This window comes from Nomascus leucogenys, chromosome 20, assembly GCF_006542625.1.
Source record: "Nomascus leucogenys isolate Asia chromosome 20, Asia_NLE_v1, whole genome shotgun sequence".
Lineage (NCBI taxonomy): Eukaryota > Metazoa > Chordata > Mammalia > Primates > Hylobatidae > Nomascus > Nomascus leucogenys.
Window position 1 is genome coordinate 83,283,908 of NC_044400.1, and position 258,342 is coordinate 83,542,249.

General features: G+C 41.1%; 4 protein-coding genes, 1 long non-coding RNA gene and 4 pseudogenes across 9 annotated transcripts; 5 read left to right on the forward strand and 4 right to left on the reverse strand.

Moving 5' to 3' along the window:
• Nucleotides 1-4,813: 4,813 nt before the first annotated feature.
• Nucleotides 4,814-6,668, reverse strand: LOC100607323 (annotated as a pseudogene). Its single transcript, XR_001114087.2, has one exon. The product of XR_001114087.2 is annotated as an ATP-binding cassette sub-family A member 10 pseudogene (transcript).
• A 13,327-nt stretch (nt 6,669-19,995) lies between these two features.
• Nucleotides 19,996-47,038, reverse strand: ZNF721 (zinc finger protein 721). 2 transcript variants are annotated; one of them, XM_004091697.3, is made up of 4 exons: nt 46,831-47,038; nt 39,728-39,854; nt 39,211-39,306; nt 19,996-23,498 (listed from the first exon to the last, which is right to left on the reverse strand). In XM_004091697.3, exons 1-4 carry the CDS (start codon nt 46,831-46,833, stop codon nt 21,685-21,687), a joined length of 2,040 nt encoding a protein of 679 aa, XP_004091745.2. In that variant the 5' UTR covers nt 46,834-47,038; the 3' UTR covers nt 19,996-21,684. The 2 variants fall into 2 exon arrangements, with proteins under 2 accessions (XP_004091745.2, XP_004091743.2); XM_004091695.3 differs by lacking the exon at nt 39,211-39,306 and having other exon boundaries at nt 46,831-46,975.
• A 27,116-nt stretch (nt 47,039-74,154) lies between these two features.
• Nucleotides 74,155-76,594, forward strand: LOC115831817. Its single transcript, XR_004027307.1, has 2 exons — nt 74,155-74,280; nt 75,716-76,594. It is a non-coding gene; the product is annotated as an uncharacterized LOC115831817 (long non-coding RNA).
• Nucleotides 76,595-79,488: 2,894 nt separating this feature from the next.
• On the reverse strand, nt 79,489-164,114 carry LOC115831807 (annotated as a pseudogene).
• Nucleotides 85,658-89,546, forward strand: LOC100606293 (zinc finger protein 732). Its single transcript, XM_030801488.1, has 4 exons — nt 85,658-85,693; nt 88,112-88,238; nt 88,739-88,834; nt 89,491-89,546. Exons 1-4 carry the CDS (start codon nt 85,658-85,660, stop codon nt 89,544-89,546), a joined length of 315 nt encoding a protein of 104 aa, XP_030657348.1.
• Nucleotides 114,116-116,984, forward strand: LOC115831815 (zinc finger protein 732). The gene has a single exon (XM_030801122.1). It carries the CDS (start codon nt 114,912-114,914, stop codon nt 116,439-116,441), a length of 1,530 nt encoding a protein of 509 aa, XP_030656982.1. The 5' UTR covers nt 114,116-114,911; the 3' UTR covers nt 116,442-116,984.
• An 11,874-nt stretch (nt 164,115-175,988) lies between the features above and the next one.
• Nucleotides 175,989-176,530, forward strand: LOC100606632 (annotated as a pseudogene). Its single transcript, XR_123162.4, has one exon. The product of XR_123162.4 is annotated as a 60S ribosomal protein L23a pseudogene (transcript).
• A 12,689-nt stretch (nt 176,531-189,219) lies between these two features.
• LOC100605636 lies at nt 189,220-193,394 on the forward strand (annotated as a pseudogene).
• A 25,565-nt stretch (nt 193,395-218,959) lies between these two features.
• On the reverse strand, nt 218,960-247,921 carry LOC100601934 (zinc finger protein 718). Of its 2 annotated transcripts, none has more exons than XM_030801123.1 (4): nt 247,734-247,921; nt 240,813-240,939; nt 240,226-240,321; nt 218,960-220,748 (listed from the first exon to the last, which is right to left on the reverse strand). In XM_030801123.1, exons 1-4 carry the CDS (start codon nt 247,734-247,736, stop codon nt 219,538-219,540), a joined length of 1,437 nt encoding a protein of 478 aa, XP_030656983.1. In that variant the 5' UTR covers nt 247,737-247,921; the 3' UTR covers nt 218,960-219,537. The 2 variants fall into 2 exon arrangements, with proteins under 2 accessions (XP_030656983.1, XP_030656984.1); XM_030801124.1 differs by having other exon boundaries at nt 218,963-220,748; nt 247,105-247,921.
• Nucleotides 247,922-258,342: the final 10,421 nt, after the last annotated feature.

Below are 258,342 nucleotides of genomic sequence, written 5' to 3' on the forward strand. Positions count from 1 at the left end.
TTTACTTAGCTCAGAATCCTGGATGCCAAGAAGTCCAAGAGCATGTCATTCCCATCTGATGAGAATCACATTTCCACATCACAACATGACCAAAGGCTTGAGGATGATGGAAGGTGTACACCAGAGCTCACTTTTGTAATAGACCCACTCTCATGATGACTAACCCACTGTGGAAATGATGATACTAATCCTTTCATGAGAGTAGAGCGCTCATGACCTAATAACTTATTAAGGGCCTCATTTCTTAATTTTCTCACAACAGTAGTTAAATTTTAACATAAATTTTGGAGGGGATGCTCACACTATAGCAATGTTTTTATTGAATAACTAAATATATATTTAAAGGAATTACTGATTGATAAGAACTTATTACTGCTATTTGCTTTTCTTTTCTTTTTCTTTTTCTTTTTTTTTTTTTGACAGAATCTCGCTCTGTTGCCCAGGCTGGAGTGCAGTGGCACGATCTTGGCTCACTGCAACCTCTGCCTCCTGAGTTCATGCAATTTGCCTGCCTCAGCCTCCCAAGTAGCTGGGACTATAGGCACCCACCACCACGCCCAGATAATTTTTGGTATTTTTAGTAGATATGGGTTTTCACCGTGTTAGCCACTATGGTTTTGATCTCCTGACCTCGTGATCTGCCCACCTCGGCCTCCCAAGGTGCTGGGATTACATGCGTGAGCCACCACACCCGGCCCTATTACTGCTGTTTTCTTACCATTTCATTTCTGTTAATTCTTTCATGCTGTCTTCCCTGGTGTTTTCTTGAATTTTTGTTTTGTTTTTGTTGTTTTATGCCTTCTTTTTTTGTATTTACCCACTATAATTTTTTTTGTAATTTCCAAGAAACTTATGTAAAACATCTCATACTTATAAAATCTAGCTTCAGATACCAATTTAACTTTTTGTTTTGTACAGATAGGGTCTTGCGTTGTTACCCAGGCCAGACAGGGTCTTGCTTTGTTACCCAGGCCATAGTCCAGTGGTGCATTCATAGCTCAGTACAGACTCAACTTCCCCAGGCTCAAGCAATCCTCCTATCTCAGCCTCCCAAGTAGCTGGGACTACAAGCACATGCTGCCATGTCTGGCTAATTTTTTTCACTATTTTTTGTAGAGACAGGGTTTTGCCATGTTTCTCAGGCTGGTCTTGAACTCCTGGGCCCAAGCACTCCACCTGTCTTGGCCTCTCAAAGTGCTAGGATTACAGGCATGAGCCATCAGGCCCAGCTGCTGCTTTTTTAAAAAATAATAAGTAGCTTTCTGAGATCTTTAATTTTAATTATGTACTTATTGGAGACAGGGTCCTGCTATATCGACCAGACTGGTTTTGAACTCCTGGCCTCAAGCAAAAGTTAGCTTCTATATACAGAAAAATTAAACAATCTTACTCCCTTCAACATAGTATTTATGTCACACTCTACATTTTTTTTTTTTTTTTCTTGAGATGGAGTCTTGCTCTGTCGCCCAGGCTGGAGTGCAGTGGCGCAATCTCGGCTCACCGCTAGCTCTGCTCCCGGGTTCACGGCATTCTCCTGCCTCCGCCTTCCTACTAGCTGTGACTACAGGCGCCCGCCACCACGCCCGGCTAATTTTTTGTATTTTTAGTAGAGACGGGGTTTCACTGTGTTAGCCAGGATGATCTCAATCTCCTGACCTCGTGATCCACCCACCTTGGCCTCCCAAAGTGCTGGGATTACAGGCGTGAGCCACTGTGCCTGGCCTCACATGCTACATCTTTTTATATTGTATACCCATTAACAATTTATTGAAGTTATTTTTAATAATTTTTTCTTGTAGTTTTTATACCAGAGTTAAAAGTGATTTTTGACCATAATTACAGTTTTATAGCCTTCTAAATTTGACTATGTATATATGATTTTCAGTAATATTTACATTTTTGTTGTAAGTTAGGATTCCATTACAACTTGAAAAATTCTCATTAGCATTTTTTGTAAGTCAGGTCTAGTGATGAAAAATTTCCTCAACTTTTTTCAAATCTGAGATTTTGATTGATACATCATTTCTAAAGAACAGCTTTGTCAGGTGTAGTCTTAGTTGTCAAGTTTTTTTTTTTTTTTTTGAGATGGAGTTGCTCTCTGTCACCCAGGCTGGAGTGCAGTGGCGCGATCTCGGCTCACTGCAAGCTCCGCCTCCCAGGTTCACGCCATTCTCCTGCCTCAGCCTCTCTGAGTAGCTGGGACTACAGGCGCCCGCCACCACGCCCGGCTAATTTTTTGTATTTTTTAGTAGAGACGGAGTTTCACCGTGGTCTTGATCTCCTGATCTCGTGATCCGCCCGCCTCGGCCTCCCAAAGTGCTGGGATTACAAGCGTGAGCCACCACGCCCAGCCAGTTGTCAAGGTTTTTTCTTTTTCTCTCTTCATTTGCACTTTAAATATACGGTTTCACTTCCATGTGGCTTGCATGGTTTTTGCTGGGCAGTCTGCTGATAACCTTATAGAAGTTCCCTTGTATGTGAAGAATCTCTTTTCTCTTGCTTCTTTTAAGAATCTCTCCTTGTCTTTGAATTTTGGCATAATTATAACATGTTACGGACAATTTTTGTTAGATTCGTCTTGCTACAGACATTTTGAGCTTTTCAATTTAATGTCTATATTTCTTCCAAGATTGGGAGAAATTTAAGACATTATATCTTTAAACAATTTTTAAAATTTTTTCTCTCTCATGAACCCCCTAAAATACATACATTCTTACTGTTTATTATGCAGTATGGGGCCCAAATGCTTTATTCACTCTTACATTCTTTTTTAAAATCCTAATTAGAAACTTTCAAATGACTTACTTTTACATCTGCTTTTTTTTTTTCCTGTGTAACGAGGTCTCCTGTTAAAGCTTTCTCTTAAATATTTTAGATCTCCTATTGTGTACTTCAGCTCCAGCATATCTATTTGGTTCTCTTTTAATGGGTTCTCTTTATTATATTTGTGATTTTGTTCATACGTTGTTGCAAAAGAATTTAGTAATGTGTGGTCTTTTTGCATCTCGTTGAGATTCTTTAAGATAATTATTTTGAATTCTTGACCATTTTTTAGATCTGTGTCTTACTGTAAGTGGTTACTGGAGCATTTTTAGTTTCCTTTGGTGATGTTATGTTTGCCTGATCCTTCATGATCTGTGATACCTTGTTTTTATGTCCTTGCATCTGAAGGAGTAAATACCTCTTTCAGTCATTATAGATTAGTTTGGGGGGGTAAATATTTTCTCCTATTGGATCTCTGTGCTGACGAGATTGCAGTAAGGTGCACTGGATCCGGATCACAGTGAAGTTCATTCTTGGCAGAGCTGTTATTAGGACATCAGACGATTGTGGATTCTGTTTTCTGGGAAGACTGAACTTTCTTCAGGATCTTGATCAGTAAGACTGGTGCTGAGGAAAAAAAGTCTTCGGTTATATAGGCAGATGACAGAGCTGATACAATCCATGTGAGCAGGTGTGGCTTCTGCTGTGTGGCTCTTGCTGGGTTTTTGGAAATCCTCTAACCCAGTCACTGGACAGGTTCCTAGATGAGAAGTACTGACCCTTGGTCACAGCTGAGAGGGTGTGGAACTGATTCATAGGGCTGCTTCAGGATACACAGCTGAGACCAAAGTCTTCAGGTTTGTTTCTGGGTTCATGGCATTTATCCCTCCAGATTCTTGGGTGAGCAGGACTGCTCCCAGACTTTAGCTGACAGGGACTGGAGGTAGGTTTTGGGACTGGAGCTGGGTTTTAGGATTGCTTCAAGATTCACAGTGGGAATAAAGTCAGCCAGCATGCCTACAGGGGCACATATAGGTGTGCTTTTTGGCAGGTCCCAGGTTAGGAAAAACTGCTTCTGGACTTTGGTTTCATGGACTGGGAGCCAGATTACAGTGCCACATCAAAATCCACCATTAAATAAATATTGGCAAGCCTACATCCAGGAGTACAGATGGATGTTTCTGTCTGTGGGTTCCTGCATGTGCAGGATTTCTTCCACACCATGATAGATGTGTGCAAGGGGCTAATTCGGAGACCACAGAGAGGACCAACATCTAAATTCCTTTCACCTGAGACACAGGACATTATGAATCTTCCTTGGTGTCTTGGCAGATGGTGCTAGTGGCATAAACAAAGCCAAGTGGTCTACAGCTGTATTTACAATGACAATTAGTCATATTTTATTTTGTAGCTGGGACTATGATGGGCAAGCATGCCCCTCAAGCAAGCTCATGCCCTCTCAATACAGCCCTCCTCAGTCTTGGGTTTACACCCTTTGACATGGATTCCAAAGTTCTCATAAAGGTTCTTTTGCCAGGGCACAACTGCTTTTTTTTTTTTTTCTTTTCTTTTTTTTTTTTGAGATGGAGTCTCACTCTGATCACCCAGGCTGGAGTGCAGTGGCGCCATCTCAGCTCACTGCAACCCCTGCCTCCCAGGCTCAAGCAATTCCCCTGCCTGAGCCTCTCGAGTAGCTGGGATTACAGATGCCCGCCACCATGCCCAGCTAATTTTTATATTTTTAGTAGGGATGGAGCTTCACCATGTTGGCGAAGCTAGTCTCGAACTCCTGACCTCAGGTGATCCACCCACCTCGGCCTCTGAAAGTGCTGGGATTACAGGTGTGAGCCACCGTGCCTGGCTTGCCACTTTTTTTTTTAAGTCCATCAAAGTTTTATTTATAAGAAATAAATTTACATGTAACCCAAACACAACAACTCTGGTATTACATTAATACAGCTATAACATTAATGCAGCAATTTTATAACACAAAAGTGTTATAAGGACATGGGAAATGTTCGTGAACTGTGAGGTGAAAAGATACAGAAAAAGACTATGCCTACTGATATTACCTTTGAAAAAGGACCCATAAAAATACATTGAATATTAGTTGGCTAAGGAAAATATTAACTGTGGTACTTTCTTACAGATTATGGTTATCTTCTTCCATATAATTTCAATATGTACTAAAATTCACATCTATTTTATAATCAGAATGTCATTATAATTAAATGTTATGTTGTGCCATTTCATCAGATCTTATTATAGTCAATGTCACATTAAATTAGAATCTGAGTAACTAATGTTTAAAAATAGCTGATACATTTGAAATTTAGGCAAAAAACTCATTTTTATTTGTAAAATGTGCTCAGTGTTAACTTTATTGATAATAACCAAAAACAAACCTAATATTTTATGATTTTTAAATTATTTTTAAGCACAAAATAGACCCATGTTGGGGATGAATAACATGTCTGATTTTGTTAATTTTGTCTACTACTTTTCCCTATATTTCCTTGTTTCCTTCATCCTAAAATTTTTAAAAATGAAAACTTTAATCATTGTTGCATGTTTAAACTACTGAATATTTTCTTTTGTTAACTGAAGTAAAAGGAAACATTTTTGTAGAATTATGGAAACTAACAATGTAGTAGGACTTAAAATTGAATGTTAGGAGGTTCTTCGTTTTAAGAATCTTCTGTGGGAGAAGTTTCCATCGAACTGTTGTATCAATTTTATCATCAACATTTCCAGCAGTGCCTGCTCTTTACAGAGTTCTAAGAACACCTGCTCCAAGGTAGCCTGAGAGAGGCTGTATTCCTCCAGGTTGAAGGTCTGTTTCACTGCCTCTAATTTGAAAAAGGCCTGAGACAGAGGATGGACATCCTCCATGGGTAACTTATATGCCATTAAAGAGGAATATCTTTCTGGCCAAGCAGCCTGTGGGAAAAGCTTCAAAATCTCTGTGTGGAGAGCTTCCACCTCAGTAGGTTCTTTCATTTTTATTTCTAGTAAATAATATTTACCAAACTTGTTTTTCAGCTGTTGAATGGAACCAATACACCTTAGCGTTCCTGACACCATGATGGCCACACGGTCACAAACAGACTTAGCCTCTGACATGTAATAGGTATTCAAGAGGGCGCCCCTCTCCTTGTTTTTAACGGTAGCCTGAAGTATCTGCCACATTGCTGCTGCCCCTCAGGGTCCATCCCGGTGAACAGCTCGTCTAGAAGCACCACTGATGGGTTCCCCAGTATGCTCAGCACGAAGCATAGCTTTCTCTTTATTTCCTCTGATAGAGTTTTCACGGGAGCCTTAAGTTGCTCCTGGAGCTTGAGAGCTTCCACCAATCATGAAATACTAAGAGCAGCATCTTCTTTACCCAGTCCTTTCACAGCTGCATACAACTCCAGGTGTTCTTTCATTGTAAGTTTGGGCCACAGTGAGTTCTCCTGAGGGCAGTACCCAAGAACTTGAGGCTGTTGTCACGCTGTTGCCTTACTGATGCTCTGTTGCCTTGTAACACCACCACTCCTGCAGTTGGCATTGTGCACCCAGTTATCATTTTAATGGAAGTACTTTTGCCAGCTCCATTGTGTCCTAGTAATCCCAAAACTTCACCTTTTTTTTAACACAAAAGGAAACATTTCTGATGGCTGCTTTCTTCTTTCTTGTTGAAAAGCAACTTTCTTTGTCTCATAATATTCCTTGTGTAAACAGTTTGCAGTTATGACTGGTTCCTCCTCCAAGTTTGGAGTAGTGAGTGCATTTGCTGCTTGGACTCTTTCAGCTTGAACATCTTCATCTTCTTCAGACTCTTCTGGATTGGAATGAGTTTCTCTACTTCGTGGAGAGATTCTGGAAACTGGGTCTTTATTCATTATTTCATTTCCTTACTTCATTTCCAGACACCTTATGACAAAAAGGAAAATAACACTCTGAAGGTATGGTATTAAGTTCGTTAAAAGAATGGTTTTATTGACTTCATTTATTCTATGTCCAGACTGTCCAAGTTTCTCATATACATAAAGTCGAGCTGGATCAATGACATGACATATCCTAGGAAAGTAAAGGAAGGTATGAATATCATGCACAAAATTAAGTTGGGTTTTTCGTACTGAGTTGATACCAGAATTGCGGATACACATATTAAGATAATAAAAAAGCCAAAAGACCAAAAGCCATTATTTTTTCTCCACTTGCAAAAGATGAATGAAAGCACATACATGAGGAATATAAGAGAAACTGCACAACCAATTATGCATACCACCAAAACAAACATGAGTTCCCATGGAAGCTGGAATCCCAGAAATATGAAGTAGTAAATTAAATGTATTGAAAGGAGAATCAAGAAGTGTAATGCAATGTCCACCAGAGCCTGTCCACACCATTACGCTGAAGGCCAGAGGCCTGAAATCCATAACTGGGATTGAACTTTTTTTTATAATCACTGCTGCTTATGCCAATATAAGGAGAAATGCAGTTTGTGATCAACAACAAAACTATGGACCCATCTATAAAACCAAGATCCAGCACTATGTCATCATGAGAAAATGAGGTGCTCTCCGTTTGACTAAGCTCTGTGAAGTTAAAAATTCCAATAAGGGCATTGCTAACAATTCCCATAAGAACAGGAAAACAATTCGATTTCTTGGTATTACCTGCAACTGAAAATCTAATCCTTCTGGTCACCAGACACTATGATGGCTCCATTGTAGGAGGGATCATCTGAGCCATTTCTGTTTCTGAAGTCATCTATTTCCAAAACTAAATCCTGACGCTTCAGTGAATGCACGAAGTCTTCAATATTTGATCCTGCAGCAAAGATGAATTTAGAAAGCCAAGAGGGGTAGAGGAAACGGTAGGAAGAACCCTGTGGACACTCTCAGCCCCCAGTGAAGCCATCTTTTTGCCACATTTTTTTTTAACCGTAGAAGATGTGGGTAGAGAACCTCTTATTCTGCCATCCTGCTGTCATTCCCCTTGTATATTTTACTTTCTGATATGTTCTATGTCAAATATTTTTTATTTTGAATTCAAAATGTCTGAAATAAAATGCTCAGATTTTCAAATTGTGGAATAAGTAAATGTATTAAATGCCTCATTCTCATCAGAGCATTTTATTAATTATTGACTTAATTTTCTTTTGCTGCTGTACCTTGAATGCTAAAGATTCAAAATGCCAGCTCTTCATAAGTACATAGTCACAGTTGAAAACTGTAGTTATTTAAAAGATTGTCTTATGATACATCTATATTAGATTCAATATTTTATAGGTCAGAATTTTTTATTCTAGTTTTCAACTCCATTTTAGTGGTTTGTTTTTAATCTTTATATATATATATATATAAATTTTGAGACAGGGTTTTGCTCTTGTTGCCCAGGCTGGAGAGCAATGGCATGATTTTGACTCACCGCAACCTCTGCCTCCCGGGGAGGCGATTCTCCTGCCTCAGCCTCCCGAGTAGCTGGGATTACAGGCATGCACCACCACACCCGGCTAATTTTTTGTGTTTTTAGTAGAGATGGGGTTTCTCCGTATTGGTTAGTCTGGTCTCGAACTCCTGACCTCAGGTGATCCACCTGCCTTGGCCCCCCAAAGTGCTGGGATTACAGGTATCAGCCACTGTGCCTGGCCTAATCTTCATTTTTGTATGGTAATTTTAAACTGTACCTTTTATGACCACGTGGTGTTTAATTCAAATAAATGTCATTGGGTTTCACTTGGAGCAAATTAAAAAATATATATATAAATCAGACATTTCTCTTGGCAAGAAAGTTATCTATGTAGTATTTGCCTGTATAAATATTGCCCTAGGTGTTTATAAATGTTTTATTTACTTGGGTGTTCATCATTGTTTTCTTGTGTGGGTGAGTAGTCCAAGAAACAATGTAAAATTACCATCTATTTATGTTTGATTATATTATTCTGTGAGAGAAACACTCGTTATTTGAAGGCGATTTTTACAGACTGTAACCTTTTTAGGTAGATGTAAATATTTAGTTGTGATGAAAAATGTGTAATTGCCATCTTAAATATTTTCAAGTGTACAGTCTAGTGGTATTAAGTACATTTACTTTATTTTGCAGTGGATCTCTAATTTTACCTTACAAAAGTAAAATTTAATACCTTATAAACAATAAACTGCCCTTTTTCCCTTTTTCTTCAGCTCCTGAAGAATACCATTTTACTTATTGTTTCTATTATTTTGACTGGTTTCCATATTCTTATCAATGTAATTATATAATGTGTTTCTTTTTGACTATTATATGTAACATATTCTCAGGCTTTGTTTTTGTAAGATTATGTCAGAATATCTTTGTTTTAAAATGAAATAATATTCTATTATATGTATATGTCACATTTTAAAAATTCGATACTGATCTCTAAAGGGGTATTTGTATTCTTTCCAGGAATCATCTTTTGTAAATAATAATGAAGAACATGCATGTGTAAATACCTATTTAAAGTCTTGTTTTGTTTTTTTTTGCCAGAGTCTCGCTGTCACCCAGGCTGGAGTGCAGTGGCATGACTTCGGCTCACTGCAACCTCTGCCTCCCAGGTTCATGCCATTCTCCTGCCTCAGCCTCCTGAGTAGCTGGGACTACAGGCGCCTGCCACCATGCCCGGCTAATTTTTTGTTTGTTTGTTTGTTTGTTTTTTGTATTTTTAGTAGAGATGGGGTTTCACAGTGTTAGCCAGGATGGTCTTGATCTCCTGATCTCGTGATCCACCCGCCTTGGCCTCCCAAAGTGCTGGGATTACAGGCATGAGCCACTGTGCCTGGCCTAAAGTCCTGCTTTAAATGTTCTTGGAATAGTTTAGATATAGTGTCGTAGTACTATGTGTATGTTCATATTTTTATTTCCCAAGCCTTTGATGTTATATCCAAAAGGTGATTGCTAAGACCAGTTGCATGAAGGCTTCACTGTCTGTTTTTATTAGATTCCACATATGCGTAAGGTCATGTGGTATTTGTCTCAGTGTATCTGGTTTCCTTCCGTAACATGATCCAGCAATTTGAATTCTTTTTTTCTTGCATATATAGTCTTAGAATCAAAAGAACCATCTTAAATTACAATGTTTATTGTTTAAATATATGTCACCTTGTGATACATTTTTTTCTATAATGGCTGTACTAACTTACAGTCTTACCAGCTGAATATGTTAACTTTTCTATACCTTCTCATAATTTTTTTCTTTCTAATTACAGTCATTCTAACTGCAGTGAAGTTGCATCTTGTTGTGGCTTTGATTTGCATATCTCTGATAATTAGTGATGCTGAGCATCTTCGCATGTTTTTGGCCATTTGTAGTTCTTCTTTTGAAAATTGTATCTTAGCCGAGTGCAGTGGCTCACGCCTGTAATCCCAGCAGTTTGGGAGGCTGACGCGGGTGAATCACCTGAGGTCAAGAGTTTGAGACCAGCCTAGCCAACATGGTGAAACCCCATCTCTACTAAAAATACAAAAATTAGCCAGGCGTGATGGCCCACACCTGTAATCCCAGCTACTCGGGAGGATGAGGCGGAAGAATCACTTGAGCCCGGAGGCGGAGGTTGCAGTGAGCTGAGATCAGGCCACTGAACTCCAGCCTGGGTGACAGAGTGAGAACCTGTCTCAAAAAAAAAGAAAAAAAAAAGAAAAAGAAAAATGTGTCTGTAAGTCTCTTGCCTATTTTCAAATTATGTGTTATATATGTTGTTATATATTCTGCAAGTTTATCTTGTCATATGTATATTTTGCAAATATTTTCTTTCATTCTATAGATTATCTCTTCATTGTTTACTGTGCAAAACATTCTTAGTTTGTTGTAATCCCATTTGCATATTTTTGTGTGTCTTTTGAGGTCTTAAAAATTCTTTGTTCTTCAATATGTGGTAAAGCATTCCTCTGTTTTACTTCAAATAGCTTTACAGGTTTAGGTTTCCTTTTTTTTTTTTTTTTTTTTTTTTGAGACGGAGTCTTGCCCTGACACCAAGGCTGGAGTGCAGTGGCACTATCTCGGCTCACTGCAACCTCCGCCTCCCGGGTTCAAGCAATTCTCCTGCCCCAACCTCCCAAGTAGCTGGGATTACAGGCACACACCTCCATGCCCAGCTAATTTTTGCATTTTTAGTAGAGATGGGGTTTCACCATGTTGGTCAGGCTGGTCTCGAACTTCTGACCTCGTGATCCGCCCGCCTCGGCCTCCCAAAGTGCTGGGATTAAAGGCGTGAGCCACCACGCCCGGGTTCTATTTAAATCTTTATTTGTGATTGAGTTTTTATCATAAGAGGTAGGGGCCTAGGTTCATTTTTTAATTATGTAGATAATCAATTTTTCAAGCACCATTTATTGAAAAGACTGTCTTTTTCCAGCTGTGTGTTCTGGACATCTTTGTTGAAAATCACTTGGTTCTAGGTTCATGAATTTATTACTAGGCTCACTGGATACTTTGATCTATTTTTATGTCAGTATCATCCTGTTTTGCTCACTATAGCTTCATAGTATGTTTTGGAGCCAGGAAGTATGATGCTCCTAGCTTTGTTCTTTTGGCTCAGGATTACTTTTGCTGTTCGTGGGTCTTTGGTGGTTCCCTATACATTTTAATCTTTTTTTTTTCGATTTCTGTGAAAAAAGTCATTGGCATTTTGATAGAGATTGCATTGAATCTGTAGATCATCTTGTGTAGTATAGCCACTTTTATATTTTTTCAATTCATGAGCAAAAAATATCTTTCAATTTTTCATGTCTTTTTCAGTTTTTTTTTTTTTTTTTTTGAGACGGAGTCTCGCTCTGTCGCCCAGGCTGGAGTGCAGTGGCGCAATCTCGGCTCACTGCAAGCTCCGCCTCCCGGGTTCATGCCATTCTCCTGCCTCAGCCTCTCCGAGTAGCTGGGACTACAGGCGCCCACCACCACGCCCGGCTAATTTTTTTTTGTATTTTTAGTAGAGACGGGGTTTCACCGTGGTCTTGATCTCCTGACCTCGTGATCCGCCCGCCTCGGCCTCCCAAAGTGCTGGGATTACAAGCATGAGCCACCGCGCCCGGCCCTTTTTCAGTTTTTTATCAATGTTATATAATTCTCAGTGTAGAGAGTGTTTACCTTTTTAATTAAGTTTGCCACTAGACATCTAGACATCTTTATTTTTATTGTGTATGTAGAAGGAGTATTTGGCAAAATTCAACATGCCTTTGTGCTTTAAGAAACTCAACAAATTAGGTATAGATGGTATGTACCCCAACACAATAAAGCCATGTATGACAAATCAATGACTGATATCATACTAAACAGGAAAGAGCAGAGCACTTTTTATCTGAGATCTCGGACAAGACAAGGATGTGTTCATTTTATATTATACTTGTGTATGACAATATTCAACTGTCTACACTGTAAGACTGTGAAGCATGGCCGGGCATGGTGGCTCATTATCCCAGCCTGTAATCCCAGCACTTTGGGAGGCTGAGGCAGGTGGATCATTGCTGGGGCTACCAGAAGTGCCAAGATGAGATTACCTAGAGAAACAGGCAGGTTGGCCAAGCAGCTAGGGGCACCACCCTTTATGGGGAACTCCTTATGGCCCTTATTCCAACTTAGCCTAACAACCTGCCCCCCTGCAATATGCTCAAGAGAAAAAGAAATGGGGTATCAAATGTGAATGTACCCTAGGACCTGTAAGATTGTGTAAATTGAGAGTTTTTTTTTTTTTTTTTTTTTTTTGAGACAGAGTCTCAGTTGCCCAGGCTGGAGTGCAGTGGCTTGATCTCGGCTCACTGCAAGCTACACCTCCCAGTGGCTAATTTTTTGTATTATTAGTAGAGACGGGGTTTCACCGTGTCAGCCAGGATGGTCTTGATCTCCTGACCTCGTGATCCGCCCACCTCGGCCTCCCAAAGTGCTGGGATTACAGGCGTGAGCCACTGTACCTGGCCCTGTGAGAGTTTTTGTTTTGTTTTGTTTTCCCCAGGTCCTCCAGCAGGAAGCAAAAAGGGCACTCCATAATTCTTGTCTTTTTGGGAGACAGAATCTCTATCAGCTGTAAACAACAGACAAACAAAACTAAAACTCTCTTTTTGACAAGTTTGTAAAGCCTGGACGTCTATAATAATCCTCCAGGCCCTAAGCCACTCTCCTTAATTCAGCCAGTTCAGCAACAAGAAGCCTACCCAGTGGGAAGAATGGTAGGTAGACTTCACTTAATTGCCAACCTATCTAGGCTAGAAATACCTTCTGATTTTTGGGGACCCTCTTACTGCCTGGGTTGAAGCCTCTCATACTAGAAAAGATTCAGGTACTTGCCAGGATCATTCTGAAAGAAATTATCTCTTTGGGTTTCCACGGTCTTCACAAAGTAACAATGGTCCATATTTTATTTTACAAACTACCCAAGCAGTGGCAAAAGCCCTACGGGTAAAATACTTTTCACACTCCTCCTGAAAGCCACAGTCTCCCAGGAGAGTAGAAAGGACTAACCAAGCTATTAAAAGGACCCGGGGCAAATGATGCCAGGAAGCCTCTTTCCCATGGCTAGAACTTCTGCCCATGGCACTTCTTCAGATCAGAACAGCCCCTAAATTATATCTATGCCTTAGTTTCTTCGAAGTCCTATATTAGAGACCCTTTCTACATGCAAACCTATTATTATACCCAGAGGTTACCAAATTAACCCAGTACATAAAATCGCTGACTCAATTTCAAGAGGCCATCCAGGAGTTTGGACAAACAATTATGAGTTTGACCCCCACTCCAACAACCCTTATAACCAGGCAGGGTAACAAGTCCTCATTAAAATCTGGAGACATGGGTCTCCTGGATCTCAACTAACCCCATTACAAAAGAACAATTTTACTATCATACTTCTCACCCCAATAGCTATCAAGTTTCCTGGCATCTCTAGCTGGACATACTACTTTTGAATACAACTGGAAACACGTTAAGCAACCAAAGATGGAACCAATACTCAGCTACTCCTGTGAGCCACCGGAGGACTTACAAATTTCTCTCTAAATGAGAAGCTAAGTAATGCTCTTCCTCATTTTATCTCAAAGTAGGGTAGTCCCAATATTGGCAATATTATTTGCAGTGGTACTCTTGATTCTTACCTTAACCCTACCTTGCGCACCACCGGGTGTTCCATTAAGAGCTTGCTTTATCTAATATTAATTTTTTAACCTAGTTATTTTACTTTTGACTGCTTTAGTCCATCAGCAATGTAGTATTTTCATGTTTACATTAGAAGTCATAATACTCTTTGCAGATTTACTAATATGCCTTTGTTACTGTAAACCAACACCCTCTCCAGGGAAGTTTGCTATGTCCCTCCTACATTTAAACATCAAAGCCATAATCTGAGTAGTGATCTCTCTCTCTCTCTAATACTCATTGGGTTAACAGTCTCTTCTTAATCAAGCATCTCAATTTGGCCCTATTCTACTTCCCTTGGAACCATGCAGCCTAATGTTCTATGATCATTACTCATACTTCTGACTAAAGTCACCCTCATATGCCCTAACTGCCCACAACTTTTTTTTAAGCACTTTGCAGGCAACTCCACAACTACTAAACTCTACCAGTTCTTCCTATGCCTCAACCTGTTAGCTAGTCATGGATTCCTCTTCATCCAGGGTGGGAATGGCCTACTTGGCCACAATACAAGAATGGACATCTACTCAAGCCCAACTTAGCTTCACCTACCATCGGGACCTCTCTACACAAAACCTTCCCTCTGCTAGTATAATCTTTTTGACAAAACCTAAAGCAGCCTTTTAAGATTTTCTTAAACCCACCCCCATTTTTTCAAGTCCCTTGTTCTCCCCTGCTACCCTCATTGGCCAGGCACTCCTATGCATCTGTGCTACTGTAAATTGCAGAACCATTGTGGATGCTTTAGACCCAGCACAATGCAACACAATGATCACCATTATTGAAATTTCTCAAAATTTTGTTTCACTAAATATTCTCAACATCAAATGAGATTTTCTATTCTCCCCCAAATGTTTTAACACCTGGACCATTCATCCAAAATGACGCCACTGAATTCTGTGTCGGTCACCCTTCTTGGAGTCAACTCAACCGATGGTGTCAACAAAGCCAGTATAAATTATGCAAAAGGTTTCAAGTCTTTGTTTCAGAAAACCCTCCTCGATACTACTAGAGACATCCCCATGATAAAACAAAACAAACACATAGGACCGATGTCTGGCTCCCCTGGCAGCAGCAACTTTAGTGGCAGGATCTCACATATTGGGTAGCCAACAAGGACCCTGGTCAATGTTTGGAACTGACCTCACCTTCTGCATCCATTTTTATCGACTACAGAACTTTACTTCCTGTGTGAAATGCAGGCTTATCTCTGCCTCTCAGGAAGCTTGACGAGCACATGCACTCTGGCTTCCTTCACCCCTAAAATTTCCATTGTCCTGGGTGAGGCTTCCTTGCTGTTACCCTTTACTACCTCAAACCAGATCAACTGTGCAGTTTATCTTTTTTTTTTCTCAATGAGCTTGGCATCACAAGTGCCACTACAGGAATAGCTGGCATAATTATTACCTCCTCAACTTACCACAACCTGTCTCTAGAACTGACTCAAAAGACAGAAACCACTGCTCAGACTCTTACAGAGTTACAGCAACAAGTTGATTATCTCGTGGCTGTAGTTCAATATTGTAGAGGTCTTGCCACATGCAGCTCAGGAAAGAATTTGCCTTATGCTAGGAGAAAAATGCTATTTCTGGGTTAACAGATTAGGGAAAGTCCAGGACCATGTTAGAGATTTTATAAACCAAGCCTGTCACCATCAGAAACATGCCACTGAGAGCTAGTGCTCCTGGGGTGCCAACTGGTTCAAATTCTCATCACATCCCTTTTTTGGGGATCCCTAGCTTTTGTCTTGCTTTTTCTCTTTTGTGAGCTTTACTCACTATATCTAGTAACCACGTTTGTTTCCTCTCACCTGGAAACTCTCAGACTTCAAATGGTCCTGCAACAGGAATATCGACCTATTTTCTTCCTTTCTGTACAGCCATGTTTCTCCACATTTCCTCTGGACACTGCAAGTCAAACCTGGGAAAACATGGAGGGAATCTTTTTTCTGACAAAGAGCAAGATAATGAGACACTGATGAGTTATCTTATGTCACCAGGAAGTAGTTACAGAAGACCCAGAGTGCACCTAGTCTCAAAGATTTTTAGAGTCGCCATCTATTGAGGGAATGTTAGAGTAGGCAGTTAGACATGAGCAGAAAAAAAGAGCCCCAGAGGGAAAAACCCTCAATGTCCAAAGACAACCCAAAACATGTATGCTAAATTTGAGCAGAGAGGAGCAGAAATACCTATGAAGAACACCCTGAAACACCCCTTAAGACACCCAGTAATTGCTCATACTGTGATTAAACTGTCAGAATGTAGCTAGCTACATGCTGATAAAAAGGGAGAAAGGGCTAAAGGAAAATTCCTAAGAGATATGCAGACATAGTAAGTACACATTTGACTGCTATATTATTTTCCTAAGGTGGTGGTAATAAGCAGTGCTGCCATTAAGATTCATTGATCACTGGAACTCACACATGTACATCAGCTGACAGTAAGGAAGCATCTCACAGACCTGGGCAGAAACTCGATGAGGATAAAAGAAGAGATTTACCAGGAAGCAGGATACTAAACAAAGGCAGACACTTCAGACAGGGGTGGGAATTTTTTTTTAAGTCTATGATAATAAAAACTGCAACATGTAACTCTCAAGACTGTTTCCAGCTGGGCCAACCTACTCCTCTTTTGGTGTGTTCCTTGTGTCTGGGCTGAATTGTTTCTCTCAAGAAAACAAGAACTGAGGACTTCGCACTTCTTGGTAACACTTTCACCCTCCCCCACCTCTTGACAAACACCATTGTACTTTGTTTTTATGAGATGACTACTAAAAATATCTCACATAAATGAAATTATAATTTTTTTTTTTGAGACGTAATCTCGCTGTGTTGCCCAGGCTGGAGTGCAGTGGCACGATCTTGGCTCACTGCAAGCTCCACCTCCTGGGTTCACGCCATTCTCCTGCCTCAGCCTCCCAAGTAGCTGGGACTACAGGTGCTGCCACCATGCCTGGCTAATTTTTTGTATTTTTAGTAGAGATGGGGTTTCACCGTGATAGCCAGGATGGTCTTGAGTTCGAGACCTTTGCCTCCCAAAGTGCTGAAATTACAAGCGTGAGCCACCACGCCCAGCCCAGTGTTTGTTAGTTTTTTATTAAGAATGGGTGTTGAGGCCAGGCACGGTGGCTCACGCCTGTAATCCCAGCACTTTGGGAGGCAGAGGTGGGCGGATCACGAGGTCAGGAGATGGAGACCATCCTGGCTAACATGGTGAAACCCCGTCTCTACTAAAAACACAAAAAAATTAGCTGGGCGCAGTGGCGGGCACCTGTAGTCCCAGCTACTCGGGAGGCTGAGGCAGGAGAATGGCGTGAACCCGGGAGGCGGAGCTTGCAGTGAGCTGAGATCGCACCACTGCACTCCAGCCTGGACGACAGAGCGAGACTGTCATAAAAAAAAAAAAAAAAAAGAATGGGTGTTGAAGATAATCATGTATTTTCTGTTTGAAGAGGTTGTTTACTGTAGTAGTTAAGACTTATCTCTGGAGTCAAAGTTGCCTGTTTTACTACTGGCTCTTCTGTTGTGAGCAAGTCATTTTTTTCTCTGTGGCTCTGTTCCTTCCTCTGTAAAATAAGGGTAATAATAATATCTATGCATTGACTTTCTGTGAAAATTAACACATATACAGGGTTATGGTTAGTATTTGGTATATATTATTATGTATATGCTGAATTACATTAATGTAATTAATGAACGTTTGAATTCAATAGCTGCCATAATCTGATTTTCCAGAGAAGCCGATGAAGGACTTGGATAAAGTGACTAAAAATGAAAACTGTACCTCATGAACTGCATCCACTAAAACAAAAAAAACATAACAGACAAATTTCCTCAAGATTGTAACATGAATCTCAACAGAAAAGATTACTGCAGATTTTGAATCTTGAATCTATACAGATCATTCTACTTTTCCAACACTTAACATTTACACTCAAAAATAAATCAGCTTAATAAAAAAGTTTTGCTATGTCATAGAAAATGGTATGTAAAATTCTTCACCTACCATTAAGTCTCTTAAAAATGTCAAGAGGGCTGGGTGCAGTGGCTCCCGCCTGTAATCCCAGCACTTTGGGAGGCCAAGGCGGGCGGATCACGAGGTCAGGAGATCGAGACCATCCTGGCTAAAATGGTGAAACCCCATCTCTACTAAAAATACAAAAAATTAGCCAGGCGTGGGAGTGGGCGCCTGTAGTCCCAGCTGCTCGGGAGGCTTAGGCAAGAGAATGGCATGAACCCAGCAGGCAGAGTTTGCAGTGAGCTGAGATCGCTGCAGGTTAGCCTTGGCGACAGAGCGAGATTCTGTCTCAAAAAAAAAAAAAAAAAGATGTCTAAGATATATTTTATCTTGAGATTTCAAAATTCTGATGAGTTTCTTCATATGGTGCTTACAATGTGCAACCCACTTAATGTTTTACCTATTCTAACTTATGTTTAACACACTTTTTGTTAGAATCTCATATAATTTTTCCTTTACCAATACAGAGAAGCAATGCTGACTTAATCCTCTTACCTATGGACAGTGAATTACTCTTATCTCAAGTGATCTGAATGTTGCATTGATAAATTATAAATAATCTCAAACAACCCAGTTAAAAACAATAATTTACCACATTAAAAATTCTAAACTTCTCATCTGAACCTTGAAAGTCCATGTGAAATTACATGGCATGAAGAGACCAGCGAGGAAACTGTAGCCAAAACACAAAGGAAAAGAAGACCTCTGAGGCATACTTAGCTCTGGATAAACACATGAAGACATCACAAAACTAAAGATAATTAGAAAATAAAAACAGAAATCCTCTTTAAATTCAGAATGAGTCAGTTTTGCAGCTTGGGAACAGATGTCCTCTCCACATGCACAATTAATGACATTTCTTCACCATAGATATTTTCAGTCTTTTACTTGGAGCTACAAACTAACTCCAGGAAAGTTTATGGCTAGTTATGGAGCATCTATTACACACCCAGCACTATGTGTGTTTGTTCACTACAATTTATCAAAACATCCCCAATACTTATGTTTTCCCAGTACTCGCCTGAACAAATTGGCCCAAAAAACTTATTTATATCAATTATAAAAAGTGAAAGGAACAATAACTAAAGAAAACAGCTTATATAAGGTTGTCCAATAAAATGAAATGTTCTAATTAAATAAAACAAATACACACATTGTGAAATTACATCTAAAAAGTATTTTTGGTGCACTAAATTTTATAAAAACGATTTTTACAATTTCTGACAAGCTCACATACTTTATGAAGTGAAAACAAAAAAAAAATGAGAAAATTATAGCTAGAGCTTGAGGACCACATAGAACCAGAATTGACTGGCATGGGGAGATTCTCAACAATGATCCATTAGATTGTACAGTAATTAAATGAAAAGAATATAGATTTGACTTCAAAATGTTTTAGTTTCTAGATTTCTAGTAAATTACCTATCCACAGTATTAATAGAATCTTCTTTGTTCCAATATTGCTATTTTCTTTGGAAAATAGGTACAAACTCTCACGCAAACACAATTGCTTGCTCCATAATTTCCTTGCGCCCAAGGTTTATCTTTAGAGCACAAAATTTATATGTTTAACTCTATGTAAATTAAAACTAAAAGTCTGTATGTGTTTGCAGGAGGACATGCCACATGTTCAAAGATATATATGAAATATTTCTGAAAAGTATTCAAGACTCAGGAATGTATGTTTATTACAAACATAAAATGACCTGTAGTTAAAAATAATTAAAGTGTGTAACTGGATTGTGTGTAATACAAAGGGTAAATGCTTGAGGTGATGAATAACTCATTTACTGTGGTGTGATTATTACATACTGTATGCCTGTATCAAAATAACCCATATATGCCATAAATATATACACATACTATGTACTCACAAAACCTTTTGAAAAATTTCAGTAAGAATAAAAATGTAACATGCAAACAATATTCTTCAATTTATTTGCTGTTGAAAGCCACTGGAAAAAGACTAGGGATGTCATTCAATTATATTACCAGATAGTACATTGTTACCATCTTTAATGTACACCCTTGAGTAACGTGGGATAGGTGAAAGTTGGTGGCATAATAAAATCATTCACGGCACAAAAATTTTAACACAATAACAATTTTTATTTCAAAAATTAAGTTCACATATGATCTTAAGATAATTTTTAAATTTACTGCATTTTATTACATTTATTACATACATGTACAGTTGGCAAAACAATTTACTACTAAAATTCAGATTCTCTCTCAGTATAACGCAAAGTATTACTCTGAACACCTACTTCAGGCATCACTCAATAAGTCAACCACTAAAAGCCTCTCTGCTCAGATTTTCCTGATGCATCTTTCATTTCTCTTTCATGTAGAAGTGTATGAATAATGCCCACCTAATGCAAAGGAATTTCTCATATCTCTGATGCAGCAACAATTCATCACATGCTTTCACATGAGAATGTTGAAATAGTATAATTTTAGAGTTGAATTATTTGCTTTTCAAAAAAATTTTTACTTTTTTCAAGTGAAAAAAATATACTTTGAATATATCTCTTCAAAAACCTATTTTTCAACTTATATACAAAGAACTTTTCCAACAGGTTCAACTTTTGTTATACTTAATACTCTGATTTTAAAGTCTGAAGTGTTAGTTCCTTAGTTCTTTCTACTGTAAATCCTCTGATGTTTACATAGTCTTAATTTTAGCCTAAATATTTCTTCACATTTACTGCATCTACAAGTTATATTCTAGTAAAAACTCTCTGGTGTTTCTTTTTTTGAGAGAGTTTCATTCTTGTTACCCAGGCTGGAGTGCGATGGCACGATCTTGGCTCACTGCAACCTCCACCTCCTGGGTTCAAGCCATTCTCCTGTCTCAGCCTCCTGAGTAGCTGGGATTACAGCCATGCACCACCATGTCCTGCTAATTTTTGTATTTTTAGTAGAGACGGGGTTTCTCCATATTGGTCAGGCTGTCCTCGAACTCCCGACCTCAGGTGATCCACCCTCCTTGACTTCCCAAAGTGTTGGGATTACAGGTGTGAGCCACTGCGCCTGGCCTCTGGTGTTTCTTAACCTGCAGTTTCTGGACAGAGGTTTTTCCACATTTATTACATTTGTAGGATTTCTCTCCAATATAAATTCTCTGATGTTGAACAAAGTTTAAGCAACTGCTTCAGAGTTTTCCTCTAGTACAAATGTATATAGTAAGTTCTGGGATACAAGTACAGATACTAGAGCCCTCTTTATCTTTGTATTCTGTCTTAAGACTACTCTTCTTCACTTTAATGGCCTATATTTTCTAAAAGGTCTTTCAACAGAAATTACATTTATAATGCTCTTATTAACTATCAATTTCAAATAGACATTAATAGCTTTTGTATATTTTTATATTTGTACAAGTATTCTCACATATAAATACTATCATGTGCAAAAATACTAAGCATTGGTTACAAGTTTTGCCACATTTTTTGTATTTCCAGGTGTTTTCTTCAGTAGGAATTACATACACTAAGAAGTGACTAGAATTGGAAGTCTTTGCCACATTTTCAATTTTAATTTGGCTTCTCATCAATATAATTACTCTTATGTCTACAACAGATTGAGGTGTGGTTAAAAGCTTTCTCACATTTTTCACATTTGTCGAGTTTCTCTCCATTATGAATTATCTTATGATTAGAAAGGATCAAGGAGCATTTAAAGACTGCCACATTCTTCACCTTCGTAAGACATTCCCTGGTATGAGTTCTCTTATGTTTAAGAATGCTGGAGTATGACTTAAAGGCTTTGCCACATTCTTTACACTTGTATGGTTTTATCTCCAGTATGAATTTTCTTATGTGTATAAAGAGTTGCAGACTGTCTAAAGGTTTTGCCACATTCTCCACACGTGTAGGGTTTCTCTCCAGTATGAATTTTCTTATGTGCATAAAGATTTGCAGACTGTCTAAAGGTTTTGCCACATTCTCCACATGTGTAGGGTTTCTCTCCAGTATGAATTCTCCTATGTACATAAAGGTTTCCAGACTGTCTAAAGGCTTTGCCACATTCTTCACATGTGTAGGGTTTCTCTCCAGTATGAATTCTCCTATGTTTAGTAAGGGTTGTGGAACTAGTAAACGCTTTACCACATTCTAAACATTTAAAGGGTTTCTCGCCTGTATGAATCCTCTTATGTTTAGCAAAGCTTGAGGATGAGGTAATGACTTTGCCACATTCCTTACATTTGTAGGGTTTCTTTCCAGTATGAATTTTCTCATGTCTATTCAGGTGTGAGGACTGTTTAAACACTTTCCCACATTCTTTACATGTGTAGAGTTTATCTCCAGTATGAATTTTCTTATATTCATTCAGGTTTGTGGACCATCCAAAGGCTCTGCCATGATCTTCACATTTGTAGGGTTTCTCTCTGGTGTGAACTCTCCTATGTGTAGTAAGGTTTCTTGACCTACTAAAGGCTTTGCCACACTCTTCACATTTGTAAGGTTTCTCTCCAGTATGAATTTTCTTGTGTTGATTCAGGTCTGTGTACCGTCCAAAGGCTTTGCCACAGTCTTCACATTTGTAAAGTTTCTCTCCAGTATGAATTCTCCTATGTACATAAAGGTTTGCGGACTGTCTAAAGGTTTTACCACATTCTTCACATGTGTAGGGTTTCTCTCCAGTATGAATTCTCCTATGTACATAAAGGATTGCGGACTGTCTAAAGGCTTTGCCACATACTTCACATGTGTAGGGTTTCTCTCCAGTATGAATTCTCCTATGTTTAGTAAGGGTTGTGGAAATATTAAAGGCTTTACCACATTCTAAACATTTAAAGGGTTTCTCGCCTGTATGAATCCTCTTATGTTTAGCAAAGCTTGAGGATGAGGTAATGACTTTGCCACATTCCTTACATTTGTACGGCTTCTCTCTAGTATGAATTTTCTCATGTTTATTCAGGTGTGAGGAATGTATAAAGGCTTTCCCACATTCTTCACATTTGTAGGGTTTATCTCCAGTATGAATTTTCTTATATTCATTCAGGTTTGTGGACCATCCAAAGGCTCTGTCACGATCTTCACCTGTGTAGGATTTCTCTCTGGTGTGAATTCTCTTATGTGCAGTAAGGTTTGTTGACCTATTAAAGGCTTTGCCACACTCTTCACATTTGTAACGTTTCTCTCCAGTATGAATTTTTTTGTGTTGATTCAGGTCTGTGTACCATCCAAAGTCTTTGCCACGTTCTTCACAAGTGTAGGGTTTCTCTCCAGCATGAATTCCTTTATGTTGAGTTAGGTCTGAGAACTTCTGAAATGACTTGCCACATTCGTTACATTTAAAGTGTTTCTCTCCAGTATGTCTTGTCTTATCTTTGTTTGAATTTGCAAATTTACTAAAAACTGTGACATGTGCATTACATTGAAATATTTTGCTCTGAGTATTTGACAAGCATTGATTAATTCCACTATAAACTCCTTTCTGCACTTTACACACACTCATACTTTTACAGTCTTTCCTTAATTGTAAATTATCATGCCCATATTTCTCATATCTTCTCAGTATAAGTTTGTGGAATGAATCTTCTATCCCCTGCACTGGCAAAAAGTCTTGGGTGAAATGAGAACACATAGCTGAAAGAAATAAAAATAACAAATTATCCCAGTTACTAGATTCATATGCATATACTTTACAAATCATAAAAGTATACAAAGTACGCTAGTAAGATCGCATAACAAAATACCACAAGTCATAACTTCTTCACATATACATGTAACAAACATATAGTGATCAAAATGCCTTTGTGTGAAATCTATAAATGAGTTAATTGTATGCAATCCCTCAGGTAAGCACAATGCCAAGAGCCACATAGAACAGGAATGAATGTTTGTTAAATTTACCCACCAACAGCTCTTCCTCCTCCCCAATATAGCACTGTGCCATTAGGAGTAAAGTATCAACTCCTGGCTTCTTCCTTTAAAGAAACGAAAAATAGTGATACACATATCCTTACTTCTGGCTTTTGAGTGTCTTTACAAAACCTGGTTTCTGTCTCCAATACCACACAGAGTGCTGATAGAAATGATGATATACTTTGGGAGGACAGATTGGGTCTGCTGAAACCAAATGTAAATGTTTCAGGAGCAGACTGCAGTGCTAAATACAGACAACAGGTAGAACAAGTGATTAGAGACTGTTAAGAAGAAACATGAGAGACCACGGTGAAACCCCGCCTCTACTAAAAAATACAAAAAATTAGCCGGGCGTGGTGGTGGGCGCCTGTAGTCCCAGCTACTCAGAGAGGCTGAGGCAGGAGAATGGCGTGAACCCGGGAGGCAGAGCTTGCAGTGAGCCGAGATTGCGCCACTGCACTCCAGCCTGGGCCTGGGCGACAGAGCGAGACTCCGTCTCAAAAAAAAAAAAAAAAAAAAAGAAACATGAACAAACCCTTTTAACTGAAAAATAAACACAAAATTCCAGAGAGGACACATCCTTAGAACATGTATGAGAGGTTACCATGATCTCTATCAAGGACAACTGGTTTCAGACTATGTCAGGAAAAAGCTACATTGTAAAGATTGTGACAAATAGCTTTTTGTTAACGTTCAAATAACAACCAAACATTACAATGTATACAAAATATTAGAATCACATGGTCCAACAATTTAAAAATTTTCAGAAAAGGGACCAGGCATGGTGGCTCACACCAGTAATGCCAGCACTTTGGGAGGCTGAGGTCAGTTGATCATGAGGTGAGGAGATAGACACCATCTTGGCTAATATGGTGAAACACCGTCCCTACTAAAAATACAAAAAAAACTAGCCAGACGTGGTGATGGTGCCTGTAGTCCTAGCTATGCAGGAGGCTGAGGCAGGAGAATGGCGTAAACACAGGAGGCAAAGCTTGCAGTGAGCTGAGATCACGCCACTGCGCTCCAGCCTGGGAGACAGAGCGAGACTCTGACACACACACACACACACACACACACACACACAAATCACAAAAGGCCAGGCATGGTGGCTCATGCCTGTAATCCCAGCACTTTGGGAGGCCGAGGCGGGCAGATCATGAGGTCAGGAGATCAAAAACATCCTGGCCCAAATGGTGAAAACTCTGTCTCTACTAAAACTACAAAAATTAGCTGGGCAAGGTGGCACATGCCTGTAGTCCCAGCTACTCGGAAGGCTGAGGCAGGAGAATTGCTTGAACCAGGGAAGTGAAGGTTGCAGTGAGCTAAGATCACACCATTGCACTCCAGCCTGGGTGACAGAATGAGACTCCATCTCAAAAAAAAAAAAAATCCAGAACAAAAATTAAAAATGAAGACGTACAAAGTTTTAAAATTTGACCTGAATAAAACTCAATGAGCTAAATGGTAACAAAACTCAATTAAAAAATATATATGTAAATGAAAACAAACATTAAAAATATAAAAAACATGGAGGTGAAAAATACAAAAATAATGCCTGAGAAATTTTCAAAAGTAAAAAAAAATGTGGTCAGGCATGGTGGCTCATGCCTGTAATCCCAGCACTTTTGAGAGGCCAAGGCTGGTGGATCACGAGGTCAGGAGAGTGAGACCATACTGGCTAACACGATGAAACCGTCTCTACTAAAAATACAAAAAAAATTAGCTGAGCTTGGTGGTGGGCACCTGTAGTCCCAGCTATGTGGGAGGCTGAGGCAGGAGAATGGTGTGAACCTGTGAGGCAGAGCTTGCAGTGAGCCAAGATTGTGCCACTGCATTCCAGCCTGGGCAACAGAGCAAGACTTTCATTTAAAAAAAAAAAAAATGAAGGAGCTCAACAAACTTCAACTAGGATACACAAAGAGATTTATAACAAAGCACATAATAAGCAAAGTTTTAAAAGTCAAAGGCAAAAATGGAATCTCAGAAGCAGCAAGCAATATTAAACTCTTATTTTTTAAACTCTTATTTTAAATATATTTAAATATAAATGTGTCATTTATAAGTGTGCTCTTATAAAATAACAAGTGAATCTGTCAACATTTTTTCAGACAAGAGAAAGTTGTGATATAGTTAATGTGCTGAAGGAAAAATAGCTTCTAAGTGGGAATAATATAACCAGTAAAACAGTCCTAAAAATGAAGAAAAAGTAAAGACCTTTCAAGATAACCAAATGCTGAAAAGTATATTAGAACAACACCTGCCTTATAAAAAAAAATGCTGAACTATCTTCCATTGAAAATAACAGGATGCAAGAAAAAAATATGATTATATGAAAACATATAACTTTCTGAAAAACATGCACATACACAAATATAAAGTTCTGTATCATTATAATAGTGCAAAAAAGTTTTTTCTCTAAAATTTAAAAGATAAAAGCATAAAAATGATTATAAACTGTTCATCATAATCTGGTAATAAATATACAACATAAAAAATATGATTAGTGACATCAATAACAACATTGAGGGCAGATGTAATGAGGAAGAATTTTCAAATGCAACTCAAGTTACATTTTTGAGAGTTTAAAATATATTATTTTGGCTGGGCCCGGTGGCTCATGCCTGTGATCCCAGCACTTTGAGCAGCTGAGGCAGGTGGTCACGAGGTCAGGAGATCGAGATCATCCTGGCCAATATGGTGAAACCCCGTCTCTACTAAAAATACAAAAATTAGCTGGGCGTGGTGGCGTGTGCCTGTAGTCCCAGCTACTCAGGAGGCTGAGGCAGGAGAATTGCTTCAACCCAAGAGGCAGACGTTGCAGTAAGCTGAGATCGTGCCATTGCACTCCAGCCTGGGTGACACAGTGAGACTCCCTCTCAAAAAAAAAAAAAAAAATTATCTTTAAGAAATTTTTCAGAATTCCCAAGATACCACAAAGGTATAGATACACAAAAGTATAAGAAGTCCTATCAACACAAAAATCTAAAAGACAAACAGGAAGACAGAAAAAGAAAATAAGGGACAGAAATAAAAAAATCCAGTAAAACAATTTATAAAACAGGTAAGCCTTTCTATTTCAGCAAATTATTCAATAATTTATGAAGTAAACTAACCATTCAAAATACATGTACCAAATAAAGGGACTGATTGCAAAAATTAAAAAACAAGATCCAAGTTGTTTTTCTACAAGTCACTTGAGGTCTAATGATTAAAGGAGACTGAAAAAGGCAAGATGAAAGAAGACATTTCATGGAAATAACCAATTAAAAGGAGAACAGGTCCAAGTTATATAACACAAAGTACATTTTAAGTCAAAAACTCTATTTCATAAAATATACTTTAACTAAAAGCTCATAAGGGGCAAAGGAAGACATTAAACAATAATAAACAGGTTCATTTACTTAGAACCCATGACAAATGTGTATATACATATATTAATGTGTGTGTGTGCGTGTATCTTACACTAGGGTTCAAAATATACAAAGCAAATACTGACAGAATTAAAGCAAGATATAGGGAGCAATGTAATTGTAGTAGGATATTTCAATACCCCAATTTCTACAATGAATAATGAAACAAGACAGAATATTCATAAGGGAATAGAAGACTTGAAAGCAGTATAAAACAATTTTGCCTAAAAAGAAGATGTCTAAATTCCTTAATGCAATCTCCAGATTAAATGCAATCCCTGTCAAATTTCTAATTAAATTCTTCCAGAAAAAGAAACAGCAACCCCCAAATTGTATGGAATTTCAAGAAACAATGAAGCACTCAACAATCTTCAAGAAGAGTAACAATGTCAGAAACACTACAGTTCCTGATTTCAAAAAAACATACAAAGCTAAAGAATTAAAACAATTTGGTATGAGTATGAAGGTGAACAGCTAAATCAATAAAATCTGGCAAAAATATGAACTCTCACACATATGGTCACATGAAGAGTAATTTGGACACTCACAATTATTGTAGCAGTTATTGAAAACAAATAAATGAAAGTAATGAAAATTTCTCTCACCAAATCAATGGATAAATATAATTTGAAATATTAAAATAATGAAACATTGGCCAATTGGCCAGGCATGGTGGCTCACGCCTGTAATCCCAGCAGTTTGGGAGGCCAAGACAGGTGGATCACTTGAGGTCAGGCATTCGAAATCAGCTTGAACAATGTGGTGAAACCCTGTCTCTACTAAAAATAGAAAAATTAGCTGGGCGTGGTGGTACACACCTGTAATTCCAGCTACTTGGGTGGCTGAGGCACAAGAATTGCTTGAACCTGGGAGGTGGAGGTTGCAGTGAGCTGGGATTGTGCCACTGCACTTACATTCTGACTGGGTTACACAGCAAGACTCTGTCTCAAAAAAAAAAATCCTTTAAAAAAAATAATGAAACATCGCTGTTTATAAAAAGCAAAAGTATCCTAATATGTATAATAAAGATAAATGTTGATGGCACTGTGTAACACAAAGTAAGTCAGCCATGAAGAGACAAAAATTGCATGAGTCAACTTACATGAGATACATAAAGCAGTCTGACTCTAAAATAGAAAACAGAATTGTTTTTGTAAAAGGCCAGAAAACACCAGAGATAGAGTGCATAACAATATCGATATAATATGACTAAGGTAAATACTTAGAAGTATTTATGGCACATGTATACCTATGTAACAAAATCTGGATGTTCTGCACATGTACCCCAGAACTTAAATTATGATAACAAACTTTGGAAAAAAAACAGTATTTAAGATTGTAAAGTTTTGGCTGGATGCGGTGTAATCTCAGCATTTTGGGAGGCCGAGGCGGGCAGATCATGAGGTCAGGAGATCAAGACCAGCCTGGCCAATATGGTGAAACCCCGTCTCTACAAAAAATACAAAAATTAGTTGGGCATGGTGGTGTGTGCCTGTAATCCCAGCTACTCAGGAGGCTGAGGCAGAAGAATCGCTTGAACCTGGGAGGCAGAGGTTGCAGTGAACTGACATCGCACCACTGCACTCCAGCCTGGGTGGCAGAGTGAGACTCCATGTCAAAAAAAAAAAAAAAGATTGTAAAGTTTATGTGTTTTTGACAATTAAAAATAGTATCTAAAATTTGAGATACAGACATATGACAGTTTTTGAACTTATCTTCAAGTCGCAAAAGTGTTTCCCCCCCACACAAATATAGATTTACAAATAAATAGAGAGTAATATTAGGAGGATTTCAATGACTATTCAAAACCACCATTGAACACACACAAACAGAACAAGTAAACAACTATAAACAATACAAAACCAATATGCATACAGATAAACATAGACTCATATTGGAAATAGACATATCAGTGATCCATATTTGACTTGTGCTCCAGTCTTCAGTCTTACAGCGTACACAGTTGAATGCTGTCATACACAATTATAATATAAAATAAAAACATCCTTGTCTTGTTCCAGATCTCAAAAAAAAAGATTTCTGCTCTTTCCTATCCAGTATGATATCAGCTATTAATCTGTCATATAGGGTCTTCACTGTATTGAGGTACATATGATCTATACCTAATTCATCGAGTTTCTTAAATCACACAGGCATGTTCGATTTTGCCAATGTTGCTTCTGCATCCACCTGGCCACCAGTTGGCCAGGTTCAGTGGCTCACGCCTGTAATCCTAGCACTTTGGGAGGCTGAGGCAGGAGGATTACCTGAGGTCTGGAGTTCAAGACCAGCCTGGTCAACATGGCGAAACCCTGTCTCTCCTAAAAATACAAAAATTAACCGGGTGCAGTCCAGCTACTCCCAGCTACTCAGGAGGCTGAGGCAGGAGAATTGCTTGAACCTAGGAGGCAGAGATTGTGGTGAGCCAAGATCACACCAGTGCACTCCAATCTGGGCGACAAAGCAGGACTCCATCCCAAATTAAATAAATAAAATAAAATATGTCTAGCAGCAAACCAAATTGAAAAGGTGAACACTCTTTACACTGATAATTATAAAACACTGATAATGCTGGGTGTGGTGGCTCACGCCTGTAATCCTAGCACTTTGGTAGGCCAAGGTGGGCAGATCATGAGGTCAGTAGTTCGAGAGCAGCCTGACCAACATGGTGAAACCCCGTCACTACTAAAAATACAAAAATTAGCGGGGCGTGGTGGCAAACGCCTGTCATCCCAGCTACTCAGGAGGTTGAGACAGAAGAATCATTTGAACCCAGGAGGCAGAGGTTGTGGTGCACTGATATTGTGCCATTGCACTCCAGCCTGGCCAACAGGGTAAGACTTCGTCTCAAAAAACAAACAACAACAAAATTGATAAAAAACTGAAAAAGACATAAAAATTGAAAGATATTTTTCCTCATGAATTGAAAAAACATTATGAAAGTGGCCACACTACCCAAGGTGATCTACAGATTCAATGCCATTTCTATCAAAATACCAAAGACTTTTTTCACAGAAATGGAATAAACAAGCTTAAAATTAACCAGAACCAACCAAAGACCCCCAAATAGCAAAGGTAATCCTGGGTAAAAAGAATCAAGCTGGAGGCATTACACCACCTGACTCCGAAATATGCTATAAAGCTATAATAAGCAAAACAACATGATACTGGCATAAAAACAGACAGATCAAACTATCCAATGAGCCCAGTAATAAATTCATGAACCTAGAGGCAAGTGATTTTCAACAAAGATGTCAAGAACACGCATTTGGAAAAAGACAGTCTTTTCAATAATTGGTGCTAGGAAAATTGATTATCTACATGATAATCAAAAAATGAAACTAGGCCCCTACCTCTTATGGTATAAAAAACTCAATCGCACATAAAGATTTAAATGTGAAACCCAAACCTATAAAGCTATTTGGGTAAATATAGAGGAATGCTTTACCACATATTACAGAGCAAAGAATTTATAAGTAAGACCTCAAAAGCACAGGCAAAAGAAGTAACATTATGCAAATGGGATTACAACAAACTAAAAACGTTTTGCACAGCAAAGAAAACATTAACAAAGTGAAGAGATAATCTACAGAATGAAAGAAAATATTTGTGAATATACACAACAAAAGATAAACTTATAGAATATTTAACAAACTTAACAACAAAAATAACACACAATTTAAAAATAGAGCAGAGACCTCCCATTCCAGGATGGCTGAATAGGAACGGCTCTGGTTTGCAGCTCCCAGCATGATTGACGTAGAAGACGGGTGATTTCTTTTCTTTTTTTTTTTTTTTTTTTTGAGACAGAGTCTCACTGTCGCCCAGGCTGGAGTGCAGTGGCGTGATCTCGGCTCACTGTAACCTCTGCCTCCCGGGTTTACGCCATTCTCCTGCCTCAGCCTCTCCCAGTAGCTGGGACTACAGGAGCATGCCACCACGCCCGGCTAATTTTTTTTGTATTTTTAGTAGAGACGGGGTTTCACCGTGTTAGCCAGGATGATCTCGATCTCCTGACCTCATGATCCGCCCACCTCAGCCTCCCAAAGTGCTGGGATTACAAGCGTGAGCCACCACACCTGCCCGAAGATGGGTGATTTCTGCATTTCCACCTGAGGTACCTGGTTCATCTCATTGGGACTGGTTGGACAGTGGGTGCAGTGCAGCCCACTGAGGGCAAGCCGAAACAGGGTGGGGCATCGCCTCACCTGGGAAGCACAAGGGGTTGGGGGATTTCCCTCTCCTAGCCGAGGGAAGCTGTGACAGACTGTATCTGGAAAATCGGGATCTCCTGCCCAAATACTGTTTTTCCAGTGGTCTTAGCAAAGGGCACACCAGGAGATGATATCCCACGCCCGGCTTGCCAGGTCCCATACCCACAGAGCCTTGCTCACTGCTAGCGCAGCAGTCTGAGATTGACCTGAGAGGCAGCAGCCTGGCAGGGGGAGGAGCATCCACCATTGCTGAGGCTTGAGTAAGTAAACAAAGCAGCCAGGGAAGCTCGAACTGGGCAAAGTGTACTGCAGCTCAACAAGGCCAGTTGCCTCTGTAGATTCCACCTCTAGGGGGAGGGCATAGCTGAACAACAGGCAGCAGAAACTTCTGCAGATTTAATCGTCCCTGTATGACGGCTCTGAAGAGAACCGTGGTTCTCCCAGCATGGTGTTTGAGATCTGAGAATGAGCAAACTGCCTCCTCAAGTGGGTCCCTGACCCCTATGTAGCCTAACTGGGAGACATCTCCCAGTAGGAGTCGACTGACACCTCATACAGGCGAGTGCCCCTCTGGGACAAAGCTTCCAGAGGAAGGATCAGGCAGCAATATTTGCTGTTCTGCAGTCTCTGCTGGTGATACCCAGGCAAAGAGAGTGTGAAGTGGACTCTAGCAAGACTAATAAAGAATAATAAAGAAGAAAAGAGAGAAGAATCAAATAGATGCAACAAGAAATGATAACGGGGATATAACCACCGATCCCACAGAAATACAAACTACCATCAGAGAATATTATAAACACCTCTATGCAAATAAAGTAGAAAATCTAGAAGAAATGGATAAATTCCTGGACACATACACCCTCCCAAGGCTAAACCAGGAAGAAACAGAATCTCTGAATAGACCAATAACAGGCTCTGAAATTGAGGCAATAATTAATAGCCTATCAACCAAAAAAAGTCTAGGATCAGACGAATTCACAGCCGAATTCTACCAGAGGTACAAAGAGGAGCTGGTACCATTCCTTCTGAAACTATTCCAATCAATAGAAATAGAGGGACTCCTCCCTAACTCATTTTATGAGGCCAGCATCATTCTGATACCAAAGCCTTGCAGAGACACAACAAAAAAAGAGAATTTTAGACCAATATCCCTGAGGAACATCCATGTGAAAATCCTCAATAAAATACTGGCAAACCAAATCCAGCAGCACATCAAAAAGCTCATCTACCACAATCAACTCGGCTTCATCCCAGGGATGCAAGGCTGGTTCAACATACACAAATCAATAAATGTAATCCATCACATAAACAGAACCATCAACAAAAACCACGATTGTCTCAATAGATGCAGAAAAGGCCTTCGGCAAAATTCAACAGCCCTTCATGCTAAAAACTCTCAATAAACTAGATACTCATGGAACGTATCTCAAAATAATAAGAGCTATTTATGAAAAACCCACAGCCAATATCATACTAAATGGGCAAAAACTGGAAGCATACCCCCCCCCCTTTTTTTTTTGGAGACAGAGTCTCACTCTGTTGCACAGGCTGGAGTACAGTGGAACGGTCTTGGCTCACTGCAAGCTCCGCCTCCCGGGTTCATGCCATTCTCCTGTCTCAGCCTCCCGAGTAGCTGTGACTCCAGGTGCCCACCACTACACCCAGCTAATTGTTTCCATTTTTTTAGTACAGACGAGGTTTCACGGTGTTAGCCAGGATGGTCTCCATCTCCTGAACTTGTGATCTGCCCGCCTTGGCCTCCCAAAGTGCTAGGATTACAGGCATGAGCCACTGCACCCGGGCAGGAAGCATTCCCTTTGAAAACTGGGACAAGACGGGGATGACTTCTCTCACCACTCCTATTCAACATAGTGTTGGAAGTTCTGGCCAGGGCAATCAGGCAGGAGAAAGAAATAAAGGGTATTCAATTAGGAAAAGAGGAAGTCAAATTGTCCCTGTTTACAGATGACCTGATTGTATATTTAGAAAACCCCATCGTCTCAGCCCAAAATCTCCTTAAGCTGATAAGCAACTTCAGCAAAGTCTCAGGATACAAAATCAATGTGCAAAAATCACAAGCATTCCTATACGCCAATAACAGAGAGCCAAATCATGAGTGAACTCCCATTCACAATTGCTTCAAAGACAATAAAATACATAGGAATCCAACTTACAAGGGATGTGAAGGACCTCTTCAAGGAGAACTACAAACCACTGCTCAATGAAATAAAAGAGGACACAAACAAATGGAACAACATTCCATGCTCATGGATAGGAAGAATCAATATTGTGAAAATGGCCATACTGCCCAAGGTAATTTATAGATTCAATGCCATCCTCATCAAGCTACCAATGACTTTCTTCACAGAATTGGAAAAAACTACTTTAAAGTTCATATGGAACCAAAAAAGAGCCTGCATTGCCAAGACAATCCTAAGCCAAAAGAACAAAGCTGGAGGCATCACGCTACCTGACTTCAAACCATGCTACAAGGCTACAGTAACCAAAACAGCATGGTACTGGTACCAAAACAGAGATATAGACCAATGGAACAGAACAGAGCCCTCAGAAATAATACCACACATCTACAAGCATCTGATCTTTGACAAACGTGACAAAAACAAGAAATGCGGGAAGGATTCCCTATTTAATAAATGGTGCTGGGAAACCTGGCTAGCCCTATGTAGAAAGCTGAAACTGGATCCCTTCCTTATGCCACATACTAAAGTTAATTCAAGATGGATTAAAGACTTAAATGTTAGACCTAGAACCATAAAAACCCTAGAAGAAAACCTAGGCAATACCATTTAGGACATAGGCATGGGCAAGTACTTCATGACTAAAACACCAAAAGCAAAGGCAAGAAAAGCCAAAATTGACAAATGGAATCTAATTAAACTAAAGAGCTTCTGCACAGCAAAAGAAACTACCATCAGAGTGAACAGGCAACCTACAGAATGGGAGAAAATTTTTACAATCTACCCATCTGACAAAGGGCCAATATCCAGAATCTACAATGAACTCAAACAAATTTACAAGAAGAAATCAAACAACCCTATCAAAAAGTGGGCAAAGGATATGAACAGACACTTCTCAAAAGAAGACATTTAGGCAGCCAACAGACACATGAAAAAATGCTCATCATCACTGGCCATCAGAGAAATGCAAATCAAAACTACAATGAGATACCATCTCACACCAGTTAGAATGGCGATCATCAAAAAGTCAGGAAACCACAGGTGCTGGAAAGGATGTGGAGAAATAGGAACACTTTTACACTGTTGGTGGGACTGTAAACTAGTTCAACCATTGTGGAAGTCGGTGTGGCGATTCCTCAAGGATCTAGAACTAGAAATACCATTTGAGCCAGCCATCCTATTAATGGGTATATACCCAAAGGACTATAAATCATGCTGCTATAAAGACACATGCACATGTATGTTTATTGCAGCACTATTCACAATAGCAAAGACTTGGAACCAACGCAAATGTCCATCAATGATAGACTGGATTAAGAAAACGTGGCACATATACACCATGGAATACTATGCAGCCATAAAAAAGGATGAGTTCATGTCCTTTGTAGGGACATGGATGAAGATGGAAACCATCATTCTGAGCAAACTATCACAAAGACAGAAAACCAAACATCGCACGTTCTCACTCATAGGTGGGAATTCACCAATGAGAACACTCAAACACAGGGTGGGGAACATCACACACCGGGGCCTATCGTGGGGTGGGGGAGGGGGGAGGGATAGCATTAGGAAATATACCTAATGTAAATGACAAGTTAATGGGTGCAGCGCACCAACATGGCACATGTATACATATGTAACAAACCTGCACATTGTACACATGTACCCTAGAACTTAAGAAACAAAAACAGAAAGATATTCTGACACATCTTACAAAAACAAAGCCTGAGATCATTATGTTAAAAAAATAAACAGACATTATATCACTATAATCACTATATAATTATAGTGATACGAATATAAAAATCAGCCAAAAGTATAGAAACAGTAAGTAAAATGGTGTTTTCCAAGAGCTGAAGAGAGGAAAAGGGCAGTTTATTTATTATTACATTTTACTTTTGTAAGATAAAATTAATGTAAAGATCCATTGCAAAATAATGTAAATGTACTTAACTCCACTAGACTGTATACTTGAAAATGTTTAAAATGGCAATTTTATGTTTTTCATCACAATTAAATATTTACATCTACCTAAAACGGTTACATTTTTCAAAAATCACCTTGAAATAACAAGTGTTTCTCTCACAGAATAACATATAATCAAACAATAAATAGATGGTAAATGTACAGTTTCTTTGACTGCTCATCTACACAAGGAAATACTGATGACTACCCAAGAAAATGAATAATTTATAAACAAAGTAGGGCAATATTTATACAGGCAAATACCATACAAATAACTTTTATAGGCAATAGAAAATTCGCATTTATATATATTTTTAAATTTGCCCAAAGTGATTTTTGCAGGCAAATACCACATAGATAACTTTTATAGGCAACAGAAATGTCACATATATAATATGTTTTTTTTTAACTTGCTCCAATGATTTTTATTAGAATTAAACAATACATGGTCATAAAAGGTACAAAGTTGAAAATTACCATACAAATATGAAGATTAAAAACACACAAAAAAGTAAATGATCAAGGAGAACCTACATGAAAAGAGACTCCCCAGTAAAATACAGTTGAAAATAAGAGAAAATTCTGACCTATAAAATATTGAATATAATACAGACGTATCATAAAAACAATCCTTTAAATAACTAGTTTTCAACTGTGACTTATGAAGAGCTGGCATTTTGAATCTTTGACATGCCATGTGCCGCAGTAAAAGCAAATGCATTTCAATAATTAATAAAATGCTCTAATGAGAATGAAGCATTGCAATATGTTTACTTATTACACAATGTGTAAATCTGAGTATTTTATTTCAGAAATTCTGAATCTGTAATCAGATAAATTTGACATAGAACATATCGGAACATATGACATAGCAAGATGGCAGAATAGGAGGCTCTCTACCCACACTTTCTACGGTAACAAAAATGCAGCAGTTAAGCCCTGACAAAACAACCTTTATGGCAACTTTGGAATCCATGTGTAAGACTGTGAACCGAAAACTGAGGAGGGCTGTATTGAGAGGGTGTGCCCTTGCTTGAGTGGCATGCTTGCCCACAATACAGAATGAAATGTAATTAATTCTCATTGTAAACACAGCTATAGATCATTTGGTTTTGTTTATGCCACTAGCACCATCTGCCAAGACACTTAGGAGGATTCATAATGTCCTGTGTCTCAGGTGAAAGGGCTTTAGATGTTGGTTCTGTCTGTGATCTCTGAATTACCCCGAAATCCACCCCTTGCACATGTCAGTCATGATGTGGAAGAAATCTACTCACACAGGGACCCACAGACAGAAACATCCATCTGTGCCCCTGGATGTAGGCTTGCCAATATTTATTTGATGGTGGATCTTGACGTGGCACTACAACTTGGCTCAAGTCCATGCAACCAAAATCCAGGAGGAGTTTTTCCTAACCTGTGATCTGCCCCAAAGCACAGCCATATGTGCCCCTGTAGGCATGCTGACTTTATTCCCACTGTGAATTGTGAAGCAGTCCTATAACCAAGCTCCAGTCCCTGGCAGCTAGAGGCTGGGAGAAGTCCTGTCCACCTAGAAATCTGGAGGGAGAAATGTCATGAACCCAGAAACAAACCTGAAGACTTTGGTCTCAGCTGTGTATCCTGAAGCAGCCCTATGAATCAGTTTCACACCCTCTCAGCTGTGATCAAGGCTCAGTAATGCTCATCTAGAAACCTGTCCAATGACTAGGTTAGAGCATTTCCAAACATCTCACAAGAGCCAAACAGCAGGAGCCACACCTACTCATATTTATTGTATCAGCATCTCCATTTGCAGATATTAACTGAGTTTTTTTTTTCAGCACCAGTCTTATTGATCAAGATCTTAAAGTTCAGTCTCCACAGAAAATGGAATCCTCAACTGTCTGATGCTTAAATAACAGATCTGCCAAGCATTAACTTCACTGTAGACCCAGTAATAGTTATGTGACCAGGATCCAATAAAATAAAATACAAAAGTACACAGATTACTAGTTTTTTTTGCAACAATGCATGAACAAAATGAGTTATAAAAAAGAAAGAGAGCCGGGCACAATGGCTCACGCCTGTAATCCCAGTACTTTGGGAGGCTGAGGCGGGCGGATCACTTGAGGTCAGGAGTTCGAGACCAGCCTGGCCAACATGGTGAAACCCCATCTCTACTAAAAATATAAAAATTAGCCAGGTGTGGTGGTGTGTGATATCCTCTGAGAGGGTGTAATTGTTATTGTCATGGGGCTGTTTCTACATATTGTCAAGTAAAATAAATTTCGATGTAGGTAAGAAGTGAGTTTATTCTAAGGAGTATTGCAATGAGGATATCACAAAAATTTTTCAAATACTTTTTTTTTTTTTTTGGAGACAGAGTTTTACTCTTGTTGCCCAGGCTGGAGTGCAATGGCAAAATCTTGGCAAACTGCAACCTCCATCTCCTGAGTTCAAGCAATTCTCCTGCCTCAGCCTCCCAAGTAGCTGGGATTACAGGAATGCACCACCACACCCAGCTAATTTTCTATTTTTAGTAGAGACGGGCTTTCTCCATGTTGGTCAGGCTAGTCTCGTACTCCCGATCTCAGATATCCGAGCTCATCAGCTATCATTAGTGTTAGTGTAATTTATGTGTGGCCCAAGACACTTCTTCTTCCAATGTGGCCCAGGGAAGCCAAAATGTTGGAAACCCATGCGTTAAACTATATTATAATTTCAAAATTTGCACATATACAGTTTAAATTACAAATGAGTTTATACTAAAACAGTAACATTTTGAAGTAAAATAACATCACTTTTTTTTCATATTTAGGAAATGCATATTGTTCTGATAAAACTACTGAGTAAGAATTTTTGTAGAATTACATTTGCAACCTCCATAGGATTAAAAAACACTAAGTAGAAAAGACACAACATCTGTCCCTGGTGTTCCTGGGATTTCTGAACCAAATCCCAGTATGTCCACTACTCACGTTACACATTTTAGACATAATACAAAAAGAATATTTGAAAAAAATACTTTGACATAGAGCTCCTCAATAACACAAATATTCGTGTCTCCAAAAGCAATGGAACAGCAGTCACATCATGCAGCCCCTTATAAGCAATAAGGTGGACATTAGCTCTCCCTGTAAACTTAAAGGGAGATCACTAAAGAAAAAAGAGAATTCTTAGATTTAACAGCATGGGACAGAAGATGCCCCTATTTGTGAACATGAGAAAAAATGCAGCTTTTTCAGAAATTATTTTCATTGGAGCAGAGCTTCTCAAACTACCTGGTTTTTTTATTTTTTTAATTTTTGAGACAGAGTCTAGCTCTGTCACCAGGCTGGAGTGCAGTGGCATGATCTCGGCTCACCACAACCTCTGCCTCCTGGGTTCAAGTGATTCTCCTGCTTCAGCCTCCCGAATAGCTGGGACTCCAGGTGCGCACCACCATGCCCAGCTAATTTTTGTATTTTTAGTAGAGATGGTGTTTCACCATGTTGGCCAGGATGATCTCGATCTCTTGACCTCGTGATCCACCCACCCTCCCAAAGTCCTTGGATTACAGGCGTGAGCCACTGCACCCGGCCCCAAACCACATTTTAAGGCCTGGCTTCCTTCTTGACCTTTGGTCCCCTCGCCTGTGTCCTCTCCTCCATTCACTGTCACCTACCTGGGGGTCTGGCTACGATCTTATGTATCTTCACATTGTAGGGCTCTTTTCTTTGCTCCAGACAGGTGACTAGGTCTGGGTTAGAGATAGCAACACCTGTTTTATTTGAAAAAAATAGTAACATGACTATTGATGGGGATTCTCCAATTACCAACCTAGTACTATGCTAAGCAGAATAGAGAGATATTATGGAAGATTCTAGAAAATTAATCCAAAAATTGTTTCCTGACAGAATCTTTAGAATATTTAAGTATTTTAAATCTGCGGGTTCTAAGTTCCACTACTGAGTACTACTGAATAAAAAATAAGTGGTGCAAATTGGATTTTAAGATGTGGAAACAATATTTTATGTCACTGAATTTCTAGAATTACCACTAACCTAGAGTGAAGGACTCAAATTAGCTCAAGGAAAGAGAAGGTTTATGTAAAAACATAAAAGTTCCCAGGAGAAATTCTTCAAAGGAATAAAATAAAGCTCTGAGAAGAATTAGGAATTATGTATTGAAGTTATCCTCACCCAGGGAGACCAGGTTCCTGTAGTTCTCCAACATCACATCTCTATACAAATTCTGCTGGGCAGGGTCCAGGCATTTCCACTCTTCTGGAGAGAATTCTATGGCCACATCCCTGAATGTTAAGAGTTCCTGAAAATACAAATGTATCAAGGGACAAAGTTCTTAATTTGACTACAGGTGAAATGAGTTAAGAGAGCTAGTTCTGGCATGTGACTGACTGGGATTATCTGATAAAATAACTTTCAACACAGTAATGTTCTCTAAAGTATTCTATAGCTCTGCGGAAAAAGGAAGGCATTCCAACAGTTTCTGTTCCTGCAATAAAAATAATGGGCTACGCTGACCTTCCCCCACCAAAACCAAGCAGAGTATACCCTGTGACCTCCTGGAACAAAGGGTGAACTCACCTTTCAGTAAAGTATCTGGAAGCCCTCATGCTTGACCCTGGCCTCACTGTAGAATCATGCAAGGAACTGATTTTACAAAATAAGGACTTTTTAAATCATGCAAGGAACTTTTTAAATACTTTTTTAATCATGCAAGGAACTGATTTTAAAAAATCTCCTTGGATCAGGAGATAATTGAAGTAGATCCTGACACTAAGGAAATGCTGAAGCTTTTGGACTTCGGCAGTCTGTCCAACCTTCAGGTCACTCAGCCTACAGTTGGGATGAATTTCAAAACGCCTCGGGGACCTGTTTGAATTTTTTCTGTAGTGCTGTATTATTCTCAATAAATCTGGGACAACAACAACAACAAAAAAATAAGGACTTTTCACCCAGAACAACAGACAGGATCTGTGGGGAGGGCACAGCTGATGGTTTCTCTTCAAACTGTCCGTGTGATCCTACTGGAAGACTGGACTGAGAGTCACTTAGCTAAGCACTGCTTCTCAAGCTTCATTGTACATACACATTTGATATTCTAGGCCTCACTGTAAGTAACAAAATTCTGCAGGTTTGAAAAGGGTCCATGAATTAGCTTTTTACAGCAAGTCTCCTGTTAATGCTGATGCTCCTCCCTCTAGACCCATTATAGTACCACCCAGAGAAAGCAGACACAGCACACAGAGTCCCTTACCCCAACACTGTTATCACAACACAAATACTTTTCATCCTAAGACCACCAATCATCATCTTGAAACATGGCATTCTCTGCAGACCCCATAAGGTTACAGAAGTTGGAGATGGTGGCAATGTCTGAGTAAGTCTGTATCTGAAAAACAACATGTGCATCTGCATTAATGCCATCTTTATGGGGCATGTAATATGTGCTCAGATTTATGTCACAGAGCACTGTGATGGGAAGCTCATGTTATGTGTGTTAATTCTCATAACATCCTGGGAGGTAGACATTAGGTGTCCCATACTTCCCAGATTTAAATGCAGGGCCCAGAATTTCCATTTCCTTTCTGTTCTGCCTGACTTTTAAAAAAATATATATAGAATAATAGCTAAATAGATGGGAGAGAGCCAAAGAAAGTGTTAGGTACAATTCAGAGGAATTTTTTTATTTTTGTGTTTGTATTTACTTTGAGACTTGTAAGAAAAAGCCACTGAAACTGCAGGGATAGAGAACAGGTTGCTGGGTGGGATGTCTCTAGAAACATTAGTTTTGATTTTATAGAAAAGATTTAAGGCCCCAAAGTATATAGCTTTTCCCTATTTATTGGCTTTTGGGTTTCAGAAAATTGTGGGCACCAGCTCTGGAGAGGAGATTGGAGTAGCCACCCCAAACTCTGATCTCCTCTACTAATCAGTTCTGTGAGAGATTTCAGTGTTGGCTCAGACCTGGACAAGGATCAGAAGAGGGTGGATCTGGGCAGGAATGGGACAGAAAGTGGGCCCTAGGCTTCTGCTCTCTATGTCACTAAGTACTTTTGGTTTTGTCTTTTCTAAGCCTGCCCAAGAGAAACTTGATTCCCAGAATTTGTGAAATTTTAATCTATTTTAGCCACTTCTCTGTCTTTTGTATAACATACAGTAACAAGGAATTTAACCAAAACCCTTATGTTTCTCTAGAACAATTATATTAGAAGCTAAATATTTATTCTTAGCAAGGTAAACACAATACAAATAGTAACACATAATGGCATCAAAACTCACAAAACAGGCTGGGCACGGTAGCTCATGCCTGTAATCCCAGCACTTTGGGAGGCTGAGGCAGGTGGATCACAAGGTCAGGAGTTTAAGACCAGCCTGGTCAATATGGTGAAACCCCGTCTCTACTGAAGATAAAAAAAAAATTAGCCGACGTGGTGGAGGGCGCCTGTAGTCCCAGCTGCTCAGGAGGCTGAGGCAGGAGAATTGCTTGAACCGAGGAGGTGGAGGTTGCAGTGAGCCGGGATAGCACCACTGCACTCCAGCCTGGGTGACAGAGCGAGACTGTCTAAAAAAAAATAAAAAACTCAGAAAACAATAAAAGAGAAGTAGCCCAAATGAAGCTTAGGTCTCTGTACAGTTTCCCTCTTTGTACTCAACACATGATGCTGAATTCAACCATTTATTCATGCACTCTAGGCTGCAAGTTTGTTGATGGTAGTGACCATGACTGCTTCATATCTTTTTCTAATGAACATATGAAATAGAAGCAATTAATTTATTGATCAGTTTGAGTCTTCAGATCTCCTCATTTTTCACCAATACCAGAAAACTGAAGCAACTCTTATCTGGATACAAACCAAGGAGATTCTTTCTGTGAGGGGAGGAACAAACCCCGGATGAATCATTTCTCCTTCTCTAAAATGGAAGCAGAATTAGACTTCGGGGTCAGACCGACCCCAGTCTGCACAGGACATCCTCAAACGTCTCAGATACTCACAGATGCTGGTGAGAGTGTCCCCAGCGACCCTGGGCTGATGCTGCCCCTATAGTGATCCAGGCAGGAGAGACAGGCTGACTTTGTGGAGTGCAGACAGAAAATGGAACAGCCCTGGTGGAGCTGCATATCCTGGATCCAGATGTGAAAGTCCTGTCCCTGATCAGCTAACTCTGAGGCAAGGGGAAGGACAAAAGTACTCTACTCCAGTAACACAGTTTACAGGGAGGCATAGTTGTGACTATGGCTCTGGAGATTTTGTGGCCCTGAGCTCCTACTGCTAAAGTGATTGTTTACACTTACAGATTCTGCCACAGAATTCTGTTCACACCAGAAGCCTCGCACACAGCTATACCAGGTTAACTGGACAAGATCTGGAAAACTCAAAGGGCTCCACTCTGAAAGTGGGGCTTATGATGTCTATGTTGACCTCTCGTGATGCAGAAAATGCCTTCTGTGGCCGGGCGCAGTGGCTCACGCCTGTAATTCCAGCACTTTGGGAGGCCGAGGTGGGCAGATCACGAGGTCAGGAGATCGAGACCATCCTGGCTAACACGGTGAAACCCCATCGCTACAAAAAAAAATTAGCCAGGCACGGTGGCGGGCGCCTGTAGTCCCAGCTACTTGGGAGGCTGAGGCAGGAGAATGGTGTGAACCCGGGAGGCGGAGCTTGCAGTGAGCCAAGATTGCGCCACTGCACTCCAGCCCGGGCGACAGAGCCAGACTCCGACTCAAAAAAAAAAAAAAAAAAAAAATGCCTTCTGTGAGTTTTCTGTATGTCTTTTGCCCAAAGTCTGGCCCAGTCTTGGGAATCCTAGGCTAGGCCAGCTTTTATGTGCAGATTATAGGTGGGATTAATGTGTCTCAGTATTCTTAGGGGTTACAGCAAGCAGAGTAAAACCAGAGGAGAGATCCCCTCATGGAGGCTCCTTCAACACATTCTAAAGAATATTTTGGCCGGGTGCGGTGGCTCATGTCTATAATCCCAGGACTATAGGGGCCGAGGTGGGCAGATCACAAGGTCAGGAGTTCGAGACCAGCCTGGCCAACATGGTGAAACCCCGTCTCTACTACAAAATATAAAAAATCAGCCAGGCATGGTGGCATGGGCCTGTAATCCCAGCTACTCGGGAGGCAGGAGAATTGCTTGAACCTGGGAGGCAGAGGTTGCAGTGAGCTGAGTGCTGCACCACTCCAGCCTGGTGACAGAGTGAGATTCTGTCTCAAAAAAAAAAAAAAAAAAAATTTTTTTTTTGACCTAAAAGGAAAAAGCTGAGGTAAACATAATATAAGAAGAGAGTTTATTTGGGCCAAAGCTTGAAGATTGCAACCCTGGACTATAAAGCTGCCCTGAATATACACTCCAATTAGAAGCAGTCACAAGTATATTTTTAAAGGCAAAAAGAAAGGCAGAAGGAACTGATAGAAAGCTGTCAGAAATTCTTATTGGTTTATAGAAGTAACATTGGTTAGTGATTGGCTATATACATTGTTAAGCTATAAGGTGTGGGTTATAGTGTCCAGTATGGCATTATTAGGTTAATTTATATCCACTTGTGGCAATAGCAAACAACTTCAAAAGACAAACAGTTCAAAGAGGGGAACAGTAGGACTGTGGTCTCATTTTAACATATCACTTGGTCTCACAATTAAAAGAACTTGTATTTCTCAAACAAAAGTTCTGTTCTTCTCTCAAATCCCAGGACATAAACTCAGAATTTGGAACTGCACATTTAAGACTTGGAGGGCTGGTAAGCACATTTGTGGGCATTTGGGCAAGGGGAGAAGGGAGAGAATTGAAGTTCTCAGGTTTAATCAATGCACATGTGTGAACCTGGCTGGATTTATGGACCCCATGATTTCTGAATCAGTGTCAGATCTGAAGATCACTGGCGCACTGAAAGAGGTGGAAAAACTGATCGCTATCCTAAAAAGTCATTTTTGTAGAAATCTAGTCAAACTGCTATAGAAGGTATTGTAGATCCCAAATAGATCATTTTGTTTGCAGCTTTGGGGAGCACTTTGCTGCACTTTGTGCACTTTGCTGCACAACTGTGGGTTGTGACTGGAATCCTAAGAAGGTTCTTCTCTAAAATGAAGCCTGGTGGGCACTTTGTGTATAACATCTGGTAATTCTTGACAGCGTGTGGAAAATATAACAGCAAAATCATCTACAATCCTAAAATACTGTCCAAAATAATAGAACAGCAAGAAAATGTGTTGTTAGAGAATTAAACAAAATGTGATGTGCATTACAGGCAATCTACTAAGAGATTGCCAAAACAAAGTCACCATAATTAGCTCTCAAGTAGAAGACTTGTCAGTAGCATGTATCATATACAGTTTATTACACTTTCACCTAGTAATTTGGGAGGTCATCTGGGTTTTCTAATTGGTAATATTCAAAGGGAAAATAAACTTCCCACAGCTTCAGGACAGGAGGTAGATTTGATATGTGAAGGCAGGTACCTGCTGAAGGCAGCCTCCTACTCTCCTACAGAAATTGTGGAATAGGTTGTATATTCTTGCCATTCACATTTCAAAGCAATAGTTTCCATGTCCTAAAGACAATTTTGAGTCAAAAAAGACAAATCACCTAGTTAACAGATTAAAATGAGTTATATATATTTCAAAGAAGCAGAGAAAATATTTAAATATAAAAGTTTTCAAACTAAATGCTTTAAGGGAGAAGAGCAAAAATTCTTCCCTCATTCTAAAGAGAAAGCATTACGCCTCTTCTGATTTGTATTTGGTCCTACAGGTCTAAAGGCATGTTCTTGAACTCACTAACGTCTGAATTCTTGTAGCACATGAGGATGCACTTGGGCAAACTGTGTGCACAGGAAAGAAGATTTGTGGGGAAGAAAAGAGCTGAAGAAAGGTGCTATCAAGAGCCTTGGGTGGGGGCAAGGCAGGATTGACGAAAGGACTGGTTTGTGCTACAAGTTCAGGCCCAGGCAGGGCTAAACTCTGGCAGAGGAGATTAGGATCAGGTGGTCCAGAAGCCTGGGTGGGTGAAGAAAACAGATTCCTGCTACAGATCTGGGGTTAAAATGAACCAGGAGTCTTCTGGGCACTGTGTGTATTCTTGGGAGAAAAAGCTAGGAGCAAAGCTGCCATGGCCACAATTCCTGAGGGTAGAACCCTGTCCTGGGACAAGTGTGGCCGTGCGAATGCCCAGTGGGCGAGCTCAGGAGTGGGTTAGCATTGGGTGGGGGCTGGCAGCAGGGTGCGGGGAAGGGATGTTTCTCAGAACTCCTTTCCTCCAAGTTCTCAGTCCCCTCTCCCCGGGAGGAGACCTGGAGGAACAGGACAGTGCGCAGCAGGACAGCGCATGTGCATAACCCGGCTGGTCTCCCGCGGACACCGGCGACTCCCTCCAGCCCAGGCTCAGCCATGTCCTTCCTCTGACAGGAAACGTGAGGCGTTTGCTGAACACCAGTCAATGCTCCAACCCCAACGGGCTGTCCAGCAACTCACTAACGACACCACCCAGAGTCAGCGCAGACCCCACAAGCTCAGCGCTCTACCCGCAGCTGCCCCCCTGCAGACGCCAGTCCCTGCCTCTGGACACCCATCTTCATTTTTGAACACCTGTCTACAAACCAGGGGCCCACACCTTCCTCAAGTTCAACACTATGGCAGAACTACTCACAGAACTCAGCGAAGCGCTGCGCGCACCCACACTAGCGTATTCTAAAAGATGCCACTCAGGAACAGCCACGCGGAGGAGGCGCACAGGGCAAGGGGACTGGTGGGCAAGTTGGAGCGGGCGGGTGATTTGCTTCGCTTCCTCACACACCTCACAAAAGCCTTTCCTTCAAGACCCGCTGGCAGACCCCAAACCACGAGCCACGGCCGGCGCTGTCCCATTAATGAGTCCCCGTCTGCTCACATGAACTCTATGTTTTGATGGGGCCTCGATCTCATTCCGAACAGGGTAAAGTAGGGACGGGATCCTCAGATCACAGCTCCTCCCACAGCTCCTCCCACGCCGGCATCTCGCACGCCACGCGGGCGGCTTCCAGATAAGCTACTCCTCACCCCACAGCCTGGGGAAGGTGCGGGGCTGTGGGCGCAGAGCTGCACAAGGAAGGCTGCAGGCTGGGCCAGAGCCGCTGTGCGGGGACCGACAGGAGCCCAGGTCCCTCACCGTAGGGGGCTGAGGCCCGAAGGCTGAGCAGCGTCAGCGGGGACTCGGTTCCCAGACTCGGTCCCGCCGCCGCCATTTCCCGCCAGCTCCGATGAGACCTCCTCAGCCTTGGGACGCCCTGCCCCGCACACTCACCATTTCCCCACTTCTGGGGTATTCGGGAGTCTTAGCTACGAATCATCCAATACCCGCAGGTCACAGAGCAACGGAGGCTGAGTCTGTGGCCGAATCACCAAGGCCTCCCAGAACTGAGGACGCAGAGAGATGAAGCCCCTAACCCGCTGCCTGGCAGTAACCAGACGCAAAGACCGCGCCACATCCCGGAAGCCACCGCCCCCTCTCTGGCTGCGTGCCTGATTGGGCAGTTTTCACTCCAGCGCCCTAATTGGATATTGCTCCAATCTCCCCGCCCTCACACCTTGAGTGACAGAAGTTACAACCACACACTTCACGGAATGTGGCGAGAGTGACAGCCGGGGGCCTCCAGGCACTTTCAGCCGGGGCTTTCTCTTCATGCTTGGCCTGGCACAGCCCAGGGGTCATTTTTTAACCTTGCGAAGTGTAAGGTGATATCCATTTAGAAATTATACACGCACGCACACGCAGACGTACACACAGACATATACGCGCGCACAGACACAGACGCGCGCACGTACGCAGTCACACACACACACACACACACACACACACACACACACAGTCACAGACGCACGCACGCACGCACGCACGCACGCACGCACGCACGCACGCACAGCCCATCCTTCCTCCAGGCTCGCGAATCACCTCTCTACAAACCCTGCCTTCGGGGTCGCAGCCTGCAGGCCGACCTCAGTCCGTCCTCACAGAGCCTAGTTGGGTGCACAGCCTTTCCTGACGCGCGAGGAGCAGGTTCACGGGAGTCGGTCGCGCATCCCCAGCGCCCTGCGGGCCTCGCACCGGCTGGGGCGGTGACCCCAGGTGAGGAGGGCTTTGGTGCGGGTCACCGTTGCTGAGGACACCCTCCTCCGCCGGAAGCGGGGTCCTGGGGGTCTGGGGGGCGGGTCGCTGACCGCTGTAAACAATAGGTCGGTGGTGTCCACGCAGCAGGCAGCAAATAGGAAGTGAGCGTCCGGTCTTTGGCCTCACCTTCGTGTCTGTAGAATGGGGGTGAGGGGACTCAGGACTTGGAGCGCTGTCGGGCGGGGCGGGGTGGGCTGAGAGTGTGTCTCCCTCCCCAAGCCCACCCGGAGCTGTGCGGGGCGGGACCGCCCCAGGACCCTCGGTTCCCAGCAGCTCCTGGGGGCCCCGCCGCCCCCACCCCAGGCCGCGCTGCGCAGCCCCAGTCCCCGCCGGCCCCACCGCGCGGTCGCTTTGAGGTCGGCCGGGGTCTGCCGGGCGATGGCGACGCTGCAGCCACTGGAGCCGGGGCCACCGGGGGTCTCGGCAGGACCTGGCGGCGGCGAGGACGCGGACCCTGGAGAGATGGGAGGGGCGCGCCCCAAGCCCGAGCCCCACCCGGACCCGGCCGCCGTCGGCCTAGCCAGGGCCGGGGCGGACACCGTGGGCGTCGAGGACGAAGCCAGGCCCGCGCCCCTGGGCGACCCGTTGAGCCGCGGAGCCCCGCGAGGTGGAGCGGGGCCAGGCCCATCCGCTCCGGGCGCGGGCAGCTGGCGTCGAGAGTGGGCCAGAACCCAGGACACGGCCAGGAGTCCGACCTTATGGCGCTGCAGGGGCAGGGGAGCGGGGGCTGGGGACAGCGCCGGGGACAGCGCCAGGGCCAACCCGACGCCAGCACCCCCGGCAGACCCCAGGAGCCGCCTGTGGAGAGACTAGATAGGTGCATTAAGCGATCAGAAAAGTCACTGGCTGGCCCTGTTGATGAGCAGAACGCTTTCAGAGAAGTGTGTGCTCACGCAGTGCTTGGACAGCATTCGCGTGGTTTGACACTTGTCTGCTTGGGCAGATAGATGCTCACACACATAAGCTTGTTCTGCAGTTATGCAGGACTGCACTGTGGCTAAGTACACGGACTCTGGGTTCACATCCCAGCCACTCTGCTATTTCCAGCTGTGTGACCATGGGGAAGTTACTTGCCTGTGCTCAGTGTCCTCTGTAAAGTGAAGACAGCAGTATCTGCCTCATGGAGTCCCCTAAATGAGTTAATAGTGTAACATGTTATGGTGGCATGCACGCAGTCACCATCAGTAAATATAGTCTGTTATGCCTGAACCCCAGATGGGCACATGTCCTTGAAAAGTCTAAAATTCAGGACTCTAAAATCCAGCCCGTGAGATCCTGGAATTCTCCAGCAGCATTCTAACGTCTCTTGGCTGCAGAATTGTATGCTGCTTCCCAGGGCTGGAAGGTGTATTTGTATTAATACAGTGAAATAATACGGCCACCTGTCCACCTAGTTCATCCCTATAGTAGGCAAATAAGGTGATGTCAAAGCCTTGGCTGAGGCCCAGCCCTGGTAACCTTCCCTTCTCTCTTTCCTGCATACTCTCTCATTCAGATTCATACATGCCCTGCAGGACTGCTTAGCCTGCAGGGAAGGCAGGAGGGTGAGGAGAGAAGGTGAGTGGGTGGGTGGGTGCAATTGTTCACTGAAGTGTGCTGCCTCTTGCCATCTGAACTTGTGGGCCCAGGCACTGGGTCTGGACCTGAGGGGGTCTTGTTCTCCCTTTAACTTTAAGCCTCAATTGGCAGCAATCACAGAGCTTCGTCCCTCCCTGTGAGCCTGTCAGGCTGTTTATGCTGGATGACATGCACCCCCTCTGCCAGGAGTGCATAGTCATGGCCTGGCCAGGCAGCCATGGCAGAGGAGAAGAGTTTCAGCATCGACTTTATTGTGCTGCTGGGTTTTTTCTGCTGGCTCTCAGCACGTTTCTCATGAGCCATGATCAGCCTCAGGTCTATGGCACCTTCTGCTGTTGTGTCATGGTGACCGGGGACATCATCTGAAGCACGTGCCACTGCTACCCCAAGGCAGGTGTTGGTGAGGCTGGGTGGGGATAGGAGGGTTGGAGACCATGCCTCTATCTCATGCATCAACTCTTCATCCTTCAATCATCTCCTCATTCTTATTTTGACTCTGTTTACTTCTTTCTGCTCTCCTGAGCATTCATCCATCTATGCATCAGTTCATCCACCCTTTCAATCACCCATCCATTCATCTATTCGTCCATCACTTAGCAGAAGGATTGATCAGAAGCCCCCAGGATCTGGAGCCATGAAACAGATACCATAGAGGAGACACAATGCAACACAACATATTACTCGTGTGCTTAGACTAAAAAGTCAATGAGTGCTTTCTACCTGCCAGGCACTCCTGCATTTAGAGTACAGTTCTGCCCTTATTCTGATCTTTTTGGAGCCTTCTGTAGTTCCGTTTTATAGCAGAAAAAGCTGAGGCTCAGAAAGTGTGGTTCTATGACTGACTGGCCGAGTTTGGATTGGAGCTCAGATGTGTGAATGTAGGCATCATTCTCTTTCTTGAGTTCTCCACCCCAGGGCCCCAGAGCAGCTTAGCTTTCTGGGGTGGGTCAGGTCTAATCTTGATAGAATGCATTGAGCAATTCTCTATCTTTTGGAGTCTTAATGTATTCTTAGCCCTAGGAGTGATTTAGTGATGGGAAAGCACTGGTTTGAGAGTCGTGTGTTCTAATCCCAGTTGTGACCCAAACTTTGTGTGTGATGTTTGTCTTTCTGAGCCTCAGCTTTTTCATCTGCAAAATGGGACTTTAGCCTCTATTTTGCACAGCCAAACAGTACATAAATATCAGAGAAGAGATGGGATATAAAAATATTTTGTAAACTCTAGAATGTTGTATGTAGTTGAAAGGCTGCCAGGTACTGATAACCTTGAGAAAAGAACATGTCAGCTCCCAAGTCAAGTCTCTTACTCTTTCATTTTTATTTTTAACTTTAGACACAAAAATGTTTCTTTTTTCTTGAACTACACACTTAAGAAGCTCCTATTGGTAACCAAATTAATGTTCTTCTTTTGAAAATAATTTACAGTTTTTTGTTGAAGGTATTGTAAGAATCCATTTCCAGCTTTAAGGACAATTTCTCTCAGTTCCATTTATATTTATTTCTCTGGTTTTGGCTCTATACATTTGTGGAAATTTTACTTCCATTTTTGTGAATAATCTTTTTTTTTGTTTGTTTGTTTGAGATGGAGTCTTGCTCTGTTTCCCAGACTGGAGTGCAATGGTGTGATCTTGGCTCACTGCAGCTTCTGCCTCCCAGGTTCAAGTGATTCTCCTGCCTCAGCCTCTCAAGTAGCTGGGATTACAGGCACACACCACCACGCCCACCTAATTTTTGTATGTTTAGTGGAGATGGGGTTTCACCATTTTGGTCAGATTGGTCTTGAACTTGTGACCTCAGGTGATCCGCCTGCCTTGGCCTTCCGAAGTGCTGGAATTACAGGTATGAGCCACCGTGCCTGGCCTAATAATTATATTTCAATTAAAATCTAATTTTTAAAGGTACCAGTTTTTTATTCAATAAATATTTAACATGTTCACTTTAAACTCTTAGGTGTTAAGTCTGAAAATGTTTAATGGCTTAAAATATTGTCTTACATATTGTATGAATGAAATACTAATGACTGTGATGGTCAGATTATCTTTTGTTCATAGCTTTCTTTAAATACTATATAATTATTTTTTATTTGTTCTTATTGAAATTCATTTTGTCTTACTTAAGTGTTGATAAATATAGAAGGGAGGCTTGGTTTGCCAGCTTTATGCATTCGAAATTCAAATTGCAATATTATTAACATCATTTCTACTCAGTAACTAATTTGTCTCCCACAGTAAACATAAGTATTAACTAACACGATTATAGTCATATTCTCCATCTTAATAATGGAGTAAAATTTGTGTTATTTATTGATTAAGTTACAGCCCAGGCTGGAGTGCAGTGGCATGATCTTGGCTCACTACAACCTCCTCCTCCTCCCTGGTTCAAGCAATTCTCCTGCCTCAGCCTCCTGAGTAGCTGGGATTACAGGCACCTGCCACCATGCCCAACTAACTTTTGTATTTTTACTAGAGATGGGGTTTCACCATATTGGCCAGGATGTTATTGATCTCCTGATATTGTGATCCTCCGGCCTCGGCCTCCCAAAGTGCTAGGATTATAGGCGTGAGCCAGCACGCCTAGCCTATTTTATATTTTTATTTCATATTATTTCATGTCAAGTACCTAGGATATAAACTTTTGTAAACCAGTATAAAATTAAAAAATGTCTTTTGCTTGAGCTCAGGAGTTCAAGACCAGCCTGGGATACATGGCAAAACCCCATCTCTACCAAAACTACAAAAGTCAGTCACATGTGGTGGTGTATGCCTGTGGTTCCTGCTACTCAGGAGGCTGAGGCAGGAGGATCCCTTGAACCCAGGAGGCAGAGGTTGGAGTGAGCCAAGATCATCACGCTGCACTGCAGACTGGGTGACAGAGCAAGATGGTGTCTCAGAAAATAAATAAATGTCCAGACCTGCATGATGGCTCACGCCTGTAATCCCAGCACTTTGGGAGGCCAAAGCAGGCAGATCGCCTGAGGTCAGGAGCTCAAGACCAGCCTGGCCAACATGGCGAAACCCCGTCTCTACTAAAAATACAAAAATTAGCTGGGCATGGTGGTGGGCACTTGTAATCCCAGCTACTTGGGAGGCTGAGGCAGGAGAATCACTTGAACCCAGGAGGCAGAGATTGCAGTGAGCCGAAATCGTGCCAATGCACTCCAGTCTGGGTGACAAGAGCAAGACACTGTCTAAAAAACAAAAAAAACCCTTGATAGGCAAAGATTATGATAGTGATGTTATAGTTACAATGTTATAGTAATCAAAGAATACAGTACTACCATAGGAATTGATTTATGTAGATTAAAAGAATAAAAGTTGAAGGTATTGATTTGAGGTAAAAATAATTCTGTCAAAGATGCCAAGAAATTCCAGTGGAGGAAATTTGCTCAACAAATAATGCTGAGAAATCAGTTTTCAACGTGCAAAAATGAAGAATAGACATCCATATATATTAAATGAGAGTAAGTGAATACCCATATAACAAGAGAAAGTATTAATTAAATTATTTTTACATAGCTCAGTTTCAAATTGCATTAATTCTGAACTTCACTGACATTTAATAAAAATAAGTTTCACATAAACTTTCATCAATAGCAGAGGTAACATTTTTCTATTAATTTACTAGCCAGGGGTACTGTGATACCAAAGCCAGACAAAAGAATCACAAGTAAAGAAGACTATGGACTAAAATTCCATATAAATATAGAATTCCTGATGAAGTTATTAGAAATGTTAGCACACAGCCGGGCATGGTGGCTCACGCCTGTAATCCAGCACTTTGGGAGGCTGAGGCAGGCAGATCTTGAGGTCAAGAGATCAAGGTCATTCTGGCCAACATAGTGGAACTTTGTCTCTACTAAAAATACAAAAATTAGCTGGGCATGGTGGCATGCACCTGTAGTCCCAGCTGCTTGGGAGGCTGAGGCAGGAGAATCGCATGAACCCAGGAGGCGGAAGTTGCAGTGAGCCAAGATTGTGCCACTGCACTCCAGTCTGGGTGACAGAGCAAGACTCCATCTCAAAAAAAAAAAAAAAAAAGAAATGTTGGCACACTAAATCCACCAACATGTAAAACTGATTACATACCACAACCAAGCAATAGTTTGTCACGAATGAAGTGTTGGCTTAATATTTTTAAAATCAACCAAAATATTACAAAATGTTACTTGAACAATAGAAAAAAGTGTCAATGTAAATAGACACAAAAAGTATAACAAATCCAGCACCCATTCATGATAAAACATTCAGAAATCTATTAGAAAGGAACTTGTAAGACCTGCTAAAAAGCATCTATAAGAAATCAATAGCTGGCCAGTCACGGTGGCTCACATCTGTAATCCCAGCACTTTGGGAGGCAGAGGCAGGCAGATCACGAGGTCAGGAGTTTGAGACCAGCCTGACCAACATGGTGAAACCCCATCTCTACTAAAAATACAAAAGTTAGCCAGGCGTGGTGGTGTGTGCCTGTAATCCCAGCTACTCAGGAGGCTGAGGCAGGAGAATCGCTTGAACCCGCAAGGCAGAGGTTGCAGTGAGCTGAGATTGAGCCACTGCACTCCAGCCTAGGCAACAGAGTAAGACTCCGTCTCAAAAAAAAAAAAAAAGAAATCAATAGCTAATAGTATACTTAACACTAGATGATTGCAGGCTGTATCTGTAAGTTTAAAAATGGAACAAGAATGTACACTTTTTCCACACTGTTTTTACACTGTTCTGGAAGTATTAGCCAGAAAAGTATACTAGAAAAATAAATAAAATCTTCAGATTAGAAAAGAAGTAGGATACTATTTTCTTGCCATAATATTGGATTAAAAACTATGATAAATTAACCAAAAACGTACTTCAGTTAATAAAAAATTTTATTAATGTCACAAAATACAAGATTAATAGACAAGGTTAAATAAATCTTTTATATAACAGTAATCAACATACTGAAAATTAAGAACAAAATGTAATAATAATATCATAAAAACCATTTAGGTATGTGGGCAGCAAGCCACCCAGGTGCCCAGGCAAGAGATCGAGGGCACGAGCTGTTCCAGTGTAATAACATATATAAAATAACAAGAGTTATACTAGATATAGATCATAGATATGATTATATATGAATATCATCAATCGTTAGTTTGTAGCAATTACTCTTTATTCCAGTATTATAATAATCCTTGCTCTATAATTATAACCTAGGAAAAACCAGGCCATACAGAGGTAGGAGCTGAAGGGGCACGGTGAGAAGTCACCAGAAGACAAGAGTGGGAGCCTTCTGTCACGCCCAGACAGGGCCACTAGAGGGCTCCTTGGTCTAGCGGTAACCCCAGCGTCTGGGAAGATGCCCGTTACCAAGCAAACCGTGGTCTAGCTGTAGCATCAGTGCCAAGGAAAAGCACCCGCTACTTAGCAGACCAGGAAAGGGAGTCTCCCTTTCCCCAGGGGAGTTTAGAGAAGACTCTGTTCCACCACCTCTTGTGGAGGGCCTGACATCAGTTAGGCCCGCCCGCAGTTATCCGGAGGCCTAACCATCTCACTGTGATGCTGTGCTTCAGCGGTCATGCTCCTGTTTCACTTTCTTTTTTTTTTTTTTTTTTTGAGACGGAGTCCTGCTCTGTCACCCAGCCTGGAGTACAGTGGCACAATCTCGGCTCACTGCAAGCTCCGCCTCCCGGGTTCACGCCATTCTCCTGCCTCAGCCTCTCCGAGTAGCTGGGACTACAGGCGCCCGCCACTACGCCCGGCTAATTTTTTTGTATTTTTTAGTAGAGACGGGTTTTCACCATGGTCTCGATCTCCTGACCTCGTGATCCGCCCGCCTTGGCCTCCCAAAGTGCTGGGATTACAAGCGTGAGCCGCCGTGCCCAGCCTCCTGTTTCACTTTCATGTTCCACTCTACACCTGGCTCCACCCTCTAGATAGCAATAGCAAAATTAGTGAAAGTATTAAAGTCTTTGATCTTTCTGAAAAGAGCATAAAAGAAGTAATGACGTCAGCTGTCCTCTGTCTCTCTGCTTCGGCTACCTAACAGGGAAGGGCCCCCGTCCAGTGGACACGTGACCCACGTGACCTTATCAATCACTGGAGATGACTCACACTCTTTACCTTGCCCCTTTTGCTTTGTATCCAATAAATAACAGGGCAGCCAGGCATTCAGGGCCACTACCGGTCTCTGCGTCTTGGTGGTAGTGGTCCCCCGGGCCCAGCTGTCTTTTCTTTTATCTCTTTGTCTGGTGTCTTTATTTCTATCATCTCTCATCTCCGCACACGGAGAGAAAAACCCACAGACTCTGTGGGGCTGGTCCCTACATAGGTATATATATTTGAGACAGAGTTTCACTCTTGTTGTCCAGGCTGGATTGTGATTCATGATCTCGGCTCACTGCAAGCTCCGCCTCCCGGGGTCACGCCATTCTCCTGCCTCAGCCTCCCGAGTAGCTGGGACTACAGGCACCCGCCACCACGCCTGGCTAATTTTTTGTATTTTTAGTAGAGACGGGGTTTCACCATGTTAGCCAGGATGGTCTCGATCTCCTGACCTTGTGATCCGCCCGCCTCGGCCTCCCAAAGTGCTGGGATTACAGGCATGAGCCACCGCGCCCGGCCGAAAGAAAAATATCTTAAGGGCAGCTAGAGAGTAAGGCAAGGCCACCTACAAAGAAAGGCTCATCAGACTAACAGCAGACCTTGTGGGGGTTCAGACAGACTGGTGAAAAAAGTTTTAGTTGTAATAGCCATAAACCCTCTTGGAAGGCCTGAGGGTTTCGCACAACTTCGGTAATAGATCTGGCTGAAGGTGGCCCGGTCACTTTACCTTAAGTTACTAACTTAGGGCGCAAACACAATTGTAGAGTAGTTTATCTAACTACCTTGTTTACTCATGTGGTCCTAAGACTAACCTTTGATCTACCTTGGGTACTTAATTGCTTTCTACTCGAGAAGTTGGCAATGTCAATTACCTTCTAGTGGTGTTTACTCAAAGTTTTGTTATTTAATCTTTACCAAATAAATGCAAGTTTCGCTGGCTGGTTGGGGCAGCAGCTGCTACTCCCTTCAGCACCTCTGTTAGTCTGTGAGGCAGCCTGAAACCGCAGCTGCACTGGCAAAGCAGAATATCTGTATCAGTGTAGGTCTTTCATCCATCATTGAGTCAGGGTCAGCGGGTTGGACCCCCGCAAGACTTCTCACTGGAAACCCTACAAGCCAGAAGAGACAGAAATAACAGGCTGGGCACAGTGGCTCATGCCTGTAATCCCAGCACTTTGGGAGGCTGAGGCAGGTGGATCACCTGAGGTCAGGAGTTTGAGACCAGCCTGGCCAACATGGTGAAACCCCATCTATAATAAAAATACAAAAAATTAGCCAGGCATGGTGGTGCATGTCCGGCCTGGGCTAAAGAGCGAGACTCCGTCTCAAAAAAAAAAAAGATATTTTTCTTTCATTTTGACCTTGGAGAATCTGATTATTACATGTCTTGGGAGTAATCTTCTCATAGAATATCTTAGCGGGGCTCTCTGCATTTCCTGCATTTGAATGTTGGCCTGTCTAGCTAGGTTGAGGAAGTTTTCCTGGATGATATCCTGAAATATGTTCTCCAACTTCATTCAATTCTCCCCATTTCTTTCAGCTACCCCCATCAGTTGTATATTCAATCTCTACACAATCCCATAGTCTCTAAGGTTTCATTCATTCCTTTTTTTTTCTTTCTTTGTGTCTGCCTGTCTGATTTCAGGAAGACAGTCTTCAAGCTCTGAGATATTTTTTCCTCCGCTTGGTCTATTCTGCTATTAATACTTGTGATTACATTGTGAAGGTCCTGTAGTGTGTTTTTCAGCTCTGTCAAGTCGTTTATGTTTCTCTTCATACTGGCTATTTTGGCTGCCAGCTCCTGAATTGTTTTATTGTGATTCTTAGCTTCCTTGCATTGAGTTACAATGTGCCCATTTAGCTCAGCCAAGTTCATTTGTATTCATATTCTGAAGCCTACTTCTCTCATTTCAGCCATCTCAGCCTCAGCCCGGTTCTGAACCTTTGCTGGACAGGTGTTGCCATCAGTTGGAGAAAAGGGCACACTCTGACTTTTGAGTTTTCATCATTTTTGTGCCACTTCTCATCTTTGTGGGCTCATCTATTTCAATGTTTGAGGTTGCTGACCTTCGGATAGGGTTATTATGGTTATTTTTTGTTATTTATTTGTTTTTCCTTTAACAGTCTGACCACTGTGTGTCGGGCTGCTGTGGTTTTCTGGAGGTCTGCTCCAGACCCTAGTCTCCTTGGTTTTTTCAGTATCTGGAAGTATCACCAGTTAAGGCTGTGAAACAGCAAAGATGGCAGCCTGCCTCTTTCTCTGGGATCTCCGTCCCAGAATGCATACTGACCTGTTGCCTGCCTGAACACGCCTGTAGAAGGTGGCTGAAGGCTTTGGATTGGAGGTCTCACCCAATCAGGAGGAATGGGATCAGCAGCCTACTTAAAGAAGCAGTCTGGCTGTGTTTTGGTAGAGCAGCTGTGCTGTGTTGTGGATCCCTTCAGCCCTCAAGTGGTTTGGGCTATCCAAAGCCCACAGTCTGCACTAACTTACCTGCCCAAACAGCAAAAATGGTGGCCCACCCCACCCACTGGGCACTTCATGCCAGGGAGAAATTAGAGCTCTATTGGCCTTAGAACCTGGGCAGAAGTAGATGGAGGCCCTGGCTGGGAGGACCTGCCCAGCAAGGAGGAATGAATTGGGATCCCACTTAAAGAAGCAGTAAGACTATGCTTCAACAAAACAGCCATGGCATGCTGGGGAACCACCTCTGCCCAAAGCTGCTTGGACTCTCCAAACCCTCAGGCTTAAATGGCTTAGTCCCCCAAACGGCCAAGGTGGCAGCGCACCCCTCCTCCCTGGGCATTCCATGCCAGAGAGAAATCAGAACTCTGTTCATAGAATATGGGTGGGGTGGCTGGAGGCCCCTGCTGGGAGAACTCACACAATGGGGGAAATGGATTGGGGTCCCATTTAAAGAAGCAGTCTAGCAACATTTTGGTAAAGCAGCTGTGCTGTGCTGTGGGGTCCCTTCCTCATTCAGATCATTTGGACTCTCCAAAGCCCACAGGCTGCAATGGCTTTGTCATCCAAACAGCAAATATGGCAGCCCACCCCTCACCCAGAAGCTCTGACCCATCTCAGGCAGGTGCTACACTGTTACCAGTAACTGGCTGGAATTCCAAATCAGTGGGTCTTATATTGTCAAGTGCCATGGAAGTGGGATCCAACAAACTGATGCTGCTCAGCCTCCTGGATTCAGCCCCCTTCCTAGGGGTATGCACCAACCTCCCACCTTGCCTGAGTTGCGGTCATCTTTGTTGGATGTCCCAGGGCTGAAGTATGTAAAGCTCCTGGGACTCTGTGTGTCTGAGCAGCTGCTCTACCAAGACTCCACACAGCTCTGTGTGTCAGACCCAAGACCCTGGTGGAGTGGGCTCACAAGGGAATCGCCTGATGCAAGGGTTGCAAAGATGTCTGGGAGAAGTGTGGTTTCCTGGGGTTGCACATTCACTCACCATTTTTCTTGGCTGGGGTGAGGGTTCCTTTGGCTCTGTAGCAATCCTGGGTGGGCTCCCAAAATCAATTCTTATGGTAATACCGTATTGTTTGGTTAGTATAACATTTTAGTAAGAATTAATATCAGAAATAAATTTCATTTTTGTTTTCAAAATTCTCATGTGTGTTTGATTTTTTTGCATGTCTATATAGAATTTAGAAAGAGCAGCTTGTCAATTTCTATGAAAATAGCCGGGTGCGGTGGCTCACACCTCTAATCCCAACACTTTGGGAGGCCGAGGTGGGTGGATCACCTGAGGTCGGGAGTTCGAGACCAGCCTGACCAACATGGAGAAACCCTGTCCCTACTAAAAATACAAAATTAGCCAGGCATGGTAGTGCATGCCTGTAATCCCAGCTACTCGGGAGGCTGAGGCAGGATAATTGCTTGAACCCGGGAGGCAGAGGTTGCGGTGAGCCGAGATTGCGCCATTGCACTCCAGCCTGGGCAACAAGAGTGAAACTCCATCTCAAAAAAAAAAAAAAAAAAAAAGGAAAGAAAATAATTTACTGTGAAATTTGCATTGAATCTGTAGATACATTTGCTGGGTATTTTGATCTTAATATTTCTCATTGATAACCTTGAATATTAGATGTATCTTTACTTACAGAGTTTTAAAAATTTCTTTCAGCATTTTAAATAATTTTCAGTGTAAAGCATGTGTACTTGCTTTTAATATGTTCCTAGTTTTTATGATGTTATTATTTTTTTCATAATTTTTCAGTCTGTTGATTATGTTATATAAAAGTATTATTTAACCTTGTTTATTAATCTTGTATTTTGTGACATTAATAAAATTGTTTATTAACTCAAGTACTTTTTGGTAAATTTATCATAGTTTTTTTATATAACATTATGGCAAGAAAATAGTATTCTAATTCTTTTCTAATCTGAAAGTTTTATTTATTTATCTAGTATAGTTTTCTGGCTAATACTTCCAGTACAATGTTAAACAGAGTGGAAAAAGTGTACATTCTTGTTCCATTTTTAAACTTACAGATACAGCCTGCAATCATCTACCATTAAGTATACTATTAGCTATTGATTTCTTATAGATACTTCTTAGCAGGTCTTACAAGTTCCTTTCTAGTAGATTTCTGAGTGTTGTATCATGAATGGGTGCTGGATCTGTCATACTTTTTGTGTCTGTTTAAATTATCACCTTTTTCTATTGTTCAGGTAACACTTTGTAGTATGTTGGTTGATTTTTAAAATATTAAGCCAACACTGCATTTATGACAAACTATTACTTGGTCATGGTATGCAATCAGTTTTACATGTTGCTGGATTTAGTTTGCTAACATTTCTAATAATTTCATCAGGAATTCTATATTTATATGGAATTTTGGCTCATAGTATTCTTTTCTTGTGATTGTTTTGTCTGGTTTTTGTTTTTGTTTTTGACAGAGCCTCACTCTGTTGCCCAGGCTGGAGTGCAGTGACGCAATCTTGGGTCACTGCAACCTCTGACTTCCTGGTTCAAGCAATTTTCCTCCCAAGTAGCAGGGATGACAGGCGTGTGCCACCATGCCCAGCTAATTTTTTATATTTTTGGTAAAGACGGGGTTTCACCATGTTAGGCAGGATGGTCTTGATCTCCTGACCTCATGATCTGCCCACCTCGTCCTCTCAAAGTGCTGGGATTACAGGCATGAGCCACCATGCCCAGCCATGGTTTTGGTATCACAGTACCCCTGGCTAATAGATTAATAGAAAAATGTTATCTCTGCTATTGCTGAAAGTTTTTGTGAAAAAATTATATTATGTATTTATTAAATATTGGTGAAATTTAGAATTTATGCAATTTGACACTGAGGTTTTCTATGTGAAAGTAATTTAATTAATACTTTCTTTTTACTTGTTATATGGCTATTCATTTACTCTATTTTATTTAATATATGTGTATGTATACCCATTATATTTGCATGTTGAAAACTGATTTCTTAGCATTATGTTTTGAACAATTTCTCCTATTGGAATTTCCTAGCATGATTGACAAAATTATGTTTACCTAAAATTAGTGTGTTTATTAATATACCTTCAATTTTATTCTTTTAATTTACATAATTCTATTCCTATGGTAGTACTATATTATTTGATTACTATGACATTGTAACTATAACATTACTATCATAATTTGTGCTATTAAGACATTTATGTATGTATGTATTTTTTTTTTTTCAGACAAGGCTTCACTCTGTCACCCAGGTTGGAGTGCAGTGGCATGATCTTGGCTCACTGCAACCTCTGCCTCCTTGGTTCAAGGAACCCTCCTGCCTCAGCCTCCTGAGTAGCTGGGATCACAGGCATACACTATCATTCCTGGCTGCGTGTTGTAATTTTAGTAGAGATGGGGTCTTGCCATGTAGCCCAGACTGGTCTTGAACTCCTGAGCTCAAGCAAAAGACATTTATTTTTATTTCATAGTATTTTATAAAAATTTATATCTTAGGTACTTGACATGAAATGACATGAGATAAAAATATAAAATAAGGCTATAACCCAATCAATGAATAACACAAATTTTACTCCATTATTAAGATGGAGAATATGACTATAATTGTGTTAGTTAATACTTATGTTTACTGTAGGAGACAAATGAATTACTGAATAAAAAGGAAGTTAATAAAATTGCAATTTGACTTTGGAATGTATAAAGCAGGAGAACAAAGCCTCCCTTCTATATTTATCAATATTTAAGTAAGACAGAAAGTACAGGCTGGGTGCGGTGGCTCACGCCTGTAGTCCCAGCACTTTGGGAGGCCGAGGCAGGTGGATCACTTGAGGTCAGGAATTCGAGACCAGCCTGGCCAACATGGTGAAACCCCGTCTCTACTTAAAATACAAAAAATTAGCCAGGCGTGGTGGTACGCACCTGTAATCCCAGCTACTTGGGAGGCTGAGGCAGGAGAATCACTTGAACCCTGGTTTCACCGTGGTCTCGATTTCCTGCCCTCGTGATCCGCCCGCTTCGGCCTCCCAAAGTGCTGGGATTTCAAGCGCAAGCCACTGCGCCCGGCCAATAATAATATTTCAATTAAAATATAATTTTTAAAGGTACCAGTTTTTCTTATTCAATAAATGTTTAATATATTCACTTTAAACTCTTAGGTGTTAAGCCTATAAATGTTTAATGGCTTAGAATAATGTCTCACACATTGTATGCACAAAATACTAATGACTATAATGGTCAGATTACCTTATGCTCATAGCTTTCTTTAAAGACAATATTATTTTGTACTTGTTCTTATTAAAATGTATTTTCTGTCCTTTTTTTTTTTTTTTTTTTTAGACGAAGTCTTGCTCTTGGCCCCCAGGCTGGAGTGCAATGGCGCGATCTCGGCTCACTGCAACCTCCGCCTCCCGGGTTCAAGCGATTCTCCTGCGTCAGCCTCCTGTAATCTGGGATTACAGGTGTGTGCCAGCACTCCCAGCTGATTTTTGTATTTTTAATAGAAACAGGGTTTCACCATGTTGATCAGGCTGATCTCGGACTCCTGACCTCGTGATCCGCCGGCCTCGGCCTCCCAAAGTGCCGGGATTACAGGCGTGAGCCACCGCGCCTGGCCTATTAAGTTATATTAAGGCCATTACATCAATTAACTATTTTGGTGTACAACAACTGCATGAACATAAATAATGTCAAATGACTGCATAAGAAAGTTTGACTAATTAGCCATGGAAATAAATGGGAAGAATTTTTTTTAACTTTTAATTTAAAAGTAAACTTTAATTTCGAAAATGCAAATCTGGGGAAGGCAGAAAGATCACACACAAGACTGTCACTTCACACTTGGAGGGTTGCACAGCTGCCGGGCAGAGGCGCTGCTCACTTCCCAGACAGTGGGGGCGCCGGGCAGAGGCACTCCAATGGGAAGAATTTTTAACCAGTAAACAAAAAGTACCCATTAAATGGAAAGGTTTTAGGACTAAAATATGTCGTTGAATTTATGAGAGCAGAAACCCAGCAGGTAGTATTTTCTAGGCATTGTAAATAACAGTCGAAGGCATCTACTAAAGTGAGTTCAACAAGTAATATCTATCTACATAAAACTTCTATAAGATTTAAAAATTAATTTCTGGATTAAATAGAAAAATCAAATAGAATTTGGATTCAGAAAAGTGTTCATGATGAAGCATGGTGATTGACGCCAAAACCCTGAATTTCAGTAAATAATCCTGAGAGTGTTATCTTAGTCATAGAGGAAAGTGGCATTCTGCCCATATTTAGGTATTATTCCTTTCAGTGGGGGTAGTTTTCAAAATTTTGTGAAAACATAAAATCAGTTTTTCTGTAGTAAAAACACACTCTATGAATTACTGTTACTTTATAGTATAATTGAGGGAAAGATATATTCTAAATAACTTGAAATTTTTCATGAGATGCTGTTGTCTGCCAAAAAAATTGTGAAATATTTTTCTCAGGTATGCTTTGTTGATATGTTTGCTGTTTGGGAAAATACATATTCTAGAAACTTTAAATATAGAAAGCTAAAATTCTTAGGAAGTTACAATAACTTTTTTTTTTTTTTTTGAGACGGAGTTTCACTCTTGTTGTCCAGGCTGGAGTGCAATGGTGCTATCTCGGCTCACTGCAACCTCCGCCTCCCAGGTTCAAGTGAATCTCCTGCCTCAACCTCCCAAGTAGTTGGGATTACAGGTGCTCATCACCACGCCCAGCTAATTTTTTGTATTTTTAGTAGAGATGAGGTTTCCCCATATTGGCCAGGCTGGTCCTGAACTCCTGATCTCAGGTAATCTGCCCGCCTCGACCTCCCAAAGTGCCGGGATTACAGCACTGCATGAGCGTGAGCCACCGCGCCTAGCCTACAGAATATATTTTCAAAATCAAAGTCAATATTCAGACTTGGTGACTTATAGTTTCTAAAATTGAAAACCAGATATAAGTCTTTGAATTCAGAAATGCAGTGTGTCAACAAAATAAATAGATTAAATACTGAAAAATAGCCAAGCTGCATGAGACCAGAGTAGAAAAAAACAGTATAAATCAGTGAGAGAAAAAATTTTTTACAAAGATGGAAGGAACATTTCCACAGCTACATAGAACAAAAACCAGAAAAAGAAATATAAATGAATCTGAGGTAAATTATCTTTAAAGCTAGAAATGAATACTTACCTGCAATACCTTCAACAAAAAAAGTAAATTAAAATATTTTCAAAAGAAAAACAGGGCCAGGCACAGTGGCTCAGTCCTGTAATCCCAGCATTTTGGGAGGCCAAGGTGGGTGGATTGCCTGAGCTCAGAGGAGTTTGAGACCAGTCTGGGCAACACGGTGAAACCCTGTCTCTACTAAAATACAAAAAATTAGCTGGTTGTGGCGGCATGTGCCTGTAGTCCCAGCTACTTGGGAGGCTGAGGCAGGAGAATTGCTTGAACCCGGGAGGGGGAGGTTGCAGTGAGCCAAGATTGCGCCATTGCACTCCAGCCTGGGCAACAGAGTGAGACTCCATCTCAAAAAAAAAAAGGGAGAGAAAAACATTAATGTTGTTATCAGAGCTTCTTAAGCATGTACTTCAAGAAAAAAGAAACATTTTTGTGTCTGAAGTTAAAAATAAAAATGAAAAAGTAACAGATTTGATTTTGGAGCTGACATGTCCTTCTCTCAGGGTTATCAGTACCTGGCAGCCTTTCACCTACATACAACACTGTAGAGTTTAACAAAATTGTCTTCTCTTTAATCTCTTCTCTGATCTTTATACCCTGTGAGGCTGTGCAAAATAGAGGCTTGAGTCCCATTTTTCAGATAAAAAGCTGAGGCTCAGAAGGACAAAAATCACACACAAAGTTTGCGACAGAACTGGGACTAGAACACAAGACTCTCATACCAGTGCTTTTCCCATCCTAAATCACTCCCAGGGCTAGGAATACATTAGGACTCCAAAAGATAAAGAATTGCTCAGGCCATGTGCGGTGGCTCATGCCTGTAATCCCACCAATTTGGGAGGCCAAGGCAGGCAGATCACGAGGTCAAGAGATTGAGACCATCCTGGTCAACATGGTGAAACTCCCTCTCTACTAAAGATACAAAATTTAGCCAGGTGTGGTGGTGTGCACCTGTAGTCCCAACTACTTGGGAGGCTGAGGCAGGAGAATTGCTTGTAACCAGGAGGCAGAGGTTGCAGTGAGCCAAGATTTTGCCACTGCAATTTAGCCTGGTGACAGAGTGAGACTCCATCTAAAAAAACCAACCAAACAAACAAAAAAAGGAATTGCTTAATGCATTCCACCAAGATTAGACCTGACCCACCCCAGAAAGCTCTGGGACCCTGAAATGGAGAAATCAAAAACAAGAATGCGCTTACATTTGCACATCTGAGCTCCAATCCAAACTCTGCCACTCAGCTATAGAACCTCACTTTCTCAGCCTCAGCTTTAAAGCACTCATTGGCTTTTAGTTTAAGCACATGAGTAATGTGTTGTGCTTCCTTTCTTCTCCTCCATGGTGTTCGTTTCATGGTTCCAGATCCTGGGGGCTTCTGATCAACCCTTCTACTAAGTGATGGATGAATAGATGAATGGATGGGTGGATGAAAGTATGGATGGAAACATGGATGGATGGATGAATGCTCAGGAGAGCAGAAAGAAGTAAACAGAGAGTCAAAATGAGAATGAGGAGATGATTGAAAGATGAAGAGTTGATGCATGAGATAGAGGCATGGTCTCTAACCTTCCTACCCCACCCAGCCTCACCATCACCTGCCTTGGGGTAGCAGTGGCACGTGCTTCAGGTGACGTCCCCAGTCACCATGACACAGCTGCAGAAGGTGCCGTAGACCTGAGGCTGATCATGGCTCATGAGAAACGTGCTGAGAGCCAGCAGAAAAAACCCAGCAGCACGATAAAGTCGATGTTGAAGCTTTTCTCATCTGCCATGGCTGCCTGGCCAGGCCATAGACTATGCACTCCTGGCAGAGGGGGTGCATGTCATCCAGCATAAACACCCAGACAGGCGCACAGGGAGGGACGAAGCTCTGCGATTGCTGCCAATTGAGGCTTAAAGCTAAAGGGAGAGCGAGACCCCAATCAGGTCCCTAGTCAGTCTTTGTTTGAGCCTTTACTGTGTGGCGGACACTCTGAGGTGTGGGCACTCTGAGAAACACAGGCTTCAGGGATGGATGGAATGCTGTCCTTATTTCTGGGGCACAGTATGGTCAAGGCTGTGCAACGTGCATGAGGTCCAGCATGTGCATGAAGCAAAGAGAGGGATAGAGGGGGTGGGGGCCGACAGGACAGATTCACAGAAGGTGCCCTTGAGAAGGCAGTTAAAATTCTTCTCCCAGGGCAGGTAATGACTTCCAGGCACAGAGGCCAACATGTGCAAAGGCACAGGGGCAAGTACCCACTGACACACAGCTGGAGAGAAAGCTCTAAATGCTGTGTGCAGGCTGCCCACATTGTATCCTCCTACCCAGACCTGCTCCTCTCCAAACCCCATCCTTCCAGTTAGTGATCCAGGCCACTGTCTTCACCTCCTCTCTCACACCCACCTCCTGTGGGCCCCACCTTCAAGACATCAGAATCCAATTGCTTCTCATCCCCCGTGACTACTCATCACCTGGTGTGAGCCCCCTTCATCCCTCTCCTCCTAACTGATCTCCACTTCCACTGTTGACCCCTGAAGTCCCTTTGCAACCCAACACTAGGTGAGATCATATCAATGCTCTGCACAGAACCATGGACTGGCTTCCTGTCTCATCAGAGTAAAAGCCAAAGGCTTTAAGGTGACTCGGAGGACCCTGGAGAATTGGCCCATGTTGCCTGCACATCACTCCCCCTGAGCTCACCTCCCACCACACCTCCTCTCACTTGCTGCCCGGCAGCCACCCTGGCCCTGTGCTGTTCCTGGAACATACAGGCTCCCCAGTCCCCCTGCACCTGCTGTTCCTTTTGCCTGGACTGCTCTTCCTTTAGTTAAGTGCACAGCTCCCTCCCTTACCTCCTTCAAGCCTTTGACTAAATATCACCTTCACAGTGAGCTCTTCCCTGATCCACCTCTAAAGTTGCAGAACTACCTCCCCTGGGGATTTACTGTCTTCCTTTCTCAATCTGTTTTTCTCCACAGTCCTTATCACTATCAATCACACTTATATATTATTTATTCATCTTGTCTCTTATCTGTCTCTCCCAACTAGAACTCAAGCTCCCACAGGATGGGGGCATTGTTTTTGTTCACTGCTATATCCCCAGGGGCTGGAACAGGGTAGGCTCTGGACACATATGTGTGAATGAATTGATGGAGTCTACATACCTGGGAGAGGGAGCTGGGAAAGGAAATACAGGCAGGAAACCTCCTGGGTCTAATGCATCTGACATTTTTCACAGAGGTTATACAGAGGAGAGAGAGGAATCAGACATTAATTTTCATTTAGGGTGAGAAAGACTCAAGTGAGCAATACTTAGCATCTGGGGGAGTAGTAGGGGAGATTACTGACTGGGAGGGGCTGGGTTGAGGTGGAGTCATCTAGGGGAAAGGATCACCCATTCACCCAGAAAACAACAGAAGCCCAGGAGGAGCCTGAATTGGTTTGGCTGCGTCCCACCCAAATCTCATTTTGAGTTCCCATGTGTTCTGGGAGGGACCCAGTGGGAGGTAATTGAATCATGGGGGCAGGTCTTTTCCATGCCGTTCTCATGACGGTGAGTAAGTCTCATGAGATCTGATGGCTTGCTTATAAAGGGGAGTTTCCCTGCACAAGCTCTCATCTCTTGTCCGCTGCCATGTGAGATGTGCCTTTCAGCTTGCACCGTGATTGTGAGGCCTCCCTAGCCATATGGAACTGTAAGTCCATTAGACCTCTTTCTTTTGTAAATTGCCCAGGCTTGGATATGTCTTTATCAGCAGCATGAAAATGAAAATGGTCTAATCCAGTAAATTGGTACCAGTGGAGTGAGATGCTGCTCAAAAGATAACCAAAAATGAAGTTCTGAGTAACAGGCAGAGGTTGGAACAGTTTGGAGGGCTCAGAAGAAGATAGAAAAATGTGGGAAAGTTTGAAACTTCCTAGAGACTAGTTGATGGGTTTGACCAAAATGCTGATAATGATATGGACAATAAAATCCACACTGTGGTGGTCTCAGATAGAGATGAGGAACTTGTTGGCAACTGGAGCAAAGATGACTCTTGTTAAGTTTTAGCAAAGAGACTGGCAGCATTCTGCCCCTGTCCTAGAGATTTGTGAAACTTTGAACTTGAGAGAGATGATTTAGAGTATCTGGTGGGAGAAATTTCTAAGCAGCAAAGCATTTAAGAGGTGACTTGGGTGCTGTTAAAGGCTTTCAGTTTTACAAGGGAAACAGAGCATAAAAGTATGGAAAATATGCAGCCTGACAATGTGATAGAAAAGAAAATCCCATTTTATGAGGAGAAATTGAAGCTAGCTGCAAAAATTTGCATAAGTAATGAGGATCCAAAAGTTAATCACCAAGACAATGGGGAAAATGTCTCCAGGTCATGTCAGAGAACTTTGTGGCAGCCTGTCCCATCACAGGCCCGGAGGTTTAGGAATAAAAAATGGTTTGTGGGCCAGGCCCTGGGCCCCTCTGCTGTGTGCAGTCTAGGGATTTGGTGCCCTGTGTTTTAGCCACTCCAGCTGTGACTTAAAGGAGCCAAGGTACAGCTTGGGCTATTGCTTCAGAGGGTGGAGGCCCCAAGCCTTGTCATCTTCTACCTGGTATTGAGCCTGCAGGTGCACAGAAGTTGAGAATTGTGGTTTGGGAACCTCCGTTTAGATTTCAGATGATGTATGGAAATTCCTGGATGCCCAGGCAGAAGTTTGCTGCAGGGGTGGGGCCCTCATGGAGATCCTCTGCTAGCGCAATGTGGAAGGCAAATGTGGGGTTGAAGCCCCTACAAAGAGTCCCCACTGGGGCACCACCTAGTTGAGCTGTGAGAAGAGAGCCACCATCCTCCAGACCCCAGAATTGTAGATCCACTGACAGCTTTTTGGTAGAATAATTGGGTTTCTTTGGAATAAATACCCAGTAATGGGATTGCCAGATTAAATGGTAGTTCTAAGTTCTTTGAGGAATCTCCATACTGCTTTCTATAGTGGCTGAACTGATTTAAATTTTTACCTGGAGTGTATAAGTGTTCCATTTTATCCACAGCCTCACCAACATCTTCCTTTTTTGACTTTTTAATAATTGCCATTTTGACTGGTGTGAGATGTTATCTCACTGTGGTTTTGATTTGCATTGCTCTGATGGTTAGTGATGTGGAGGATATTTTAATGTTTGTTGGGTGCCTGTAAATTCTCCTTTGATAAGTATCTGTTCGTGTTTTTGCTCATTTTAAAAGAGGCTTATTTTGTTTTGTTTTGTTTTGTTTTGCTTGATTGTTTATACTTCTTACAGATTCTGGAAATTAGGTCTTTGTCAGATGCATAGTTTTCAAATATTTTCTTTCATTCTATAAATTTTTTGTTTACTCTGTGGATAGCTTCTTTTGCTGTGCAGAAGCTTTTTAGTTTAATTAGGTCCCATTTGTCAATGTTTGTTTTTCTTTCAATTGCTTTTGGGAACTTAGCCAAAAATTCCTTCCCAATTCTTTCCTAATGTCAGGAAAGATATTTTCTGGGTGTTCATGACCAAAAAATTCACATATATGTGTGTTTCTTTTCTTCTTCTTCTTCTTCTTCTTCTTCTTCTTCTTCTTCTTCTTCTTCTTCTTCTTCTTCTTCTTCTTCTTCTCCTTCTTCTTTCTTCTTCTTCTTCCTCTTCTTCTTCCTCTTCTTCTTCTTGTTCTTCTTGTTGTTGTTCTTCTTCTCCTTCTCCTCCTCCTTCTCCTTCTTCTTGTTCTTCTTCTTGTTGTTGTTCTTCTTCTCCTTCTCCTCCTCCTCCTTCTCCTTCTTCTTTTTCTTCTTCTTCTTTTTGCTTCTTCTTCTTCCTCTTCTTCTTCTCTTCTTCTTTCTCTTCTTCTTTTTGCTTCTTCTTCTTCCTCCTCTTCTTCTTTCACTTCTTCTTCTTCTTTTCTTCTTCTTCCTCCTCCTCCTCTTCTTCTTTCTCTTCTTCTTCTTCTTTTCTTCTTCTTCCTCCTCCTCCTCTTCTTCTTCTTCTTCTGCTTCTGCTTCTCCTCCTCCTCCTCTTCTTCCTCCTTCTTTTCCTTCTTCTTCTTTTTCTTTTTTTACTTCCACTTCTGTTTCTTCTTATTTATTGATTATGTATATGCCCACCAACAACATGCTAGTGTGAGCATCTCTGTGCAGATGCTCAAGTGTTCTTATGAGATGCCTTTCAACAGGTAGAATCCTTTATGCAAGAGCATGTAACTCTCAACTTCTTTTTTATTTTTAAATGTGGTTTCACTCTGTTGCCCAGGCTGAAGTGCAATGACACAATCTCAGCTCACTATGACCTATACATCCCAAACTCAACTGATCTTCTCACCTCAGCCTCCCAAGTAGCTGGAACTACAGGCTCAGACCACAACACCCCAGTAGTTTTTACATTTTTTTTTTTTTTGGAACAGAATCTCATTCTGTCACCCAGGCTGGAGTGCAGTGGTGCAATCTCTGCTCACTGCAATCTCCACCTCCCGGGTTCAAGCGATTCTCCTGCCTTAGCCTTCTGAGTAGCTGGGACTACAGGCATGTGCCACCATGCCTGACTAATTTTTGTATTTTTAGTACAGATGGGGTTTCACCATGTTGGCCAGACTGGTCTCGAACTCCTGACCTCGTAATCTTCCCATCTCAGCCTCCCAAAGTGGTAGGATTACAGGCATGAGCCACCACACCCGGCCATTTTTGCATTTTTTATACATACGAGGTTTTGGCATGTAGCTCAGCCTGATCTTGAACTCCTGGATTCAGTCAATTCACCCACCTTCCCCTCTCAAAGTGCTAAAATTACAGGTGTGAGCTATCATACTTGGCTTCTTTCAACTCTTGATACATATTTTCAAATTACCTTTCAAAAGGTTATTGACCACTTATACACTTTACAAGTATGAAGAGTGTGTTTCTACTGCTCATAAAAAGGGACCATATTAGAAAACATTTAATTTCCCAAAGTGATGCTAGACAAAACTCATATATTTTGGAGCTTTTTTTTTCTAACCACATTGAAGTTGGATGCCTTGTGAAAAATGGCCTTTTTTTTTTGAAATGGAGTTTCCCTCTTGTCGTCCAGGCTGGAGTGCAATGGCACAATCTCGGCTCACTGCAACCTTCGTCTCGGGGGTTCAAGTGATTCTCCTGCCTCAGCCTCCCGAGTAGCTGGGACTACAGGCATGTGCCACAAAGCCTGGCTAATTTTGTGTTTTTAATAGAGACAGGGTTTCCCCATGTTGACTGGGCTGGTCTCGAACTCCTGACCTCAGGTGATCCACCCGCCTCAGCCTCCCAGAGTGCTGGGATTACAGGCGTGAGCCACCATGCCTGGCAAAATGGCCATTTTTACTTCTTTTTTTTTTTTTTTTTTGAGATGGAGTCTTGCTCTGTCGCTTAGGCTGGAGTGCAGTGGTGCAATCTCGGCTCATTGCAAGCTCCGCCTCCCAGGTTCACACCATTTTCCTGCCTTAGCCTCCAGAGCAGCTGGGACTACAGGCGCCTGCCACCACCCCGGGCTAATTTTGTTTTTGTATTTTTAGTAGAGATAGGGTTTCACTGTGTTAGCCAGGATGCTCTTGATCTCCTGACCTTGTGATCCACCCACCTCAGCCTCCCAAGTGCTGGGATTACAGGCGTGAGCCACTGCGCCCAGCCAACTTATTTTAATGTGTAATTTTTTAAATAAGTTCTGTGTATTTTTAAATTGAGTTTGTGATTTTTCTCCTTATTGTCAGGGGTTTCTAACACCTTCTATTTTAATGCAATCTGTCTCACATTATCCTAGCAGGGTAATGACTGTTCACACATCCAAGAATACATCTGTCCTGAATCTGTTCTTATAAGTAAGTCAGAAGTCAAGAAATCCAGGGTGTCATCTAAACACCTGGTAGAGCCCCCCCAATCAAGACATGAACTTGGCTCCCTTTTACCTCATAGACAGCTGAAGGACTGGAGGTGGATTTATTGATTGGCCCCATGCTGCATCTAAGCACTTGGACTAGGACTCAACCCTGATTGCCAAGCTGCATGTAAACAGTCTTGAAGTTTGCTATCATAATGTACCCTAGCCCGTCACCAAGACACTTGTCCTGGCCACTTCAACCTCTGACTCACAGCTCTGTCGGTGTGAATGCAAACCTGGCTCTCTGGCTGTCAAGAATCTATAAATGCAGAACAGCAGATCAAGCATTCAGGCACCAGGCAAGAGTTCTTTCCAGGTTTCCAAAACAGACTTTCCAGAATTTCCCAAAGATATTGAGACTTAGACCCTTCCTGACCCCACCCCCTGAAATAATCATAAATGGAATCTGGGAGCCATGCAGACTCTCTAGCCTACTCTTTAGTGAAAATGGACTTGGGCCTAAAATGGCAACCCATTTTCCTCAAGAACACAAACTCAGATGCTGAGCATTGGCCTCCTACCTTCCCATGACAGATCTTACCCAAGTCCCATCAAAGCTCATACTGTCTTTTAACCGCCACCATCCAGACATGTTCCAGAACAACCCCTCAGAATTGTCTTAATGAGATGGGATAAGGGGCAATGAGCTCCAGGTTCAGAATGGCTGCCTTATCGTTCTCTTCCGAGAAGTCTGTACCTGCTGGACAGAATCCTCACTCCTTAGGCAGCTTAGCCCTTGTCCCAGGAACTGCTCCCTAAAATAATCTTCTAGTCTCTTTTCCCTCTAAAGAGAGGGTCCATGAGACACTATATGCTAGCGAATACATGACCTCAATTCTCACCTGACTTGGTTCACTGATGAACTGAGAGATAAAGATGCAGGGAACATCCTGTGTCTAGTGAATCTGTCCTGTGCTTCCCAGCTGTGGTGCCTGTGCAAATGCTGGAAGCCAAAAGGCTATGGAGTGGTAGACACACAGACACTGTCTAATAAAATTGTGTAAGTTTAAGTTTAATATAAATGGAACTTATGATGGCATATCAAATATTGTTACTTAATTTTATAAGAAAACTGAATTATATTTTGTAAAGGCATTAAATATAATTTTAATAGGAAACTATGAAATTTAAGTGCACTTGGTATCAATGACTGAATTTTGGGCAATTCAGTAAAGGTCACATATGACTGTGAGTCATTGTTGATGAAATGCTCCTACAGATAGCATGTTGCACATGCGTTTTGATTTGTTCCTTTCTCTGAGGTCAATTTTTCTTAATTTTATTCATCAAGTTTTATACACTTTAGACAAAAGAGACCTTGTAGTTATCATGTGCTCTATGAATCTGTACTTTGTTAGAAATACACATTTTCAGGCAAAACCCAGATATATTGTATCAAAATCTGGATTTCAAATATTTTCAGGTGATTCACATGCATATTAATAATTGTTAAGTGGCAATAATTCTATGATTGAAAGAGAAAAGGTTATATGGATGTATTGATTTGTCAAAAAGGTACAGTCAAGACTGTATGTTTCTATGCATATACATCTTATCTTACAGAAAATAACTAAAAACAATAATAAAGTGGGGATGGGAGGCCGGTGCACAGTGGCTCATGCCTATAATCCCAGCAGTTTGGGAGGCCGAGGTGGGCGGATCACGAGGTCAGGAAATCGAGACCATCCTGGCTAACATGGTGAAACCCCATCTCTACTAAAAATACAAAAAATTAGTCAGGCTTGGTGGTGGGTGCCTGTAGTCCCAGCTACTCGGGAGGCTGAGGCAGGAGAATGGAGTGAGCCTGGGAGGTGGAGCTTGCAGTGAGCCCAGATGCTGCCACAGCACTCCAGCCTGGGCGACAAGAGCAAGACTCCGTCTGAAAAAACAAAAAACAAAAAACCAAAAAAAACAAAAACAAAAAAAAACAGTGAAGGAGAAATTAAACATAAATGAGACATAATTAGTAGATGTTGAGGCTGAGCATCAGCCTATTATACTATATTGGTTACTGTGTATAAGTTTAAAATATTCTCTAATAAAAGACTTGTCTAAAAAGACAAACCATCTATAACATTAGCTCTTCAGATTGTGGTTAGATTTGGGGGGAAGGAAAAGAGGAAGTGGTTTGTGGGCAAAAACAAGGGTAGTTCTATTCTATAGTTACACAAATGTATTAGCTTTGTTATAAATTATTGAGCATTACGTTAATACTTCATTGTGGATGCATTTCTGTATGCATGTTATACATCAATAAAAATGTAAATATTACATATTTAATACTAACTTAATATTTCAGAATAATAGCAATGTTTTGTATTGTTTTGTTTGAAAGTGGGGCATTGGCCAGGTGTGGTCCACTGCACTCCAACCTGGGGCAACAGAGCGAGACTGCATATCAAAAAAAAAAAAGTGGACCATTTACACTCAGTCATCATGAGATGGATACTAATATTCCAAGGTATGTATACATGTCTTGACTCTTGGGAGTACCCCTCAGTCTTTCATTTTTTACATCAATTGAGTAAGTAGCAGGGTTTTAGTTTTGGGGAACGCAATTTCTTACAGCAAAGTCCTTCCTCCACAACAATATTCACCGAGCACAGTGGGCTGCACATAGTGTGCACTCAGTGTGTGTGGAACTGGTTTGAATCACGAACAAAACAAGTAGCAGAGGTCAGTTTTGCAAAGGAAGAATGTGGGTAATACAGGTAAGACTGAAAGGGCACAACTCAATAGCAAACACTTTTTACATTAATTTGAGAAATATTTTCAACTGGTTCTCTGAAAGATGTTGGTTTACAGCAGACATTTGGGAGTATGGTTGCATATTGTAATCACCTGGAGAGCTTTAAATCACACTGACTGTTGCCTGGGTCTTATGCTAGGGATTCTGGCTTAATTTTTCCCTTGAAATTTGGGTTTGGGAACTTTAAATACCACCACCTACACGCACAACAGGCTAATATGCCTCCAACGGTGAGAAGCATTGATTCAGGGTGAGGAATGCATTGGTTGTGTGTGATTTCTATGTGTGCTCTAGGCATTTGCCCTATAGCTGCTCCTAAATGTGGGGTCTTAGAAAACATCTTGGCCCTTCAAAGCCTACTCTGCTGGTTGGCTAAATTGCAGCAGGAAAAAATGTCAGCAGCCCTATTGCTATGTCACTTGCCTGCAGAGCAAAAGTTGTTTCAGGAAGAGTAATTTGACTTAGTCTATATTAAAAATCATAAATAGTCTACAAATACAAAAAATAAAGAGTTTGCTGCTATGTTGAGTGCATTATAGGTGTTTTCAAATTTCTCCTATGATAAACTAAAAATGTAATGTTGGGCATTAATTTCCTAAACCCAATGCTCAGCAATTTCCTCAAATTGTTTCCAGTTTTTCCAAGAGACTTCAGAACCATTCCCTGAAGTGAATTATTTCCAGTGGTGAAGAGTAAGGGGTGGATGGGATGAGATTCTAAAAAAAAAAAAAAAAAAAAAAAAAAATCTTGCTTCTATTTCAGAAGTGTCACTCTTCAGCCCCTTGAAGGACACGAAAAGCTGGCTGAGTAGTGTGGTATATGGCAGTGCATGGGCTTCAGAGTTAGGGAAGCATCGATCCTGAGTCCAAGCCAGCTGCTTGGGAGCTGTGAGATAGTTATATAAGCCACATCTGCAAGAAAAGTCATGATGAAATTGATTGCAAAAACAGCAATTTAAAAAAAATTCTTATTGTATTCATGTTCTTGGAAATGGCTTTTATAGTTGTTCCCATCAAGAAACAGATTCTGTTTCCCAAACTTGAATATCTCTTGACTTATTTGCACAGGCTAAAGCTGTGCATATGACAGGGTGCCAGTTTGGGGCCCAGGTTCCAAAGGTCTTAAATGCTTCTGTTATCTTTTTCAGAATTCTTCCATCTCTATGAGAACAAGCCCATTTTAACTTTCCGGAGGATAAAATAGCATGCTGAGGAAAGCCGAAGTGCGCCAGTTTACAGACAGCTCACTCCTAGAAGCAGAGCCACCTAATTCACCAGCAGCTGACCACTCACACCTGAAGGAGCCAAAGTGAGCCCAGAAGAATGGCCCGGCTGAGCCCAGCCTAAATTTCTAACCAGCTCAATCCTGAGCTAGTATGTTTCGGGATTGCTATGCAGTTATAGCTTAGTAATACATACACCCATTAAAGACAGGATTCCAGGATTCCACGACAGATTGATTACAAATAACCTGCAAATGCTTGGCACCCTATAACTATTGATTTTTTGTTTCCTTTATTTAAAGTTAAATTTGTTGTAAGATGGTATTGACTTATACAGAAGTGAGGCAGGAGAATAGGGTCTGGAGGCAGGGAGCTTAAGGCCAATTCATGCTGACTTCCTAAAGAAGAAACACCAAGGTCTGGGAGCAAGGAACCTAAGGCCAATTGATGTGAACTTCCTACATCTAAACCAAAAGGAAGAACCTCATCTACACCCGAGTAGCAAAGGATCAAAGGCCACTGGTCCCCTTCGCACCAGTTCTGTGATAGAAAAGGAGAGTGACTTGGAGTGGCTGTCGGCCAAGCACAGGCCATGCCTTCATCTGCACAGGGTACCAATTCACCTCAGCCTTTGATTAGCCACGTACCAAATCTTTCACCAGATAAGGGGTAGCTGATAGGGACCTCAAAAGGAGTACTTAAAACCCAGAAAACTTTGTAACCGGGTCCTTGAGCTGCCTGCTGGGGCCCACACCCACCCTGTGGAGTGCTTTCTTGCTTTAATAAACCCCTGCTTTTACTGTTTCCCTCGTGTTTCATTCCATTTTGCATTTTGTTCAATTCTTTGTTCAAAATGTCAAGGACCTGGACAACTCACACTCACGGCCTTCCTTTTGGGAACAGAAGTGCAGGTAGAAGTGGATGCATGTGATTGGTCCTTAAACTCACACAGTGCCCCACGCCACAGGAGAAAAACACACAGTTACAGCCTGACGGTTAGGTCCAAAGATAAATAGCAAAACAAGAAGTTTGCCTTTAATCTATTCCCTCCACATCTAAACTCTGGAGGGCAAGGCCGTGAAGAGATCTGAAGACATGGTGCTCTCTCCTCCTGTGTACCCATCATTCCTTGTTTACTGTCTGATATTTAAAAGGAAGAGGAAGGCCGGGCGCGGTGGCTCACGCTTGTAATCCCAGCACTTTGGGAGGCCGAGGCGGGCAGATCACGAGGTCAGGAGATGGAGACCACGGTGAAACTCCGCCTCTACTAAAAATACAAAAAAAAATTAGCCGGGCATGGTGGCGGGCGCCTGTAGTCCCAGCTACTCGGAGAGGCTGAGGCAGGAGAATGGCGTGAACCCGGGAGGCGGAGCTTGCAGTGAGCTGAGATTGCGCCACTGCACTCCAGCCTGGGCAACAGAGCGAGACTCTGTCTCAAGAAAAAAAAAAAAATAAATAAAAATAAAAGGAAGAGGAACCCCTGAGAGAGGAGGCAGTCAGAAGCTAGTTAGGAAGATAGGGAGGGACGGTCTCTGGAGAGGAAAAACACCCATGGGACCGCACATGCACCACCCCTGTAGCTAGCGGGAAGAAATGTGGTTAAGAATTTCCTCTTATGCCAGGATGTTGACCAGAAGGGACTGTCCCCACTTAGGCCCGAGTGTAATAAATCAACCCAAATGTCATTAACTTGACCCAGCTCCTTATAATGTTACCTAACATGACATAAGTATTTTGGTTTTAGCTTCACCCTTTCCACCTGCTGTGGGTTTCGCTTGTGCACTCATGGGTAATAACCAAGACGGAGTCACTGTGGTTAATCCCAGGCATGCTCAGATGCAACACTGTTATAGGGGAACTTTGCCCCTCCCATTTGGGCAGAACCCACAGGAGACTTCCTTGTTGTTGCCACATAAACTCAGCCCCATTTCTGGCAACTTGCTTTCATGTCCCCTCTTACTGCTGAGAGGTTTCCTTTTGCTTAATAAATCCTTCTCTGCTTTACTCACTCTCTGGTGTCTGTATGTCTTATTCTTCCTGGTCATAGGAAGAGAGTCCAGACTTGGCTGTACTGAGAAGACCACCACACTGGCACCAAACAGCAAGGAGGAGACAGTGATCTTCACGTGGACACTCTCAGCTTGCAGTCCCTGTTCTCTCTAGGGGCACTGTCCCACCCATCCTTCATCCTGAGGAGAAAAGTTGGTAGAGAGGCTGGTCCCTTACTTCCAACAGAAAAGACGTGTTCAGGCCCTCACTTTCTTGAGGTCAGAGCCCTCATGGCTGCACTCAGTGTGGCAGCCACCGGACATATGTAGCTACTGGGTACCTGGAATGTGGCTGGTTTGAGGTAAAATGTGCTGCAACCATAAAATACACAGTGAGTTTAGACAAATTAGATCAGAAATATACTTTATTTCTAATTATATATTGATCACATATTGAAAGAATATTTTGGATACGATAGGTTAAAATTATAAATAATTTCACTTGTTTCTTCGTATTATTTTTGATGTGGCTAATAAAAAATTGAAAATTCACAAATAGCTAACATCTTATTTTTTAAAGGATTGCTTCCCTCTTAAAATCCTACTCAAAAGACCAGAGGACACAGAGGTTATGAATCTAAAATATTAAAATAATTGTCATTATATTGTTTCCATTTGTGAACAAGTGTGTGTCTGTGTGTGTGCGCGCGTGCGTACACAATTTATAAATGGACGTAACCTTACACACCAGAAGGTTAAAAACGAACCCCCAACAGAGCCAAGCCTAGCACAGAAAGCCCTGACTGAAAATACCTGGAGGCACGAGTCTGTCACTCTTGCCTCATTAAGTGCACTGTGTGGTGGCAAGTTCTGTCACTCAAATTCTGAGGGTGGGGAGCTTGGTGTTTTATCCAATCAGAGCGCTGGACTGAGAACTGCCCAATCAGGCGCGCAGCCGGAGAGGAGGGGGCGGCCTCCGGGATCTGGCGCGGTTTTTGCCTTTGGCTCCAGCGTGGGCTCGGTTAGGGCCTCCGCCGCCGTGCTTTGACCCCTCAGGGAGGCGTCGGAGGGTGTAGCCTCAGCCTCCGTCGCTCTGTGACCTGCGGGTATTGGATGATTCGTAGCTGAGACTCCGCTACACCCCTGAAGTGGGGAAATGGTGAGTGTGCGGGGCAGGGCGTCCCAAGGCTGGGGAGGCTTCATCGGAACCGGCGGGAAATGGCGGCGGCGGGACCAAGTCTGCGAACGGAGTCCCCGCTGCCGCCGCTCAGCCCTCAGTCCTCAGTCCCCTCCGGCGAGGGACCCGGGTTCATGTCGGTCCCCGCAAGGCGGCTCTGGCCCAGCCTGCAGCCCTCCTTGTGCAGCTCTGCGCCCGCAGCCCCGCACCTTCCCCAGGCTGTGGGGTGAGGAGAAGCTCATCGGGAAAACGCCTGCGCGGCGTGCGAGGTGCCCGCCTGGGAGGAGCTGTGGTCTGGGGGTCCCTCCCTACTTTACCCTGTTTGGAATGATATCGAGGCCCTATCAAAACGTAGAGTTCATGTGAGCAAACGGGGACTCATTAATGGGACAGCCCCGGCCATGGCTGGTGGTTTGGGGGCTCCCGGCGGGTCTTGAAGGCTTTTGTGAGGTGTGTGAGGAAGCGAAGCAAATCACCCGCCCGCTCCAACTTGCCCGCCAGTCCCCTTGCCCTGTGCACCTCCTCCGCGTGGCTGTTCCTGAGTGGCGTCTTTTAGAATACGCTGGTGTCGGTGCGCACAGCGCTTCGCTGAGTTGTGAGTAGTTTTGCCATATTATTGAACCTCAGGAGAATGTGGGTGCCCCTGGTTTGTAGGCAGGCGTTCAGAAATGAAGACGGGTGTGCAGAGGCAGGGACTGGCGTCTGCAGGGGGGCAGCTGCGGAAAGAGTGCTGAGCTTGTGGGCTCTGCGCTGATTCTGGGTGGTGTCGTCAGTGAGTTGCTGGACACAGCTTTGGGGTTGGAGCATTGACTGGTGTTGAGCAAACTCCGCACGTTTTCTGTCAGAAGAAAGACATGGCTGAGCCTGGGCTGGAGGGAGATGCCAGGTGTCTGCGGGAGTCGCGACTGGGTTCTGCACATGCGCGGTCCTGCTGGGCACTGTTGGGTACCTCCAGGTCTCCTCCTGGGGAGAGAGGGGACTGGGAACTTAGAGGAAAGGAGTTCTGAGAAACATCCCTTCCCTGCACCCTGCTGCTAGCCCCCACTTAATGCTAACCCACTCCCGAGGATGCTCACTGGGCATTCGCATTGCCACACTCATCCCAGGACAGGGTTCTACCCTCAGGAATTGTGCCCATGACAGCTTTGCTCCTAGGGTGTTCTGCCAAGAACGCACAGTGCCAGGAAGACTCCTGGCTCATTTCAACCCCAGACACTGGATCTATAGCAGGAACCTGTTTCCTTCCCCCACCCAGGCTTCTGGACCACCTGATGCTAATCTCTTCTGCCTTTATGGACACATGAATCAGTCAGATGGTAGCCCTGCCTAGACCTGCACTTGTAGCACAAACCAGTCCTTTAGTCAGTCCTGCCCTCTCCCCATCACGACTCTTGATAGCTCCTCTCTTCTGCTTTTTTCTTCCTCACAAATCTTCTTTCCTGTGCACACAGTGTGCCCAACTCCATCCCTCACTTGCCTGCGAGAATTCAGACGTTAGTGAGTTCAAGACCATGCCTTTAAACCTGGCTGTTGTAGTAGCAAACCCAAATTAGACGCGGCTTAATGGTCTCTCTTTAGAATGAGGGAATAATTTTTGCTCTTCTCCCTTTTCTTAAAGCATTTAGTTTGAAAACTTTTTTTGTTTTGTTTTCTTGAACCAGAGTCTCACTCTGTTGCCCAGGCTGGAGTGCAGTGCCCTGATATCGGCTCACTGCAACCTCCACCTCCCAAGTTCAAACAATTCTCCTGCCTCAGCCTTCTGAGTAGCTGGATTACAGGCCTGCGCCACCACGCCCGGCTAATTTTTGTAATTTTAGTAGAGAGGGAGTTTCACCATGTTGGCCAGGCTGGTCTTGAACTCCTTACCTCGGGTGATAATGTTGTACCTGAGCGAGTTAGAGAAAACACCACACTTCGAGATGAATTAGGAGTCCGTTTATTTAGCCAGCGGCCAAGAGACGGCTAACGCTCAAAGTTCTCTCGGCCCGAAGAAGGGACTAGATTTTCTTTTACACTTTGGTTTAGAAAGGGGAGGGGGGTCTAGTTAAAACAATTTTACAGAAATAAAATAGGCAAAAAGTTAAAAGGATAAATGGTTACAGGAAAGTAAAGAGTTCCAGGTGCAGGGGCTTTAAGATTATTACAAGGTGATAGACGCGGGGCTTTTGGGCGTTATCAATCAGACGAATTCCTGGGAACTGCGGATATTGCTCGCCACAGTATTTTATCAGTTAATTGCATTCTTGGATGTGCTGGGAGTCAGCTTGCACAAGTTAAGTCCTTGAGGAAGGGGCTGCCAGTGAAAGAGCCAAGATGGAGTCTGTCTGGCTCTTAGCTAAGGGAGAGTCAACTCAGGTGGAAATAAGGCTAGGTGATTAAAGGAAGAGGGAGAGTCTAAAAACAGGGTTAGTAAAAACAAGGTTGGGCATTACAATTTGTCCGCCTCGGCCTCCCAAAGTGCTGGGATTGCAGGCATGAGCCACTGTGCCTGTCTTGAAAACTTTTTAAGTATTTTCTCTGCCTCTTTAAAATTTATGTAAGTCATTTTTTCAGTTAAATAAGTCATTTGTCTTTTTTGAGTCAAACTTGTCTTTATCTAGGACCTGGAAACTATTGCTTTGAAATGTAAATAGCAAGAACATGCACCCTATCCCACAGTTTCTGTAGGCGACTAGGAGGCTGCCTTCAGCAGGTACCTAGCCTCACATTGCAAATATACCTCCTGTCATGAAAATGTTGGAAGTTTATTTTTTCTATGAATATTACCAATTAGAAAACCCAGATGAGTTCTCAGATTACTGGGTGAAATTACAATAAGCAGTATATGACAAATGGTGCTGTCATGTCTTCTACTTGAGAATTAATTATGGTGAGTTTCTGTGTTTGTAGTCTCTTAGTAGATTGCCTATGATGCACATCACATTTTGGTTTAACTATGTAACAAAACATTTTCTTCTCTATTATTGTGGAGTTTTTTAGGATTGGAGGTGATTTTGCTTTTAGTTATATTTTTCCTCACACTGTCCAGAATCACCAGACATTATACACAAGTGCCCTCTAGGCTTCACTTTAGAGAAAAATCTTTCTCAGGATTCCACTCACAACCCATAATTTGGTGGCAAGGTGCACAAAGTGTAGCAAAGTGCTCCCCAAATCTGGAAACAGAATGGTCTCTCCTTCTATCTACAGTTGCTTCTATAACAGTTATACTGGATTTCTACAAAAATAACTTTTTAGTACTGCAATCAGTTATTCCTCCTTTGTCAGTGTGCCTGGCATCTTCAAATCTGACACTGATTCCGTGATCATGGGGCCCATAATCCCAATCAGGATCACACATGTGCATTGATTAAACCTGAGAACTTTATATATATATATATATATATATATATATATTTTTTTTTTTTTTTTTTTTTTTTTTTAATTATACGTTAAGTTCTAGGGTACATGTGCACAACGTGCAGGTTTGTTACATATGTATACATGTGCTATGTTGGTGTATTGCACCCATTAACTCATTTACATTAGGTATATCTCCTAATGCTGTCCCTCTTCCCTCCCCCCACCCCACAACAGGCCCCTGTGTGTGATATTCCCCTTCCTGTGTCCAAGTGTTCTCATTGTTCAATTCCTACCTATGAGTGAGAACATGTGGTGTTTGGTTTTTTGTCCTTGCGATAGTTTGCTGAGAATGATGGTTTCCAGCTTCATCCATGTCCCTACAAAGAACACGGACTCATTATTTTTTATGGCTGCACAGTATTCCATGGTGTATATGTGCCACATTTTCTTAATCCAGTCTGTCATTGTTGGACATTTGGGTTGGTTCCAAGTCTTTGCTATTGTGAATAGTGCCGTAATAAACATACATGTGCATGTGTCTTTATAGCAGCACGATTTATAATCCTTTGGATATACACCCAGTAATGGGATGGCTGCGTCAAATGGTATTTCTAGTTCTAGATCCCTGAGGAATCGCCACACTGTCTTCCACAATGGTTGAACTAGTTTACAGTCCCACCAACAGTGTAAAAATGTTCCTATTTCTCCACATCCTCTCCAGCACCTGTTGTTTCCTGACTTTTTAATGATCACCATTCTAACTGGTGTGAGATGGTATCTCACTGTGGTTTTGATTTGCATTTCTCTGATGGCCAGTGATGATGAGCATTTTTTCATGTGTCTGTTGGCTGCCTAAATGTCTTTTGAGAAGTGTCTGTTCATATCCTTCACCCACTTGTTGATGGGGTTGTTTTTTTTCTTGTAAATTTGTTTGAATTATTTGTAGATTCTGGATATTAGCCGTTTGTCAGATGAGCAGATGCAAAAATTTTCTCCCATTCTGTAGGTTGGCTGTTCACTCTGATGGTAGTTTCTTTTGCTGTGCAGAAGCTCTTTAGTTTAATTAGATCCCATTTGTTGGCCGGGTGCGGTGGCTCACGCTTGTAATCCCCGCACTTTGGGAGGCCGAGGCAGGCGGATCACGAGGTCAGGAGATCGAGACCACGGTGAAACGCCGTCTCTACTAAAAAATACAAAAAATTAACCGGGCGTGGTGGTGGGCGCCTGTAGTTCCAGCTACTCGGAGAGGCTGAGGCAGGAGAATGGCGTGAACCCGGGAGGCGGAGCTTGCTGTGAGCCAAGATTGCACCACTGCACTCCAGCCTGGGCTACAGAGCGAGACTCCGTCTCAAAAAAAAAAAAAAATAAAAGACCCTATTTGTCAATTTTGGCTTTTGTTGCCATTGCTTTTGGTGTTTTAGACATGAATTCCTTGCCCATGCCTATGTCCTGAATGATATTGCCTAGGTTTTCTTCTAGGGTAAACCTGAGAACTTCAACTCCCTTCTGCCTTTGCCCAAATGCCCACAAATGTGGATAGCTTACCAGCCCTCCAAGTCTTAAATGTGCAGTTCCAAATTCTGAATTTATGTCCTGGGATTTGAGAGAAGGACAGAACTTTTATCTGAGAAATACAAGTTATTTTAATGATCAGACCCAGTGATGTGTTAAAATGAGACCACAGTCATGTACTGTTCCCCTCTTTGAACTATTTGTCTTTTGGAATTGTGTGCTATTGCCACAAATGGCTATAATTTTTTCTTTTCTTTTTTTTTTTTTTTTGAGATGGAGTCTCACTCTATCGCCCAGGCTGGAGTGCAGTGGTGCGATCTCACCTCACTGCAACCTCCGCCCCCTGAGTTCAAGTGATTCTCCTGTCTCAGCCTCCTGAGTAGCTGGGACTAATCCACCACCACGCGTGGCTAATTTTTTGTATTTTTTAGTTGAGATGGGGTTTCACCATGTTAGCCAGGATGGCCTCGATCTCCTGACCTCTTGATCCCTCCGCCTCAGCCTCCCAAAGTGCTGGGATTACCGGTGTGAGCCACCATGCCTGGCCACAAATGGCTATAAATTAACCTAATCCATACTTGACACTATAACCCACACCTTATATTTTAATATATATAGCCAGTCACTAACCACTTACTTCTATAAGCCAATAAGAATTTCTGACAACTTTCTATCAGTTCCCTCTCTACCTTCCTTTTTGCCTTTAAAAATATACTTGTCAGCTGGGCACAGTGGCTCACGCCTGTAATCCTAGCACTTTGGGAGGCCGAGGCGGGCAGATCACCTGAGGTCCGGAGTTTGAGACCAGACTGGCCAACATGGTGAAACCCCATCACTACTTTAAAAAAAAAAAAAATTAGCTGGTGTGGTGGCGCATGCCTGCAATCCCAGCTACTTGGGAGGCTGAGGCTGGAGAATCATTTGAATCCAGGAGCCAGAGGTTGCGGTCAGCTGATATCGTGCCATTGCACTCCAGACTCCAGCCTGGGCAACAAGAGTGAAACTCTGTCTCTTAAAAAAAAAATATATATATATATGTGTGTGTGTGTGTGTGTGTGTGTGTGTGTGTGTGTGTGTGTATAGACTCGTAACTGCTTCTAATTGGAGTGTATATCCAGGGCACCTTTATATTCCAGTGTTGCATCTTCAAGTTTTGGCCCAAATAAACTCTCTACTTGTGTTTACCCCAGGTTTTTCTTTTTAGGTCAAAATATTCTTTAGAATGTGTTGAAGGAGCCTCCATGAGAGAATCTTTCCTCTGGTTTTACTCTGCTTGCTGTAACCCCTAAGAATGCTGAGGCACATTGATCCCACCTAGAATATGCACATAAAAGCTGACCTCTGCCTAGGATTCACAAGACAGGACCAGACTTTGGGCTGAAGACATAACAGAAAACTCATAGAAGACATTTTCTGTATCATGAGAGGTCAACATAGGTGGAGCTTTTTGAGTTTTCCAGATCTTGTCCAGTGACCTGATACAGTTGTGTGGGAGGCTTCTGGTGTGAACAGAAGAATCCTGTGGCAGAATCTGTTAAGTGTAAAAAAGCACCTTAGCAGTGGGAGTTCAGGACCACAAATATTCAGAGCCAAAGTCACAAGTATGCCTCCCCGTAAACTGTTACTGGAGTAGAGTAGTTTTGTCCTTCCCCTTGCCTCAGAGTTAGCTGATCAGGGACAGGGGCTATCACGTCTGGATCCAGGATCTGCAGCTTCACCAGGGCTGTTTCATTTTCTGTTTGCATCCCACTAATTGAGCCTGAATCTCTCCTGCCTGGATCACTATGGGGATATCAGCCCAAGGTCACTGGGGACACTCACCAGCATCTGTATTCGAGACATCTGAGGATGTCCTGTGCAGACTGGGGTCAGTCTGACAGCAAGGTCTAATTCTGCTCCCATTTTAGAGGAAGAGAAATGACTCATTCAGGGTTTGTTTCTCCCCTCACAGAATCTCCTTGGTTTGTACCCAAATAAGAGTTGCTCCAGTTTTCTAGTTTTTTTTTTTTTTTTTTTGGTGAAAAGTGAGACCTGGAGACTCAAACTAATCCATAAGCTAATTGCTTCTATTTCATATGGTCCATTAGAAAAAGGGGTGAAGCAGTCATGGTCCCTACCCTCAAGGAACTTGCAGTCTGGAGCACATGAATAAATGGTTGAATTCAGCATCATGTGTTCAGTGCAAAGACGGAAACTGTACAGGACACTTAAGCTTCATTTGGGTTACTTCCCTTTTATTGTTTTGTGAGTTTTGATGCCACCACCTGAATGACTATTCATTGACAGAAGAGAAGTTGTTATTGTTAGTATTGTTTTTACCTTGCTAAGAATAAATATTTAGCTTCTAATATAATTGCTCTAGAGAAATGTAAGGGATTTGGTTAAATTCCTTGTTGTATGTTATTAAAGACACAGAGAAGTGGCTAAAATAGATTAAAATTTCATAAAATCTGGGAATCAAATTTCTCTTGGGCAGGCTTAGAAAAGACAAAACTGAAAAAACTTAGCGGCGTAGAGAACAGAAGTCTAGGACCCACTCTCTGTCCTAACCCTGCCCAGATCCACCCTCTGCTGAACCTTGTCCAGGTCTGACCCCGCACTGAAATCTCTCAGAACTGCTTAGAGGAGATCAGAGTTTGGGGTGGCTACCCCTACTGCCTCTCCAGAGCTGGTGCTCCCAATTTCCTGAAACACAAAAGCAGATAAATGGGGAAAAGCAGTATGCTTTTGGGCCTTAAATTCTTTTTTATAAAATTAAAACCAGTGTTTCTAGAGACATCTCATCCAGCAACCTGTTCTCCATCCCTGCAGTTTCAGTGGGGTTTTTTTTTTTTTACAAATCTTAAACACAACACAAAAATAAATTCCTCTGAATTGCATTTAATACATCCTTTGTTTCTTTGTGATCTATTTATATTGACTGCTTATTCTATACCTTTAAAAAACAAATCAATTGTAGGAAAATAGAAAGGAAATGGTAATTCTGGGCCCTGTATTTAAATCCTGGGAAGTATCGAACACTTAGTGCCCACCTCCCAGGATGTCCTAAGAATTAACACATAATGTGAGTGTCTCAGCACAGTGCTCTGTGACATACTCCTGAGCACATAGTACATGCTCCATAAATATCACATTAATGCAGGCGCACATGTTGTTTTTCTTTTTTTTTTTCCTTTTTCTTTTCTTTTTTTTTTTTTTTGAGATGGAGTCTCACTGTCGCCCAGGTGGATGGAGTGCAGTGGCGTGATCTCGGCTCACTGCAACCTCCAGATCGCGGATTCAAGTGACTCTTCTGCCTCAGCCTCCTGAGTAGCTGGGATTACAGGCGCATGCCACTATGCCCGGTTAATTTTTGTATTTTTAGTAGAGACGGGGTTTCACCATATTGGCCAGGCTGATCTCAAACTCCTGACCTTGTGATTCCCCCCACCACGGCCTCCCAAAGTGCTGGGATTATAGGCATGAGCCACTGTGCCTGGACCACATGTTGTTTTTCAAATGCAGACTTACTCAGACACTGACACCGTCTCCAGCCTCTGTAAACTTTAAACGGCCTGCAGAGAATGCTGTGCTTCAGAATGATGATTTGTGGTCTTGTCTTGGGATGAAAAGTATTTGCGTTGTGATAAGGGTGTTGGGGTAAGGGGACTCTATGCTGTGCCTGCTTTCTCTAGCCGAGTGGTACTATAATGTATCTAGGTGGAGGAACATCAGCATTAACAGAAGACTTGCTGTAAGAAGCTAATTCATGAACTCTTTTCAAACCTGCAAAATTTTGTTACAGTGAGGCCTAGAATATCAAATAATTGTTATGCACATTGAAGCTTGACAGGCAGTGCTTAGCTAAGTGACTCTCAGCCCGGTCTTCCAGTAGGATCACACGGACAATTTGAAGATAAATCATCACCTGTGCCCTCCCCACAGATCCTGTCTGTTGTTCTGGGTGGAAACATTGCTGATTTTTAAATTAAATTCCTCGCATATTACAGCGAGGCCAAGGTCAAGCGTGAGGCATTCCAGATACTTTCATGAGAGGTGAGTTCCAGGAGGTCACAGGGCCTACTCTGCTTGGTTTTGGTAGGGGCAGGTCAGTGTAGCCCATTATTTTTATTGCAGGAACAGAAACTGTTGGAATGCCTTCCTTTTTCCGCAGAGCTATAGAATACTTTAGAGAACATTACTGCATTGAAAGTTGTTTTATTAGATAATCCCAGTCAGTCACATGTCAGAACTAGTTCTCTTAACACATTTCACCTGTAGTCAAATTAAGACCTTTGTCCCTTGATACATTTGTATTTTCAGGAACTCTTAACATTCAGGGATGTGGCCATAGAATTCTCTCCAGAAGAGTGGAAATGCCTGGACTCTGCCCAGCAGAGTTTGTATAGAGATGTGATGTTGGAGAACTACAGGAACCTGGTCTCCCTGGGTGAGGATAACTTCAATACATAATTCCTAATACTCCCTCAGAGAGTTTTATTTTCTATTTTTGTAGAATGTCTCTTGGGAGCTTCTGCTTTGTGTGAATTAATTTCAGTTTCTTTCTTCAAGAAACTCTTGGGAGTTTGCTGGTGTAAAAAAAGAATATTAAGATGTTTTATCTTTACGTAAACCTTCTCTTTTCTCGAGCTAATTTGTGTCCTCCATTTTAGGTTAGTGGTAATTCTCCAAATTCAATGACATAAAATATTGTTTCCCGCATCTTAAAATACAGTTTGCACCGCTTATTTTGATTCAGTAGTACTTGGTAGTGGAACCTAGAACTCACAGATTTAAAATACTTAAATATTCTAAAAATTCTGTCAGGAAACAATTTTTGGATTAATTATCTAGGATCTTCCATAATTTCTCTTTTCTGCTTAGTATAGTATTAGGTAGGTAATTGGAGAATCCCTAACAGTAGCTTGTTAATTTTTTAAAATAAAACAGGTGTTGCTATCTCTAACCCAGACCTGGTCATCTATCTGGAGCAAAGAAAGGAGCCCTACAAAGTGAAGATACATGAGACAGTAGCCAAACACCCAGGTAGGTGACAGTGAATGAAGGAGAGGACACAGGCCAGGGGACCAAGGTCAAGAAGGAAGCTAGGCCTTAAAATGTAGTTTGGGAAGCTCTGCTCCAGTGAAAATAATTTCTGAAAAGGCTGCATTTTTTTCTCATATTCATGAATAGGGGCATCTTCTGTCCCATGCTGTTAAATCTTCTAAGAATTCTCTTTTTTCTTTAGTGATCTTGCTTCAAGTTTACAGGGAGAGCCAATGTCCACTTTATCATTCATTAGGGGCTGCATAATCTGACTGCTCTTCCATTGCATTTGGAGACATAGGAATATGTGTATATTGAGGAGCTTTATGTCAATGTATTTTTTTCAAATATTCTTTTTGTATCATGTCTAAAATGTGTAAGGTGAATAGTGGACATATTGGAATTTGGTTCAGAAATCCCAGGAACACCAGGGACAGATGTTGCATCTTTTCTGCTTAGTGATTTTTTTTTTTTTTTTTTTTTTTTTTTTGAGACGGAGTCTTGCTCTGTCCCCCAGGCTGGAGTGCAGTGGCGCGATCTCGGCTCACTGCTAGCTCCGCCTCCCGGGGTTCACGCCATTCTCCTGCCTCAGCCTCCCGAGTAGCTGGGACTACAGGCGCCCGCCAACACACCTGGCTAATTTTTTGTATTTTTAGTAGAGACGGGGTTTCACCCTGTTAGCCAGGATGGTCTCGATCTCCTGACCTCGTGATCCGCCCGCCTCGGCCTCCCAAAGTGCTAGGATTACAGGCTTGAGCCACCGCGCCCGGCCTCTGCTTAGTGATTTTTAATCCTATAGAGGTTGCAAATATAATTCTTCAAAAATTGTTACTCAGCAATTTTATCAGAACAATAAGCATTTTCCTAAATATGAAAAAATATAATGTTACTTCAGAATGTTATTGTTTTAGTATAAACTGAGATTTGTGATTTAAACTCTATATGTGCAAATTTTCAAATTATAATATAGTTTAAAGCACAGGTTTCCAACCTTTTGGCTTCCTTGGGCCTCACTGGAAGAATTGTCTTGAGCCACACGTAAAATTCATTAATACTAATGATAGCTGATGAGCTTAAAGAAAAGGTTCGTGAATAAGTTTTGTGATATCCACCATCTTGGATAAGCAAAAAAGCCCTCTCATTCAAAGGTTTGGCCCCCACTGGATTAAAGTGTTTACTCACCTTCTAGATTTCTTAAATGTACTATGTCATTAGCCAGCTTAGAACATTGGTAATATTAAGCACTCAATCATTACCTTATTTCTTAATAACTATTATAATTTTGTCTTATTTAGTAGGAAGACTGAGATTCTGTCATTGAGATGTATCTATAGCTATATAAAAATGTGTGTCTCTCAAACACACCTAAATAAGTTATATATGTGTATAATAAATTCTTAACATTGTTGATAGATTCTTGGAAACTAAGTGAAGCAATGTATCATTTTAGAAAGCGAATTTTAGTGCCGGGTGCAGTGGCTCACACCTGTAATCCCACCACTTTGGGAGGCTGAGGTGGGTGGATCACGAGGTTAGGAATTCGAGACCAGCCTGGCCAACACGGCAAAAACCCATCTCTGCTAAAAATACAAAAAGTTAGCTGGGCATGGTGGGGGGTGCCTGTAATCCAGCTACTCGGGAGGCTGAGGCGGGAGAATCACTTGAATCTGGGAGGCAGGAGTTGCATTGAGCTGAGATTGCGCCATTGCACTCCAGTCTAGACCACGTGAGCAAAACTCTGTCTCCAAAAAAAAAAAAACTAATTTTACCAGAGTTTAATTGATGTGAACAAGAGTTATGTTTGGTATATAGCAACATTGCTTCATTTATAGTTGCAGTTTTTTTTTTTTTGAGACGGAGTCTCGCTCTGTCACCCAGGCTGGAGTGCAGTAGCGCGATCTCGGCTCACTGCAAGCTCCGCCTCCTGGGTTCACGCCATTCTCCTGCCTCAGCCTCCAGAGTAGCTGGGACTACATGCGCCCGCCACCACGCCCGGCTAATTTTTTGTATTTTTAGTAGAGACGGGGTTTCACTGTGTTAGCCAGGATGGTCTCGATCTCCTGACGTCATGATCCCCCTGCCTTGGCCTCCCAAATTGCTGGGATTACAGGCCTGAGCCACCGCGTCCGGCCCCTTTTGCCTATTTTTGAATGGCTTATCATCATTATTGTTTTGCTTTGAACTGTAGAAGTTTCTTATACATTTTGGATATGGATATTAACTTTTTTTTTTTTTTTGAGACAGAGTTTCGCTCTTGTTGCCTAGGCTGGAGTGCAGTGGCGCGATCTCAGCTCACTGCAACCTCAGCCTCCCGGGATCAAGTGATTCTTCTGCCTCAGCCTCCCAAATAGCTGAGATTACAGGCATGCCCCACCATGCCCAGCTAATTTTGTATTTTTATTTTTATTTATTTATTTTTTATTTTATTTATTTATTTATTTATTTTTTGAGATGGAGTCTCACTCTGTCACCCAGGCTGGAGTGCAGTGGCGCTATTTCGGCTCACTGCAAGCTCCGCCTCCCAGATTCATGCCATTCTCCTGCCTCAGCCGCCCGAGTAGCTGGGACTACAGGTGCCCACCACCACGCCCGGCTAATTTTTTGTATTTTTTACTAGAGACGGGGTTTCACCATGTTAGCCAGGATGGCCTCGATCTCCTGACCTCGTCATCCGCCCGCCTCGGCCTCCCAAAGTGCTGGGATTACAAGCGTGAGCCACCGCACCCGGCAATTTTGTATTTTTAATAGAGACGGGGTTTCTTCATGTTGGTCAGGCTGGTCTCGAACTCCTGACCTCAGGTGATCTGCCCACCTTGGCCTCCCAAATTTTTTATCAGATATATCACTTGCAAATATTTATATCCTGTAGGGTTTGTAGAAATTTTGTTTTCTTTTCCTTTGCTGTGCAGAAGCAGTTTACTTTGATACAATCCCACTTGTGTTTTCTTTTGTTGCTGTGCTTTTCATGGCATATCAAAAAAGTTATTGCCAAGGCCAGTATCAACAGGGCTTTTCCATATATGTTCTTCAGGAATTCTAAGGTTTTTTATCTTACATTTAAGTGTTTCATTTTGAGTTAATTTTGGGGTATGGTGTAAGAAAATGATCTACTTTTATTCTTTAGCTTGTAGATATCCAGTTTTTCTGGTACCACGTATTGACAAGAGTGTAATTTCTGCATCGTATGTTCTTGGTTCCCTTGCCAAAATTAGTTGACCTTGTATGCATGGATTTGTTTCTGGGCTATTCTGTTCCATTGTTTTTTTAATATCTGTATTTATGCACATACCATACTCTTTTGCTTACTATAACCTTTAAATAAAGTTTAAAATTAGAGAGTATGATGCCCCTTGCTTTGCTCTTTCTCAAGATGGCTTAGGTTATTTAAAATTGTTTAAGGTTACACTTAAATTTTACAATTGTGTTTAATATTATTGTGAAAAAGGCCACTACAATTATGATAGGGATCACATTTGAATCTACAAATCACTTTCGAAAATATACTTTGACAATATCTGTTATCTTAATGGAATCTGGTTTTATTTATTTGTGTCTGCTTCAGTTTCTGTCATTATTTAGTGTCTAAATTTATTGTCATACACTAGATTTTGTATCTTGTATTTAGTGTGTAAATTTTTTATTTCATTGGTTAAATTTATTTTGAATTTCTTATTTTTATAGTATTGCAAATTGAATTTTTTCTTTTTTTTGGAAATTTTGTTACTTTATGGAAGTGAAACAAATATTTGTATGTTGGGCCAGGTATATTGGTTCCTTTTTGTAATCCCAGCACTTTCAGAAGCCAAGGCATGTGGATCACTTGAGCGCAGGAGTTTGAGATGGGCCTGGCCTTGTAGTGAGACCCTGCCTTATAAACACAAACTAAGAAACTACCCACAAATATTTGTATGTTGATTGTGTATCCTGATACCTTAATGAGTGCCTTTATTAGTTCAGTTTTTGTTTACTCTAGTGTTTCATATATATGCATGATCATATTATCTACAAACTAACATTTTTACTTCTTTTGCAAGCAGGAGAGCTTTGTTCTCCTTTTCCTTGCCTAATTGTTCTGATACATTTGGTAACGTGTTAAGATAGAAGCTGTGGTCCTGGAGGCATGCTTGTAGATCTGAGCCTCAGCTGTGGTCCCTGAAGCAGCCCTATGTCTGTATATTTTAAGGATTTAACAATGATTTACAGTTTCTATAATCTATTTTTTGGCAGGTAAACATCTCCTTTTGTTGGGTCCCCAGGCTGATGAGATTACCTCTGGGTTTGCAGAGAAGGTATCAGTTTGCTGGGTCACAAGGGTCCTGCTGGGTCTGCTGTGCGTTCTGCCTTTGATGGTTGTGTTACCAGAGATTTGGACAGTTATGGATTCTTTTTGGGCCCTGGAAAGATTAGATTTCCTTGAAGACATTAATCTATATGGCAGGCTGTAGGCTAGGGTTTTGAAGTTTGTCCGTATACGATGGCCCAAATATCAGGTGTATGAATGCGTTTGGCTTCCGCTGACTACCTGGGAACAGTTTTTACAGGTCTTTCTGTGAGCCTCTGAATGTGTACGAATGGCCACAGACTGTGACTACATATGGCTAGAACTGAGTCACAGGGCTGCTTCAGGGACCACAGCTGAGGCCAGGATCTGCAGGCCTGCCTCCAGGGCCATGGCTGGCTATGTCTTCCTGCAGGTCTCTTGATGGGAAGGACCACTTCTAGACTATAGCTGAGATTGAATTTGAGAGAGGTTACAGAACTGTTTTGGAATCCTCAGTAAGACCAAGCTGCGTGCATAATTTCCTTGTCTGTAGCCATGTCTATGGGCTCTTGAGTTGGCCACCTGGTGAGGACCTGCTTTTTCCAAATAACCCCCCTTGATCTTTGACTCCACTAAGGTTTCACAACCCTAACTATAGGCAAGCAATTTTCTACTTACGTTTTCTAGGAGTTTACTACGTAAAATACCTTATGTAAGTGGAATTGTGTCCAGAATTTGTGGGTTCTTGGTGTCACTGACTTCAAGAATGAAGCCGCGGACCCTCGCGGTGAGTGTTACAGTTCTTAAAGGCGGCGTGTCCGGAGTTTGTTCCTTCTGATGTTCGGATGTGTTCGGAGTTTCTTCCTTCTGGTGGGTTCGTGGTCTCACTGGCTTCAGGAGTGAAGCTGCAGACCTTCGCAGGGAGTGTTAACAACTCTTAAGGCGGCGCGTCTGGAGTTGTTCGTTCCTCCCGGTGGGCTCATGGTCTCGCTGGCTTCAGGAGTGAAGCTGCAGACCTTCGTGGTGAGTGTTACAGCTCTTAAGGTGGCGCGTCTGGAGTTGTTCGTTCCTCCTGGTGGGCTTGTGGTCTTGCTGGCTTCAGGAGTGAAACTGCAGACCTTCGCAGTGGGTGTTACAGCTCATAAAAGCAGTGTGGACCCAAAGAGTGAGCAGTAGCTAGATTTATTGCAAAGAGTGAAAGAACAAAGCTTCCACAGTGTGGAAGGGGACCCAAGCGGGTTGCCACTGCTGGGTCGGGCAGCCTGCTTTTATTCGCTTATCTGGCCCCACCCATGTCCTGCTGATTGATAGAGCCGAGTGGTCTGTTTTGACAGGGTGCTGATTGGTGCGTTTACCATCCCTGAGCTAGACATAAAGGTTCTCCAGTCCCCATCAGATCAGTTAGATACAGAGTATCGACACAAAGGTTTTCCAAGGCCCCACCAGAGCAGCCAGACACAGAGTGTCGATTGGTGCATCCATAAACCTTGAGCTAGACACAGTGTGCTGATTGGTGTGTTTACAATCCCTGAGCTAGACATAAAGGTTCTCCACATCTCCACCAGACTCAGGGGCCCAGCTGGCTTCACCCAGTGGATCCCGCACCAGGGCTGCAGGTGGAGCTGCCCGCCAGTCCCGCGCCACGTGCTCACACTCCTCAGCCCTTGGGTGGTTGATGGGACTGGGTGCTGTGGAGCAGGGGATGGCGCTCGTCGGGGAGGCTCGGGCAGCACAGGAGCCCATGGAGGGGGTGGGAGGCTCAGGCATGGCGGGCTGCAGGTCCCGAGCCCTGCCCCGCGGGAAGGCAGCTAAGGTCTGGTGAGAAATCGAGCGCAGTGCTGGTGGGTCGGCACTGCTGGGGGACCCAGTACACCCTCCGCAGCTGCTGGCCTTGGTGCTAAGCCCCTAACTGCCCAGGGCCGGCAGGGCTGGCCGGCTGCTCCGAGTGGGGGGGGGCCTGCCAACCCACGCCCACATGGAACTCCAGCTGGTCCGCAAGCACCACACACAGCCCGGTTCCTGCTCACGCCTCTCCCTCCACACCTCCCTGCAAGCTGAGGGAGCCGGCTCCCTCCTTGGCCAGCCCAGAAAGGGGCTCCCATAGTGCAACGGTGGGCTGAAGGGCTCCTCAAGTGCCGCCAAAGTGGGAGCCCAGGCAGAGGAGGCGCCGAGAGCAAGCGAGGGCTGTGAGGACTGCCACCACACTTTCACCTCTCAATCCCCCCTCTAAACAGGATACCCCAACTGCTGTTGGGAATTTGGCCAATGACCACTCTAGCTACTTCCTGCTGGATGGGGTGAAGAAGGCGCCCTGCAGTTATAGTGTCCTTCAGAGGGGAATTCTCTAGGCCAGGGGAAGTGCCAGTGGTTCGGTCCAGGGGTCCTCGATAGAAGTTGTTAGTTGAACTCATTTGGGGTTCCATTTATAAGACCATCTGTAGCTTGATGGCCTCGATTCTAGAGGAAACAAATTTGACAAGAAGGTTAAAAATACAGGACCCTAAGGTGAGTAACAGCAAGATGGCTGCCATGGGACCTAGAAAGGGGAGAAGCCATGTTGCCCAACTCCAGAGGTTGGTATAAGAATTTGAAAGGCGTTGTCTGATTTCAGAAGCCTTTTCCTGTAAACACCAGGCGGCATCTTGTACTAACCCCAACTGGTTAGTGTAAAAACAACATTCTTCCCCTAAGAAGGTGCAGAGTCCTCCTTTCTCAGCAGTGAGGAGGTCTAGGCCTCAGCGGTTTTGGGGAGTCACTGCTGCCAAAGAGTCTATTTGGGATTGTAAAGTAAGGATAGATTTCGTTATTTCTTGCAAACTGTTTGAGAAGCAGATATGGGTTGAAGATCCACGTAAGTAGAATATGCCTTAGCTGGGTAGATAGAAATTTACCCTGCTTTTAAAGGAATGGGATACACTGTTTTTTCTTTACTACTTCCATCTCTCTTTCTTTCTCTTCAACTTCTCCTTTGTCTCATTCTCTCTCTCCTTGACTTTCTGTCTCTCTGTCTCTTCCTCTCTCTGCCTCTTTCTTTGACTTTCTGTGTCTGTCCCACTTTCTCTCTGACTCCTTTGTCTCTTCCTTGCTTTCTTTGACTTCCTGTCTCTTTCTTTCCTTTCTGCTGCCTCTGCCCACTGCTTATGCTGCTGTTCTCCCCTCTCCTTCCCATTTTGATGGCTTTGTCAGTGTAAGATTCCCACCTCTGTGTTTTTGCATTGCATGACTGGGCGGGCATTTTTTCCCCTTCCAAATTGTCTTTCCAATGCCCAGACTTTAGGGTTGATTCCCTCCTCAAGCAGGGGACAACAAATGGGTAACTCGTTCCCCAGATTCATGTAGATAATAGCTCCAGCCTTGGCTAATATATCCCTCCCTAATAAGGGTGTGGGACTTTCAGGCATAACAAGAAAGGCATGTGAAAAGAGCAAAGTCTCCCAATTATAACTGAGAAGGTGGGAGAAATACCTGGTTACAGACTGTCCCAGGATTCCTCGGATGGTAACGGACCTTGAGGACAGTCATCCAGGACAGGAGATTAACACTGAGAAGGCTGCGCTGGTGTCCAGGAGGAAGTCAATTTCCTGGCCCTCAATAGTTAAACATACCCGGGGCTCAGTGAGGGTGATGACATGAGCTGGCGCTTGCCCCGGGCACCCTCAGTCCTGTTGTTGGATCATCTGGTTGGGGGCTTCTGACCCAGGGAACCTTTGTCCTCTGGGGCAGTGCACCTTCCAATGATTGCTTCAGCATAGTGGACATGGACGAGGGGGCAGATTGTTTCTCACTGGACAATCTTTTTTAAAGTATCCTAGTAAACCACACTGATAACAAGCCCTACCAGGTGATTGGCCTGCTTCATTTTCTGTCCTCTCTGAACCACCAAGGTTTGTTTGTCTGAGGGCCATGACTAAGGCTGCAGCCTTTCTCTGATCTCGCTTTTCCTTTTGGGCCTGTTCCTCTTGGTCCCTATTATAGAACACCGAGGTTGCCAGGTTTAATAATGTCTGTAGATTTTGTTCAGGGCCCAGGACTTGCTTTTGGAGCTTCCTCCTGATATCTGCAGCTGATTGGGTAATAAACTTATCTTTTAGAATCAATTGACCCTCGAATGATTCAGGTGACAGGAGAGTATATTTTCTTAAGGCCTCTCGTAGCCGCTCGAGGAAGGCAGAAGGATTTTCTTCCTTTCCCTGAGTTATGGTGGACATCATTGTATAATTCATGGGCTTTTTTCTAATTCTTCTTAGTCCTTCTAGAACACAAGTCAACAGATGTTTACGACTCCAGTCCCCATGATCTGAGTCAAGGTCCCAGTGGGGATCCATACTGGGGATGGCTTGCTGACCAGTAGGGAATTTGTCCCTTTCTTCGGCTGTCATTCTATCATTTACTTGACTAAGATACCAGGTATCTCCAAACTCTCGGGCTGCAGCTAAAGCCGCATTCTTTTCATTAAAGGCCAGGGTTTGATCTAACAGTAGCATGACATCTTTCCAAGTGAGGTCAAAGGTTTGCCCTAAACCCTGTAGGACATCTATATACCTATCAGGATCATCTGAAAACTTCCCCAGGTCTGCCTTGATCTGTTTTAAATCAGAGAGGGAGAAGGGGACAGGTAGCCGGGTTGGGCCAAATTCCCCTCCCCTTAGAGCTTGAAGGGGACATAAGCGATAGCCTGGGGGTTTTTGTGGACCTTTGAAGATTTCTTTGCTTATTTCCTTCTGGGCAGGGGAGATTAGAGGAGGATTATCATTAATAGGAAGTGGAGCTATAGGGAGGCTAGGATATGGGGGTAAGCTGAGAGGTCCTCCTGTGGGATGTAAATTGCAAGCTTTGCATAGTTATGTATTCGCCTTCAATGAAAAGAAAGCTTGGACATAAGGTATTTCACTCCATTTGCCTTCCCTCTTACAGAAAAGATCAAGCTGCAGGATAGTATTGTAATTTGTACTTCCCTCAGGTGGCCATTTTTCCCCATCAGAAAGAGAATATTGGAGCCAAGCCATAGTGCAGAAAAAAATGAGCCGCCTCTTTTTCAGGGTTTGTGGGTCAAATTGTTCCCAATGGCTTAGGAGGCATTTCAAGGGTGAGCCTGTTGATGCCTGAGTGTTTCCCATCTGAAAGACAAAACCACCTGCAGTTTTGGTTTGTTTTGTTTTTCCCCCTGCCCAAGAACCCGCAACGGTCCCTGGACCCTGCTGATCAGAATAGTTGCGCTCACCGATGCAGCAGCAGAAACACTAGTTTTCCTCCCAGACCACATGGAGGACCGAGGAAGGTCGGATTTAGTGGTCCTTACCGATGCATTCTCAAAAACCTGCACCCTTGCCTGTCCTCCTAGACCACAAGGAGGACCGACCAAGAAAAATCGGATTTAGTGGCCCTTACCGATGCATTCTCAAAAACCTGTTAGAGTCCTAAGCATTCTCCTGTTAGTATTGGGACTTTACCCCTTTCCTATAAAGATGTTATGCCCCAAAAATGAAGTGGAGGGCCATACCCTGAGGGAGGGAAGGGATCTCCAGGGTTGGAAGAGTGACACCTTTTGTCCTCACTTATATGAATAGGAAGGATACAGTTTCTGAGGCTCCCCATATCCTAGCTTCAGGAATAGATTTTGTTAGGCCTATTAGTCTGAGGAGGGATCTTAAAATTCCAGGTAGTCCCCACTACGACGGGGCTTTGGGCAAAAATTGTGTCTTTCTGATTGGTGAGCCCGGGTGCCTAAGGAAGGTAACAGAGTCCTGGAGTTTATACTAGAAATCATTCTTATAGGAGAAACTGGAAAAGCACCAGAGACAGGTAGCAATTTTTAGAAGCGGGTCTAACCTCAGAGAAGAGAGGCGAGAGGAAGTTTGTCTGGCAGGCATTAGGACCCAGGAGGCAAGGGTCAGGATAGATAGGATAGATGGGCGAGTCTCGCTTGGGCAACATGCTTTTGAGAGTTCTGCTCTTGGCCGCAGGGTCAACCAACATGTTGTCGGGACCCCGGAGCTGCATGGCTTTCCTGTCGACTCTCGGCTCAGCCCAGAAGTACAGGAAAAGCAGAAGCTGGTTCTAGGCAAACCAACAGTCCCAACCCTGAAGAGTCGGGGGTTGTTAGAGAGCCCTTTCCCAGAAAGCCTGACACCCATGTCTTTAGTCCAGCGGCTGCACTAGTCACTTTTAACTGGCCGACAGGTGCCTGGTATTTAGCCCCCGAATTCTAAGGAAAGATAGGACAGAATAACAAGCGAAAGGAGTCCGATGGTACTCACTGCTTGGTGATGGTCTCACCACTTGGTGATTGTCTCACTGCTTGGCAATAGGCGAAGGTCCCATCTGGGTCGCCAAAATGTGTCCAGAATTTGTGAGTTCTTGGTCTCAGTGACTTCAAGAATGAAGCCGCGGACCCTTGTGGTGAGTGTTACAGTTCTTAAAGGCAGCGTGTCTGGAGTTTGTTCCTTCTGATGTTCGGATGTGTTCGGAGTTTCTTCCTTCTGGTGGGTTCGTGGTCTCACTGGCTCAGGAGTGAAGCTGCAGACCTTCGTGGTGAGTGTTACAGCTCTTAAGGCAGCGCATCTAGAATTGTTCATTCCTCCCGGTGGGCTCATGGTCTCGCTGGCTTCAGGAGTGAAGCTGCAGACCTTTGCCGTGAGTGTTATAGCTCATAAAAGCAGTATGGACCCAAAGAGTGAGCAATAGCAAGATTTATTGCAAAGAGTGAAAGAACAAAGCTTCCACAGTGTGGAAGGGGACCTGAATGGGTTGCTACTGCTGGCTTGGGCAGCCTGCTTTTATTTGCTTATCTGGCCCCACCCACGTCCTGCTGATTGGTAGAGCTGAGTGGTCTGTTTTGACAGGGCGCTGATTGGTGCATTTGCCATCCCTGAGCTAGACATAAAAGTCCTCCACGTCCCCATCAGATCAGTTAGATACAGAGTATCGACACAAAGGTTCTCCAAGGCCCCACCAGAGCAGCCAGACACAGAATGTCGATTGGTGCATCCACAAACCTCGAGCTAGACACAGGGTGCTGATTGGTGTGTTTACAATCCCTGAGCTAGACAAAAAGGTTCTTCACATCTCCACCAGACTCAGGATCCCAGCTGGCTTCACCCAGTGGATCCCGCACCGGGGCTGCAGGTGGAGCTGCCCGCCAGTCCCGCGCCACGTGCTCACACTCCTCAGCCCTTGGGTGGTTGATGGGACTGGGTGCTGTGGAGCAGGGGATGGCGCTCGTCGGGGAGGCTCGGGCCACACAGGAGCTCATGGAGGGGGTGGGAGGCTCAGGCATGGAGGGCTGCAGATCCCGAGCCCTGCCCTGTGGGAAGGCAGCTAAGGTCTGGTGAGAAATCGAGCGCAGTGCTGGTGGGTCGGCACTGCTGGGGGACCCAGTACACTCTCTGCAGTTGCTGGCCTGGGTACTAAGTCCCTAACTGCCCAGGGCCGGCAGTGCCAGCCGGCTGCTCCGAGTGGGGGGGCCCACCAAGCCCACGCCCACATGGAACTCCAGCCGGCCCGCAAGCGCTGCACACGGCCCCGGTTCCTGCTCATGCCTCTCCCTCCACACCTCCCTGCAAGCTGAGGGAGCCAGCTCCCCCCTTGGCCAGCCCAGAAAGGGGCTCCCATAGTGCAGCGGTGGGCTGAAGGGCTCCTCAAGTGCCGCCAAAGTGGGAGCCCAGGCAGAGGAGGCGCCGAGAGCAAGTGAGGGCTGTGAGGACTGCCAGCACACTGTCACCTCTCAGAATCATACACTGTCACTTCGTTAGTGTTTTATTTCACTTAAAATAATGGCTTTAAGATTTATCCATATTGTAGCATCTGAGATTTTTCATGAATCTAAATAATTTTTCATTGTATATGTAAGCCACATCCTTTTAAATTATTCAACTGTTGAAGGATGTTTGAGTTTTTTGATGTTTTGGCTTTTGTAAATATGGTTTGGATCTGTGTCCCCATTCAAATCTCACATCAAATTGTAAGCCCTAATGTAGGTGGGGCCTGATGGGAGGTGATTGGATTATAGGGTTGGCTTCTCATGAATCATTTAGCACTATCCCCCTTGGTACTGTCTTTGCCATAGTGAATGATTACTCCTGAAATATTATTTTGTTTCTTTTTCTTTTTGATAGCTTATCCATTGCAGTTCAATCTAAAAGTGAAATTTCTACAGAAACACGAACTATTTTAACAAAGAAAAAAATCCCTCATTCAAAATTTTTTGTAGTGGTAATGGCTGCAAATCTGCAGCATTTAGAAAACTATGCTATCAACAAGCTTTGCTTTATGAACTGAGATGTACAAAATCTAGAAAGCAGATGAAAGTGAATTCTTCAACATTTTAGTAAACTTCTGGTAATCAGAGTTCAAAGCAAATATGGCACATAACAATTCAAGCATAAATCAAGATGGAGAGCCTGGAGAGTTTGATTTCTTAAATTTTCCAAAATGGTATCATTGCAACATGTAGGATTTCTCCCCTATTTTAACCTTACCAGTTTCAAAGGAAAGTAAAGGAAGTGGATTACATGTAGACAGCATGTGTGTGAGTGCACACACATGCAGGGTGGCAGGTAGAGTGTCTAATTCCTTCTTCCTACTACCCAAGTCCCACTTCACAGAAATCATTAGGTAAAGGAAAACCAATGAGGAGTTCTGCAGTTTTCTTTTAATAACTAAAGAGATCTCATTTTCTAAGAGCAGCTTCTTCCACACTCTTGCTCCTGCCCCTACCATGTGAGATGACTCACTCTTGCTTGGCGTCCTGCCATGATTGGAAGCTTTTTGGGGCCTCCTGAGAAACAGAAGCTGCTATGCCTCCTGTACAGCCTGCAGATCCATGAGCCAATTAAACCTCTTTTTAAAAATAAGTTATCCAGGGTCAGGTATTTATAGCAATACGAGGATAAACTAATACAGTGAATATTGTTGCAATAACATGGATGCTTTTGGGTTTCAAAACCCTGTTACATGGATGTAACAGGGTTTCACCATATTAGCCAGGATGGTCTTGATCTCCTGACCTCGTGATCTGCCCACCTCAGCCTCCCAAAGTGCTGGGATTACAGACATGAGCCAGTGCACCCAGCCTACTTTTTGAAAAAATATTTTTAAAAATTCTTACATTTACATAGAATTTCAAGGACCATCATGGCCCAAACAATCTTAGAAAATAAGAGCTAAGCTAGAGGCACAACACTTCTTGGTTTTAGAACAGAATACAAAGCTACATAAATAAAAACAGTGAGGTACTTGCTGGAAAACAAATAGATGATAGAACAGAACAGAGAACTCAAAAACAAGCCATCATGTATATGCTCAAATGATCTTCAACAGGTTGCTATAACCATACAATAAGAAAAAGACAGTCTCTTTAATAAATGGTGTTGGAATACTCTGTATCCACATGGGAAAAATTGAGGTTGGATCCTTCCCCCGAACCATGTACAAAAACTGTCTTGGGTGAGTTAAATATTGAAATGTAAGAATTATAACTACAATTTTTAGAAAATATAGGAATAAAGATTATGACATTGGTCTCAGCAATGTTTTCTTACATATAACATCAGACACATGAGCAACAAACTTAAAACCACAGAAAAATAAGACTACATTAAATTTATCTCCGCACATTAACATAAACAGTAAGAGTCCCACCTAAGAAGCACAAAAGCAAAAAAAAATTAAAAATTACATATTTGACAAAAGTTAACATTCAGAATAAACAATTCCAAAAAATCAACAAAGAATAACATGATTAACAAAGAGATGAAAATGTTCCTCCAGAGATTAGAAATTTTCTCAATAATTGTTATATGTATTTAATTTTTAAAATAATGTAAGCAAAACCACAATAAGGTTATTATTGTGCATTAATTAGAATGGCCAATATAAAGCAAAAATGTTGTAAAGAATGTAGAGAAATTGAAACTCTTGTGTACTGTTGGTGGGGAAGTGATGTAACCACTTGAAAAAAATGTATGGAGATTCCTCCAAAAACTAAAAATGAAGTTATTATATGAGCCAGTAATTCTACTTCTGAGTACCTATTCAAAATATCCAAAGTATATCCGAAGGCAGGAGGCTGAGGCAGGAGAATGGCATGAAACCGGGAGGCAGAGCTTGCAGTGAGCCAAGATTTTGCCACTGCACTCCAGCCTGGGGTGACAGAGCGAGACTCCATCTCAAAAAAATACATATATATTTTTCAAACAGTATCATTTGTGTTTTCATCAGGATTATATTGAATTTGAATATCACTGGGTAGTATTGTCATTTAACAATATTAAATCTCCTGACATCATGAAGAGTATGTTCAAGAGTGTGTTGGCCAGGTGTGATGGCTAACGCCTGTAATCCTAGCACTTTGGGAGTCCGAGGCGGGTGGATCACCAGAGGTCAGGAGTTTGAGACTACCCTGGTCAACATGGTGAAACCCCGTCTCTACTAAAAATACAAAAATTAGCTGGACGTGATGACACACACCTCTGATCCCAGCCACTCGGGAGGCTGAGGCAGGAGAATCACCTCAACCCAAGGGGCGGAGGCTGCAGTGAGCTGAGATCACGCCATTGCACTACAGCCTGGGCAACAAGAGCAAAACTCCGTCTTAAAAAAAAAAAAGTATGTTAAGTTTCACATATTTTTGGATTTGACAATTTTGCTTCTGCTTTTGATTTCTTGTTTTGTTTTGAGACAGAGTCTTGCTCTGTCACCCAGGCTGGAGTGCAGTGGCACCATCTTGGCTCACTGCAAGCTCCGCTTCCTGGGTTCACACCATTCTCCTGCCTCAGCCTCCTGAGTAGCTGGGACTACAGGCGTGCACCACCACACCCAGCTAATTTTCGTATTTTTAGTAGAGATGGTTTCACTAGGATGTTAGCCAGGATGGTCTCGATCTCCTGACCTCGTGATCTGCCCGCCTTGGCCTCCCAAAGTGCTGGGATTACAGGCGTGAACCATGGAGCCTGGCCGATTTCTAGTTTTATTCCATGTGATCTGAAAGGATGTATTTGTATAATTCAATCTTTAATGCATACCAGGCTGAATACCTTGATGACAAATAATCTGTACAACAAACATTCATGACACAAGTTTACCTGTATAACAAACTTGCACATATACCCGTATCCTAAAATAAAGTTAAAAAAAGAGTTGTTTTGCATTCTAACAGATTGTCCATTAAACAACAACTACTCATTTTCTTCTCCAGTTAACCCCTGTCACAGTTTAGTCTGTTTCTAAGCATTTAACTACTTTAGGTGTCTTACATAAGTGGAATTACATAGCACTTGTCTTTTTGTGCCTGGCTTCCTCCACATAAATAAAGTCTTAAAAATGTATCCTCGTGGATATAGAAAAACTTTTCTGCTTTTAAGAAGCTGAATAATATTTAATTATTTGTATATTCAAAATTGTCTTCATTAAGAAAATTTTTTCACTTTTGTAGATAATGCTACAATGAATATGGATGTGTACATTACTCTTCATTTGATAATACATGGAAGGGATTATTTACATGCTCTATTCTGTTCACTGGCATTGTCTTTTTTTAATCTAGTTATAAACTATTTCAATAACTAGCTTCATAAGTTTTTAAAGTCGTGATGTATGATGCTTCTGATGTTTCTCTTTTTGACAATTCTTGAGCACTTCTGGTCTCTTTAATTATGATAAAATTTTAGGATTTCTTCTTATATTAATGCAAAATATACATAGCTGCTGCAATTTAAAGTATACCACCATTTCCTTCAGCACTTTTTGTCAGGGGAGATAAAACTCATCTTCACACAGTTCCCCAAAAACCAGAAATGTGGACACATACCCCACATTTCTTTCTCTCCTGAGGTAGAAGCATAGAGTTGGGAGTTGCTCCTGGTTGCACCATGCCTAGGCAATATGGTGAAATCGCATCTCTACCAAAAAATAGATAAACATTAGCTGGGCATGGTGGCATGCACCTGTAGTTCCAGCTACTTGGGGGCTGAGGCAGAAGGATCGCTTGAACCCTGGGAGGTCAAGTCTGGCATGAGCTGAGATTGTGCCACTGTACTTTAGCCTGGGTGACAAAGTGAGACATTGTCTCAAAAACACATAAAGGTATCACAGCAGCCTTAGTTGGAGTGAGACCATGGGTCTGTTGGAGAATGGAGAGTTTAAAATTTTGCACAGAAGCTGTCACACTGTGAATTGTCTTGTGATTCTAGGTAACCTCCGGGGGTGAGCGGGGACTGAGGACTCAAAGGGAAGGAGTTCTGACCCCTTTTGCTATAAAGTGATTTCTGCACATTCACAGACATGCACCTAGGCAATGGTGTGGCCACACTTCTCCCATGACAAAGCTTCATTCTCAGGAATTGTGCTGAGAGCACCTCTGCTTCTAGAGTTTTCCACTAATAGGCCACATAAGTGCCCAGAAGACTCATGGGTTCTTTCTACCTCTCAGATCTTGAATCTGCACCAGTGACCTGTTTCGTCCAGTAGCCTAGGCTTCTGGATCACCTGACCATCTTATCTCCCTGCACAAACACATTCATAAGTCAGAGCTGCCTGCCTGGGCCAGTATCTATAGCAGTAACCAGTCCTTTCTGCAACTGTGCACTGACCCTCACTCTTGGGTTCTTGATAACATCTTTTCTTATTCTGCATTTTTTTTTCCCTCACAAACACTTTCCTGTGAACATAGTATGCCTCAGGTCACCCTGCAGGTGCCTAAATCCAGGCTCTCCTGGAAATCAGATGTCCATGAGTTCAAGGCAAAATTGTTGGATGTGTTTATTGTAAATTTAAATGTAAAATAGAAACAGGCTTAATCCTCCGGCTGGAAAAAAGGAAAAGTATTTACTCCTTCCTTTTCTTAAAATATTTGACTTAGAACACTTTTATATGCAAATTCCTTCTCTGCCTTTTATCTTTTTTGTTTTTTGTTTGTTTCTTCTTTTTTTTTTTTTTTTGAGACAGAGTCTCACTCTGTGGCTCAGGCTGGAGTGCAGTGGTGCGATCTTGGCTTACCACAATCTCCGCCTCCTGGGTTCAAGCGATTCTTCTGCCTCAGCCTCCCGAGTAGCTGGGATTACAAATGCCCGCCACCACGCCCAGGGAATTTTTGTATTTTTAGTAGAGACTTGGTTTCACCATGTTGGCCAGGCTGGTCTCGATTGCCTGATCTCGTGATCTGGCCTACCTCAGCCACCCAAAGAGCTGAGATTACAGGCATGAGCCACGGCACCCAGTGTTTGTTGTCTTCTAAGTCTCTAATTTGTTTCTATTCTATTTTTTACTATTTTCTTTATTATCCTAACATTGAGATTGCTCTTTTTCAAGTTATTTAAGAATTAAAGTTACAGTGTTTGAGATCTTTTTTAATATAAAAATATATTACTATAAAATTGTGTCTTAGAACTGCTTTGGTTACATTCCACTTTTGATATGTTCTGTTTCTATTTTCATTTGTCTCAAGATACTTTTTGATTTTTCTTTTCTTTTTCTTCTTTGACCCATCAGTCGTTCAGAAGCATGTTGTCTAATATACACATATTTGTAAGATTTTCAATGTTCACTCTGCTATTGATTTCTCATTTATAAAATTGTAATTTAAAAACTTGATATGATTTCAGGCTGGGCTCAGTGGCTCATGCCTGTAATCCCAGCAATTTGGGAGGCTGAGGTGGGTGGATCACGAGGTCAGGAGATCGAGACCATCCTGGCTAACACAGTGAAACCCCGTCTTTACTAAAAATACAAAAAAATTAGCCAGGTGTGGTGGCGGGCACCTGTAGTCCCAGCTACTAGGGAGGCTGAGGCAAGAGAATGTCGTGAACCTGGGAGGTGGAGCTTGCAGTGAGCCGAGATCGCGCCACTGCACTGCACTCCAGCCTGGGCGACACAGCGAGACTCCGTCTCAAAAAAACTAAAAAAACACAAACAACTTGATATGATTTCAGTCTTTTAAAAAATAAAAAGACCTGTTTGTGTTTGTTTTGGGCCAGATTTATGATGTATCCTAGAGAATGTTCCATGTGTGTTTGAGAAGAATATAAATTATTCCTTTGGATGAAATGTTACATATGTGTCTGTTTGGTGCAGTTGTTTTATAGTGCTATGCAAGCAATTGTTTTCTTACTAACTTTCTGTCTGAATGATGTATTAAGTAGGGCAATATAGTCCCCTAGTATTATGTTTTTCTGTTTCTCCGGTTCTTTTAATATTTTTTATATATTTATGTGCTCTAATATTGGGTACATATATATTTTTAGTTGTTATATTCTTTTGACAGATTAGCCTCTTATCACTATATCATGAAGTATTTTTTTGTGGCAGATTTTTTTTTAGAAGTCTATTTTGTCTGATGTAAATATAGCCACTTCTACACCCTTTTAGTTATTACTGGCATGGAATATTTTTTTCATCCTTGAACCACTACCCTATGTATTTCCTTAAATCTAAAGTAAGTCGTTTGTGCACAGCACGTTGTTGATTTTTTAAATCTATTCAGACATTTCACGAGTGTTTTAGTTTATTTTTTGCACCAATAACAGAATGTCCTACAGTCGGTAATTTATAAAGAATAGAAGTTTACTTAGCTCACAATCTGGGATGCTGAGAAGTCCAAGAGCATGTCATTCCCATCTGATGACAATCATAACTTCCACATAACAACATGAGCTCACTTTTATGATAGACCCACTCATGATGACTAACCCACTCGTGGAATAATGATACTGATCCTCTCATGACCTTATAACTTCTTAAAGGCCTCACTTATTTTCTCACAATGGCAGTTACATTTTAACATGAATTTTGGAGGGGGCACTCAAACCATAGCAGTGTGATTTTATTGGCTAACTAAATTTTTTATATTTAAGGGAATTACTGATTGATAAGAACTTATTACTATCATTTTGTTCATTGTTTTCTGACCATTTAGTAGTTTCTATTTTTTAATTCTTTCATGCTGCCTTCCCTTGTATGGTGTTTGAGTTTGTTTTGTTTTTCTTGTTATGTGCTTTAGTTTCTTTTGTGTGTGTGTGTGTGTGTGTATCTTCAACATTTTTTTTTTTTTGTAATTTTCAAGGGAGATAAAATATCTCAGTTTAAAAGGTCTGGCTTAAGGTAACAATCTAACTTCTTTTTTACCCACATAGGATCTTACTTTGTTTCCCAGGATGTAGTGCAGTGGTGGATTCACAGCTCAGTGCAGCCCTGAACTCTCCAATATCAAAGAATTTTCCCATTTCAGCCTCCTGAGTAGCTGGGATTACAAGCATATGCCACCATGTCCAGCTAATTTTTTTGGTATTTTTTGTAGAGACAGGGTTTTGCCATGTTGCTTAGGCTGGTCTTGAACTTCTGGGCTCAAGAAATCTACCTGCCTTGGCCTCCCAAATTGCTAGGTTTATAGGCATGCATTATCAGGCCCAACTGCTTCTTTTTAAAAAAAGAATAAATAGCTTTCTGAAATCTTTATTTTATTCATGTATTTATTTTAGAGACAGGGTCATGCTATATTGACCAGGCTGGTTTTGAACTCTTGGCCTCAAGCAAAAGTTAACTTCTATGTATAAAAATATTAAACAGTTTTACTCCTTTCAACACACTATTTATGTCACACCTTACATCTTTTTATATTATATACCATTAACAAATTATTGAAGCTACATGCTTTACTCACTTTTTAAAAAAAATTTCTATTTAGGAACTTTCAAATGACTTTTAAGTTTGCTGATTTTTCCCCCCCTGTATAACTGAGTCTCCTGTTAAAGCTTTCTGTTAAATATTTTAGTTCTACTATTGTGTACTTCAGCTCCAGCATATCTCCTTGGTTCTTTTTTAATGGTTTATCTTTCTTTATTATAATTGGTTTTCTTCATGCATTGTTGCAAAAAATTTAGTAATCTGTGTACTTTTGCATCTTATCGAGATTTTAAAAGATAATTGTTTTAAATTCTCTGTTAGCCATTTTTTAGATCTGTGTTTTATTGTTAGTGGTTCCTGGAGCATTTTTAGTTTCCTTTCATGCTGTTAGGTTTGCCTGATCCTTCATAATTTGCGAAGCTTTGTTTTGATGTCCTTGCATCTGAAGGAGTAAATACCTCTTTCAGTCATTATAGACTAGTTTGAGGAGGGAAATATATTCTCCTATTGGATTTCTGGGCTGATGAGATTTCCACTGAGATTGCAATAAAGTGCTTTGGAATCCAGGTCACATAACTACTACTGGGTTTGCAGTGAATTTCCTGCTTGGCAGGCCTGTCATCAGGGCATCAGACAGTTGTGGATTCTATTTTCTGAGAAGACTGAACTTTCTTCAAGATGTTGATCAATATGACTGGCACTGAGGGAAAAAAACCCTCCAGTTATATCTGCAGATTAAGGTGCTGATATAATCAATGTGAGCAGGTGTGGCTCCTGCTGTGTCACTTTTGCGAGGTGTTTGGAAATGCTCTAACCTAGTCATTGGACAGGTTCCTAGTTGAGCAGTACTGAGCCTTGATCACAGCTGAGAGGGTGTCAAACTGATTCATAGGGCTGCTTCGGGATACAAAGCTGAGACCAAAGCCTTCAGGTCTTTTTCTGGGTTCATGGTATTTCTCCCTCTGGATTTCTAGGTGGGTAGGACTTCTTTCAGACTCTAGATGACAGAGACCAGAGCTTGGTTATAGGACTGCTTCACAATTCACGGTGGGAATAAAGTCAGCCAGCATGCCTACAGGGGCACATATAGGTATGCTTTTTGGCAGGCCCCAGGTAAGGAAAAACTTCTTCTGGACTTGCTTGCACGGACTTGGAGCCAGCTTATAGTGCCACGTCAAGATCCACCATCAAATAATTATTGGCAAGCCTACATTCAGGGGCACAGATGGATGTTTCTCTCTGTGGATGTCTGGGCAGGATTTCTTCCACACCATGACTAACATGTGCAAAGAGTGGATTTGGGGCTAATTCAGAGATCGTAGATAGAACCAACTTCTAAAGGCACAAAACAAAATGGTCTACAGCTAAATCTACAATGAAAATTGGACATATTTTATTCTGTAGCTGGGACCGTGATGGGCAAGCATGCCACTCAAGCAAGGGCATGCCTTTTCAATACAGCCCTCCTCAGTCTTGGGTTCACAACCCTTGACATGGATTCCCAAGCTCCCATAAATTTCCTTTTTCAGGACATAACTGCTGTTTTTTTTTTTTTGCAGAATTTTTTGCTCTTGTTGCCCAGGCTGGAATGCAATGGCGCCATCTCAGCTCACTGCAACCTGTGCCTCCCGGGTTCAAGCAATTCTCCTGCCTCAGCCTCCTGAGTAGGTGGGATTATAGGCATGCGCCACCACACCCAGCTAATGTTTTTGTTTTGTATTTTTAGTAGAGATGGTCAGGTTGGTCTCGAACTCCTGACTTCATGATCCACCTGCCTCAGCCTTGCAAAGTGCTGGGATTACAGGTGTGAGCCACTGCGGCTGGCTGTTTTTTTTTTTTTTCTTACTGCTGTACATTGCATGTCAAAGATTCAAAATGCTGGATCTTCATAAGTACATAGTCACAGTTGAAAACTGTAGCTGTTTAAAGGATTGTTTTTATGGTACATCTACATCTATATTCTATATTTTATAGGTCCGAATTTTTTATTCTTGTTTTCAAACTCTATTTTACTGGGGAGTCTTTTTTCATGTAGGTTCTCCTCAATTATTTACTTTTTTTGTTTTTAATCCTCATATTTGTATGGTAATTTTCAACTCTGTACCTTTTATGACCATGTAGTGTTTAATTCAAATAAAAATCACTGGGTTTCACTTGGAGCAATTTGAAATATATGTATAATTCAGACATTTCTATACCCTATAAAAGTTATCTATGTGGTGTTTGCCTGTGTAAATAGCGCCCCTACCTGGTTTATAAATTTTTTTTTGGTGGTCATCACTGTTTTCTTTTATAGGTGAGTAGTCAAAGAAACAGTAAAAAATTACCACCTATTTATTGTTCGATTATGTGTTATTCTGTGAGAGAAACATTTTTTATTTGAAGGTGATTTTTGAAAAGTGTAACCTTTTTAGGTAGATGTAAATATTTAGTTGTGATGAAAAACATAACATTTCTTAAAGGTTTTCAAGTGTACAGCCTAGTGGAGTTAAGTACATTTACATTATTTTGAAATGGATCTCTAGATTAATTTTATCAAAGTAAAGTTTAATATCCTATAAACAATAAACTGCCATTTTTTTCTCTTCAGGTCCTGAAGAACACCATTTTACTTACTATTTCTATAATTTTGACTGATTTTTATATTCTTATTGGTGTAATTATATGTCTTTTTTTTTTTTTTTTTTTGAGACGGAGTCTTGCTCTGTTGCCCAGGCTGGAGTGCAGTGGCGTGATATTGGCTCACTGCAAGCTCCCACCTCCCAGGTTCACGCCATTCTCCTGCCTCAGCCCCCCGAGTAGCTGGGACTATAGGCGCCCGCCACCACGCCTGGATAATTTTTTTTTTTTTTTTTGTATTTTTAGTAGAGACAGGGTTTCACCGTGTTAGCCAGGATGGTCTCAATCTCCTAACCTCATGACCCGCCCACCTCGGCCTCCCAAAGTGCTGGGATTACAGGCATGAGCCGTGGCGCCCGGCCCCCATGTCTTTTTTTCTTCACTATCTCATTTTACTTAATGTTCTCAGGCTTTGTTTTTGTAAGATTGTCCTGTGTGGGAAACGCGTGAGGGGAGAAGAAAAGACACATACACAATACCTTTAAGGGTAAACAACCTTTATCCCATGTGAATGGCAAGGCAGATATATAAGCAAATGATATAATAAGCAAATTGCATGGGAAGGGGAGAAGGGAAAGGAGATATATATATATTTACATTCACCAGTCTATGGAGGATTCACTACCAGACCAGGAAGCAACAGCCTGGGCTCCAGAGTCCGCCACCCATCCATGCACAGACAGAGAGAGATCTCATGTAGCTTCGGCATGGTCTGGGACCCTAGCTCTTTTTGTAATGAGTTGTTTGGCATGAGGCCCAGTCACGAGGGCCGTTTGTGACTGGACTCAAGGAACACAAAAAGGTCAAATTGTTTTTGCGATTGTCCATTGTTTTTTCAATAACTAACATATAGGAATAGATTGAAACAAATTTCTTTGAAATAGTGCTGGATGAACACCTCAAGGGGCTCACACAACCCATTCTGGGATTTGGTGACCATTGTTTATGTCACGTTCAGTTGAGTCAAATTTAATATTTAACTTTTCCTCCACAAAGATGTGTCAGAATATCTGTTTTAAAATAAAATATTGTATATATGTCACATTTTAAAAGTCTGATATTGATCTCTAAAGGGACATTTGTGTTGTTTCCGGGAATTTTTTGTAAATAATAATTAACATGCATGTGTAAATATGTATTTAAAGTCTTGCCTTGAATATTTTTGGGATATTTTGGATACAGTGATGTGGTACCATGTGTATGTCCATATTTTTTTTCCTGAGCCTTTGATGTTGTATTCAAAAAGTGATTGTCGAGACTAGTTGCATAAAGCCTTCCTCATAAATGTGTATATTAGATTTCCCATATGGGTGAGATCTTTTGGTATTTGTCTCAGTGTATCTGTTTTATTTCACTTAACGTAATGGCCTCCAGGTTCGTTTTGTGGCAAATATCAAAATTGTATTCTCTTTTATAGCTGAATAATATTTTGTTGTGTATATATACTACATTTTCTTTATTCATCCAAGTTTTGGACACTTGGATTGATTAAATACCTTGGCCATAAATAGTGTTTTAATAAACATGGGAGTGTAGATTTCTCTTTGACATACTGATTTTGTTTTCTTTAGCTACAAACAAAATAGAACTAACATATGTTCCAGCAATCCCATTTGATTAAAAAATTAAAAATAGAACATGTGATCTAGCAATTTGAATTATATTTTTTTGTGTGTGTGGTTGTTCCTGGTTTATTGTCTAGGTGAGGAGTCAAAGAAACAGTGTTAAAATACCATTTGTTGATTGTTTAAATATATGTCATCCTGTGATACTTGTTTTTTTTTTCTATAATGGCTCTACTAACTTACAATTTCACCAACTGTGTTTCCTTTTCTATTCATTCTCACTTTTTTTTTGTCTTTCTAATTACAGCCATTCTAACTGGAGTCGAGTCTTATCTTGTGGTTTTGATTTGCATTTCTCTGACAATTAGTGATGTTGAGCATCTTTGCATGTGCTTTTTGGCCATTTCTATTTCTTTTGAAAAATGTCTCTTAAGGTCTCTTGCCTATGTTTAAATTGTGTGTTATTTTTGTTAAGTTTGTTATACTGTAAATTTATCTTTTGTCATGTACATTTTGCAAATATTTTATTTCATTCTGTAGATTATGTCTTCACTTTGTTAATTGTTTTCTTTACTGTGCAAAGCATTTTTAGTTTGTTGTAATCCCATTTGCATATTTTTGCTTCTTTTGCCTGTGATTTTGAGGTCTTCAGATTCTTTTCTCTATACTGTGTGGTAATGCATTCCTGTATGTTTATTTCAAATAGCTTTATAGGTGTGAGTTTCCCATTTAAATCTTTATTTGTGATTGAGTTTTTTATATTGTAAGAGGTAGGAGCCTAGTTTTATTTTTTTGATTATCATGTAAATAATTTTCGTAGAACCATGTATTGAAAAGACTGTCTTTTTCCAAATGTGAGTTCTTGATATTTTTGTTGAAAATCACGGTTCTAGGTTCAGGAATTTATTACTGGGCTCACTGGATAGTTTGATCTGTCTGTTTTTATGCCAGTATCATGCTGTTTTGCTTAGTATAGCTTTATAGTATATTTTGGAGTCAGGTAGTGTGATGCTTCCAGCTGTTTTTTTTTTTTTTCTTAGGATTACTTTTGCTATTTGGGGGTCTTTGGTGGTTCCCTGTAAAGTTTAAGTTTTTCTTTTCCGTTTCTGTGAAAAAAGTCATTGGTATTTTGATAGAGATTGCATTGAATCTATAGATCACCTTGAGTAGCATAGCCACTTTCATAATATTTTTTAATTTTATGAGCAATATATCTTTCAAATTTTCATTTTTTTACTTTTTAATGATTTATAATTTTCAGTGTAGAGAGTGTTCACCTTTTTAATTATGTTTGCTACTAGAAATCTTTATTTTTTATTGTTGATGCAGAAGCAGCATTTGGCAACATTGAACATGTCTTTGTGATTTAAGAAACTCAACAAATTAAGTATAGATGTTATGTACTTCAACACAATAAAGATTGTATATGATAGATTAATGGCTGAAATCATACTGAATAGGAAAGAGCAGAAAACTTTATCAGAGATCTGGAACACAACAAGGATGCTTTTATTTAATATTATTGTGTATGACAGCATTCAGCTATGTACACTGTAAGACTGTGGAGCACAAGTGAAATATGGATCAGTGATATATCTATTTCCAATATAAGAGTCTCTGTGTTTATCTGTCTGCATATTGTTTCCCTATTGTTTTTAAGTTGTATACTTATTTTGTTTGTGTGTTAACAATGGTGGTTTTACCCTGCCTAGGTGAGTAGTCATTGAAGTTCTCCTAATTTTACCCTCTATTTATTTGTAAATCTATATTTGTGTGTGTGTGTGAGAAACACTTTTGAGATTTGAAGATAATTTCCAAAACTCATACCTCTACATCTTTTAGATATTATTTTTGATCAGTATATGTTACGTGTATATGTCTGTGAAGAAATTATGGCCTGTGGTATTTTGTTATGCCATCTTACCAGCGTACTTTGTATAAGTTTACATATTAGATTCTTAAAGTATATTCATATGAATCTAGTAAGTGGGATAATTTATTTTGATTTCTTTCAGCTATGTGTTCTCATTTCACCCAAGACTTTTTGCCAGTGCAGGGAATAGAAGATTCATTCCATAAACTTATATTAAGAAGATATGAGAAATATGGACATGAGAATTTACAATTAAGAAAAAGCTGTAAAAGGACGGTGCAGAAAGGAGGTTATAGTGAATTTAATCAATGCTTGTCAACTACCCAGAGCAAACTATTTCAGTGTAATGCACATGTTAAAGTATTTAGTAAATTTTCAAATTCAAAAAAACGTAAGACAAGACATACTGGAGAGAAACACTTTAAAGAATGTGGCAAGTCATTTCAGAAATTCTCAGACCTAACTCAACATAAAGGAATTCATGCTGGAGAGAAACCCTACATGTGTGAAGAATGTGGCAAAGACTTTAAATGGTATTTAATCTTTAATGAATATAAGATAATTCATACTGGAGAGAAACCCTTCACATGTGAAGAATGTGGCCACATCTTTACCACATCCTCAAACTTTGCTAAACATAAAGTTCATACTGGAGAGAAATCTTACAAATGTGAAGAATGTGGCAAAGCCTTTAATAGGTCCTCAACCCTTACTAAGCATAAGAGAATTCATATTGGAGAGAAACCCTCCACATGTGAAGAATGTGGCAAAATCATTACCTCATCCTCAAACATTGCCAAACATAAGAAAATTCATACCAGAGAGAAGCTCTACAAATGTCAGGAATGTGGCAAAGTCTTTAACAGGTCCACAACCCTTACTAAACATAAGAGAATTCATACTGGAGAGAAACCCTACATATGTGAAGAATGTGGCAAAGCCTTTAGTAGGTCCTCAGTTCTGAATGAACATAAGAGAATTCATACTGGAGAGAAGCCCTATAAATGTGAACAATGTGGCAAAGCATTTAGACAATCAGCAACCCTTAATAAACATAAGAGTATTCATACTGGAGAGAAACCCTACACATGTGAAGAATGTGGAAAAGCCTTTAGTCGGTTCACAACCCTTAATGAACATAAGAGAATTCATACTGGAGAGAAGCCCCACAAATGTGAAGAGTGTGGCAAAGCCTTTGGATGGTCCACAGACCTGAATAAACATAAGATAATTCATACTGGAGAGAAACCTTACAAATGTGAAGAGTGTGGCAAAGCCTTTGGATGGTCTGCATATCTGAGTAAACATAAGAAAATTCATACTGGAGAGAAACCTTATAAATGTGAAGAGTGTGGCAAAGCCTTTTTATGTTCCAGAGCCCTGAATAAACATAAGACAATTCATACTGGAGAGAAACCTTACAAATGTGAAGAGTGTGGCAAAGCCTTTGGATGGTCCACATACCTGAGTAAACATAGGAAAATTCATACTGGAGAGAAACCTTATAAATGTGAAGAGTGTGGCAAAGCATTTAGACATTCCAGAGTACTGAATAAATATAAGACAATTCATACTGGAGATAAAATCCCCAAATGTAAAGGATGTGGCAAAGCCTTTAAGCGGTCCTCATACCTTAATCAACATAATAAAATTTATACTGGAGAGAAACTCTAGAAATATGAAGAATGTGGCAAAGCCTTTGGATGATCCACAAACCTGAATGAACATAAGAAAATTCATAAGGGAGACAAACCCTACAAATGTAAAGAATGTGGGAAAGCCTATAAACGGTCCTCACCCATGAATAAACATGAGAAAACTCATAATGGAGAGAACACCTACAAATGTAAGGAATCTGGCAAAGTCATTACCTCATCCTCAAACTCTGCTAAACGTAAGAGAATTCATACTGGCGAGAAACCCTATTATGTTTAAAATATCATAAAACCTTTAATAGCTCCACAACCCTAATTGAACATAGGAGGAGTCATACTGGAGAGAAACCCTACAGGTGAAGAATGTGGCAAAGCCTTTAGACAGTCTGGAAACCTTTATGTACATAGGAGAATTCATACTGGAGATAAAACCATACAAGTGTAAATGATGTGGAAAAGCCTTTAAGCTGTACTCCAGCATTCTTAAACATAAGAGAACTCATACTGGAGGAATGTCTTACCAACATGAAGAATGTGGCAGTCTTTAAATGTTCCTCAATCTTTTCTAATAATAAGATAATTCATAATGGAGAGAAACTCTACTAATGTGAAAAATGTGAGGAAGCTTTTAACCACACCTCACTGTGTTCTAAACATAAGATAAATGATATTGGTGAGAAGCCATATGAAAATTTAAAATGTGGCAAAGACTTCAAATTCTCAAATTCTCTCAAAAAACATTTTTTTTTTTTTGAGACGGAGTCTTGCTCTCTCCCCCAGGCTGGAGTGCAGTGGCACGATCTTGGCTCACTGCAAGCTCCACCTCCCGGGTTCACTCCATTCTCCTGACTCAGCCTCCCGAGTAGCTGGGACTACAGTTGCTTGCCACCATGCCAGGCTAATTTTTTGTATTTTCAGTGCAGACAGGGTACCACCATGTTAGCCAGGATGGTCTTGATCTCCTGACCTTGTGATCCACCCATCTCAGCCTCCCCAAGTGCTGGGATTACAGGCATGAGCCACTGCACCCGGCAGACTTCAAATTCTCATCACATCTTACTGTATGTAATTACTACTGAAGAAAACTAGAAATACAAAAGATGTGGCAAAACTTTTAATCAGTCCTCATCTCTTTTTGCATGTGATAGCATTTATACGTGAGAATAATTGTACAAATATAAAAATACAAAAGCCATTAACATCTACTCACATCTTACCAGATATCAGAATTTATACTTAACAAAAGCATTATAAATGTAATTTCTGTTGAAAGACCTTTTAGAAAATATAGGACATTAAAGCAAAGAAGAGTATTCTTAAGACAGAATACAAATATAAAGAGGGTTGTAGTACCTGTTCTTGTACCCTGGATCTTACTGTACACATTTTGTACTAGCGGAAGACTCAGAAGCAGTTGCTCAAACTTTGTTCAGCATCAGAGAATTTATATTGGAGCAAAATCCTACAAATGTAATAAATGTGGAAAAACATCTGTTCAAAAACTGCAGCTTAAACACTAGACAGTTTATATTAGAAGATAATTTGTAGAGGCAATAAATGTGGAGAAATATTTAGGCTAAAATTAAGCCTATGTAAACATCAGAGGATTTACTGGAGAAAGAACTAAGGAACTAACACTTGACAAGAAATCAGAGTATTAAGTGTAAAAAAATCCAAAGTTGAACCTGTTAGAAACTTTCTTCGTCAGCCAGTCGCAGTGGCTCACGTCTGTAATCCCAGCACTTTGGGAGGCCGAGGTGGGTGGATCACGAGGTCAGGAGATCAAGACCATCCTGGCCAACATGGTGAAACCCCATCTCTACTAAAAATACAAAAAATTAGCTGGGTGTGGTGGCAAGCTCCTGTAGTCCCAGCTACTCGGGAGGCTGAGGGAGGAGAATGGCTTGAACCCAGGAGGTGGAGCTTGCAGTGAGCCAAGATTGTGCCACTGCACTCCAGCAATAGAGCAACTGTACCTCAAAAAAAAAAAAATTTCTGCTTATATAAGTTGAAAAGAAGTAGATTTTTGAAGAGATTTCATTCAAAGTATATTTTTTACTTGAAAAAAGTATAGATCTTTTGAAAAGCAAATAATTGAAATCCGAAATTATAGTATTTCAGTCTTCTCATTTATGTGAAAGCATGTGATGAATTATCGCTGCATCAGAGATATGAGAAATTCCATAGTGGGCAGTATTCGTGAACTTTTACATGAAAGAGAAAAAACAGAAATGAAAGACGCCTCAAGAAAATCTAAGCAGAGAGGCTTTTTGTGGTTGACTTAGAGTGATGCATGAAGTAGGTGTTCAGAGTAACATTTTGCATTATTGTGAGAAACAATCTGAATTTTAGTAGTAAATTGTTTCACCAATTGTACATTTATGTAATAAATTAATAAAATGCTGTAAATTTTAAAATTCTCTTTTAAGATCATGTGTGAACTTAATTTTTTTTTTTTGAGACAAAGTCTCACTCTATTGCCCAGGCTGGAGTGCAGTGGCACAATCTTGGCTCACTGTAAGCTCTGCCTCCCAGGTTCAAGTGAGTCTCTTGCCTCAGCCTCCCGAGTAGCTGGGATTACAGACGCACACCACCACGCCTGGCCAGATTTTGTATTTTTAGTAGAGATGGGGTTTCAGCATATTGACCAGGCTGGTCTTGAGCTCCTGACCTCGTGATCTACCCGCCGCAGTTTCCCAAAGTGCTGGGATTCCAGGCGTGAGCCATCGCACCTGGCCTTAATTTTTTAAATAAAATTGTTAATGTGTAGAAATTATTGTGTCTTGAATGATGTGTTATGCCACCAAATTTCACCTATCCCACCTCACTCAAGGGTGTAGGTAAGAGATGCTAACAATGTACTATCTGATAACATAGCTGAATGACATTTCTAGTCTCTTTTTCCAATGGCTTTAAACAGCAAGTAAACTGAATATTGTTCCCATGTTGCATTTTTATTCTTAACTTAAATTTTAAAAGTTTTTGTGGGTACATAAGTGTATATATATATTTAGGGTATATATGGGTTATTTTGATACAGGCATACAATATGTAATAATGACATCAGAGTAAATGAGTTATTCATCATCTTAAGCTTTATCTTTTTTTTCTTTTTCTTTCTTCTTTTTTGAGACAGAGTTTCACTCTCATTGCCCAGGCCAGAGTGCAGTGGTGCGATCTTGGCTCACTGCAACCTCTACCTCCCAGGTTCAAGCAATTCTCCTAAATCAGCCTCTTGAGTAGCTGGGATCACAGGCATGTGCCACCCTGCCTGGCTAATTTTGTATTTTTAGTAGAGATGGGGTTTCTCCAGCATTTATCTTTTATCTTACCCACAATCTAATTATACACTTCAATTATTTTTAAATGTACAACTTTTTTCTACTACAGGTCATCTTATGATTGTAATAAGTATATCAGAGTATAATTATAATTCACACATTCTTGATTCCTGAATGGTTTTCAAAAATGTTTCATATTTATCTTTGAACATGCATCATGTTCTCCTGCAAACATACAGACTTTTAATTTTAATTTACATAGAGTTAAATATATAAATGTGCTCTAAAGATAAAGCTTGGGTGTAAGAAAGAAAATTATGAAGCAATTGTGTTTGCATGAGAGTTTATACCTATTTTCCGAAGAAAATAGCAATATTGGAACAAAGAAGTTTCTATTAATACTGTGGATAATTTACTGAAAATCTAGAAACCTAAAACATTTTGAATTAAAATCTATCTATATTTTCTTATTTTTATGTAATTACTGTAAAATCTAATGGATCATTGTTGAGAATCTCCCCGTAAAAAGTCTCTGTTTTTATGTGGTGCTCATGCTAGAGGTATAATTTTCTTGTTTCTCTTTCTTTTTTTAACTCCATAAAGTATGTGAGTTGGTCAGAAATTATAACAATTTTTAATAAAATTTAGTGCACTGAAAATACTTTTTAGATGTAACTTCACAATGTGTATAAAGTTATATTTTATTGGAACATTTAATTTTCCATATGTATATATATTTTTGAGACAGTCTCACTCTGTCGCCAGGCTGAAGTGCAGTGGCATGATCTTGGCTCATTGCAACCTCCACCTCTTGGGTTCAAGCAATTCTCCTACCCCAGCCTCCCAAGTAGCTAGGACTACAGGTGCACACCACCATAGCCAGCTAATTTTTGTAGTTTTAGTAGAGACAGGGTTTCACCATGTTTGCCAGGATGGTCTTGATCTCTTGACCTCGTGATCCACCTACCTCGGCCTCCAAAAGTGCTGGGATTACAGGCATCAGCCACTGCACCTGGCCTCTGTTTTTATTTTCTAATTGTCTTTAGTTTTCTGATGTCTTCATGTGTTTATCCCCAGCTATGTATGCTTCACTGCTCTTCTTTGTGTTATGGCTACAGTTTCCTCACTGTTCTCTTCATGCCATGTAATTTCACTTGGACTGTCTAGGCTCTGATGAGAAGTTTGGAATTTTTAATGTAGTAAATTGTTTTTAACTGGCGTGTTTGAGATTATAGCTTATCAATGCAACATTCAGATCACTTAATTGAGGTAAGAGTAATTCACTGTTCACAGGTAAGAGGATTAAGTGAGCATTGTTTTTCTGTTTGTAAAAGAAAAATTGTATGAGATTTGAACACAAAGTGTGTTAAATGTAACATACCTTAATATCTATTAAAGCATAAATGTAAGTGGGTTGCATATTGTAAGCACCATATGAAGAAACACATCAGAAGTTTGAAATCTCTTGAAATATATCTTCAAAATAAAATTTTTAAGACTTAATGGTAGATGAAGAATTTTACATATAATTTTCTATGACATAGCAAAACTTATTTTTTATGCTGAATCTTCTGTTTTTGACTGTAAATGTTAAGTGTTGGAAAAATAATAGAATGATCTGTGTAGATTCAAAATCTGCAATGATCTTTTTTTGTTGAGATTCATATTGCAATCTTGAGTTTGAGATTTGTTTTGGTGGATGCAGTTCATGGGGTACAGTTTTTATTTTTAGTCATCTAACTTTATCCAAGTTCTTGGTCACCTTCTCTGGAAAAAATTCGGAGATTATGGCAGCTATTGAATTCAAACATTCATTAATTCCATTAATGTAATTCAGCATATATAAGGTCCTCAGCTATTGTTTTCTTGAGAGAAACAATTCAGCCCAGAGACAATTAGTGAAGCAAGCAGAGAGTTCATTAAAGGAAAATAAAGAACACACTGAAGGAGGAGTGGATTGGCCCAGCTGGAAATAGCCTTGAGATTTACATGTTGCAGTTTTTTAAAAATTTTTTTAAATTTTATTTTATTATTATACTTTGTTTTAGGGTACATGTGTACAATGTGCAGGTTTGTTACATATGTATACATGTGCCATGTTTGTGTGCTGTACCCATTAATTCGTCATTTACATTAGGTATATCTCCTAATGCTGTCCCTCCCCCCACCCCACAACAGTCCCCGGAGTGTGATGTTCCTCTTCCTGTGTCCATGTGTTCTCATTGTTCAGTTCCCACCTATGAGTGAGAACATGCGGTGTTTGGTTTTTTGTCCTTGCGATAGTTTGCTGAGAATGATGGTTTCCAGCTTCATCCATGTCCCTACAAACGACATGAACTCATCATTTTTTATGGCTACATAGTATTCCATGGTGTATATGTGCCACAATTTTCTTAATCCAGTCTGTCATTGTTGGACATTTGGGTTGGTTCCAAGTCTTTGCTATTGTGAATAGTGCTGCAATAAACATACATGTGCATGTGTCTTTATAGCAGCATGATTTATAGTCCTTTGGGTATATACCCAGTAATGGGATGGCTGGGTGAAATGGTATTTCTAGTTCTAGATCCCTGAGGAATCGCCACACTGACTTCCACAATGGTTGAACTCATGTTGCAGTTTTTATTATCATAGACTTTAAAAAAATTCCCACCTCTGTCTTAAGTGTCTGCCTTTGTCATTGTGGAGTTTCCTGCTTCCTGGTAAATCTCTTTTATCCTCACCGAGTTTCTGCCCAGGTCTATGAGATGCTTCCTTACTGTCAGCTGATGTACATGTGTGAGTTCCAGTGATCAATGAGTTTTGATGGCAGAATTGCTTATTACCATTACCCTAGGAAAATCATATAGCAGTCAAATCTGTACTTACTATGCCTGCATATCTCTTAGGAAGTTTCCTTTTGCCCTTTCCCCCTTTTTGTCAGCATATAGCTAGCTACATTCTGACAGTTTAATCACAGTATGAGCAATTACTGGGTGTCTTAAGGGGTGTTTCTGGGTATTCTTTCTTCGTAGGTATTTCCTGTCCACTCTGCTCAAATTTAGCATACATATCTTGGGTTGTCTTTGGAGCATGAGATTTTTCTCCCCCAGGGCTCTTTTTTCCTGCTCATGTCCAACTGCCTAGTCTAACATTCCCTCCTCAATAGATTGAGACTCTAAAAATCTTTGAGTCTAGGGGCACTGTGGATCTTCTGTAACTACTTCCTGGTAATATGAGATAAAGAATTCAGTGTCTCATTCTCTTGCTCTTTGTCAGAGAAAGATTCTGTCCATGTTCTCCTAGAAGGTTGAACTTGCAGTGTCCAGAGGAAATGTGTAGGGACATGGCTGTCCAGATGGGGGGAAAATAGGTCGATATTCCTGTTGCAGGACCATTTGAAGTCTGAGAGTTTCTAGGTGAGAGGAAACGAGCCTGGTTACTAGATTTAGTGAGCAAGGCTCACAAAAGAGAGAAAGGAAGACAAAGGCTAGGGATCCCCAAAAAATGGAACGTCATGAGAACTGGAACCAAGTGGTACCCCAGGAGAACTAGCTTTCAGTGGCATGTTTCTGATGGTGACAGGCCTGGTTTGTAAAACCTCTAACATGGTCCTGGACTTTCCCTAATCTGTTAACCCAGAAACAGCATTTTTCTCCTAGCATAAGGCAGATTCTTTGCTGAGCTGCAGCAAGACCTCTGCAATTTCGAACTACAGCCACGAGATAATCAACTTGTTGGTGTCACTCTGTAACAGAGTCTGAGCAGTGGTTTTTATTTTGTGAGTCAGTTCCAGAGACAGGTTGTGGTAAGTTGAGGAGGCAATAATTATGCCAGCTATTCCTGTAGTGGCACCTGAGATGCCAAACTCAGGAAAAAAAAAAAGATAAACTGCTCAGTTGATCTGGTGTGAGGTAGTAAAGGGTAACAGCAAGGACGCATCAACCGGGACAATGGAAATTTTAGGGGTGAAGGAAGCCAGAGTGCATGTGCTCATCGTTTCTAGAGAGGCAGAGATAAGCCTGCATTTCACACAGGAAGTAAAGTTCTGTAGTCGATAAAAATGGATGCAGAAGGTGAGGTCAGTTCCAAACACTGACCAGGGTCCTTGTTGGCTACCCAATATGTGAGATCCTGCCACTAAAGTTGCTGCTGCCAGGGGAGCCAGACATGGGTCCTATTATTTATTTATTTATTTTTTAACACGGGCATGTTTCTAGTAGTGTCAAAGAAAAGGATTTTCTGAAAGAAAGACTTGAAACCTTTTGCATAATTTATACTAGCTTGGTCAACACCATGGGTTGGGTTGACTCCAAGAAGGGTGACTGAGGCAGAACTCAGAGGCATCATTTTAGATGAATGGTCCAGGTGTTAAAACATGTAGAGGGAGAATAGAAAATCTTATTTGATGTTGAGAATATTTAGTGAAACAAAATTTTGAGAATACCAATAATGGTGATCATTGTGTTGCATTGTGCTGGGTCTAAAGCACCCACAATGGTTCTGGAATTTACAGTAGCACAGATGCATAGGAGTGTCTGGCCAATGAGGGTAGCAGGGGAGAACAAGGGGCTTCAATCAATGGGGGTGGGTTTAAGAAAATCTTTAAAAGCTGCTTTAGGTTGTTTTAAAAATATTATGTTAACAGAGGGAAGGTTTTTGTATAGAGAGGTCCTGATGATAGGTGAAGCTAAGTTGGGCTTGAGAAGTTGCCCATTCTTGTATTGTGGCCAAGTAGGCCATTCCTGCCCTGAATGAAGAGGAATTCATGACTAGCTAACAGGTTGAGGCATAAGAAGAATTGGTACAGTTTAGTAGTTGTGGAGTTGCCTGCAGAGTGCAACAACGACAAGAAAAAAAAGTATGAGTAATGGCCAGAGAACATTAGGCTGCATGGTTCAGAATAGGGCCAAATTGAGATGCTTGTTAAGAGCAACTGTTAATGCAATGACTATTAGAGAGATCACTACTCAGATTATGGCTTTGATGTTTAAATGTAGGAGGGACATAGGAAACTTCCCTGGAGAGGGTGTTGGTTTACAGTAACAAAGGTGTATTAGTAAATTTGCAGAGTATTATGACTTGCAATATAAACACCAAAATATTACTAACATTGCTGATGGACTAAAGCGGTCAAAAGTAAATAACCAAATTAGGTTAAAAAATTAGCATTAGATGGCTGGGCGCGGTGGCTCATGCCTGTAATCCCAGCACTTTTGGAGTCTGAGGTGGGCAGATCATGAGGTCAGGAGATCGAGACCATCCTTGCTAACACAGTGAAACCCGTCTCTACTAAAAATATAAAAAATTAGCCGGGCGTGGTGGCAGGTGCCTGTAGTCCCAGCTACTTGGGAGGCTGAGGCAGGAGAGTGATGTGAACCCGGGAGGTGGAACTTGCAGTGAGCTGAGATAGCACTACTATACTCCAAGCTGGGCGACAGAGCAAGACTCAGTCTCAAAAAAAAAAAAAAAAAAAAATTAAGCTGTTTTTTCCTTTTTTTTTTTTTTTGTTTTTTTTTTTTTTTTTAATTATACTTTAGGGTTTTAGGGTACATGTGCACAATGTGCAGGTTTGTTACATATGTATCCACGTGCCATGTTGATTTCCTGCACCCATTAACTCGTCATTTAGCATTAGGTGTATCTCCTAATGCTGTCCCTCCCCCCTCCCCCCACCCCACAACAGTCCCCGGACTGTGATGTTCCCCTTCCTGTGTCCATGAGTTCTCATTGTTCAATTCCCACCTATGAGAGAGAACATGCGGCGTTTGGTTTTTTGTCCTTGCGATAGTTTACTGAGAATGATGTTTTCCAGTTTCATCCATGTCCCTACAAAGGACACGAACTCATCATTTTTTATGGCTGCATAGTATTCCATGGTGTATATGTGCCACATTTTCTTAATCCAGTCTATCGTTGTTGGACATTTGGGTTGGTTCCAACTCTTTGCTATTGTGAATAGTGCCGCAATAAACATACGTGTGCATGTGTCTTTATAGCAGCATGATTTATAGTCCTTTGGGTATATACCCAGTAATGGGATGGCTAGGTCAAATGGTATTTCTAGTTCGAGATCCCTGAGGAATCGCCACACTGACTTCCACAATGGTTGAACTAGTTTACAGTCCCACCAACAGTGTAAAAGTGTTCCTATTTCTCCACATCCTCTCCAGCACGTGTTGTTTCCTGATTGAATTAAGCTCTTAATGGAACTCCTGGTGGTGCACAACTTAGGGTGAAAGTAAGAATCAACAGTACCACTGCAAATAAGATTGCCATTATTGGGATCACTCTACTTTGAGGTAAAAGGAGGGAGAGCATTACTTATCTATCTTCTCATTTGGAGAGAAATTTGTAGGTCCTCCTGTGGGTCACAGGAGTAGGTGAGTGTTGACTCAATCTTTGGTTCCTTAATGTGTTTCCAGTTGTATTCAAAAGTAATGTGTCCGGCTAGAGATGCCAGGAAACTTGATAGCTATTGGGGTGGAAATTATGATAGTAACATTGTTCTTTTGTGAGAGGGTTAGCTGAGATCCGAGAGATCCATCTCTCCAGACTTTAATGAGGACTTGTTTTCCTGCCTGGTTATAAGGGTTGTTAGGGGGGTTAGACTCAGAATTGTCTGTCCAAACTCCTGGACGACCTCTTGAAATTGAGTCAGGGATTTTATGTACTGGGTTAATTTGGTAATCTCTGGGTATAATATTAGGTTTGCATGTAGAAAGGGTCTCCATTATAGGACTTCAAAGACACTAAGGCATAGATGTAATTTAGGGGCTGTTCTGAAGAAGTGCCATGGGCAGAAGTTCTAGCCATGGTAAAGAGGCTTCCTGGCATCATTTGCTCAAGGTCCTTTTAATAGCTTGATTAGTCCTTTCTACCCTCCTGGAAGATTGTGGCTTTCAGGAGGAGTGTGAAAAGTATTTTATCCCTAGGGCTTTTGCCACTGTTTGGGTAGTCTGTGAAATAAAATATAGGCATTGTTACTTTGTGAAGACTGTGGAGGCTCAAAGAGATAATTTCTTTCAGAACGATCTTGGCAACTACCTGAATCTTTTCTATTCTAGTATGAGAGGCTTTAACCCAGGCAGGAAAGGCATCCCCAAGGATCAGGAGATATTTGTAGCCTTGATAGGCTGGCAATTTATTAAAGTCTACCTACCATTCTTCCCGCTGGGTAGGTTTCTTGTTGCTGAACTGGCTGAATTAAGGGGAGTGGCTTAGGGCCTGGAGGATTATTATAGACCCAGATGGACAGGCTTTACAAACTTGTCAAAAAGAGGAGTTTTTTGGTTTTTTGGTTACAGCTGATGGGGATGGCCTCTCCTAAAGAAACAAGAATTATGAGTGCCCTTATTGCTTTCTGCTGGAGAACCTGGGGGAAATAACCTCTCCCAATTTATACAATCTATCTTTCACGTCCTAGGGTATATTCACATTTGATACCCCATGGCAAGGTGGGCAGGTTGTTGGGATAAGGGCCATAAGGAGTTCCCCAGAAAGGGTGGCCATTGCTGCTTGGCCAACCTTCCTGTTTCTCTAGGTAATCTCATCTTGGCATTTCTGGTAGCCCTAGCAATGAACTGCAGCTTTCTGTTGTAGGTGGATAGCCTAGAGCAGGGTAAAAAATCTGTGACCCATATTTAATAGGGGTATCCTTTGCTGTCAACAATCCTTTCTTTCCAAATGGTGGCATAATTGTGGAATACTGAAATGGTATATTTGGAATCTGTATAAAAAGTACCTAACTCCTTGGTTCTTTTCTAGTTCTAGGGCTCTGGTCAGGACTATGCAGTCTGACTGCTGAGCTGAGGTTCCCAGAGATAATTTAAAGTTTTATAAACAAATAGTTTAAAAGTAAGATAATTGCTAGTATTAGGCAAAACTGAGAAACAGGCACAAAGGATACTAACAGAGTGAAACAATTAACTCAAAATTTGTATCAAGGTAATAAAATCATAGTGTACTGCTTGCCTTTGTAGTAAATATTTGATTAATTACAGCATTTGCTGACTATACGTTTACGTAAAAATCATGCTATAAATATTCTCAAGTGCTGGAGGGGTGGGAAGGACAGTTGAAAGAAAGGTTGTTCCCAAGTACATGTCAGTAGCAAAGAGCAATTTTTAGAGTTTATATAGTTTCATTAAATAGAGGAAGTATTTCTCCTTTATGTATCATAATTTATACAATTGTGTAGGGACCAGCCCCACAGGGTCAGTGGGTCTCTCCCCATGTGCGGGGATGAGAGAGTGTAGAAATAAAGACACAAGACAAAGAGATAAAAGGCAGCTGGGCCCGGGGGACCACTACCAGCAAGTCGCGAAGACTGGTAGCAGCCCCGAATGTCTGGCTGTGCTGTTATTTATTGGATACAAAGCAAAAGGGGCAGGGTAAAGAGTGTGAGTCATCTCCAATGATAGGTAAGGTCACGTGGGTCACGTGTCCACTGGACAGGGGGCCCTTCCCTGCCTGGCAGCTGAGGCAGAGAGGGAGAGAGAGAGACAGCTTATGCCATTATTTCTGCATATCAGAGACTTTTAGTACTTTCACTAATTTTGCTACTGCTATCTAGAAGGCAGAGCCAGGTGTACAGGATGGAACATGAAGGCAGACTAGGAGCATGACCACTGAAGCACAGCATCACAGGAGATGGTTAGGCCTCCGGATAACTGCGGGCGAGGCTGACTAATGTCAGGCCCTCCACAAGAGGTGGAGGAGTAGAGTCTTCTCTAAACTCCCCCGGGGAGAGGGAGACTCCCTTTCCCGGTCTGCTAAGTAGTGGGTGTTTTTCCTTGACACTTACACTACCACTAGACCATGGTCCGCCTGGCAACGGGCATCTTCCCAGACGCTGGCGTTACCGCTAGACCAAGGAGCCCCCTGGTGGCCCTGTCTGGTCATAACAGAAGGCTCGCACTCGTCTTCTGGTCGCTCCTATGTCCCCTCAGCTCCTACCTCTGTATGGCCTGCTTTTTCCTATGTTATGATTATAGAGCAAGGATTATTATAATATTGGAATAAAGAATAAGTACTACTAATTAATTATATTCATATCATATCTAAGATCTATATCTGGCATAACTATTCTTGTTTTATATTTTATTGTACTGGAACAGCTCGTGTCCTTGGTCTCTTGCTCTGCACTTGGGTGGCTTGCTGCCCACACATTTGCACACACATATAACAAAAAATGTATACACTGATTTAATTTTGTTAAATATTTACTAAGAGTGGGTTTTGAAGATAATCATTTATTTTCTGTTTGAAGAGGGTGTTTACTATAATAATGAGTGTTTTCTCTGGAGTCAAAGTTGCCTGTGTTTTAAAACTGGCTCCACTGTTGTAAGCAGGTAATTTTTCTCTGTGGCTCTGTTTCTTTCTCTTTAAAATAAGGATAATAATGCCTATGCTATGGAATTACTGTGAGAATTAAATTTATTAACACATATATAGTGTTATGGGTAGTGTTTAGTACAAATTAACTATTAATAAAATGTGTAGGCTGGGCGTGGTGGCTCATGCCTGTAATCCTAAGTTTGGAAGACTAAGGTGGGCAGATCATGAGGTCAGGAGTTCCAGACCAGCTTAGCCAATATGGTGAAACCCCCGTCTCTACTAAAAATACAAAAATTAGCCAGGCGTGGTGGCTCGCGCCTGTAGTCCCAGCTACTCAGGAGGCTGAGGCAGGAGAATTGCTTGAACCTGGGAGGCAGAGGTTGTAGTGAGCCAAGATTGCACCACTGCACTCCAGACTGGGTAACAGAGCGAGATTCCATCTCAAAAAAAAAAAAAAATGTGTGGAAGCTGGATTTCATTAATATATGCTTTAACACAGAAATTAATATATGCTTTAACACAGAAATATCTTTTCATTACATGATTTTTTTCAATAAATTGATGCATATTTCATTTTTTCAAAATATGGTACACACAAGGAAATACAATTCAGGATTAAAAGTGAGGAAATCTTGTCACTTAAAACAATATGAACAAATTTGGATGACAGTATGCTAAATGAAAATAAGCCAGACAACAGAATGCTGCTTACCAGATACTTGGGTATTTAGAAAAAAAGCATTTGGAGGGATGTCTGTAAAATAATACATAATTACAGATGTCTAGGTGGAATAAGTTCAAGAAATGTACCACATGGTGACTATAATAATGAATTGTATTTTTGAAAAATGCTAAGACAATGTTATGTGCTCTCATCACAAAAATAATTACTATGTGAATTACCTAGAAGTAAGCCTTTGACAGCATATATATACCTCAAAACACCATGTTCTACAAGATAAATACATACTTTATCTGTCAATTAAAAATGCATTTTAAAAACCATCATAGAAGAACAGCATTTCAAATGCTGGTCTGTCTTTGAATATTATCAAAAATAGCTTTTGTGCTGTTTTTGTAATAACCACAGAAACTCTAATATTTACCAGCATGTTTGAGACCCAGAACACTATATAGGACAAGATGATATACTCTAGGGCTTTTGCTTTAAGTTTGAAGCACCTGGAGTTTCTAATGCTGATGGTAATTATAGGGAAGACATTAAAAGGGTAACTTGCTAAAGGTCCCATAATTGTCCATTCTGTGACCAAAGTAAGTAAATTTGCATTAAAAATCACTGAGAAAATGTTAAATTTAACAGCTGCCATACTCTCCAAAATTTTTCCAGAGAAGGTTACCAAGGACTTGGTTAAAGTCAGGTGACTAAGAATGAAACCTGTAGACCATGAACTGCATCCACTAAAACAAAAAATCATAAGAGAATTTCCTCAGGATTGCAGTATCAATCTGGACAAAAAAGATGATTCCAAATTTTGAATCTACAGAGACCATTCTATTATTTTCCAACACTTAAGATTCACATTCAAAAATAGAAAATTCTGCATGAAAAGCTAAGTTTTTCTATAGTATGTCATAGAAAATTAAATGTAAAATTCCTTTCTACAATTAAGTCTCCTAAAAAATTTTCTCTGAAGAAATTTCAAAATTCTGATATTTTCTTCATATGGTGCTGACAATATGCAACCCACTCATATTAATGCTTTACCTATTCTTAGTGTTATGCTTAAGACAGTTTGTGTTAGAATCTCAAAAATTTTCTTTCATAAGCAGAAAAACAATGCTGACTTAATTCTCTTACCTGTGAACACTAAAAGACTTATCTCAAGCGATCTAAATGCTGCATTGAGAAGCTATACATAACCTCAAACAGTCCCAATTAGGAACAATTTACCACATTAAAAAAAGTCGAACCTATCAGAACATGGGAAGTCCATGTGAAATTACATGGCATGAAGAGAACAGTGAGAAAACTGTAGCCATAACACAAGGAGAGGAGCTGTGAGGCATACATAGCTACGCATAAACATAAGTCCTCTTTTAAGGAGCGCCTCTGCCCAGCCACTGCCCCATCTGGGAAGTGAGGAGCGCCTCTGCCCAGCTGCCCAACTTTCTGGGAAGTGAACAGCGCCTGTGCCTGGCCCCCCCACACCGTGTGGGAATGAGAAGCGCCTTTGCCCGGCCACCGCACCACCTGGAACATGAGGAGCGCCTGTGCCCGGCTGCCCCACCTTCTTGGACATGAGGCGTGCCTCTGCCTGGCGGCCACACTAAGAAATAAGGAGTGCCTCTGCTTGGTGGCCCTACCATGTGGGAAGTGAGGAGCGCCTCTTCCTGGCTGCCCCACCATCTGGGAAGTGAGGAGCATCTCTGTCCGGCCGCCGCACTGTCTGGGAAGTGAGGAGAGCCTTTGCCCAGCTGCTGTGCAACCCTCCAAGTGTGAAGTGGCAGCCTTGTGTGTGATCTTTATGCCCTCCATTTGCATTTTTGATATTAAAGTTACTTTTAAATTAAAAAAAAACCCTCTTTAAATTCAGAATGAGTCAGTTTTGCAGCCTGGGAACAGATATCCTCTCCACATGCACAATTAATGCCATTTCTTCACTGTAGATATTTTCAGTCTGTTACTTGCAGCTACAAACTGACTCCAGAAAGAATATTTCTGGCTAATTATGGAGCATCTATTACACACTCAGCACTTTCTTGTGTTTGTTCACTATAATTATGTATCAAAACATCTCCATGACTTAAAAGATTTCCCAGCACTTACCTGAACAAATTGGCACACAATACATAAACTCATTTATGTCAAGTAAAAAGTGAAAGGAACAACTAAAGAAAACGGTTCATATAGGGTTCTCCAGTTAAAGCCACAAAATGAAATTTTCTAACTAGATAAAATATAACAATACACAAATTGCGAACTTGCATCTAAAAATTTTCTGTGCACTATTAAATTTTATAAAAATCATTCTTATAATTTCTCAACAGCTCACATCATAAATACTTAATGAAGTAAAAACAAAAGAAATGAGTAAATTATAGCTGTAACATGAGTAACAGACAAATGAAAACGGAATTTACGTGGGGAGAGTCTCAACAATTAGGTTTTACAGTAATTAAATCCAAAGAAATATAGATTTGATTTCAGAATGTTTTAGGTTCCTAGATTTCTAGTAAATTATCTATCTTATAGAGGAATCTTCTTCATTCCAATATTGATCTTTTCTTTGGAAAATAGGTACAAACTCTCACAAACACTATTGCTTGCTCTGTAATTTTCTTACACCTAAAGGTTTATTTTTAGAGCAATATATTTACATATTTAACTTCATGTAAATAAAAATGAAAAATCCGTATGTGTTTGCAGGACAAGACACTACATGTTCCAAGATAAATATGAAACATTTTTAAAAGCATTCAGGACTCAGAAACATATAAATTATACTTTGATATATTACAATCACAAAGTGTAGTAAAAAATAACTGTACATTTAAAAATAAAGTGTATAACTGGACTGTGTGTAATGCAAATAATAAATACTTAAGGTGATGAATAACTCATTTACTCTGATGGATTTTTTTTTTTTTTTTTTTTTGAGACAGAGTCTCACTCTGTCACCGAGGCTGGAGTGCAGTGCAGTGGTGCTATCTCGGCTCACTGCAGGCTCTGCCTCCTGGGTTCACACCATTCTCCTGCCTCAGCCTCCTGAGTACCTGGGAATACAGGCACTCACCACCATGCCTGGTTAATTTTTTGTATTTTTAGTAGAGATGGGGTTTCACCATGTTAGCCAGGATGATCTTGACCTCCTGAACTTGTGATCCACCTGCCTTGGCCTCCCAGAGTGCTGGGATTACAGGCATGAGCCACCGTGCCTGGCCAACTCTGATGGATTATTACATGGTGTATGCCTGTTTTCAAATAACTCATATATGCCAGAAATATATACACATACTATGTGCCTACAAAAATTTTAAGAAATAAATTTAAATTAGAAAAAGAACATGGAACAATATTCTTCAATTTATTTGCTGTTTAAAGCCGAAGGAAACATATTACTAGAAATGTCATTCAACTATGTTATCAACTATGTTTCTCACCTGTCTGAATTCTCTGGTGTACAGTAAGGGTTGAAGACCAAGTAAAATCTTTGCCACATTCTTCACATGTGTAGGGTTTCTCTCCAGTATGAATTCTCTTGTTTATTAAGGGATGAGGATCGAGTAAAGGCTTTGCCACATTCTTCACATTTGTAAAGTTTTTGTTCAGAATGAATGCTCCTGTGTATAATAAGGCTTGAGGATTGGTTAAAAGCTTTGCCACATTTTTCACACATATAGGGTTTCTCTCCAGTATGAATATTCTTATGTTTTCAGGCTTCTGGACTGTCTAAAAGCTTTGCCACATTCTTCACATTTGTAGGGTTTCTCTCCAGTATGAATTTTCTTATGTTCATTCAGCGTTGTGGACTGTCTAAAGGCTTTGCCATGTTCTTCACATGTGTAGGGTTTCTCTCCAGTATGAATTCTCTTATGATTGTCAAAGCTTGAGGATGAGGTAAAGATTTTGCCACATTCTTCACATGTGATGGGTTTCTCTCCAGCATGAATTTTCTTATATTTAGTAACGCTTGTGGACCTATTAAAGGCTTTGCCCCATTCTTCACATTTGTAGGGCATCTCTCCAGCATGTTTTCCCTTATGTTAAGTTAGTTGGAGGAACTTGGGAAATGATCTGCCACCTTTTTTACATTTAAATGATTTCTCTCCAGTATGTCTTATGTTTGTTTGAATTTGAAAATTTATGAAAAACTTTGACACATGTATTACATTGAATTATTTTGCTCTGGGTAGTTGACAAGCATTGGTAAAGTCCATTATAACCTCCTTTCTGCACCTTACACTTATTCACACTTTTACAGCCTTTCCTTAATTGTAAATTCTTCTGTCTACATTTCTCATATCTTCTCAGTGTAAGTTTGTGGGATGAATCTTCTATACCCTGCACTGGCCAAAGATCTTGGGTAAAATGAGAACACACACCTGAAAGAAATCAAAACAACAAATTATCCCACTTACTGGATTCATATGAATATACTTTACATATGAATATAGTTACTTTACAAATCTAATATATATACTTATACAAAGTACATTAGTAAGATGGCACAACAAAATACCACAGGCCATAATTCCTTCACAGACATATACATGTAACAAACATATACTGATCAAAATGCTTTTGTGCAAAATCTCGAAATGAGTTAATTGTATGTAATGCCTCAGGTAAGAACAATGCCAAGAGCCACATAGAACGGAAAGGAAAATTTGTTACATTTACACAGCTATTCCTCCTCCCCAATATAGCATTGTGTCTTTAGGAGTAAACTGCCAATTCCTGGCTTCTCTCTTTAGAAAGAAGAAAAATACTAACGCACATATCATTACTTCTGGCTTTTGGTGGTCTTTACAAAAACTGGTTTCTGTCTCCAGTAATACAGAGTGCTGAAAGAAACAGTGGTATACTTTGAAAGGACAGCTTGGGTTTGCTGAGACAAAATGTAAATGTTTCAGGAGCAGACTGCAGTGCTAAATACAGAAAGTAGGTAGAGCAAGTGATTAGAGACTGTTAAGAAATATGAACAAACCCTTTTAACTGGAAAACATGAAATTCCAGACAAGACACATCCCTAAAACATGTATGGGAGGCTCCCATAATCTCTATCAAAGACAATTGGTTTCAGACTATGTCAGGACAAAGCCACATTGTAAAGATTGTGACAAATGGCTTTTTGTTAATGTTCAAATAACAAGCAAATATTACAATGCATACAAAATATTAGGGCAACATGGCCAAATTAAAAAATTTAAAGATTTTCAGAAAACAACCATAAAAAATGAAGATGTACAAATTTTTAAAATTTAACCTGAATAATTCTCAGTGAGCTAAATAGAAATACATACAACTAAATAAAATCAGAAAAATGAGAATCAGTGAAAACATTAAAAACACAAAAAAAAGACATCATAGAGGTGAAAAATACAAAAATAAAGAAAAGTTTTCAGAAGTAAAAAAAGGATATAAAAAATGAAGCTCAACAGACTTTAACTAGGGTACACACACACAGATTTATAGCAAGGCACATATATAAGCAAAGTTTCAAAAGTCAAAGACAGGAAGAGAATCTTAGGAGCTGCAAGATAAAAGTGATGTGTCATAAGTGTGGTCTTAAGAGATAACCAGTGAATCTGTTGATAAATTTTTTTCAGACCAGAAGGAATTGTGATAAAAAATGTTGAAAGAAAAATAGCTTCTAATTGGAAATAATATAACCAGCAAAACTGTCTTAAAAATGAAAAAAAGGTAAAGACTTTTCAAGATAACCAAATGCTGAAAAAGCACATCTGCCTTACAAAAAAATTCTGAAGAAAGTATCTTCCACTGAAAATAACAATGCAAGAAAACAAAACATGATCATATGAAAATACATAATTTTCTGAAAAAGATATGCACATACACAAATATAAGGTTCTGTACCATAATATTGCAGAAAAGATTTTAATCTCTAAAGTTTTAAAGATAAAAGCATGAAAATAAACAATCATAATCTGTTAATATACAACAAAATTTGATTAATCACATCAATAACAAAGTTGAGGGCAAAAGTATGAGGAAGAATTTTCAAATGCAACTGAAGTTCTTACCAGTTTAAGATATTATTTTAACTTTATGAAATTTTATGTAATCCTCAAGATACCACAAAGTATCTATAGATACACAAAAGTATAAGAATTCCTATCAATATAAAAAATAAAAAAGACAGAGGAAGAGAAAGAAAATAAGGGACAAAGGTATAATAATAAAGTAAAACAAAAAATCACTAAGTCTTTCTAATTAAGCAAATTATTTATTTGTGAAGTAAACTTGATTCAAAATAGATGCCACCAAATAAAGGGATTTAAAAAATTAAAAAACAAGATCCAACTTGCTTTTCACAAGAATCACTTGAGATCTAATGATTAAGGAGACTGAAAAAGGCAAGATGAAAGAAAACATTTCATGCAAATAATAAAAAAAGTCAAGATTATATTACGCAAAGTACATCTTAAGTCAAAACTGTCATATTTCATAAAATATACTTTAAAAGCACGAGACCAAGAAGGACATTAAACAACAATAAAAAGGTTCATTTACTGGGAACCCACGACAAATGTGTGTATACATATATAAATTGTGTGTGTGTGTGTGTGTGTGTGTGTCACATTAGGGTTCCAAATATAAAAATCAAACACTGACAAAGCAAGACAAAACGATATAACTATAGTAGATTTATTTTTTGAGATGGAGTCTCGCTCCGTTGCCCAGGCTGGAGTGCAGTGTCATGATCTCAGCTCACTGCAAGCTCTGCCTCCTGGGTTCATGCCATTCTCCCACCTCAGCCTCCAGAGTAGCTGGGACTACAGGTGCCCGGCGACATGCCTGGCTAATTTTTTGTATTTTTAGTAGAGATGGGGTTTCACCATGTTAGCCAGGATGGTCTCGATCTCCTGGCCTTGTGATCCACCCACCTCGGCCTCCCAAAGTGCTAGGATTACAGGCTTGAGCCACCGCGCCCGGCCTATTTTTATTTTTTGAGATGATGTCTCGCTCTGTTACCCAGGCTGGAGTGCAGTGGCAGGATCTTGGCTCACTGCAACCTTCGCCTCCCAGGTTCAAGTGATTCTCCTGCCTCAGCCCCCTGACTAGCTGGGGTTACAGGTGCCAACCACCACACCCGGCTAGTTTTTGTATTTTTAGTAGAAACAGTGTTTTGCCATGTTGGCCAGGCTGGTCTTGAACTCCTAATGCCAAGTGATCCACCCACCTCAGCCTCCCAAAGTGCTGGGATTACAGGCATGAGCCACCTCGCCCGGACTAAGAGACATTTTTCAAAACAAGAAATATAAAAGGCCAAGAAGAACATGCAAAGATGCTCAACATCACTAATTATCAGAGGTATGCAAATCAAAGCCACAGTAAGATACGACTTCAGTGCAGTTAGAATGACTGTAATTAGAAAGGCAAAAAAGAGTTGTTAGTGAGTGTGGGCGGCAAGCCACCAAGGCGCCGAGGCAAGAGACTGAGGACATGAGCTGTTCCAGTATAATAAAATATAAAACAGGAATAGTCATACCAGATATAGATCTTAGATATGATTATATGTGAATATCATTAATCATTAGTTGGTGGTAATTACTCTTTATCCCAATAGTATAATAATCCCTGCTCTATAATCATAACCTAGGAAAAACCAGGCCATACAGAGATAGGAGCTGAGGGGACATAGTGAGGTGTGAACAGAAGACAGGAGTGCGAGCCTTCTGTTATGCCTGGACAGGGCCACCAGAGGGCTCCTTGGTCTAGCAGTGACACCAGCATCTGGGAAGATGCCTGTTGCCAGGCAGACCATGGTCTAGCGGTAGCAAAAGGTGTCAAGAAACAACACCTGCTACTTAGCAGACTGGGAAAGGGAGTCACCTTTTCCCCAGGGGAGTTTAGAGGAGACTCTGCTCCTCCACCTCTTGTGGAGGGCCTGACACCAGTTTAGAGAAGACTCTACTCCTCCACCTCTTGTGGAGGGCCTGACATTAGTCAGCCTCGCCCGCAGTTATCCGGAGGCCTAACCGTCTCCCTGTGATGCTGTGCTTCAGTGGTCACGCTCTTAGTCCACCTTCATGTTCCATCCTGTACACCTGGCTCTGCTTTCTAGATAGTAGTAGTAAATTAGTGAAAGTACTAAAAGTCTCTGATATGTAGAAATAATGGCATAAGCTGTCTTTCTCTTTGTCTTCTCTCTCTGCCTCGGCTGCCAGGCATGGAAGGGCCCCCTGTCCAGTGGACACGTGACCCACGTGACCTTACCTATCATTGGAGAAGACTCACATTCTTTACCCTGCCCCTTTTGCTTTGTATACAATAAATAACAGTGAAGCCAGACATTCAGGGCCACTACCGGTCTCCGCGCATTGGTGGTAGTGGTCCCCCGGGCCCAGCTGCCTTTTCTTTTATCTCTTTGTCTTGTGTCTTTATTTCTACACTCTCTCGTCGTCGCACACAGGGAGAGACCCACCGACCCTGTGGGGCTGGTCCCTACATCTGGTGCTCCGACGTGGGGCTCTCCCTCGCTGTGTGAAGTTGCACCGAGTGTGGGATCAGCAGAGGAGTTCAACGAGAGATTCCTGAGGATTGCGGTTAATAAATTTGGTGGTAAGCTGCAGCACTCAGAGTATTCCGGGGACACCATGGGACAGGCCAGTACAAAGTACTCGGCTTATTTAAATTTTATAAAAACTCTTCTTAAAGAAGGAGGTGTTAAAGTCTCTACTGAAAAGTTAATTGAACTATTTGAGGTTGTAGATCTTCTTTGCCCTTGGTTTCCAACTGAGGGAACTTTAGAACTTAAAGATTGGGATGAGATTGGCAAACAATTCAAAATTGCTCATAAAGGGGGACATTTTATTCCACCCACCATTTGGTCAATCTGGGCTTCAGTTCGTTCTATCTTAGACTCCTTACAGACTCAGGAGGACAAAATGGAGACTGATCCCTCCTACCTCCTCTGAGGAGGTCGAGGAAGTTCTCAGTTCTCTTTCCCCTGAGGATACTGCACAAATTGAGAACATTATTTCACAGGAGGACTTTCACTCTGACGTGCCTGTGCCGCCGCCACCCACGCCAGAGGCTACCGCACCCCCATTGTCGCTTTACGATGAGCTTTTAACTGACCCAAATGCACTCATTTCCCCCAGCCAGCAAAACTTAGCTGAAACATATCAACAGCCATTGCGGCCAGACCCTCCTGTCTCTCCTCCCTCTTTTAATGCTGCCGCTGTGCAAATAGCAGATAAGATCAGGCAGCCTGAAAACGAGTCTATAAATTATGTTCCTATGCAGCCTGGTACAGAGGCTCTGCTATCTGAACAGCCGGGAAAAGAGGCTCACAATTCTTGGCCGGTAAGGAGGCCCTCAATCCTATTTCTTCTCATCGGACCCAGTTAGAGTCGCAGGCTCCCTGGAAGCCTGGCTCCTTTTCTGAAAATCGGACTCAGTTAGAGTCACAGGCTCCCTTGAAGCCTGGATCCTTTTCTGAAAATCGGACTGAGTCACAGGCTCCCTTGAAGCCTGGATCCTTTCCTGCAAATCGGACTCAGTTACAGTCACAGGCTCCCTTGAAGCCTGGTCCACTTCCTATAAATCAGACTCGGATAGAGTCACAGGTCCCTGTGAAGCCTGGTCTGCACTTGCTGTGGCAGCCTTGTTTTCAGGCCCAGGAAAGACCTGCTCAGCAGGTAATCTGGTCTCAATATGGCTCTAAGTTTCTCAACTCTCATTTTATTCAAAATTCTACACCTTTTCCTGCTCCTGGTCCGGTCACAACTGCTGTTGCTAATACTACTATTGCCACTCATAAACAACAAATTACATACATCCCTGAAAATGACACTCCGCTTATGAGGGCTATAATTTAGGCAAGGGAATATGGGGATCCCGAAGCCTGGCAATTTCCTGTAATTTTACAACCTCCAGTACCTGCCACCCCAACAGTGCAAAACCACCCACAGCCTGTTTTTGATCCTGCCCAGCAGGTGGCTGACCCCGCAGCTCAACAAGATCAAGAGGCTGATAATCAAGCCCCTCAGCCCGAAAATCAGGCTGCTCAGGGAAATAATCAGGCTCTGCAATTGCCTGCTCCTGGGGCACAGCTGATACCTGGCATTCCCGCTGTTCAGGCGGTAGTTCAGCCTGACCCCATACGTCCAGGCCAGGTCCAGCTACGCCCTGTTACTTGGGAAAGTTTTTCTTTTAAATTCCTCAAAGATTTTAAGGAATCAGTGAAACTCTCCTTTTGTCCGTTCCACATTAAAAGCCTTAGCAGAAGATAAACGTTTGGTACCCTATGACTGGGAACTTTTAGCAAAGTCAGTCTTATCTAAATCTCAGTATTTACAATTCAGGACTTGGTGGGTTGATGCTGTCCAGGAATGCATTCGTCTTAATCAGGGCTCTAATCCTCCTGTTAACGTTATGGCTGACCAGTTACTGGCAATGGGTCAATGGGCTGCAATCCGACACCAAACTATACTAAATGATGAGGTTGTTGAACAACTGCAAAAATGTTGCTTAGATGCTTGGGACAAAATTCAAGATGATGGTAAAGTATGCCCATCTTTCACAGCCCTCAGACAGGGACAACATGAGCCCTACCCAGACTTTATTGCTCGTCTTCAAGACGCAGCAGAAAAGGCTATTCCTGATAGCCATGGCCAAAGACTTGTTGTAGAACTTATGGCTTATGAACAAGCAAGTCCAGATTGTCAGGCGGCTATTCGCCCCGTCAAAGGCAAAATTCCACCGGGTGGTCATGTACTCACTTCCTACATTAAAGCCTGTGAAGGGGTGGGGGGAACTCTGCATACAGCAATGATTATGGCACAAGCTATGGCCTCTATTCGAATGCCTGGACAATTCTCTGGCCAATGCTTCATATGCGGCCAGAAGGAACATGCAAAAAGAAATTGCCCTCGGCGTGCAGGTCGCCGTCCCTTACATCACCACCAACAACAAAAAACTTTTCAGCAGCAGGACACCCCACCTTCTACTGTATGCCCACGATGCCAAAAGGGCTTTCACTGGGCATCTCAATGCCATTCCAAATTTCATATTAATGGCAATCCTTTACGACCTTCTAAAAATCAGGGAAACGGGATGAGGGGCCAGCCCCAGGCCCCTTTAAACAATGGGGCATTCCTCAACTCTCAGCCCCAGGCGTCCAGCCAGATGGGAGCCTTCCCAGTTCACTCTATTCAACCTCTGCCCCAATTCCCACTTCAGCAATTTGTCCCACAGGATCTAATGGCTCAGCCCCAGCACGAATCTCAGTACAATGCTTGTCCCCTGCCACCACAGGCTCAGCAGCAGTAGATCTCTGTTGTACTAGAGATACTTCTTTGTTGCCTGGAGAGCCACCTATTGCTATTCCTACAGGTGTTTTTGGTCCCTTGCCGGCTGGCAGTGTAGGTTTGCTACTAGGACATTCAAGTTTAAATTTAAAAGGTGTTCAAGTACATACTGGTGTAATTGATTCTGACTATTCAGGTGAAATTCATATTGTCATTAGCTCTACAGTCCCTTGGAATGCAGTAGCAGGGGACCGCATTTCTCAACTCCTGATACTTCCTTACATTCCTTTGGGATCCAGTTCTAGTTCAAGAAAAGCGGTTTTGGTAGCACAGATTATCAAGGTAAAGCGACCTACTGGGCCAGCAAAATTTCTGACACTCGTCCTGTGTGCTCCGTGCATATTCAAGGAAAAAAGCTTGAGGGAATGATTGATATAGGTGCTGATGTTTCTGTTATAGCTTTACATCAATGGCCCCGACACTGGCCAAAGGAGCATGCCTCCACAGCATTAGTGGGTGTCGGTCAGGCTTCAGAGGTATATGAAGGCTCCACAATTTTACATTGCACAGGCCCTGAAGGACAGACTGGAACTATTCGCCCCGTTATTACACCCATTCCTGTTAATCTGTGGGGAAGAGATCTTTTATATCAATGGGGGGCTCAGATTACTTTTCCTAAAGGCGATTACAGCCAGCAGAGTAAAGATATGATGACTAAAATGGGATTCGTTCAAGGTATGGGTTTAGGAAAATCAGCACAAGGCATCACTGAGCCTATCATACCTACTCCTAAAGCAGACTCTACAGGACTTGGTTATTCGTTTTAGAAGCGGTCACTATCAAGCCTCCAGACCCTATCCCTTTGACGTGGAAAACTCAAAAACCTGTCTGGGTAGATCAGTGGCCTCTTCCAAAAAATAAGCTGGAGGCACTTCATATTTTGGTTCTTGAACAATTAAAACTGGGACACATTGAACCTTCTTTTTCTCCTTGGAATTCACCTGTTTTTATTATCCAAAAGAAATCTGGTAAGTGGAGAATGCTTACTGATCTTAGGGCGGTAAATGCTGTCCTTCAGTCTATGGAGACATTACAACCTGGTTTACCCTCCCCCACTATGATTCCTCAGTATTGGCCACTTATCATCATTGACCTTAAAGATTGCTTCTTTACGGTTCCTCTGGCCCCTCAGGATTTTGAAAAATTTGCTTTCACTGTTCCAACCCTTAATAATATCGCTCCTGCAGCACATTACCATTGGAAAGTTCTACCTCAAGGTATGCTCAATAGCTCTACTATTTGTCAATATTATGTGGGATGCATATTAAAGCCAGTTAGAGATAAATTTCCCCAATGTTATATTATTCATTACACAGATGATATTCTTTGAGCAGCACCTTCATTTTCTGTATTGATATCTTGTTTTTCTGCATTACAACAAGCAGTCACAGTAGCTGGCTTGGTTATCGCTCCAGAAAAAATTCAGACTTCATCCCCCTAATTACTATTTAGGAATGCAGCTACAGGACAAGGTCATTAAGGCTCAAAAAGTTCAACTCAGACGAGACTCCTTAAAAACTCTAAATGATTTCCAAAAATTACTTGGAGATATTAATTGGATTCGTCTCTCCTTAGGCATTCCTACTTACGCTCTGATTAATCTTTTTGCAACACTATGGGGCAATCCTGATTTACGCAGTAAAAGGTCTTTGACTGCTGAGGAAGATTCTGAATTACAACTTATAGAATAATGCATTCAACAGTCTCAGGTTACCAGAGTGAATCCACATTTACCTTGTGAAATACTAATTTTTCCCACTGAACATTCTCCAACAGGACTCATTATTCAGGCACATAATTTAATTGAATGGTGCTTTCTTCCACACAACTCTTTACGGATGCTAACTATATATCTAGATCAAATTTCTACCTTAATTTGTCAAGCTCGTTCTCGTCTCCTTCGTCTTTCAGGAACAGAGCCCCAAAAAATCATTGTTCCCCTTACCCGATTACAAGTTCAACAGGCTTTTGCTACTTCCATCGCTTGGCAAGTACATTTGGCAGGTTTCCCGGGTGTAATTTATAATCACTATCCTAATCTAAAATTATTTCATTTCCTTAAACTCACTTCTTGGATTTTACCTAACATTACTAGAAACACCCCATTACCTGAAGCTGTCACTGTTTTCACTGATGCTTCCTCTAATGGCCGAGCAGCATATACAGGAACAAGAGAACGTGTTCTTAACACAGGAGCTATTTCAGCACAACGAGCTTAACTGCTTGCTGTTATGGCTGTCCTTGAAGACTTTCCTGAACCAGTTAACATCGTCTCTGACTCAGCATATGTAGTACATGTTGCTCGCAACATTGAAACTGCCTTAATCAAATTTTTGCCCGATGATAACCTATTTTTTCCTTTCAAAAATTTCAGTCTGTGCTCAGAGCAAGGTCTTCTCCTTTCTACATTACTCACATTCGGGCCCACACACCTCTCCCTGGACTCCTCTCGACAGCAAATGCCAGAGCTGATACATTAGTTACTCCCGTTTTTACAGGTGCAGAAAACTTTCATGCTTTAACCCATGTCAATGCTGCGGGACTCCGAAAAAAGTTCCCCCTTACATGGAAACAAGCTAAAACCATTGTATGTCACTGTCCTACTTGTCAAGTGTTAATTTTACAGCCACTGTCTTCAGGAGTTAACCCTAGAGGACTTTCACAGAACGCTCTCTGGCAAATGGATGTGACTCATTATTCTCCTTTTGGCAAGCTTTCTTTTATACATGTAACTATTGATACCTTTTCTCATTTTATTTGGGCCACTTGTCAAACAGGAGAAAGTACAGCTCATGTTAAATGACATATGCTTTCCTGTTTCTTGGTTATGGGCTGTCCTGAGAAACTAAAAACTGATAATGGCCCCGGCTACACTAGTGCTGCTTTCAAACAGTTTACTCAGACCTGGGCAATTACTCACACAACTGGCATCCCCTATAATTCTCAAGGACAGGCTTTAGTTGAACGAGCCAATAAAACACTCAAAGATCAACCTCGAAAACAAGCAACTAAATAAAACGGAGATGCTGTTACTCCTCATGCCCAATTAAATCTGGCTCTTTTCACACTAAATTTCTTAAACTTAGCAAGAAATCAACCTTTCACAGCTGCAGAACAACACTTCACTGGAAATAAATTTGATCCACAAAAAGGAATGCGGGTACGGTGGAAGGACGTAAAAACTAACACATGGGAATTAGGCACGGTCATAACTGGGGTAGGGGATTTGCTTGTGTTTCCCCAGGAAAAGGACTACAGCCCGTGTGGGTTCCCTCCTGACAGTTAAAATTGCACCATTAACTCCAAAGATGAAACGCTCCCAGAAACTAAAGGCAAAGACCCATTGGAAACAAAAGAGCAAGTTTCACCGCCTGACACATACACTTCAGGACCTCCACATTGAGGCAAAATCTCGCCGTGTGACCTACAACACCTCTCGTTCAACTCCACCAACATGGGGTCAAATAAAGGTTTTATCTCATCAAACAGAAAATTTCTTAACAGAAAAAGGAATCTCAAAAACGACCGGTAATATAATTCTGGCTGCCTTTATGGTAGTCAGTGCAGCGGTAAGTATACCACCGGTTGGGGCAATTCAAAATTATACTTATTGGACATATGTTCCTTTTCCCCCTCTAATTCGGTCTGTCTCCTGGATGGACTCCCCAGTAGAAGTTTACACTAACAATAGTGCATTCATGCTGGTCCCTAATGATGATTGGTTTCCAGCTCAACCGGAAGAAGAAGGCATGCACTTAAATCTGTCAATTGGTTATAAATATCCACCACTATGCATTGGGAAGACGCCTGGCTGTTTAGCTTATTTGTACCAGAATTGGATGTGGACTGTACCGTCCTTTACAAATGATTCTTATCAATTGCATAATGTGTTCAGTACTAACTCTTTTCAACTTTTCACTGTCAAACGTAATCCACATGAGGGATAGAGAATTCCTCTCACTACCAAAGCTAATAAAACAAAAGGACTGCCAGACTGTCCAAAGAAACCTACAAAGGGGCCTTTTAAAGTGACTTCAATTTTATGGGATGATTGTAATGCTCCTAAGGCCGTTATAGTTCAAAGTCTAGCCACGGGTATTGTTATTGATTGGGCTCCAAAAGGATATTATTGGCAAGATTGCAAAACTACCTTATGCTCGGAGTTTATTTATTCCTTAAATTATAAAGAGCATAGATGGCAGTCTTACATGCTGAGACAATGGGTGTCTCCTTACCCATTTAAATGGAAGGACGCAGGCATTGCTCCTCCTAGACCAAAGATGATTCATCCCTATGTCACCCTGGAACATCCTGAACTATGGAAATTAGCCGCAGCCCTGACAGGAATAAGGATATGGAACGCTACCTATCAACTCCTTCGTACTAATACCAAAACACCCACATTCAACATCACCCTCATTTCTGAACGGGTGATACCCATCAGGAGCTGTGTCAAACCCCCTTACATGCTGTTGGTTGGAAATATAATTATTATTCCTAATGCACAAACTATAGAATGTGATAACTGTAAGCTGTTCACTTGCATTGATGCAACTTTTAATCCCACTACAAGTTTTCTCTTAGTAAGGGCTAGGGAGGGGGTATGGATACCAGTTTCTTTACATCGTCCATGGGAATCTTCCCCCTCTATTCACATAGTCAATGAAGTTCTTAAAGGTATCCTCAAAAGAACAAAGAGATTTATTTTTACTCTTATTGCAGTCCTTGCAGGACTAATTGCAGTTACTGCAACAGCAGCAACTGCTGGAGTTGCCATTCACAATTCTGTTCAAACCGCTATGTTGAAGCATGGCAAAAAAACTCCTCCAGACTTTGGAATTCTCAGGCTCAAATTGATCAAAAATTAGCTAATCAAATTAATGATCTCTGCCAAAGTGTAACATGGCTTGGAGATAGTTATGAATTTGGAACACCGTATGCAATTACAGTGTGATTGGAATACTTCTGATTACTGCATAACGCCTTAGGCTTACAATCAAGGTCAATATAGCTGGGAAAAGGTCTCAAGACATTTAAAAGCCTGGGATGATAACTTAACCTTGGATATTTCACAACTTAAAGAGCAAATTTTTGAGGCTTCACAAGTCCATTTATCCACTTCCTGGCTCAGATATATTTGAAGGCATAACTAAACAATTATCTGATTTTAATCCCTTCAAATGGCTCAAACCCTTTGGAGGATCATTGTTGTTACTGGCATCATTAATATTGGTATGCTTATGTAGTCTTTTAGTGTGCAGATGCCTCCAAGGAGTCCGAAACCAAGTCCGAAGTCAACGACAAGCAATGATGGCAATGGCGATCCTACTTAATAAAACGGGGGGAGATGTGGGCGGCAAGCCACCCAGGCGCCGAGGCAAGAGACTGAGGACACGAGCTGTTCCAGTATAATAAAAAACAGGAATAGTTATACCAGATATAGATCTTAGATATGATTATGAATATCATTAATCATTAGTTGGTAGTAATTACTCTTTATCGCAATAGTATAATAATCCCTGCTCTATAATCATAACCTAGGAAAAACCAGGCCATACAGAGATAGGAGCTGAGGGGACATAGTGAGGTGTGACCAGAAGACAGGAGTGCGAGCCTTCTGTTATGCCTGGACAGGGCCACCAGAGGGCTCCTTGGTCTAGCAGTGACACCAGCATCTGGGAAGATGCCCGTTGCCAGGCGGACCGTGGTCTAGCGGTAGCAAAAGGTGTCAAGAAACAACACCAGGTACTTAGCAGACCGGGAAAGGAAGTCACCTTTTCCCCGGGGGAGTTTAGAGAAGACTCTGCTCCTCCACCTCTTGTGGAGGGCCTGACACCAGTCAGGCTTTCCCGCAGTTATCCGGAGGCCTAACCGTCTCCCTGTGATGCTGTGCTTCAGTGGTCACGCTCTTAGTCCACCTTCATGTTCCATCCTGTACACTTGGCTCTGCTTTCTAGATAGTAGTAGTAAATTAATGAAAGTACTAAAAGTCTCTGATATGTAGAAATAATGGCGTAAGCTGTCTTTCTCATTGTCTTCTCTCTCTCTCTCTGCCTCGGCTGCCAGGCATGGAAGGGCCCCCTGTCCAGTGGACACGTGACCCACGTGACCTTACCTATCATTGGAGAAGACTCACATTCTTTACCCTGCCCCTTTTGCTTTGTATACAATAAATAACAGCGAAGCCAGACATTTGGGGCCACTACCGGTATCTGCACATTGGTGGTAGGGGTCCCCCTGGCCCAGCTGCCTTTTCTTTTATCTCTTTGTCTTGTGTCTTTATTTCTATACTCTCTCGTCGCCGCACACAGGGAGAGACCCACTGACCCTGAGGGGCTGGTCCCTACAAGTGAGAATGTACAGAAAAGTTAACATATACAGCTGGTAAGATTGTAAGTTAGTACAGCCATTATAGAAAAAAATGTACCACAGGGTGACATATATTAAGCAATAAACATTGTAATTTAAGATGGTTTTTTTGATTCTAAGAATAAAACATTGATGACCATGTAAGAAAAAAAGAATTCAAACTGCTGGATCATATGTTACAGAAATTAAACCAGATACACTGAGACAAATACCACATGATCTTACACATACGTGGAATGTAATAAAAACATAGATGATGAAGGCTTCATGCAACTGGTCTTAGCAGTCACTTTTAGGATATGACATCAAAGGCTCAGGAGACAAAAATATGGACATACACATAGGACTACATCACTATATCCAAACTATTCCAAGAATATTTAAAGCAGGACTTTAAACAGATATTTACACATGCATGTTCTTCATTATTATTTACAAAAGGCAATTCCTGGAAACAACACAAATGTCCCTTTAGAGATCAGTATTAGATTTTCAAAATGTGACATATACATACAATGAAATATTATTTCATTTTAAAGCAAAGATATTCTGACACATCTTACAAAAATAAAGCCTGAGAATATTACATTATATAAAATAGTCAAAAAGAAACAGACATTATATAATTACAGTAATAAGAATATGGAAATCAGCCAAAATTATAGAAACAGTAAGTAAAACGGTGTTCTTCAGGAGCTGAAGAAAAAGGAAAAAAGGGCAGTTTATTGTTTATAACGTATTAAATTTTACTTCTGTAAGATAAAATTAATCTAGAGATCCATTGCAAAAAAAAAAGTAAACGTACTTAACACCACTAGACTGTATGCTGAAAATGTTTAATGTAGGGAAGAGAAAGAGAGATCAGACCGTTTACTGTGTCTATGCAGAAAAGGAAGACATAAAAAACTCCATTTTGATCTGTATTTTGAATAATGATGTTCAAAATTCTCTGTTGGAGAATGTGCAGTAGTAAAAATCAAAAGTTGGAGTGGGTCCAAGTGATCTATTCTATTTACTTGTGCTGGCTGAATTTTTTCTTCAAGTAATTTAATTTTTTAAGTTGCTTCTGGAGTTAATGTTCTTTTACTATTCAATTTTGGATCCCCTCTTTAGAGAACAAATTTGACATGGCATAAGTAGGAATGCCTAGAGTTGGCCAAATTTAATTAATATCTCCCAGCAACTTTTGAAAGTCATTTAATGTTTTTACAGTGAGCCAAGATCACGCCGCTGCGCTCCAGCGTGGGTGACAAGAGCGAGACTCCATCTCAAAAAAAAAAAAAAAAAAAGAAAAGAAAAACTCATTTAATGTTTTTAATGTGTCTTTTCATATTTCTATTTTTTGTGGTTTAATTTTCTTTTCCTCTACCTGCATCCCCAAGTAATGGAAAGGAGTAGAGGTTTGAATCTTATCGGATGCTCGTCAGTCCTGGGTTGGCAACCTCTGTTTGCAGAAATGTGTAACAGTCAATTAATTTGTCTCTTGTTTCTGCAGCACACAAAGTATCAACATAATGAATGATATAACAGTCTGAAAACTTGTCTCTAACTGATTGAAGAACTTCAGCTACAAAAGTCTGACAAATAGTTGGACTATTAAGCATTCCCTGAGGCAACACTTTCCACTTAAATCTGGTGGCTGGTTCTTTATTATTTATGGCTGGTGTAGTAAAAGCAAATTTTTCAAAATCCTGTTTTGCCAGAGGAATGGTAAAAAAGCAATCCTTCAGATCAATTATAATTAAAGGCCAATCTTTGGTGATCCTGGCCAGATAGGGCAACCCGGGTTGGAGAGCCCCCATGGGTTGAATTACAGCATTAACAGCTCTTAAGTCAGTCAGCATGTGCCATCTGCCGGATTTTTTCTGAATTACAAACAGAATTCCAAGGCGAAAATGAAGGCTCACTATGTACCTTCTCTAATCGTTCCTTTGGGAATAAGTGTAAAGTCTCTAGCTTTTGTTTTGGTAGAGGCCAATGATTTACCCATACAGGTTTTTCTGTTTTCCAAGTTAACAGAATGGGTTTTGGAGGCTCTACAGTGGCCACTCCTAAAAAGGATACTGTATTCCTTTTCTTTCTTGATTTCCCTCAGCCTCAATTGGGACTTTAATGCCGTCTCCATTCTTCCCTAGTCCCCTTTTAGGGGGATATCCCATTTTACTCATGATTTTTTTGACTCGTGGGGCTGTATAGGGAGGCTGGCATAGTAATCTCTGCATGCCATTGTTGTAACAAGTCTCAGCCCCATAAATTGATTTGAATAGAAGTGATCATGGGTTGAACTGTACTTTCTTATCAGGTCCTAGACAATGTAAAATCATGGCACTTTGATATACTTTTGAGGCAGTGCCCACACTGACAAATCCTGTAACAGGCTTTTGTTTAGGCCAATTTTTTGGCCACTGATTTAAGGCGATGATAGAGACATCAGCCCCGGTATCCACTAATCTTTCAAACTGCTTTTCCTGAATAGTGATTGTACACACGGGTCTATCCTCTGAGACCTGATTATCCCAATAAGTGGCTTTTCCAGCAGGGTTGGTACTTCCAAACCTTCCTCTTCTGTTTTCTTTTCCCCAATTTCAATATAAGGCAAAAGCAGTATTTGAGCAATTCTATCACCTGGATTGTCACTCCAGGGAACTGATCAGTGGAGCTGATCACTAACTGAATTTCCCCTTTATAATCTGAATCAATTATCCCAGTATGAATTTGGACTCCCTTCAAATTTAGACTTGATCTCCCTAAAATAAGGCCTACCATCCCTTCTGGCAGTGGGCCATATACCCCTGTAGGAATCTTTTGTTGGGGCTTTCCAGGGAGTAAAGAGACTATTTGAGTGGGACATAAATCTGCTGTGCTGCCTGCTGTGGCAGGGGACAGCTGTTGTTTTGTTGTACTCGCTTGACTCCCTGAAGTGGTGGTATTTGCTGTGGGGGTTGTTGTCCCTGAAAACCCTGAGGAACAAACAGCTGAATAAGGAACGCACCAGTTTGTTGTGGGGCCTGAGACTGGCCCCTCTTCCCATTTCCTGACAATGGTTGCCGATTTTTATCAAATTTAGAACGACATTGATTAGCCCAATGTTTTTCTTTTCCACATCTTGGACACAGGCCGGGTGGCTCTTTATTTTTTGCTGTAATAGCTTATTATATTCTGTTTATTTAGGACTGGGCAGTTCTTTTTTATATGACCGATTTGAACACAATTATAATATTTTCCCCCAAATGTTCTAACTTGTCCTCCTAAAGTGACCCCCGTCATTGCTTGAGCCATTAGCATTGCCTTATGCATAGCTCCTCCAATCCCATCACAAGCCTTCACATATTCTTTAATTACATTAACTCCTGCTGGAACTTTTCCTTTTAATGGCTTTATGGCCGACTGACATTCTGGATTTGCATTTGATAGGCCATTAATTCTACAATAACTTTTTGGGCGTTATTATCTGCAATGGATTTTTGAACTGCATCTTGCAACCTTGCCACAAAGTCCGGATATGGCTCTTTAGAGGCTTGTCTGATTGAACTAAAAGAAGGGCAGGTGGTTCCTGGGTCCTGAATCTTTTCCCAGGCCCTGAGGCAAATAGCCCTTACTTGTTCAGTAGCCTCATTCTGCATTACTGATTGTTGGTTAATGGTGCTCCAATTTGGACCTGTTTCTAGCAATTGGTCTACATCTATATTATCAGTGGGATTAGTAGCCTGATTTTTTCATACCTGTTCTTGTACTCCACTCCATCAATCCACCAGGTTTTAAACTGTAAAACTGAGAGGGTGAAAGAGAAGATTTAGCCAAAATTTCCCAATCATAAGGAATAAGTCTATTTCCATGAACAATGGAATCTAATAATGTTCTCATGTTAGGGGAGTTGGGTCCATATTGTTTATAACTCCTTTCTTCGTATCTTTTAACATTTTCATGGTGAAAGATTCATATCTAGCCTCAGCTCGGGTAGGCACTCCCACTTGAGTCTCTTTCCCGGCCAGGACCCGTTGTAAAATTACCGGGAACTGCCATGCCTCAAGATCTCCCTGTTTTCTGGCTTTATCAATGATTTCATGCAGTGTGCCACATTGTCCACTAGGTGGTGAGGTACGATTAAGCGCCACCGCTGTGGGTTGCTGGTATGGTGCTGTTTCGCACGGGGCCCACAGCTTGAGGTCTGCTTGAGTGGCATGCTTGCCCATCATAGTCCCAGCTACAAAATAAAATATGACTAATTGTCATTGTAAATACAGCTGTAGAACATTTGGCTTTGTTTATGCCACTAGCACCATCTGCCAAGACACCAAGGAGGATTCATAATGTCCTGTGTCTCAGGTGAAAGGAATTTAGATGTTGGTCCTCTCTGTGGTCTCCTAATTAGCCCCTTGCACACATCTATCATGGTGTGGAACAAATCCTGCACATGCAGGAACCCACAGACAGAAACATCCATCTGTGCCCCTGGATTAGGCTTGCCAATATTTATTTAATGGTGGATCTTGATATGGCACTGTAATCTGGCTCCCAGTCCATGAAACCAGAGTCCAGAAGCAGTTTTTCCTAACGTGGGACCTGCCAAGAAGCACAATATATGTGCCCCTGTAGGCATGCTGGCTGACTTTATTCCCACTGTGAATCTTGAAGCAGTCCTATAACCCAGTTCCAGTCCCAAAATCTACCTCCAGTCCCAAAACCCAGCTCTAGTCCCAAAACCTACCTCCAGTCCCTGTCAGCTAAAGTCTGGGAGCAGTCCTGCCCACCCAGGAATCTGGAGGGAGAAATGCTGTGAACCCAGAAACAAACCCGAAGACTTTGGTCTCAGCTGTGTATCCTGAAGCAGCCCTATGAATCAGTTACACACCCTCTCAGCTGTGACCAAGGGTCAGTACTTCTTCTCTAGGAATCTGTCCAATGACTGGGTTAGAAGATTTTCAAAAACCCAGCAAGAGCCACACAACAGAAGCCACACCTGCTCACATGGATTGTATCAGCTCTGTCATCTGCATATATAACTGGAGATATTTTTTTCTCAGCACCAGTCTTACTGATCAAGATCCTGAAGAAAGTTCAGTCTTCCCAGAAAATAGACAGAATCCACAACAGTCTGATGCCCTAATAGCAAGTCTGCCAAGCATGAACTTCACTGTTATCCAGATCCAATGCAGCTTACTGCAAACTCACTGGAAATCTCATCAGCACAGAGATCCAATAGGAGAAAATATTTACCTCCCCAAACTAATCTATAATGACTGCAAGAGATATTTACTCCTTCAGATGCAAGGACATAAAAACAAGGCATCACAGATCATGAAGGATCAGGCTAACATAACACCACCAAAAGAAACTAAAAATGCTCTAGTAACCACTTACAATAAAACACAGATCTAAAAAATGGCTAAGAATTCAAAATAATTATCTTAAAGAATCTCAATGAGATGCAAAAAAACCACACATTACTAAATTTTTTTGCAACAATGTATGAACAAAATCACAATTATAATAAAGAAAGAGAAACCATTAAAACAGAACCAGTTAGATATGCTGGAGCTGAAGTACACAATAGGAGATCTAAAATATTTAAGAGAAAGCTTTAACAGGAGACTCCATTATACGGGAAAAAAAAAATCAGCAAACGTAAAAGTAAGTTATTTGAAAGTTCCTAGTTAGAATTTAAAAAAAGTATGCAAGAGTGAATAAAGCATTTGGCCCCCATATTTCATAATCAATGGTAAGAATGTAAATATTTTAGGAGGTTCATGAGAAAGAAAAAAATTTTAAAATTGTTTAAAGATATAATGTCTTAAACTATTCCCAATCTTGGAAGGAATATAGACATTAAATTTAAAAGCTCAAAATGTCTATAGCAAGAAGAATCTAACAAAAATTGTCCAGAACACATTATAATTAAACTGCCAAAATTCAAAGACAAAAGAGAGGTTCTTAAAAGAAGCAAGAGAAAAGAGATTCTTCACATACAAGGGAACTCCTATAAGGTTATCAGCAGATTGCCCAGCAAAAACCATGCAAGCCACACAGGAGTGAAACCATATATTTAAAATGCAAATGAAGGGAGAAAAAGAAAAAACCTTGACAACTAAGAAGACTATACCTGACAGAGCTGTTCTTTAGAAATGAAGTATCAAAAAATCCTCTCAGATTAAAAAAAAGTTGAAATTTTTAATCACTATACCTGACTTACAACAAATGCTAATGAGAATTTAAGTTGTAATGGAATCCAAACTTACAACAAAATTATAAATCTTACTGAAAGTCATATATACATAGTCAAATTTAGAAGGCTATAAAACTGTTAATTATGGTGAATGAATTAATCACATTTAACTCTGGTATAAAAGCTACAAGAAAAAATTATTACAACTACATATAGCTTCAATAATTTGTTAAAGGGTATACGACATAAAAAGATGTAGAGTGTGACATAAATACTATGTTGAAGGGAGTAAAATTGTTTAATTTTTCTATACATAGAAGCTAACTTTTGCTTGAGGCCAGGAGTTCAAAACTAGTCTGGTCAATGTAGCAGGACCCTGTCTCTTAAATAAGTACATAAATAAAATTAAATAAAGATCTCAGAAAGCTATTTAGTCTTTTAAAAAAAGGAGCAGCTGCGCCTGATGGCTCATGCCTGTAATCCTAGTATTTTGGGAGTCCAAGGCAGGTGGATTGCTTGAGCCTGGGAGTTCAACACCAGCCTGAGCAACTTGGCAAAACCCTGTCTCTACAAAAAATACTAAAAAAATTAGACAGGGTGGCATGTGCTTGTAGTCCCAGCTACTTGGGAGACTGAGGATTGCTTGAGCCTGGGGAGGTCAAGTCTGCACTGAGCTAAGAATGTACCACTGCACTACAGCCTGGGTAACAAAGCAAGACCCTATCTATACAAAACAAAAAGCTAAATTCTTATCTGAAGCTAGATTTTATAACTGAGATGTTTTACATAAGTTTCTTGGAAATTACAAAAAACACTGTAGTGGTTATACACAAAAGAAAAAGCATATAACAACAAAAACAACAAAAATCAAGAAAATACAAAGGAAGACAGCATGAAACAATTAAAAACAAACTACTAAATGGTCAGAAAACAGTAAGAAAATGGCAATAAGTTCTTATCAATCAGCAAATCATTTAAATATATAAAGATTTAGTTATCCAATAAAAACACATTGCTATAGTTTGAGTGTTACCGCCAAAATTCATGTTAAAATTTAACTGACATTGTGAGAAAATTAAGAAATGAGGCCCTTAAGAAGTTATTAGGTCATGAGCACTCTACTCTCTTTGTTTGTCTGTGCCCTGCCCCCAGAGGTGGAGCCTAGAGAGGCAGGCAGGCCTCTTTGAGCTGTGGTGGGCTCCACCCAGTTCAAGCTTCCCAGCTGTTTTGTTTACCTAAGCAAGCCCAGGCAATGGCGGGCGCCCCTCCCCCAGCCTCGCTGCCACCTTGCAGTTTGATCTCAGACTGCTGTGCTAGCAATCAGCAAGACTCCGTGGGCGTAGGACCCTCTGAGCCAGGTGCGGGATATACTCTCCTTGTGTGCCGTTTTTTTAAGCCCATCGGAAAAGTGCAGTATTAGGGTGGGAGCGACCTGATTTTCCAGGTGCCATCTGTCACCCCTTTCTTTGACTAGGAAAGGGAACTCCCTGACTCCTGGTGCTTCCCGAGTGAGGCAATGCCTCGCCCTGCTTCCACTCGCGCACAGTGCGCTGCACCCACTGTCTGGCACTCCCTAGTGAGATGAACCCGGTACCTCAGATGGAAATGCAGAAATCACCCGTCTTCTGCATCACTCACGCTGGGAGCTGTAGACCAGAGCTGTTCCTATTCAGCCATCTTGGCTCTCTTGCCTCATGAGAGCTCTACTCTCATGAAAGGATTAGTATCATCATTTCCACAGTGGGTTAGTCATCATGAGAGTGGTTCTATTATAAAAGTGAGCTCTGGTGTACACCTTCCCTCATCCTCAAGCCTTTGGTCATGTTTTGATGTGGAAATGTGATTCTCATCAGATGGGAATGACATGCTCTTGGACTTCTTGGCATCCAGGATTCTGAGCTAAGTAAATTCTATTCTTTATATATTACCAACTCTGGGATATTCTGTTATTGAATCAAAAAATAAATGAAAACATTCACAGAATGTCTGAATACATTTAAAAAGTCCACAATATGCTGTGCACAAGAGACTTATTTTAGATTTAAGGACATATATAGCTTAATGGTACAAGCATGAAAAAGAACATTCTATGCCAATAATAATTAAAAACGTGTGGGAGTGGCTATAATTACATCACACTAAATAGACTTGTAGAAAAAATCTGTCAGAAAAAAATAACTTTATTATATTATGAGTCTAATTTGTCAAAACATAATTAAATACATATATGTACCAAACATTGGAGCACATAAATATATAAACACATATTAACAAAACTGAAGAAAGAAACAGACAGATATAATAGGGGACTTTACTGCCCTACTTAATACATCAGTCAGACAGAAAACTAGTGAAAAAACAATGTATTTGCATTGCACTATGAAACTGCACCTAACAGACGTGTATAGAACACTTCATCCAACAGTATAATTTATATTCTTCTCAAACACACATGGAACATTCTCCAGGACACATCATAAATCTGGCCCACAACAAAAACAAACAAGTCTTTTCATTTTTAAAAAGATTGAAATCATGTTTTTTAAATCACAATTTAGTAAAACTAGAAATCAATATAAGGAAAAGTAAAAAACTTAAAAATATGTGTATATTAAACAACATGCTTCTGAACAACCACTGGGTCAAAGAAGAAAAAGAAAGAAAAATCACAAAGTATCTTGAGAAAACTGAAAATAGAAACAGGACATATCAAAACTGAAATGTAACAAAAGATGTTCTAAGGATTTTATAGTAATATATTTTTATATTAGAAAAAAGACCTCAAATAATGAAACTTTAATCCTCAAAACACTTGAAAAATAACTAATCCCAATGTTAGCATAATAAAATAATAAAAATTAGACCTCTAATAGAAATAAATTAGATACTTAAAAGACAACAAAAAAGATAAATGGCAGGCCGGGCGCGGTGGCTCACGCTTGTAATCCCAGCACTTTGGGAGGCCAAGGCGGGCGGATCACGAGGTCAGGAGATCGAGACCACAGTGAAACCCCGTCTCTACTAAAAATACAAAAAAAAAAAATTAGCCGGGCGTGGTGGCGGGCGCCTGTAGTCCCAGCTACTCGGAGAGGCTGAGGCAGGAGAATGGCGTGAACCCGGGAGGCGGAGCTTGCAGTGAGCTGAGATTGCGCCATTGCACTCCAGCCTGGGCGATAGAGCGAGACTCTGTCTCAAAAAAAAAAAAAAAGAAGATAAATGGCAGAGAAATAATCTACATATAAAAAGTTTCTAAATCAAAGGTTTTTAGAAAAGAGAGGAGAGTAAATGCTCTTCCTTTATTTTCCAGTTGGAGGACTAAGTCTCTCATTTCTGTTTTGCACTTATATTTACAGTAACCACATCTGAAAACTCTGCTTCGAACTCGTGGACATCTGATATCCAGCATGGCCTGAATTTAGGCACCTGCAGGGTAAACATGGACACACTGTCTTCACAGGAAAGAGGGTTTGTGGGGGAAAAAATGCAGAATAGAAAAGGTGCTATCAAGAACCCATGGGTGAGGGTTGGTGCACAGTTGGTGAAAGAACTGGTTAGTGCTACAGATACTGGCCCAGGCAGGACAGTTCTGACTTATAAATGTGTGCGTGCAGGGAGATAAGATGGTCAGGTGATCCAGAAACCTAGGCTACTGCAGGAAAGAGGTTACTGGTGCAGATTCAAGATCTGGGAGGTAGAAAGAAGCCATGAATCTTCTGGACACTTACGTGGCCTATTAGTGGAAAACTCTAGAAACAGGTTTTCTTAGCACAATTCCTGAGTGAAGCTTTGTCATGAGAGAAGCATGGCCATACCGTTGCTTAGCATGTATGTGTGTGAATGTGCAGAAATCACATTGTAGTAGCAGGGTGGAGAGAAGAGTCTGTCCTCAGAACTCCTTCACTTTAAGTCCTCAGTCCCCTTCGACCCCTGGAGGAGACCTAGAATCACAGGACAATTCACTGTGTGACAGCTTGTGTGCAAACAACACAACAAAACAAAAAAGCCTCTCCATTCTACAACAGACCCAGTGTCTCCCTCCAACCAAGGTTGCTATGATATCTTAATGTTTTTGAGAAAGGGTCTCACTTTGTAAACAAAGGCTGGAGTGCAGTGGTGTGATCTTGGCTCATGGCAGCATCGAGCACCCAGGGTTCAAGCAATCCTCCTGCCTCAGCACACCCCCAGGGAGCTGGGAATACAGGTGTGTGTCACCTTGCCCAGCTAATTTTTTTGGACTTTTGGTAGAGATGGGATTTCACCATGTTGCCCAGGCTGGCGTTGAACTTCTGAGCTCAAGCAATCTGCCCTCTGTGGCCTCCCAAAGTGCTAGGATTACAGGCGTGAGCTATCGCACCTGGCCTGACATCTTTATTCTAACACCAAATATATGGAGTTTGCTGAACACCAACCAATCCTCCAACACCAACTGGGTGTCCAACAACTCAATTCTGACAACACCAGGGTCAGCACAGACCCCACCAGCTCAGGGCTTAGGCCCACAACACTGCTTCCACTCCATGTGCCAGTCACAAGCCCCAGGGACCCATCTATACTTCAGAGCAACTGTCTATAAATCATGAGCTTCCATAACTCCCTCCCTCAAGTTAAAGGATTTGATAAAACTACTCACAGAACTTGGCAAAAACACTTTACCTATGTTTACTAGGTTATTATATTGGATACAACCCAGTAAAAGCCAAAAGGAAAAAATGTATAGGACAAAGGAAAGCAGGGAAAACATGAGGCAGGCAGTGAATCATGGTAATTATAACTAACATCTCTCAAATCCTTTGTGTTCTGCAAGAAAAGCTTACTGCAAAGAAATGCCCTTTTCATTATGACTTTTATGATGCTCCCTCTTTATATATCACAAATTCACAGATTCTATATTCTCATTTTTCCCTCATAAACAATTAAATATTTTTGTCTTCAGTGTTCAGAACAGAATACTTGTTAACCAAACTGTTCAATTTTTCTCTCCTCCCAGGCCCCTGGACTATGCTCCACCTTCAGTCTGAGCCAGCATACAACCCTCTTGATGCCCCTCCCAAGAACAGGCTGACTTCAGGGTGAAACATTCTCTAATCTTGAATCTGATTTTGCTGTTCTCCATTCTGCCCTCTCCCATCTTCTTTCTAATCTTGTTTGCTCCTCCATAGGAAAAATAGCCTTTATCTGCCTCATTTTGGAGATGCTTGCAGATCTTATGCTTGGTGCTTTTTCCATTGCAATACTCCTTAAAATAAAGTCACTTGTTACCTACATCGGAATTTGTTTTATTTGATGATATCTAGAAACAGCCTGATGACAATAATAATTACACCCTCTCAGAGGACATCACGACCCTCCTCCCATCCCAACTCTCACTGCATCTGCCTGTGGATCCTCAGCTTTCCAGGGCTCTATAGCTTCTCAGTATAAAGGCTCTCTTCATGTCTAATTTGAGCCAGGCTGGGACACCTGTAGAAAATGTTCCCAAGAAGAAACTACGGGGCTGTTGATGACCTCCTTTGGCAGGGTCAAGATCGGCCTTACCTTGCAGTCAACAGGCCTAGGTCTCTGATTCCCAGTCAAGATTATTCACTTAGTTTTATATAAAAGAACTCAGTGTTTAAAGAATCCAGCAAAATTCCTCAAACTCATTGCTTATGTTTATAGGAGGAAAGGAGATTGTAAGGCACTTACATTTTATACTTCAACAAGAAAAGCCAAAATATCTATTTCAGACAATAAACATGTCATTTAGGTATTATTTCCATAATAACAAATAGGAAATCATACATTAACATTAAGGAATGTCAAGTCCTATTCCATAAAATTTAACATTAAATTCAGACATCCAGATAACAAGATATAGAGTAGACTTATTATCACAAATTCTCTACCATGCAGAAAAACTGATATTTTGGCACATCTCTGTAAATCATCAATTTATCTACCAAAATTTCTTCTAAAAATGTATTCACTTCTCCACAGCCATAAAGGAAGATAACTGTTTCCTACTTTTGTTTATCCAGTAATATTCCCATAACTAAGCCCTGAGGTTCTGTATGAAACCACTTCTAAAATGTATAGATCTCAAAAACTTATTACACACTCTCAAGGGAAAAATGAAAGAATTTTTAACAAATATGTCACTAGACATTTTTAAAATTCACAATCCTACTTTTCAAGCACTACTAATAAAAGGCATTGTAGTTACTAAAAGTGGAAGTTGAAATAAGTAAACATTTTTTCAAGATGACAAACCCAAGGAGTGGCAGTACTGGCTGGAATAATGATATGTCTGACTCAAGTGTCAAATCGGGCTGAATGTCTTATGATGTACGTCCTCCCACCTTCATCTTTCTCTTTGAAATACTCAATGACCAAGAGCCTCTGCACTGTGTGCCTGTGTGCGTCTGGAGTGCCTATTATTTATTTATTTATTTGTGCAGATCCATGCACCATCTTGCCAGAATGGACTTTCATTGTCTTTGGGGATACTATCTTTTTCTCCCTTCACAATTCTGAAAAAATCCAGATGATAGAAATTATTTCTGACTTTCCCCTCAGTATCAGAATTCCATTGGCTGAACAGCAATGTGTCTCCAAAAAATGGAAACTGGATTGGGAGAAAGAAAATCTTGGCCAGGCACGGTGGCTCACGCCTGTAATCCCAGCACTTTGAGAGGCTGAGGTGGGTGGATCATGAGGTCATGACCATCCTGGCCAACATGGTGAAACCCTGTCTCCACTAAAATACAAAAAATTAGCCAGGCATGGTGGCGTATGCTTGTAGTCCCAGCTACTTAGGAGGCTGAGACAGCGCAATCGTTTGAACCCAGGTGGTGGAGGTTGCAGCGAGCCCAAATTGTCCCACTGCACTCCAGCCTGGGCAACAGAGCAAGACTCTGTCTCAAAAAAAAAAAAAAAAAAAAAAAAGAAAGAAAATCTTAATGCCACAAGGATGTGGCTTTTTGAATGAAGCATAAACCACAAGAGTGCTCTGAGCACCAGGGCACCCAGCTGCTTCTGAGAGGGTCCACCCCACACCTCAGGCAGTCCACTATGATGAGATGCTGCAGTAACTGTTATGCCCTAACCACTCCAAGAGACACGGCTACCGTGGGCATCTGGGATCTTCCCCAGAGAGTTCTGAAGCCTAGGACCAGGAAAAGACAACAGGATGGCTGAGGACAAATTACCTTGTAAAGTTGGGAACCTAAACCCAAAAACATTCTCATAAGACGTCTGCATCTGAAGAAGACAAAAGAAGAGGCACAAAGGACACACACTTTCACCACTGTTATTCAACATAGTACTACTAGAAGTGTTAGCTAGAGCAATGAGAAAGAGGAAAAAAAAGGCATCCAAATTGGAAAGGAAGAAGTCAAATTATCTTTGTTTGCAGATGATGTGGTCTTATATTTGGAAAAACATAATTCACTAAAACACTACTAGGATTGGTTAGTCAAGATATAAGATTAAAAGTCAGCCAGACATGGTGGCTCACACCTGTAATCCCAGCACTTTGGGAGGCTGAGGCAGGCAGATAACCTGAGGTCAGGAGTTCGAGACCAGCCTGGCCAACATGGTGAAACCCCGTCTCTGCTAAAAAAAACTACAAAAATTAGCCGGGTGTGGTGGCTCATGCCCGTAGTCCCAGCTATGTGGGAGGCTCAGGCAGAAGAATTGCTTGAACCCAGGAGGCAGAAGTTGCAGTGAGCGGAGATTGCACCAATGCACTACAGCCTGGGCGACAGAGTGAGACTCCATCTAAAAAAAAAAAAAGCATGTCTATATGTTAACAGTGAACAATGTAAAAACAAATCAAGAGAATAATCCCAGTTACAATAGCCACAAATTAAAATTAAATACCTAGGAATTAAGCAAAGAAGTGAAAAATCTCTACAATTAGTACTATAAAACACTGATGCAAGAAATTTAAAAAGACAAAAAAACTGAATAATATGTTATGTTCATGAATAGGAAGAATCAACATTTTAAAAATGTCCATACTACCCAAAACAATCTACAGATTTAATACAATCTCTAGAAAAACATCAGTGACATTCTTCACAGAAATAGAAAAAACAATCCTACAATGTAAACAGAACCACAAAAGAATCAGAATACCCAAAGCCATTGTAAGAAAAAAGAAACTGGAGAAATCACAGTATTTGACTTTAAATGATACTACAGTGCTACAGTAATTAAAACAGCATGAAACTCACCAGTGAAACAGTAGAGAGAATGCAGAGAGATATCCATATATCTACAACCAACTTATTTTTGACAAAGGTGTCAAGAATATATACTGGGAAAAGGAGTCTTCAATAAATTGTGCTACAAAAACTGAATATCTATATTCAGAAGAATGAAACTAAAACTCATCTCTTGCCATATCAAAAAATTAAATCAAAATGGATTAGAGACAAATCTAAGACCTCGAACTATGAAACTCCTACAAGAAAACACTGGTGAAGCTCTACAGGTGAAGCCCAGGAAACTGGGGAAAGATGTCTTGAATAATACCCCACAAGCACAGGCAACCAAAGCAAAAATGAAATGGAATCACATCAAGTTAAAGAGCTTCTAAACAGCAAATGAAACAATTAACAAAGTTAGGAGAGAACACATAAAACGAGAGAAAATATGTGTAAACTGCCCATCAGAAAAAAAAAATGAGAATACGTAAAGTGCACAAACAGCTCTATAGGATAACATTGAACAATCTGATTATAAGTGGGCAAAAATTTGAATAGACATTTTTCAAAAGAGAGCATACAAATGACAAAAAGGCATATGATGAGGTGCTCAACATCATTTATCATCAGATAAATGCAAACCAAATGACAATGCGATATTATCTTACTCCAATTACAACAGCTCTTATCCAAGTCAGGCAATAAAAAATGCCAATGAGGATGTGGAGAAAAGTGAACTCTGGCACTGTCTTGGTGGGAATGTAAATTACTACAACCACTATGGAGAAGAGTTTAGAGGTTCCTCAAGAAATGAAAAATAGAGCTACTATATTATCCAGCAATCCCACTCCTAAGTAGCTACATAAAAGAAAGGAAATCAGAACATCAAAGAGATATTTGTACCCCTATTTTTATTGCAGCATTGTTCACATTATCCAAGATTTTGAAGCAACCTAAGTGTCTATCAACACATGAATGGATAAAGCAAATATGGTACATATACACCACAATGGAGTACTTTTTTTTTTTTTCTTTGAGATGGAGTCTCCCTCTGTTGCCCAGGCTGGAGTGCAGTGGCGCGATCTCGGCTAACTGCAAGCTCTGCCTCCGCCTCCTGGGTTCACACCATTCTCCTGTCTCAGCCTCCCAAGTAGCTGGGACTATAGGCACCCACCACCATGCCTGGCTTTTTTTTTTTTTTGAGACGGAGTCTCACTCTGTCTCACAGGCTGGAGTGCAGTGGCGCGATCTCGGCTCACTTCAAGCTCCCCCTCCAGGGTTCATGCCATTCTGCCTCAGCCTCACGAGTAGCTGGGACTACAGGCGTCCGCCACCATGCCCAGCTAATTTTTTGTATTTTTAGTAGAGATGGGATTTCACCGTGTTAGCCAGGATGGTCTCGATCTCCTGACCTCGTGATCTGCCCGCCTCAGCCTCCCAAACTGCTGGGATTACAGGCGCGAGCCACCGCTTCCGGCCTTGTTTTTGTATTGTTAGTAGACACGGGGTTTCACCATGTTGGCCAGGCTGGTCTGGAACTCCTGACCTCAGGTGATCCCCCTGCCTCGGCCTCCCAAAGTGCTGGGATTACAGGTGTGAACCACCACATCCTGCCAATGGAGTACTTTTCAATCATAAAAAAAAGTAAGATTCTGTCATTTGCAACAACATGTATGGAACTAGAGATCATTATGTTTACAGAAATAATCCAGGCACATAAAGGCAAACTTTGCATGTTCTCACGCATTTGTTGGAGCTAAAAATTAATTTCATGAAGCTAGAAGAATGATTGTTACAGAGGCTGGAAAATATAGTAGGGGGCTGGGAGGAAGTGAGGAAAATTAATGGGTTCAAAATAATTGGAAACAGTAAGATTTGGTAGTTGCTAGTACAACAGAGGGACTATAGTCAAAAGCAATTTAATTGTACATTTCTAAATAACTAAAAGAATGAAATCAGATTGTAAAACAAAGGATAAGTAGTTGAGATAATGAATACCTATTTACCTTGATGTGATTTTTATGCATTTCTTGCCTACATCAAAAATCTCATGTAACCCACAGATATATATATATAGCTACTGTGTATTCACAAAAATTAAAAATTAAAATAATAAAAATATCAATTTAAATTGCAAAGCTTAAAAATAAAAATCCCTGGTCCTCATTTCTTCATAGGTATATGACCTTAACATCATATTGATCACATTGCCTTTGTGGGAATTCCAAAACATAGTTAAGAATGTGTACTACTTCACTTTAGCAAAATGCCAAAAACATATAGAAGAGAAGAAAAATTTTATTAAAATTTTATTATGTCTGGCACAGCCTTACCTCCTGCCAATACAGCATGGTCAACAATGAGAAACTCCCAACTCTATGCTTCATCAGGAGAGAAAGATAAAAGCAGAATATGTGCCCACATTTTTGGTTTTTGGGGGGCTGTCAAAGATGGGTTTTGTCTCCCCTGACACAAAGTGCTGAAGAAAAAGGTGGTATACTTTGGATGACAGCAGCTATGCATATTTTACATTACTGAAAGAAGCAATCCTAAAGATATATGAGAACTAAAGAGGCCAGAGGTGCTCAAAAATTGTCAAAAAGAGGAACAACATGAGAAGCATCATACATCCTGATTTTGAAAACCTATTATAAAGTTATGGTAACTGAAATACTTTATAACTGGATCAAAAAAAGACAATACCAGTGAAACAGAATAGAGCACGTAAATAATCCCTTGCATATATTATCAAATGAAGAGTAATTTACACATCCATTATCCGTATTCATTGTAGCATCATCTACAAAAGCAAATATGTGGAAAGAACCAAGTTTTCTTTTTTCTTTTTTTTTGAGACAGAGTCTCGCTCTGTCACCCAGGCTGGAGTGCAGTGGCATGATCTTGGCTCACTGTAAGCTCTGCCTCCCAGGTTCATGCCATTCTCCTGCCTCAGCCTCACGAGTAGCTGGGACTACAGGTGCCCGCCACCACGTCCGGCTAATTTTTTGTATTTTTAGTAGAGATGGGTTTCACCGTGTTAGCCAGGATAGTCTCGATCTCCGGACCTCGTGATCTGCCCATCTTGGCCTCCCAAAGTGCTGGGAATACAGGCTTGAGCCACGGTGCCTGGCCAAGTTTTCTTAATAAATGAATAAAGACAATTTGGAATGTACCAATAATTAAATATTATTCAGCTTCTTAAAAGCAGAAAATTTTATTATATCCACAATAAGAATGCATTTTTTTTTTTTTGAGACGAAGTCTTGCTCTTGTCCCCCAGGCTGGAGTGCAATGGTACAATCTTGGCTCACTGCAACCTCCACCTCCTGGGTTCAAGTAATTCTCCTGCCTCAGCCTCCCGAGTAGCTGGGATTACAGATGCCTGCCACCACGCCTGGCTAATTTTTGTATTTCAAGTAGAGATGGGGTTTCACCACTTTGGCCAGGCTGGTCTCGAACTCCTGACCTCAGGTGATCTGCCCACCCAGGCCTCCCAAAGTGCTGGGATTACAGGCATGAGCCACCGTGCCCAGCCTAAGGATGCATTTTTGAGACTCTATTTATGTGCAAGAAGCCAGGCACAAAAAGATAAATACTATATAATTCCACTTATGTAAGATACCTAAAGTAGTTAAACTGCTAGAAACAGAAAGTGGACTAAACTGTTTTGGGGCTAAGTGGAGAAGAAAATGAGTAGTTGTTGTTTCACAGACAACCTGTTAGAATGCAAAATAACTCATGTTTTAAAACTTTTAAGATCTAGGTATATGTGCAGGTTTGTTATATAGGTAAACTTGTGTCATGAAGGTTTGTTGTACAGATTATTTTGTCATCAAGGTATTAAGCCTGGTACGCATTACAGATTGAATTACACAATGCATCCTTTCATATCACATGGAATCAAACTAGAAATCAAAAGCAGAAGCAAAATTGTGAAATCCAAAATTATGTGAAATTTAACAGACTCTTGAACATATTCTTCTGTCAGAAGATTTAACATTTTTAAATGACAATACTACCCACAGTGATATTCAAATTCAATGTAATCCTGATGAAAACCCAAGTGATACTTTTTAAAGAAATCTTTTTTAAAATTCTTACATTTACATGGAACATCAAAGGACCACTGTTAGCCTGAACATTCTTAGAAAACAAGAACAAAGTTAGAGGCACAATGCTTCCTTTGTTTAGAACAGATTACAAAGCTACATAAATAAAAACAGTGTGGTACTTGAAAGAAGACAAATAGTGATGGAACAGAACCCAGAACTTAAAGCCAAACCATGTTTGTGTATATGCTCAAATGATCTTCAACAAGGTTGCTATGACTGCACAACAAGAAAAAGACAGTCTCTTCAATAAATGGTGTTTGAAAACTCTGTAACTACATGGGAAAAACTGAGGTTGGGTCCTTCCCCCAAACCATATACAAAAACTGTCTTGAATGAGTTAAATATTTAAATGTCAGAATTATACCTATACAATCTCTAGAAGAAAGTACAGTAAGATTATGACCTTGGTCTCAGCAATGTTTCCTTGCATACAACATCAAATATCTAGCAACAAATTAAAAAACTCAGAAAAATGGGACTACATTAAATTTATCTTTGCATATTAAAATAAACATTTTGTAAGAGTCCCACCTAAGAAGAAAACAAGTTAAAAAGCATATATTTGACAGAAGCTAACATCCAGAATAAACAACTTCAAGAAAATCAACAAATAGTAACATGATTAACAAATGAACAAGATAAAAATGGTTCTCCAAAGATGAAATGCACACAGCAAACAATTATTGAAAAATATTTCCAATCTTTAGCAAAATGTAAAGCAAAACCACAATGAGGTATTATTGTGCATTAATTAGGATGGCCAATATCAAGCAAACAAACAATGACAAATGCCAATCCTTTTGAAGGATTTTAAACCCTTGCATACTGTTGGTGGAAATAAATGTGATACAACCATCTGAAAAATGTATAAAGGTTCCTCCAGAAATTAAAAATGAAATAATTATATGACCCAGTAATCCCACTCCTTTTTTTTTTTTTTTTTTTGAGACAGAGACTTGCTCTGTTGCCCAGGCTGGAGTGCAGTGGCGTGATCTCAGCTCACTGCAACCTCCGCCTCCTGGGTTCAAGTGATTCTTGTGGCTCAGCCTCCCAAGTAGCTGGGATTATAGGTGCCTACCACCACAACTGGCTAATTTTTGTATTTTTAGTAGAGACAGGGTTTCACCATGTTGGCCAGGCTGGTCTTGAACTCCTGACATCAAGTGATCCACCCGCCTTGGCCTCCCAAAGTGCTGGGATTACAGGTGTGAGCCATGGTGCCCAGCCCCACTTCTGAGCATCTATTCAAAATATGCAAAGTATACCTGAAAGAAATATTTGCTTATCCATGTTTACTGCAGCAATATTCACTGTATTACTTTATTCCTGCATTGCTATAAAGAAATACCTGAGCCTGGGTAATTAATTTTTAAAAGGAGGTTTCATTGGGTAATGGTTCTGCAGCCTGTACAGAAAGTGCAGCAGCTTCTGCTTCTGGGGAGACCTCAAAAGGCTTCCAATCATAGCAGAAGGCAAAGAGATGGTGAGTCATCTTACATGGTAGGAGCAGGAGTAAGAGAGACTGAGAGAAGAGGTGCCACATACTTTTTGAAAAATGAGATCTCAGGAGAACTCACTCACTATGGCAAAGACAGTACCAAAGGGGCTAAGCTAAACTATTCATGAGAAGCCAAACCTATGACCCAACCACCTCCCACCAGGCCCCACTTCCAACATTAGGGATGGCAATTTGACATGAGATTTGAATGAAAATGCAGATCCAAACCATATCATTTACAAAAGCCAAAAACTGAAAAAACTCAAACATCCTTCAATGGATGAATGATTTAAAAAGATGTGGTTTATACACACAACGAAATATTCTTTAGCCTTCAATGAAAATATCTTGTGAGATGCTACAATAAGGATAAATCTTAAAGCCATTATTTAAAGTGAAATGACACTGACAAAGTGACAGTGTATGATTCCACTTTTATACAATATTCTGAGTAGTAAACTAGGAAATAGAAGTAGAAACATGCTTGCCTATGGTTAGGGTTGTGAAACCTTAGTGGAGCCAGAGATCAAGGAGGGTTATTTAGAAAAAGCAGGCCCTCACCCAGGTGGCTAACTCAAGGGCCCATAGACATGGCTACAGACAAGGAAATGGCACACTGAGCCAGGTGTTACTGAAGATTACGAAGCAGTTCTGCAAACTTTCTCAAACTCCTCTCAGCTACAGTCCACAAGTAGTTCTTCCCATTAAGAGACCTGCAGGGAGACACACCCAGCCATAACCCTGGAGGCAGGCTTGTATATCTTGGCCTCTGCTGTGCTCCCTGAAGCAGCCCCATGACTCAGTTCTAACCCTCACAGCCACAAGCCATGGCCAGTTGTACAGACTCAGGGACCCACATAGAGACTTTGAAAACTGTTCCCAGGTAGTCAGTAGAAGCCAAACCCATTCATACACCTGATATTTGGCCCATCATATGCAGACAAACTTCAAACCCTACCCTACTGCCTGCCATATAGATTAATGTCCTCAAGGATATTTAATGTTTCCATGGCCCAGAAAGAATCCATGACTGTCCAAATCTCTGGTAATACAACCATCAAAGGCAGACCCCACAGCAGACCCAGAAGCACCCTTCTGACTCAGCTACAACCCTTCTCCTCTGCAACCCCAGAGGTAATCTCATCAGCCTGGGGACCCAACAAATGGGAGATCTTTACCTGTCAAAAAGTTTATAGAAACTGTAATCATTGTTAGATCCTTCAAATGTACAGACACAGGGCTGCTTCAGAGACTACAGCTGAGGCCAAGATATGCAGGCCTGTCTGCAGGGCCACAGCTTCTATCTTAACATATTATTGGAAGTTTCTTTTAGAACAATTGGGCAAGGAAAAGGACAACAAAGCTCTCCAGCTTGGAAAAGAAGTAAAAATGTTACTGTTTGTAGATAATATGATCATGCATATATATATAAAACCCTAGAGTAAAACAAGAAAAATTATTTGAACTAATAAATGCATTCGTTAAAGTATCAGGATACATAATTAACATACAAATACTTGTAGGGTTTTTTTTTTTTTGAGACATGGTCTTACTGTGTTGCCCAGACTCATCTCAAACTCCTGTCCTCAAGTCATCCATCTGCCTTGGACTCTGAAAGTGTAGGAATTACAGAAATGAGACACTGCACCTGGCCCAACATACAAATATTTGTTGCATTTCCATACAGTAGCAACAAACTTTCCAAAAAAAGAAACAATTTCCATTTGCAATAGTATAAAAATAAGAAATTTAATTAAAATAAATTTAACCAATGAAGTAAACAAATTATACATTAAATACAATAAGATTGATGACAAATTGAAGTAGACACAAATAAAGGAAACATTCCATTAGGATAACTAACACTGTCAAAGTATCATATTATCGAAAATGATCTACAGATTCAATGTGATCCCTATCAAAGTTTTAGTGGCATTTTTCACAGTAATAGAAAACACAATTGTAAAATTTAAGTGTAACCTTAAAGAACTTTAAATAACCTGCACAATCTTGAAAAAGAACAATGCTGGGGCATCATACTCTTTTTTATTTTTATTTATTTATTTATTTTCCTTAGTATTTATTGACCATTCTTGGTTGTTTCTCGGAGAGGGGGATGTGGCAGGGTCATAGGACAATAGTGGAGAGATGGTCAGCAGATAAACACGTGAATAAAGGTCTCTGGCTTTCCTAGGCAGAGGTCCCTGAGGCCTTCCGCAGTGGTCATGTCCCTGGGTACTTGAGATAGGGAGTGGTGATGACTCTTAACGAGCATGCTGCCTTCAAGCATCTGTTTAACAAAGCACATCTTGCACAGCCCTTAATCCATTTAACCCTGAGTTGACACAGCACATGTTTCAGAGATCATGGGGTTGGGGGTAAGGTTATAGATTAACAGCATCCCAAGGCAGAAGAATTTTTCTTAGTACAGAACAAAATGGAGTCTCCTATGTCTACTTCTTTCTACTTAGACACAGTAACAATCTGATCTCTCTTTCTTTTCCCATTTCCCCCTTTTCTTTTCGACAAAACTGCCATTGTCATCATGGCCCGTTCTCGATGGTCGCTGTCTCTTCGGAGCTGTTGGGTACGCCTGCAGAAAGGCTATCACTTCACACTTGGAAGGTTGCACAGCAGCCAGGCAGAGGCGCTCCTCACATCCCAGACGGGGCGGCCGGGCAGAGGCGCTCCTCACTTCCCAGATGGGGCGACTGGGCAGAGGCGCTCCTCACTTCCCAGATGATGGGCGGCTGGACAGAGGTGCTCACTTCCTAGATGGGGCGGCCGGGCAGAGACGCTCCTCACATCCCAGATGGGGCGGCTGGGCAGAAACGCTCTTCACTTCCCAGATGGGGTGGCGGCCGGGCAGAGGCGCTCCTCGCTTCCCAGACGGGGTGGCCGGGCAGAAACGCTCTTCACTTCCCAGATGGGGTGGCGGCCGGGCAGAGATGCTCCTCACTTCCTAGATGGGGTGGTGGCCAGGCAGAGGCGTTCCTCACTTCCCAGATAGGGCGGCCAGGCAGAGGCGCTCCTCACTTCCTAGACGGGGTTGCGGCTGGGCAGAGGTGCTCCTCATTTCCTAGATGGGGCGGCCGGGCAGAGGCGCTCCTCACTTCCCAGATGGGGCGGCCGGGCAGAGGCGCTCCTCACTTCCCAGATGGGGTGGCCGGGCAGAGGCTGTAATCTTAGCACTTTGGGAGGCCAAGGCAGGCGACTGGGAGGTGGAGGTTGTAGCGAGCCGAGATCACACCACTGCATTCCAGCCTGGGCAACATTGAGCATTGAGTGAGTGAGACTCCGTCTGTAATCCCAGCACTTAGGGAGGCCGAGGCGGGCAGATCACTCGAGGTCAGGAGTTGGAGACCAGCCTGGCCAACATGGCAAAACCCCGTCTCCACCAAAAATGCAAAAACCAGCCAGGCGTTGCGGCACGCGCCTGCAATCCCAGGCACTCGGCAGGCTGAGGCAGGAGAATCACGGGAGCCCGAGGCAGGGAGGTTGCAGTGAGCCGAGATCACGCCACTGCACTCTAGCCTGGGCAACAGAGGGAGATCGTCTCAAGAAAGAAAGAAAGAAAGAAAAAGAAAGGCAGGCAGGCGGGCGGGCGGGCGGGCGGGCGGGCAGGCAGGCAGGCAGGCGGGCAGGCATACTCTTTAATTTCAAATTTTATGTAAAGGTTATAGTAATCAAGAGTATGGTATGTGCATAGAAACAGACACAAAAGCCAATGGAACAGAATAGGGAGCCCAGAAACTAAACCAGAATACAAGGTCAACTAATCTTTGAAAAGGCCACCAAGAATATACAATGCAGAAAATACAGTCTTGTTGATACATGGTGCCAGAAAAACTGGGTATCCACAAGTGAAAGAATAAAAGTAGAATATTTGCTTATACCATACCCCCAAATTAACTCAAAATGAAACACTTAAATGTAAGACATAAAACTTTAAATCTCCTGAAGAAAACATAGAGAAAAAAAATCTTGTTAATATTGGTCTTGGCAGTAACTTTTTTGATATGACATCAAAAGCACAGCAACAAAAAATACAAACAAATGGGACTGCATCAAATTGAACAGCTTCCACACAGCAAAGAAAAAAAAAAATTTAACCCTATAACATAGGAAACTATTTGCAAGCCATATATCTAATAAGAAGTTCATATCCAAAATGTATAAGACACTTCTGCAATTCAAAGCAAAATAATAATAATAACCCATTCAAAAATAGACAGACCATACATATAAGGGAAATCTGTATGCTGTTGGTGAGATGTAAATAAATAAAGTCATCATAAAAACCAGTAAAAAATGAAAATGGAAATATCATACAACCCAGCAATACCACTTCTGGGCATCCTACCAAAGGAAATAAAATTTGTACCTTGAAGAAAGATCTTCAGCCCTATGTTCACTGTAGTATTGTTTACAATAGCCAAAATATGGTATGTGTGTGTGTGTATATATAGACAGTAGAATACTATTCCGCTAGAAGAGAAGGAAATCTAGCCATTTACAACATGGATAGACCTGGAGGACATTATGCTAAATGAAACAAGCCGAACAGAAAGGCAAAGAAACTCCTTGTTTTAAGTTAGACGAGAAATCTAAAAAAGTACACTCATAGAAGCAGAGTGTAAAATGGTGTTTGTTAGTGCCTGAGGGTAGAAATATGAGGAGATGTTCAAAGAGTACAAATTTTTAGCTATAAGTTAAGTCTGAGAAATCTAATGTAAATTAGCATTAGATTAGCCAAATAGTATTGTGTTTATAGTTAGTAATACTGTAATGTATGCTTACAATTTGCTACTACAGTAGATCCTAAGTGTTCTTACTACAAAAAAAACTGAGGTAGTAGATATGCTCATCAACTTGACTGTATTTTGTTTCACAATGTATATGCATATCAAATCATTACATTGTATACATTAAATATATAGTTATACAATTTTTATTTATCAGAAAAATCCATGTCACACACAGATGTACAGTAAGTACTCACTTAATGTTCAAAATAGGTTCTTGAAAAGTGCATCTTTAAATAAAACAGTGTTGCTATATGCCATTCAGACACAACCCTTGTTTCTATCAATTCAAGTATAGTAATTCTGCCTCTGTGTTTAAGCAATTCTCCTGCCTCAGCCTCCCAAGTAGCTGGGATTACAGGTGCGTGCCACCACACCCGGCTAATTTTTTGTATCTTTAGTACAGATGGGGTTTCATCATGTTGGCCACGCTGGTCTCAAACTCCTGACATCATGATCTGCCCACCTTGGTCTCCCAAAGTTCTGGGATTACAGGCGTGAGCCACCGTGCCCAGCCAAAATTAGTTTTCTTAAACAGTATGTTGCTTCACTTACAGTTTCCATGAAACTATCAACAATGTTAAGTGAGAATTTACAATATACATATAACTTATATGGGTGGTGTATGTGTGAGACCCACATTTTTATTTAGATATAGATAGATCTCAATGACAGAATCCCAGTAGGCTTCTTTTATTGTTTTTTTGAGACGGAGTTTCACTCTGTTGCCCAGGCTGGAGTGCAATGGTGCCATCTCGGCTCACTGCAACCTTGGCCTCCCGGGTTCAGCAATTCTCCCACCTCAGCCTCCCGAGTAGCTGGGATTACAGGCGCCTGCATCACGCCCGACTAATTTTTGTAATTTTAGTAGAGATGGGGTTTCGCCATGTTGGCCAGGGTGGTCTTGAACTCCTGACCTCAGGTGATCCGCCCACTTCAGCCTCCCAAAGTGCTGGTATTACATGCGTGAGCCACCGCACCCAGCCCCCAGTAGGCTTCTTACTAAAAGTATAAGGTAATAGTTATTAAGAAATAATAATATACACTTAGCAGTCTTCTAAGCTAGTTAATGACAGTGCATTTAAGAAATCTTGAAGGTGAGTAGACACTTTAATCAAGTGGTGTCCAATCCTATGAATGTAAGAACATTTGGCTTATCTGTTGCAGTAGATACCATAAAAACTATGAACTTTTTTTAAAGCTCATCAGGTATCATTAGTGTTAGTGTACTTTATGTGTGGCCCAAGATAATTCTGCTTCCAATGTGGCCCAGGGAAGCCAAAAGGTTGGAAAACCATGCTTTAAACTATACTATAAATTGAAAATTTACACATATAGAGTTTAAATTACAAATCTCAGTTTATACTAAAACGATAACATTTTGAAGTACAATCAACAATACCTTTTTCATATTTAGGAAAATGCTTATCATTCTTATAAAATTGCTAAAAAAGAATTTTTGTAGAATTACATTTGCAATAGGATTAAAAATCACTAAGCAGAAAAGGTGCAACATCTGTCCCTAGTGTTCCTGGGATTTCTGAACCAAATTCCAATATGTCCACTACTTGCCTTACATATTTAGGCATGATACAAAATCAATATTTGAAAAAAATACATTAACATAGAGCTCCTCAATAACACAAATATTCCCATGTCTCCAAAAGCAATGGAACAGCAGTCAGATCATGCAGCCCCTCATAAGTGATAAAGTGGACATGGCTCTCCCTGTAAACTTGAAGAGAGATGTCTAAAGAAAAAAGAGGGCTGGGTGTAGTGGCTCATGCCTATAATCCCAGCAGTTTGGGAGGCCGAGGCAGGTGGATCACCTAAAGTCAGGAGTTCGAGACCAGCCTGGCCAACATGGCAAAACCCTGTCTCTACTAAAAATACAAAAATTAGCTACGTGTATTGGCAGATGCCTGTAATCCCAGTCACCCAGGAGGCTGAGGCAGGAGAATTGCTGGAACCTGGGAGGCACAGGCTGCAGTGAGCCAAGATCACACCACTGTACTCCAGTCTGGGTGACAGAGTAAGACTCCATCTCAAAAAAAAAGAAAAAGGAGAATTCTTAGAAGATTTAACAGCATGGGGCTGAAGATGCCCCTATTTGTGAACATGAGAAAAAATGCAGCCTTTTCAGAAATTATTTGCATTGAAGAAGAGCTTTCCAAACTACATTTTAAGGCCTGACTTCCTTCTTCACTTTTGGTCCCCTTGCCTGTGTCCTCTCCTTCATTCACTCTCACCTAGCTGGGGCTTTTGCTACTGTCTCATGTGTCTTCCTATTAAACGGCTCTTTTCTTTGCTCCAAACAGGTGATCAGGTCTGAGTTAAAGTGAGCAACACCTGTTTTATTAAAAAAAAAAAAAAAAAAAGTAACATGACTATTGCTGAGGATTCTCCAGCAATAATTTCCAGAAGAAAAGAGAAATTATGGAAGATTCTAAAAAATTAATCCAAAAATTGTTTCCTGATAGGCTCTTTAGAATATTTAAGTGTTTTAAATCTGTGGGTTCTAAGTTCCACTACCCAGTACTACTGAATCAAAAAAAAAATTGGATTTTAAGATGTGGAAAACAATATTTTACAACACTGAATTTATAAAATTACCACTAATCTAGAGTGAAGGACAAAAATTACCTCAATAAAAGAGAAGGTTTAGGTAAAGGTGAAACATCTTCAAGATTTTTTTTACACCAGCAAACTCCCAATTTTTTCATGAAGAAAAAAACTGAAATTAATTAGCGCAAAGCAGAAGCTCCCAAGAAACATTCTACAAAGGAAAAAAATAAAACTCTGCGGGAATATTAGGAATTACACATGAGGCCGGGCGCAGTGGCTCACGCTTGTAATCCCAGCACTTTGGGAGGCCGAGGCGGGCGGATCACGAGGTCAGGAGGTCGAGACCACGGTGAAACCCTATCTCTACTAAAAATACAAAATAAATTAGCCGGGTGCAGTGGCGAGCGCCTGTAGTCCCAGCTACTCGGAGAGGCTGAGGCAGGAGAATGGCGTGAACCCGGGAGGCGGAGCTTGCAGTGAGCCAAGATTGCTCCACTGCACTCCAGCCTGGGCGACAGAGCGAGACTCCGTCTCAAAAAAAAAAAAAAAAAAAAAAAAAAACAAATTCTGCTGGGCACAGGGTCCAGACATTTCCACTCTTCTGGGGAGAATTCTATGGCCACATCCCTGAATGTTAAGAGTTCCTGAAAACACGTATTTATCAAGTAATAGAGTTCTTTTTTTTGAGATGGAGTCTTGCTCTGTCACCCAGGGGGGAGTGCAGTGGTGCCATCTCAGCTCACTGCAAGCTCTGCCTCTCAGGTTGATGCCATTCTCCTGCCTCTGCCTCCTGAGTAGCTGGGACTACAGGCGCCTGTCACCATGCCTGGCTAATTTTTTTTTGTATTTTTAGTAGAGACAGAGTTTCACCTTGTGAGCCAGGATGGTCTTGATCTCCTGACCTCGTGATCCGCCTGCCTCAGCCTCCCAAAGTGCTGGGATTACAGGCGTGAGCCACCGCACCTGGCCAGTGACAGAGTTCTTAATTTGACTACAGGAGAAATGAGTTAAGGGAGCTAGTTCTGACTGTAATTATCTGATAAAATAACTTTCAACACAGTCATGTTCTCTAAAGTATTCTATAACTCTTAGGAAAAATGATGGCATGGGAGCAATTACTGTTGCTGTAATGGAAGTATGGGCTACACTGATCTGCCCTTATGAAAACCAAGCAGAGTACACCCTGTGACCTCCTGGAACAAAAGGTGAACTCACCTGTCATTAAGTATCTGGAAGCCGCCTTTTCACAAGATGGCGCCGAAAGCGAAGAAGGAAGCTCCTGCCCCTCCTAAAGCCGAAGCCAAAGCGAAGGCTTTAAAGGCCAAGAAGGCAGTGTTGAAAGGTGTCCACAGCCACAAAAAAAAAGAAGATCCACACGTCACCCACCTTCCGGCGGCCCAAGACACTGAGACTCCGGAGACAGCCTAAATATCCTTGGAAGAGCGCTCCCAGGAGAAACAAGCTTGACCACTATGCTATCATCAAGTTTCCGCTGACCACTGAGTCTGCCATGAAGAAGATAGAAGACAACAGCACACTTGTGTTCATTGTGGATGTTAAAGCCAACAAGCACCAGATTAAACAGGCTGTGAAGAAGCTCTATGACATTGATGTGGCCAAGGTCAACACCCTGATTCGGCCTGATGGAGAGAAGAAGGCATATGTTTGACTGGCTCCTGATTACGATGCTTTGGATGTTGCCAACAAAATTGGGATCATCTAAACTGAGTCCAGCTGCCTAATTCTAAATATATATATATATATATCTTTTCACCATAAAAAAAAAATATCTGGAAGCCCTCATGCTTGACCCTGCCCTCACTGTAGAATCATGTTTTAATTTAAAAAACAGGGATGTTTCCACCCAGAACAATAGACAGTCACTTTTTCCCTCCCCACAGATCCTGTTTCTCTTCAAACAGTCCATGTGATACTATTAGAAGACTCAGCTGAGAGTCACTTAGCTAAGCACTGGCTTTCAAGCTCCAATGTGCGTATAAATTATTTGCTATTCTAGACCTCACTGTAAGTGACAAAATTCTGCAGGTTTGAAAAGGGTCCATGAATTATATAGCTTCTTATAGCAAGTCTCCTGTTAATGCTGATATTCTTCCTCCTAGATCCATTACAGTACCACTCAGCTAGAGAAAGCAGGCACAGCACACAGGGTCCCTTATCCCAACACAAATTCTTTTCATCTGAAGACCACCGATTGTCATCCTGAAACATGGCATTCTCTGCAGGCCCTTCAAAGGTTACAGAGGCTGGGGATGGTGGCAATGTCTGAGTAAGTCTGCATTTGAAAAACGTGCACATGCATTAATGTGATCTTTATGGAACATGTACTATGTGCAGGAGTATGTCACAGAGCACTCTGCTGGGAAGCTTACATTATGTGTGTTAATTCTCATAACATCCTGGGAGGTGGGTACTAAGTGTCCCGTAATTCCTAGGATTTAAATACAAGACCCAGCATTTCTATTTCTTCTTCTGTTTCCCTGTCATTGATTATTTTTAAAAAATGTATAGAATAATAGTTCAATATAAATAGATGGGAGAGAAACAGAATGGAAGTGTTAAGTGCAATTCAGAGGAATTTATTTTTATTTTTTTTTTTTTTTGAGACGGAGTCTTGCTCTGTGCCCCAGGCTGGAGTGCAGTGGCGCGATCTCCGCTCACTGCAAGCTTAGCCTCCCGGGTTCACGCCATTCTCCTGCCTCAGCCTCTCTGAGTAGCTGGGACTACAGGTGCCCGCCAACACGCCCGGCTAATTTTTTTTGTATTTTTAGTAGAGACGGGGTTTCACCGTGTTAGCCAGGATGGTCTCGATCTCCTGACCTCGTGATCCGCCCGTCTCGGCCTCCCAAAGTGCTGGGATTACAGGCTTGAGCCACCGCGCCCGGCCTAGGAATTTATTTTTGTATTTGTATTTACTTAGAGAATTGTAAAAAAACAAAACAAAACACTAAAACTGTAGGGATGGAAAACGGATTGCTGGGTGTCTCTCGAACACACTGGTTTTAATTTTATAAAAAAGAATTTAAAGCACAAAAGTATATTGCTTTTCCCTTTTATCTGCTTTTGTGTTTCAGGAAATTGGGAGCACCATCTCTGGAGAGGCAGTAGGAGTAGCCACCCCAAACTCTGATCTCTAAGCAGGTCTGTGAGAGATTTCAGTGTGGATTAGACCTGGACAAGATTCAGCAGAGGGTGGATCTGGGCAGGGTTGGGACAGAAAGTGGGCCCTAGGCTTCTGCTCTCTAGGCCACTAAGTATTTTCAGTTTTGTTTTTTCTAAGCCTACCCAAGAGAGATTTTATTCCCAGAGTTTGTGTAATTTTAATCTATTTTAGATACTTCCCTGTCTATATTACAACATACAATAAGAAGGAATTTAACCAAAACTCATGTTTTTCTAGACCAATTATATTAGAAGCTAAATACTTATTCTTAGCAAGCTAAAAACAATACAAATAATAATAACTTCTCTTCTGTCCAGAATAGCCCTTCAGGTGGAGGCATCAAAACTCACAAAACAATAAAAGGGAAGTAACCCAAATGAAGCTTAAGCTGCCCATGCAGTTTCCGTCTTTCTACTGAACACATGATGCTGAATTCAACCATTTATTCATGTGCTTTGGACTGCAAGTTCCTTGATGGTAGGGATCATGACTGCTTCCTCTCTTTTTCTAATGACCATATGAAACAGAAGCAATTAGCTTATTGATCAATTTGAGTCTCCAGAACCAGAAAACTGGAACAACTCTTATCTGATTATGAACCAATGAGATTCTGTGAGGGGATGAACAAACCCTTGATAAGTCATTTCTCTTTCTCTGAAATGGAACCAGAATAAGACTTTGTTGTCAGACTGACCCCAGTCTGCACAGGACATCCTCAAATGTCTCAAATACTCACTGATGCTGGTGAGAGTGTCCTCAGTGACCCTGGGCTGAAGCCCCCATAGTGATCCAGGCAAGAGAGACCGAGACTGACTTTGTGGAGTGCAAACAGAAAACAGAACTGCCCTGGTAGAGCTGCAGATCCTGGATCCAGGTGTCATATGCACTGTCCCTGATCAGCTAACTCTGAGACAAGAAGAAAGATGAAAGTACTCCAGTACCCCAGTATACAGAATGGCATACTTGTGATTATGGTTGTGATTATGGCTCTGGATATTTTGTGGCCCTGACCTCCCACTGGTAAGGTGCTTGTTATACACTTACCGATTCTGCCACAAGATTCTGTTCACACCAGAAGCCTCTCACACAGGTGACAAGACCTGGAAAACTCAAGGGGCTCCACTCTGAAAGTGGGGTTTAAGAAGACTATGTTGACCTCTCATGATGCAGAAAATGCCTTCTGTGAGTTTTCTTTATGTCTTCAACCCAAAATCTGGCCCTGTCTTGTGACTCCTAGGCAGAAGCCAGCTTTTATGTGCAGATTCTAAGTGGGATCAATGTGCCTCTGCATTCTTGGGGATTACAGCAAACACAGTAAAACCAGAGAGAGCCTCTCATGGAGGCTCCTTCAACACATTCTGAAGAATATTGACCTAAAAGGAAAAACCTGGGGTAAACATAAGTAGAGAGTTTATTTGGGCCAAAGCTTGAAGATTGCAACCTTGGAATGTAAAGCTGCCCTGAATATACACTCCAATTAGAAGCAGTTACAAGTGTATTTTTAAAGGCAAAAAAGAAGGCAGAGAGGGGACTGATACAAAGTTGTTAGACATTCCTATTGATTTATAGAATTAAAATTGGTTAGTGGCTGGCTATATATTGTTAAGCTATAGAGTGTGGGTTATAGTATCCATTGTGGTATTATTAGGTTACTTTATAGCCACTGATGGCAATAGCAAGGAATTTCAAAGAACAAATTGTTCAAAGAGGGGAACAGTAGGACTGTGGTCTCATTTTAACAAGTCTCTGGGTCTGATAATTAAAAGAACTTGTATTTCTCAGAAAAAAGTGCCGTTTTTCTCTCAAATCCCAGGACATAAATTCAGAATTTGGAACTGCACATTTAGGTCCTGGAGGGCTGGTGAGCTATGGACATTTGTGGGAATTTGGGCAAGGGGAGAAGGGACAGAATTGAAGTTATCAGGTTTAATCAATGCACATGTGTGATCCTGGTTGGGTGTATGGGCCCCATGATGTCTGAACCAGTGTCAGATCTGAAGATGCCAGGAGCATGGATGGAAATGGAGTAACTGATGGCTGTCCTGAAAAGTTATTTTTGTAGAAATCTAGTCTAACTACTCTAGAAGTGACTGTAGGTCCCAAATAGAGAGAGCTTTTTGTTTGCAGATTTGTGGAGCACTTTGCTGCACTTTGCCACAAAATTGTGGATTGTGGCTGGAATCCTTAGAAGGAAGGTTTTCTCTAAAGGGAAGCCTGGTGGGCACCTTGTGTATACCATCTGGTAATTCTGGACAGTGTTTGGAAAATATAACTAAAAGCAAAATCATCTCCAATTCTAAAATAGTCTCCACAATAATAGGAGAGCAAGATAATGATTTGTTATTTAATCAAACCAAAATATGATGTACATCACAGGCAATCTACTAATAGCTTGCAAATACAGAAAGAACGTTACCATTAGTACTCGAGTACAAGACATGACAGCACCATTTGTCATACACAGTTTATAATAACATCAACTAGTAATTTGGGAGGTCATCTGGGTTTTCTAATTGGTAACATTAAAAACAAATAAACAAACAAAAAACACTTCCCATATCTTCATGATAGGACATAGTTTTGAAATGTGGAGCCAGGTACCTGCTGAAGGCAGCCCCCTACTCACCTACAGAAACTGTGGCACAGGGTGTATATTCTTGCTATTCGCATTTCATAACAATAGTTCCCAGGTCCTAAAGACAGTTTTGAGTCAAAAAAGACAAATGACCTAGTTAACTGACAAAAATGACTTACATATTTTTCAAAGAAGCAGAGAAAATGTTTAAATATAAAAGTTTTCAAACTAAATGCTTTAAGAAAAGAGAGAAGAGCAAAAATTCTTCCCTCATTCTAAAGAGAAAGGATTAAGCCTCTTCTGATTTGTATTTGGTCCTACAACAGGCAGGTCTAAAGGCATGGTCTTGAACTCACTAACGTCTGAATTCTTGTAGCACATGAGGGATGCACTTGAGCAAACTGTGTGTACAGGAAAGAGGATTTGTGGGGAAGAAAAGCGCCTAAGAGAGAAAGGAGCTATCAAGAGCCTTGGGTGGGGGCAGGGCAGGATTGATGAAAGGACTGGTTTGTGCTACAGGTACAGGCCCAGGCAAGGCTACGCACTGACTGATTCCTGAGTCCATAAAGGCAGAGGAGATTAGGATCAGGTGGTCCAGAAGCCTGGGTGGGTGAAGAAAACAGATTCCCGCTACAGATCTGGGGTTGAGATGAGCCTGGAGTCTTCTGGGCACTGTGTGTATTCTTAGGAGAAAACTGTAGGAGCAAAGCTGCCATGGGCACAATTCCTGAGGGTAGAACCCTGTCCTAGGATGGGTGTGGCCATGCGAATGCCCAGTGGGCGTGCTCAGGAGTGGGTTAGCATTGGGTGGGGGCCGGCAGCAGGGTGCAGGGAAGGGGTTTCTCAGAACTCCTTTCCTCCAAGTTCTCAGTCCCCTCTCTCCCCAGGAGGAGACCTGGAGGAACAGAACAGTGCGCAGCAGGACAGTGCATGTGCAGAACCCGGCCAGGTCTCCCGCGGACACCGGCGACTCCCCCCAGCCCAGGCTCAGCCATGTCTTTCTTTTGACAAAAAAACTTGCGGAGTTTCCTCAACACCAGTCAATGTTCCAACCCCAAGGCGGTGTCCAGCAACTCACTAACGACACCACCCAGAGTCAGCGCAGACCCACAAGCTCAGCGCTCTTCTCGCAGTCGCCCCCTGCAGACGCCAGTACCTGCCTCTGGACACTCGTCTTCATTTCTGAACACTGCCTACAAACCAGGGGCGCTCACACCCTCCTCAAGTTCAATAATGTGGCTGAACTACTCACAGAACTCAGCGAAGCGCTGTGCGCACCCACACTAGCGTATTCTAAAAGATGCCACTCAGGAACAGCCACGCAGAGGAGGCGCACAGGGCAAGGGGACTGGTGGGCAAGTTGGAGCGGGCGGGTGATTTGCTTCCTCACACACCTCACAAAAGCCTTTCCTTCAAGACCCGCTGGCAGACCCCAAACCACGAGCCATGGCCGGCGCTGTCCCATTAATGAGTCCCCGTCTGCTCACATGAACTCTATGTTTTGATGGGGCCTCGATCTCATTCCGAACAGGGTCAAGTAGGGGCGGGACCCCCCGGACCACAGCTCCTCCCACGCCGGCATCGCGCAGGGGGCGCCGGCGTCTTCCAGATGAGCTCCTCCTCGCCCCACAGCCCGGGGAAGGTGCGGGGCTGCGGGCACAAAGCTGCACAAGGAGGGCTGCAGGCTGGGCCAGAGCCGCCTTGCGGGGACCCCGACAGGAGGGCGGGTCCCTCACCGGAGGGGACTGAGGACCGAGGGCTGAGCGGCGGCAGCGGGGACTCCCTTGGCAGACTCGGTCCCACCGCCGCCATTTCCCGCCGGTTCCGATGAGCCTCCCCAGTCGCCTCCGGACGCCCTGCCGGGCACACTCACCATTTCCCGGCTTCAGGGATGTCATAGAGTCTTAGCTACGAATCATCCAATAACCGCAGGTCACAGAGCGAGGGAGGCTGAGGCTGTGGCCGAATCACTGAGGCCTCCCTGAGGGGTGGAAGCAGGGCGGTGAGGCCCTAACCGAACTCAGGCAGAAGCCAGACGCAAAAGCCGCGCCAGATCCCGGATGCCGCCGCCTCCTTTGCCTGATTGGGCAGTTCTCAGTCCGGCGCCCTCATTGGATACAACTACTAGCTCTACGCCCTCAAGCTTTGAGTGACAGAATTCGAGTGACAGAAATTCGACCATACACTTACTGAGGCAAGAGTGACAGACTCGTGTCTCCAGGTACTTTCAGGCTGGGCTTTCTTTCTGTGCTATGCCTGGCTCTGTTCGGGGTTCATTTTTAACCTTCTGTTGTATAAGGTTACATCCATTTATAAATTGTGCACGCACGCACACGCACACAGAGACACACTTGTTCACAAACGGAAACTATAATTACAATTATTTAAAAATTTTAGATTTCATAACCTTTCTGGCCTCTGGTCTTTTGAGTAGGAAACCTGAGATTTGAAGAGAGAAGCAAGTCTCTAAAAAATAAAATGTTAGCTATTTGTGAATTTACAATTTATTAGCCATATCCAAACTAATAAAAATAAACAAGTGAAATTGTTTATAATTGTAACCTACTCTATCCAAAATATTGTTTTAATACATAATCAATATGTAATTAGAAATAAAGTATATTTCTGGTCTAATTCTTCTAAACTCACTGTGCATTTTTTGTTTGCAGCACATATTACTTCAAATTAGCCACATTCCACGTACCCAGTAGCTACATATGGCAGGTGGCCGCCACATTGAGTGCAGCCATGAGGGCTCTAACCTCAGGGAATTGAGGGCCTGGACACCTCTTTTCTGCTGGAAGTGAGGGAACAGCCTCTCTACCAACTTTTCTTCTCAGGCTCAAGGGTGGGTGGGATAGTGCCCCTAGAGAGAGCAGGGGCTGCAAGCTGAGAGTGTCCACGTGAATATCACGGTCTCCCAGTTGCTGATTGGTGCCAGTGTGGTGGTCTCCTCAGTTCAGCCAGGTTCAGGCTGTCATCCCATGACCTGGAAAAATGAGGCACATGGACACCAGAGAGTGAGAAAGCAGAGTAGGATTTATTAAGCAAAAAGGAAACCTCTCAGCAGCAAAAGGGGACCTGAAAGCAGGTTGCCAGAAATGGGGCTGAGTTCTGGGTCTTTTATGTGGCAAGAACGAGGAAGTCTTCTGTGGGTTCTACCCAAATGGGACAGGTCAATTTCCTCACCAAGGGTGTTGCATCTGCGCATGCCTGGGGTTGGCCACAGTGACTCCATTTTGGTTATTACCCATGAGTGCCTAAGGGAAAATTACAGGGGAGAAGCTAAAACCACAATGCTAATATCATGTTAATGACTTTACAATGAGCTGGGTGAAGACAAGGAAAATTTAGGTTTATTTATTTTGCCTATGCCTAAGCTGGGATAGTCCCATCTGAGCAACATCCTGGCATAAGAGGAAGTTCTTAACCACATTTCTTCCTACTAGCTACAGGGGCGGGGCAGGTGCAGTCCCCCAGGTGCTTTTGCTCTCCCCAGAGCCTCCCTCCCTGTTCTCCTAACCAGCCTCTGACTGCTTTCTCTCTCAGGGGTTGAGCTGGTTGGAAATTTAGGCTGGGCTCAGCTGGGCCATTCTTCTGGGCTCAGTTTGGCTCCTTCAGGTGTGAGTGGTCAGCTGCTGGTGAATTAGGTGGTTCTGCTTCTGGGCGTGAGCTGTCTGTAAACTGGCACACTTTGGCTTTTCTCAGCATGCTATTTTATCCTCCAGAAAGTTAAAATGGGCTTGTTTTCATGGACATGGAAAAATTCTGAAAAAGATAACAGAAGCACTTAAGACGTTTTGAGCCTAGGCCCCAAACTGGGACACTGTCATATGCACAGCTTTGGCCTGTGCAAATAAAGCAAGAAAGATTCAAGGTTTGGGAAACAGAATCTGTCTGTTGATGGGAATCACTATAAAAGCCATTTCCAAGAACGTGAATACAATAAGAAAAATTTTTTAAATTTCTGTTTTTGCAATCAATTTTGTTTTGTCTTTTCTTGCAGGTAAGGCTTATAAAACTGTCCCACATCTACTAAGCAGCTGGCTTGGACTCAGGATCAACGTTGTCTCTGAAGCCTATGCACCTCCATAGACCACACTACTCAGCCAGGTTTCCTGGTCCTTGAAGGGGCTAAAGAGTGACATTTCTGAAATAGAAGCAAGATTTTTTTTTTGAGAATCTCATTCCATCCATCCAGTACTCTTCACCATTGGAAATAATTCACTCTAGGGAATGTTTCTGAAGTCTCTTGGGAAAACTGGAAACGATTTGAGGAAATGGCTAAGCATTGAGTTTAGGAAATTAAGGCCCAACATTACTTTTTAAATTTCTTATCATAGGATAAATACGAAAACACCTATAATGCACTCCACATATCTGCAAACCCTTTGTATCCTTATTCTGTATTGGTAGGATACTTGTGATTTTTAATATAGACCAAATCAACTTACTGTGCCTGAAACAAATTTTGCTCTGAAGGCAAGCGACATAGAGATAGAGCTGCTGATATATTTCCCTGTTGCAATTTAGCTAACCAGCAGAGTATGTTTTGAAGGGCCAAGATGTTTTCTAAGACCCCCATCTAGGAGCAGCTATACGGCAAATGCCTAGAACACACATAGAAATCACACACAACCAATGCATTCGACCCTGAATCAATGCTTCTCACCCTTGTGTGCACATTAGAATAACCTGCTGTGAATGTGGGTGGTGGTGTTTAATGTTCCCAAACCCAAGTTGCAAGGGAATAATTAAGCCAGAATCTCTAGAGTGAGACCCAGGCAGCAGTGTGATTTAAAGCTTTCCAGGTGATTACAATATGCAACCATACTCCCAAATATCTGCTGTAAACCAACATCTTTTGGAGAACCAGTTGAAAATGTTTCTCATTAATGTAAAAAGTGTTTGCTATTGAGTTGTGGCCTTTCAGTCTTACCTGTATTACCCACATTCTTTCCTTTGCAAAACTGACCTCTGCTACTTGTTTTGTTCCTGATTCAAACCAGTTCCACACACACTGAGTGCACACTATGTGCAGCCCACAGTGCTCGGTGAATATTGTTGTGGAGGAAGGATTTTGCTGTAAGAAATTTACATTCCCCAAAACTAAAACCATGCTACTTACTCAATTGAAATAAAAAATGAAAGGCTGAGGGGGACGCCCAAGGATCAGACCATGAATAAATACCTTGGAATATTAATATCCATCTCATGATGACTGAGTGTAAATGCCCCACTTTCAAACAAAATGATACCAAGCATTGCTATTATTCTGAAATATTAAGATTAAATAATTAATATTTAAAATTTTATTGATGTATAACATGCATACAGAAATATATGCACAATAAAATATTAATGTAATGCTCAATAGTTGTAACAAAGCTAATACATTTGTGTAACTATAGAACTACCCATTTTTGCCCACAAACCACTACCTTTTTTCCTCCTCCCCAAACCTAACCATGATCTTAAAAGCTAATGTTATAGTTTTTCTTTTTATACAAGTGTTTTATTAGAGAATATTTTAACTTATACACAATAACCAAAATAGTATAATGTGGGGAAAAGAAAGATCAGACTGTTACTGTGTCTATGTAGAAAGAAGTAGACATAAGAGACTCCATTTTGTTCTGTACTAAGAAAAATTCTTCTGCCTTGAGATGCTGTTAATCTGTAACCCTACCCCCAACCCTGTGCTTGAAGAAACATGTGCTGTGTCGACTCAAGGTTTAATGGATTGAGGGCTATGCAGGATGTGCTTTGTTAAACAAATGCTTGAAGGCAGCATGCTTGTTAAAAGTCATCACCACTCCCTAATCTCAAGTACCCAGGGACACAAAACACTGCAGAAGGCCACAGGAACCTCTGCCTAGGAAAGCCAGGTATTGTCCAAGGTTTCTCCCCAGGTGATACCTGAGATATGGCCTCGTGGGAAGGCAAAGACCTGACCATCCGCCAGCCCAACACCCGTAAAGGGTCTGTGCTGAGGAGGATTAGTAAAAGAGGAAGACCTCTTTGCAGTTGAGATAAGAGGAAGGCATCGGTCTCCCGCTTGTCCCTAAGCAATGGAATGTCTCACTGTAAAACCCAATTGTATATTCCATCTACTGAGATAGGAGAAAAACGCCTTAGGGCTGCAGGTGAGACAAGCTGGCGGCAATACTGCTCTTTAATGCACCGAGATGTTTGTGTATGTGCATGTCAAAGCACAGCACCTTTTTCTTAACCTTGTTTATGACACAGACATTTGTTCGCATGTTTTCATGCTCTCTCCCCACTATTACCCTATTGTCCTGCCACATCCCCCTCTCCAAGAAGGTAGAGATAATGATCAATAAATACTGAGGGAACTCAAATACTGAGGGAACTCAGAGACTGGTGCCAGCGTGGGTCCTCCAAATGCTGAGCGCCAGTCCCCTGGGCCCACTTTTCTTTCTCTATACTTTGTCTCTGTGTCTCTTTTCTCAGTCTCTCATCCCACCTGACAAGAAACACCCACAAGTGTGGAGGGGCAGGCCACCCCTTCAGTATAAGATGATGCTCAGCCTCAACATCTACTAATTATGCCCTATTTCTGTTTAATTTCTACTTCAACTCATTCCCTATCCCCTCTTTTTGTTTTTAGTTATTTTTTGTGAGATAAGATGTATATGCATTGAAACATAGTCTTTACTGTACCTTTTTAACAATCAACATATCTATATATTCTTTTCCCTTTCATTTATAGAATTACTGGCAGTTAAAATTATCAATGTTCATGTGAATCACCTGAAAATATTATTTGAAATCCAGATTTTGATACAATATATCTGGGTTTCGCCTGAAAAACCCAGTTTTCTGTCTAGACCAAGGGGCGTGGGTTGAAGCAGGGCCAGAAGAGTGTGCTAGCAACATCACCCTGCCCATGCCTGACCCCACCCTCACCCACCTGTGACTCACCTCTGGGGCCAGAGGCAGGGAGGGGAGGGTCATTTTGGCAAATGAGGGGTCTGTGCCATGCAAAGATTCTTGCCCCTTTAGAAATGACTGATGGTGAAAGCATCATGGCCTCCAGCATTTTCATGCACATCTCCCCTGAGCCCACATGGCCACCAAGAGGGCTGCTGATGGCCTCTGGTCCCCCAACAAATTGCCCCACCTCCAGATGGACCAGAGCAAAGTCAAGGGAAAGTCTCTATGGTCCTTGTTTCTGCTTAGCTACTTCTGAGCTCTGTAGCCTTGCACAGGCCTTTGCCTCTCTCTGAGCCTAAGTTTTCCACCATACGATGGGGAGATTTACACAAACCACACACACAATGAAGGTGAAAAGAGAGAACGGGCAAAATGACCTCACCTGCTAGGGAGTCAGTGCTCACATAACTCTCATGCTCTGTGGTGGAATATTTCTTCAGAGACAAAGAGCTTGAGGATCCAGGACCTGGGCCTGCCACTGACCTGCTCTGTGACTCTGAGACAGTGGCTTCCCCTCTCTGAGCTCAAATCCCCGCTGGACAGGCTGCTCTAACCTTCTGCGTCCTTGGGCTGGGAAGGGAGTTAGTCCTCCTCAGTTTGTAGGGGAGCCCTTGACCATGGTTGAGTGAAATCTGGCCCCACTGTCCTGCCTCATTGGAGCAGTGGGAAAAGGTGAACAGAAAACCCAGACCTCAGCTGATCTGAGAACAGGCTCTCCTTGAATTTGTGAGACACCTTCAGGAATTTGTCACCAGTTAACCAGCCTGTGACTCTGTCCACAAGCTGCCCCTTCTGCATGGATGCTGCTGTCCACTGCCACTCTACTAAGACACCTCTGATGCCCTCCCATGGAAGGATTCTTACACACATGCACACTCACACTCACACACACACAAAGTCACACACACACAGTCTCACACACACATACAGTCTCTCACAGTCTCACAGACACACTCACACACACATGCAGTCACACACACAGCCACACATGTACACAGTCTCCCACACCACCCACACAGTCACACACATGCACTCATGCAAAGTCACTCACAGTCACTCACACATGAATACACACACACTCATACCCCCGCAGTCACACACACACACAGTCATACACACAGTCACTGACACATACAGAGTCAAAAACACACACAGTCACACACACACATACATACAGTTACACAGTCACACACAGGATCACACACATAGTCACACACAGTCACACATACAGTCACATGCATAGTCACACACAGTCATACACTCACACACAGAGTCACACACAGAGTCACACACACACACACACATACACACATGCACGGCCCATACTTCCTCCAGGCTCGCAAATTGCCCCTCCATAAATCCTCCCTTCGGGGCTGCAGCCCGCATGCCAACATCAGTCCATCCTCACAGAGCTGAGTTGGGCGTGCAGCCCTCCCTGATGTGGGAAAAGCAGGTTTAGGGGAGTCAGTCGTGCATCCTCAGCGCCCTGCAGGCCTCGCACCGGCTGGGGCGGTGACCCTGGGTGGGGAGCGCTTTGGTGCGGGTCACCGTTGCTGAGGATGCCCTCCTTGCCAGGAAGTGGGGTCCTGGGGGTCCTGGTCGCTGACCGCTGTAAACAATAGGTTGGTGGTGTCCATGCAGCAGGCAGCAAATACTCAGGAAGTGAGCGTCCCGTCTTTGGCCTCAGCTTTGTGTCTGTAGAATGGGGGTGAGGGGACTCAGGACTTGGAGCGCTGTCAGGTGGGGCAAGGTAGGATGAGAGTATGTCTCCTTCCCCAAGCCCACCCGGAGCTGTGCGGGGCGGGACGGCCCCAGGACCCTTGGTTCTGAGCAGCTCCTGGTGGCCCGCCACCCCCACCCTGGCTGCGTTGCACAGCCCCAGTCCTCACTGGCCCCACCGCACAGTCGCTTTGAGGTTGGCCAGGGTCTGCCCTGCGATGGCGATGCTGCAGCCGCTGGAGCCGGGGCCACCAGGGGTCTTGGCAGGACCTGGCAGTGGCAGCGAGGATTTGGATTCCGGAAAGGTGAGAGGGGCATGCCCCGAGCCTGAGCCCCACCCGGACCGGCCGCTGTCAGCCAAGCCAGGGCCGGGGCAGACACCGTGGGCGTCGAGGGCAAAGGTGGGACCGCACCCCTGGGTGACCCCCTGAGCCGCAGAGCCCCGCGGGTGTCGCTGGGTCTGGCCCCGCAGGCAGCTGGGGTCGCGGGTGGGCCAGAGCCCAGGATGCACCCAGGAGTCTGACCTCATGGCACTGCATGGGCTAGGGAATGGGGCTTGGGACAGTGCCAGGGCCACCCTGATGTAGCACCCTTGGCAGACCCCATGGGCCGCCTGTGGAGAGGCTGGATAGGTGCATTAAATGATCAGAAAAGTCACTGCCCAGCTCTGTTGATGAGCAGAACGCTTTCAGAGAAGTTTATGCTCACACAGTGCTTGGACAGCATTTGCATAGTTTGACACTTACTTGTCTGCTTGGGCAGATGCTCATATGCTTACACAGAATGGATATTGTGATGGTGGAAGGTCAGTTGATGCTACAAGTAAAAATTACAGATTCATGAGTTACTTTTAACAAGCAGAGGTGAAGGATCTCCTTCTGCAAGTTGGCCAGTGCTTGAGGTATATTCATTCGATGTCTTTGATTCACATGGACATGAAACCGGTAATATTTCCATGTCTCAAACCTCAATCCCCAGTGTAGCCTCTGAGGAAGGGGATGAAGATGACTGGGGGTATTTGTCCATTTTCAGGCTCCTGATAAAGACATACCCGAGGCTGGGTAATGTATAAAGAAAAAGAGGTTTAATGGACTCACAGTTCCACATGGCTGGGGAGGCCTCACAACCATGGCAGAAGACAAAAGGCACATCTTACATGGCAGCAGACAAGAGAGAATAAGGGAACCTAGTGAAAGGGGTTTCCCCTTATAAAACCATCAGATCTCTCAGGAGGACTTATTCACTAACAAAGTATTGGGGAAACTGCTCCCATGATTCAATTAACTCCCCCAGGTCCCTCTCACAACACATGAGAATTATAGGAACTACAGTTCAAGATGAGATTTGGGTGGGGAAACAGCCAAATCATATCATTCCACCTCTGGCCCCTCCCAAATCTCACGTCCTCACATTTCAAAACCAATCATGCCTTCCCAACAGTCCCCTAAAGTCTTAACTCGTTTCAGTATTAACTCAAAAGACCACAGTCCAGGCTGGGTGTGGTGGCTCATGCCTGTAATCCCAGCACCTTGGGAGGCCAAGGCAGGCAGATCACTTGAGGTTGGGAGTTTGAGACCAGCGTGACCAACATGGAAAAACCCCATCTCTACTAAAAATACAAAATTAGCCAGGCATGGTGGCACATGCCTTAATCCCAGCTACTCGGGAGGCTGAGGCAGGAGACTCGCTTGAACCCAGGAGGCGGAGGTTGTGGTGAGCCGAGATCATGCCATTGCACTCCAGCCTGGGCAACAAGAGTTAAATTCAGTCTCAAAAAAACAAGAAACAAAAACAAAAACAAAAGCAAAAAACACACAGTCTAAAGTCTCATCCGAGACAAGGTAAGTCCCTTCTGTGTATGAGCCTGTAAAATCAAAAGCAAGTTAGTTACTTCCTAGGCACAGGTGGGATACAGGCATTGGGTAAATACAGCTGTTCCAAATGAGAGAAACTGGCCCCAAAATAGGGGCTACAGGCCCCATGCAAGTCCAAAATCCAGTGGGTCAAATATTAAAGCTCCAAAATAGTCTCCTTTGATTCCACGTCTTACATCCAGGTTATTCTGATGCAAGATGTAGGTTCCCATGGTCTTGGGCAGCTCCACCCCTGTGGCTTTGCAGGGTACAGCCTCCCTCCTGGCTATGTTCTCATGCTGGCATTGTCTGCAGCTTTTCCAGGTGCATGGTGCAAGCTGTTGGTGGATCTACCATTCTGGGTTCTGGAGGACAATAGCCCTCTTCTCACAGCTCCACTAGGTGCTGCCCCAGTAGGGATTCTGTGTATGGGCTCTGACCCTACATTTCCCTTCCACACTGCCCTAGCAGAGTTTCTCCATGAGGGCCTCACCCCTGCAGCAAACTTCTCCCTGGACATTTAGGAGTTTCCATACATCTTCTGAAATCTAGACGGAGGTTCCCAAACCTCAATTCTTGACTTCTGTGCAGCTGCAGGATCAACACCATGTGGAAGCTGCCAAGGCTTGGAGCTTGCACCCTCTGAAGCCACAACCCAAGCTGTAACTTGGCCCCTTTTAGCCACAGCCATAGTTGCTGGGACACAAGGCACCAAGTCCTTAGGATGCACAAAGCAGGAGGGCTCTGGGCCTGGCCCACTGAACCATTTTGTCCCCCTAGGCCTTCTGGCCTGTGATGGGAGGGGCTGCCATGAAGACCTCTGACATGTTCTGGAGACATTTTCCCCATTGTCTTGGTGATTAACATTTGGCTACTCATACAAATTTCTGCAGCTGGTTTGAATTTGTCCTCAGAAAATGGGTTTTTCTTTTGTATCACATTGTCAGGCTGCAAATTTTTTGAACTTTTATGTTTGCTTGTCTTTTTTTTTTTTTTTAACTAAATGCTTTTAACAGCACCCAAGTCACCTTTTGAATGCTTGGTGCTTAGAAATTTCTTCCACCAGGTACCGTAAATCATCTCCCTCAAGTTCAAACTTCCACAAATCTCTAGGACAGGGCCAAAAAGCCACCAGTCTCTTTGCTAAAACATAACAAGAGTCACCTTTACTCCAGTTCTTAACAAGTTCCTAATCTCTGTCCAAGACCATCTCAGTCTGGATTTCATTGTTCATATCATCATCAGCATTTTGCTCAAGGCCATTCTACTAGTCTCTAGGAAGTTCCAAACTTTCCTACATTTTCCTGTCTTCTTCTGAGCCCTCCAAACTGTTCCAACCTCTGCCTGTTACCCAGTTCCAAAGTTGCTTCCACATTTTTGGGTATCTTTATGGGAGCACTCAACTCTACCTGTACCAATTTAGTGTATTAGTCCATTTTTACACTGCTGGTAAAGAGATACCCAAGACAGGGTAATGCATAAAGAAAAGGAGGTTTAATGGACTCACATTCCACATCACTGGGGAGGCCTCTCAATCATGTCAGAAGGCAAAAGGCACATCTTACGTGGTGGCAGATAAGAGAATGAGAGAACCAAGTGAAATAGATTTCCCCTTATAAAACCATCAGAATTACTGAGACTTATTCACTGCCAGGAGAACAATATTGGGGAAACTGCCCCCATGATTCCATTATCTCCCACCAGGTTCCTCTCACGACATATGGGAATTATGGGAGCTATAATTCAAGATGAGATTTGGGTGGAGACACAGCCAAAGCATGTCACTGAGCATCCAACAAAGTTATACTTAAAATAGGTAATCTTTGGCATGTAACAAGGGTCTCTAGTCCACAGATTGAACAGGATGATAGTCCTTTTTTTGGTAAATGAAGTTTTACAGAAGAACTATATCATCTACTAAAAGCAGATATCTTGTACTTGCCATCACAGTGGTATGTGCTGCTGGTGCTGAATCTCTTCCCAGGAATGGAGACAAGTGGCATGGAATCAGATAGAATAGATTACCTCAGATACCACACAGGCTTTTCCAAGAATTTACAGAGTTGCTCAAATTTATGATTCATCCAGATCCAGAGAGAAGACCTTCAGCAATTGCCCTGATAAAGCATTCAATGTTGCTGCCTGCTTCTAGAGAGAGAACAGTTATGTATAGAACTGAACGTTGAGAAGTCCGAAAATACACTTTTACCTAAATAAATCATGAAAACACAGATAGCGAAAGCTGCAGTTGAGGAAGAAGCACTCTCCACTGATCAGAGGCCACTAGGTCCACCACCCAGAGGAACACAACATCTTGACTTATTAGAAGGAAAATGAAGTGCTCTATCAGCCTTCCAGTATACTAAGCTACTCATTTCCTACCTAACCACCCCACCAAAATAACACTGTGACAAAAGCAAGCTAGGTTGAAATCACTGCTAGAATTCAATTTGCAATTACTCTCTCTATTGGTGTCAGTAGTTTTACTGATTAGGACTTTTATTTTTGAATTACAATTGAAAGCAGTATTTTGACCATAGCTTTTTCAGGCTTTTGTGTACTTACTAATCTGTCTTCTGTAAAATGTCAGTCACTAGTGGAGGTTACAGCAGCCTTTCCAAAATTAACCGCTGTGGTGGTGTGTTGCTCTCAGTGTGCTGTTGCACTTTAATGAAGATATGTTTTCCTGTAGTGACCTGGGGAAAGGATTCCAGTGCTTGATGACAAACATATTCTTCTCTCAACAAGGCAATGCTAAAACCACTCATTACTACTCAGCCTTTAATGTATCTGTGCGTCAAATTTATATTTCTTTTTTTAATGTTAATTATACTTGTATATCCAATTGAGAGCACTTTTTAGGCATTGCATGGGACATGGGATGATAGTTCTGTGGAAGTATTGCCTGTGAATTTGCTATTTAGTTTTGTCTTTGCTGTAAACTTGCAGCATTAAATAATCACTGTTGTTAATAGCCTTTCCTTTTGAAACAATTATGTGAAATGTACAGCTGCTCTTGATGAAAACAACTATTGGCCTTTTATCCTTTGAACTTTAAACCTGGTGCATTAAAAAAAATGCACCTTCCCCTCATCTTTGGAATTTTGTATTAATGCCAAATAATATTTACTGAGTGTGGTAATTTTTTCTGGTATTATACTTGTCTGACTCTAAAAAAAAAAAAAAAAATACCAGCCAGGCATGGTGACTCATGCCTGTAATCCCAGCATTTTGGAGGCCGAGGTGGGTGGATCATGAGGTCAGGAGTTCAAGACCAGCCTGGCCAACATGGTGAAACCCTGTCTCTACTAAAAATACAAAAATTAGCTGGGCATAGTGGCACATGCCTGTAATCTCAGCTACTTGGGAGGCTGAGGCACAAAAATTGCCTGAATCAGGACCCAGGAGGCAGAGGTTGCAGTGAGCCAAGATTGCACCACTGTACTCCAGCCTGGGCTACAGAGCAAGACTGTGTCTCAAAAACAAACAAACACACCTCCTCCTTCCTCCCCAGTTTTGTATCCGATTGTACTGTTAGTCTGATGTTCAATGTTTTGCCAGGTTTTTCTGTAGTGTTTCTGTATATAAACTGATCTTGGTAATCCTCTACACAGCTGTTTGAAATGCTAGAATTACTTCTGGCATTCTAAGTTTTTCACAAAATACATTGTATCTGTGATTAGCTATTTGACTAGTAATACTGGCAAGCAGATTTTGCAAAAAGAAATATAATTTGTCCATTGTTTTCTCACTAATTTTGATCTAAAATATGTTTGCTCTTGTCTTTGACTTGTGTTTTATTAATATTGACTGGCATGTTAAAGATCACTCTGAGCTTAATTGTCTAGAAAAAGAAAAACAAAACAAAACAAAACAGGTCTGTAGGTAGGACAACCAGGCAGAAGGCTTGGTGTGAGCACAGGTGTGGGGTTAGGGGAACAAGCACCACTGCGGGGGGGGGGGCAGGAGGCAGGAGGTGATGACCAAGAAGAGGAAAATCCCCAAACCCAGCAAGTCACTGAGCCAAATGAAAGCCTTTTATCCTGCATCAGCCACTTAACCCCATCAACACTCCAAGTGAACATTCTCTTTTAGAGATACTGATAGTTCTTATTTGCCTGTAATCCTGTAAAGGAATCTTATTTCTCTCATCAGCTTGTCCCCAGGACTAAAATCCTAAATTAGAATACTATTCTTAGGAAGGCATCTTTCTGGATGGATTAGGCTGCAAGGAAGTTGAGTTAGTTGCTATCAGTCATTCACATGCTGCACAGACATTAATTTATCAGAGCCATGGTGGGGAATGGGAGGAGCTCATTAAAAGCAGGCCTGGATGGTGCACAGAATGTGAAGGGTACAGGGAAACACAGAAGGGCTAGGCCCAAAGACAGCTCCAAACCTAGGAAGCACAGTTATTATGCCCATTTTACAGAGGAGGAAAATGAAGCACAGCAGATAACTTGATCAACCATTCTGCCCCAGAGTAGAGGAGCCAGGATCTAAACCCAGCCAACTTGCCTTGCCATCAGAGCTCACACACGTAAGCTTGTTCTGCAGTTAAGCAGGACTGCACTGTGGCTAAGTACAGACTCTGGGTTCACATCCCAGCTGCTCTGCTATTTCCAGCTGTGTGACCATGCACAAGTTACTTGCCTGTGCTCAATGTCCTCTGTAAAGTGAAGGTAGCAGTACCTGCCTCATGGAGTCCCTTAAGTGAGTTAATAGTGTAACATGTTATGGTGGCATGCACGCAGTCACCATCAGTTAATATAGGCTATTATGCCTGAACCCCAGATGGGCACATGTCCTTGAAAAGTCTAAAATTCAGGACTCTGAAGTCCAGCCTGTGAGATCTTGGAATCCTCCAGCAGCATTCTAACGTCTCTTGGCTGCAGAATTGTATGCTGCTTCCCAGGGCTGAAAGGTGTATATGTATTAATATAGTGTAATAATATGGCCACCTGTCCACCTAGTTCATCCCTATAGTAGGCAAATAAGGTGATGTCAAAGCCTTGGCTGAGGCCCAGCCCTGGTAACCTTCCCTTCTCTCTTTCCTGCATACTCTTTCATTCCGATTCATACATGCCCTGCAGGACTGCTTAGCCTGCAGGGAAGGCAGGAGGGTGAGGAATGAAGGTGAGTGGGTGGGTGGGTGCAATTGTTCACTGAAGTGTGCTGCCTCTTGCCATCTGAACTTGTGGGCCCAGGCACTGGGTCTGGACCTGAGGGGTCTTGTTCTCCCTTTAACTTTAAGCCTCAATTGGCAGCAATCACAGAGCTTCGTCCCTCCCTTTGAGCCTGTCAGGCTGTTTATGCTGGATGACATGCACCTCCTCTGCCAGGAGTGCATAGTCTATGGCCTGGCCAGGCAGCCATGGCACATGAGGAGTTTCAGCATCGACTTTATTGTGTTGCTGGGTTTTTTCTGCTGGCTCTCAGCACGTTTCTCATGAGCCATGATCAGCCTCAGGTCTATGGCACCTTCTGCAGCTATGTCATGGTGACTGGGGACATCATCTGAAGCACGTGCCACTGCTACCCCAAGGCAGGTGTTGGTGAGGCTGAGTGGGGATAGGAGGGTTGGAGACCATGCCTCTATCTCATGCATCAACTCTTCATCCTTCAATAATCTCCTTATTCTCATTTTGACTCCGTTTACTTCTTTCTGCTCTCCTGAGCATTCATCCATCCATCCATGTTTCCATCCATACTTTCATCCACCCATTCATTCATCTAGTCATCCATCACTTAGCAGAAGGGTTGATCAGAAGCCCCCAGGATCTGGAGCCATGAATGAAACACCATGGAGGAGACACAATGAAATGCAACATATTACTCATGTGCTTCAACTGAAAGTCAATGAGTGCTTTCCATGTGCCAGGCTCTCCTGCATTTAGAGTGCAGTTCTGCCCTTATCCTGAGATTTTTTGTGCCTTCCATAGTTCCATTTTATAGCAGAAAAAGCTGAGGCTGAGAAAGTGAAGCTCTGTAGCTGAGTGGCAGCACTTGGTTTGGAGCTCAGATGTGCAAATGTAGGCATCATTCTATGAGGTCAGCATTATTTTGATACAAAAACCTGGCAGAGATACAACAACAAAAAAAGAAAACTTCAGGCCAATATTCTTGATAAACATCAATGCAAAAATTCTCAACAAAATACTGGCAAACTGAACCCAGCAGCCCATTGAAAAGCTTATCCACCACGACCAAGTAGGTTTCATCCCTGGGATGCAAGGTTGGTTGAACATACACAAATTGATATATGTGGTTCATCACATAAACACAACTAAGGACAAAAACCACATGATATTTCTCAATAGATGCAGAAGAGGCCTTTGATAAAATTCAACATCCTTCATGTTAAAAACTCAATAAACTAGGTATTGAAGGAACATACCTCAAAATAGTAAGAGGCACCTATGACAAACCACAGCCAATATTATACTGAACGGGCAAAAGCTGGAAGCATTTGCCTTGAAAATCAGCACAAGACAAGGATGCCCACTCTCACCACTTTTATTCAACACAATATTGGAAGTTGTGGCCACAGCAATCAGACAACAGAAAGAAATAAAATGTATTCACATAAAAAGAGAGAAATTAAACTATCTTCTCTGCAGATGACATGATCCTATATCTAGAAAACCCCACTGTCTCAGCCCAAAAGCTTCTTAAGCTGACAAGCAACTTCAGCAGTGTCTCAGGATACAAAATCAATGAAAAAAAAATCTCTAGCATTCCTATGTACCAAAAACAGGCCAGTCAAGAGCCAAATCAAGAATGAACTCGCATTCATAACTGCCACAAAAAGAATACAATACCTAGTAATATAGCTAACAAGGGAAGTGAAGGACCTCTTCAAGAAGAACTAAAAGCCATGGCTCAAATCAATCAGAGGTGACATAAACAAATGGAAATACATTCCATGCTCATACCTAGGAAGAATCAATATCATGAAAATGGCCATACTACACAAAGAAATTTATAGATTCAATGCTATTCCCATTAAACTACCATTGACATTCTGCACAGAACTAGAAAAAAAACTATTTTAAAATTCATATGGAAACAAAAAAGAGTCCAAATAGCCAAGGCAATTCTAAGCAAAAAGAACAAAGCTGGAGGCATCACGCTACCTGACTTGAAACTACACTACAGGGCCACAGTAACCAAAATAGCATGGTACTGGTACAAGAACAGACAGATAGACCAATGGAACAGAACAGAGAACCCATAAATAAGACTGCACACCTACAACCACCTGGTCTTCAACAAACCTGACAAAAACAAGCAATGGGAAAAGAATATCCTGTTTAATAAATGGTGTTGGGAGAACTGGCTAGCCATATGCAGAAAATTGAAACTGAATCCCTTTCTTACACCATATACAAAAATCAACTCAAAATGGATTAAAGACTTAAATGTAAAACCAAAAACTATAAAAACCCTAGAAGAAAACCAAGGCAATATCATTCAGGACATAGGTATGGGCAAAGATTTCATGACAAAGATGCAAAAAGCCATTTCAAGAAAAGCAAAAATTTAAAAATGAGATCTAATTAAACTAAAGAGCTTCTGCACAGAAAAAGAAACTGTCAGCAGTAAACTGACAACGTACAAGATAGAAAAAAATTGCAATCTATGCATCTGACAAAGGTCTAATATCCAGCACCTATAAAAAGCTTGAACAAATTTACAAGAAGGAAACAAACATCCCCATTTAAAGGTGGGCAAAGGATATTAACAGACACTTCTCAAAAGAAGACATACATGTGGCCAACCAACATATGGAAAAAAGCTCAACATCACTGATCATTAGAAAAAAGCAGGCCAAACGCAGTGGCTCACACCTGTAATCTCAGCACTTTGGGAGGCTGAGGTGGGTGGATCACTTGAGGTGAAGAGTTCAACACCAGCCTGGCCAACGTGGTGAAACCCCATTTCTACTAAAAATACAAAAAATTAGCCAGGCGTGATGGTGGTTGTTGTAATTCCAGCTACTCAGAAGGCTAAGGCAGAAGAATTGCTTACACCTGGGCGGTGGAGGTTGCAGTAAACCGAGATCATGCCACTGCACTCCAGCCTTGGCAACAGAGTGAGCCTCTGTCTCAAAACTAACTAACTAAATAAATATAAATCCAAATCAAAACTACAATGAGATATCATCTCACACGAGTCAGAATGGCTATAACAAAAAAGTCACAAAACAACAGATGCTGGTAAAGTTGTGGAAAAAAAGGAATGCTCTTACACCATTGGTGAGAGTGTAAATTAGTTCAACCATTGTGGAAGACAGTGTGGCAATTCCTCAGAGACCTAGAGGAAGAAATACCATTTGACCCAGCAATCCCATAACTGGGTATATCCTAAAGGATTATAAATTCTTTCATTATAAAGGCACATACACCCATATGTTCATTGCAGCACCATTCATAATAGCAAAGACATGGGATGAATCTAAATGCCCATCAATGACAGACTAGTTAAAGAAAATGTGATATATAAATACCATGAAATTCTATGCATCCATAAAAAGGAACTAGGTCACGTCCTTTGCAGTGACATGGATACATCTAGAGGTCATTATTTTTAGCAAATTAACGAAGGAACCGAAAACCAAATACTGCATGTTCTCACTTATAGGTGGGAGCTAATTAATGAGAACACATGTACACACGGGGGTAACAACACACACTGGGGCCTGAGTATGGAAGGTGAGAGGAGGTAGAGGATCAGGAAGAATTGCTAGCAGATGCTGGGCTTAATACCTGGGTGACTGTATGATCTGTGCAGCAAACTACCATGGCACACGTTTACCCAAGTAACAAGCCCACACATCCTGCATATGTACCCCTGGACTTAAGAGTTGGAAATACAGTGAAAAAAATAGATTTTTATAGATTAAAGGAATAGAATTGATGGTATATTAATAAATACATTAATTTGTGGTAAAATTAACTTTGCCAAAGATGCCAAGAAATTTTAATAGCAGAAGTTTCTTCAACAAATGATGCTGAGAAATCAGTTGTCAACATGCAAACAAATAAAGCTGAACCCCCTAACTCGAACCACACAAAAGAAAATATTAAAAATTGATTATATCTCTAATTATAACAGTTAAAATTATCATATTCACTGGACAAAAATTAGAGTAAAGTTTTATAATGTTGGGTTAGGCAAAAAATATCTTAGATACTACACAAAAGCAAAATCAAGAATAAGAAAAACTTAGGCCAGGATCAATGGCTTATGCCTGTAATCCTAGCTCTTGGAGAGGCTGAGGTGGGAGAATTACATGATCCCAGGAGTTTGAGACCACCCTGGACAACATAGTGAGACTTCATGTCTATGAAAAATTAAAAAAAAAAAAAAGCTTGGCATTGGGGCACAGGCCTGTAGTTCCAGCTCCTCAGGAGAGGAGATTCAGGCTGCAGTGAGCCACAATCGTGACACTGCACTCCAGACTGGGTGACAGAGACCCTGTCTCAAAACAAGAGAAAAATAAAGAATACTACTTCATGAAACAGAAAAAGATTTGCTTTTTGAACAGAATCATAATGAATACAAAAGACAAACTACCTAATGGCAAAACATATTTTAAGTTTTAAATCTGATTTGGGTCTAGGAATAAATATATTAAGAGAATGCTTATGAGTTAATAATAATACAATAATTTACCAATGCAACACGAATAAAGCGTTTGAATAGACAAATTCTAAGTGGCATGTAAAATGTTTCAATATTATTACTCATTAGGAAATGCTACTAAAACCACAATAGTATCATCACATTCCCCAGAATAGCAACACCAAATGCAGACATTCAGACGCCCCAAGTGGAATGTGTTTCCAGAAGGGTGGATATGCCTTATGCATTTTTATTTAACTTTGATTGCCCTAAACACAGTCTGATGCACATCACTTTACATCATCAATGCTTTCTTGGTAAATGAATGAATACCTGGAAGGTCCTGGTTTGATTCTTCCAAAGTTGGGCTCTTTTTTCACACTGCCAGCCAGAGTCTCATCTGGTCAGAGTGAAATTGCTTGTGATTGTCACTGAACCCGACCAAGAGTTTTTCTTATACTGAGATCACTGGCTCCTTTCTGGAGAATTCCTCCTCTTGGCCAGGATCCCTGTTCAGAATGCTAATAAATGATTCTTGTCTAGACTGATCATTCTGCCTAGACTAATGTACAAATAAGCAACCAGCCTAGAAAACACTTTTATTTTTATTTTTTGAACCTGGATTATAATAACAAAGTAAAATATTTTAGACAACTGGAATTAGTTTCAGCTGAGAAAAAAAGTGTATGTAACTTACACAATGAATGAAAAGCGATGAAAATGGAAAATGTTTAGGAGTTATTTGCAGTCTCCAATATCTGTCTCTCCCAGGAGGCCCTGCTGGCTTGGGCCTTGTATAGCAAAACAGTGATGACACTATCCAGATGCTTTCTTGGCTCTAATAGCACTTTTAAAATTTTATTTTTTTCTCTGCTTCCTTTCTTCCTCTCTTTCATTTTTCAAATTCTTACTTTTTGTTTCTTTTTTTCTCCCTTTCTTTTGTTCTTTCTTTCTTCATTTTACATGGATATACAAATAAAGGCAAGGATAAAACATATATGATGTTTTATTTTAATTAAATGACACAATGCCAAACATTAGAAAATAAAAAGCAATTCACTAAAGCAAATTAAAATAACCTACAATTTCACCACTGAGAATTTACCTTCCTTAACTTCCAACTTTCTGGGTGTTTGTGTGTGAGATTGGGCCAAAGACGGACATTTGTTTTCAACTTTTGAAAGACATTTTTATTGCCATACCAACTTGACAATGATACATCTAAAAAGATAAAACAGCTAGAGATCATGTGGTTTGCCTACCTTCCATGGTTCGGAATGTGCAGGAGTCCAGAGACAGGCCATAGAAACACTTTGTACTCTTTCTCTTGCACCTTACATGATCTCTGATGCAATTCCAAACACTTACAAACACAGACACAAATGCATACACATACATTTCTCAGTCAGGAGATTTAGTATTGTTAAGCTGTCAATACTACTCAGTGATGCAAATTCCATATCAGCCTTATTAAAATTCCAATGTTACTTCTCTTACAGAGATATTTGATAAAATCCTAAAATTCACATGTAATCACAAGGGACCATGAATAGCCAACACAGCTTTAGAAAAAAACAAAGTTAGAGGTACCACACCTCATGATGTCAAAACCGATTCCAAAGCTACAAAAATAAAACCATTGTGATATTAGCATAAAGACAAACAAATGGTTGATGGAACAGAACAGAGAACCCAGAAATAAACTTTTGGGAATATTATCAAATAATTTTTTACTAGGTTATCATGACCAAACAGTGAAGAAAAGGTCAGACTCTCCAACAAATGGTGTGAAAAAATTCAACACCTAAATAGAAGATAATGAACTTGGAACTTTCCTTTTGATAGCATGCAAAGAAAATATTTTACACAGACCAAATACCTAAATGCAAGACATATACCTCTTCAACGCTCAGAAGAAAATATAGGGAGGAGCATAATAACATTAATTTTTGCAAATTTGTTGAATATTACATTAAAAGCAGAAGAAACAAGAAAAGAATAAAAAATGGTACTATATCAACCTTTCAAAACCTTCTGCCCATCAAGGGAAACACTTAGTGGAGTACCAATGTAACCAGGAGATGGGGAAGAAATTGCAAGTAATCTATTCAACAGGAATTAACATCCCTTATGTATAAATGACTTCTAAAACACAACAACCAATAGTGAATATCTTGATTTTTCATAAAATGAATCAAGGTCTCCAAAGACATTTCTTTAAAAAGGCTATACAAATGGCCAAGAGGCATTTGAAAGTTTAATCAAAATTATTTTTTGGGAGAAATGCAAAGAACAATCCCAGTGAGCTCTTACCTCTCACCCATTAGCATGGCCACTATTCAACACACAAAAGGAGTCAACATTGTCGAGGATGCAGAGCATTTGGAACCCCCATGCACTGTTGGTAGAAGAGAATAATGCAGCCTCCAAGAAAATTAGGATAGAGGTTTCTCAAAATATTAAAAATCAAATATGGCTGGGTGTGGTGGAGCATGCCTATAATTCTAACACTTTGGGAGGCTGAGGTGAGAGAATTATCTGAGCTCAGAAGTTTGAGTCCAGCCTGGGAGAAATAGTGAGACCCCACCTCTACAAAAAATACAAAAATGAGCCAGGTGTAGTGACATGTACCTGTAGTCCCAGCTACTTGGCTGGCTGAGATGGGAGGACTGTTTGAGCCCAGGATGTCAAGGCTGCAGTGACCATTACTGCACCACTGCACTCCAGCCTGGTGACAAAAACAGACCCTGTCTCAAAAAAAAAAAAAAAAAAACGAAATTATCATACAATCCAGCAATCCCATTTTCAGGTATCTGTGTATGCAAAGATGTACACAAGTCAGCAGGTGCTAGCTATAGTCTGACAGTTTAACCACAGTATGAGCAATTACAGGGTGTCTTAAGGGGTGTTTCAGGGTATTCTTTCTTCATAGGTATTTCCCGTCCTCTCTGCTCAATTTAGCATACATGTTTTGGGTTGTCTTTGGAGCATGAGATTTTCCTCCCCCAGGGGCTTTTTTTTTTTCCTGCTTATGTCTAACTGCCTACTCTAACATTCTCCCCTCAATAGATTGAGACCCTAAAAATCTTTGAGTTTAGGGGCACCGTGGGTCTTCTGTAACTGCTTCCTGCTGACGTGAGATAAAGAACTCATCAGTGTCTCATTCTTTTGTTCTTTGTCAGGGAAAGATATCCTCCATGTTCTCTCAGGTTTGACTTGCAGTGTCCAGAGAAAATGTGTAGGGACACAGTTTCCCAGCAGGGAAAAAAGTAGGTTAATATTCCTGTTGGCAGACTATTTGAACTCTGAGAGTTTCCAGGTGAGAGGAAACAAATCTGGTTAGTAGATTTAGTGAGCAAGACCCAAAAAGGAGAAAAAGGAAGACAAAGGCCAGGGATCCCAACAAAATGAGACGTCATGAGGTCTGGGACTGGGTGGCACCCCAGGAGAATTAGACCTAAATGGCATGTTTCTGAAGGGAAGAGGCCTGGTGTATAAAATCTCTTACATGATTCTGGACTTGCCTTAATCTGTTAACCCAGAAACAGCATTTTTCTCCTAGCATAAGGCAAATTTATTCCTGAGCTGCAGTCAGTGTGTCAAGACCTCTACAATTTCTGGAGAACTACAGCCATAAGATAATAAACCTGTTGCTGTATCTCTGTTAGAGTTTGAGCAGTGGTTTCTATTTTATGAGTCAGTTCCAGAGATGGGTTGTGGTAAGTTGAGGAGGCAATGATAATGACAGCTATTCCTGTGGTGGCACCTGTGATGACAAGCTCATTGTGAAAGGAAATTAGATAAACTTCTGAGCTGATCTGGTGTGAGGTAGTAAATAAGGGTAACAGCAGAGAAGCATCACCCAGAACAATGGAAATTTTAGGGGTGAGGTAAGCCAGAGTGCATGTTCCAGTCCACTTTGCAGAGAGGCAGAGATGAGCCTGCATTTTCCATAGGAAGTAAAGTTCTGCACTCAATATACAAGAATGAATGCAGAAAGAGGTGAGGACAGCTCCAAACATTGACGAGCATCCATTTTGGCTGCCCAGTATCTGATATTCTGCCACTAAAGTTGCTGCTGCCTATAGAGTTAGACATGGGTGATTAGTCTGAATAAGAGAATGAGTCCTATTTTTCTGCAAAATTATGTGTCTAGTAGTATCTGGGAGAAGGGTTTTCTGAAAGGAATAAAAGACTTGAAACCTATTGCATAATCTATACTGGCTTGGTTGATACCATGGGTTGGACTGACTGCAAGAAGAGTGACTGAGGTAGAATTCAGTGGCATTATTTTGGATACATGGTCCAGGAGTTAAAATATTGGGGGTGATAAGTAGAGAATCTCATTTGGTATTGGGAATATTTGGTGAAAGTTAAAAAAGCTTGTGGGGTATTAATAGTGGTGCTGGATGTGCTGCATTGTGCTGGGTCAAGAGCACCCACTCACAAGAGTTCTGGAATTGATGTTAGCATAGATGCACAGGGATGCCTGGCCAATGAGGGTTACAGGGGAGAAGAAGGGGCTTAAAACAATGGGGTTGGGCTTAAGAAAATCTTCAAAGGCCTCTTTAGCTTGGGTTAGAAATAGTATGTTAGCAGGGGGAAGGTTTTGTATGAAGAGGTCCCAATGGTAAGTGAAACTAAGTTGGGCTTGGGTAGTTGCCCATTCTTGTATTGTGGCCAAGTAGGCCATTTTTACCCTGAATGGAATTCATGCACAGCTGGGTTGAGACATAGGAGGAATTGGCAGACATTAGTAGTTGTGGAGCTGCCTGCAGAGTTCTAAAACATTGTTGGCAGTTAGAGCTTATAAGGGTGATTTTAGCCAGAAGTGTGAGTAATGATCATAGAGCATTAGGCTGCATAGTTCCAAGGCAAGTAGATTAGGGCCAAATTGATATGCTTGTTGATTAAGAAGACTGTTAATCCAAACAGCATTAGAGATAGAGACCACTATTCAGATTATGGCTTTGAGGTTTAAATTGAGGAGGGTCGTAGTTAACTCTTCCCTGGAGGGGGTATTGGTTTACGGTGACAAAGCCATATTAGTAAATCTGCAGAGTATGATGACTTGTAATACAAACATCAAAATACTACTAACATTGCTGATGCACTAAAGCAATCAAAAGTAAAATAAATCATTAGGCTAAAAAATGCATATTAGATAAAACAAGCTCTTATTGGAACTCCTGGTGCTGCACAAGATAGGGTGAAAGTAAGAATAAATAGTGCCCCTGCAAATAAGATTGCCAATATTGGGATTACCCTACTTTAAGGTAAAAAGAGGGACAGCATTACTTATCTTCTCATTCAAAGAGAAATTTTAAGTCCTCCAGTGGCTCACAAGAGTAGCTGAGTTCTGGTTTCACCTTTGGTTCCTTAAAGTCTTTCCAGGGTTTTATTCAGAAGTGATTTATCCAACTAGAGATGCCAGAAACTTTGATAGCGATTGGAGTAGAAAGTGTGACAGCAAAGGGGTTCTTTTGTAAAGAGGTTAGTTGAGATCCAAAAGACCCATCTCTCCAGATTTTAATGAGGACTACTGATTCTGTGGGGTAGAAAGGTTGTTGGTTGTTACAAGTGTCACTTAGGCAGGCAAACTCCCGATGGCCTCTTGAAATTGAGTCAGGGATTTTCTGTACTGGGTTAATTTGGTAACCCGTTGGTGTAATGTTCAGTTTGCATGTAGAAAGGATCTCTCATATAGGATTTCAATAAAACTAAGGCACAGATGTAATTTAGGGGCTGTTCTGATCTGCAAAACTGCCACGGGCAGAAGTTCTAGCCATGGTAAAAAGCTTTTCCTGGCATCATTTGCTCAGGGTGCTTTCAATAGCTTGATTAGTTCTTTCTACATCCCCAGAAAATTGTGGCCTTCAGGAGGACTGTAAAAAGTATTTTATCCCTAGGGCTTTTGCCACTAACTGGGTAGTGTGTAAAATAAAATATGAACCTTTGTTACTTTGTGAAGACCGTGGAAGCCCAAATCAAGAGATAATTTATTTGAGAAGGGCCTTGGTAACTACTTTAATTTTTTCTATTCTACTATGAGATGTTTCAACCCAACCAGTAAAGGTGTCCCCAAACACCAGAAGTAGTTATAGCCTTGACAGGCTGACAAGTGAAGTCTATCTGCCAGTCTTCCTGCTGGGTAGGCTTCTTGTTGCTGTTACTTTCTGTTGGAAGGCCTGGGGAAGATAGAGAACCGCTCCCAATTTATACAGTCTTTCATGTTCTAGGGTACATTCACATTTGATAACCCATTTCTTTTTCTTGTGAGCATATTGCAGGATGGGGAGGTTGTTAGACAAAGTTGGAATAAGGGCCACAAAATGTTCCCAGAGAGGGTGGTTGAAGATTGGTCAGGGTGGTGAAAAAAGTTATAGGGAAAGACGCAAACCTTCTTGGAAGGCCGGAGGTCTTGCTAAGCTTCAGGGAAGAATGAGCTGAAAGCAGCTGTCCTTACCCTAAGGCAAAGGGTGAGAAGTAGGTACAAAGGAACGTAGAGGAGTTTATCTAAATAGCTTGTTTATTCATGTTGTCCTAAAACTGAACTTTGATCATTCACGTGCAGGACTGCTCTCTACTCTGCAGACGACGATGTTTATTACCCACAAATTATGTCTGCTCCAAGCCTTTGTCATTAAATCTGTAGTACACAAATGTGAGCATCACTGGCTTATCACAGCTGCATTCTCGTTGAGGGTGCTAAGTGGTGCAGTCCCCTAGATGCACTGTTAGGCAAAGTACCTGTGTATGCATACTTCTTTCATCCATCGCTCAGCCAGATTCTGTTGGATGGACTCTGCAGGTGGCGGCCCCAGCTGCTTGGTCAGCCCTCCTGTTTCTCTGGGTAATTTTATCTTGGTCCTTCTGGTAGCCCCACCAATGCACTACAGCTACTTTTGTGGTAGGTGGACAGCCTGGGATAGGGTGAAAACCTGTATTTAACAGAAGTATCCTTTGCTGTCAAAAATTCCTTTTTCTTTTCAGATGGCTGCATAAGTATGGAAAACTAAAAGGGCACATTTGAACTCTGTATAAATAGTAACTATTGGTTTCTTTCCTAGTTTTAGGGCTCTTGTCAGGACTATGAGCTCTGACTGCTGAGCTGAGGTCCCAAAGATTAAAACTTTAAAGTTTTATAAACAAATAGAAAACTATTTTGGTGGAAATAATTATAAGTAGTAGTATTTCAGCAAAGCTGAGAAATGGGCACAATGGAAACTAAACTTGAGTGAAATAGCTCAATAAATAAATTTGTATTAATAAAGGTAATAAAATCATAGTATACTGCTTTTGTTTGTAGTAAATAATATTTAATTACATTACAGCATTTGCTGACTACAGGTTTAGATTAAAATTATAAGTACTGAGTTGCTGGAGGGGTGGGGAAGGGCAGTTGAAAAAAAAAAGGTGTTCCCAAGTACATGTCAGTATCAAAGGGCAATTTCTAGAGTTTATATGGTATAAATACAGGAAGTATTTCTCCTTTATGTATCATATTTATTTTTATTTTATTTACTTTTTTAAGACGGAGTCTCACTCTGTCATCAGGCTGCAGTGCAGTGGCACAATCTTGGCTCACTGCAACATACGCCTCCCAGGTTCAAGCGATTCTCCTGCCTCAGCCTCCTGAGTAGCTGGGACTACAGATGCACCCCACCACGGCCATCTATTTTTTGTATTTTTAGTAGAGACAGAGTTTCACCATCTTGGCCAGGATGGTCTCAATCTTTTGACCTTTAGATCCACCCATCTCGGCCTCCCAACATGCTGGGATTACAGGTGAGAGTCACCACACCTGGCATGTATCATGTTTTATATATTTACACACACATGTATAACAAAAAAATATATCAGTGGTTTCCATTTTTGTGAAATTTTTACTAAGAACGGTTGTTAATCATTTATTTTGTTTGAAGAAGGTGTTTACTATAATAGATAAGAGTTATTTCTGAAGTCAAACTTGCTTGTGTTTTAATACTGGTTTTGCAATATGAACAAGTCATTTTTCTCTGTGGCTCTGTATCTTTCTCTGTAAAATAAGCACCTATGTTATTGAGTTATTGTGAGAATTAAATTTATTAACACACATAGAGTTTTGATTAGTGTTTGGTACAAATTAGCTATGATGAATAAAATTTTACATGCTGAATTACATTATACATGCTTTAACACAAATGTATTTTCATTACATGAGTTTTTCAACCAATAGATGACTATATATTTAAAATTTTAAAAATGTGTGGCCGGGCGCTGTGGCTCACGCCTGTAATCCCAGCACTTTGGGAGGCCGAGGCAGGCGGATCACCTGAGGTCGGAAGATCGAGACCAGCCTGACCAACACGGAGAAACCCCATCTCTACTAAAAAATACAAAATTAGCTGGGCATGGTAGCGCATGTCTGTAATCCCAGCTACTCAGGAGGCTGAGGCAGGAGTATCACTTGAACCCAGGAGGTGGAGGTTTTGGTGAGCTGAGATTGTGCCATTGTACTCCAGCCTGGGCAACAAGAGCAAAACTCCATCTCAAAAAAAAAAAAAAAGTGTTACACACAGTGAAATACTCCTTGGCAATAAAAGAGAAAAACTCTTGTCATTTGAAACAATATGGATAAATTTAGAGGACATTATGCTAAGTGAAATAAGCCAGACAGCAAAATGCTGGTTACTGGATGCTCGTTTATTTAGAAAAAAAGAGGCATTTGGAGAGATCTGTGTAAAATAATACATAATTACAGTTGACTAAGTTCAGAAAATTTATTGTACAGCATGGTGACTAGTCACCATGTACAGTATGTGCTTTACAATAAATATAGAATATAGACTATTCTGCATGAAAAAATAAGTTTTGCTATAAGTATGTCATAGAAAATTAATGTAAAATATCTCAAGAGGTAGAACCAAGATGGCCGAATAGGAACAGCTCCAGTCTACAGCTCCCAGCGTGAGCAATGCAGAAGACAGTTGATTTCTGCATTTCCAAGTGAGGTACCGGGTTCATCTCACTGGGGAGTGTTGGAAAGTGGGTGCAAGACAGTGGGTGCAGCGCACTAAGCATGAGCCAAAGCAGGGCGAGGCATTGCCTCACCCAGGAAACACAAGGGGTCAGGGAATTCCCTTTCCTAGTCAAAGAAAGGGATGACAGATGGCACCTGGAAAATCGGGTCACTCCCACCCTAATCCTGCGCTTTTCCAATAGTCTTAGCAAATGGTACACCAGGAGATTATATCCCATGCCTGGCTCAGAGGGTCCTACACCCACAGAGCCTCGCTCATTGCTAGCACAGCAGTCTGAGATCAAACTGCAAGGTGGCAGTGAGGCTGGGGGAGGGGAGCCCGCCATTGCCCAGGATTGAGTAGGTAAACAAAGTGGCCTGGAAACTCGAACTGGGTGGAGCCCACCGCAGCTCAAGGAGTCCTGCCTGCCTCTGTAGACTCCACCTCTGGTGGCAGGGCACAGCCAAAGAAAAGGCAGCAGAATCCTCTGCAGACTTAAACATCCCTGTCTGACAGCCTTGAAGAGAGTAGTGGTTCTCCCAGCATGCACCTGGACATCTGAGAACAGAGTGCCTCCTCAAGTGGGTCCCTGACCCCCGAGTAGCCTAACTGGGAGGCACCCCCCAGTAGGGGCAGACTGACACCTCACACGGCCAGGTACTCCTCTGAGACAAAACTTCCAGAGGAACGATCAGGCAGCAACATCTGCTGTTCACCAATATCCTCCGTTCTGCAGCCTCCGCTGCTGATACCCAGGCAAACAGTGTCTGGAGTGGACCTCCAGCAAACTCCAACAGACCTGCAGCTGAGGGTCCTGACTGTTAGAAGGAAAACTAACAAACAGAAAGGACATCCACACCAAAACCCCATCTGTACATCACCATCATCAAAGACCAAAGGTAGATAAAACCACAAAGATGGGGAAAAAACAGCAGAAAAACTGGAAACTGTAAAAATCAGAGTGCCTCTTCTCCTCCAAAGGAACGCAGCTCCTCACCAGCAACAGAACAAAGCTGGACGGAGAATGACTTTGATGAGTTGAGAGAAGAAGGCTTCAGATGATCAAACTACTCCGAACTAACGGAGGAAGTTCGAACCCATGGAAAGAAGTTAAAAACCTTGAAAAAAAATTACACGAATGGCTAACTAGAATAACCAATGCAGAGAAGTCCTTAAAGGACCTGATGGAGCTGAAAACCAAGGCACGAGAACTACATGATGAATGCACAAGCCTCAGTAGCCAATTCCATCAACTGGAAGAAAGGGTATCAGTGATGGAAGATGAAATGAATGAAATGAAGTGAGAAGAGAAGTTTAGAGAAAAAAGAATAAAAAGAAATGAACAAAGCCTCCAAGAAATATGGGACTATGTGAAAAGACCAAATCTACGTCCGATTGGTGTACCTGAAAGTGACAGGGAGAATGGAACCAAGTTGGAAAACACTCTGCAGGATATCATCCAGGAAAACCTCCCCAATCTAGCAAGGCAGGCCAACATTCAAATTCAGGAAACACAGAGAATGCCACAAAGATACTCCTCAAGAAGAGCAACTCTAAGACACATAATTGTCAGATTCACCAACATTGAAATGAATGAAAAAATGTTAAGGGCAGCCAGAGAGAAAGGTCGGGTTACCCACAAAGGGCAGTCCATCAGACTAACAGCTGATCTCTCGGCAGAAACTCTACAAGCCAGAAGAGAGTGGGGGCCAATATTCAACATTCTTAAAGAAAAGAATTTTCAAACCAGAATTTCAAATCCAGCCAAACTAAGCTTCATAAGTGAAGGAGAAATAAAATCCTTTACACACAAGCAAATGCTGAGAGATTTTGTCACCACCAGGCCTGCCCTAAAAGAGCTCCTGAAGGAAGCACTAAAAATGGAAAGGAACAACCGGTACCAGCCACAGCAAAAACATGCCAAATTGCAAAGACCATCGAGGCTAGGAAGAAACTGCATCAACTAACAAGCAAAATAACAAGCTAACATCATAATGACAGGATCAAATTCACACATAACAATATTAACCTTAAATGTAAATGGGTTAAATGCTCCAATTAAAAGACACACACTGGCAAATTGGATAAAGAGTCAAGACCCATCAATACCCATGCTGTATTCAGGAAACCCATCTCACGTGCAGAGACACACATAGGCTCAAAATACAGGGATGGAGGAAGATCTACCAAGCAAATGGAAAACAAAAAAAGGCAGGGGTTGCAATCCTAGTCTCTGATAAAACAGACTTTAAACCGACAAAGATCAAAAGAGACAAAGAAGGCCATTGCATAATGGTAAAGGGATCAATTCAACAAGAAGAGCTAACTGTCCTAAATATATATGTACCCAATACAGGAGCACCCAGATTCATAAAGCAAGTCCTTAGAGACCTACAAAGAGACTTAGACTCCCACACAATAATAATGGGAGACTTTAACACCCTACTGTCAACATTAGACAGATCAACAAGACAGAAAGTTAACAAGGATATCCAGGAATTGAACTCAGCCCTGCACCAAGCGGACCTAATAGACATCTACAAAACTCTACACCCCAAATAAACAGAATATACATTCTTCTCAGCACCACACCGCACTTATTCCAAAATCGAGCACTTACTTGGAAGTAAAGCACTCCTCAGCAAATGTAAAAGAACAGAAATTATAACAAACTGTCTCTCAGACCACAGTGCAATCAAACTAGAACTCAGGATTAAGAAACTCACTCAAAACCGCTCAACTACATGGAAACTGAACAACCTACTCCTGAATGACTACTGGGTACATAGTGAAATGAAGGCAGAAATAAAGATGTTCTTTGAACCAACGAGAACAAAGACACAACATACCAGAATCTCTGGGACACATTCAAAGCAGGGTGTAGAGGGAAATTTATAGCACTAAATGCCCACAAGAGAAAGCAGGAAAGATCTAAAATTACACCCTAACATCACAATTAAAAGAACTAGAGAAGCAAGAGCAAACACATTCAAAAGCTAGCAGAAGGCAAGAAATAACCAAGATCAGAGCAGAATTGAAGGGGATAGAGACACAAAAAACCTTTCAAAAAAATCAATGAATCCAGGAGCTGGTTTTTTGAAAAGATCAACAAAACTGATAGACCACTAAGAAGACTAATAAAGAAGAAAAGAGAGAAGAATCAAATAGACGCAATAAAAAATGATAAAGGGGATATCACCACTGATCCCACAGAAATACAAACTACCATCAGAGAATACTATAAACACCTCTATGCAAATAAACTAGAAAATCTAGAAGAAATGGATACATTCCTCAACACATACACCCTCCCAAGACTAAACCAGGAAGAAGATGAATCTCTGAATAGACCAATGACAGGCTCTGAAATTGAGGCAATAATTAATAGCTTACCAACCAAAAAAAGTCCAGGACCAGATGGATTCACAGCCGAATTCTACCAGAGGTACAAGGAGGATCTGGTACCATTCCTTCTGAAACTATTCCAATCAACAGAAAAAGAGGGAATCCTCCCTAACTAATTTTATGAGGCCAGCAAAATCCTGATACCAGAGCCTGGCAGACATACAACAAAAAAAGAGAATTTTAGACCAATATGCCTGATGAACATCGATGTGAAAATCCTCAATAAAATACTGGCAAACCGAATCCAGCAGCAGATCAAAAAGCTTATTCAGCATGACCAAGTGGGCTTCATCCCTGGGATGCAAGGCAGATTCAACATATGCAAATCAATAAACGTAATCCAGCATATAAACAGAACCAATGACAAAAACCATATGATTATCTCAATAGATGCAGAAAAGGCCTTTGACAAAATTCAACAACACTTCATGCTAAAAACTCTTAACAAATTAGGTATTGATGGAATGTATCTCAAAATAATAGCTATTTATGACAAACCCACAGCCAATATCATACTGAATGGGCAAAAACGGAAAGCATTCCCTTTGAAAACTGGCACAAGACAGGGATGCCCTCTCTCACCACTCCTATTCAACATAGTATTGGAAGTTCTGGCCAGGGCAATCAGGCAGGAGAAGGAAATAAAGGGTATTCAATTAGGAAAAGAAAAAGTCAAATTGTCCCTGTTTGCAGATGACATGATTGTATATCTAGAACACCCCATCATCTCAGGCCCAAAATCTCCTTAAGCTGATAGGCAACTTCAGCAAAGTCTCATAATACAAAATCGATGTGCAAAAATCCCAAACATTCTTATACACCAATCACAGACAAACAGAGAGCCAAATCATGAGTGAACTCCCATTCACAATTGCTTCAAAGAGAATAAAATACCTAGGAATCCAACTTACAAGGGATGTGAAGGACCTCTTCAAGGAGAACTACAAACCACTGCTCAATGAAATAAAAGAGGATACAAACAAATTGAAGAACATTCCATGCTCATGGGTAGGAAGAATCAATATCGTGAAAATGGCCATACTGCCCAAGGTAATTTATACATCCAATGCTATCCCCATCAAGCTACCAATGACTTTTTTCAAAGAATTGGAAAAAACTACTTTAAAGTTCATATGGAACCAAAAAAGAGCACACGTTGCGAAGTCAATCCTAAGCCAAAAGAACAAAGCTGGAGGCATCACGCTACCTGACTTCAAACTATATTACAAGCCTACAGTAACCAAAACAGCATGGTACTGATACCAAAACAGAGATATAGACCAATGGAACAGAACAGAGCCCTCAGAAATAATGCCACATATCTACAACCATCTGATCTTTCACAAACCTGACAAAAACAAGCAATGGGGAAAGGATTCCCTATTTAATAAATGGTGCTGGGAAAACTGGCTAGCCATATGTAGAAAGCTGAAACTGGATCCCTTCCTTACACCTTATAGAAAAATTAATTAAAGATGGAGTAAAGACTTAAATGTTAGACCTAAAACCATAAAAACCCTAGAAGAAAACCTAGGCAATACCATTCGGGACACAGGCATGGGCAAGGACTTCATGTCTAAAACACCAAAAGCAATGGCAACAAAAGCCAAAATTGACAAATGGGATCTAATTAAACTAAAGAGCTTCTGCACAGAAAAAGAAACTACCATCAGAGTGAACAGGCAACCTACAGAATTGGAGAAAATTTTTGCAATCTACACATCTGACAAAGGGCTAATATCCAGAATCTACAATGAACTCAAACAAATTTACAAGAAAAAAACAAATAGCCTCATCAAAAAGTGGGCAAAGGATATGAGCAGACACTTCTCAAAAGAAGACATTTATGCAGCCAAAAGACACAAGAAAAAATGCTCATCATCACTGGCCATCAGAGAAATGCAAATCAAAACCACAATGAGATACCATCTCACACCAGTTAGAATGGTGATCATTAAAAAGTCAGGAAACAACAGGTGCTGGAGAAGATGTGGAGAAATAAAACACTTTTACACTGTTGGTGGGACTGTAAACTAGTTCAACCATTGTGGAAGTCAGTGTGGCGATTCCTCAGGGATCTTCAACTAGAAATACCATTTGACCCAGCCATCCCATTACTGGGTATATACCCAAAGGATTATAAATCATGCTGTTATAAAGACACATGCGCATGTATGTTTATTGCGGCAGTATTCACAATAGCAAAGACTTGGAACCAACCCAAATGTCCAACAATGATGGACTGGATTAAGAAAATGTGGCACATATACACCATGGAATACTATGCAGCCATAAAAAAATGATGAGTTCATGTCCTTTGTAGGGACATGCATGAAGCTGGAAACCATCATTCTCAGCAAACTATTGCAAGGACAAAAAACCAAACACTGTGTGTTCTCACTCATAGGTGGGAATTGAACAGTGGAACTCATGGACACAGGAAGGGGAACATCACACACTGGGGCCTGCTGTGGGGTTGAGGGAGTGGGGAGGGATAGCATTAGGAGATATGCCTAATGTTAAATGACGAGTTAATGGGTGCAGCACACCAACATGGCACATGTGCACATGTATATATATGTAACTAACCTGCACATTGTACACATGTACCCTAAAACTTAAAAGTATAATAAAAAAATGAATGTAAAATATCTCACCTATCACTACGTCTCCAAGAAATTTCCTTCTTTTGACACTGAGTCTCGCTCTGTCACCCAGGCTGGAGTGCAATGGCATCATCTCAGCTCACTGCAACCTCCACCTCCCGGGTTCAAGCAATTCTCCAGCCTCAGCTTCCCAAGTAGCTTGGATTACAGGCACCTGCCATCGCAACTGGCTAATTTTTGTATTTTTAGTAGAAACGGGGTTTTGCCATGTTGGCTAGGCTGGTCTCGAACTCCTGACCACAGGTGATCCACCCACCTCAGCTTCCCAAAGTGCTGGGATTACAGGTGTGAGCCACTGTACCTGGCCTAGAAATTTATTTCTAACACATTTTCTTCTAAGAGATTTCAAAATTTGGATGAATTTCTTCATATGATGCTTACAACATGCAACCCACCCATATTAACGCTTTACCTATTCTAGCTTATGTTTCATTTAACACACTTTGTTTAGAATTTCATAAAATTTTCCTTTTACAGAGAAAAACAATGCTGACTGACTTAATCCTTTTACATGTGAACAGTAAATGACTCTTAAGTAATCTAAATGTTGCATTGATAAACTATAAATACCCACAAACACCCCACTTAAAAACAATAATTTACCACATTAAAAAAAATCCAAACTTTTCATGAGAACCTAGAAAATCCATTTGAAATTACATGGCATGAAGAGAACAGTTAAAAAACTGTAGCCATAACACAAATCAGGAGAAGGGCTGTGAGGTACACACAGCTGAGAATGAACACATAAAGACATTAAAAAACTGAAGATAATTAGAATATAAACACCGAAATCTTTAAATTCAGAATGAGTCACTTTTACAGCCTGGGAACAGATGTCCTCTCAACATACAGAATTAATACCATTTCTTCACCACAGATATTTTCAATCTCTTACTTGGACCTACAAATAAACTCCAGAAAAATATTTATACCTAATTATGGAGCATCTATTACAACCCATCACTTTCTTATGTTTGTTCACTGCAATTACATATCAAAACATCCTCATAAGTTATAAAGTGTTCCCAGTATTTACTTGAATTGGCCCAATAAATAAACTCAATTATGTTGATTATAAAAAGTGAAAGGAACAATACCTAAACAGCTTATATATGGTTCCCCAATTAAACAAAATGTTCTAACTAAATATTACTTAATACACACATTGTGAACATCTTAAATTTATTTTGTGTGCTCTACTAAATTTTATAAAAACCATTCTTATAATTTCTGACCAGCTCACACAATAAATATGTAATAATGTTAAAACAAAAAACTATGAGAAACAAGTGAATTATATCACTAGCATGAGTACCAGACAAAACAGATAATTTGCACAAGAAGATTCTCAACAATGACCCACTGGATTTTACAGTAATTAATTAAATGCAAAGAATATAGTATAGATTTGATTCCAGAATATTTTAGGTTTTTATGTTTCTAGTAAGTTATATATATTATTAAAAGAATATTTTTGTCCTGATGTTGCTATTTTCTTTGGAAAATAGGTACAAATTTCCAAACACAATTGCTTGCTCTATAATTTTTTACACCTAAGGTTTATCTTAGAGCAGCCAGGCATGGTGGCTCACGCCTGTAATCCCAGCACTTTTGGAGGCTGAGGCAGGCAGATCACAAGGTCAGGAGATCAAGACCATCCTGGCTAACATGGTGAAACCCCGTCTCTACTAAAAATACAAAAAATCAGCTAGGTGTGGTGGCAGGCACCTGTAGTCCCAGCTACTCGGGAGGCTGAGGCAGGGGAATGGTGTGAACCCAGGGGGCGGAGCTTGCAGTGAGCTGAGATTGCGTCACTGCACTCCAGCCTGGGAGACAAAGCAAGACTCTGCCTCAAAAAAAAAAAAAAAAAGGTTTATCTTAGAGCAATACGTTTATGTATTTATCTCTATGTAAATCAAAACTAAGAGTCTGTATGTGTTTGCCAGAAGAGATGCCAAATGTCCAAAGAAAAATATGGAACATTTAAAAACATATTTATTCAGGATACAGAAATGTCTAAAGTATAAATATATTCTGATATAATACTAAATACACTCATAAAATTACCTGTAATAAAAAATAATTCAATTGTACATTTAAAACTAAAGTGTATAACTGGATTGTTTGTAATACAAAGGATAATGCTTGAGGTGATGAATAACTTTTACTCTGATGTGATTACATGTTGCATGCCTGTATCAAAGTAACCCATATATGCCATGAATATATACACATACCATGTACCCACATAAATTTTTAAAAATAAACTTAAATGGGAAAAATAATAAAAACGTAACATTAGAATAATATTCTTCAATTTATTTGCTGTTTAAAGCCACTGGAAAAAGAGATTACTAGAAATGTCATTAAACTACGTTACTAAAAGTACACTGTTACCATTTATTACCTACACTCTTGAGTAAGGTGGGATAGGTGAAAGTTGTGGCATAATAACACTTCATTCCAGACACAGTAATTTCAACACATTAACAATTTTGTTGAATTAAAAAATTAAGTTCACACACAATCTTAAAAGAGAATTTTAAAATTTACTGTATTTTATTACATAAATGTACAACTGGTAAAAACAATTTATTACTAAAATTCAGATTTTTCTCTCACTATAATGCAGAAGATTATTACTCTGAACATGAACCCCATGCATCATGCAATGATATAAGTCAATCACAAAGATGCATGCATCATCTCTTGCATCTTTCAATGTCCTTACTCATTCATGTAAAAGTTCATGAATGACGCCCACCTAAAAAGAATCACTCATACCTCTGAGGCAACAATTCATCACATGCTTTCATATAAATAATAAGTTGAATCAGTATGAAGTAATTTTAGAGTTGAATTTGCTTTTCAAAAAATCTGTAACTTTTTCAAGTAAAAAAACTATAATTTCAATGGAATAACTTCAAAAAGCTACTCCTTTTCAACTTATATACAAAGAAATTATCTGTTTCAGCTTTGGAATTTTTTTATACTTAACACTGATTTACTGTAATGTTTCAAGTGTTAATGCCTTTTTCTTTCTACTGTAAATATTCTGACATTTAGTCTTAATTTTAGACTGAATATCTTTTCATATTTACTGCATCTACAAAATATCTTCTAGTATAAACTCTGCTTTTTTTAAGCTATAGTTTTTGAACAAATGCTTTTCCAAATTTATTACATTTGTAAAATTTCTTTCCAACATAAATTCTCTAATGTTGAAGAAAGTTTGGGCAACTGCTTCAGGGTTTTCTTCTAATATGAAATATGCACAATAAGACCCACGATGCAAGTATAGGTACTACAACCCTCTATTTGTATTGTCTATCTTCAGAATACTCTTCTTCACTTTTAAGACCTGTATTTTCTAATAGGTCTTTCAACAAATATTACATTTATAATGCTTTTATTAAGTACAAACTCTCTGGTATTTAGTAACATATGAGTAGGCATTAATGGCTTCTCTACATTTTCTATATTTGCACAATTTTTCTCAAGTATAAATGCTATCATGTGCAAAGAGATATGAGCATTGGTTAAAGGTTTTACCACACTTTTAATATTCCTAGGGGTTTTCTTCAGTAAGAATTATGTACAGTAAGATGTGACAAGCATTTGAAGGCTTTTCCATATTTTTCATATTTTTATGGCTTCTCACCAATACCATTTCTCTTATGTTTAGAACAGATTGAGTTGGGATTAAAAGCTTTGTCAATTTTTTCACATGTATAGAGTTTCTCTCCAGTATGAATTATGATTAGAAAAGATTGAGGAAGACATAAAGGCTCCCATTCTTCACATTTCTAAAGTTTTCCTCCAGTATGAGTTCTCTTGTGTTGAGGAAGGTTGGAGTACTGATTAAAAGCTTTCCCGCATTCTTTACATTTGTAGGGTTTATCTACAGTGTGAATTTTCTTATGTTTATTCAGGTGTGAGGACTGTTTAAAGGCTTTGCCACATTGTTTACATATGTAGGGTTTCTCTCCAGTATGAATTTTCGTATGATTATGCAGGTTTGCAAACACTTTAAAGGCTTTGCCACAATCTTCACATTTGTAGGGATTTTTTCCAGAGTGAATTCTCTTGTGTACATTAAGGGTTGAGGACCAATTAAAGGCTTTACCACATTCTTCACATGTGTAGGGTTTCTCTCCAGTATGGATTCTCTTATGTGTCGTAAGAGTTGTGGACCTATTAAAGGATTTGCCACATTCTTCACATCTGTAGGGCTTCTCTCCTGTATGAATTCTCTTATGTTTAGCAAAGTCTGAGGATGTGGTAAAGACACTGCCACATTCTTCACATGAGAAGGGTTTCTCTCCAGCATGAATTCTCTTATGTTCATTAAGGGATGAGGACCACTTAAAGGCTTTACCACATTCTTCACATTTGTAGTATTTTTGTCCAGAATGAATTCTCTTATGTAAATTAAGGGTTGAGGATTGGTTAAAAGCTTTACCACATTCTTCACATATGTAGGGTTTCTCTCCAGTATGAATTCTCTTATGTTTAGTAAGGTGTGAGGACCGAGTAAAGCCTTTACCACATTCTTCACACTTGTAGAATTTCTCTCTGGCATGAATTCTCTTATGTTTAGAAAGAACTGAGGACCAATTAAAGGCTTTGCCACATTCTTCACATGTGTAGGGGTTCTCTCCAGTATGAATTCTTTTGTGTTGAGTTAGGCATGAGAGCACATGAAATGATTTGCCACATTCCTTACATTTAAAGGCTTTATCTCTAGTATATCTTATCTTATGTTTGTTTGAATTTGAAAATTTATGAAAAACTTTGACACATATATTAGATTGAATTATTTTGCTCTGGGTAGTTAATAAGCATTGGTTAATTCCATTATAACCACCTTTCTGCACCTTACACTCATTCACACTTTTACAAGTTTTTCTTAAATTCTCATGTCCACGTTTCTCATGTCCTTTTGGTATAAGTTCTTGGAATGAATCTTCTATGCCCTGCACTGTCCAAAGGTTTTGGGTGAAATGTGAACACACAGCTGAAAGAAATAAAAATAACAAATTATCTCACTTACTAGATTCATATAAATATACTTACAGGCCAGGCACTATGGCTCAAGCCTGTAATTCCAGCAGTTTCCAAGGCCAAGGTGGGCAAATAATGAGGTCAGGAGTTTGTGACCAGCCTGGCCAACATGGTGAAACCCTGTTTGTACTAAAAAAAAAAAAAAAAAAATGTGCTGGGAATGATGGTGCATGCCTATAATTCCAGCTACTTGGGAGGCTGAGGCAGGAGAATCCCTTGAACCTAGGATGTAGAGGTTTCCATCAGCCAAGATCACACCACTGCACTCCAGACAGGGTGACTGTGTGAGATCCCGTCTCAATAAATAAATAAACAAATAAGTAAGTAAATATACTCTACAAATCTAATATATAAAATTATACAAAGTACCTCAGTAAGATGCTCAGTAAATACCACAGGCCATAATTTCTTTACAGACATATATGACAAAAATATACTGACCAAAATGCCTTTGTGTGAAATCTATAAATGAGTTGTGTGCAATGCCTCAGGTAAGCACAATTCCAAGAGCCACATAAAACACGAAGAAAAGTGTGTTACATTTACCCACTACAGCTCTTCCTTCCCACAAATAAAGCATTGTGCTTTAGGAGTAAACTGCCAACACCTGGCTTCTTAGAGGAAAAATAGTGACACATAGGCCGGGCGCGGTGGCTCAAGCCTGTAATCCCAGCACTTTGGGAGGCCGAGGCGGGCGGATCACGAGGTCAGGAGATCGAGACCATCCTGGCTAACACGGTGAAACCCCGTCTCTACTGAAAATACAAAAAATCAGCTAGGTGTGGTGGCAGGCACCTGTAGTCCCAGCTACTCGGGAGGCTGAGGCAGGAGAATGGCATGAACCCAGGAGGCGGAGCTTGCAGTGAGCCAAGATCACACCACTGCACTCCAGCTTGGGGGACAGAGAAAGACTCCGTCTCAAAAAAAAAAAAAAAAAAAAAAAGAAAGAAAAATAATGACACATGTATTCCTACCTCTGGCTTTGGAAATTATTACAAAAACTGGTTTCTGTCTCCAATAACACAGGGTGCCGAAAGAAATGGTGGTGAGTCTGCTGAGACCAAAGGTAAATGTTTCATGAGCAGACAACAGTGCTAAATACAGGGAACACGTAGAGCAAATGATTAGAGACCATAAGAAGAAACATGAACAAACTCTTTTAACTGAAGAATAAACACAAAATTCTAGACAAGACACGTCCTTACAACATGTATGAGAGGCTCCCATAATCTCTATCAAAGACAATTGGTTTCAGACTATGTCAGGACAAGGCAACATTGTAAAGATTGTGATAAACAGCTTTTAGTTAATGTTCAAATAACAGTATTACAATGTAGGCAAAATATTAGGGCAACATGGCCCAATTAAAAAATTTGAAAATTTTCAGAAAATAACCAAATAATGAAGATATTCAAATTTTAAAAATTTAACCTGAATAATCCTCAATGAGTGAAATAGAAACACATACAATTTATAAAATCAGAAAAATATCAATGAAAACATTAAAAATATAAAAAACAAGTCATGAAGGTGAAAAATACAACAATAATGACTGAGACATTTTCAAAAGTAAAAAAAGGATGTAAAAACTGAAGATGCTCCACAAGCTTCAACTAGGATACACACATAGAGATTTATAACAAGACACATAGAAGCAAAGTTTCAAAAGTCAAAGACAAGAAGAGAATCTTAGGAGTTACAAGGTAAAAGTGATGTGTCATTTATAAATAGGTGTGGTCTTATAAGATAACCAGTGAATCTGTCAAAAAAAAATTTCAGATGTCAGGAAATTGTAATATAAAGTGGTGAAAGAAAAATAGCTTCAGCCAGGCATGGTGGCTCAGACCTGTAATCCCAGCACTTTGGGAGGCCGAGGCAGGCAGATCACGAGGTCAGGAATTTGAGACCATCCTTGCCAACATGGTGAAACGCTGTCTCTGCTAAAAAGTACAAAAAAATTAGCCGGGTGTGGTGGCACGTGCCTGTAGTCCCAGCTACTCAGGAGGCTGAGGCAGAAGAATCACTTGAACCCAGGAGGCAGAGGCTGCAGTGAGCCGAGATCGCGCCACTGCACTCTAGCCTGGGCGACAAAACAAGGCTCCATTTCAAAAAAAAAAAAAAAGGAAAAGAAAAAAAGAAAAATAGCTTCTAAGTGGGAATAATATAATCAGCAAAACTGTCCTAAAAATGAAGACAAAGTAAAGACCTTGCAAGATTACCAAATGCTGAAAAAGTATATTAGCACTACATCTGCCTTGCAAAAAAAAAAAAAAAAAAAGCTAAAGAAAGTATCTTTCACTGAAAATAACATAATGCAAGAAAACAAAACATAATCATATGAAAACATAATTTTCTAGGAAAGATATGCACACACAAAAATATAAAGTTCTATACCATTATCATGATAGCATAGAAAACATTTTAATTATTCTCCAAAATGTGAAAGATGAAAGCAAAACAAAAAACCTTAATCATAAACTGTTAATATGCAAAATAAAAATATGATTAGTGACATCAATAATAAAGTTGAGGGCAGATGTAATGAGGAAGAATTTCAACATGCAACTAAAGTTAAGTTTTTACCAGTTTAAAATATATTACATTTAAGAAACTTTAGGTAATTCCCAAGATATCAAATAAAAAAGGATCCGTAGAGATACTCAAAAAACAAGAAGGGCCTATCAATACAAAAATCAAAAAGACACAAACGAAGACAGAACATAAAGGACAAAGATAAAATTATCAAGTAAAACAATAAAATAACATTAGCAAGACTTTCTATCAGCAAATTATTTAAATATTTATGAAGTAAACTTTCCATTCAAAATACATGCACCGAATAAAAAAATTTTAACAATTAGAAAAACAAGATCCAACCTGCTTTTCTACAAGTCACTTAAAATCTAATGATTAAAGGAGACAAGGCAAGATGAAAAAAAGACGTTTCATGCAAATAACCAAATAAGAGGTGAAAATTATATTACACAAAGTGCATCTTAAGTGAAAAACTGTCCTATTTCATAAAATATGCTTTAACTAAAAGCTTGTAAGAGACAAAGGACATTAAACAATAATGAAAATGTTCATTTACTGGAAACCCATGACAAATGTGTGTGTGTGTGTATATATATATATATATATATAAATGTGTGTGTGTGTATCTCACATTAGAGTTTCAAATATATAAAGCAAATACTGACAGAAGTAAAGCAAGATGTACAAAGCAATATAATTATACTAGGATATTTTAATACCCCAATTTCTGTAAAGAATAAAACAAAAAGACAATATTCATAAGGCAACAGAAGACTTGAAAGCAGTAATAAAAAATTATGCCTGATGGAATTGTAGAAAACACTGCTCAACAACAGAATACACACCCTTCTCAATAGCTCATACAAAAGTCTTCTTGATAAACCACCAGTTAAGCCACAAAAAGACCCTTAACAAATTTTTTTAAATTAAAATTTTACAGATTACTTTTTATGACCAAACTGGAATGAGAGTAGAATAAAAAAAATGAAAATCTTACATAATTACAGAAAGCAAACAATATACTCTTTAGCATGCTCTTGTTCAACGTTTGAAATATTTAATATATGAAGCTGTCTGGACTGTTGAATGTAATATTTAGATTAAATGCAATCCCTGTCAAATTTCTAATTGAGTTTTTCCAGAAATAGAAACAGCAACCCTGTAGAATTGAAAAACAGCAACAGGTAGAATTTCAAGAGATGATGTAGCATCAAGCGATCTTCAATAAAAAAAACAACAAGGCCAGGTGCAGTGGCTCACACCTGTAATACCAGCACTTTGAGAGGCAGAGGCAGGTGGATCACCTGAGGTTGGGAGTTAAAGACCAGCCTGACCAACATGGAGAAATCCCATCTTTACTGAAAAAATACAAAATTAGCTGGGCGTGGTGGCACATGCCTGTAATCCCAGCTACTCAGGAGGCTGAAGCAGGAGGATCACTTGAACCTGGGAGGCAGAGGTTGCAGTGAGCTGAGATTGCACCATTGCACTCCAGCATGGGCAACAAGCGTGGAACTGTCTCAAAGAAAAAAAGAAAGAAAAAGAAAAAAAGAAAAACAACAATGTTGGAGGCATCACATCTCCTGATTTCAAAACACATACAAAGCTAAACATTGAAACAATTTAGTATGAGTATAAGCTGAACAGCTAGATGGATAAGATTAAATTCAGCACAAATATAAACTCTCATATACATGGTCACATGAAGAGTAATTTGTACACTCATAATTATTGCAGCATTGTTACTGAAGCAAATAAATGAAAATAATGCAAATATCTCTCATCAGATGGATAAATATAATTTGAAATATTAATATTAGGTTTTTAGAAGCAAAAAATAATCTAATGAAATAAAAATAAATGTTAATGAAATTGTGCAACATGAAATAAGTCAGCCACAGAGACAGAAACTGTATGAATCAACTTACATAAGGTATCTAAAACAGTCTGATTCTGAAATAGAAAGCAATTGTTTTTGTAAAGCACCAGAAAACAGAAATACATAGTTGTTTAATGTATAGAGTTTTAGCTTTGCAAGACACATTCTAGAGATACAGTGCATAACAATGTCAATATAATGACTGAGTATTAAAAATATTTAAGATTATAAAGTTTGTTTTTTGACAATTAAAAATAGTAATATCTAAAAGAGATACAGAGGTATGATAGCTTTTGAAATTATCTTCTAATCACAAAAGTGCTTCTCCCACACATAAAAATATAGATTCGCAAACAGAGGGTAAAATTAGAAGTATTTCAGTGACAACTCACCTAGACAGGGTAAAACGACCATTGTATACACACAAACAGAACAAGTATACAGGTTTTGCCTGAGCAACATGGCAAAACCCTGTCTCTATATAAAGTACCAAAAAAAGTAGCCGGACTTGTGCTTGTAGTCCCACCTACTCAGGAGGGTAAGATGGGAAGATTGCTTGAGCCTGGGGAGGTCGAGGCTGCACTGAGCTGTGAAGGTACTGCACTGCAGCCTGAGTAACAAAGGAAGACCCTATCTGTACAAAAAAATAAGTTACATTGTTATCTCAAGCTAGACTTTTATAACTATGAGATGTTTTATCTAAGTCTCTTGGAAATTAAAATAAAAACGGTAGTAGATACACACACAAGAAAAAGAATCAAAGCATATAACAAAAACAAACAAAAATTCAAGAAAATGCAAGGGAAGAAAGCATGAAAGAATTAAAACATAGAAACTACTAAATGGTCAGAAAACAATGAACAAAATGGCAGTAATAAGTTCTTATCAATAATTCCTTTAAATAGAAAAACATTTACTTATCCAATAAAAACACATTGCTATTGTTTGAGTGTCCCTCCAAAATTCATGTTAGTATTTAACTGCCACTGTGAGAAAATGAAATGAGCCCCTTAAGAAGCTATTAGGTTATGAGAGCTCTACTCTCATGAAAGGATTAGTGTCATTATTCCCACATTGGGAATTAGTGGTTCAAAGATGAAAAAGAATATTCCATGCCAATAACTAAAAAAGTGTAGAAGTGGCTATATCAAACAAAAGAGACATATACAAAAATAAAATCTGTCATAAAAAAAAACTTTGCATATGATGTGGTCTTATATTTGAAAAAACCTACTTCAGTAAAACACCATTAGAACTCATATATTTAGTCAAGATACAGGATTAAAAAATTAGTGTTTCTAAATGCCAACAGTGAACAATGTGAAAATCAAACCAAGAGAGTAATCCCATTTACAATAGCCACGAATTAAAATTAAATACCAGGAATGAACTTAACCAAAGAAGTGAAAGATCTCTACGATGAATACTATAAAATATCGATGCAAGAAATTAAGCAAGAGAAGAAAAAGGAAAGATATTTTATGTTTATGAATAGGAAGGATCAGTATTATTAAAATTTTCATACTACCCAAAACAATCTACAGATTTAATGCAAAGCATCAATGACATTCTTCACAGAAATAGGAAAAACAACCTTATAATGTAGACAGAACCATAAAAGACTCAAAATAGCCAAAGCCATTGTATGAAAAAAGAAACTGGAGGAATCATAGTATTTGAATTTAAATGATACAACAGAGCTACCGTAATTAAAATGGCATAAAACTGATCAGTAAAACAGTAGAGAGAATGCAGAGATAAATCCATACTACAGCAAACTTCTTTTTGACAAAGCTGTCAGGAATATATTGTTACCGATAGAAAGTGTCCAGGTTCTTGGCATCTTAAACAAAGAATTGGACAAAATGTACAAAGCAAGGAAGGAATAAAAGGATTTACTAAAAATGAAAGTACACTCCACAGTGCGGGCCCGAGCATAGGGGCTCAAAGGCCCCGTTACAGAATTTTTGGGAGCTTAAATATCACCTAGAGGATTCCATTGGTTACTTTGGGTATGCCCAATGTAAACGGAGAGGGTGAAGTAAAGTTAGTTATTTACGGCGCACGCCCTGTGGAGAGGATATTTCCTGTTATAGCTAAAGTGTGAATTGGCCTTATGGTCCCTGCCTCCAGACCCTGTTTTCCTGCCTCATCTCCCCCGAGAGATGTGATCCCCCTAAATCCTTATAGAAAACAGGGGGATCGACGGTCTTTTTCTTTCTGTAACTGCTTTATGCTGGCTTGGGGCATAGTCCCTGTCTATTGGGGATCACAGTACTCTTACCCTGTTCCGTCTAGTGGAGGCAGGGTAGTTTCTTGATGGCCAGGGGTGTGTTTTCACCTGGAACTGGCTGGAGATTACATTGCATGACCATCTGAAACTTGATGGTCTCTAGGCAACAGCAAATGTGTTTGGTTAAAAGATATAATGGGGGTGGATACCTATGCTGTTAGGAATGTTTGTTACAGAGATTTGCAGGAGAAAAAAAAAACCTGATTTGTTCTAGAGTTTATGTGTTTCCTTAAAGTCTTGGCACAAGCAACTCCATTTTGTTTTGGTCTGTTGGTGCCTAGTGTATGAGCTTAGTCCAAAACGATGGCATCCCAGAATTTTGTTTAAAAACTTCCCCCTTGGCCATGCATGGTGGCTCATGCCTGTAAACCCAGCACTTTGGGAGGCTGAGGCAGGTGGATCACGAGGTCAGGAGTTCAAGATCAGCCTGGGCAAAATGGTGAAACCCCGTCTCTACTAAAAACAGAAAAATTAGCCAGGCGTCGTGGCAGGTGCTACTCCCAGCTACTTGGGAGGCTAAGGCAAAGAACTGCTTGAACCTGGAAGGCAGAGGTTGCAGTGAGCCAAGATTACACCACTGCACTCCAGTCTGGGTGACAGAGTGAGACTCTATCTCAAGCAAAACAAAACAAAATTCCCCCTTTTTGGTTAGGTTCTCACTTAGATTAGAGTGTGCCCAAAATTTAGGGCCTTAGAGCCACTCTCAGTTACCACCATTTTGGATTTCTGGTCTCAGCACATTATTTATAGGTTACGGTGTTCTCATGGTTGCACATTTCTTTTGGCTCCTGTTATTCTAGTTGAAGAGAGACCATATGACATCCTAGAGATGGCTGCATGCAAGTATTAAAACCTTTGAGAGAATACAGCACACAAGGGAGACTATTATGACTATTGGGAGGAAAATACCAAGGGTTCACAGTATGCTCCTTACTCAAGATTTCCATAAACCAAACCTTGTAAAATTAAATAGATCAAAGAATGAGCCAAATAGAGTTTACTTACTTAACTAAGCAATTTGTTAATCCCCTACCACTGAATTTCTATAATCTTCATTTGATGTACTTCTCCATAAGCCACAAGTGCCAGCAGCTGCACAGGTACTTCTTTGTTTAGTCAATTCTATTATAACTTTCACAAAAGAATTTAAAGTCTATTGTGTAACTGTAGCTGTTACAGTAGAATTTGCTATAGAGCCTATCATGAGGGATACCTTTTTAATCACTGCTTCTTTTACTTTAAACCATGGAAAAGGACCTAACAAATGATGCCCCTCTAGAAGAGTGAAGGCCTCCTGGCAATGTTCTCTTTAACCCATGGTGTGGGTTAACAGGAGTGAACCAATGTTTTGTTTTTGGACTGATTATGAGGCAATGTATGTAGCATTAAAGTTTCTTACTTACACTGACCGGGCTTTCATCTTTTATTTATCAAAGTATAAGCTTATCCATGTATAAGGCTGGTTGCAAACTCCTTCACAAATAGAAGTATACTCCATAAACGCACTTAACAGACCCCTTTTCTACTTTTAATGTTTATAGAGGCATAAGTAAGAAAAAAAATTCAAAGGCAAGAGTGTTATGATAGAAGTTTTAATTGTGAACTTGGGAAAAGCTGTTTACATCTAGGATGCCATCTTCTTAGGAGAAATCTCCCTGGTTAGCTTCACCTCAAGGGTTCTAATGGCTGCACAGTTCCAAAAATGTGTAGGGGCCCTTCTCAAAACTCGTTAACCTAAAGCCCAAAGTCCTGACATTTTGTTGTAGTGTGGGTGGCAAGGACAGTTTTTCTCCAATGTTCTCAGAAGATTTAAACCATAAAAAGCTTTCTTACCTGGTGGAAATATACTGTAGCATAATAATCTCAGCCTCCTTGCATACAAAAGCTTTTATACAACCAGAAAACATGCATTGAAAATAACAACTGAATGAAATCCCTTTATAAAATGTTTAAATGGCCCACCAGGTGACCAAACATACCTGAAGCTTTAATTGTATTGTCTTTTTTTGGTATTTAATATTTGTTTTACTTGGGTTAGTAGGTTAGTAGCTTTATACAAGGAAACTTGATTATTTCTGCAGTTTATAATAACATAATGACCATAATTATAATTGACAGCATATACTATTTTAGAAATCTCATACAATTTTGGAACATATATTAGTATTATTCACAAAAATATAACCTAAAGAAGATTGAACATCATTTTAGCAATCACATGTACCCAAACATGTCAAATAATCCCATTTACCTCCTTTCTGAATGTTTTCAGCAGCCCTCTGATCCACCCAAAAAGCCAGGCATTAGGAAACAAGCATGTATGTGAAACTTGGCTTTACATTATATCCAGCTTCATGCTTAACTATATTTAAAAAAATAATTGCCAAACTGCTGATGTGTTTTTACAATACTTTTTATTTTACTTTAATCAAAACTAAGAGCTTTATGAAAATGTTTAGCCAAATGTCTCCAATTCTTTATCAGGTTTTAAAAAATATTTTATTATTTAAACTTTTTCCACATTTTTTGCCTAATGATTCCTTACTACATTGTTTTATGAATAACTTTTTTAAATCTGTAATTTGAACCAACTTTTAGATAACTATTGAATTAGACAAAATTATTCTCTTTTTTTTCATGAATAACATAACCTTTTCTGGTACGTTTGGTATACAGAATTACATGTTAAATAGAAACCTAAAACTTTAGTGAAACGCTAAAAAACAAAAAATCCTGGACTATTGGATATGGACAAATCCATAGTTTTAGAAACATATTTCCTACATCACAGCCCTTTTCTTATCTGGAAGTGACCCAGATATTAAATGAGCATTAAAAATAACTTTATGGTTTTAATTTACACAAAAAGTTTACCTAAAACAATTATCTTATACACAGTTCTTAATTTTTTACTTTTAACAAGGCAGAAATGAGGCATTAATTGACATATGTAAAATGAACACTGGTTTGGTCCAGAAAGGCAGGACAACTCAACGTGAGGAGGAGGCTTGGGGGCTTTCAGATTACAGGTAGGTGGGAGGCAAACAGTTGCATTCTTTTGAGTTTCTGATTAGCCTTTCCAAAGGAAGCAATCAGATACGCATTTATCTCAGTGTGACTTGGGATAGAATGGAAGGCAGGCTCACCCTAAGCAGCTCCCAGCTTGAATTAACACTGACATTGAAAAATATTTAGCAAAGACAAACATAAAATTCAGATAAAATGTATGCTGACAACTATGAAGGCATTTCTATTTTTATTCCACCAATAATTTTAAAGCTAGCTTGTTTAGTAAAGTTATACTTTAAGTCACATGAACTTGAAAATTGCTTAGACTTAATGTATGAGCGCTCTTTTACTTATAAGCCAATTTGGTAGATATAACATATAACAGTAAGTGTACATGCAAATAAAGACATCTAGACATGTATACACACACATAAATGAAGACTCAATAGCTTGGAACCTTAGCCATGAGATAGCAACAGAAACTTGCTGGTTTTACTTTGCCCCAGTAGATAATCCAATGAAGGCTGTGAATCAAAATTTTGGATAAAGCAGTCTCCATGGCAGTTTGATTTTTAAAGGCCAAACCTCCCCAGAATCCAAAGAGCACTGGGGCCAAACCATACCAAAGGAGCACATCACACATTAACCAGGCCCCCTGCTTGGAACCACAGCACAAAAGCCTGCACACATACAATGCCATTCTACTTTTCCATTCAACAGTAAACTCCAGATTCCAAACAATGTTGGGGCCAAACAGCATTGCAACTATGATAGAAAATTCCAAGGAGGGTTTAGTACCAGACCTCGGAACCTCTGCCAAGAACGTCCCCTTTGGGAAGGTTGAGGTCCGCAGGATCCACAGAGTATCCTCCTGTGGATCCAATGTTAGTGTCAGATGTCTCTGACCTTAGGTGGGCACCTCCAGAGCATATTATAAGCTTTATAAAAATAGCCATGAACTGTAATGAGAACTGGATGCCGGCTGGGCCTTTTTGTTCCTTAGCCAGTTGAGTACGATAAGGGACGAATTTAGCGTAAGAAGGTTTAAGTCCCTTGAAACATGTGAAAGTTTGTTCTGAACTGCGCCACACATAGGGATCAGGAACCACGTGCAGAAAAGAGAAAAGAAAAACATTCCCCACTCTGGGCAGGACAATTATAAACAGCCACTTAAAGACTGAGAAAGAAATAAAGGAAAAAGAAAAATGAAAGAGACCCAGGTTCCTTAAGTGAACCAGGAGGTGGCAGTCAGGCTTCTCCGCAAGGAAACCCATTAGTTTCATAGGCCACAGCCAGAAACCTGCAGGTGCCTCCACGTTTAGGTGCTACCCACCAAGGGTTCCAAGTTGGAAAGGAAAAGAGAAAGCCCCTGTATGGAGCAGAAAGGAAAGGGAGAAAAACGAATCCCAAACTTTGGGCCTACTTCTTCCTCCTGGCTGGCTCACCAAAATATACATTACCAGTTGTATGTGGTCCAGGTCTTTGATGTCTTTAACAAAGAATTGGACAAAACGCACAAAGCAAGGAAGGCAAGAAGGGATTTATTGAAAATGAAAGTACACTCCACAGTGTGGGAAAAAGCCCAAGCGTAGGGGCTCAAAGGCTCCATTACAGAAGTTTTGGGAGCTTAAATACCCACTAGTATGCCCTATGTAAATGGAGAGCATGAAATAAAGTTACAAAGTTATTCATGGCCTATGCCCTATGGAAAGGATATTTCCTGTTATAGGTGAAGTGTGAATTGGTCTTATGTTTTCTGCCTCCAGACCCTATTTTCCTGCCTCAATATAATGGGGGAGTCTCTTCAACAAATTATGTTACAAAAACTGAATATCCATATTCAGAGGAATGAAACTGGACCCCTATATCCTGCCATCCAAAAAAAATTAAATCAAAACAGATTAGAGACAAATCTAAGACATCAAACTATGAAACTACTACAAAAAAACATTGGTGAAACTCTCCAGGAAATTAAACTGGACAAAGATGTCTTGAATAATACCCCATAAGCACAGGCAGCCAACACAAAAATGAACAAATGGAATCACATCAGTTAAAGAGCTTCTAAACAGCAAATGAAACAGTCAACAAAGTGAAGAGACAACACACAAAAATGGGAGAAAATATCTGGAAACTGCCATAAGGAATTAATAACAAGAATACATAAGGCACAGAAACAGCTCTATAGGATAAAATCTGATGATAAATAAGCAAAAAATTTGAATACACATTTCTCAAAAGAGAGCCTACAAATAACAAAAAGCCATAAGACCGGGTGCTCAGCATCATTTATCATCAGAGAAATGCAAATCAAAACGACAATGAGATATTATCTCACCCCAGTTACAATGGCTTTTATCCAAAAGTCAGGCGATTAATAAATGCTGGTGAAGATGTGGAGAAAAGTGAAAGTGAACTCTAGTACTCTCTTGGTGGGAATGTAAATTAGTACAATGACTATGGAGAACAGTTTAGAAGTTCCTCAAAAAATGAAAAATAAAGCTACTATATTATCCAGCAATCCCATTGCTAGGTATGTACATAAAAGAAAGGAAATCAGGACATCAAAGAGATATTTGCACCTCCATTTTTACTGCAAGAGTGTTCACATTAGCCAAAATTTAGATGCAACCTAAATGTCCCTTACATGAATGGACAAAGTAAATGTGGTGCACATACATAACAGAGTACTTTTCAATCATAAAAAAGAACAAGATCCCATCATCTTCAACAACATGGATGGAACTAGAGGTAATTATGTTAAGAAAAATAAGCCAGGCACATGAAGGCAAATGTTGCATGTTCTCACACATTTGCTGGAGCTAAAATTCAACTAATTCATAGAGATAGAGAGCAGAAGGATTGTTACCAGAGGCTGGAAAGTGTAGTGGGGGATTGGGGGAAGTGGGGAAGATTAATGGGTAGAAAAATAATTAGAAAGAATAAGATTTAGTAGTTGCTAGTACACAGAATGACTATAGTCAAAAGCAATTTAATTGTACATTTTAAAATAACTACAAAATGTAGTTAGGTTGTCTGTAAAACAAAGAATAAACACTTGAGGTAATGAATACCCATTTACTCTGATAAGATTTTTATGCATTTCATGCCTACATCAAAATATTTCATGTAACCTATAGATACAAAAAGCTACTGTGTACTCATAAAAATTTAAAATTCTGAACCATATACAAAAACTATCTTGAATAAATTAAATATTTAAATGTAAGAAGCATAACTCTACAATTTTTGGAAGAAAATACAGGAAGAAAGATTATGACATTGGTCTTGGCAATGTTTTCTTGCATATAACATCAACTACATGAGTAAGAAATTTAAAAACACAGAAAAATGGGACTGCACTAAATTTATCTCTGCACATCAAAATAAACATTTAGAGTCCCAACTAACAAAAAAAAAAACTAAAAAGCATACATTTGACAGAAGTTAACACCCAGAATAAACTCCAAAAAATCAACAAAGAGTAAGTAACATGATTAACAAATGAACAGGAGATGAAAATGTTTCTCCAAAGAATAAATACACATAGCTAACAATTATTGAAAAAATTTTTAATCTTTAGAAAAATGTAAAGCAAAACCACAATGAGGTATTATCGTGTATTAATTGGAATGGCCAATATCAAGCGAACAATAAATAACAATTATCAAGAATCTAGATGAATTGAAACCCTTGTGCACTGTTGGTGGAAAGAAAGTGATGCAGCCCCCTAAAAAGTGTATAGGGATTCCTCCAAAAAAAAAAAAAGAAGTTATTCTATGACCCACTAATTCTACTTCTGAGCATCTTATTCAAAATATGCAAAGTATATCTGACAGAAATATTTGCACATTCATGTTTACTGCAGCAATATTCACTGTATTAGTTTATTCTTGCATTGCTATAAATACCTGAGAGTAGGTAATTTTTTTTTTTTTAGAAAAAGGTTTAATTGGCTCATGGTTCTGCAGGCTGTACAGGAAACATAGCAGCTTCTGTTTCTAGGGAGGTCTCAAAAAGCTTCCAATTATGGGAGAAAGCAAACAAAGAGTCACCTCACATAGTGGGAGCAGGAGTAAGAGACAGTGAAAGGAGAGGTGCCATATGCTTTTAAAAAATGAGATCTCAGGAGAATAAACTCACTATTCCAAAGACAGTACCAAAGGGGTTGGTGCTAAACCATTCATGAGAAGTCAACCCTATCATCCCACCACCTCCCACCAGGCCCCACCTCCAACATTAGGGATTGCAATTTGACATGAGATTTGAATGAGGACACAGATCCAAACCATATCATTTAAAAAGTCAAAAAGTAAAAAAAAACTGAAATGTCCCTTAACAGATGAATGATTTAAAAAGATGCAGCTTATACATACAATGAAATATTCCTTAGCTTCAAATGAAAATATCTTGTCAGATGCTACAATAAGGATAAATCTTAAAGCCATTATTTTAAGTGAAATAAGACACTAACAAAGTGACAGTGTATGATTCCACTTAGGTAACATATCTTAAGTAGTAAACTCACAGAAAACATAAGTAGAAAGGTGCTTGCCTTTGGTTAGGGTTGTGAAACCTCAGTGGAGCCAAAGATAAAGTAGGGATATTTGGAAAAAGCAGGCCCCCACCCAGGCGGCCAACTCAAGAGCCCATAGACATGGCTGCAGATAAAACATGGCACACTAAGCTTGGTTTTACTAAGGATGCTGAAGCAGTTCTGCAACTTGTCTCAAACTCCTCTCAGCTACAATACACAAGTGGTCCTTCCTATCAAGAGACTTGCAAGGAGACACACCTAGCCATGGACCCAGAGGCAGGCCTACAGATCTTGGCCTCAGCTATGGTCCCTGAAGCAGCCCTGTGACTCAGTTCTAGCCCTCACAGCCACAGTACATGGCCAGTTGTACACACTCAGGGACTCAGAGAGACCTGTGAAAACTGTTCCCTGGTAGTCAGTAGAAGCCAAACCCATTCATACACCTGGTACTTGGCCTATCATATGCAGACAAACGTCAAAACCCTACCTTACTGCATGCCATACAGATTAATGTCCTCAAGGAAATTTCATCTTTCCAGGGCCCAGAAAGAATCCATGACTGTCCAAATCTCTGGTAACACAAACATCAAAAGCAGAGGTAATCTCATCAGCAGTAGGACAGAACAAAAGGAGTTCTTTACCTGCCAAATTGTAATAACAATGATGACAATTGTAATCATTATTAGATCCTTCAAATGTACAGACACAGGGCTGCTTCAAAGACCACAGCTGAGGCCAAGATCTGCAGGCCTGCCTCCAGGGCCACAGCTTCTATCTTAACACATTACTAAAAATTTGTATGAGAACAATTAGGCAAGGAAAAGGAGAACGAAGCTCTCCAGCTTTGGGAAAGAAGTAAAAACATTACTGTCTGTAGATTATATAATCATGCATATATATATATGTATACATATAACTCTAGAGTAAATCAACAAAAACTCAATAAATGCATTCATTAAAGCATCAGGATACATAATCTTGTGAAAGGAAAATAAATCTTGGAACTCTTGGGGCCCCCAAAATCTCTAAGCTAAACCGTCAAGCTGGGAACTGCCTAAGGGCAAACCTGCCTCCCATTCTATTCAAAGTCATCCCTCTGCTCACTGAGATAAACGGACATCTGATTGCCTCCTTTGGACAGGCAAATCAGAAACTCAAAAGAATGCAGCAGTTTGTCTCTCATGTACCTGTGATCTAGAAACCCCATCCCTGCTTGAGCTGTCCTGCCTTTCAGGATGGAACCAATGTACATCTTACATATATTAAGTCTCATGTCTCCTTAAAATGCGTAAAACCAAGCTGTGCCCAAACCACCTTGGGCACATGTTATCAAGACTTCCTAAGGCTGTGTCAGGGGCACGTGTCCTCAACCTTGACAAAATAAACTTTTTTATTTTTATTTTTTTTTTAAGACAAGAGTCTCGCTCTGTCTCCAGGCTGGAGTAGTGGTGCAATCTCAGCTCACTATAATTTCCACCTCCTGGGTTCAAGCGATTCTCCTGCCTCAGCCTCCCAAGTAGCTGGGACTACAGGCACGTGCCACCACGCCCAGCTAATTTTTGTATTTTTAGTAGAGATGGGGTTTCACCATGTTGGCCAGGATGGTCTCTATCTCTTGACCTCATGATCCACCCACCTTAGCCTCCCAAAGTACTGGGATTACGGTCGTGAGCCACCATGCCTGGCCGGCAAAATAAACTTTCTACATTAACTGAGACCTGTCTCAGATTTTCAGAGTTAATACTCTGTTGCCCAGGTTCATCTTAAACTCCTATGCTCAAGTGATCCATCAGTCTTGGCCTCTGAAAGTGCTGGGATTACAGAAATGAGTCACTGGACCTGGCCCAACATAAAAATATTTGTTGCATTTCCAAATAGTAACAACAAACTTTCCAAAAGAAAAAAAAAAAAGAAGAAACAATTTTCATTTGCAATAATTTAAAAATATAAAATTTAATCAAAGTAAATTCAACCAATGAGATTAAATATGTATGCACTAAATACAATAAGATATTAATGACAGAAATTGCAGTAGACACAAATAAATGGAAACATATTCCATTAGAATAATATTGTCAAAGTACCGTATTATCATAAGTGATCTATATATTCAGTGTGAAAATTTTAGTGTCATTTTTCACAGTAATAGAAAACACAATTGTGAAACTTAAGTGTAACCTTAAACAACTTTAACACTGATTGGCCAGGCACGGTGGCTCATGCCTGTAATCCCAGCACTTTGGGAGGCCGAGGCGGGCGGATCACGAGGTCAGATAGAGACCATCCTGGCTAACACGGTGAAACCCCATCTCTACTAAAAATAGAAAAAATTAGCCGGGCATGGTGGCAGGTGCCTGTAGTCCCAGCTACTTGGGAGACTGAAGGGGGTGAATGGCGTGAACCCGGAAGGCAGACCTTGCAGTGCGTAGATATGGTGCCACTGCACTCCAGCCTGGGTGACAGCGAGACTCCATCTCAAAAACAAAATAAAACAAGCAAAACAAAACAAAAAAACTTTAACATTGATTGATGGTGATTGTTAGTGCCTGAGGGTGGAAAATAAGGAGATGTTGTTCAAAGAGTACAAATTTTTAGTTGTAAGTTGAATAACTGAAAAATCTAAAGTACATTCAGCATTAGATCAGCAAAATAGCATTGTTCATAGTTAGTAATACTGTAATGTACGCTTACAATTTGCTACAACAGTAGACCTTAAGTGTTCTTTCTACAAAAAAAACTGGTTATCTACCTGAGGTAACAGATTGTTCATCAACTTGACTATATTTTATTTTACAACTTATATACATATCAAATCATTACACTGTACACATTAAATAATTATATAATTTTTATTTATCAGAAAAATCCAGCTCACACATATATGTACAGTAAGTCCTCACTTTATGTCCAAAATAGGTTCATGAAAACTGCATCTTTAAATGAACAATATTGCTATATGTCATGCAAACATAACTCTTGTATTAATTAAACTCTGGTAAAATTAGTTTTCTTAATATGTTGCTTCACTTACTGTTTCCAAGAACCTATCAGGAAAGTTAAGTAAGAATTTATTATACACATATATAACTTATATAGGTATGTGTATGTGTGTGAGACACACATTTTTATATATAGATAGATCTCAATAACAGAATTCCAGTAGGCTTCCTACTAAAAAAGACAAGATTAAAAGATAATAGTTATTAAGAAATAAGGTAACAATTGAGAGCTTCCTATACACTTAGCAATGTTCTAAGCTGGTTAATGACATAGCGCGTTTAAGAAATCCAGAAGGTGAGTAGATACTTTAAATCAGTGGTGGCCACAACCCTTTGAATGTGAGGACATTTTTACTTATCTGTGGTGGTGGATATCACAAAAATTATTCACAAACCTTTTTTTTTTTAAACCCATCAGCTATTATTAGTGTCACCATATATTTTTTTTTTTAAGATGGAGTCTTGCTCTGTTGCCCACGCTTGTGTGCCTGTGGCACGATCTCGGCTCACTGCAAACTCCACCTCCCAGGGTCAAGAAGTTCTCCTACCTCAGCCTCCCAAGTAGCTGGGATTACAGGTGCGCACCACCATGCCCGGCTAATTTTTGTATTTTTAGTAGAGATGGGGTTTCACCATGCTTGCCAGGCTGGTCTCTAACTCTTGACCTCATGATCTGCCCCCCTTGCTCTCCCAAAGTGCTGGGCCCTTGCTCTCCCAAAGTGCTGGGATTACAGGCATGAGCCACTGTGCCTGGCCATGTTACTGTATTTTATGTGTGGCCAAGACAATTTTTCTTCCAATGTGGTCCAAGGAAGCCAAAAGGTTGGAAACCCATGCTTTAAATAATTTGAAAACTTGCAAAAATAGAGTTTAAATTACAAATCTCAGTTTATATTAAAACAATAACATTTTGAAGTAAAATAAAATTACATTTTTTCATATTTAGGAAAATGCTTATTGTTCTGATAAAATTGCTGAGTAAGAATTTTTGTAGAATTACATTTGCAACCTCTATAGGATTAAAAATCACTAAGCAGAAAAGATGCAACATCTGCAACATCTGTCCCTGGTGTTCCTGGGATCTCTGAACCAAATCCCAATATGTCCACTAGTCACCTTACACATTGTAGACATGATGCAAAAACAATATTTGAAAAAAAGAAAAACTTTAACATAGAGCTCCTCAATAATACAAATATTCCCAGGTCTCCAAAAGCAAGGAACAGCAGTCAGATCATGTAGCCCTTTGTAAGTGATAAAGTGGACACTGGCACTCCCTGTAAACTTGAAGGGAGATCACTAAAGGAAAAACAGAATTCTTAGATTTAAGAGCATGGGACAGAAGATGACCCTGTGAGAAAAAATGCAGCCTTTTCAGAAATTATTTTCTTTGTCACAGAGCCTCCCAAACTACATTTATTTATTTATTTATTTATTTATTAGAGAAGGAGTCTAGCTCTATATCGCCCAGGCTGGAGTGCAGTGGCACGATCTCAGCCGACCACAACCTCTGCCTCCTGGGTTTTTTTTTTTTTTTTTTTTTTTTGAGACTGAGTCTCGCTCTGTCGCCCAGGCTGGAGTGCAGTGGCACGATCTCAGCCGACCACAACCTCTGCCTCCTGGGTTTTTTTTTTTTTTTTTTGAGACGGAGTCCCGCTGTCGCTCAGGCTGGAGTGCAGTGGCACGATCTCGGCTCACTGCAAGCTCCAACTCCTGGGTTCACGCCATTCTCCTGCCTCAGCCTCCTGAGTAGCTGGGATTACAGGCGCCTGCCACCATGCCTGGCTAACTTTTTGTATTTTTAGTAGAGACGGAGTTTCGCCGTGTTAGATAGGATGGTCTTGATCTCCTGACCTCATGATCTGCCTGCCTCGGCTGCCTCCTGGGTTTTTAAGCAATTCTCTCTGCCTCAGCCTCCCAAGTAGCTGGGATTACAGGCGCCTGCCACCACGCTGGCTAATTTTTGTATTTTTAGTAGAGACGGGGTTTCACTATGTTGGCTAGGCTGGTCTTGAACTCCTGATCTCAGGTGATCCACTTGCCTCGGCCTCCCAAAGTGCTGGAATTACAGGTGTGAGCCACAGTTCTCAGCCTCCCAAACTACATTTTAAGGCCTGGCTTCCTTCTTGACTTTTGGCCTCCTTGCCTGTGTCCTCTCCTCCATTCACTCTCACCTACCTGGGGGTCTGGCTGCTGTCTCATGTATCTTCAAATTGTAGGGCTCTTTTCTTTGCTCCAGACAGGTGACCAGGTCTGGGTTAGAGATAGTAACACCTGTTTTATTAAAAAAAAATTAACATGACTATTGCTGGGGATACTCCAATTACCAACCTAGTACTATGCTAAGTAGAATAGAGAAATTAGGGAATATTCTAGAAAATTAATGCAAAAATTGTTTTCTGACAGAATTTTTAGAATATTTAAGTATTTTAAATCTGTGGGCTTTAAGTTCCACTATTGAGTACTGAATCAAAAATAAGTGGTGCAAATTGCATGTTAAGATGTGAAAGACAATTATTTTATATCATTAATTTCTAGAATTACCACTAGCCTAGAGCAAAGGAAACAAATTAGCTCAAAAGAAGGTTTACGTAAAGATGAAATATCCTAAAGATTTTATTTTTTATACCACCGAACTCCCAACTTTTTCGTGAAGGAACTGAAATTAATTTATGCAAAGCAGAAGCTCTCAAGAGACATTCTACAAAGGAAGAAAATGAAATTCTGAAAAAGTATTAGGAATTATGTATTAAAGTTATCCTCACCCAGGGAGACCAGGTTTCTGTAGTTCTCCAACATCACATCTCTATATAAATTCTGCTGGGCAGGATCCAGACATTTCCACTCTTCTGGAGAGAATTCTATGGCCACATCCCTGAATGTTAAGAGTTCCTGAAAATACATATTTATCAAGTGACAGAGTTCTTTTGTTTTTTTTTTTTTTTAATATGGAGTCTCACTCTGTTGCCCAGGCTGGAGTGCAGTGGCATGGTCTCAGCTCACTGCAAACTTCGCCTCCCAGGCTCAAGTGATTCTCCTGCCTCAGCCTCCCGAATAGCTGGGATTACAGGCACCTGCCACCATGCCCGGCTAATTTTTGTTTATTAGAGACAGGGTTTCACCATGTTGGCCAGGATGGTCTCCAACTTCTGACCTCGTGATCCGCCTGCCATGGCCTCCCAAAGTGCTGGGATTACAGGTATGAGCCACTGCACCCAGCTGTGAGGTCTTAATTTGACTACAGGTGAAATGAGTTGAGAACTAGTTCTGACTTACAAGACTGAATGGAGTTATCTGACAAAATAACTTTCAACACAGTAATGTTCTCTAAATTATTCTGTAACTCTGAGGAAAAAGGAGGGCATGCCAGCAATTTCTGTTGCTGCAATGGAAGTATAGGCTGCACTGACCTGCCCCTACCAAAACCAAGCACAGCAGGCCCTGTGACCTCCTGGAACAAAGGGTGAACTCACTTCTCATTAAAGTATCTGGAAACCCTCATGCTTGACCCTGGCCTTGTGGTAGAATCACGTGAGGAATTCAATTTAAAAAAACAGGATTTTTTTTTTTTTTTTTTTTTTTTTTTTTTTGAGATGGAGTCTTGCTCTGTCACCAGGCTGGAGTGCAGTGGTGCGATCTCGGCTCACTGCAAGCTCCGCCTCCCGGGTTCACGCCATTCTCCTGCCTCAGCCTCCTGAGTAGCTGGGACCACAGGCGCCCACCACCACGCCTGGCTAATTTTTTTTTTTGTATTTTTAGTAGAGACGAGGTTTCACTGTGTTAGACAGGGTGGTCTTGATCTCCTGACCTCGTGATCCGCCTGCCTCGGCCTCCCAGTGTTGGGATTACAGGCGTGAGCCACCGTGCCTAACCAAAAACAGGAATTTTTCCACCCAGAAAAACAGACAGGATCTGTGGGGAAGGCACACGTTATGGTTTCTCTTCAGACTGTCCATGTGATTCTACTGCAAGACTGGGCTAAGAGTCACTCAGCCAAGCATTGCCTCTAAGGTTCAAAATGCATATAAATTATTTGGTATTCAAAGCCTCATTGTAATTAACAACATGCTGCAGGTTTGAAAACGGCCCATGAATTAGCTTCTTATTGCAAGTCTCCTGTTATTGCAAGTCTTCTTATTGCTGACACTCCTCCCCCTAGACCCATTATACCACTCAGCTAGAAAAAGCAGTCACAGCACGAGTCCCTCACTGCAACACCCTTATCACAACACAAATACTTTACATCCGAAGACAAGACCACCAATCATCATCTTGAAATACGGCATTCTCTGCAAGCCCTTTAATGTTTACAGAGGTGGAAGATGGTGGCAAGTCTGAGTAAGTCTGCATTTGAAAAACGTGTACATGCATTAATGCAATCTTTATAGAGCATGTACTATGTGCTCAGAAGTATGCCATGGAGCAGTGTGCTGGGAAGTTCACATTATGTGTGTTAATACTATAACATCCTGAAAAGTAGTCCCACACTTCCCAGGATTTAAATGCAGGGCCCCAGCATTTCTATTTGTTCTTCTGTTTTCTTATCATTGTTTTTTTTTTAATGCATAGAATAATAGCTCAATATAGATAGATGGGACAGATACAGAAAGGAAGTGTTAAGTGCAATTCAGAGGAATTTTTTATTTTTGTGTTTGTAGTTATTTTGAGACTTGTGAAAAAACCACTGAAACTGCAGAGATGGGGAACAGGTTGCTGGATAGGATGTCTCTAGAAACACTGATTTTAATTTTATAAAAAAGAATTTAAGGCACAAAAGTATATTGCTTTTCCCCATTTATGTGCTTTTGGGTTTCAGGAAATTGTGAATACCAGCTCTGGAGAGGCAGTAGGGGTAGCCACCCCAAACTCTGATCTCCTCTAAGCAGTTCTGTGAGAGATTTCAGTGTGGGGTCAGACCTGGACAAGGTTCAGCAGAGGGTGGATCTGGGCAGAGTTGGGACAGAAGGTGGGCCCTAGGCATCTGCTCTCTATGCTCGTAAGTATTTTCAGTTTTGTCTTTTCCAAGCCTGCCCAAGAGAAATTTGATTCCCAGAGTTTCTGTATCTTAATCTATTTTAGCTAATTCTCTATTTTATAACACACAGTAACAAGGAATTTAACCAAAACCCTTATGTTTTTCTAGACCAATTATATTAGAAGCTAATTATTTATTCTTAGCAAGGTAAAAACAATACAAATAATAACAACAATTTCTCTTCTGTCAATGAACAGCTGATCAGATGCTGGCATCAAAACTCACAAAACAATAAAAGGGAAGTAACACAAATTAAGCTTAAGTCTCCATACAGTTTCCATCTTTGTACTGAACACATGATGCCGAATTCAATCATTTATTCATGTGCTCTAGACTGCAAGTTCCTTGATGGTAGGGATCATGACTGCTTTATGTCTTTTTCTAATGACCATATGAAATAGAAGCAATTAGCTTATTGATCAGTTTGAGCCTCCAGATTCCTCATTTTTCACCAAAGAACCAGAAAACTGGAGCAATTCTTATCTTGGTACAAACCAAGGAGATTCTGTGAGGGGAGGAACAAACCTGGATGAGTCACTTATCTTCCTCTGAAATGGGAGCAGAATTAGACCTTGTCAGACTGACCCCAGTCTGCACATGACATCCTCAAATGTCTCATTACTCAAAGATGCTGGTGAGAGTGTCCCCAGTGACCTTTGGTTGATGCCACCATAGTGATCCACGGAGGAGACACTCAGGCTGACTTTGTGGGGTGCAAGTAGAAAATGGAGCTGTCCTGGTGGACCTGCACATCTTGGCTCCAGATGTGATATCCCCTGTCCCTAATCAGCTAACTCTGAGGTAAGAAGGACAAAAGTACTCTACTCCCATAACACAGTATACAGGAGGAAGGCACACTTGTGATTATGGTTGTCATTAAGGCTCTGGATATTTTGTGGCCTTACCTCCCACTGCTAAGTTGCTTGTTTACACTTAAAAGATTCTGCCACAGGATTCTGTTCCCATCAGAAGCCTCTCACACAGCTGTAGCAGGTCACTGAATAAGATCTGGAAAACTCAAAGGGCTCCACTCTAAAAATGGGGCTTAAGATGTCTATATTGACCTCTCATGATGCAGAAAATGTCTTCTGTGAGTTTTTCGTATGTCTTAAACCCAAAGTCTGCTCCAGTGTTGGCAATCGCAGGCAGAGGCCCACTTTTATATGCAGATTCTAGGTGGGATCAATGTGCCTCTACATTCTTAGGGGTTAGAGTAAGCAGAGTAAAACCAGAGGAGAGATCACCTCACAGAGGCTCCTTCAACACATTCTTAAGAATATTTTGACCTAAAAGGAAATACTGGGATAAGCATAATATAAGTAGAGAGTTTTTTGGGGCCAAAGCTTGAAGATTGCAATCCTGGAGTATAAAGCTACCCTGAATATACACTCCAATTACAAGTATATTTGTAAAGGCAAAAAGGAAGGCAGGATAGAAAGTTGTCAGGAATTCTTATTTACAGAAGTAACATTGGTTAGTGATTGGTTATATACATTGTTAAGCTATTGGGTGTGGATTATAGTGTCCAGTGTGGCATTATTAGGTTAATTTATGCCACTTGTGCCAATAGCAAGCAATTTCAAAAGACAAATAGTTCAAAGATGGGAACAGTACATCACTGTGGTCTCATTTTAACCAGTCTCTGGGTCTGATCATTAAAATAACAGGTATTTCTCAAATAAAAGTTCTTTTCTTCTCTCAAATCCCAGAAAATAAATTCAGAATTTGGAATTGCACATTTAGGTCTTGGAGGGCTGGTGAGCTATGCACATTTGTGGGCATTTGGGCAAAGGGAGGAGGGAGAGAATTGAAGTTCTCGAGTTTAATCAATGCACATGTATGATCCTGGTTGGGTTTATGGGCCCCATGATCTCTGAATCTGTGTCAGATCTGAAGATGACAGGAGCACTGAAGGAGGTGAAATAACTGATTGTTGTCCTTAAAAGTTATTTTGGTAGAAATCTAGTCTAACTGCTCTAGAAGGGACTGTAGATCCCAAATAGAGAGACTATTTTGTTGGCAGATTTGGGGAGCACCTTGCTGCATTTTGTCGTACAATTGTGGGTTGTGGCTGGAATCCTGAGAATGAAGGTTTTTCTCTCAAGTGAAGCCTAGTGGGCCCTTTTTATATAACATCTGGTACTTCTAAACAGTGTGTGGAAAATATGACTAAAAGAAAAATTTTCAGCCAGGCGTGGTGGCTCACGCCTGTAATCCCAGCACTTTGGGAGGCTGAGGTGGGTAGATCATGAGGTCAGAAGATGGAGACCATCCTGGCCAACATGGTGAAACCCCGTCTCTATTAAAAATACAAAAAAATTAGCTGAGTGTGGTGGCGCACCTGTAATCCCAGCTACTCGGGAGGCTGAGGCAGGAGAATCGCTTGAACCTGGGAGGTGGTGATTGCAGTGAGCCGAGATCGCATCACTGCACTCCAGCCTGGCGACAGAGCAAGACTCCGTCTTAAAAAAAAAAAAAAAAAAGAAAAAAGAAAAATTATCTCCAATCCTAAAAAAATTTTCCACCATAATAGAACAGCAAGAAAATGTTTTGTTATATAATTAAATCAAAATGTGATGTGCATCACAGGCAATTTACTAAGAGACTGCAAACACAGAAAAAAAGTCACCATTATTAGCTCTCAAGTAGAAGACTTGAAAGCACCATTTACACAGTTTATTATTTCACCTAGTAATTTGGGAGGTAATCTGGGTTTTCTAATTGGTAATATTCAAAGGAAAAATAAACTTCCCACATCTTCATGACAGGACGTAGACTTGCAATGTGGAGCCAGGTACCTGCTGAAGGCAGCCTCCCACCCTCCTACAGAAACTGGGATATATTCTTGCTATTCACATTTCAAAGCAATAGTTCCCAAGTCCTAGATAAAGACAAGTCTGAGTCAAAAAAGACAAATGACCTATTTAACTGATAAAAATGATTTACATATATTTCAAAAACCAGTGAAAATAATTATAAAAATTTTCCACCTAAATGCTTTAAGAAAAGGAAGAAGAGCAAAAATTCTTCCCTCATTCTAAAGAGAAATCATTAAGCCTCTTCTTTCTAATTTGTATTTGCTCCTACAACAGCCAGGTCTAAGGCATGGTCTTGAATTCCCTAACGTCTGAATTCTTCTAGGCACGTAAGGGATGAACTTGGGCACACTGTGTGCACAGGAAAGAGGATTTGTGGGGAAGGAAAAAGCAGAAGACAGCAAGGAGCTATCAAGAGCCCTGGGGTAGGGGCAGGGCACAACTGATGAAAGGACTCGTTTGTGCTACAGGTACAGGCCCAGGAAGGGCTGCGCTCTGATTCCTGAGTCCACAAAGGCAGAGAAGATTAAGATCAGGTGGTCCAGAAGCCTGGGTTAGAGAAGGAAATGGGCTCCTGCTAAACAGATCTGGGGTTGAGATGAGCCAGGAGTCTTCTGGGCACTGCGTGTGTTTTTGGCAGAAAACTGTAGGAGCAAAGCTGCCATGGGCACAATTCCTGAGGGTAGAACCCTGTCCTAGGATGGGTGTGGCCGTGCGAATGCCCAGTGGGCGTGCTTAGGAGTGGGTTAGCATTGGGTGGGGGCTGGCAGCAGGATGTGGGGAAGGGATGTTTCTTAGAACTCCTTTCCTCTAAGTTCCCAGTCCCCTTTCTCCAGAGGAGGAGACCTGGAGGAACAGGACAGTGCCCAGCGGGACAGCACATGTGCAGAACCCGGCCGCGCCTCCCGCAGACACCGGCATCTCCCTCCAGCCCAGGCTCAGCCATATCATTCTTCTGACAGAAAACGTGCGGAGTTTCCTCAATACCAGTCAATGCTCCAACCCCAACTGGGTGTCCAGCAACTCACTTCCCACACCACCCAGAGTCAGCGCAGATCCCACAAGCTCAGAGCTCTTCCTGCAGCTGCCCTCCTGCAGATGCCAGTCCCTGCCTCTGGACACCGGTCTTCGTTTCTGAACGCCTGCCTACAAACCAGGGGGCGCCCACACCCTGCTCAAGTTCAATATTGTGGCAGAACTACTCACAGAACTAAGAGAAGCGCCGTGCGCACCCACACTAGCGTATTCTAAAAGATGCGAACCGACACCAGCCTATTCTGGAACAGCCACGCGGAGGAGGCGCACAGGGCAAGGGGACTGGTGGGCAAGTTGGAGGGGGGCGGGTGATTTGCTTCGCTTCCTCACACACCTCACAAAAGCCTTTCTTTCAAGACCCGCTGGCAGACCCCAAACCACCAGCCACGGCGGAGCTAGCTGTCCCATTAATAAGTCCTGTTTGCTCACATGAACTCCATGTTTTCATGGGGCCTCGATCTCATTCTGAACAGGGTAAAGTAGGCACGGGATCCCGGACCACAGCTCCTCCCACGCGGGCACCGAGCAGGCAGCCGCCGGCGTCTTCCAGATGAGCTCCTCCTCACCCCACAGCCTGTGGAAAGTGCAGGGCCAGTGGCGCAGAGCTGCACAAGGAGGGCTGCACGCTGGGCCAGAGCCGCTGTGCGGGGACTGACAGGAGCGCGGGTCCCTCACCGGAGGGGACTGAGGACAGAGGGCTGAGCGGCGACTCCATTCACAGACTTGTCCCATCGCCGCCATTTCCCGCTGGTTCTGATGAGGCCTCCCCAGCCTCCGGACGCCCTGCCCCGCAGACTCACCATTTCCCGACTTCAGGAGTGTCCCAGAGTCTTAGATACGAATCATCCAATACTGGCAGTTCACAGAGCGACAGAGGCTGAGGCTGTGGCAGAATCACCGAGGCCTCTCTAAGGAGCGCGAGCAGGGCGATGAGGCCCTATCCGAGCTCTGGCTGGAGCTACAGGCAAAGGCCGCGCCAGATCCCGGATGCCGCACCCTCCCTCTCTGCTGCGCGCCTGATTCGGGAGTTGTCAATCCAGCGCCCTAATTGGATAGAGCTGTAAGTCTCCCGCCCTCAGACCTTGAGTGACAGAAGTTGCAACCATACACTGCACTGAATGAGGCGAGAGTGACAGGCTCTGGCCTCGAGGCACTTTGAGGCAGGTTTTTGTGTTTGTTTTTTTGAGACAGAGTCTGGCTCTTCTCGCCCAGTCTGGAGTGCAGTGGCGTGAACTCGGCTCTCTGCAACCTCTGCCTCCCGGGTTTAAGCGATTGTCCTGCCTCAGCCTCCCAAGTAGCTGGGATTACAGGTGCCCGCCACCACACCCGGCCAATTTCCGTATTTTTAGCAGAGACAGGGTTTCACCATGTTGGCCAGGCTGGTCTTGAACGCCTGACCTCAGGTTATCTGTTCGCCTGGGTCTCCCAAAATGCTACGATTGAAGGCGTGAGCCACCACGCCAGGGCCAGGCTGGGTTTTATCTCTGTGCTTGGCTTGGTACAGCACAGTGATCATTTTTTAACCTTGTGGTGTGTAAGGTTAAGTCCATTGATAATATAAATTGTACACACACGCACATGCACACACATACACACACAGGTGCACATGCACGCACTCACACACCTGTTCACAAACGGAAACAATATAATGACAATTATTTAAATGTTTTATAAACTTTCTGGCCTCTGGTCTTTTGAGTAGGACACCTGAGATTTTAAGAAGGAAGTAATCCTCTAAAAAATAAAATATTAGCTACTAGTGAATTGTCAATTTTTTATTAGCCACATCAAAAATAATAAGAAATAAGTGAAACTGTGATAATTTTAGCCTACTATAGCCAAAATATTATTGTTTTAATATGTGATCAATACATAATTGAGAAGTGAAGCCAGCTGGACTTCCTGGGTAAAATGGGGACTTGGAGAACTTTCCTGTCTTACAAGAGGATTGTAAAATGCACCAATCAGCACTCTGTAAAAACGCACCAATCAGTGCTCTGTAGCTAGCAAGGGGTTGTAAAATGCACCAATCAGCACTCTGTAAAATGCACCTATCAGCAGGATCCTAAAAGTAGCCAATTGCAGGGAGGATTGAAAAAAGGGCACTCCGATAGGACAAAAACGGAACATGGGAGGGGACAATTAAGGGGAAATGGGAGGTGGGATAAAAGCTGGCCACCCCAGCCAGCAGTGGCAACCCACTGGGGTCCCCTTCTATGCTGTGGAAGCTTCGTTCTTTCCCTCTTCACAATAAACCTTGCTACTGCTCACTCTTTGGGTCTGTGCTATCTTTAAAAGCTGTAACATTCACCACGAAGGTCCGTGGTTTCATTCTTGGTCAGCAAGACTACGAACCCACCGGAAGGAACCAATTCTGGACACATAATTAGAAATAAAGTATATTTTGCAGGGCGTGGTGGCTCACGCCTGTAATCCCAGCACTTCGAGAGGCTGAGGTGGGCAGATCACGAGGTCAGGAGATTGAGACCATCCTGGCTAACATGGTGAAAGCCCGTCTCTATTAAAAATACAAAGTCCGGGCGCAGTGGCTCACGCTTGTAATCCCAGCACTTTGGGAGGCCGAGGCGGGTGGATCACGAGGTCAGGAGATCAAGACCACGGTGAAACCCCGTCTCTACTAAAAATACAAAAAAAATTAGCCAGGCGTGGTGGCGGGCGCCTGTAGTCCCAGCTACTCGGAGAGGCTGAGGCAGGAGAACGGCGTGAACCCGGGAGGCGGAGCTTGCAGTGAGCCGAGATTGCGCCACTGCACTCCAGCCTGGGCGACAGAGCAAGACTCCGTCTCAAAAAAAATAAAAAATAAAAATAAAAATACAAAAAAATTAGCCAGGCATGGTGGCAGGCACCTGTAATCCCAGCTACTCGGAAGGCTGAGGCAGGAGAATGGCGTGAACCCGGGACGCAGAGCTTGCAGTGAGCCGAGATTGCACCACTGCACTCCAGCCTGAGCGACAGAGCAAGATTCCATCTCAAAATAATAATAATAAAAAAAGTAAAATATATTTCTGGTATAATTCTAAACTCACTGTGCATTTTTTGTTTGCAGCACATTTTACTTCAAACCATCCACATTCCAGGTACACAGTAGCTACATATAGCAGGTGGCTGCCACATTGAGTGCAGCCATGAGGGCTCTGACCTCAGGGAAGTGAGGGCCTGAACACGTATTTTCTGCTGGAAGTGAGGCAATAGCCTCTCTACCAACTTTTCTCCTCAGGCTCAAGTGTGGGTGGGACAGTACTCCTAGAGAGAGCAGGGGCTGCCAGCTGAGAGTGTCCACATGAAGACCACAGTCTCACAGTTGCTGTTTTGTAGAGATGTGGTGGTTTCCTCAGTTCAGCCAGGTCTAGGCTTTCGTCCACGACCAAGAAGAATGAAGCATGGCAATACCAGAGAGTGAGTATGGCAGAGTAGGATTTATTAAGCAAAAGGAAAGCTCTAAGCAGCAAAAGGAGACCTGAAAGCAGGTTGCCTGAAATGGGCCTAATTTCTTTTTTTTTTTTTTTTTGAGAAGGAGTATTGCTCTGTTGCCCGGGCTGGAGTGCAGTGGCTTGATCTCAGCTCATTGGAACCTCTGTCTCCCCGGTTCAAGTGATTCTCCCGCCTCAGCCTCCCGAGTAGCTGGGATTACAGGCACCCACCATCATGCCCAGCTAATTTTTTGTATTTTTGTAGAGATGGGGTTTCACCATGTTGTTGGCCAGGCTGGTCTTGAATTCCTGATCTCAGGTGATCCATCTGCCTCTGCCTCCCAAAGTGTTGGGATTACAGGCATGAGCCACCTCACCCATCTGAGTTCTGGGTCTTTCATGGGGCAAGAAAAAGGAAGTCTTCTGTGGGTTCTGCCTAAATGGGAGGGGTAAGTTCCCCACTAAGGGTGTTGCATCTGTGCATGCCTGGGGTTGGCCACAGTGACTCCATCTTAGTTATTACCCATGAGTGCCTAAGCAAAACCTCAGAGAAAGGGGGGAAGGGGTGTGCTAAAACAACAATGCTAATGTCTTGTGTATGATATGCTAATAAGCTGGGCCAAGTTTAGGACATTTAGGTTGATTTATTGCGCCTGCACCTAAGTTGAAAAAAATACCTTCTGAGCAAAATCCTGGCATAAGGAAGTTCTTAACCACGTTTCTTCCTGCTAACTACAGGGGCAGTGCTGGTGCGGTCCTGTGGGTGTTTTTTCTCTCCCAAAACCCTCCCTCTCTATCTGCCTAATCAGCCTCTGACTCCCTCCTCTCTCAGAGGTTTGTTTTCCTTTTAAATATCAGACAGTAAACAAAGAATGATGGGGCTCCAGTAGGAGAGAACACGATGTCTTCAGATCTCTTTGCAGCCTTGACCTCCAAAGTTTAGATGTAGAGGGAATGGATTAAAGGCAAACTTCTTGTTTTCCTATTTATCTTTGGACCTAATTGTCAGGCTGTAACTGTGTATTTTTCTCCTGTGGTGTGGGGCACTCTGAGTTTAAGCACTAATCACTTGCATCCACATCTACCTGCACTTCCATTCCAGAAGGAAGGCCGTAAGTGTGAGTTGTCCAGACCTTGGCATTTTGAACAAAGAATTGAACAAAACACAGAAAGTAACAGAGGAACAAAACACCGGAGGAAGCAGCGAAAGTAGAAATTTATTAAAGTGAGAAAGCATTCCACAGGGTGGGCGTGGGCTCAAGCAAATGGCTCAAGGACCTGGTTACAAAGTTTTCTGGGTTTGAAGTACAGCTTTTGGGGTCCTTATTGGCTAACCCTTATCTGGATGAAGGATTTGGTCTGTGGCTAATTAAAAACCGAGAGGAATTGACATCCTATGCAGATGAAGGGGTGGCCTGTGCTTAGCCTGTGGCCACTCCAAGGCACTCTCCTTTTCCATCTGAGGAGTGGTGGAATGGGGTGGGTTGTAGGGAGAGTAGCCTTTGATCCTTTGCCACTCTGGTGTGGGGGGACGGGTTCTTTTTCTTTTGTTTTTTGTTTTTTTTTGAGACGGAGTCTCGCTCAGTCGCCCAGGCTGGAATGCAGTGGCGCAATCTTGGCTCACTGCAAGCTCCGCCTCCCGGGTTCACGCCATTCTCCTGCCTCAGCCTCTCCGAGTAGCTGGGACTACAGCGCCCGCCACCACGCCCGACTAATTTTTTTGTATTTTTAGTAGAGATAGGGTTTCACCATGGTCTCGATCTCCTGACCTCGTGATCCGCCCATCTCGGCCTCCCAAAGTGCTGGGATTACAAGCGTGAGCCACCGCGCCCGGCCATTCTTTTTCTTTTGGTTTAGCTGTTGGAAGTTGGCGTTAACTGGTCTTAGGTTCCCTTTCCCCAGACCTTGGTGTTTTTTCTTTTAGGAAGTCAGCACAAATTGGCCTTAAGTTCCCTGCCTCCACACCCTATTCTCCTGCCTCACTTCTGTGTAACTCAATACCATCTTACAACAAATCTATTAAATAAAGGGAAAAGAAAATCAATACTTACAGGGTGCCGAGCATTTGCAGGTTATTTGTAATCAATCTGTCCTGGCATCCTGTATTTAATGGATATATACATTAGTAAGCTATAACTGCATAACAAACAATCTCAAAACATACTAGCTCATGATTGAGGTGGTTAGAAATTTAGGCTGGGCTCAGCAAGGCTGTTCTGGGCTCAGCTTGGCTCCTTCAGACATGAGTGCTCAGCTGCTGGTGAATTAGGTGGCTCTGCTTCTGGGACTGAGCTGTCTATAAACTGAGGCACTTTGGCTTTTCTCAGCATGCTATTTTATCCTCCAGAAAGCTAAAATGGGCTTGTTGTAATAGAGATGAAAGGGTTCTGAAAAAGAAAACAGAAGCATCTAAAACTGTTTGAACCTAGGTACCAAAGGGACACACTGTCATATGAACAGCTTTGGCCTGTGCAAATAAGGCAAGAAAGATTCAAGGTTTGGGAAGCAGAATCTGTCTCTTGATGGGAACCACTATAAAAGCCATTGCCAAGGGTATTAATACAAGAAGAAATTTTAAAATATTTATCTTTTTTATTTTTGAGATGCAGTTTTGCTCTTGTCACCAAGGCTGGAGTGCAATGGCATGACCTGAGCTCACTGCAACCTCTGCCTTCTGGGTTCAAGCAATTCTCCTGCTTCAGCCTCCAGAGTAGCTGGGATTACAGGCACATACCACCATGCCTGGCTAATTTTTTCTATTTTTAGTAGAGATGTATTTCCCCATGTTGGCCAGGCTGGTCTGGAACTCCTGACCTCAGGTGATCCACCCACTTCGGCCTCCCAAAGTGCTGGGATTACAGGTGTGAGCCACCACACCTGGCCAAAAAAAATTCGTCATTTATGCAATCAATTTTATTATGCTTTTTCTTGCAGATGAGGTTTATATAACTGCCCCAAAGCTACTAAGCAGTTGGCTGGGACTCAGGATCAACTTTGCCTGAAAGCAAGAAACATCACTCTGTCTAACTTCCAATATACTATAAGGCTATAGTAACCAAAATAGCATGGTACTGGTACAAAAACAGACACACAGACCAATAGAACAGAATACAACACTCAGAAATAAACCTGCACACCTACAGTCATCTAATTTTTAACTAAGCTGGTGAAATAAGCAATGGAAAAAGCACTCTCTATTCAATAAATGGTGCTGGGATAACCAGCTACTCATATGCAGAAGAGTAAAACCAGACCTATACATTTGGCCATATACAAAAATTAACATGGGATCAATTAAGGATTTAAATTTAAGACCTCAAATTATAAGAATTCTACAACGCCACCTAGGAAATAGGTTTCTTGATATTAGCCTTGGGAAAGAATTTTTGGCTAAGTCTCCAAAAGCAATTTCTGGAAAAACAAACATTAACAAGTGGGACTTAATTAAACTAAAAAGCTTCTGCTCAGCAAAAGAAACTATCAACAGAGTAAACAGAAAATCTATAGAATGAAAGAAAATATTTGCAAGCTATGGATCTGATAAAGGGCTAATTTCTGGAATCTGTAAGAAACACAAACAATTAAACAAGCAGAAAACAAATAAGCCTGTTTAAAAATGTGCAAAAACATGAACAGATACTTATCCAAAGAGAACTTACAAGCACCAACAAATGTGAAAATATGCTCCACATCACTAATCATCAGAGCAATGCAAATCAAAACCACAGTGAGCTATCATCTCACACCAGTCAGAATGCATATTGTTAAAAAGTCAACAAAAGACATATGTTGGTGAAACTGTGGGAAAAACAGAAAACTTATACACTCCTGGTAGGAATGTAAATCAGTTCAGCCACTGTGGAAAGCAGTTTGGAGATTTCTCAAAGAACTTAGAACTACCATTTTACCCTGCAATCCCATTACTGGGTATTTATCTTTAAAAAATTATTCTACCAAAAAGACACATGCACTCACTTGTTTATTGCAGCACTATGTACAATAGCAAAGACATGAAATCAGTGTAGTAACCTGAGTGTAAGGTTGGATTTTAGAAATGTGGCACATATACACCATGGAATACTGTGCAGCCATAAAAAGAATAAAATTATGTTTTTTTGTTGCAACATGGAAGCAGCTGGAGGCTATTATTCTAAAGAAATTTATTCAGAAACAGAAAATCAAATACTGAATTTTCTCAGATATAAGTGGGAGCTAAATGTTGGGTACTCATGAACATAAAAATGGCAACAATAGACACTGGGAACTAGTAGATGTAGGAAGGAGGGAAAGCAAGTGTTGAAAATCTGTTGAGTACTATGTTCAGTACCTGGGTGACAAGATCACTCATACCCAAAACAGCAACATCACACAATATGCACATCAAACAAACCTGCATATGTACCCCCTTAATCTAAAATAAAGTTGAAAAAAAAGTTTACAGTACAAACCATGTGCCATAAAACTTATACTTCCACAAAAAATATATATAAAGCATCTTGGTTTAAAAATCTATAAACGTATACAGTTGGAAGCTAAAAAATAAACAGTTGGAAGACCTAATGCATATTCTATCTTTTACATAAAATGGTAAACATTAATTTCCACAAAGCAAATGGCTACAACAAAATCCAAGCACCCTTTTCTTCTGAGTCATGGCTCCTGGAAGATGAGGCTGTGCATAAAGATGGGGCTGTGCATCTTCTCTCCTGAGTCCTAAAACAGATCCATCAATACAGCCACCTTCAGCTCCCCAAGGGGTACCCCAAGAATCACATTCTGTTGCTATTACACTGCCACAAGTGAGGAGCCCACTGCATAGTCAGCCCCAGGACTAAGGCAGAGTCAGCGAGCCCTGAGGGACAGAGGCAAGAGGCAGGCAGCAGCTGGAGGGAGAGAGAAGAGGTACAAAGACCCATAACAAGCCTTCAGCCTGATTTTTGTACAAAGCCTGCTGAAGTCACCCTCTTCTCCTTTACATCCAAAAACTACTTCAGATAAGAGTCTTCACTGTCTTTATAATTGAGCTCCTTCTCTGAGAGCTAAACTGAGTATATGGGAAATGTAGGGAGGGTGTTTTAAAAGAAAAAGTCCCACACAACTCTTGGGGTCACAAATGGCTGTTAGAGAAGAGGATTTGAAGGCTCAAATATCCTCAGTGAAATAAGCGTTGCTGGTACAAAATAATTACCAATGTGTGTACCACCCTCTCGCTGCCTCATTGACTCAGGCTGGTTATATGAATATTTTCCTTGACTCAATTCTTTACACAGGATGCTTCTTGAATAATCCATTTGGAGACTCCAGAGAAATAAAAACAGGGCTGCTCTTTCTCTGTAGGCCACTCTGCATCTAGGCCACTCTTTCCAGTGTTCTATTTTCTCTCCACCACTCTGTGTAAAAGGGTCTCACCCTGCACTTCCCATTTTGCTTTTACTATGGGGAAGTTCCCTCTCAATCTTTGTTTTCCACAAAAAGCCCATGTCTCATATTCCATTTTCTGAACCCTCAGCTTAGTCAAGCCCACTTGAATTTTTAGAAAGAATGTCTTAGTGTTATAAAGAAATATCTTTAAAATGTGAAAGTCATCTGACATGAGTGTGGCAGAACTCCACTCCAAACAAAGTGGATTTTCTTCCTCTGGCCAGGCCTGCAGCCTCTTTCCTCAAGATCTTTACAATGCTAGGATTCCCTTGGAAATCCTAAGACTCTTACTTGTTTCCTCCAATGAAGGAAATTACTGTTTTTCATTTGGCATGGAGAGACAGAGAAAAGAGGCAGAGAGAAAGGTCATGGGAAGTGAAGAAGGGTAAAGTAAAGGCATCTATGCACAAGCACAGTGATCATGTTCTCACCATGGGCAACACACATGTTCAAAAAACCAGCAGAAGGTGGGAAGGCCTAACACATCAAGATGCAGAAACCTCAAATCTTCATCTTCTGAAAATTAGAAATTGCAGAAGAAAAGATTAGTGTATAACAAAAACTATTCAAAATGAAACACAGAGAGAGAACAAAGAGAATTTTTAAAATCCAGAGTGCATCAGTGAGCTAGTAGTACAACTTGAAGCTGCCTAACATATATATATATACATATATACATATATATACATATATATATACACATATATATACATATACATATATATATATACATATATATATACATATATATACATATACATATATATGTATATATATATATGTTAGCAGTCCCCAAAGGAGAGGAGAAAGAGGAGAGGATCAAAAATATATTTGAAGAAGTAGCCAAAAAATCAAAAAATTAGCAAATTTGGTAAATTATGAAAAGTTCAAAGTGCAAGAATTGTGAAGAAAATTATGACACATCACAATAAAATTGCCCCAAACCCATGATAAAAAGTCAACATGCTCTAAATAATCCATGGGTCAAAGCAGACATCAGAAGGAAAATCAGAAAATATTTTGAACTGAATGAAAATAAAAACACTAAAGTTTGTGAGCTTCCTCTAAAAATGAGCTTGGGGTAAATTTATATCATTAGTAATCATATTAGGGGAAAAAAGGTCTAAATCAATGACCTAAGCTTTAAACTGAAAAATTTAGAAAAAGTAAAATTAAACCCAAAGAGAAAAGAGACAATAACAAAGACCAAAACAGAAATCAATGAAATAGAAAACAACACACACACACACACACACACACACACACACACACACACACAGAGAGAGAGAGAGAGAGAGAAAGGTCAATAGAATCAAAGCTAGTTTTTTTAAAAAAAATTAATAAAATTGATTATCCTGTATCTAGACTGGTTGGGGAGAAAAGAAAACAGACACAAAATAACAATATCAAGACTAAAAGATATGACATAGCTACAGATGTTCACAGATGTAAAAAGGGTAAGGAAATAGTCTGAACAGCTTTATGTCAAAAATTTTAGAACTTAAAATATGTTTGACACACAAACTACAAAAACTGATCCAAGAAAAAAAATCTAAATGGCATGTATTTATTTTAAAAATTAAATTTCTAGGCTGGGTGCTGTGGCTCATGCCTGTAATCCCAGCACTTTGGGAGGCTGACATGGGTGGATCACGAGGTCAGGAAATCGAGACCATCCTGGCTAACACGGTGAAATCCCGTCTCTACTAAAAATACAAAAAATTAGCCGGGCATGGTGGTGGGTGCCTGTAGTCCCAGCTACTCAGGAGGCTGAGGTAGGAGGATGGCGTGAACCTGGGAGGTGGAGCTTGCAGTGAGCCAAGATTATGCCACTGCACTCCAGCCTGGGCAACAGAGCAAGACTCTATCTGAAAAAAATAAATAAATAAACTACTTAAAAACTTAAGGGTGAGGTAAAACAAGTTCTCTAATTTTATGTATGCATGAAAACAAAGTTTATTTTCAAATGATGCTTCTTCAACTTTGCCTAATCTCTCCGTAATTACATACACACAAACATATCATGATACATGTGTGGCATGCAAATATATAACCAAAAAAAAAAAAAAAAAAAAGAAAAAAGGATGTCTTATGGCATACCCAGATAACTAGTGGCTATAGTTATGCTTGCTAAGATTTGGGTGGGCACCCTATTTATTCCTATCACCTGACAGGATTTGCATAATAATTGCCCAGAACTAGAATGTTGATCCAGGTTCTTACATTTCCCATCCCCTTTGTTCCTTCTGAGCTGTAGCCAGAAGTTGATGGTTGGTTTATAGGAATAAGGAGGGTTAATCTAAAATGTAGGCAAAAACTTAAAGAAAACCAATGAGTCTAGAATTTAATGATGATAAGTATTGAAACTGAATTTCTCTCTCTCAGGAGGCCAAGGTGGGCAGATCACGAGGTCAGGAGATCCAGACCATCCTGGCTAACATGGTGAAACCCTGTCTCTACTAAAAATACAAAAAATTAGCTGGGTGTAGTGGTGGGCAGCTGTAGTCCCAGCTACTTGGGAGGCTGAGGCAGGTAAGAATGGCGTGAACCTGGGAGG

What these genes read in the sequence shown, in the direction of transcription:
- LOC115831815 (XM_030801122.1), top strand. Translation starts at nt 114,912, where the DNA reads ATGTGTTCTCATTTCACCCAAGACTTTTTGCCAGTGCAGGGAATAGAA.
- LOC100606293 (XM_030801488.1), top strand. Translation starts at nt 85,658, where the DNA reads ATGTCCTGTGCAGACTGGGGTCAGTCTGACAGCAAG. An exon ending in GGGGTCAGTCTGACAGCAAG is followed by an intron (nt 85,694 to 88,111) that starts GTCTAATTCTGC and finishes TTGTATTTTCAG; the next exon opens with GAACTCTTAACATTCAGGGA. An exon ending in CAGGAACCTGGTCTCCCTGG is followed by an intron (nt 88,239 to 88,738) that starts GTGAGGATAACT and finishes AAAATAAAACAG; the next exon opens with GTGTTGCTATCTCTAACCCA.
- ZNF721 (XM_004091697.3), bottom strand. An exon ending in CAGGAACCTGGTCTCCCTGG is followed by an intron (nt 39,307 to 39,727) that starts GTGAGGATAACT and finishes CAAATAAAACAG; the next exon opens with GTGTTGCTATCTCTAACCCA. An exon ending in GATCGTAGCCAGACCCCCAG is followed by an intron (nt 23,499 to 39,210) that starts GTAGGTGACAGT and finishes TATTTCTTTCAG; the next exon opens with CTATGTGTTCTCATTTCACC.
- LOC100601934 (XM_030801123.1), bottom strand. An exon ending in CAGAAACCTGGTCTCCCTGG is followed by an intron (nt 240,322 to 240,812) that starts GTGAGGATAACT and finishes TTAATAAAACAG; the next exon opens with GTGTTACTATCTCTAACCCA. An exon ending in GACAGCAGCCAGACCCCCAG is followed by an intron (nt 220,749 to 240,225) that starts GTAGGTGAGAGT and finishes TATTTCTTTCAG; the next exon opens with CTGTGTGTTCACATTTCACC.